This window comes from Lagenorhynchus albirostris, chromosome 18 (genome assembly GCF_949774975.1).
Source record: "Lagenorhynchus albirostris chromosome 18, mLagAlb1.1, whole genome shotgun sequence".
Lineage (NCBI taxonomy): Eukaryota > Metazoa > Chordata > Mammalia > Artiodactyla > Delphinidae > Lagenorhynchus > Lagenorhynchus albirostris.
The window spans coordinates 76,854,583-77,139,915 of NC_083112.1; the positions used below are offsets into that span (position 1 = coordinate 76,854,583).

Here is a 285,333-nt window from a genome sequence, read left to right on the forward strand (position 1 = left end):
CCTGCCTGTAAAGTGATGACAAGTGCTGTCTTGTAGAGCCGTTGGGAGATTTAAGCGAGGAGACAGGTGTCAGTGCCTGGCACAGGGTGTCCTTCCGGGGTAACTCCTACACCCCGCCTCCTTTCCTCAGCTCTCCCCGGGCCTCTTAGGACAGGTGCCTTAGGAAGCTGGGGTGGACCTCACCGATACCCTGGGAGAAGCTCTAGGGGACTGTCACACAGGTGGTCATCCCCACGCCCTTGGAGGGCACCCGGAGAGCTCGGGGAGCTGATCTGAGGTGGGAGAGGTGCTGGGTTCCAAGAGTAGCTTCAGTAGCCTCTAGTTGGTCCTACGTTTCCAGCAGGAGCAACAGTGAGGGAAGCTGTCACTTACTGATCAAGTCCAGGCCACTGGGGGCTGATTGTCCCAGAGTTTAGCCTCCTGGTGTCACAGGATGTGGTTGTCCGGCTCCGGCGGGTCTGCTGCACAGCAGGCTGGCTTCCCGGCTGGCCGTTTGCAGACAGGGGGCTGGTGTTGGGCCACTGCTGCAGGTTACGGGCCAAGGTTCTATTTTTGTGTACGTCCTGGTCATCGTCCATCTGTCTATTCAGTTTCTCAGTGTGTGTGAATGACATAAACTTCTGAAGCTGTGACTAAACTGCTTTAGGAAACCAACGCTTCATATTTCTTAGTAGAGTCGTCCTAAAGAGAATCCCCAAGTGTGACCTGAACCAAGCACACATGGTTCCAGAAACTTCCCTGAGAAAAGCAACAGCTGCTGCTATTTAAGGGTTTCCTTTAAACCCACTGCCCGGAAAGCTGAGTCGGTTGAGGCGTGGGGCTCTCTCCCCAGCTCCTGGCTCAGAGCAGGTGGAGGGGGCGGGGCGGGCAGCTGACCAGAACGATGTCCCCGGGCGCTCTCTGCTCATTGCCTAGTTTTTAGGTCCAGAATCACAGAACTGGAAGGGGCTCCAAAAGTGACTTGTCCAGCCCCTGCCCTGGAAGAACATTTGTAAACAGTTTTTTCAAAAGTTTAGCTGAGACCGAGACACGATAATCTTACCTGGCAGCAGCTGAGCCAGGATTAAAACCTCCAAAACGTCAAAGGAAAAAGCAGCCACGAAAGGAGATGGGAGGCCGTGACGTTACAAGGAGGAGCACGCAGCTGCCTGAGGCCGACAGCCTTGTGTGGACAGCGGTGCTGTGTAGGCGGTTTTGTGTAGATGGAGGGAAGTCAGTGAGCCACTCGTTGCCGGCCGCCGGTGCCACTTTTCCGAATTGGCCAACATTGCAGCTACATTCAGAACCTCTTGGCTAAAGACTTTCATTCCTAGCCTCTGTTTGAGTTTTCACTCTCGTAGCAGCAGGCATCTCCAATTATTCTTTAAAATAAAAGAAACCTTAAACCTACGTAAAGATTGCGAGAATCAGAGCAATGAGCATTTTTCCTGTGCCATCTGAGAGTAACTTGAGGTCACGATACTCCATCACCCCCGAAGCGTTTCATTATGTAGTTCTTACAAACAATACCTACACAACTGTAAAATACCTATCAAAATCAGGAAAGTAGCATTGATGCATTATGTGTTGTGCAATAACACATTCCTTACAATTACCACTATCTAGTCCTCAAGCCCCATTTAGCATTAACCCTTAAACTTCAAGTTTACAATAGTAATACAATCAAATAAATAGCTTTTCTGTATCTTAGTAATAACCAACTATAAGATGCGGTAAAAATATTCTTCACCTTATAGCAAAAACTATACTAGATGAGGGCTGTAACCCTAACACACTCAAACTATACAGACTATTTTGTATATACAAAAGATGTCTGGTGTGGGGAAAATGTAATAAAGTTAGGTATTTCCTTTCATTCATCCAGAAATGGTCTCAAAGTTGAAAGGAGAATAAGAAACAGAAATGCAAACTCCATCACATAAAATATGAAGACATTTTAAACCCTAACACTTTAAACAGGAGAAAGTGCTACTAAAAGTAGTAAAGGTCTCAGGAGGTGTAGGGATTAGAGTGTGCTGTTAAAAAATAAGATACAAAGGGACATTACAGAACCTTTTCTATCATACCATTAAGTTTATGTGTTTAAAAAAACCCACACGAAGCAACACTACATCGTTTAACCATACTATGCATTTTCTCTGAGGACGCATGCATGTAAATTTATAAAAGATCTGAAAAAAAAACCAAACATATTAGGGCTTCCCTGGTGGCGCAGTGGTTGAGACTCTGCCTGCCGATGCAGGGGACATGGGTTCGTGCCCCGGTCCGGGAAGATCCCACATGTCGTGGAGCGTCTGGGCCCGTGAGCCATGGCTGCTGAGCCTGCTCATCCGGAGCCTGTGCTCGGCAACGGAAGAGGCCACAGCAGTGAGAGGCCCGCGTACCACAAAAAAAAACCAAACAAAAAATCATATCAAATTGATAAGAGAGTTACTTTCAGGATCAGGAAGTAGGAAGGGTATGGGCATTGATCTATTGTGTTTTACTTTTTTGGAATTGTGTAAAATGCCCTTGTACCGCTTATATAATTAACATTCGATTAGAAAAATAATTTTTAAAATTACTGATTCTTTCTTTCTCCTGTTATCAAGCAATAGAGATCAGAGCAGGCCAAATTCTTTTCCTTTCATGTGTCTCCTGCTGGCTAAAGCTTGCAGAAATGTAGTTGAAGATGGTCTGAAGCTATTAAATGACTCTGGGGAAAATAGAAAGTAGCTATTCTCTTGTTACTGGAGGAATAGTTACTACGGCTACATCCATGTACAAAGAAGTTCACGGCTCAAATCACCGTGAGACACAGGCTGGATGCCAAGGAACTTTGGTAAGGATTTAAAGCACGGGGAGCCAGTCTGGGCTTCCTCACACCATGGTGGCTGGGTTCCCAGAGCGAGAGCCTCAAAAGAGCCAGGTCAAAATGCAGGGTGTTTTTACGGCATCATCTAGCCTCAGAGGTCACCTCACGTCAAACCAGACACGCTCTGTTGGTCGAGACTGTTATAAAGTCTGCCCAGATTTAAGTGGAGGAAACTACTGACTTGACAGAAGAAGTGTTGAGGTCGCATTTTTTGGGAAAAAAGAAAAAGGCCGTGGAATGGGAGATATGTGGCTATTCTTGGAAATGACAGCCTGCAGTTGAACCATAGGCAAAAGAGCATTTGCAGAACATTCCAGACATCTGTGCTTCCCAGAGAGCGGAAAACGCGAGATTATCCTTGTGAAGCAAGTTAGTAAACCGCAAGGCATTTCAATGTATGTTTAGTCGTCCGCTAACTTAATAGGCAATTAGAAATCTAGAACAGCGTTTACCTATCTGGGGCCCTCGCCCCACTAGAGGTCCTTTATGTCAGTAATAAGGGTCCTCTAGATATTTTTAATATTTCAAAATGCCAACGAGAAATTGTACAGTGATTGGACATCAATGCAATTGAAGTGTAACTAAAAGGTTCATTCCTTTTTTTTTTTTTAAATTTGAGCTAACTTGTATCGAAGTTGTGCTTCTCAGTTATACATGTTTTTATTAAATAGGAAAACAAATGATCACTTAATGAATTAATTTTATTTGGTAGGTAAATATTCCAAAACACAGTAGCCCATTAAAGAAGGGCAGGAACTGGAAAGAGAAATAATAAAGGGTACTTTGTGATGGAAAATGTGCTGAGATTTTCTTTGGTTAGTCGAGGTGACTGGGCCCGGGAAGGAAGATAGATTTAAGAGCTGTCTGCATAGTGAGGGTAGTTGTGAGGTGTCAGAACAAGAAAAAAAGATGGAGTGAGGACCTTGGGGGAACGTCTAGTGGGAGCCAGATTGCTGTATTTGCCTGGAGATATCGAAATAAAAACAAGAGAAAACAAAACGAAGTCATCAATTATAGTTCAGTGACTTTTTCAGATTTTACAAAATGGGTAAAAAAGTTGTGGGGTGGTAAATAAAATATTGTTGTGTTTCTGCAGTTAGGACTTCTCGGGGCTCTGCTCACCGGCTCTTTTCCCTCTGCCGCCAGAGCGGGGAGGGCAGCCCCCAGCCTGGGTCATCTCTCTGAGATTCTCAAGGGCTCCAGGGAGGGCTGACCTCAATTTAACAACAACGTAGGAAAAGCTACAAAAACGTACAGGCTCCCATGTTTAGAATCTGGCTCCGGTGGCATGAAGAGTAAAGAAAATACCACGTTCTGAAACAGATACCAGTGTTGTGCCCGTTGCTACATTAGTCAGTATGTAACACACGCAAAAGAAAGAGTTTCTCTGAATACAGCGACCTGGGTGTGGGGAAGACTGGGGTGTGGTCTACTTTCAGATTTGTAGCGTGTTAACGCTACTGATTCCTGCTATATGCCTCTTTGCATTAGTTCAGTGTACACCGTCTGTCCCTCCGCTGTCTCTGTCCAGCTGCTTCTCATCATGGGTCCGGCTCTTCCTTTTCTTTGACAAAATGCTCACTGGCTCCTCCCTCCCTGACCTAGAAGTTGCTTTCCCACTCTGTGCCCCACAGACCAGCTCTGCAGGCTGTATTTCTGTAGATGAAATTTGGGCTAGAGTCCTCTGGTGGCATCGAGGTCACACGCCTAGATGCGGACTTTGTGCCTTTGCCTCCCAGCGTCTCTGTGCGGCTGCCTTCAGCTGCCGGGACAGTGGCTCTGCGTTCCGCTCGCTGTCATGGTAGATGCTTGCCCCCCACCCCTCCCGATAGGACCTCCGTGTGTCCTCGGCCAGGAGCTCCACGGGCCCCCACTTTGTGAAATCAGATTGCAAGGGTGTGACTGGGGGCAGAGAGCATCCTCTGGCCAGTGTGCGGGGGAAGCCAGGTACCCAGCTGATCAGATGCCATCTCCGGGGCTGCCTCCTTGCCTGGCTCCCAGGCCACAGGGGTGACCAAGATTTCTGTGGGCACGGTGCCCTCTCTACAGAGCCCAGGCCGCCCAGAGGACGCTTATGGGCCAGTGGCATTTGGGACAGACACTCTTGCTAGGCCTGGTTGTTAACCTCTTCTCTTCTCTGTGTGGGGTAGAAAAATGAGCTGATCTGCCCCCTGTCCGGACCACTTTCAGAGCTCAACTCTAGCCTCAAAAGCATTTCTGAAGCACCCTCAGATGATGCTGGTGTAAAGACTGAGACCGTTAGGCACATGCTTCTTTGAAATCCTTCGCACCTTGCCCCCGACCCCTTTACACTAATGACAGCTATGGCCCCAAGACAAAGTCCTGCTCTGAATAAAGCAACTGATTTCGGCTTCTGGAAACTAACAGAAATTAGAACTCTAGGATGAATCACTCATTAGACTCAATGAATTTACAGCAATCACCTTTGACGGTAGGTGTCATTTTTAAAGAGAGTTTAAGTTTACATCTGTCGTCTTCTCTTGATTATCCAGTTTTTCAAGTTCTGTACATCGAAGCTTTAATCCCAGAATGAGCACAGACTGCTCTGAGCCTTCTCCCCAGAGATCACCCTGTGCCCAGAATGCAGGGGACATTTCCAGTAGGGCCTGCTGTGAAGTGATCACTCTCACCAAAGCCCTTCCCCTCCATTCACAGCTGTCCTCTGATGAGAGTCCGCTTTTGCTGAATGACAGACCGCACAGCTGTGCCCCTCATGCTGGGTAACGCCAGGCGCTGGCCCCGCTGGAAAGGAGGCAGAGTTGCTCCCAGAGGCCCGCTCCGGCTCTGGCCTTCCTGGGTGACCAGGGTGTTGGGATGGACGCAGCTGTCCCACAGGAAGTGGCAGAGATCCCAGCTCACTCATGTCCTAACTCGGTCCTCGGCATCACAGGCCCAGCTGTCCCCGGTCCCGATCTGAACCAGTGACCTCAAAACCAGAGTCTTGTCCCGGCAGCTGGAATGTCCTGTCACATGGCCTTTTTATTTTAAACTTTGGCTTCCCTTGCAGAGTCCTGCACGCTCAGACGTCCCCGCCATGGTCAGAAGGCGGAAAGCACCCGACTGCCCAAGGGCCTTGGTGTCATGCCGCTCCCACTGTCCGTCCGAGCCAGTGGGCGGGCATCTGCGTCGCCTGGGAGAACGACCGCCCAGCAGTCCCGACTTGGGACTGGCCGCACCTCACAGGCCTTGGCCTGGAGACTGTCGGGGCTCAAGGAGAGCTGCCCTTTCCCCCAGCCTCCCTCCAAAGATGCTCCTCAGCTGGGTCCGCCTGACCCCAGCCCAACCCGCCCTTCTGCCACCCCCCAGGGGGACTTGGGTGAGAACCGTCAGGACAGCAGTGACAGGAGGGCCTTCCAGCTTGCTTCCCTCACACGCTGTTCCTTCCACCTCTGGTTGCGCGCCCATGCCCCCCTCCAGGCCTCCCATTAAGATGCTAATCCCTGGCCCTGGAAACTGGTCCCATCCTTAGGGCCCTGCTCCCAGGGGAGATGATCCAAGGGCAAGGGCAGGCCTGTTGGGCTTTTGGAATTCTCTCTTTGCTGTCACGTCCTTCCCCTTCCGGGCCCCAAATCTGAGGGGTGTGCACAGGAGTCGGACAGATTGTGTTACTGGCCAGCCTGGACTTGAGGCCAGGGCTTGGACCTGAGCCCCGATCTGGGCTTCCTACACCACCCCGCACCCTCACCCCGGCTGAGTCACGGGCGAGACAACGGCAGGGTCAGCTTGTGGGCGTCCTGGTGAGGGAGGGGCAGACACATGTCTGAGACGGCAGATCCCTCAGACCAAGAGCCCCTAGCGCATCCATGGTCTGGGATTTCTTTTTTTTTCCAATGTTACTCTTCCTCTCTCAAGAAAGAATGACCAAGAAGGGAGAGAAAGCAGAGGTTTCTTCCCCCAGACACCTCAAGAAGGCAGAACTTCCTACATCACAAGCTGTAGTGGGTTGAATAGCGTCGCCCCATTTCATGTCCACCCAGGTCCTCTGGACGTGTCCTTATTTGGAAATGAGTTCTGCAAGGGATCAAGAGATGAAATCTCTGTGGAGTAGGGTGGCTCTAAATCCAATGACAGGTGCCCCTATAGGAAGAGGAGGACACACAGACACAGAGGGGAGACGGCCGTGTGAAGATGGAGGCAAAGATGGAGGGATGCGGCCACAGCCCAGGGACACCTGGGGCCCCGGGAGCTGGAAGAGGCAGGAGGGCCCTCCCTGGAGCCTCGGGACAGAGCGCAGCCCCACCGATACCTGCATCTCAGACTCCTGTGCTCCACACCTTTCAGAGAATAAACCTCTTCTGTGAAGCCACCTAGTGTGTGGTTCCTTATTATGGCGGCCTTGGGAAACTAATATACAAGTCAAGACAGAAATAAGGACAGGAGAGAGGGACACAGAGACAGAGAGAGAGAGAGACAGAGAGAGAGAGAGGAACTGTGTCGCCTGTCAAACCTCAAGGACCTGCAGCCTGGGTCGTCAGGCCAAACACCTCCAGCCACGTGCACACACACAGGTCATGTGACCCTCGGTGGGCTTTTGGGTCTAGTGCCCACGCCTGCCCCTCCTGGAAAACTTGTCTTGCCATGTGTCCCACAGGGTGGCTCTGCGGAGGGCGCCGGGCTGGTCACTGCAGCCTCAGGCCCCCTCCTCAGGGGACAGGAAGAGGGAGGTGAGTTGTGTCCCTCCCCGTCCTGCCATGTGAGGTCCTCATTCATGGATCCACGGGGCCTGCCAAGCCCTCAGAATTACTTCCAACAAGCAACCTAAATGCCCATCGACAGACGGATGGATAAAGAAGATGTGGCACATGTCTACAATGGAATATTACTCAGCCATAGAAAGGAACGAAATTGGGTCATTTGTTGAGACGTGGATGGATCTAGAGACTGTCGTACAGAGTGAAGTAAGTCAGAAAGAGAAAAACAAATATCGCATATTAATGCATATATGTGGAATCTAGAAAACTGGTACAGATGAACTGGTTTGTAAGGCAAAAATAGAGACACGGATGTAGAGAACAAACATATGGACACCAAGGCGGAAAGCAGGGGGTGGGTGGGATGAATTGGGAGATTGAGATATATACACTAATATATATAAAATACATAACTAATAAGAACCTGCTGTATAGCACAGGGAACTCCACTTCGCTGTACAGTAGAAACTAACACAACATTGTAAAACAACTATACCCCAATAAAAAAAAAATTAAAAAAGAAAAAAAAATACCATATGGTATCACGTACACGTGGAATCTAAAATATGGCACAAATGAACCCATCTACGAAACAGAAACAGACCCACAGACACAGAGAACAGACTTGTGGTTGCCAAGGGGAAGGGGGAGGGGGGAGGGATGGAGTGGGAGTTTGGGGTTAGCTGATGCAAGCTATTACATTTAGAATGGATAAACAACAAGGTCCTACTGTAGAGCACAGGGAACTCTATTCAATATCTTGGGATAAACCGTCATAGACTAGAATATAAAAAAGAACGCATTTATATGTATGACTGAGTCACTTTGCTGTATAACAGAAATTAACACAACACTGTAAATCAACTGACTTCAATAAAAAAAATTTTAAAAAAGCATTATTTCCAACAATCTGTTCCATGAAACTGTTTTCCCTGTCAATCGTGAGTCATAATACTGAGTCACAATTTTTATTAAACTTCTGATTTCTGATTCCAAAATACTTGAAAGTTTAGAAATCCACCCTTAGAGCTGATCTGAGGTTTTTCCCCGTAAGAATCCAGCTCCAGGACGACATGACTGGCATCCTGGAGGCGATTTATCTTGGTAGGAAAAGAAAAGAAAAACTCAGGCAGAACAACTTTTTCAGGGAAGCGTTTTCTTTTTTCTTTTTCTTTTTTTTTTAACATCTTTATTGGAGTATAATTGCTTTACAATGGTGTGTTAGTTTCCGCTTCATAACAAAGTGAATCAGTTATACATATACATATGTCCCCATATCTCTTCCCTCTTGAATCTCCCTCCCTCCCACCCTCCCTATCCCACCCCTCTAGGTGGTCACAAAGCTCTGAGCTGATCTCCCTGTGCTATGCGGCTGCTTCCCACTAGCTATCTACCTTACGTTTGGGAGTGTATACTCTGGTTCCCATCAGATCTGCCCCTTGTCCTGGGCTGGTAGGAAGCGAGAGGCCCCCCTGCTGGTCCGGGGGGACAGGGACACTTTGCCGTGAGAGGTGCTGGGGAAGGGAGAGGAGCCCATGGATAAAGGGAGGGTGGTGGGGGAGTGTCACGCATTTGTTGTTGTTGTTTTTTGTTTGTTTGTTTGTTTGTGGTACGCGCGGGCCTCTCACCGCTGTGGCCTCTCCCGCTGCGGAGCACAGGCTCCGGGCGCGCAGGCCCAGCGGCCATGGCCCAGAGTGTCACGCATTTTAAACAAACTTAAAACTGTGAGCGTTGTTCATATCAAACAGCGTTTTCCCTGTGACTGACACTGTTCATGTTTACGTTTGATCACAAGGCCACCTGCGTGGGTCTGTGTCGTGTCTTACTTCTTGCCACGAATGAGCTTGTATTTACCTGTTTACTGCTCTGCCTCTCCCCCTCCAGCTCGAGAACAGGACCCTGGACCATCCTCTCTCCTGCAGCTCCTAGAACAGAGTAGGAGGGGTGCAGAAAATACCTGTTATCCAAACGTAACTCATGATTTTAAAAAAGCTATATAATCAAATCCTGAGGAATTGATTGAGGGAATATGAAAGCATTATGAGAGAAATTATTAAAGATGCTAAGTTGTGCTATTCACACGTGAAGGTAGACTCCGTGAGGGACAAGACAGACTTAGATTTAAGAAAGAATTTATTCCATAAATTATATTTAAAACCAAACAGAAGACTGGAAGGAAAATTACAAGGACAATATAATTTATACCTAAAGATCAATAAAAAAGACAAATGTACCAGTAAAAAAAGAGCAAAGGACGTGAACAGACAATACACAAAAAAATACAGAAAATTCATACCCAATAAGCCTATGGAAAAAAGTTTGTTCTCACAAGTAATCAAGTTAATGAAATTAAAATATTAAGTCTCTCCCAATCAAATTAGCAAATATCAAGTAATTACTAACACACGTTGTTTGCTAGGCTGGGATTTACACACCAGTGAGAATATATGCCAGTGTACTCTTTGGAAAGCAATTTGGCAATACTGTAATAGTCTTGGATCCATAATTTTCACTTCCAGGAATTCATCCTAAGGAGTTATCATGGATGTCTACATAGATTTACCTATTGTTATTTTAATATGCGTATTTAAATTAGTAAAAAGATGAAAATTACCTGTATATCCTACAGGTTTTTAAAATAAATGATGGTGGGCTTCCCTGGTGGCGCAGTGGTTGAGAGTCCACCTGCTGATGCAGGGGACGCGGGTTCGTGCCCCGGTCCGGGAAGATCCCACATGCCGCGGAGCGGCTGGGCCCGTGAGCCATGGCTGCTGAGCCTGCGTGTCCGGAGCCTGTGCTCTGCAACGGGAGAGGCCACAACGGCGAGAGGCCCGCATACCGCAAAATAAATAAATAAATAAATAAATGATGGTATATCCAGAAGATGGAACACTGTGTACCAATTTCAGAAAATAAATATTTTAATCATCCCAAGAATGTATTTATTGATATGGGAAAATATTTACTACATATCATTGAATAATAAAAGGCGGATTATAAATCTGTATTTATAGCATGATCCTATTTTTATATTAAAAAATTCTGAACGTCGAAGGTAAAGTTTCAAAGTATATACCTCAAATCTTTGAATAAATAGGCTTATGAATGTTTTTATTTTATACTTGGGCTTTTCTGTGTTCTTAAACTTATAAACAGAGAAGCACTATTACTTATTAACAGATCAAAACTCTGATTAAAAAATTAAGCTATGATAGTGTAATAGTAAAGGGAATAGGAAATAGAGTTATTATTTAGTGATATTTAGGGAGGTGACTGAGCTAATAGAATGTTCAAGAACATTCTTTTGTTCCCACGCTAATCAGTGCTTATTCTTTCCAAAGCAGTTTCACAAGGTGTCCAGTCTGAGTCCTGTATTCCCCTGACTGGACAATAGCACGGCTCTAGGAAACTTCCACCTTCGCTCCTTAAGCTCTCTGGAAGAGGTACAATTATTGGGTGATTTAGAGCTTTGTAATTTTGGACAGTTTTGAACAAGGATGATTGCCTTCGCTTAAGTTATGCAGGTGAGCTGTTCCCTTCAAGTTCTGACGTAATTATCTCTCAGCCAGTTAACTTTCTGAAACAGGGTCTCTCGACTATTTTCTGCCAGGTCATTCTCCGTCCTGGGCCGTCCTGTGCGCCGTGGGTCGTGCGGCAGCGTCCCTGGTCGCTACCCACTAGAGTGGTCCAGATCCACCGCTCTAAGAGATGCACTGTTTTTACTGAATAGAGAAGCAGGATTACCCATCTTTACCTAATTTGCATATTCCATTTTTGAAATTGCCCCTAATTTTGTTATACTTTTACCCATAGACATTCGACACATGAAACATTACATGTGTAGAATCAAATGGAGGGTTATATAACCTCACTGAATGTATATGAGTGAGCAGTTCCATCCCATAATGATAAAATGAGGTTAAGATTATTTATTGTACTTAAGGTGCCCCAAATGCAAGAGTCTTTTGACAAAAACTTTTCTAGCAAATATTAAAACTCAGTAACATTCTACCACCAGTGTTTTTACAAAGCCCAGACGAACGTCTCCTACTCTGGGTCTTAACTTGAAATGCAGCCAAGATAGAGTGATTCTTTCTTCCCATTTGAAAAGAATGACCAAAGGAAGGACCTGCGGCCATTAGGAAGGACTGCTGCCCATCTGCAGGTGTTACTCATGGGTAAACACCCAGGTGGAAGAGGACAAGGGGCCCTCGTTACCCTGTGTAAAGGGAAGCACCTCTCTTTTTTCTTTCTTATTCACCCAGTAAACTCCCTTACATGGACATGTAAGTAAAGGGCTTTACAGAAGCAACCGTCCACCGGAAAGGCTTGCTCCATGCTTGCTTTCCACCTGGGAATACACTTCTTTGCAGGACTGTCATTTGCTCTTTCAGGCTTGTAGGTTTTGATGTTGTCAATTTAAAAGAAGGTGACAAAGGCACATAGGCCAGGGGTTGCCAGTGGCACTTGGGAGTCGGGGGCGGGGGGGCTCCTAGGCCGCGCTGGTGACGGGGAGTTTCCACACGGGTGCCGGCCCAGTATTGCCAGATGACTCCGGTTCTTCAAGACAAACAGAAATCCATATCTTCCGTGAACTCTTCCTGTTTTTAAACATGACCAACTAATTGAAAAGAGCTTAAAAACACTGTAGTTGAAACAAAACCTTTCCTCAGGCCTGACCTAGCCCGCTTGGCGGGCGGCCCCATCTGTTCGATAGGAAACCTACCTTCCCTTTGTCTACACCAGTTAACACCCTTTGGATGGAAGGGCCCAGCATTTGGATACGTGAGCATCTTGCCTACGTGACGTCTGAGAACTCTGCAAACTCAGCCTGTCTAGAGGCGCTGATGTAGACCTGCCTTCCTACTGTGCAGGTGTAGCTCTCCGCTCAGGTCCCACCTCCATAGCTCACCTGGGGCTCTGCCGGCTTTACCTTGACCGGCCCAATGAGGCGAGCCTCCCAGACCCACCCTTGGTGAAAGCCCAGGGCTCTCTGCCAACCCAGGAAGCTGGGCTCATTTCCTGCCATCGAGAAGAAATGCTGCAGCCGGACGGGGCAGCCACAGGCTTGGCCCGTCTCCATGCTTGTTTGCTTCCAGAATTCCTCGGAGACACCTTGCAGGGAGAGCTACAGCTTATTAGCTGGTGTGGACATAACTGATGATTGACATTCACATTCGAACCTTGAGCCCTTCAGAGAAGGACAAGAGTATATAAAACCATCAGCTACCTGGAGTTTAGATTCCGGGCCTCGGCTGGGACTCAGGTGTGCTCAGATCTCGTTGGCTGGTAAAGCGCCCCTGTCTTCTGGCAAACATCCGCTTCATTCTTTACCCCGAAGTAATTTTTGCCTGAAATATGTAGTCCTAACCACTCTATTTTGTCTTATGCATCTTACCCTTGCCCACAAATGGTTGTAGAAGAGCTTCCAAAGACAGCTGAATTTATAAAAGCTGCTGAACTTCTGGTCAAAAGTGACGTGTTATAGGGAATGTGAACTCTAAGCCAGACAGGAGCAATGGGTTCGGAGCAAAAATCCAAAATTTCTGGGTGTTTTGTAAATGCTTTCATGTCAGCATGTGCATGATACACTATCTCAAAGAAATACACTTGCTGCTTGTTAAATGCTAGTCTAATGGGTTTTCCTATTTGAGATATTAACTGCGCCATCCAGTGGAAAAAGAAACCGCGCTCAGTAAACTCTACAGCTTTAAAGATCGTGTTCCCCAAAGGGATTATGGTAAGACCCTCCTACCTCCTTAACTCTGGCTTGAAATGTTCACAAGTGTGACATTATCGTGTTCATATTTTTATTTCTATACCACCAGTAATTTGAACGAAATAAGTAGAAAGGGTGGGGTGACAGTGAAGCTAGTGAGAGACAGAAATATATGAAATCAACGACATTTTAGGCCAGGCTTTCTCGGATGACATCTTGTAGGGAAACTGGTTGATTCTAGTCAAACACCTAGACATTTAAAAGTAACCAATTAATAATTCATTCCATTTTCAAACTTGTTCAATATATTTTAACATTAAAAAATTAGTTTGAATGATATAAACAAGTGAATAAACATATCTCTGGGGAAACTCTCAAAGTAGCAGGAATAATGGAGTGAAAAGTTCATGTCCAACCATCACCGTAACCAGGCCGGTGGGTCAGCTCGAGAAGTTGTGGGATATTTATTTACTCTCAAAGTACATCCCCACAAAATAGTTATCGATTACAGAGGAAGAAAAGAATCTGGCAGACACCCTCCTGACCAAGTGACCAATGTTCACGCCACGGCAACAGGACAGACAGACACCATGTGCCACCTGAAGGAACACAGGGATGCAGCACTTCTGTGAGTTACCTGCCCAAGAAGCCTAACCTAGCATCAGGTCATGAGGAGTGGGGGACGTCCTACAAAATGACCCGCCCATAATCTCCCAAAATGTCAAGGTCATGGGAGTCAAAGACGATGAAGGAGGTTCCAGGCTGAAGAGATTAAAGAGGCATAAACCTGGGTGTGACACTACTATATATAAGATAGGTTACCCAAGGACCTACTGTAGACCACAGGGAACTCTACTCAATATCTTGTAATAACCTATAATGGAAAAGAATCTGAAAAAGAACATATATATATATATATCTGAATCACTGTGCTGTGCACCTGAAACTAACACGATATTGTAAATCAACTATAAGGCTGGATCCTAGATTGGGTCCTTTGTCATAAAAAGCCATGGGGCAACGGAAGGAAATCCGGACAAGGGTCTTGGGTGAAGAGTCAGCAGGAACTCTTGTACTATTTGTGCAACATTTCTATAAACCCGAAACTGCTTCAGAATAAAATTTAAAATAGCACCGAGACAGCAACGACAACAAGGCTTGGAGCTGTGGCAGCGTCGCGCAGAGCCCCCGCCTGGCCGACCAGGACTCACGTCTCGGTCCGCGACTCGCTAGCTGTGTGACTTAGGGCAGTCTCCTTAGCGCCCCTGAGTCCCCTTCTTACGCCTCATCTGGAAAGTAGGGATAACACTAGTACCTCCCCATAGGGCTTCAGGAGGATTAAGTGTGATGACCTACATAGCAGCTCAGCTCCCACAGAAAGCGCTCAGTAAACAATGACCACGGTAAGCAGCATATTGGTTTCCCAGGGCTGCTGCAGCAAAGTACCTGCCACACGCTGGGCGGCTTCAACAACAGACATTTAGTGTCTCACAGTCTGAGATCAAGGTGTGGGCACGGGCGGATCCTTGTGAGGCCACGAGGGACGATCTGCCCAGGCCTCTCCCAGCATCTGGTCATTTGCCGGCAACCTTTGGCAGCCTTGGCAACATCACCTACTGCATCCCCTGGATGTCCGCCTTCAACCTCACGTGGTGTTCTCCCTGTGGGAATATCTCCTTTGTATAAGGACACCAGTCACATTGGACGAGGGCCCAGCCTGACCCACTATGACCTCATTTTAACTAGTTACATCTGCAACCATCCCACTTCCAAATAAGGTCACACTCTGAGGTGTAGGGGGTTAGGGCTTCAGCATACGGATTTGGGGGCAGGATTCAGTGCATAACAAACGGTATGATCACGTAAGAGAGATCCAGTCCTTCCTCCCTGGATCAGTAACTGCAAGAATTGTCTGGAGGGGTGAAAGTTTGTCACTCTTTGTTTGACTTTGTAACACTTTACAAAACACTCTAGCAGGCCAGTCTGACCTTTCGACAAAAGTAAAATTATTTGTGTTTCAGAGAAGTCTGCAATGGTCATTTGAAGTACCACGGAAACACCATGAACATCCCACCAGAAACAGGTTTGTTCTCCTGAGAAGAGGGTCAGTTGGGCTCTTCCAGGCTCTCTCCTTGGAGAAGTTTGCTTCTGTCTTGGTCCAGAGTGAGAATCTAATCAAGGAGTCGGGGCTGCCACCAGTCCTTGAGGTCTGGACGCTGAGTGGTCCTGATGCAGGCGGCCCTGGGCTGCTGCATCCACACAGAGGGAGAGCAGAGGCTCCGGTTCTCCAGGAGTTCTTGGGTGTCTCATTTGGCCAAGAGCCGGAAGCACGGCTTCAGCTAAACTATGCTCTGGCCTAGGCATACTGGTCTGTTTGCACATCCTGTGGGTGGACACAGGTTCAGCCTCCAAAAATGAAGCCGCAGGACAGCCATGGAGGAGACTCAGGTCAGTTCCCCAGATGCATTTACCCACAAGTGGGAGGGGTAAGCCGGTGGTTCTCAGCCCTGCCTGGGAGCGTGTGCGCGTGTGCGTGTGGGTGTGCTTGAGCACTTGTGTGCTTCCTATGAACTTTTAGTTCAAGGTCACCAAGAAAGGACTATTCCCTATCGATTTCTCTTCCCTAGCCTGTTGACAATCCCTGACAGTTTTGCCCAGAGCAATGTCTTCTCTGGGATAAGCTCTCCCTCTGAGCCTGGGAAGGGTGGCCCATCTACTTGCTCATCAGGCATTACCTGAGGTCTCTTCCTGCCCTTCTCAGCTCCCCGTCTGGACGCCGTCCTCCACTGAGACTCTGAGGCCAGAATCGTCAGGCAGCTGACCTGTCGCCTCAATTTTCTCATCTGGAAAATGGGTCTGACTGATTTACAGCAAGAACAAGAACCCTTCGGGGTTTTGTGAGGGAACATGAGTTAATACGAGTGTGTTCGATTTATAATGCTGTTTGGTATCTTATGGAAGCTCCATTAGTGAACCAGTACAGTCTCAGGATTTCTTGCCTCATAATTTAAACTTTAGCAACAATAGAAACACTTGTCTGCTCCCCAGGAGTCCTGGGGACTCCTGGACTCTGGCTCTGAACTGACGCTGATTCCAGGAGACCCCAGACTCAGCGCGGCCACCCGTCAGAGTCGGGGCTTCTGGAGGGCAGATGGCCGATGAGCTTTAGCTCAGGTCCCTCTCACAGTGGGCACCGGGTCCCCAGACCCGTCCTGTGGTTATCAGCCCAGGTCTGGGATGCGTCCGTGGAATAGACACTCAGCCTCCAGCAGAGTCCGCAGCTGGGCTCACCCAGCACGATGCCGTGCACGTCACGGGTTCTCAGAAAATTGTGGGACAGAAGAGAATCAACAGGGCTATGATGTTTTTGAAACGGTTGAGAGCACAGGGGCCTGTCACCCCTGAGTTTTGCTTGCGGCTGGTGGCTCAGTGCTGAGCGTCTGTCCTGGCTGCGGTCCTGCTTCGTCTCGCCTGATCCGGGCGCCACCCTCAGCGAGGCATCCGTGGGGCCTCGGCGGCTCGGGTCCACGGTGAGGTGGGCTTCCTTCCAGAAGCTGCAGTTGCCACAGCTGCTGCCCTACCCTCACGTCTAACTGTCTCATTCATGTCGTTTGGATTCTTCACCGTGTCCCCAAACCACCCCCGTTAAATTAGGTCATCTTAGAACATTTGCTGTTCTCTATCAACCACTTGGGAAGAAAAGATTCTGAGGCTGTGACTTCACTTGGGTTCCATTTCCTCTGTTTACTGCTCCCTCTATCCTGATGTGGGGATGTCACCCCATATTTTTAGGACACACTCCTGCACAACAATGACACGTCAGTTTGAACTCCTCTGCAGTGGCACGGGGCTGAGACTGAATTCTCCTGTTTCATCTTAAGGCCTTGCAAAGAGTAAACAGAAACTTTAAACTGAAAGATGGCAGTTTAGCAGTTTATTTGATATTTCTTGTTCCATAAAATGGAAACCATCGCATTTTATCTCTTTACTTATTATATACGTACTTTTCCAATCTCCTATAAATACGTAAGCAACTTCATTATAAATCAAATATGAACTTCACGTTTAGGGAGAAAAGTCTCCAAGATGTTCTGCATTCTGCCGTCAGAATCAGAGAGCCTGAGGCCAACTCTTGTATTTCAACAAATTGAAAAGCAGAGAAGTAGGAATTTGCCCAAGATTCCATAAAACGTGATGTCACGTCATTGATTTTAAAGCACTCAGTTTACATAGGAAATGTGTAATGAGACCTGAAAAGGGTAAAAGCATGAACAACAATGTGGGTAAAACACGGGCACCATGAGGACACAGACCACGTCCCGCTGGTCCTCAGGATGCGTCCAGCCCTGGCACCGTGCCTGACACGTAGCAGGTGCTCAAGAAAGATTTGTTAGATTGTTACTTAATAGACGCCAGAGAATAGCCCAGTCACCAGCTCAGCTGCTATCGCTCATCTAAGTGTTGACTCTGCAGAATGGGAAATACCATTTCTTGCCCACAAGAAAACGCTGATTTATTGCGATGATCGGTTATAAAATGGAGATACGAGCTGAGAAAACGCAAAGCACGGCAGGATGCATCTGGAGCGCCTGTGTACACCTTCTGCGCTCTGCTGTTTAAAATATGTTTTAAAAAGCCTTTAGCTTTCTCTCTTTGTTGGGAATAGAATTTAGACCTCAAGATATCTACAAGGTGGGGAAACTCACCTTCCACGCCAGTCACATTGGACGAAGGGTCCACACCGCTCGGATAGGAGCTCATCTTAACTCATGACATCTGCGGAGACCCTCTTTCCAGGTAAGGCCATATTCCCAGGTATTGGGGGTTGCGACGTGAACACATCCTTTTAGGGACAGAGTTCAGCCCATAATGTGCATCACGAGGGCCCCTTACCCCTCCCTTGGGTTGTGCGGGGACCTCAGAGGCTCCCAGCTCAGGGCAGCCCCTGCCCTCCCTCAGGACCAAACTGGCCTCAGGTCCCTCAGTGCCCGCTTCTCCCCCATCCTCTGGAATCTGCCACTCCCCACCCGCCAAGTGTTGACCTGGGACCCCTTCCTTCTTCGCAGCCCCGGAGGGTCCCCTGGGACCTGGTTGCTTTTGTCTTGTCTCCTTGGAAAATAAAAGATGTAGTGGCTTCGGTGAGGTGTCTTCACTTTCTTCAAGGCATCTCCTCCCCCCCCCATGCTTTTTTGTGGAGACATGAAGGGTGACTGCCCCCTGGGGGTCAGGGGGCACTGGCCAGTGAGCCCTACAGTGAGAGCTGGCACTGACCACTGGGGGCGCCCGAGGATGACTACCCCGGTTCCCCATGAGTCATTCGCTACACATGGTTCCTTAGAGTTCCCGCCCAGTGATGTCGTGGAAAATGGGAATGAGGGAAAACCGGGAAAGGGAGAATAAAATGCACTGAGAGCAAGAGGTAGGAAGAAATAGTAGAATAAAGGATTTAAGCAGAGAGGAAGAGAAGAAATGTCGCAAAGAGACAGAACAGGGGAAGCGTTCATGAAACTAATTATACGGGAATAGGCAGAGTTTATTAAAAACTCCTGCAAGGCTTTCTTGTTAAAAATGAACATAAAACAATAAGCCAATCACAAAAAGACAAATCCTGTATGACTCCACTTTTATGAGGTCCTGGAGTCGCTAAACTGAGCAACTGACGCATGAGCGGGCGGCAGAACAGAGAAGGATGCATCCACGGGCTCCCCTCTGGGGCGACTGCATCGCGTCCAGCGTGGGGGCTGAGGGGTTTGGACCATGACCACGCAGACGGTGAAATGAGGGAAACAGACGTTCTGAAACGAAGATGCAGTCAGTACAGCTCTTTCCACTTATCAGATATCATTTTTACAACCCTGACCTCTTTTCCACCTTTTCTACTAAACTCTAAGGCTGATTTATAACTCCTACGAGCAAAGATGGGTGTCAGAGCTCCCAACCCTTGATCTATTCTCCTGTATTGATTCTCCCTGCACTTACTGCTGACGGCCAATAGGGGGTGTTAATCAACAGCTTTATTTCTATTCTGCTCATTGATATCTTAATTAAAAAACATAGATATGTGTCAAATTTCAACACATTTATTAAAACATAAATATTTAACTCCTTGAATCGCATGGGACTTTTATCACTCTCATTAAATTCACTTATGCATTCTTTAGTCTCAAAACTAATTTTCCTAATGTCTACAAATACACTTTGAAGGATATAGATGTATTTTAAAGTCAACATTTAAATGGAAACATAGCATGTGTACAGAAAAGTTCACAAATCCCAAATGTACCGCTGGAAGAATTTTTCCAAAGGCAACACATCTGTGGGACCACTGGGGCAACATACAGGATGCTACCTGGCAATCCCCTCATTACCCCTTCCTAGCCATCACCCCCTCAAAGTGCTCTTTTTCTTTTTTTGGCCACACTGTGAGGCTTGCGGGATCTTGGTTCCTCAGCCAGGGATCGAACCTGTGCCCTCGGCGACGACAGCGCAGGGTCTTAACCACTGGGCCGCTGGGGAATTCCCAGGGTGAGTGATCTTCTGATTGGCTTCATCATAGGGTAATCTTGTTGTTCTTAAACACTGAATAAAGTGTATTATATTGTGTATCTGGATTCTTCTTAATATTATGTTCATGAGATTGTCCGTGTTCTGAGTGAAGCAATATTACATGGTAGTATGTATGTAGTATACAGGTAGTATGTATGTAGTATACATGTAGTATGTATGTAGTGTGTAGTGTGTTCATACATCATTGCACTAGAGCGTTCTGCTGTCTGAATATACCGCAGTCATTTATCCGGCTATGACCAGCAGGCAGCTGGGCTGCCCCCAGGCCGGGCTGTTATGACTGACGCGGTTCTGAACGTTTTGCACACATGTTTCGGTGCACGTATGTTTGCATTTCTGAGAAGTGTATATTTAGGAGTAGAACTGCTGAACAGGTTTCCAGAAAGGTGGTACCGATTTACATTCCCACCGGCTGCAATTTCTGTCTCTCCACACATCCTCACCAACATTTGATATCGTAAACCAATTTTATTTATTTATTTGCGGTACGCGGGCCTTTCACCGCTGTGGCCTCTCTCGCTGCGGAGCACAGGCCCCGGACGCGCAGGCTCAGCGGCCATGGCTCACGGGTCCAGTCGCTCTGCGGCATGTGGGATCCTCCCGGACCGGGGCTCGAACCCACGTCCCCTGCATCGGCAGGACTCTCAACCACTGCGCCACCAGGGAAGCCCAAATTTCCTTCCTTTTTAAGGCTGAATAGTATGCCACTGTATAGATGGACTACATTTTGTTTATTCATTCATCTGTTGATGGACACTTGGGTTTTCTCCATCTTTTGGCTGTTGTGAATAGTGCTGCTATGAACATGGGTGGACAAGTATCTGTCTGAGTTCCATCTTTAAATTCTTTTGGATACATACCCTCAGAAGTGGAATTGCTATGGCAATTCTGTTTAATTTTTTGAGGCACCACCATACTGTTTGCCACAGTGGCTGCACCATTTCACATTCCCGTGTTAAGAATCCTAATTGTGGGGTTTCCCTGGCAGCGCAGTGGTTAAGAACCCACCTGCCAATGCAGGGAACACGGGTTCGAGCCCTGGTCCGGGAAGATCCCACATGCCGCGGAGCAGCTAAGCCCGTGCGCCACAACTACTGACTGAGCCTGCATTCTAGAGCCTGCGAGCCACAACTACTGAAGCCCACGCGCCACAACTACTGAAGCCTGCACGCCTAGAGGCCGTGCTCTGCAACAAGAGAAGCCACCACAATGAGAAGCCCATGCACTGCAAGGAAGAGTAGCCCCCGCTCGCCACAACTAGAGAAAGCCTGTGCGCAGCAACGAAGACCCAACACAGCCAAAAATAAATAAAAATAAAATAAATAAATTAAAAAACAAAAGAATCCTAATTGTGTTCCCAGGGCCTTTCTTTTCTTTCTTTGAAGGTTTTTAATTATAAGTTCAATTTATTTGATATAAGGCTATTCAGATGATTTTTTTTTTTGCAGTACGCGGGCCTCTCACTGTTGCGGCCTCTCCCGTTGCAGAGCACAGGCTCCGGACGCGCAGGCTGAGCGGCCATGGCTCACGGGCCCAGCCGCTCCGCGGCACGTGGGATCTTCCCGGACCAGGGCACGAACCCGCGTCCCCTGCATCGGCAGGCGGACTCTCAACCACTGCGCCACCAGGGAAGCTCTCAGATGATTTCTTGAATGAGTTTTGTTATAGTCTTTCATGTAATTTGTCCGTTTAACATACATTATCTTTGCATATAACTCATTGCTGTTTCTTTCTGTGAACAAGGTTCTTCAGCCCTTGCACGGATAAAATTAGTGCTTGCGATGCCCACTAGGGGGTCTTGGGCGCCACAGGTATTTAGACTCGTGAGGGTACCCGGGGCCTCGCGCAGAGGACGCGGGCAGGAGCGCATCGACACGGGGGCCAGAGCAGCGTCTGGCACCTTCCCTCGGGAGGCGTCCTCGCGGCGGCCCACGCAGCCGTCTGGGGACTGTCCTCTGCCCCGCCCCACCCCACAAGGCTCAGTTCAAGCGCGAGGAAAGAAGACTTAGGCAGGCGGGACGTAGAGCAACGCAGATCCTGCACAGGCACTGCTGTCTCTGTAACAGCTTAGGGGTAGTTTCCAGGGCGTCTGATCACCCCCGGGTCGCCTTGTTGGTGAGGAGAAGACACGTGCCCTAAACCCTGGGCAGCGGCTCACGAGTCAGCGATGCTCCCAGCAGCGGTGGGGGTGGGAGTGGGGGGAGAGCACACAGCCGGCAGGGCCCCATGGGGGCTTCACGAGGGAGCAGAAGGAATCAGGGGGCTGGGAGAGGCAGACCCCGCAGTAACAAGACGCTGGTGACCCCTGGCTCCCGAGGGGGACGCGACTGACTTGTTTGAATAATCCCAGGGGCGGGCAGGGAGGTTGAGGACGGGGGTGGGGGGGCGGGGTGCAGCTGCTCCAGCTGGTGGGGGAACTAGCCGGGAGGGGGGCCTTTCCTGCCGGGGGGGGTGCAGGGGGCACAGCTGGCGAGGACAGGGCAGCTCATGATCAGACCTTTGGGGCCCCGTGAGCCTCAAAGGCATCAAGGCAGCACGTGGAATTTTAGGTCTTGTAATACACGGGGCGCCGACACGCCCAGTTAGGTGTCACCCCGCTGGGGCCCCCAGTCCAGAGGCAGGGCAGTGATTTCCATCATAAGCGATGTTACCTGGTGACACAGGTGACACCCGGATAAAGCTTTCAGGGGAGCACAGCTGGGAAGTTAACCCAAGGTCACATTTCCACAGCAAGGGAGAAACCTTTAACAAAAATGCCCTTTGTCTCAGGCTGGCGATAGGAACTATTTATACTCGCATCCGTAAATTAATCGAAAAGTAAAATGGCCCCATCCATCTCCATCATTTCCAGAAGTAGTTTTTTATACTTAATACTCAGTTATAAAAATTGGTATGCTGCGTTGTTCTCATCAGTGGTGAACTAAAAAAAATTATAATGATACAATCTAGAATAAATGTTTTTGACACCTACAGCTTTTTGATCACATTTAATAATATGTATTTCTATTTATATCTGTATTTTGTATGCAGAGAAGTCTACTCGAGTGATTAGTAAAAGTCTTTCTAATATACAAGTATATTACATTAAGATTAAAAGTGTATTACATCAGACAAACGGCAACATCAGCACACATTACACTTGTTGTACAGCCTGCCTGTTTCCCTTATTTTTGGATATCGTATCCGGGCGTTTAGTGTCTCTCTCTCTTTTTTTTTTTTCTTTTTAGGGCTCCAAGGCAATTAATTATTTCTAATTTTTGTTATTACAAATAATGCTATAATAAGTAACCTCTTACATGTGTTATTTCACATTTGGTGAGAATATATCTGAAGGTTAAATTTAAAGTCCTAGAAGTGGAATTACTGATTTAAAGTGTGCTTTTATAATTGTGAAAGACATTGCCATACTATACTGGTCAGAAGTTGTGTCAATATACTCCACTTTCTGTGGAGAAAGTATATTAAAACATACAATTTTAAGGGGAAAAAGTAAAATTAGACTTTTAAAGAACTTGTCAGTGCATTTTTTTAATCAGTGCATTTTTTAATGGATATGGTGGGTGTTCATCTCTAACTATAATTTTTATTGTTAGAGATTCCATTGAATACCATTAAAGGAGTGACCTGATTTTATTTTTAAGCCAGTGTTTATGACACACTGAACATTACACCCTTTGCAACAATTTTAACTTACAAATAAACTTTTAGAAATCAAATTAAAAGTTTGCAAGGCTATACTAATTTTTCATAAGTAAAAGTATATGAAAACCACTGCTCCGAACCCCAGCTTATACCTGGTGTGGTGGCTGGGTTTTGGGGTGTGACAGGGCCAGTACCAAACACATCAGCAACCAGCCGTGTCTGGATACAAGTGCTTCCCCTTTTCTCAAGTAGCTGACCCGAGGGTCTCCCGGCCTCAGGACGGCTGTAAGTGCACCTGTGCTGGACGCATCTGTTATTTTGTAACAGTAAACATTAGCTTGAGGACAGAACATTAAAAACTATTAAGCTGTAAGATATACAGGCACAGGGAGAATAATTTACTGTGCCAATTTCAAGTCTCATTCCGTGAGTCTGGGTTTTGGACGTCTAGGTTACTAATAAATTCCTTATGTAAAAATGGGTGTACACAGCTTAGCTTTGGTATATCCTCATTATGAAGATTGCCCACATAGCTTGAGTTTTCTTCTACATGACAGAAAAGTCACTGAGCTGACCAGTAGGTCAATCCAATACGTTTACCCATCCTATCAGCTTGTTCAGAAGCTGCAGACTGCCTCGTACGGAATAAGGTAAGGGTTGCTATGACTGAAGATAGGTTCTCTTGCTCCTGGGTCTGTGTTGAAACACGCACCCCCGCCTCTTTCCCCGACACCCTCATACCCACCAGCCACCCAGCCCTTAGAGGATGGAGGGATTCCGTGGTGCCCAGGACAGGCGTACTCCCCCTGGTTAATGACAAAGAGCCGAGAGAGGCCAGACGCAGGGTGTGCGCCGCTCGCCACCACTGGCTGCAAGCCCGCCGGGGGGTCCCAGTCTCCCCACCCCAGGCCAGTGTCGAACTCTTCACAGGAGAAACAAGAGGGCAGGGCCCGTTTTCAGCCCAGGGCGGGGCAGAGCAGTCTTGCCAGCACGTGGTTACTTACCTGTAGAAACACTCTGAAGCGTGGACCCAAACTTCCAGGACCAGAAACCAGACCTTGGCCGTGGGCAGAAAGGGTGGCTCACACCCTCCAGGCGCACACTCGGAACGCCAGCTTGTTCACTAAGCCAGAAGGTGGCGCGTGGCGTGTGGGGACCAGCCCTCAGGTCTCCTCGCCGCACAGGAGTCCCCTCTTGGGAGCACGACCCTCGCGCCCAGTGCCCCCTCGGTCCCCTGTCCCTGGCCACGCCCACCCCTCTGGTCCCGAGCCCAGGACAGCTTCCTGCTCATGCGCCCACGTTCCAGCTTCGTGCTGACCATCCCATGTTGTCAGAACGTTCTCTTTCACGGAAGAGAGTCTGCAGTTTATTAATAAGTTGGCTTCAGTAGGATGAAAAAGGAAAGAGCCTTTATTCCTTCTCTCCAGCCCCTTTAAGCCGCTCTGTCTGCCCTCTCCTTGCGGGCAGCCCAGAAACACGCTGCAAGAGATCTAGGGCAGAGGGCGTCGCTTTTCTGGTCCTTGTCAGGTGTTAACAAAGGATCACATTTTTGGGGCATAAAAAATTCCCGGTCCACTCTACTATGAAGGCTTCCACTTCTTATTCAGCTAGAAACCGCTCTCCTCCCCCAGCCTGGTCCCAACCGTGACCCAGGATGCAGAGGGGTAGGGGCGCTGTGCTTCTAGCAGGTTCCCACCTGGATCCCCTCCCCTCCCCTGCCACGCGCTTGCATGGGGATTGGTACCTCCTGCCAACAGAAGGGCCCCGGGTGGGTCCTTTGAGATGGCCCCGAGGGAACCTCCTGCCTGCAGGTCCCTGGCGTGCACCTGGCCTGTTCCTGAGCCTCAGAAGGACCCCCTCCTCCCGCCGAGACCACACTGTTGCTGTCACCTCACCTCTCCAGAGGTCTGCTTCAGAGGTGAGCCTCTCTGAGGCACCAAGTCCGGACACAGGGTCCTGGTCCAGCGCCGGTCTCACCGCTCAGATGAGTCAGCTTGGGTGCCTGTCGCTACACCCCCAACCCGGGGAGTGGATGAAGCTCTGAGTGGCCCCAGGTGCCCTTTCTTGCCTTCGGGCAGAGTCTCGGCCCCCCCTTCCAGAGGAGGCTCCCCAGCTCTCTCTGACCCCCCCCGATTCCCGGCCTCCCCTTTTCGGCCGGGATGAGGGGGGCTGGCAGCACCCTGGCTCCGGGCGCCCCCAGCACCTTACTTTAGAATGTGGGATCCCTACCAGGCGTTTCTCTGCAGCAGCCCTTGTTTCTTCCCTTTGCTTGTCGACGTTTCCGGTAGGCTCTTATCCTACCCCACACAGCCCTGCTCTGTATCTCCTGTGGAACCGTCCTCAGCTCCCTGTGTCTACACCACCCTAGGCCTGACTTGGACTGGATGTCTCACTCTCCAGGATCCTGTGTCAGCCCGGGTGCTGCAGGAGGATGAAGCCACACAGGCTGTCCGAACGGACAGGATGAGTCCACGGGATGCGCTGCCGAGTAGGAGGAGTGGGAGGATGGCCGAGGCACAGGGGTGCTGGGGGGAGGGGCAGGGGGGCTGTGAGAGGGACGCGGGAGGGACACGGGGCTGTGGTGGGCGGCCCAGAGGCTCAGCCCTCTGGCCAGGGTCTGCCCAGCGGGGTGGTGCCCGGACAGCTGGGAGTGCGGGCAGAACTGAAGACGGGCAGCAGCCCACGCCTGGTGCAGGGGTGGCAGGGGCAGTGAGCGCAACGTGCCACCTTCCAGCCCTGCTGGGCCAGCCGACCAGGGTGCACTGCAGGTGCAGCAGCCCCGGGGCAGGGAGGACCCCTTTCTAGGGAACCAGGCAGTCCCGCTCTCTATCCGCGTGTCCCCAGGCACCATCGCACGGTGGCAACCCCCGGGCTGTCTCCCGACCTTGGGAATGATTACACGCTCATGTACAGCATCCCAGCTCCTCCGAGCGGTCCCTGCGGCCCTGTCCCACTGCTCAGCAGTCACGGTGGCCACAATCTGGCTTTAGTTCATACACACTTGGTTCCCACTCTTCGCATTTCCTATCTCATGGATGTTTGCCAAGCTCTTTCCCAATCATGTGAACATCTTCCTGCTTCTTACGTTAATAGACGCTGCTGCTATGAAAGCACGTGTGTCTGTGTTACGTTCCCCTCACTGGACGTGTATCCTAACCCTCACCCTTTACTCGGAGGCCATCTCCACCTTCCAGTGAGGTCACCTGGTACCCAAACCACGTGTCCCTGCAACATCCCTGCCAGCCTGTGCTCTGGGCCTCTCCATCTGCTCCACCACCATTCTTTCTTTATTTTTTTTGCGGTACGCGGGCCTCTCTGCTGTGGCCTCTCCCGTTGCGGAGCACAGGCTCCGGATGCGCAGGCTCAGCGGCTGTGGCTCACGGGCCCAGCTGCGCTGCGGCATGTGGGATCTTCCCAGACCAGGGCACGAACCCGCGTCCCCTGCATCGGCAGGCGGACTCTCAACCACTGTGCCACCAGGGAAGCCCCATTCTTGATCCTTGTGGTTGATTCCTGTTCTACTGGACTCGTAATTCCAGCCGTATTTTCTCAACTCTGCTGTGAATCCACATTTTACTTCATCACCTTCCTCTCTGCTTGGTTTCCGTGAGCTAAGAGGACCTTCTCCATCAGAAACTGCTCTGTGGGGACTGAGGCTTTTCCACACCAGGCTAATTCGCTCACTGTTCAGGCAGCATCTTAATGAAGTTTAGTAACTGGATAAGCACGTAAGGCCTTGTTCCCTAAGGGACTTCTCTATTTTCAATCTTCAATAATTTGTGGCTTCTAAAAATTGGGTTCCAATTAATCAAACCCATGATTCATTTGAGGTGCTTTTTTCTGCAATAAGTCAAAAGGACAGAAAATGGGGCAATTAAAAACGTTTCCAGGCTTCCCCGGTGGCGCAGTGGTTGACAGTCCGCCTGCCGATGCAGGGGACACGGGTTCGTGCCCAGGTCCGGGAGGATCCCACATGCCGCGGAGCGGCTGGGCCCCTGAGCCACGGCCGCTGGGCCTGCGCGTCCGGAACCTGTGCTCCGCAGCGGGAGAGGCCACAACAGTGAGAGGCCCGCTTACCGCAAAAAAAAAAAAAAATTTCCTTTTGGAAGTAGACTTTACATCCAAATGGATGAAACCATTTATAAAGCAAAAAATGTCCATGTAAGATGGATTTTGTTGCGCTCGTATAAAATATGACAGCAGCTAATTACGCCACCAAATATTTATTTGTTGGCTTCTGTTCTTTTTCAAAAAGTACTTCTCAACAGAAAAATATTTTTAGGTTTTGCAGGAAATATAGGTTAAAAAAAAATCAATGGGTATTTTAAAATAAAAATCAAAGCACCGCCTACTTTTAGGGTCACTGTTTATTTCAGGCTTATAGCAGATTCACAGAGCCCTGGCACCCAGATCTACTCCTGTCTCTGGTGTTTTGTATATATTTTATATAATATTCAGGCGGGGGCACTGAGAACGATACCCACTGGTATCCCCAAAGTAACTTCACATGAGGGAAGAAACAGATTTGTGAAACATTCTGTTTTCTAAAATCCTTGTCTATTACAACCTCATCACAATTTACACAAACAAAAATGACTGGAATAGTTTAATCTTAGTGCCTGTTGCTTTTGTCTAAGTAGGTTTGCTCAGCCACAGAAGCTGTTAGGCGTGTGTGTCTTCTGCTCACAGTTGCTCTCGAGCCAGCATGGTCTTGACCTGAGGCCCGTGGACACACTCCAGGGAATCCCACAGCCCTCTGACATTCCCTGCCTCCAAGGAGGGTTTCTTAGTTTCCATCAGATCTCAAAGGGCTTCTTAACCCCAAGACCTTACAGAGCCAGTGTGAAAAGCCTGCCTGAGAACCTCGGATTCATTCTCCTCCTGGAGATAAGAAAGGTGTGGAAGCCTTTCAGCCCCGGTGAGGTTCTGATACCAGCCAGAGAGTTAACTCTGTGCCCAACATAAACTGTGCTTTGTTTCCATGAACCCGTGACAGAGACTCACTCAGTGCACGGTGACGGGGGGTGAGGGATTGGTGCAGGGAAGGAGATCACAGGACAGTGAGGTGAGGGGAGGATGGGGTGCTGGAGGGATCCCTAAAGGCTGGGAGTGCGGTGGGGGTGATGGGTGAGAGGGTGGGGAGAACCAAGGATGTGTTAGCGGAGGACAGGAAGGGACCAGTGGAGGAGAGAGGAGATGGCAAAGAGGGGGAGGTTAGCAGAACACTGTCCAGAGGACGGGCAAGAGCTCAGTGTGACAAACAGACTGCAAATCTGAGTTAGTACGACACGCACGTTCCAGAAAGAAGGGAATGCAGAATCAGAGTGAAGCGTTTGAACAGGGCGGAAATACTAAGAGTGGCTGTGAAACGAGAAGAGAGGGCTGCCAATCCCCAGGAACCTCCTGAATCTCCCGTTAGTTCTCTGCTTGGGCCACAAAATCATGCAACAATCATTTTAGCCACCATAGATCCCCTTATTGCGAAGGGGAGTATGTTTCCTCTCAAAATATACTTTCTTTCCTAAAATTATAAACATGAGACAAAAAGAGGCTTAAGGAGTTTCAAGTACAACACAAAAATGACTTCCTGAATCTAAAAGAAAAATGTAATTGCTGAATCGGAGGAGAACACCCACATTGTTGGACTAGAATATAAAATGGAAGACATACCTCAAAGCACAGAGGAAAAATATAGAATAGAAATCACGAGGGGAAAAAAGCAACATTGAAAATACGTAAAGAAGGGTTAACAGGAAAATAAGAGAGGCTCCAGGATGTTTAAAAAAAAAAAAAGAGGAGAAGAAGGAAAGGTATTAAATATAAGTAATTTAAGAAGATTTCCCTAAGCTGCAGAGAGATGCGAGTCAGGAGTTTGAAAAGGCCATCAAGGTCCAGGCAAGAATGAGGATAAATACATGTGTGTGTACACACGCACACACACACACACACACACACACGGGGAGTACACACACACACACACACACACACACACACCTTGATCATATCCTGATGAAAATCCTAATCTCTAACAATAAAGAGGAAAATCCTACAAGTTTCTAGACCAAAAGAAAAAGTTACCTACAGAGAATAAAAGGATCAGACTAGCAGACTCCCACTCTGCAACACTAGAAGCTGCGGGACAATGGGAGAGCACCTGGATGGGATACTTCCACCCTAGTATTCCACCCAGATACTAGGATCAAAAGAGGACTCATCCTAGTAATTCTATACCCAGCCAAGGTCCCATTCACTGTTGGGGGATAAAGGTATTTTTACATGCATGGGTGAAATAAAATAGTCTATCACCTGTGCCCTGTTAGAGGTAGATATCTGAGACATGACACCAACAGCACACAAACCTTAGAATGCATGAAGGGAGGGGTAAACAAGTGGTGATGAGCAGTGACATATAGACACACACGCACACACGCCCATGTGTATAATACAAGTGCTCAATAAAGACTCCTGGAAAAGAAGGTATATCCTACAATAGATAGCTAGACTGATTGCAAAATATGGGCATTTGGGGTAAAGGAAGGGGAGCAGGCAAAGCTCTCCAGTGGTTTCTGTGAAAGCGCGGGGTTGAGGCAGATGAAGAGGAGGTGGCACAAGCATTCTCCGAGTCTCATCTTTAAAAAAAAAAAAATTATTTATCTGGCTGCGCTAGGTCTTAGTTGTGGCACACGGAATCTTCATTACAGTATGCAGGATCCTTAGTTGCGGCATTCGGGATCTAGTTCCCCAACCAGGGATCGAACCGGGCCCCCTGCACTGGGAGCGTAGAGTCTTAACTGCTGGACCACCAGGGAAGTCCCCCAAGTCTCATCTTATGGGGCGGGTGGTGAGCAGGTAGAAAACAGAGCGTATTGGTGGGGAAATAGTTTGTCATGGCATCTCACCGTAAAAAGTAAGGGTATACGAGCCTGACTACAAGCCAAGATAGGAAAGATAACCATTTGTTAAAGGGAAAACGATGATGCAATTTTGAATTTGAAAACAATGGACAAAAAATGGAATGAAGAGCCATTTGAACACACCAGTCAACACATAGAAGAGGAAAAGTAAAGTAAAGTAAAAAATAATCTATTTAAAATAACAGGGACAAAATAAAGTCTATCAGTCAGTACACTAAACATGAATGGACTTATTTTCTTATTTAAAAAAACCAGACACTGTCAATGAGGCACAAAAAATAAACCCATTTATGCTCTTTACACAATCTAATTGACTTAAGGCATAATTTGTAAAAAAAAAGATAAACGTTTTCAATTAACCTGTGCTTTGAACATCTCAAATGTGTGACTTGAGATTTAGGGAAAACTTGATCTTAACGTTTATGTCTTTGACAACTAGATGTATCTCATAGGAAAGGCGGGACAAGACTCAACAGTTCAGCGGGGGAGAGTGTGACTCCAAAGGGACAGCGGCAGGGACTTTTGCTGCGGTAGTGGATCAGTTCTGCAGCCCAATTGTGGTGGTGATGACACCACCTACACACGCGGTGGAGTTGATAGAAGTACATACAAAAAATACATATAAAACCTGGTGAAATCCAATAATGTCTGTAGGTTAGCTGATAGTCTTACAGCAATGTCAACTCCCTTGCTTTGAACTGTTCTCTGGTTGTGTGAGATGTTATCTTTGAAGGAAGCTGGGTGAAGCTACCTGGGAGCCTTCTGTACTATTTTTGCAACCTATTGTGGGTCTAAAATTATTTTGGAATAAAAAGTTCTTTTTAAAAAAGCACAAAACCTTACATAATACATATAAGTATATAATCTCTTGAACAGAGAATATGCATCCTTTTAAGTTCATGGGACGTTTAAAATCTTAGCACATTTTGAAAAGCAGAGATTCATAGGCTCAGCTGACTAATCACAGTCAATGGCCAACAAACTCTCAATTTCTTGGTAATTAAGAACCATATTCCTAGAAAAGATTTGCTCAAGGAGGAACTCAAAAGGGAAATTGCAAATCCTCTTGGGAGCAATGAAAAAGAAAGTACTTTCTAATAAAACTCATGGGACACAGTGAAAGCCATATTCAGAACAAAATAAAAGGGTAATTGATAACTAATCTTGGGAAATGAGTAACAGCACCATAAAGAACTATAACGGATCTGGGATTTTTAACCTACTCAAAAGCTAACACAGTTAAGCCAGAGTTTCGTGGCGCTGGCAGAAGACACAAGACTCCCGGGTCAGAGACAAAGGATACGTGACTTGGCAGGGCAGACAGCATAGGCCTCAGGTTCTCACCAGGGCCCCCTGCTCCCAAGTCCAAGGCAATGCACCCTGGGCTCAGGTGGGCGCCACACACACGGTGGGCTTGTGTCACAGCTGAGGAACCCCAGCTTAGCAAACCCCGATCTTATAGGGACTGCAAGTGAACCTGCCTGAACTTCGTCCCGGAGGAGACCTTACTTTTAATCTCCTGGTCAGCAAGCAGGTTTGTCCTCTGCCCAGGAGGGGACCATATCTCTATCTTCAAAGGGCTTGGTGTTTGGTCTAAAACACTCTTGACAAGATAGGACAAAAGCTATCACTACTTCTGCTCAGATATTCAGAAATGTGAGCGACTCTCGGAGAAGCATCTCCCAAACGTACAAAAAAGAGAACCTAGGAAGAGGGAGATAAGCTGAAATGCATCGAGTATGTTTTCCAAGATCCGTAATTCATAATGAAACTTACAAAAATCATCGGTCTCCTCGGCAGGATGCTACAGCATCAACCCATGACCCTGAAAACTGGTAAACGCAGAAAATAAGCGTTTATCTTCTCTGTCCTGTAGGAACTATCTGTATAATAACAGGGCCTCTTTACAGAATTCCAGCTGATAAGTATCGGAGGGACGTCAAGCCATGGCAATTCCAAGTGAAATATGGAATCTGGGAGGGAATTATTGACAGCTCCTGAAACGAATGACAGGGACGGGGAGATTCATCATGGACGGATCGGGATGACACCACCAGAATCTCCCATGGATCCGAGCATCATCTAAAGAGAGATTCTGAGATTTCGTACTTGCTTTGATGTCACGTGATAGGAAGCTTGGCCTCCCCTTCCTCTGGTGGGATATGTCTGGGGCAGGCATGGTCCTGGTTTCTCAAAGGGTACTATGGTGGGTTGAATTTTCTCTCCCAAAAGATATGCTCAAGTCCTAACTCCCAGTACCTCTGGATGTGATCTTATTGGGAAATAGGATCTTTGCAGACGTAATCAAGTTAAGATGAGAATGGGCCCTAATCTGGTGACTGGTATCCTTATAAAATGAGGGAAATTTGGACACTGACACAGAAAAAGAGAGAATGCCATGTGAAGACAGAGGCAGAGACTGGAGGGATGGATCTACAAGCCAAGAAGGAAGGTCAGGGATGGCCCGCCACCACCAGGAGCTGGAAGGAAGGTCAGGGATGGCCCGTCACCACCAGGAGCTGGAAGGAAGGTCAGGGATGGCCCGCCACCACCAGGAGCTGGAAGGAAGGTCAGGGATGGCCCGCCACCACCAGGAGATGGAAGGAAGGTCAGGGATGGCCCGCCACCACCAGGAGCTGGAAGGAAGGTCAGGGATGGCCCGCCACCACCAGGAGGTGGAAGGAAGGTCAGGGATGGCCCGCCACCACCAGGAGCTGGGAGAGGCCTGGAGCAGGTCCTCCCTCACGGCCTCGGAAGGAGCCCACCCTGCCCACACCTGGATCTCAGACTTCCAGCCTCCAGACTGTGAGAGAATCCATTTCTGTTGTTTTGAGCCCCCAGGTTTGTGGTGCTTTATTGTTCACGGCAAGAATCTCATACAGGGCCCCAGAGGGACCCACATGCCGCCAGCGGTAGCCAGCTTGTTAACGCACCTCTGGCGCCACAGCTGGGTGGGATTACCGTTTGAATTGGTAGACTGAGTAAAGCAGATTGCCGTCCCCAATATGGGTGGGCCTCACCCAATCAGTTGAAGGCCCGAATAGAACAAAAACACCAGTCCTCCTCCAGGTAAGGGAAGACTCTCCAACAGATGTCTTCACGCTTGATCGTCAGCTTCCTGCACGTCTCCAGCCTGCAGGCCCACCTGCAGATTCGACTTGCCAGCTTCTGTAATCACGTGAGCCGATTCCTTGTAATAAATGTCTTTATACATATCCTACTGGTTCTGTTTCTCTGGAGAGCCCTGACTGATACAGCATCCACTTTGCTTCTCAAGGCTCCTGGGGGAGCTGAGCCCCGCTGCTCACTGCACACCTTTGGGTCACTTTCTCCTTTTCTTCACTTGTCCTCCCTGGGATCACTCCCCAAGTGAACTATGTTCACCCAAGGTGGCGCAGGATCTGCTCCAGGACCCAAACCAGGATACGCGTCTTGTTGACATTACGTGTCATGATTACTATATCTGTAAATGTCTTCCTGTCCTGAGTAGCTTCTCAGCTATATATGTTCAGAAAATGCTTTTTCCTGCCTTGCATCTTTAATTTTTAGCATTTGACCATATATATGCCAAATAAATAGTACACTGCTTGAGAAACTGAGGCCGTTGGTAATACTTACATTAGATAGAGTGAGCTTCATGGGACTGCTTCTTGCTGCATTTTTCAATCTAGGTGATGGTCCAATTCAACAAAAGCGACTCTACGGGGTTTGATGGCCAGGTAAACAGCCATCTGTCCGTCTGGCTTCAGGCTGGGGTAGATTTTAACATCTTTGTAACACCGTCCTCCAACTGAGTTAGCACAGTTCAGCTGAGCCTTGGGTAGCTCCTGGTTTGGGGCTATGTGTGGGTGAACCCCTAACAATGGCCTGCGTGTGGCCATCGGGCATTAACAGCCGGCCAGGCTGGACATGAGGCTGACGTTCCCTCGTGAGAAATGAGGGAAGCGAAGGACACACGCCTGACCTGAGAGCCCTTCCATGATCCTTAGGTGCGCCAAAGGGCCTCCAGAGGCAAGGCCAGAGTCCTCCGCCAACAACAACCTTCACTCATGCCAGCCCACCAGAACAATGAGTTCTCCTCCACAGCACGTGTCCTCTGTAATAGGAGCTTGGAAAAATGTTAAGTTTAACCAAATGCTCACCTTGGATACTCAGCTCAATTAAACCCTTAAAAACATCTAGCTATTTTTAAGATTTTTTTTTTTGATGTGGACCATTCTTAAAGCCTTTCATTGAATTTGTTACAATATGGCTTCTGTTTTGTGTTTTGGTCTTTTGGCCACAGGACACGTGGGATCTTAGCTCCCTGAACAGGGATCGAACCCGCACCCCCTGCACTGGAAGGTGAAGTCTTAACCACTGGACCACCAGAGAAGTCCCCCAAACGCCTAGCTTTGAACAATGTTACTTTCTAGAATACCTTCCAAATAAGCTTTTTTGAAATAAATGTACATCCAAGGTAAAAGAATGCCACTAGTCGCTATAAAGCATTAAAACGTTCAGGGACTTCCAAGACCAGTTATAGCAGGTGGCCTCTGGGTCCCCCTTCTGACAATGACTGGCTGCCAGGTTCACTGGCCACCTAAGGCCACTCCCTAGAGCTGCCTTTCTGCAGGACCATTTCCTTGAGTCAAGTTGAATCTTACTCTTGTTTACCAGATGATAAGCGCCAGACCTAATTTAATGGAATCTGGAATTGTAATGACTGTATTCTAAATCACGTGTCCAATTCAGCAGGAATGAGAGTAAACAGGAATCTCAGTGAACAGCTACTCTTGGGTTAACACCCTTCTGTTGATAAAGTGTCCTTGGGCACAAAACTTGACGGAGCTGTGAATCGTCCTGTTTCCCAGAAAGTGTAGAGGGAAGCGGTCTGGACAATGGGCGAGGCGGGTTGGTCCTGGAGTTGCAGAGCCCAGGCTTGAGTCCATCTTCACCACTTGTGGGATGTGCAACCAGTAAAATGGGGACGATGAGAGAGACTCCCTAAGGCTGTCGTCGTGATTATGCCACACGAAGCAGGGAGCAAGCGCTGGGAGACACTGGGAGCTCAGGAAGTGGGAGCTGTGACCACCGAACACGTGGCCCTTATAATCCAGAGTTCGTACTGCTCTTCAAATCACTTTGTGTTCTCACGTGGAAAGGAAACTGGACCGCTTAACTCGAAGCTGGAAATAAATGCAATTCACAATTGCAAAAGCAAGCAGAGGAAGGGGAGAGTTAAGCTTCTGTTTTTTGAAATCTTCACGTTTTCTAGCTTTTGTCACTAATGAGATTAATATATGCGCCCGGCACACAGTAAGCTCTCTGTGGGTGACTGCAAATGCTGTTGTAAGTTGCCAGGGCAGAGTCACAGCAAGCAAACAGGAAAGGCACTCGGGTACAGGGCAGAGCAAATGGACACACGTGCACACCTTCGCGGTCCTTCTTTAAGGAGACTCTCTCTCCCTTCCTTAGCATGTACATGTGTCAGGGTCATTCCTGATTCGAAGAAGCTTCTTCTTTGCCTGGCGGTGGGATGTCTGAGCGCTTTATGTCTGGCCCTCGCGTGGGTTCGCAGCCGGGTCTCCAACTGCGCATCTCTTGCCCACCGTGCGATCTGGCCAAGCGGCCTGTTAGGACTGGGCTGTTCTCACAGTCCTTCCTTCCCCATCATCACCCAGTTCAGGCGCTGCTGTTTTCCTGACCTTCCTCTGACAGTGTCTGAAACATCAGCATCAGTTTAAAGTGGAGCCGCTCCAAGGTTTCTGGTCCTGGAGAGTGGGCCCGCGGCCCCCTCCCGGCCGGGGAGGTCACACGCGCTGTGGACCGTCCTCCCGGCAGGGGGCACACGTGACACTGGCCACGCCGCGCTCCGGGGCGTCCACGTCCCCACGGATCGCAGCAGTATCAGGAAAATCAATTCCTCCCCGAATTAGACCCATCTGGTTACAGACTTAATTATCACCGTGTTCTGTAATTATTGGCTTGCAAGGTAGCGGAGAGAAGCAAGCGTGTCGTTTGCAGCTCCCCTCACCCCCTACCTCTTGAAATAAAACCGGCAAAAATAAAAAGAGCATTCTGGGAAGCACTTAATAATTTAAACACTCATGAATTAAGAATACAAGGAAAGGATTCCAAGTCTTCCAAGGAGGGAAGAAGGAAGCAGAAGGGACAGGACAACGAGAAGAGCCTGGCCGGGTGCTCGCGTCCCAGGGGGCTGCGCTTGGGCCCAGCCAGGCGCCATCCGTTAAGGGCGCGCGCGGCCCGCGGGTTGGGAGGCCCGTAGAGCCCTCCCGGCCGGCGGGCTGTCGCCTGCTGGAGGTCATCGGGCCCTTGGGGCGGGGGCCCGGCACCCGGCGGCGCAGGTGGGGACGCGCGCGCACAGCCGGCCGGGGCGCGGAGGGCGCACGGCGGCGGGCCCGAGCGCGGGGGCGCGTGTGCGGCCGCCGGGTGCCGGGGCGGCCGGGGGTCGGGGTCCGGGAGGCCCGGGGCCGCTCCAGCGCGGCGTCTTTCTTCTCCTCTCGGTGATGTCATCGGCGGCAGCGGCTGGAAGCCGGGAGGCGGCGGCGGGGGCGGCGCCGGGCGGCCGCCGCAGGTTCATGTGCATCTAATGAAAAGGCACTTGACAGTCGGCCAGGACGCACGCGAGGGAGCGCGAGCCGGCCGGACCGCGGCGCCGCCCGAGCCAATCGCCGTCGCCGGCCTCTCCATGGGCGAGCAGGAGGAGGGGGCGGTGGGCGCAGCCGGCCGGGCCGCGGCCGCTCCGAGGTGAACGGCGCCGAGACGGGCTCGCGGCGCGGGGAGGCCGGGCGCGCCGCCGCTATGAATTCCGCCGAGCAGACCGTTACGTGGCTCATTACCTTGGGGGTGCTGGAGTCGCCCAAGAAAACCATCTCGGACCCGGAGGGCTTCCTGCAGGCGTCTCTGAAGGATGGGGTGGTCCTCTGCAGGCTGCTGGAGCGCCTGCTGCCCGGGACCATCGAGAAAGTGAGTGCCCCCCGGCCCGTGCCCCCGCGGCGGCCAGGCCCGGGGCGTTGGGAGGCCCGGCGGCGGGCGCCGCGGGCGGCTGGAGGCCCCGCGCCCCACCTTGCCCCCGCCGCGGCCCGGGATGCGCGGAGGCGCTCGGGCGCGGGGTCGCTGGCGCCGGCACCTGGTGGCCGCGCGGGCCGGGAGAGCGCGGGGCGCGGAGGAGCCCACGCGCCTCCTTTGTGCGCGGACCCGGGAACGCGGCCCGCGCGGGGGGCGCGCTGTTGGCGCGAGGACCCGGTGGCGGGATCCCGCTCGGGGCGCCATTGTGTGCGGGGCCGGCTGGGGAGGGGTCCGAGCCGCGTTCAAGGGGAACGGCCCCGGGGAGGCCGGGAGGGACGGGGAGCTCCGCTCTGCCCCGCCCGAAGGAGGAGTCGCCCCTCTCTGTGACCTGAGCAGAAAACCGCCGTGCAAAGCGTCCTCCCAGGCTTTGTTTGAACAGCTTTTGTTGGTGGTATCGTAGGAGAGTTTCGCCCTCTGTTTAATTGACCAATTGCTATGCATTTTTAAAGGATGCATGTATCAGTAGCTGAGGGCTGGGTTGTGAAATGATTTACTGCCCTCCCCATGAAAGAATGCTCATGTCTCCAAGCCCAAAGGATGGCAGACACAGGGTTGGAAAACCCTGGCATACTTCAAGCCTGGCTTAAAGTCCTAGATTTCAGTTTCAGGTTCGTACCTGATTTTGAACAGAATCCCTAGTCCTACAGACCCTGCTTCTCCTCTTCGTGACTTGTGGTTTCCTCGGGGCTGGAGGGTGAACCCTGGCTGCAACTCCTGAGTGATTCAAGTTTGCTTTCCTCTGGCTCAGCTGACAAAGCAGGGGCGAGTGGAGAGAGCGCTTTTTAAAACGGTGGATCCCTGTATTCAAAGACACTAGAGTCTTATCCCAGTCTTTTTGCCAGTACATAATCTTAGGATCAACAATTACTTAAATGGTGTTAAATGTAGAAATTAAAGTGCAGCATAATTAGGAAAAACTATTTAATTTTTTAAATGGGGTGTATTGGCCCGAAACGCACAGTATCAATTTGCTAATAATAAAATGTTAATTAGGTGACTTTAAAAAGTAAACTGTTTAAACTTTTAAGTTGCCCATGTTCTGACACTACATTTAAAAGGTCAGAAAAGATTTTATTTAATATGAATTGTGTACGCCTACTAGTTTTAGGAACATATTTATGAAAACAGAACCTGCATTTTAGAGTGAACAGCTGCCTGTCTGTCCAGGAGATAAAAATGTTGCTTCTAAATGAACCTGATGTCACAATAAAATTATGATTTAAGGCAAGAATAAGGAGCAGCTCTATCTTTCCAGGCGCTCAGAATACTCCGCTGTCATCTGGATATCAGGACCTCTGGTAATAAAAGACAGATGTTGAAAGGCATTGAAAATGCATGCTAAGTTTACCAAAATAGGCTTATGTGAAAGACTTCCATTTCTAAAAGTGAAGCTTTAAGAAACTTCGGAGGCTGTTTGATAAAAACATGTCATTATCAATGCATATGTTACTTGGCATATTAACTGCATTCATACTGACCGGCAGACTTCAATAATCACTTTCTTTTAAATGTAGAAAGATTTTCTTAGAAAACTGTAGCATTCCTTTCATCTCGGAAACAACAAAGAGAGGAATGATTAACATGTTTAATTTGCAGAAGCCAAACTGAAACAACCCAACATGTTCTAAAACTGTGGTCATTTGAAACTTCTTATAGCGTAACTACCCTTTTATTCCCCCCCGGGCCCCAACTGGTTTGTTTAGAGGGACACAGTCACAGTGAAAGTTCAACGTCAAAGTAGCAAATTAGAGACAGAGCTACCGATTCTCTGTGGTATGAATGTAGGTTTGGACAGTAAACTGTTAGCCATTCTCCACCTCTGGAAACCCTGGGTTTTAGAAATGTCACGAGCATTTTCCATTTCCCAAGAAGAGTTATTTAGTTGAACTTTCCGATGTCTGCGTGCACACTGAATGACGTCTGCCAGAGAGCTCACACGCTGAACAGCCTTCACCGAATGTGGGAATGTTAGTCTGAGGACGTTTTTCCTTAAAAAGGAACATTTGGGAACTTCACCGAGTATTCACATGGAATTGAAAGGCTCTTAACTTGACCCCAGTTTGCTACGTGAACACACAGAAGACTGATTAACGGGATGTAAGCAGCCTGCAGCTTAACTTTTGCAAATTCACAAAATGTAACACGACCCATTCAGCCGGCGATAGCATAGTGCAGAATGGAGAAAAGTGTCGAGGTGGCTTGGGTTTCCCATGTGCCTTTTATTAAGAAAACATGTCGTAGTGTGTTTCATGCATTCTGTTGGTTTGTTCTGTTTTAGGGCCAGCGAAGAGGGTGAAGACCGAAGGGCAGGTTCGTTTCAGTTCAGATTGTTCTGCTCATTTTAAAAAGCGTTCTGTGGAGGTTCCCCTCGTGCTTCTGTTGAGGTTCCCCTCGCGCAGCCTGCTTTTCTTTAGGTGGAAGGTCAGCCAGGGACGAGAGGGGCTGTGAAAAGAGACACATTGAGTTATCGCCAACGCTGTGTTCTGATACGTTCTCTGCCGTAGGGGAGAGAAAAATGGGTGTTACAAGGTCTCCTGAATCTTCGTGTATGAGGCTCCGCTGCTTTGATTTTGTCTAGTAGTGGCCAGGATGTTTTGCCGACCTGCCCACGCTGTTTGCTTCCGTCATTCCTCCTGTGATGAGAAACACACGAAGGCTGGAGACTCCGGGGAGGCGTGTGAGCCCTGAGCTCGTGAGTTAACACTTTAAACATCCCTGGGCTACTTAGTCAGAGGGGGTGAACTTGAGGGGCAGTCATGTTCCATCCTCTGCAACTTCCTTAAGACTAGGAAGACACATTCAGATGATGGAAGTCATGAAAGGCTGCTTGATTTAGTTAGTTAGTCAGTCAGTCAGTTATCGGCCACACCACGTGGCTTGCGGGATCTTAGTTCCCCGACCAGGGACTGAACCCGGGCCCATGGCGGTGAAAGAGCCGAGTCCCAGCCACTGGACGGCCAGGGAATTCCCAAGGCTGCTTTAATTTTACGTGTAACTGCAGCAGATGAAGTTTCTTGGTTCACCACGAAACACTCAAGGAACCTGGTTCTCTCTCTCTTTGCCCAGGAAAACAGAGCACACCGTAACCCGTAAAATGCTGCCCAGGAGACACTCCATCTGTCAGTGTTTGTGCAATGCACAAATCAGGTGCTGCCCTCTGGCCCTGCTAGATGCCCTGGGTGTGCGTGTGTGTTCAGACTGGTTTAAGCTGTTGGCTGTGTTTTAGCTTCCTAGGGTTGCTGTAACAAAGTACCACAGACCAGGCACTTAAACACAGAACTCCATTCTCTCACACCCTGGGGACACAAGTCCCGGATGGCGGCGTGGGCAGGGCCGCCCCTCTGCAGGGGTGGGGAGGGTCTGTCCCGGCCTCCCCGAGGCCTCTCGAGGTTCCTGGCTTGGGGCAGCTCAAGTCCAGTCTTCCCATGGCGTCTCCTGGGGTCTCTTCTGTGTCCAAACTTCCGTTTTATAAGGACACCAGTCATTGGATTAGGGCCTCCCTCCCCCAGTATGACCTCAACTGATTACATCGGCAATGACCTTGTTTCCAAATAAGATCACGGTTCAGCAGCCCTGGGGCCTAGGGCTTGAACATATGAATTTCAGGGGTCACAATCCAACCCATAACAGGTCGGATGATACGTTGGAACCAAACCAACTTATTAAGTGTTTACCTGTCTGCAGGGTGCAAAGCGCTGTTGGAGATAAAAAGACTGAATAACAAGTTCTTAAGCGTTTTAGTCCAGGAGAAAACGTAACTATAAAAACAAGAGCAGTAGAAATAGAGACACAGATGTAGAGGACAAACGTATGGACACCAAGCGGGGAAAGTGGTCGGGGGGGTGGTGGTGGATGGATTGGGAGATTGGGATAGACATGTATCCACTCATATGTGTAAATAGATAACTAAGAAGAACCTGCTGTATAAAAAATAAATAAAATTCAAAATTTCAAAAAAAACCCCAAAAAAAACCCAAGCAGCGTGGGGCAGAAGGAACTCAAAAGTCAGGATGTCAAGGATGTCAGGATGTCAGGCAGAGGGAACGGGCGCTGAGGAACGAAGGCCTTGGAGGGACCTGCGTCTGGGCTGCCCAGCCTCCGCTGATTTTTCTGACACGTGGATTAGAATATGGTTTGTATTTCCCCAAACTGTGATCTGGCAGTCCTCGCTGATCTTCCACAGACTTGCAGAAAATCAGTGAATTCTGATGCAGCACGGGAAGGAGAAACTGCTTTTTCCTAATTGATTCCTGACTTGCTTTCTGCTCTGTCCTAGGATTCTGGGGCTGGGCGGGGTGGGGTGGAAGAGAAGTCCCAGTGGCCGTCGGACAGCAGTTCTGAGTGTCCGCTGAGAGCAGTTTGCCTTTTCTAGGCCCTTCGGCCCTGAGAAGGACGTGGTCAGCAATGGCAGTGTGGTGTGTGAGGCCTCACTCAGGACCAGCTGGTTTGGAAGCCGGCGCCCTTCCCTGTAGCTGCCGTAAATACCTGCTCAGCAGCGCGGGTGAAGCCCGCAGGGGGAAAAGTTATAGAACACGTGACCTCCTGTGTTTTTTAAGGAGGCTTCTTTAAAGTTTGCAAACTGAATTATTGGCTGTATTAAGGTGCTTCTAATGAAACTGCTTAAGGTTTCAGAATGGCTCATTTTGTCATGATGAACATCTGCCTTTGAAGCATGTGACTTTCAAGTACCATCTTGACCCTGCACCAGGGTGATTCTTGTTTGGGTTTTAGGCCCCATGTAACTGCATTTGCGGGCTCATTCAGAACAACCCCACCTAAAATCAATTTAAATCGGGACTACCTCCAGAGATCTCCCGAGAGCCACGCTGGAAGTGCTATGGTGTGGACGCCGGCACGCACGCACCCCCCCCACATGCACGCACACACACACCCGCGCACACGCACACACACCCGCGTGCACGCGCACACACACAACCCCCGCACGCACGCACACGCGCACGCGCACGCGCGCGCGCCCAGGGTGACTTGGGCTTGCAGGGCAGGGCGCTGGGGGAAGGGCTGCAGGATGGCCTTTCATCAGGGGCAGCTGCCTCTGGGAGCTCTCCGGTGGGAGGACTCAGCGTCTGTGCTCTCCCAGGACCGCATTCTATTAATAGAAGTGACACCCGTCGTGGCCTTCTTCCCTCATTTCTTTGAGCACTGCCCGCCTTTAGTTGCTTCTCTTTTAAAGAAACAACTGTGGGCGCCCCGAGCTGCGGGCACCGTGCTAAACTGCTGTCCCGCTGTCCTCCCGGGTCTCCCCGTGTCACAGGTGAAGACACTGAGACCAGCAGTGGCCGAGCCCGGGCCCCCAGCTGGCTCAGGGTGGAAGGCTCTGCCCAGGTGCGCCTGCTGCCCTGGTCGGGGACCTTTCGGGCTGCCTTAGGGAGCACCCGCTGGGCACCGACCTGCGCTAAGTCAGGGCTGGTTCCTGCTTCAGGGATTACTCTGCATTTACTGGGAGTCTATCTAAACCAAGATCTGAAACAATACTGTGTGTGTGTGTATAATAAACTTTTTTGGTAGGGCTGTCTCTAGACTTTTGGACTGGAATCACATGGGAGCCGGAGTCGCCCATGAGTCTGTCACTGTTGGTAGAAGTTGGCAAAAGGCACACCCTCCCTCTGGGCACTCACCTCCGCCACGGGCAGCATGGGGGCGCTGGGAGGTTTAGCGGTCCCTAAGACCCACTGGCCGCCCCCCCGGGGCCACTGTAAAATGGGGTGGTCCCAGTATGTGCTCCAGAGTCATCAGTTGCTGTGTGACCTTGGGCAACCTGCCTCACTTCTCTCAGTTGCCTCCTCCTAAAAATAAGATTAACGATTCCTGTCTGGAGGGAATGGCCTATTGGGGCAGTAGGGTCATTATGAGGGGAAACAAGTAGATGTGAGGGGTTTTGTGCAGTGCTGGGCACAGAACAGGTCCTCGTAGATGGAAGTTATTATTATTTTATGGATCAACACGGAAAACTTCTCCTGCTATGTCCAGGAAAACTCTAAGCCCGGATCTGAACCGGAACGCTACTCGAATCCTGGAATATTTCCTTATTCTCACAACTGGGCAGATTCTTGCAACCTCAGCGGGCTGGCGGCCCCTCCCTTCCCACCCTGCCAGACTACCATCGTCTGGGGTGGTGGGAACACGGAATGTGGCTTCCTGAGCCCTCTGCTGAGCGCACGCAGCTGCTGGCTCGCGGGGCCAGAGGGCCAAGCTGCGGGCTCAGGTTTCGTGTAGATAGAGTTTCACACATGGGAAGGGCCAGGAGTCACAGATGGGCAGTGAGGGCCCACCAGCCCGCCCTGTGTCTGCAGAGGGGGGGTGTTGGGGCCACCCCTGGGCCCTGTGTATCCTGGGTTCGACTTCTGACTTTTCCCCTCCCCTTCTTCAATTCTACCAACTTAGGTTAGGAGAATTTGTTTCCCGATGTTTTTATATTTCTAATGTTAGCTCTGAAGTTTTAAAGTTTTATGAACCAGTCTGGTAGTTCTCAGCCTTGCTTCTGTGGGATAGTGTGCTGTGTCTGCTGCAGTCTAAAGGCAGGGAGATAGGGTGGGGACGTTTACACATTTCCAACACAGTTTTTCAAAATAGTTAAATCTAACTGATGTATTTATCACCTACTGTGTGCAACCTAGTGTACGCGTCATATACACGGAAACACATGCACACACATACATGTGTTCTGTACTGACTTTTCAGTCAAGTCATAAGAGAAGCCGTCGGGTCTGAAGTGTAAAGCATTTGTGAATTCTCAGTGGAAGGAATACTCAAGACGTCACGCAGCCCAAACTCATCATTGGGTTCACTGAGGGCAGCACCATATGGCTGTGTAAGTTGTGCACTGCACAGTCTAGGGAGAGTCATTCACACTGTAGTCTAAGTGCATGGTGTCTCCAGGACAGTGCTGGGGGAAGGCTCTGGGGCGTGGTGCATAAAGGTGAGCCTCTATGGAGGTGAGCTTCCTAGGGTACACAGCAGATTAGAGGAAGGTTGAGGTAGTTTATGGAGGTGGCCCCAATTCTCCATCCTCCCTGTAGCCATGCCCTCGTAGCGTGACACTGCAGCTCTTCCCATTGAGAGGTGAAGCCTGTTTCCTCACTTCTTGCATCTGAGCTGACCTTGACTTGTTCTGGCCAATGGGACGTGGCAGAAATGACAGGTGTGGGACTTCCCTGGTGGCACAGTGGATAAGACTCCGTGCTCCCAATGCAGGGGGCCCAGATTCGATCCCTGGTCAGGGAGCTAGATCCCACATGCATGCCGCAACTAAGGAGCCCTGGAGCCACAACTAAGGAGCCCGCCTACCACAACTAAGACCCAGCACCACCAAAAAAATTAATTAAAAACAAAAAAGAAGTGACAAGTGCTACTTGCTAGCCCAGGCCTGAAGAGGCCTTGTGTGTTTCCATGCTCTCTCAGACCCTGCTTCCACCCTGAGGACCAGCCCGGGCCCCAGATGCTGAGGGATGCAAGACCACAAGGCAGAGAGCTCAACTGTCCGTGCCGAGGCCTCCTGGACCCACCCGCAGCCCACCAACCCCAATTGTGAGAGAGGCTAGCCAAGGTTGGCAGAGCTGCTACCCGGATCAGAGTTCACTGCTGCGTGAGCGAGCTCAGGTGAGCCCAGCGCTGCCCGGTGGACCTGCAGCCCCACAGACAAAACGCAAGCTCACTTCAGCTGCCACTGAGGTTTCGTGGCTGCCTGTCCTGCAGCCTCACCGTGGCAGTAGACACGGTGCAAGTCTGGAGAACGGAAGTGGTGTTTTGTGCGTAACTTTAATTATTATTACACTTAGAGCAGCTTTTTTTAAAGGGACCGATAAAGTTCCTATCTTTTCTTTAAAGAAGGTGAATGTAATTCAGCGCCAGAAAAAGTGTGGCACTTGAAACCTCCTCCAGTTTCTATCTAGTTTTAGTTTAAAATGGGAATCCTCATTTCCAAGTTTGCTTTGAAGTCGCAGTTTCTGGCAGTGAAGTCATGCTCTGGCAGCATGATTTTTTTTTTTTTTTTTTTTGCGGTAAGCGGGCCTCTCACTCTTGTGGCCTCTCCCGTTGCGGAGCACAGGCTCCGAACGCGCAGGCTCAGCGGCCATGGCTCACGGGCCCAGCCACTCCACGGCATGTGGGATCTTCCCGGACCGGGGCACGAACCCGTGTCCCCTGCATCGGCAGGCGGACTCTCAACCACTGCGCCACCAGGGAAGCCCTGGCAGCGTGATTTTTTAGCAGTCTAACAAAAATCCTTAGAACAGTCTGGTTTGGGTTATTTGTAAACACCCTGGCCTGTGGTGGCCTTTCTCCCTCAGTTCTGAGTGTCTCACTGCTATGCTTCTGCCAGGAAGACACTTTCCCACTGATTTCCTGTGCTTGAGACAGTTTAAGTTCATAAGAGACTTTTAAGTTCCATCTGAAGTTAGCAAATTTGTTCAGAAGTCTTTTGTCAGGAATACAGATTATCTGAAAAAGCCTGTTACTTTCTGAACGCATGCCAAAAGGTTATGACTGTCATTCACTTTACAAAAGAAAGTTAGAGGGGTTTTGACAGAAAATTAGGAGTTTCAGAGAGATCATCCTGGCCCATAGCCTCTGTTCCTTGCTCTCAGGAGGTGTAAGAGGCGTGGGAACACATGGAATCTTCTTCAGGCGATCTTTCTGTGGTGCTGGAGAAATTGCCTTGTTCAACGATGCTCATATGACATTGGTGCTGGTAACAGATTTCTTCCCACGGAAACATGAAATTTTCTGGTCTCAGTTCTCTTATTTGTTAAGGCATTTTTGTTTCTTTTGAAAACAAGCTCCATAAATAGAATGGGGTTAAATTCTCGACAGCCTTGTGTCAAAGGTTAAGCTTCCAGAAAGTACCACACTTTTAAGCCTTGCTTTTAAGTGATGAGAGACTGGAACTGAGTGTCTCCCAGACTTAATCAGTGGATGAGAGATGGAGAAGAAGAGTTTGTTTCTCCTTCCTCTGACCTCTGACCAAGCACATTTACTTAGATTGAATTCAAGTAACTGCCATGTCAGTGAGCCAAGGCTGGTTCTTCAAATAACTAACAGTAACTATATTTTGTTGGGTGTGAGTCTTTTTTTTTTTTTTTTGCGGTACGCGGGCCTGTCACCGCTGTGGCCTCTCCCCTTGCGGAGCACAGGCTCCGGACGCAGAGCACAGGCTCCAGACGCTCAGCCTCAGCGGCCATGGCTCACAGGCCCAGCCACTCTGTGGCACATGGGATCTTCCCGGGCCGGGGCACGAACCCGTGTCCCCTGCATCGGCAGGCGGACTCTCAACCACTGCGCCACCAGGGAAACCCGGGTGTGAGTCTTAAGCACCCTGATTATAAATTGTTAGTTAAAACGATATTCTGGGAGTGAGAGAGAACTCACCCCGCATATGATTTAAGTCTTTTGTTGGCTGTAATAGAGCTTCTACCTTAGGAAGATAGAAAAATATGGGCAAAATTAAACCCACAGCAACTAATAGACAAAAGAGAACAATAAAGGACAGAATGGGAATGGGTGACGTGGAAAACAGAAAATTACTAGAGAAAACCAACAAAACCAAGAGCTTGGTTCTCTGAGAAAAATCAATAAAGTTGATGGACCTCTTAAACTGGTCAGGAAAAATAGAAGACACAAATGACCAATGTGGAGAATCACTATAGATTCTACAGTTATTTAAAGGGTAATAACGGGATATTATGAACGTTTTTATGCCGATACATTCTATATCTTAGATGAAAAGTACAATTTCCATGGAAGACACAGACTACCAAAGCTCGTTCAAGAAGAAACGGATAACTTCAGTAGCCCTGTATCTATTACAAAATTTAAACTTGTAGTTTAAAAGCTTCTCATAAAGAAAATTCCAGGCCAGATGGCCTAACTGGTGAATTCTACCAAGTAAGACTTATATCCAGAATGTATAAGGAACTCTCAAGACTCAATAATAAGGAAATAGTCGATTTAAAAAATGACGTTAAAACGTTTTGAGCAGATCCTTCACCAAAGAAGATATACAGATGGCAGGCACATGAAAAGATGCTCGACATTATTAGTCACTAGGGAAAGTAAATTAAAGCCACAGTGAGATACCACTACACACACCTATTGGAACAGCTAAAACTGAAAAGACTGATCCTACCACGTGTCGGCAAGGATGTGGATGGGCTGGGACTCTCATCCACTGCTGATGTGAATGAAAATTGTACAGGCGCTTTAGAAAATGGTGTTTCTTGAAATATTAGATACACATCAACCAAATGACTTAGCAATTCCATTTCTAGGTGTTTACCCAAGAAAATGGGACTTCATTTTTAAATAGCCACAAACTAGACACAACCCAGATATTTTCAACTGGTATATGGATAAACAAAGTATTGTATTTCCATAGAATACTACTCAGCAATAAAAGGGAATATGCTATAGCGTGGGTAAAAATTATGCTGAGTAAAGAAGCTAGAAAAAAAGTTCATACTGTATGATTCCCCTTATGTAAAATTCTACAAAAAAAGCCATCATAATCTGTAGTGACAGAAAGTAGACCAGTGCTTGCATAGAGACACTCTGAGGGCACAAGGAGTCCTTTGGAGGGTAGGGGTGTTCATTACCTTGATTCTGGTGATGGTTTCACAAGTGCACATGTGTTGCAACTGCTCCAACTGTACACTAAGTATGAGCAGTTTACTGTATGTGGATCACATCTCAGTGTGTGTTACATGACAGTTTCACCCTGCATGTTGCACAGAGTGGAGCTTTAATTCATTTTACTGCCAGCCCTCTACTTCTGAACCTGATTGTTCAGAAAACGTGTACGGAATTTTAAAGTGCAAGTATACTTAGCCTCCTTGCCCAAGAGCTCACTTATTTATCTGTCTATCTTCTCATCAAATCTGTATCAGGTGTCTACTGTGGTTCAAGGATTGTGCTGGGACACTTAATGATTAACAAAAATAGACTCGCATACCATCTAGTGAAGGAGAAGCACGTTAAAGATACTGTTTGAATTTGCTTTACAGATTGAGATATGTGCTCTGAAGGCAAGGAACAGATTTCTCAAAGTGTGTAGCAGAGGAAGCTGATTTACCCCTGGCAGATGGGACAGGTGGTGTCTTAGGGAAGGTCTCCTCCAGAAGCAGTACATGAGTGGGCTCTGGCGTGAGTAGAGGGGGTGTGTAATTCGAGGAGCAGTGGGGGACTCCTGGGTAGCCACAGTGCTGAGACCGAGGGAGAGCTCAAGTGCTCCTGGAGAGAGCGCCACGCGCCAGGCCCCACAGGACGTTGAGTGACTTTGGGTTTTAAAGATTTTTCAGAGTTTTAAAGGGAAGGATGATGTGATCAGTTGCAGATTTTGAAAACAATACTCCAAACTTCCCAGTGTGGGAAATGGATTAGATGGGGCCCAGAACGGATGCGGAGAAGAGCGTTATTAAGTTCTTAGTGTGGTCCATTGAGAGCCAGCGGGAGCTGGGATTGGGATGGACACCGTGCTGCAAACACCACGAAGATGGCGGGGGAGAGGGTGAGGGAAGGCAGTCAGTGGGGCTCCATGGTGGGTCCACGGTAACTCTCAGGATTCTGGCTGCGCACCGGGATGGCTGGCAGAGTCACAGTGGCAGCCTGGCCTGGGGCCTAGGCTTGGAACAAGAAGGTCATGAATGGATTCAGTGCTGAGGGTGCTGAACTGGAGCTCAGAGAGGACATTTGGGCTGGGTGTAAATTTGGGAGTGACACCATAGAGATGTGAATGCAAGTGTGGGGTGTTGAGGTTTCCCAAGGGGAAATTATAGGTGAGAACTCCAGAAGGCCTTGGGGACTCAGACGTGGCTGGCCAGGCAATGCGGATGAGCCTGAGGGGCTAAGGAAGGTGGTGGTTAAGTCCGGGGGGGGAGTGTGGTGACCTGAAGTCAGTGGAGGAGGATGTCCAGTAGACTGCAAGAGGCCAAGGGAGTGGGCTTCAAAACCCCACACCCAAAAAGCATTGGCAGTGTGTTTGAAGGGAAGAGGGCTCTGTCACTGATCATCCTGGGACAGCGGGCACGCCTGGACTGTGCTGGGCAGGCCTGGCTGGGCGCTCAACCCAGTCATTTGTGATCTTAGCAAGGGCGCCTGTGCTCAGGTAAAGGGGGGGAGTGTGAGCTCAGGACAGACAGAGGAGCTGGGGAGGGGGTGTTGGAACGGAGGCAGCTGCGGACACGGAGGTGGGGAGCAGAGAATGTTGGAGTAGAGTGTGGAGCGTGAGAGAGTGGGGGACAGCTGGGCACCCACAGAGGGCCCGCTGGACGCAGGGATGTATGAATTTACAGCGAGTTTTCACATCATGAGCTCAGGAACTCGGAAATTTTGTTAAGAGGAAGTTGACCTTCAGTTGTTTTTTCTTGATAAAGGAGACTCTAGAAAACTCTATTACTTTCAGTGGCTTCAGGGAAGTATATCTATGGTGTTTTTTCCCTCATTTCCTACCTGTTTTAACATGTGTTCAAGTCCAGAGTGTGTTGAGACTAAACAGTGGTGACTCTGAGGTTTCCGTCTTGTCTTAAATGAATTAACGTCAGGTGTTTACCCCTTTGATTCATTTTACATTCATGAATGGCTTTAAAGGTAAAGATGGGGACATGGCTGAGAACTTACTGCTCTAGGCTGTCTCTGTGTTTTGCCACTGACATTTGAAAGCCCAGATCTGATGGAGGTAAGGCCTTTTAGGGATGTCAACGTATAATTTTTAGAAAGTTCAGGTTCAAGTTGAGGACTATTTGTTTTATAATTTTATGAGTATACACACATCTCTCCTGGGATTTGCTTTCTCTTTCTCATTTAGAAAATGCTCACAATTAGTTACATATCATAATAAAAGAAGGGAGATAAAGGTAAATCAAGTAGTGTTTATCGGGAATATTGTCCCTAAATAACCACAGTAAATGTAAGCAGTGTTTAGCTTTTGGGTATTGTTTTTCCCAGTCAAAGCAATAAAACCCGCACTATTCAGCCTGTCTCCACGTGTGGGGAATGGAAGCTCACCAGTTATTTTTTCTCCTTAATCCTTCTTCTTTGAGAGGATGGTGGGGAGAGTATTATTGGGAGCGGGGGTAGGGAAGGAAGAAGTCTCTCTCTCTCTCTCTCTTTCTCTCTCATTGAGGAGCTTATGGCCTGAAAATTTCTGGGTTGGGATGGTTTTCTTTTTCTTACAGCTGGAAGTGGCATAGCTGCCCAACAATTAATTTTTTGTATAAAAATTTTTACAATTTTATGTAAAAATGTTAGTGAAATTACCTGATATCAGAGTTAGCAGTACCTGCATTTCAAGTTGTTTTCAAGTAATGATGGGTTTTTCAGCGCTTTGTACCTTTGGCTTAGGTGGTTATGTGGTTCTTACACTTGAGTGTGCCCAGATGCGCCTGGACGGCTTGTGAAAATAGACTGCCGGACTCCAGCCCAGAGTCTCTGATTCTGTAGGTCTGACTGGGGCTGAGGATCAGCGTTTCTCACAGGTGTGCAGGTAGGATCAGCGTTTCTCACAGGTGTGCAGGTAGGATCCGCGCTTCTCACAGGTGTGCAGGTAGGATCCGCGCTTCTCACAGGTGTGCAGGTAGGATCAGCGCTTCTCACAGGTGTGCAGGTAGGATCCGCGCTTCTCACAGGTGTGCAGGTAGGATCCGCGCTTCTCACAGGTGTGCAGGTAGGATCCGTGTTTCTCACAGGTGTGCAGGTAGGATCGGCGTTTCTCACAGGTGTGCAGGCCATGCTGATGCAGCTGGTCCAGGGGACACATTTCAGCACCTCTGACAGCCCACTGAGCTCCTCAGCCCAGGAGTACCGTAACCTGGGACTAACCAGACTGCATGCACGGCAGTGCATCTTTAAGAAGACGGGAGACCAAGATGTGGTCACCTGGGAGCTTTTCCACAGGTGAGCACAGGCTGCTCGCCTACCTGGATGTGGCCCCCAACCCCATGCTTGGGAAATTTCCTAACCTAGTGCCTTTTAATTCAGGACAGAGCAGACCCCATGCTGCTTCTCTGTGGGCTTTTGGGGCATTGAAACATGGAGGTAGAGAGCCTGGAACGAATCCTGCCTTGGATTGGAAGGGGCACTTGGAGTTTACCTGGAAAATGGGATTCCTCATGTTTCTTTACATCTAGAAAATTGTTGCATAAAACAGAAGAGAGGGACTTCCCTGGTGGTTCAGTGGCTAAGACTCCACACTCCCAATGCAGGGGGCCTGGGGTTCGATCCCTGGTCAGGGATCTAGATCCCACAGCCGCAACTCAAGAGATCCCACACGCTGCAACTAAAGATCCCACGTGCTGCCACTAAGACCCGGCGCAGCCAAATAAACACATATTTAAAAAAATACACAGAAGAGAAACACCATCCGTATTGAGGCCCAGCTCAGGAGGCTTGTATGAGATTTAATAAATGTATTATTTAAGTTGAGGCACTTAAGGAGGAATCCTTGAAATATTCATATTAGGGTTGGGAGGAACTCTAGCTAAATAAGATGATGAGTCACTAAAAGCTACCAAAAGGTAGCTTTACCTGTGGGTAAGCTGTGGGTAACCTGTGGGTAACCCTTACCTGTGGGTAAGGGTTCTCTGTGAAACTACAGCTTTCGGGGGAGGGGTAAGTCACCCGCACTGCTGAGCTGTGGGCGGGGGGCATCTGGGTCCAGCGAGTAGGTCTGCTGAGCTGTGCCTCCGTCCCTTGCTGCTCCCAGGGGCCGTGGGCCTAGGGTCCTTAAACTGGGGCCCTGCTTCTCCGCAGGTCTGCAGGGTCTGTGGCGCATGCTGGCCTTCCACCGCCACCGAGGACGTGCGTCTTGAGTTCAATCCAGTCTATGCTTTTCAATTCAGTAGCCAACTAAGAATTCACTTTGTCACTGAATACGGAGAAAACAGAGATGGTTTCTGGCAACCTCCCAGACCCCTACCCACGTCTGGTCACAGGACCTGCTTTTCTAGGTGTCGTGGCGGAGACGAGCTTCAGCGACCGTCTCCTCGCAGTGAATGAGTCTGGAATCACCTGACAAGGGTTTTCAAGCCGCCATCATAAAAAGGCTTCAAAAACGATTACAGATTCTCTTGAGACAAGTGAAGAATAGGAGATCGCAGCAAAGAGAGAGGGCTTATGAAAAAGAAACATACGGAAATTACAGAGCTGAAATACAGAATAACTGAAGTAAAGCTCACCGGCTGGGCTCAGAAGTGGAGTGGAGAGGACAGAACCTGGGGACGGAGAGGAAGCAGGCTGAAGGAGGGGGATGCGGTGAGGCTGCGCCTGCCTCCCGAGGCCGCGGGGAGACGAGCTAGCGGACCAAGGACAAGCGGCAGCGCTGGCGGCGCCCTTTCTCACTGCTTTCCCTGTCCCGCTCTCCCCGTGTGTCTCTCAGCTCTGAAATGTCAGAATCACGAGAGGGCCTCATCAACTTGTTCCGGCCCCTTTGTGAAACTTAGGACCCGGGCATAAGGCAAGCCTGTCCCCACGCAGGTCTCGTGGGCAGCTGTACAACATGCCAGCCGCCGACAGGAGCCGAGGCCTGGGGGAGCCAGCCAGCTGGTTCCGGGAGCCCCGCTTCGAGGCAGCGATCTTCCTTAGTGACAGGAGACGGCGCTGAAACCAGAGTGCTGGCTCTCAGCGGCGCCCGGCTGACCGACGCCTGATACCCACAGAGCGAAAACGGAGCCCTGGACGCCGAGCTGGCGGTCCTCGGAGGGCTGGGCAGCAGCCGGGCGGCCGGCCTCAGACGGAGCCGGTGGTAACAGGATGCATCCGTCAGCCGTGACAGACAGGGCTTAGGGTTTATGGTAAAACCCAAGAGCGTCTTTTATGTCTCTGTAATGTTTTGTCTACGGTGATTATATTTCCAAGTGTTTTTCAGCACAGTTCCTGTCTCAAATATTCAATTCTCATATGAGACCAATTATATTACTTTCTGGTTCTAGGTGCTGTCAGCATCACACCTTCACTTCCGGTGGCTATAACCAAGTGATTCTGGTACTGAATTAGTGTCATAGGCAAAGGTCCTTAATTAAACCATTAATTCACTGAACCAATAATATACTAAGTGCTTGTATGTGCCAGGTGTTGAGATGTAACACTCATCAAACAGACTGCCTGTGGGGCATATATTTCACGGCACAGGGAGGTATTCTGGACGCGTACATAGTACACAAGTAGATTGCACAGCACGTTAGACAGTGATAGGGCTATGGAGAAAAATGGGGGGGATGCCAGCAATTAGGGTGACATTGCAGTTTTACTTCTGGTAGGTAGGGTAGGCGTTACAGAGAAGTGACATTTGAACAAAGACTTGATGTATATGAGCAAGGCGTGACGTGAATATTGGGGAGAAGGGAATTTCAGGTGGAGAGACTAGGCTGTGCAAAGGTCCTGAGGTAGGAGCCTGCCTGGCAAATTCTGGGAACAGCAGAGGGCACTGTGAGTTGGGGGAGAGTAGCAGCTGGCTGATGATGAGGTCAAGGAGGGAACGAGGGAACAGACCGTGCAGGGCCTGCTCAGGCATCATAAGGACTTAGACTTTAAAAATAAATGAGTAGACTTTATTTGCAGTTTTAGGTTTCCAGAAAATTTAGCAGAAAGTACACAGAATTTCCATCCACCCCTCTCCACTTTCCCCTATTATTAACGTCTTGTGCTAGTGTGGGACACCTGTTACAGTTGATGAAGCAGTACCGATACATTACTAAGTAAAGTCCATAATGTACATTAGGGTTCACTCTGTGCTGTGCAGTCCGTGGGTTTGGACATGACACGTATCCGTCATCACAGTGTCACACAGGATGGTTTCACTGCCCTAAAAATTCTCTGTGCTCTGCCTGTTCATTCTGCCCTCTCCCCTAGTCCCTGGCAACCATTGATCTTTTTACTGTTGCCATAGTTTTACTTTTTCCGGGATGTCACATTGTTGGAATCATACGGTGCGTAGCCTTTTCAGATTGGCTTCTTTCACTTAGTAACATGAAGTCTCCTCCATGCCTTTTCGTGGCTCATCTTCTTTTATTGCTGAATGATCTTCCATCTTCTGAACCGACCACAGTCTATTTGTTCATTCGCCTACTGAAGGTCATCTTGATTACTTCCAGCGTTGGGCAATTATGAATAAAGCTGCTATAAACATTTGTATTCAGGTTTTTGCGTGGACACGTTTTCAACTCATTTGGGTAAAGCGAATTTACCCAAGAAGCAAGATTTTTGGACCTTATGATAAGAGGATGTTTAGTTTTATAAGTAAGTCTCTTCCACGGTGTGGACCAGTGTATATTCCCATCAGCAGCAGATGAGAGGTCCTGTCGCTCCACGTCCTTGCCACCATTGGGTGCTGTCAGTGTTGAATTTGTGTCATTCTTTTTTTTTTTTTCTTTTGATGTGGACCATTTTTAAAGTCTTTACTGAATTTGTTACAATATTGCTTCTGTTTTATGTTTTGGTTTTTTGGCTGCGGGGCATGTGGGCTCTTAGCTCCCCAACCAGGGATTAAACCCACACCCCTTGCACTGGAAGGTGAAGCGTTAACTGCTGGACTGCCAAGGAAGTCCAGATTTGTGTCATTCTAATGGGTGTGCAGCAGTGTCTCACTGTTCTTTTAATTTGCATTTCCCTGATGACATATGATGTGGAGCATCTTTTCATATGTTTAGTGGCCTTGCCATCTGTATATCTTCTTTGGTAAGGAGACTGTTCAGGTCTTTTGCCCATTTTTCCATTGGGCTGTTTTCTTATTGTTGAGTTTTAGTAGTTCTTTGTATGTTTTAGATAAAAGTCCGTGATTGGATGTGTGTTTTGCAAATGCAGTACTTTCGTCCAGTCTGTGTCTTACCTTTTATTCTCTTAAAGGATTTTGGCTTTTACTCTGAGTGAAATGGGGGGCTTTTGAGGGTTTTGAGCAGAGGAGTGATGTGACAGGCAAATTATAAATGTGCAGGGAGATGTTCCAGCTATAGTAGTATGGAAGAAATAGAATTCCTGAGTATGCATTGGCCACCTTATCTTTAACTAATGAAGCTCAGTTTTTCTAAGTGATCGTTTGAAAACGTAGTTTTGAACTACATACTGCTCCACATCTTACAGCTACGGCCCTATTTCAGCGGGTACTTAAGAGCTCGGGAGATAATGAGCTTCCTATCACCTTTTTATTACTCACACTTAATATGAAGTCTCGACTGGCTTTTTTCACGCAAGAGGCTTTTACAGCACGAGTGCTCCGAGCTGTGGTCGCCTGCTTCCCCTGCCGTTCCCTCTGGGGAGGGTCTTCGCTGCTAGTTATAGAGAGGCACACTTGCCACTGAGCGTCCTCCGCTTTTTCCTCTCCCCTTATTCACGTTCCTTCCTCTGGTGAAGGCTCCCTTTTCGCTTCCCAGCCTCTCTCCAAAGTCAGCCAGCCCGCTCTGCGCGCCTTCAAGCCTCCCACATGCTAACGTGTGGGTGAAAACAGAACTTTCTCCAAGGTGGTCAGTGTCCCGTCTTCTGGCCCAGAGGCGTTAACTTGCCTTAAATGCAGCTTCTTGGGCTGTTTAGAAATGAAAGACAGGTTCTTTCACCGGGAGGGCTGGTCAGGCACGAGGCAGGGCGCTGCTCCGAAGTTCCCACTGCTGCCCCTGGCTTCACTGCGTGGGAAAGGGCGGAGCGTGCACAGTGAGGTAAACCAATGGGGTGGCAGGCCACACAGGCCCCGCACAGACATCTGAGGACACAGGTTTCATCGGTGCAATCCCAGCAGTGGCTGCGGGGACAGGACTTGACATTCTCCCTTGAGGCGTCTCGGTCAAAGGTAGGGGGTTGGGTTGTCCGTGAGGCAAAGGGCAGACCCGTGAGACCTGCGGCCACCAGTGCCCCATGCTCCTGGGGGGCGGGGCTCCTCTCCTGGGGGTATTCTCGCCCCTGCCTGCTGCACTGACACTGCAGAGGTACATGGCACCCTCCCATCGGAGACCACGAGCCTCTCTACAGGCTTTTCCACCAATGGACACAGGCAAAGACATCGGTAGCCATTCTGAAATGTGCTCAGTAGGAGAGGAGATGGATGTCAAAGGACCCGAAACACTGCAGAACTTGAGCTTAAGAAGAAAGTAAGCACTGGCTCAGATTTACAAAATACATGTTTCCGTTGGGTTGAAAGCATGAGAATGAGAGGAAAAAAGGGATGATTATTCCATATGAACAGGTGAAACTTCAGTTAAGAAAAATCTCTGATTACAAGGCCCAATCTGAGTTGTCTTAGGAATTCGTACTCCTGTTTCCCTGCATCAAGATCCTTCCGAGGTGTAAGAAATGGCGTCTGCTTAAGGAAGGCACAAGACATTAATGACGGCCTGGCCCGTGCCCCTCTGCGTCCCAGGTATCTGGATCACAGCCACCACAGGGCATGTGCTGTTTTCAAGACTGCTCTCATTTGACGATTACTACACACCTACCTGTTTTGATCTAACATTACTGGGAGAGCAAAACACAAATGCAGTGGAGAAATTTAACCTAGGTAGTCTGGTGAAAGCTTGTGCCCACATTTTAAAAAATCCATTTTTGGCATTGGTATCAATTTGGGACTGTCGCCACCATCTCTGAAGGACTTAAAATGTGCTTTTGCAGCTTGTGGGAACTGAGCCTCAGGGGACACCCGAGCTAACCACGCAGTCTTGCTGGTCCGCCTGCCCCTGACATCCCCCATGTCTGGGATGGCTGAACTCAGTGCATTCCTATTTCTGATCACCCTTTATGGCTTGCCTAGCTCCACACTAATGGATGACATCTTTATTTTTCCCCAGATGACCATAGCATCCATACAGGAGCTGGGCTTTGGGATATAATGAAGAAGGGAAGCCAAAGGAAAATGTACTTTATTGAAGTGTCTGAAGTGTCTTCCAGTAAACTACTTGTAACCCAGGCCACACACTTTGGGAGCTAATTTACTATCTGGCATTTCGCTGCCAAGACCTTGAGCTCCCTGCTGGACACTTCACTGTTTTCCATGGATTTGCAGGAGGAGCCCCGTAGCCTCCAAGTGGGCTCTGCAGACCTCTGCCTTTACTCCCCTGAAACTCTCTGGCTGCAGAGTGAGCGGAGAGCTATGGACAAGTGTGGTCCCTGATCAGGAGACAGCTGCACTCTAGTTAGAATAAAGCCATGGCTACCAGGTCATTACATTCAGTGCTAATTATTAGGTGGTGAATTTAGGATTTTAAGCATAGTGTTGCATATTGGCATGGTGTGGTGGAGATCTGCCTCACGAGGACCCCAACACACTGACAGCTGGGCTCTCCAAAGAGGAATGTTTTCTAATGGGGAGGCACCTTGACCTGTGAGAGCATTAGAATGGAGTGTTCTTTTTAAAAATGTATTTATTTAATAATAATTTCATGTGGTACAAAATTCAAAGGGTACCAAAAGGTACAGAGTGCAAAGCAAGTTTCCCTTCTCCCCCTCTGTCCTCCAAGCCCCGGGTCCTCTCCCTGGAGGCAGCCCCTGTTATCCGGCATGTGCTTCCAGAGACAGGGCATGCATCTCTTTTATTATTTTTAAGATTTATTTTATTATATTTTATTTTTGGGTGCGTTGGGTCTTTGTTGCTGCACGCGGGCTTTCTCTAGTTGCGGCGAGCGGGGGCTACTCTTCGTTGTGGTGTGCGGGCTTCTCATTGTGGTGGCTTCTCCTGTTACAGAGCATGGGCTCTAGGCATGCGGGCTTCAGTAGTTGTGGCGCACGGGCTTAGTTGCTCCGCGGCATGTGGGATATTCCCGGACCAGAAATCGAACCCGTGTCCCCTGCATTGGCAGGCGGATTCTTAACCACTGCACTGCCAGGGAAGTCCCAGGCCATGCATTCCTGAACACCCAGGCACATCTTCTTCTTGCTTTTTTCTTTAAACGCTAAGGCAGCATGTCCTGCATACTGTTCCCCATGTTCCTTGTCCCACACCTACTGTAACCAGGAGGTTGTGACATATCAGTATATAAAGCTGACTCTTTTTAAATGCTGTGTGGTAGGCTGGTGGTCTGTTCTGTGGCAGGACTGTAATTGACCTAATCCTTTCCCTAAATTGTTTCTCATCTTTTGCTGTGACACTGTTTTCTATTTTTAACCGTACCACCAGGAAGCTCACTGGGTTAGGGTCCCAGCAGGAAACAGACGGCATGCTAAACAGAAATGGTTGAAGAGAGTTTAACAAAGAGACTATTTACAAAATGAGGGCAGGGATAAGGACATGGAGGCACCCTGGGAAGTCACCAGTTCAGGCCACCACTTCTGGGAACTAGGCTCCTGAGCAGCTGAGTGTTTCCCAGCTGTTACAAGCTGCAGTGGTTTTCTGTACTCTCCATCTTAAGTGTTGCAGTAACACTGAACCTATGTTAATTCTTTGCTTGCTAGAACTGCCTATTCTTCTTCCTCAAGCAGTTTTGGAAACTAAAACTCTAAACTCCTTCAGACGTGGAGAGAAGGCAGCTCCTCTAGTTGGCACTTTATTTGGACTGAGGGTAGAGCTGGCTGTCCCCAGCGTGGAGTGGGTGGTAGAAAGGAGTTGAGAAGGTGGGAGCTGGGCAGCTGCGGAGGTCTCTGAAGTCTGGCCTTAACATTGCCTTGTCATTTAGTTTGTAGCAAATTCTCAGAGTGTCAGACACACCCCTTGCCAAATATTGAGTACAAAAGCCGTATTTCAAAGGAAAATCACAATGGTTTGGGGGCTGTCTATGCCTCTGCCTGATTAGAGGTTTTGGCGGGAAAGCCTGGAGTTTATTATCGTGGCAAGTTTGGGAGAGGATTTCTGGAAAGCACATGGGGCAGCTGTTGGTCATCTGAGGCCAGAGCTCCTCTCTGAACACATCTGGAGATGCACTGAGCGGAGCCCGCCTTCACTTTCTGAAGGCTCTGGTGACTGTAAATAAAGCTGCTGTAAACATTCTTGAACACGGCTTTTTGTGGCCATATGTTTTCATCCCTCTTGGGTAAACACCTAGGGGAGGAATTGCTGGGGCTTAGGTATGTTTAACTTTGCAAGGAACTGCTGGTTTCCCAAGCGCACCACCTGACACTCCCACCGGTCACGCGTGGGAGCTCCAGTTGCTTCCCATCCTTGCCAACGCTTGATACTGTCAGCCTTTTCCATCTCACTGCTCTGGTGGGTGGGCAGTGTTATCTGTGCTTTTAATTTGCATTTCCCTGATGACTAATGATGCTCAACACTTTTTCATGTGCTCACTTACCATTCATACAGCTTCTTCAGCAAAATATGGTGGGAGGGGGAGCTTTTAAATATCTCCTTTTGTATCATCATCGCTCCAATGCATTTTTTTCCATTGCAGCTTCACCCATGATCTCAGTTGCCCTGATTATTCACCACCCTTGAAAACATGATGGACTTTTCAAGTGTCACACCCTTGATAATGCAGTCCCATCTGCCTCTTCACCCTTTCGTCCCCAACTCGGTTGTCACTGTTTGGGGTGGCTAAGCCTCTGGCCTGCCCTGTCTGTGCCTCCAGGGTCCTGAGCATACACCTGTGTGGCTGCACTTGCCACACTGTGAGCAGTTCTTCCTCACCGAGGGCAGGGGCTGTGCCCCCCTCTTCTTTGCAGTCACAGTGCTCATCACATGACCTGGCAGGAGTCTAGGTCCAATATTGTCAGACCAATTTATTATGCATCTGATCCTCCCAACAGCCCTGTTGACAAACGCTGAACGTGTCAGCCTTAAACTGGAGATAGAGGTGTAGACATAGAGGGGTCAAGTGGCTTGTTTGCGGTCAGTATGTGTGTTACAGTTAGGAACTACTTACTATAAAGTTTTGACTCTTTTACATTACAGTTCTCCAAACAGGTATGTTGCTTTAGGTAAAGTTCAGGATAGTTTTAAGGGAATCCATTTCCATTTCTAGGTCCTCAGCTTGCATCCATGCTCAACTAAAACCAAGGAGCCAGAGCAGCTGTCTCTGAGCAAGGAGAGCATCACACTGGTCCGACTGTCCCACCTCCCCTTTCACAATGGCCTTCTCCCACTTCACCCTTTGTTGTCTTCCCGAGGTGCACGCTGCCAGGTGGAAGGCCTCCCAGCTGTCACAAAGGGTGCCGGTGCTGGGAGGGGAGTGACTCTGATGACTGCATGTTGCAGCTCAGGGTTGTACTTCTTAGCTTTCACAGAAATTGAAGGAGACCCCAATCAAGCTGTTGGCTAACGATTTTAAGTTTTTATTTATGACAGATTATATCTGGACTTTGGCTATGTAACTCAGAAGGCTTCAAAGAGGCATCCTAATAAAACTCCTTTCCATTTCCATGTGCTTATTTTTATGAACAAGGTTTCTCAGTTTTTGCATTAAAAAAACCCCAAGATAGGAACAGAATTGGCGCTGGTCCGTATCTCTTTCCAGCAGTAAGTGATGATTATCCATGGGTTAATGAACTAATTAAAAAAAAACCCTATACATCTCATGAAGATATATATTTCCAAATAAAATTTGCAGTTTATATTTAATAATTTTTATCAAGAACTGTAACATATGTTTCCATCATTTGTGAACTCACAATAGCTGTATTGACTCAATTCAGAAGAGAAATCATAACAATTAGATCCTTATGGATCAATAATTTTAAACGTAGAGTTGATTTCATTATTTGTGGTAGTTACATTCTACAAGGGCACCATGACCACTGAATTAGCAACTACTGAACCACTGTTCATGGAGAAATACAGGGTTAGTTTCCTTTGAACCTCTGGTCACAACATCTGGTCAACCAATCAATACATAATCTTGTTTTTAGGTGTATTTCTGTTTAAAGATAGCTTATTTAACATATATATATATTTACAAATAATTACATGCAGTATATCTTTATAATAAAACACCATCTCAATTACAGCATTATGTAATGTAGTCTACCATAGTGTGACTGTTCTAATTTAGCTCTTCCATTCAGTCACATACACAGTACACATGTTCACCGCTCACATACACACACAAATACACACTGTATATTGGATACTACAGCATAATGCAAGAAAGAAAGCCCCCCCCCAAAAAAAAAGCATTAACCAAAGATCAAACATTTAAAATTTATGGAAACCACCTTACTGTTGATGGAGCCATGGGACACGTGATAGGGCAGTGCACGGTGGGGTTAAACCTGGTGACCTCGGCTTGCTGTACGGGAACGGAGGGAGAGTCAGGAAGGAAGATGTCAGGGAGGGTGGCCTGTGAGATCTGGCAGCTCTGCCTCAGGAGTCTGGCTTTCCCAGTTTGGTGACAGTGTCAGCAACTTGCCCTCCCAATCTGGCTTGAAAAACTGCTTCAGCCTCACCCGCTTGGCTTTTTGCCTCAAATCTTTAAGCGTTTCGGCATAAGGGATGAACGCGGTGGAGGTGAGGCGCTTAAACGTGAGGCTGCGTTCGGGCACAGGGTCACACTTTTCCATGTCATTGAAAATTTTTTCCAAGGCAGAATTCCATTCTGCTATTTTGGCTGCTGTGAGAGGGACGATTCTTGGAGTCTCAGGCTGACTATCACCATCCTCATCATCACTAACTCCATTGCCTTGTTTTGCCATCTCGTCCAGGTCTTTGTTGGTGGGTTCTACTGCCACTTCTGCCAAAATTTCCTCCACATCGCCTTCCTTCATGTCACTGAAACCTTCTCCACTTATCTGTTGTGCAATATGCATTATGTTTTTGACACTGCTCGTTATATTTTCTGTAACACCTTCAAAACCTTCAAAATTTTTCACACAGTCTGGCCAAACATTTCCCCAACAATTGTTGATAGTAGCCTGCTTGACGCTGTCCCAGGCTGTGCTGATGTAATCAATAACATTGCGTATGGTGACTGACTTCCAGTAGTCCATCATGGTGGTCTCCTCATTGGCGTTGAGAGCCTCAAAAGCCTTGCTATAAAGCTCCCTGGTGTAGTGTGCCTTGAAAGCTTTTATCACGCCCTGATTGAGGGGTTGGATAAGAGATGCTGTGTTTGGGGGCATGAAGAGAACTTCTATGTTGGGGTGGGCATTTTCGAGTTCTTCACGGCAATGAACTGGGGCGTTATCCAAAATTAATAAAACCCTGAAAGCAAGGTTTTTGCCATGGAGATAACGTTCAGCTTCTGGGATGAAGCAGTTGTGGAACCAATCCCAGAATATTCTGGACGCCATCCATGCTTTTTTGTTCCATCTCCAGTGGACTGGCATACAGTTCAAGTTTTTCCCTCTAAGTGATTGTGGGTTTTGTGCTCTGTGTACCATGAGGGGTTTGCACTTAAAGTCACCCTTGGCGTTTGCACATAATAGCAAGGTTGCACAGTCTTTGAATGATTTAAAGCCAGGAGTTTTGGAGGCCATTTGCATTACATAGGTTCGTTTGCCAACATTCTTGTAAAATAAGCCAGTTTCATCAGCGTTGAAAACCTGCTCTTCCATATAACCCTTTTCATGTATAATGCTTAGCAGGTATTTTTTAAATTCTTCTGCAGCCTCCTGATCTGTAGAACCCACCTTGCCTGAAAGTTTAACATTTTTCATGTGGTATCGCCTTTTGAATCTTGCAAGCCAACCTGCACTAGCTGAGAAGGGTTTAACATTTTCTTGACCCTGGGTAACATGACCGTAAATTTCTTTGGCTTTCAGCCTCACAACAACGCTGTCCACTACACTCTTTTTATTGCTTGTCATCTCATGAATCCACAAATTTAGTTGCTTTTCCATCTTTTCCATAGCTCCATCACGCACTACAGAGGTTACTTTAGCACTTTCCGGAGCGGCTTCACGTACAGATCTGCGAATATCCTCTTCCTTTTTCTGGATGTACCGTATTGTTGACTCATTAACATTGAATTCTCGGCCAACAGCACTATAACTCAGGCCTGAGTGAAGCTTATCTAACACACGTATTTTCTCTGTAAGGCACATTACAACCTTCTTGCGCTTAGGAATGCCAGACAGTGCTTTAGCACTACGTTTGGGGGCCATTTAAAACAGTGAAATCACCAAGAAAAAGCAAAAAACAAAAAAAAGTGAAAAATGTGGCACCAGTAGAGTGAAAAGGACATTTGCTTACATTATGAGCTACAAGAAGATGGCAGAGCATGGCCTTGTTCAAATTCAGCTGGGAACGTGTGCATAAGGCAATTCAAATATTTTGCTGCTTTGCACACGTCTGTAAATGAGAAAGTGCCGCAAATACAGATTTTGGGGTTACACATAAATATTATCGAGTAGGCAAATTTGCAAATATAGAATCCGTGAATGAGGATTGATTGTATTTGTATGCAAAAAGTGTGAGGGAGGAGTAAAATGGACTAGAAGGCAGCTTTGGTTTTGCTGTTCCACTCTCTCTCAAGTTCCACCGAAAAAAACAAATCTGTTCAGTATTTGGAGGGAAATATGCTGGCACTCCTAAGAATTTTTAAACTGTAGAGAAAAAAAAGTGTCATTTCCTCCTTCTTGGCACTGCTCAACACCCTGGTTTTCTTTTGTAGTTTTAGAAGACCTGACCACTTTGAAATGAAACTGCAGTATTCCTGAGAGAGGCCTAAATGAATGTCGTGATTTCCCCCTAGAGGACAGAAGGACAAAATGTCTTGAACGTCCCCAAATGCTAGAATTCTGTACGATACTTTAGTGTAAACAGTCTTCACATGCTGTTCAGAACAACAACAAAAAGCTCTTCTGAGATCTCAGGCTTCTCCCTTGATGGTTCTGTGTAACCGATGCCGTTCCTGGTTTCCTTTGTTTCTTGCCCTGGGAAGCTGTCAGTGACTGGTTACACGTGTGGCCGTGGCCTTTACAGCTCTGCCTCGGACCAAGCACCAGACAGTCTGCAGGAGCCCTCGCTGCTCTTCACCTGTGATGGAGGCTGCATTCGCCACAATCTCTCCCCAGCTGACTTTTCGCTGACGAGGGACCAGCTATTTTGGCTAATCATTGATGAAGCACACGGTCTATATGTAGTAAAAGAAAACACTGCACTCTAATCCCAGCCGGCATAATTTACGTCGCTAATTGTTTTAAGTCATCGTATTAGAATTCCAGCTCCACTCTCCCCGAGCCGGGGGCAGGGAAGAACTGAGAAAACAACAGGTTCTCAACAGTCCCTTCGTGGTTGCTTCAAGCGGAGGAGGCCAAGCTTTCCCGGGTCCCTCCGGGCGGGGCGGGCTGCGCCCCCTAGGCCGCGTCGGAAGGCGAGCGCCGGGTGCGGGGATGGGGAATCCGCGCGTGAGCCGGGCCACGTGGGCCGCGTCCGAGGGCGAGCTCCAAGTGCGGGGAGGAGAAGTACGCGCGTGGGCCGGCCCAGGTAGGCCGCGTCGGAAGGCCAGCGCCAGCTGCCGAGAGAAGAGACCGCGCCCTCACGGCGGGGGACCGGAAGAGGTTGCGGGCGGGGCCTGCCGGGGCGCGGTCTGAAGACGTCACTTCCGGCGCCGCTCCACTTCCTGGTGAGGGAAGGGGCTGAGATTGGTGCATCCCGGAGGAAGGAAAAAGGGTGAGGAGAGGCGGCGGCCGAGCGGGCGGGCGCCGGGGGCGGCCGGGCTAGCTCCGGGCCGCCGGGGCAGCCCGCCCTGGTCGCTCGCGCGGCCGGCACGCCCGCCGGGGCCGCGTCGCGTTCCCCTCAGGGCGCGTTTGCGGCCTGCCCGCGGCGCTCAGCGCCTGTTCTCTGTGTTGCAGGTCTACCCGGAGCCCCGGAGCGAGGGCGAGTGCCTGAGCAACATCCGCGAGTTCCTGCGAGGCTGCGGGGCGTCCCTGCGCCTGGAGGTGAGTGGCGGAGCCGGCGGGGCGCTGGGGCGCGAGGCGGGCGGGCGTGGTAACGGCCCGCAGCGGCGGCGCCCGGGGCTCGGCTCGCGGGTTCCGCAGGGGCGACTGCGGGCTCAGGGCAGGGAGGAGCCCCACATTTTGCCCGCTGCGATGGGGACAGGTGGTTACAGTAGCTCGTGGTGCAGGTGACAACACGTTTTCGACAGCCGTTTGTTGGGCAGGGGCGCTTTCTGACTCCTTGGTACTTGCCTTAGCTTTAACTCTGCCCTAGGGATTCTCGGGGGACGCGCATCCAGGTCTGGGTCAGCCGTCAGAACCCTAAGCAGGTGATCAGGCGGAGCCGGGAGAAAGAAAATGGACCCCCAGTCCTCCAAGTGTCACTCCCTTTAGGTGGTTCTTACTCTGACAGTTGATGTTTAGGTTAGGGACATGTTAATCTATGTCTTGGGGCGTGGGTGTCATTTCCATGTTGCTTAGAATTTTGTCACTGTGCTAAATACAGTCTTTCAGTAGCAGCTCTCTGGAAATTTCTTTCTTTTTTTTTTGCGGTACGCGCGGGCCTCTCACTGTCGTGGCCTCTCCCGTTGCGGAGCACAGGCTCCGGACGCGCAGGCTCAGCGGCCATGGCTCACGGGCCCAGCCACTCCGCGGCCTGTGGGATCTTCCCGGACCGGGGCACGAACCCGTGTCCCCTGGCATCGGCAGGTGGACTCTCAACCACTGCGCCACCAGGGAAGCCCTGGAAATTTCTTTTTCATCTTATGTTACCACGTGTGGTTTTTCTTAATCCTGGGATAGGACTTTAGATCAGAAATGTAGCAGCTTTTTTATTTGGAAATTACAGACTAATGTGGTTATAGTCAGTTGGGGGTTTAAATCTTGCCTTTTCTACCTGCGGCTTTACCACTCTCTGCCTTTGTTTCCTTATCTGAGTACTGAGATGAATTATACCAGGCTTCTAGGTAACAGTATATGAAAGCATCTGCAACAGAACCATTGTATCCTAAAAGAACCGTCTCTTAGGTTTCTTGGGAAATAAATGTAGAAGTCATCAGATCTGTGAGGAAGGCTATATGGAACGCTTATCTCTTGGTTGAAGTTTGATAAGAGTAAATTACTGTCTTTATGAATATGATTGGAAACACTAAGTTGGTAGCATTTGATGTCTGTGAGGAAATCATGTACAGATAAGTGAAAATGCTCAGAGGAGAGTCCAAAGTGGAGATGGTGGCTGTTTAGGCGTGGGAGAGACATTGTTTCAGAAAGGTCTTTTCCTCTGCTGGATGGGCTTTGTCGTTTTATCATTGAGTTTCCCTGTTAGGCTGTGATAATAAATGCTTGTAGCAGTTTTTGCTTTTTTTGACCTTTGTTGAGGAATTTTATTATCCCCTTCAAACTATTGAGTTTAGTTTCTCATTAGACTAAATTTGAAACTCACTTTGCAAGAAGGTATTGTTTTAAAGAATGTTGAACGTAAAAAAAACCAAAACACCTCATCCTTAGTTTTCCAAAGGTTGCTGTTGAAATTTTATATAGCTACTATTTTTGTTAAATTGAGTTTATTTAAGATGTTCTAGAAGAGACTTTGTTCACTAACACATCCTAAGTATCTAGAGCAGTGCTTGGCGTATAGTAGGCCTTCAGTTAATACTTGTGATTGCCTGATGACCTGGCAGTTGTAGTTGGTAGGAAAGGTTTCCTTTTATATAAAGAAGTCAAGTATGACTTATTTTGTGGTATTTAAATATCTCTTCCAGTAAATTTACAACAGAGGCAAGTTTAGTTAACATTCTTTCAAACTCAGTTATAAGTTAAACTTTAAAACTTTCAATTACAGAAGAGGTAACAATTTAAAAAAGCACATCAGAAGGCTCATACATTTGTTAGTCACTCTGTACGGTATGGACTCAACTTGGGCTTCCAGACTTGTAATCTGTGATGTGAAGGGACAGGCTTGTTCACTGAAAGACAGCCTCACACATGGAACGCAGTGTGGCGGGTGGCTTCCCAGTGTTTTTAAAGAAAAATACATGGAAAGGGAGTGAGGAGGGAAGGACTTGGCTCTTTTGAAACACTTTGTAGCTCTACACACTTCATTTTCACAAAATGCTGGAAGACAAGAGACTGACAGGAAAGCTTTTGAAATTACAAGCATGAAACTCAAGATTGATAGCTTGAATTGTAGATTAGCTTTTGTTCTATATAAGTGTCAAGGTAGGTTTTTCCAGGGGTTAGTTTAGACTGCATTGTGTTTGTAACAGACTGCCTGTCTTTGGTATATGTATTTTCTTGTCTACCACCATTATAAACTGTCTTAAGGGGCAGGGGACACGGGTTCAAGCCCTGGTCTGGGAAGACCCCACATGCCACGGAGCAGCTAAGCCTGTGCGCCACAACTACTGAGCCTGTGCTCTAGAGTCTGTGCTCCGCAACAAGAGAAGCCACGGCAATGAGAAACCCATGCACTGGAAGAGTAGCCCCCACTTGCCGCAACTAGAGAAAGCCCGCGCACAGCAACAAAGACCCAATGCAGCCGAAAATAAATAAATAAATTTATTAAAAAAAAACTGTCTTCAGATTTCTTAAAGGAAGAGAGGAACTGAACGTCATAATTACTTTATCAGTTATTTTAACACATACACACCTTAACTCGCTGTGGAAAATCAAGTATTATTCCCCTAATGAGTTCTGATTATGAAAGGAGTTTTAATTTTAAAGGAGTATTGTACGATTTGCATTTATTGTTAAACTTTGAGAAGCAATTTAAGTTTTAAGTTGGAAAACATTTTTAAATTTGGAAAATTTAAAAAAACTTAAAAATTGGAAAACTGTGTTTAGGAAAACAGCACATATATCTTGGATGATCTTTTCATCTTTCATATAATGTTTGCTTCCTAGCAAGCATCTTGTTTGACTTTTTTGTTTCCTTAAATAGTATGGAATTTGATAAGAATTTAGGTTTTTTCTCATGTTCCTAATGGTGTAATAAGGATGTAAGATGACCCTGTTTAGAACTATTATGTCTTTTTTTTTTTTTAACTATTATGTCTTGATAAATAAAGTTGGAACTTTTCTAGAAAGTTAAGTTTACTGATACAAGGAGCCAGGCACCGTGATTGTCTCCAGCTTGGGAATATTGTGTTTGGAAACCCTCGTTTGCCTAGCACGTGTAGCAAGGACAGAACTTGTCCTGGACATGCAGGCAACGTCGTGTGTGAGAGAGAAGGTTGCTCATGCTGACCAGGTCCTGTCTTTGTGTAGTTTTCCAGAGTTTCCATCTGACCCCTGATATCAGTTCTCAATAGCACGCTGTTTTTGGTTATTTGTAACACTTTCTAAAGGACTTCCACGTGTTGTCTTAGTTTGCTCCTTCGTCTTTTGAGTTACTACAGTCCTTGTTTTACAGGAAGGAGACACAGCCTGACTCGTCAGTTCTCACTATTAACTGCCTGAACGTTAGCCACAGGGCTGCTGTTGGGCTTTTTAAGCAATACTGATGTGTGGACCCATCTCCAGAGGTTCAGCAGGTCCTGGGGAGTGGGGGTGGATGTGAGAGTCTCCATGCTGGCAGTAAGCAGAAAGGCCAGCCGGGGCTGTGCAACCCGCTGAGGGCACTGGGGGTCCGGAGCTGGGGCACGGAGCTGGTGTTTGGCCCTGAGTGAGGGGCTTTTCCACTGCTGCAGGCAGCCCTGCTTCTTGGACCCTTCCTGGAGAAGCAGGTGGTGTCCGGTTTGGGATGCAGCATTACTCACTTTATACTAATCTGTGTGGTTAGGTAAATCGTCAGCAGTTGCAAACTAATGTACGTCTGTAATGACCACAGGTAAGCCGGAACAGGCAGATCTATGTAAGGGAAATAATGCCGTAGTCGTTTATTAGTGCTTAAAACTGTGAAAGAAAACTGTTCCCTTGACCGTGAGACTGTCGAGGAGGAAACGCTCTGACTTTCGCTCTATGAGACTGTTTTGGTGGCGCTTTGGTGTTTGTTTTGCAGGGTGAATGGTGGACTTGTTCACATCACAGATGTGAGTCTTTGCTGGCTTGGATGCTGTCTTATTTTTTACCTGTTTTTAACAACGTGATATCTGTTCGCTGAGTTATTACTTTCTTAGGCCTCTCCACCTGTATCACCATCAGTGGCAGTTGGCCACTTCACAGAGTAACTTTTCACCGAAAACCCAGTTTGTCTCACTTCCCGGGAATTGTGCACATGGTGCTGAGCAGCTGCGAGCAGGTCGTGCTGGGGCGGGCGCTGAACAGTCAGCTGGGCGTGCTCTCCCACTGCGATTTGGGCCTTCAGTAAAAGCGCCCTGTGTACTTGCAGGGCCTTGCTCACCTCCTGGTGGTTGCCCATGAATATCAGCTTTCTGCTTCGCAGGGCCGGTAAGCACATTGGCCTGAAGCCCGCTGGGTTTCTGTCCCACTCTGCCTCTTGCCAGCTCTACCACCTGGATAAGGGGCATCACCACGATGCAGGCCCTTCGTATTTGTTGTAGGATTAAGTGAATTAGCATATAGCACTTAGAACAGTGCCTCACGTGTTTTTGGTGCTAAATAGACAGTGGCTGTTACTGTTATCGTTTTCTTGTAGTTTGAACGACGTTGGTATGTATTTTTGAAAAACTTTACCCCATAATCCATATTCAGTTATACAGACTTCAGGAAATGGAGAAATGTAAGAAGAAAATAATTATATAATGATGCCATCTAGAGATAACCAATATGAAAATTAGTGTATATTTTTCAGTCTTTCCCCTGCTTTGCACATACGTAAATATGCTTTTAAAATATCCATGACATCATAGTATAAATGTTTTATAATGTGCTTTAACTTAACGTAGTGGCTGTTCTCTTGTGTTCAATATCTGTCGAGTTATCTTTAATGGCTTCTCCGTAGTTCGTGGTGCTAATCCCCACTTTTGGATGTAGAGGTTGTTTCTGAGTTTTCATTGTGGTAGACAGTGATCTGTGTGATGGCCATTTCTGTACAGAATCCTGCATCTTTGATTATCTCTGAAGGAGAAATTCCCTGGTAGGGCAGTGCATAGGTCAAAGGTAGGGGCTTTTAAACATTTAAAGCACTATTGCCCAATTGTCTCCAGAGACATTTTTATCCTTCTGCCTTGCCCGTAGCAGTGTGTGAGAGCACGCCTTTGCAGTCAGTCCTGTGACTGCCTATATCAGTTGCTTCTCTTGCCCTCGGGAAAATGGAAGCCCCTTGGGGTAAACATTTTGGCTTTTCTTTCTTCTATCGTCTGCAGTGCCCGCATTTCTGCGTAAATGGTAAACAAAAGCACATATGACGCAGTCAAGGTTTCCTCCATTGGACTCACAAAGGAGGATGTGAAAGGAAAGCTGCTAGCCTAGGAAATCAAAGTTGAAAACTGTAGACGTTGGCAGAGCTCCTTCCAGCTTTCTGACAAGTAACCTCTGGCTGTTTCGGGGTCGATCTATAAAGGGGGAACTCTGGCTGGAAGCACGGCTTGAGACTGTGTGCAGAGGTGCCGATTTCCCTCTGTGTGAGTGATGAAGTTTTCATTTTCTGTCTTTAAAGTCGGGAGAGAAGGGAAAGGTATTAGGCGGGCTCTCCAGTGTTGTAATCAGCTAGGCTGATGGGCTGATGAGTTAGGGAAAGAACTTATCTTTCTAAAACGTTCGTCTTCTTTGTGTATTTCCGACAGACAGATTCTTTTGTTAAACTTCTTTGTCCTCGTGCTCAATTCTCTTCTAGATTTTTAACAAGGTTATGATTGAGATTTTCTCCAAAAGAATATTTAAAAATACTATTGGAATAACTAAGCCATGCTCATGTGAAAACTTGAAACTTGTTGATGTAGGCTTCAGGATTAATTGAAACAAAGACAAAGGTATATAGTCCTTTCCCTGGGAATGAGATGCCCCACCCAGGTGTTACCTTCGACCTAGATTCAGGTAAAGTTGTTTGCTACAACTTTGTACTGAAGGTGTGTTTGAGGTCACACAGCAGTCTGTCATCTTAGCTGGTCACCTGTGCTCCTGACTCCATGGTGAGCTGGAAGTGGTAGGTAATGATGTAGTATTTATTGACCGACTCAATTCTTGAAGTCAGTTTATTCATGTTTTTGCCAGAACTTGCCGTTTAAAGAAGTTGAGACACAGTAAGTAATTAAAAAGTCATTTAGGAGATGAATAACTATTCTCTGAATATCTTGTAGGTACTTATAAGCAGAGAATGTCAAATTCTACTCTGATATTATGATTCTATTTAATTTTTCCTGGCAGACAGTGTCTGCGTTCACCCTCTGTGTTCCATTGTAGAGCCTGGCCAGCTGTCCTGTGGGCGAGTGGTTAGTCCCTTCTGCATCCAGGCTGCTTTCCACTGTGGAGAACTAGACTTCCCTTCAGGTCTTCGGGTGTCTCATTGTCTAGATCAGCACCATCCAATAGAAATATAATGTGAGCCACATTTGTTTTTTTAAAACTTCCTGGAAACTACATTAAAAAAAAGTGAAAAGAAACATGAAGTTATTTTTAATAATACATTGTCTTTAACCCAGTGTACCTATAATGTTCTTGTTTCAACGTGTAGTTAACATTAAAATATTATTGACGTTACTTTGTCTTTTCACATTAAGTCTTTAAAATCTGGTGTGTGTTTCTCACACTCACAGCACCTCTCACTCTGAATCAGCTACACTGGAAGCGCTCAGCAGCTCACAAGGCAGGCGGCCCCACGTTGGACTGCGCGAGTCTAGGTCACTGGAGAGGCTGGGGGTGGGCAGTCAGCTTGGAATTAAATGGGGTTAGCATTTGTCAGGTACAAAGTAGGTGCCTAGGCGTTTCATATGTGCTGTATCGTCTAATCCTCCCAGATGTCCTGCGGAGGAGGTGGTGCTTTCCCCATTTTGCAGCCGAGGAGGTGGAGACTTGAGGTGGTGAGGAGGTCTCGGGTCACAGCCCAGTGGGTGCGAACCAGCGTTTGCATTCTGCCGGGCACGCTGTGCCCGGGCTGGACTAGGTGAACTGAGGATTGCAGGGCAGTCCTCTTAGCCTGACTCCTAGCGGGGGTTCTCAGGGGAGCTTGGTTGGTGGCAGGGCTGGCCTCGTGGGCATGCCACCGAGTCGTCACGTGGAGCCCCGTGCTGGGTTTAATGCTCTGCTGTCCCCCTCTGACGAGCTCTGCAGTTTCAGTTTGCGCTGGGCTTCCCCTGGTGGCGGTGCTCTTAGAGGAGCCCGAGAGGTGGCGAGAATGAGTGGCGGCCCCTGAGTGCCCACTGCATCCTGGGCTCTGCCCCGTAGACGCGGGTCAGCTCGCTCAGTCTTCAAGCAGCTCTCTCAGGTTGGATCGTTCTGCCCGCGCTGTGACTAGGAAACCAAGGCGCTGGCTTGGTTTAGGGTGCCTGCCTACGTCCGCAGCTAGTGAAGGTGGAGCCGCCCGCCGTCCCGCTCATCAGAGGCCTCCTGAACAATGACACCCCTTAAGAAGCTTCCCGAAGAGGTTCAGGAACAGAGCAAGGTGGAATTAAGGGTGAAATGGGAAAAGTGGAGGTGGCTCGGATATTTTAAGCTCCTGTCACTTGTCGTATCGATGAGGCTAAAGCCCCAGGCTGGTCCCAGGCAGGCTGGGTGAGCCCAGTGAGCTGTGTCCCTGACCCGGGCTGGAGGAGACGGAGGAGCGAGGCTGAGATGGGACGCGGCAGCTCGGCCCGCGTCCGTCCGCGCCGCGAGGGCACCTCCTCGTCTCGTGCACTGAGGTTCAGTGCAGCTTCCCAGGCAGCCGCCATTCCTCCCGCCTGTCAGTAGTAATGACAGGAAGCAGCACATGGACCTGGGGCTGCTTTTCCAAAGGGTCCTTTTGAGGACTGTTGACCACTGTTGGGTGGTGGAGGGTGGGAGGCAGGAGAACTGTGGAGTGAAAGCGGAGGACGGCTCTCTTGGAGGAATTGGAATCATGTCTCTTCACTTTGTGTCTGACTCTTCCGAGCCTCCAGGAAGGGGCTCGGCTACAGGCTGGGTGTTGGGCGGGGCACGTGTCCGCGTCCTGCAAAGCCAGGGTTGCGGTCTTCAGTGAAGCTGCCCCCCCCCCAGCCCGCTGGCCTGGGAACCTCGCGGGCACTGTGAGCACGCAGGCCCCGGCGCTGGCGCGCAGGGGCACTCAGGCCAGATGTGTGTTGAATGCCTGAGACCAAGGATGAGCAAGATGGACGGGACAGCAGTAAGGTTTAGTCCGTTAACGTTCACTTTATCCATGTGAACGATTGTGCCTCTACCCTTTTAGCTCATGTTGCAGGGTTCTGATGTGTCGTTCAGACGCTCTTCATGGGAATGGACTGTCCCTTGCAGGAAGGATGGTCTCAGCCGTGGCCAGCTGCCGAGGAGGTGCCGGCATACAGGACAGGTGCGTTCAGGACGCTCTGTAGGGCTTTGAAGGTAGACACCTGCTGGTCTCCGCTCTTGGGTCAGACCTCAGTTTGGATGTCCATGAATTGGGTTTGTATGAGGGCAGATCCCCAGAAGATGTCTGGAAACGTTCGGGGCAGATAAGGACCCATAGCCCCTTTGGGACTCAGTTTCTTCTTCTGTAAAATGCAACTTTGAAAAGTATAATCTGTAGACCTTGGAATGGGTCTGTGTGATCATCTGAGAGGCAGAAGATGAGACACCGCGACATCTTTACTTCAGTTTATTGTGTTGATAATGGTTAGCTTGTCGCTTTCGAGGGGCATTTATTAGTAAAATTCTAGTTGTTGCATCTTTCCACAGCTGCTCGTTTTGTCAGAGCTCCCTCTTGGAGCTCCTTCACGCAAGGTGCTAATTTAAGACGGAGGCTACCTGGCTAATGCCCAGCCTGTGCCAAAGATGGTGCTTTAAAATGAGGTCGTGCTTAGCTGAGCAGTAGCTGCAGCATCGAGGCATGCCAGCGGGTCTGTTAGCTTCACCTTGTGACCTGAATTGAGCCTGAAGGCAGCTTCGGATCCTGTGGAGTCGTGTGTCGGTTACTGAGTCATTTGGAAGAGTATCTGGAGCAGCTCTTGTGTATCCCAGGGAGTGATATCCGGCTGCCAGTGCGGTTCCGGTTCCGAGGCTAGGAGCCCACCACCCACTTCACTAAGCCGAGAGGGGAGAATTGATCCCGGAAGTGCTTTCTTTAGTACTGCAGGGTAGCAGATGCATCTCCTGACTTGTTTAAAACAAAAACAAAAAGCTTACATTTTTCTAAGATCGATAAGAGTACTTTCATTCCATTCACTATTGTTTCCATTGTTGCACTAAGTCTCCTATCAACTGGAATGAGAAAGGTGCCTCAGTTTCTGCCAAAGGGAGAACTGAGTTGAGAGTCTAGATCTCTTACAGAAGTTTTGGTTTCAGTGGGTTTATAGCTACTCTGCGGTAAAATTGATCTCAGTTCTTGCATCTTATTTGTGAGACAGCTGGTGTCGTGTGTTGGTTTTCTGTAGCTGCCTAACAAATGACCCCAAATGTAGTGGCAGAAACACTGCCATTTCCTGCCTCTCAGCTCTGCAGTGAGGCCGGCGGTCCGGTGAGCTCGGCTGGGCTCTGTGCTCGGGGTCTCACAGGCCCTGGACGGGGTGTCAGCTGGGTGGGCTCTTGGTGGGAGCCTCGGGGGGGACATTTGTTTCCACGTGCCGAGGTGGCACACAGGGCTGCGTTGTTGGTCCCCACCGTGTCCTCTGGCCGCACCGTGGAAGGCCGTGGGAGGGCCTGGAGCAGGGCGGGCAGCTGTGTGTTGGAGAAACCCACGTGCCGCTCTGCCGTGTGCCCTTGTCCCTCTACACGCTCTTTCTCCTGTTGCAAACTGGTCACGGCCCAGTGGCCTTTGGGAAGCGACTCAGGTAGAGCAGCTGCTGTTGGACGCTGCGTTCTGCCTGCACATGGGGAGAGTCCTGAGCTGGTGCGACCGCCTGTTTCTCTGGCCGTAGGAAATTCTAGTCACTTGGGGTCCTGCCTTTTGACCTCATTCCCCTCTTTTACTTCCTATTTCCCACCTTTTTTAAGTCTAGTAAAACAGACTTCTTTGAATATCTTTTAGCTGTCACTTTTCTATTGACATTTTCATTTTAAAACAAATCAAGAAAATCCCCATTGGTCTCTCAGGAAGGGGACCCCTTTTCCTGACAGGCATTTCCCCGTTGGTCTCGCAGGAAGGCGCAGCCCCTTCCCCCCGTTGCCCTAAAGCAGTTTGTGTCCCTGAGGAGTTCCCTTAAGTCCTGGGAACCAGCGAGTGGAGAGATTCCCAGTGAATAATTACAGAGCAAAACAAATCTCGAGGCCTTTCAGACCGTGTTTAGATGTGAAGATCTGCATTTTGTATGTTTTAAAAAATGAACTTCCTAGCCAGAATATGCATTTCTGACCTAATTTGTCCCAAATTTTGGACCCAATTTATTTGGTGTGTATTGGGTATTTTCCCTGGTAGTTTAGAGAAAGTGCCTGGTCCTTGAGCTGAGAAGGGAAGGGCCTCACTCCCTCCGACCGTTAGTACCTTCCACCATGCTCTGGGGTTAATGACGTGCATGCACGTGCTCTTCAGGAAGACTAATAGGTAGATCGTGGTGCCCGCTTGGGCTGTAGACTGTGGAGCTTTTAAGGTAGTGATTCCAGCATCCCCTTGGAGAGTATCTGATTTAATTAGTTCGTGTTTAAAGCTGACCTGGCAGGCCCTTTAAATGACGGTTTGGTGACATCAGGAGCGGTCTGGCCGGGAGAGGGAGCCGTGTGTTTTCCCCAGGCTTGCCGAAGGGCCAAGGGGCCTGGCCAGCTGAGGAGACGGAGAGGGAAGTCTGCTTTCCTCCGGACTTCTTGTGGCAGAATGACGCCAGCCTGGCTGTGCCGGGCATTTGAGGGAAGTTGGTGTGGCCGCGATTGAAGTGACGGGGGCCTGTCAGGTCGCTGGTTTGAGTCCTTGTTCCGTGAGACCTTTACAGGAAAACTGTGGATGGTGAGTGGAGTCTTCGCTGTCTACTTAAAAGTGAAGCCAGAGTGGCGAGGGGATGCGAGAGAGCCTCATAATCTGCCCCCCACCCCCCCTTTTTTTTTTTTTTTTTTTTTTTGCGGTACGCGGGCCTCTCACCGCTGCGGCCTCTCCCGTTGCGGAGCACAGGTCCGGACGCGCAGGCTCAGCAGCCATGGCTCACGGGCCCAGCCACTCCGCGGCATGTGGGATCCTCCCGGACCGGGGCACGAACCCGCGTCCCCTGCACCGGCAGGCGGACTCTCAGCCACTGCGCCACCCGGGAAGCCCTGCCCCCCTTTTCTTTATTTTGAGAGGTTTAAAACTAGCAGAAAGGCAGGAAGACTAGTGTAAGTGCCCTGTGCCTTCACTCCATCGTTGTGCAGACATCGCTGCGCTGACCGTTTAACCGTGTGCACGCATCGCGCCACTGGCCTGCCCGTGCTCTCAGCACGTGCATTTGTACAGCGGGGGCCTCCTCCCGTGCGGCCATGTCCTTCCTGCTGGCACAGCCGCGACACTGTACACTGTACACTGTTCCAGGGTGCTGTCTCGGACGCGGTCCCAGTGGTCTCCAGGCGACCTTTGTGGCTTTTCTTTAAACACAGGCACCAAACAGAGGTCTTGTGCTGCATTCAGTTTGTCGTGTCTCGTTGGTCTCTGTAGTTTCCAGAACGGTTCCTCCACCGTTATCCTTGATGACTTGCACGTTTTTGAAGAATCTGGGATTGTTATCATGTAGGCTGCCCCACAGTCTGGACAGGATCTGATTCAGGTCAAACGTTTTAGGCAGGAATTCTGCACAGGTGCTGTTCTGTGTTCCGGTGGGTCGTATCAGACCTACGATGTTGACGTGCTCTGTGCTGCCGGCGCTGAGTTCCATCACTTGGCTAAGGTGACGTCCACCAGGTCTCTCCGTTGTGAAGGTGCCCTTTCCCTTTGTACTAGCCATGCAGTCTGTGGGGCGGGGCCCCAGAGCCCTTTGCCCAGGGCTCCTTCCTCTCGGGGTTGCCCGATGGGGACTTGTGGCCCGAGGCTGCCTCTGGGACCTCAAGCTCTGGTCAGGAAGGGACATTTGAGGGAGGTGTTGGGATCTGAGCTAGAAAGTTGTGTATATTTTGGCATGTGGGAGAGGAGAAAATGTTACCTCTGCTTTCCAGAATCTGAAGACCGGTACTGTTTGTGAACTTAGCTATTCACTTCTGAGCTCCGCATACCTGTGTACAAACTTCCCATACTTTTGTAGATACTGTAGTTTTTACAAATGGAAGGTTTGTGGCAACCATCCGTGGAGCAAGTCTGTTGGTGCTGTTTTTCCGACAGCATTAGCTCACTTCACGCTCACTTCATATCTGTGTCGCATTTGGGTAGTTCTCAACGTATTTCATACTTTTCCATTATTATATTTGTTATGGTGATCTGTGATTAGTGATCTTTGTTACTATTGTAATTGTTTGGGGCTGTCACAAACCACACCCACATAAGACGGCAGAACTTAACAAATGTTGTGTGTGTTCTCACCACCCCACCAACCAGCCGTTCCCTCTCCTCCAGCCTCCCTGTCCCGAGGCACAACAATATTGAAATTAGGCCAGTTCATAACCCTACAGTGGCCTCTTGAGTGTTCAAGTGAAAGGAAGAGTTGCACGTCTCTCACTTTAATTCAAAAGCTAGACATGATTAAGCTTAGGAAGCTGTGTCAAAAGCTGAGATAGGCTAAAAGCTAGGCCTCTTGCACCAAACAGTTAGCCAAGTTGTAAAATGCAAAGGAAAAGTTCTTGAGGGAAATTAAAAGTGCTACTCCAGTGAACACACAAATAAGAAAGCAAAACAGCCTTATTGGTAATATGGAGAAAATTTTAGTGAGCCGGATAGAAGATGAAACCAGCCACAACGTTCCCTTATGCCAAAGCCTAATCTAGAGCAACTCCCTCTCTTTAATTCTATGAAGGCTGAGAGAGGTGAAGCTACGGAAGAAAAGTTTGAAGCTGGCAGAGGTTGTTGCTTCATGAGGTTGAAGGAGAGAAGCCATCACCCTAACATAAAAGTACAAGGTCAAGCAGCAAGTGCTGATATGGAAGCTGCAGCAAGTTATCCAGAAGATCTAGCTAAGATAATCAGTGAAGGCGGCTACACTACACAGCAGATTTTTAATGTAGATGAAACAGCCTTCTATTGGAACAAGAGGCTATCTAGGACTCTCATAGCTAGAGAGGAGAAGTCAGTACCTGGCTTCAAAGGTCAGACTGCCTCTTTCATTAGGGGCTAACGCAGCAGGTGACATTAAGTTGAAGCCAGTGCTCATTTACTATTCTGAAAATCCTAGGGCCCTTAAGAATTATGCTAAAGTACTCTGCCTGCGCTCTGTAAATGGGACAACAAAGCCTGAATGACAGTACGTTTGTGTATAACATGGTTTACTGAATATTTTAAGCCTACTCTTGAGACCTACTGCTCAGAAAGATTCCTTTCAAAATGTTACTGCTCATTGACAATGTACCTGGTCACCCAAGAGCTCTGATGGAGATATACAATGAGATTAATGTTGTTTCCATGTTGCTAACACTGTATCCTTTCTGCAGCCCATGGATCAAGGAGGAATTCCAACTTCTAAGTCTTATTATTTAAAGAGTGCATTTTGTAAGGCTACAGCTGCCACGGATGGTGATTCCTCTGATGGATCAGTGCAGAGTCAGTTGAAAACCTTCTGGAAAGGATTTACCGTTCCGGATGCCATTAAGAACATTTGTGATTCATAGGAAATGGTCAAAATACCAACATTAACAGAGTTTGGAAGAAGTTGATTCCAACCCTCATGGATGACTTCAAGGGGTTCAGGACCTCAGTAGAGGAAGGAACTGTAGATGTGGTGGAAACAGCAAGAGAACTAGAACTAGAAGTGGAGCCTGAAGGTGGGACTGAATTGCTGCCACCTTACAATAAAACATTAACGGACGAGGAGCTGCTTCTTATGGATGAGCAGAGGAAGTGGTTTCCTGAGATGGAATCTGCTCCTGGTGAAGAGGCTGTGAAGGTGGTTGAAATGACACCAAAGGATTTAGAATATGATGTAAACTTAGTTGATACAGCAGCGGCAGGGTGTGTGAGGACTGACTGCGATTTTGAAACAAGTTCCACTGTGAGTAAAATGGTATCAGACAGCACCGCATCCTGCAGAGAAATCGTGAAAGGAAGAGTCCGTCGACGTGGCAGACTTCATTGTTGTCTTATTTTAAGAAATTGCAGCAGCCGCCCCAGCCTTCAGCGACCACGAACCACCCTGAAAAGTCAGCAGCCATCAGTGTCGAGGCCAGACCCTCCACCAGCAAAAGATTATGACTAGCTGAAGGCTCAGATGATGGTTGGCATTTTTTAGCTATAAAGTATTTTAAAATTAAGACATGCACCTTTTTTTCTTAGACATAATGCTGTTGCACACTCAACAGACTGCAGTATAAACATAACTTATTTGCTCTGGGAAACCAAAAAATTCATGGGACTCTATTGTGATATTCGCTTTATCGCAGTGGTCTGGAACCGAACCTGCAATATCTCCAAGGTGTGCCTGTCAAGGCCTTTAAAGCCGCATAGCAGCTTGCTGACTGGCTCCTAAGCACCGAAGCAGCCACAAGGCAGTGTTGCCAGGTAGCTGCAGTGAGCCCCGGTACACAGAGGAGAAATGAGATGTGGGGAGGTGAGGGAACATGCCTGATCTCTAATAGTCACTAAGGGGCAGAGTTGGTACTTGAATCCAGGTTTACAGAGATTCCAGAACTTATACATTTAGAACTAAAGGTCAGCTGGAAGAAGGGGACAGCGGCCCTCCAGTTGGTGGAAGCTCCGTTAAGAGGGAAGACGGTGGGCACCTGGGCATTTGATCTTCTCTAGGGAACCATTGAATGTAGTGTCTATAATTCATGCAATTTGAATTTGTAATAAATGTGTTAATGTAGTTATAAATAATCTGCACCATGCAACTGAAGAGGGAATTTACTTAAGATTTAGGGGGTTTAGTTGCAGAATGTTAATTTTCTACATATCCCTCCATCATTTTGGGTGTAATATGTAACTCAGTTAAAGCCATTCAGTGTAATGAAAGATTTATAACTGGAGAATAAAGAAATTAGAACCCATGGCTCACTAGCAACTTTATTTAAAGCCTGAATAAATTCTATCCTTGTTGCATTTGTTAACCGCTTATCTCTTACTTAGTGGTGAATTTATTAAAAATTCAGATTGCACAACAGCTGTCTGGATTTTGTGTGTGTGTGTACTGGTTGTGATGTAAAATGCATTCTCTATTGAGGATCATGGTCAGGAATTTGAAGCACATCAGTCAAATGGCGATGTTTGGAGGACCAGGAAGGACAAGGCAGCTCAGGGGATGGGATGTATGTATAGGGAGAGTCTCATGTTGGTCCAGCTTCAGATTTGACACCTCTTTGCCAAGAGAAGACCTGGAAACTTCCCTTCTCGTTTTCCATCATCTTGTTGGAATCTTACTTTAGAACCGGCCCTGGGAGAGGAGAGTTTGAATTCTTATGCGACTGGAGCGTTCCTAGGATGACTGGTACACAGCTCAGATAGGATGAGGTGGTGGATCCTTCAACCAGAGCATTTATTTATTGGGTAGAATGTGTTATAGGAGACTGAAGAGTAAGTTTCTATTTCATTGTGAGTGTAGAACAGGGACGTGTTTTTCCAGGTGCTGTTAGTCTGCACAGGATTTATGAGGACATTCCCTGAGCCTTGTTCTGAGGAGACACAGAGGCACAACATGTGTCTGCCAGACGCATCGTGGAGCGTCGTGTGGCTCATGAAATGAATCTATGTAACTGGGCTACAGGGCAGTGACTGTAAGTCCTGCAGGAGGGACGGTGACATGGGGTTGGGATTTAGAGAGAGAAGGAGACCCTCCAGTTGGCCAGGTTGGGTACCCCTGGGTGGGTGGGGCCTGCCGCTGCTTCCTGCTTCCTCCAGGCTTCTCAAGTTGATTTGTGGAGTTGAACCAACAAAACGTCCTAAAATTGGTGAACTGTCCTAAAGAGAAATTACAGGGGAATTGTGGCGTTCCGGGTCCTAACTGCTTGGGGGTATGTGATAACCTTGAACTTTGATGGGAAAATTTTAGCGTTCTCTTGGAGATCATAATAGGCTTGGAAGGGAGTGCTCAGACTAGATAGACAAGTGCCCAAATGTTTGAGAAAACTTTTTATTAAGAGAAATTGGGCCCAGCACTGGGGACTCAAATATAGCCCTACAAGGTGGAATTAAGACCAGTAAGTGGCGAAGAATTCTGGGGAGACAGCGTGCCAGTGGCCACGGTGTCCTCATATTAGCGTTGTGTTTGTGCTGGCAAGCTTTAGTAAACAGCACTTATTTTGAAATCAGCGCACGATGTACACGGACTGGAAACGGGAAGTTAAATAGAGAAAGGCAGAGAGAGATGTAGCATTTTACTGCATTTAGGTAGAAGTACTGGCGCCTAATTTTCAGGAAAAAACAAAGATGTTCTGAATGAAAATGTTTGGTCACAGCTGAGTTTTTCTTGGCTTTATTTCTGTATGAAATGGTCTGAACACCTCCATCTGGATGGTTTGATCTCGCATCTACCCTGAAGTCTCATGTCAAGCACCATCTACGATTCTCACTTTTCTGGTCACTCAAGCTTCCTTTGAACGTCTCGTGTGTGTGGTGAAAGTTAAACTTGCGTAGCGTTGAATAGTTTGTGACGTACTCGTACTTTCTCATTTTCTCACTGTAATAGCTCATTCTTTCAAAGCCCTTTCGTTTTTACCCGTGAAATCCTCTTGTAAGCCGGCTCCTCCTGTCTGTCCTGCTCTGGCTTCCTTTAGATCCGCATGAAAGGACAGGACTTGGCACCCGTGCCCTGAGTCCTCACAGCCCCTCTGTGTCCCACATTTTACTAACTGCACTGTTCGGTGATTCTTAATTTTTCAGTAGCTCCCTTTATAAATAATGAGCCAGAAGCCTGTATCTCTTGGTTTATCGTCTTAGACTTTACTCCTGTCTGAAAGCTGAGGAACTCAGCGTGACTCTGCGGGCCCCTGTAGGCAGGGCCGAGGGAGGGTCTTTGTTAAGGCCTTGGTAGGGTGGGCCGTGTTTCCTGCGGGCTTTGGTGGGGGGTTGGTTACTGTCGACAAGTTTCCTGTCTGCCGGGCTGCTCCTGTCCTGGTGCTCTGGCCGGAGAGGGCAGGCTTCTCCCAGCACTTTGTTAGTCTGCACCCTTTGGTGTGTCTGGATTGCAGGCTTCTCCAGCACCCAGTCTGGGGGAGCACAAAGAAGATGCAGAGGACCCACTGCCATGTTGTTTCTCAGGTCTTGAAGCCCGTGGGCAGTTGGCCTGTCATGTCCAGCACTGTCTTGTCCTACGTTTGTTCTACATGGACGCCCAGGGCTTTTTGCTGCACTGAGGCGGAGGAATAGGAGAGTGTGTCTGCCGCATCTTGTTCGGAGCCGGAACTCACCTGTCCTCCTCTTTACTATTCTGTCAAACGTGGCCCTGGTTCCTCTTCCTGTTTGTGAATACGGGCCCAGTAGCTGATGGGAGTGTAAAGCCACGTAGGCGGTGGGATGCCTTCACCGTAGGGGCGTGGCTGGGAGCAGGCAGGGGAACTGTGGGTGATGCCCATGAGCAGGGTGGAGGGGTGGACTGTCCCTGCATCCCATTTCCTTGCCCCCCTCCAGCTCTGGGACAGTTCAGGCTTTATTGTGGTTAGAGCTCCTAGGGTATTTCATTTTTGTTTCCTCCTATCAGTGCCTGTTACGTGGGTCTAGCAGCACCTCAAGTGTGTCACTGACGTTGGGAAGCCAGTGCAGGCAGTGGTCTCTCCTCGGTGGGGTCTGGAAGCTTGGCCTCTCCTAGAGGAAGGGGCTGTTGTGCTGCGGTTTACTGGGTGCTGTTATCCTGCCGTCCGCACTGTTCCCCCAGGCTCCTCACAGGTGCTGTTTAGAGCGCTTCTTGATCATGCAAAGCCCGTCTATTTCCTGTCCTCAAGGATTCCCTAAGCCTCACTGCGACTGCTCATGGCCTCTCCGCTACCCCCTTTAGCACTGCAGTGGAGTCTTTATTACTGTTTTTTTTTTTAATACTTAATCATACCAACTCGTCTCACGTTAAGTTCCTGCCCTCCAACCTCAAGTGCTGTTGGGCATTCATACTACATCAGACCACACTCCTTAACACACTCACTTTCCACTCACCCAGATACTTTTTTTTTTAAAAATAAAGTATGTTTGGTTATATACTAGATATATTTTTAAAATTTTTCTTTTTATTTATTTGGTTGCATCGGGTCTTAGTTGTGGCACTCAGGATCTTCATTGCAGCATGCGGGATCTCCTGGTGCAGCATGCAGGCATGCGGGCTTCTCTCCAGTTGTGGCTCGCGGGCTCCAGAATGTGTGGGCTTTGTGGCTCGCGGGCTTAGGCCCCATGGCACGTGGGATCTTAGCTCCCCGACCAGGGATTGAACCCATGTCCCTGGCATTGGAATGCAGATTCTTAAACCACTGGACCACCAGAGAAGTCCCGTTTATTACTATTTTTTTTAAAGCCTGCCTTTTCTGTTATTTCACTGGAACCTTGGGAGGGATGGAAGGTTATGTATGTGTGCAGTTTACTGTCTTGCAATGTTTCTCAAAGTTTGGGTTTTATAACTACTTGTTTTGAGTATTAAAGTTAATGCAAGGTACTCATTGCCCTTTTGGCTCTCTGTGTTAGCACCTAAACTAATTGTCAGCCTAAGTAGTTGTTGTGACCTGCCCAGACCCTCTCTGTCTGGCGACCGTGTGGCTGTCCTCTGCAGGCTTGCCTCACTGTCCCTAGGAGTCAGACCTGGAGCCCACGGTGGGCTGAACGGGTGCTGCGCCTGCGCCAGCTGGCTCTGGGACCCGTGGGCCCGTGTGTGTGGCAGGGGGAGCAGCAGTGACTGATCAGGTTCGATTCTTTGCTCTCCTGTGGAACGTGTCATACCGTGTTTTGGAGCCTCATTCTTCCCCTTTAGAAAATAAGACTGACATGAAATCTGCAGCATAGCACCCCGGGCATGCTTCATCCTCTTCTTCCTCACCTGGTGATGTCTGTCTGGGATGATTGCTCCTTTACAGTGGACAGAGACGTAGCAGCCCTTTCATTGCATCAGTCATCTTGCCTCGCTTCTCAGGACTTTGTTCTCCCTTCCGCCCCAGCCCTTCCTGGAAACTACCTAAAATATTTGGTATCTCTTTTCTTGTATAAGTGGTCCCTGTCCTAGTGTTTTGGCATTGATACAGTGGAATCCACAAAATTGAATATGATTTAATTGTCATTTTAAACTAAAAGAAATGGGGGGCACATTGGGTGAAAGTGCTGTGTATTGATAGAATCGTCATCAAACTTTAATTTTATCCCTAGGGCGTAGGAGTAGGTGGAATTAAGTACAAAATCTACAGCAGCCAAGGAGGCGAGAATTCCCTGCCGGATCCCTGTTTTCCACATGTCTATCCCCAACAATGTGGACCATTTGCATTAAACCTAAATAGCACAACTTACTTAAGATTCGTCTTTACTCATCTTGTTCTAAAATCACAGATTCCATCTGACGATGTGATAGGACAAGATTATATTTTTAAACTTCGAGAACCACACTCCAGAACTGTGCCCAAAGTAACAACTTCTTGTGTCAGAAATAGCTTCCTCATGAACTCTTCTGAGGAGCTGACCTGGCTGCTTGCATTTGGAATACTAAGGCTGCATGAGCTGAGAAAGTGCTTGGTTGGTCTGCCTTGCGTTGGTGAGGGGTCTCTCCATTAGTACTGGGGTGGGGGAAGGAAGACTTCTCCACACTGCCTGGTATGTTCTCCTTGGGTACACCCAGGGGTGTCATCAGCTGGTGGTGACATCATTAAGGGGTGAGTCACCTACTTCTGCGTTTGTATCAGTGTGGCCGGCTGGGTCAGAGTCCGCTGTGGTCGTGATGTCTGGGTTCTGTGAAGGCCAGGTCGCTGTGATTGCCGATGAGGCTCTGGGGCGGTGGTGGTAACAGCTCATTACTGCCGTGTCATCCTTTACTGGATCCGTCGGTCCGTGCCGGTGCTGCACAGGGCTGCCTTACCGGCCTGCCCCAAGTCGCACGCGTGTGCAGGTCGCCAGGAGGCTGCCGCACGTGATCGCCGGGGCCTTGCGCAGCTCGCCTTGCCGCTCTGCCTCTGGCCGTGTGGCTGTGACTCAGGCAGGGCCAGCCAGGTGCAGCGGAGGTGGTGGACTGGTTGGCTGTGGCCTGGAGCTGCTGGCAGCCGTGTTACCTCCTGAGCCAGGACGTTCCTGAAGCTGCAGCCCACGCAGAGGCGAGCCGAGTCAGGAGGTGGCCTGAGGCTTCCGACTTCAGTGCTTGTGGTCCTTGCCGTTCTTGACTTGTTAGTTATGAGAACCAGTCATTTCTTCTGTTGTTCAAGCCAGTTTGAGTTGGGTTTCACTTGCTTACAGTTGGAAGGTCCCTGACTAACAAGATCTTTGTTACGTGGAGTATAACACACTCTATTTTGTGAAGTGAAGTTGGCTTTTCTGCTGTATTGTGTGGAAGGTGGTGCTGATTTCCAGTGCCGCCTGTGCATTTGGACTCCGGGGTGAAGCAGCTAACTGATGCTGGGGTTAGGGGAGCCTTTCAGACGGAAGTGCTCGTCACTTCCCGTTACCCTGCCGGGGCGGGGTCTGCCCCACTTCTTTGTCAGGAATGCCAGTGCTCTGCCGAGTGGCTGTGACATCCGATGGGCCCAGTTAGAAGGGTGGCAGCTGGATTTGGGGAGAAGAGTGTGGCGCAGGAAGCAGGACTCCCGTAGGGGTGGGCAGGCGGCTGGTTTCCCAGCAGGGCCACCCCTCCCTCCTGAAGGTGGGGCGTGGCCCCTACCCCCGAGTGGAGCAGTCTGGAGCGCTGGCCACGCCATTCCTGCGATGCAGGCCCCGGGGCTTCCTTCCCTCTCCTGCTGTCGCTGCCCATCACTGGCTCTGGGGCCTTGTCCGTGCGGTGAGCCGTCGTTCCAGAGCCTCAGCCCCGGGAGCTGTCAGGCTGGCCGTGGACACCTGGGGCCTCCCCATGGGAGACTGAGCCACGTCCCCGCCAGGTGGCTCTGGGCTCCTCTGACACGCAGACCACCTGTGCTTAGGCCTCTGAGTTTTAGGGTGACTTGCTATATGGACGGGATGACCTGGAGGTTACAGGTGGCGCTGTGCTCTGGTCTCCTTCCATCTCCTGAGCCCGCCTTCCTTCCTGGCTCTCACGGCACCTGCTCAAGGTTGCTGATAAACGGGGAGGGGAGAGGAAGTCTTCTGAGCGAGAATGAGCTCTTTCAGGGCGAGCACGGAGGCATTTGTGTCTTTTCTTGGAGATTTCTGTAAAGCAGCAGCCTTTAGCAGTTACATGATGACCGTCTTTAGAATTTGGGAGGGAGGGAAGAACTTTGTTTGCTATGGAGTGATAGGTACTTTTTGGGGAGCAGTCTTCTTTTGAATAACGGGGAATTCTGTGACTTAGCCTAAGAGGTTTTAACTTGTACCATTTAGTGTTAAAATGGTCCAACTTTACATGAGCTGACTGCTTCACTTTAATACCATTCTGTTCCTGCTTGTTGTTTGGAGATGTACTCTCCCCTTCAAGAGCCAGTTCAGTTAGGGAGAATGTGGGATGTGGATGTATCGCCAGCTCTTGCCAGGGGGTGCTGTGTTAGCCAGCAGCCCCCTCGTCTCCGCGGCTGACAACACTGAAGGTGTATCCTGCCCGTCTTGTTGGCTGCAGAGACGGGGTTGCTCTGCTCCGAGTGTCCTCTTTATTCTCGGGTCCAGGCTGGTGGGGCAGCTCCAGTGTGGGCCTTGCCATGCTCACTTAAAGGAAAAGACCGGGGAGGCTGGCTGAAACGCCTGAAGGCTCCTAAAGCTTCGCTTGGGGCCTGGCACGCATTGTCCTGCTCAGAGCGGGTACGTGTGCTCACAGCTCGTTGGCCGGAACCCATGGGAAGGCGTGGCAGTGGGTGGGGACGCACACCCCTCTTTAGGGGTGACCTGGAGTTAGACAGAGGAAGTTGGGGGACTTCCCTGGTGGCGCAGTGGTAAAGAATCCGCCTGCCAACGCAGGGGACACAGGTTCGAACTCTGGCCCAGGAAGATCCCACATGCCACGGAGCAACTAAGCCCGTGTGCCACAACTACTGAGCCTGCGCTCTAGAGCCCGTGAGCCACAACTACTGAGCCCGAGAGCCACAACTACTGAAGCCCGCGTGCCTAGAGCCCGTGCTCTGCAACAAGAGAAGCCACCGCAATGAGAAGCCTGCGTACCGCAACAAACAGTAGCCCCTGCTCACCACAGCTAGAGAAAGCCCGCACGCAGTAACGAAGACCCAATGCAGCCACAAATAGATAAATAAATAAATTTTAAAAGAATAAAAAAAGGAAGTTGGAAAATAGTGTGATGAACGTGAACTTTCTGGATTGATGCATCAGTTCGTATCTTGTGCCTTGGAAACCTCTTTATTTTACAACATTATTGGTGACGCTTCCCTGAAAACCACGGTGGCTCTTTCTGCCAAAGCACAGTCATCCTCTTTCTGGCTAGAGGTTTGCACGTTTGAGAGCTCCGGCCCATGCATGTGGGTCACCCTGATGGCCTCGCCCTGCCAGGTTGGTGCTGGTGACGGTCGACATACGTGCAGCCTCATCTTCCTTAGGTGCAGATGAGTCCTCCTTATTTCAGGTGTTAGTTCTGGAACTAAACCTGAACATCTGGAAATGTGATATTAAGTAGAAATAAGGAATATGTCAAAATAGGATAATTTAGAGGGCTAGCAGAAGTGAAGGCTGGGAGGTTGAGGTTGGGCCAGGTGCTTGACGTCAGGCTCAGCCTTTTTGGTGGTGTGGCACTGACAGTGTTTTCTGAGTGGTCAGAGCGTTGGGTGCTCTGAGGACCTGGACCTCTGCTGGACAGACGCGGAGCGATGCCGGTGGTGGAGCTGCTGCCGCCTCTGGTGTGCACAGAGCTCTGCGGGGAGCCTTGGCGTTGCGGCGAGTGACGTGGCCACCCGCCCAAGCGCGAGCTGGGGCGCTGCTGGGGGCCCGTGGAGGGCAGCGCCTGCCGCTGTGCGGAGCCGTGTGGTCTGTTATCTGCACAGGCTCTCGAGTGTTCTTCTCCGTTCCTGAGCACCCCACCTTGAGGAAGGTTTCTTTGTTTTGCTTTGTAGTTGTTTGTATTAAAGAAAAAGAGAATTTTCCTTGGTTGAACATAGTTATCAATGGGTCAGTTTTTTCAGGAGACCTTGAGGTTTGGTGTACAAGATTGAGTATCTGTAATTTCACTCATTTTTGAACTTGGGGGTCATTGGCACGGTGCTGCCTCCCGCCGTTGGCGTCCTCATCCTCAGGCCTTTGTCTGTTCCTTGTTCCGTCTCAAGGATGCGAAGCCGAGGCCCAGAGGGCTTCAGTACACGGAGTAGGGCCGTAACCACGGGGGGGCAGCCTTCAAGCTCGGAAGGACTGTCCACCTCCTTCCCAGCTCGTCCCAACCTCGCTCCCCTTTGTGGGTGACGACAGACACTTCTCAGAAAGTATTTTTATGTCCCACTTTAAATACTCTGGGTCCCTTCTAGCCTGGTTTCCACATGGTTTGGTATTTGTTGTATTGCATTACGTAGTATTGTTTCTTTTGAAAGTAAGATATTAAAAATGAACTATAACTAATACATTTAATATTATGAGTTTCTTTGGTAGAAAACTGGTAGGATAAGTTTGAGAATATTGGATTAGTCTACTGTACCTTTAATTCACTTAAATATAAAAGTGAGGGTGAGTTTTTGGAAATACACGTTCCCAGTTGGGTAGATTCCAAGATCTTTGGGGTATGTGTTCCCTCTTCTCTGTGCTTATAAGGGATGGTCATGGGTGCGAGGGAGTGAGCCTGCCTGGGGAGAGGGTTCCTGACACCTTCCCTCTCTCTCCAGGGAGGGGCTTCTCACCGTTGGCTGCATGGAATCACCTGACGAGTGTTAACATTCTGATTCGGGGTCCCTTTCTTGGAGATTCGAATTTGTTGATAATTAGTCTGGGATGTGGCTTGAGTGTCTTGGTTTTCTAAGGTCCTGGGAGATCCTAACGTGCAGCCCCTCCTGAGAACCCCCTGAGGAAAGGCATGGGAGCATGGACCTGAGGGGTGTGGAGGGTGGGCGTGTGTGCCCTCAGGTCCACGTGGCAGGTCCACGGGAGGGGCAGGCTTATCTCCTAAGCATGAGCGCCCCGGGGTCACTGTGTGCCCTGTTAATGAGACCTTCCTCTATTCCCACAGTACAGACTTTCTCTGTACCCTAAGATTTTTCTATTTTTGCTTTTTGTTGAATAGATTTCTATTTCAGGAAGTAGTCAGTTTTCTTTCTCTAGAGAAGCACCTTAGTCAAAACATTTTATTGACTCAGAATGTGCATTTTTTTCCCTCTTGGTGGCAAGCGTTTGTCTCATCTCATTGTGTAGCTTCCTGTTAAGAAATGTGGTGTGTGTGTGAATTCACTTAAGTTCTGATGTCACTTTGGAGCCCATTGGTGGGCTGTTTCAGCCAACCAGACGCTTCCTGGTATCCAAGTAAGAAAGATATATAGCTCTGGAATAACAGGAAATTTCAGTTTTCAACATCCTGTTTTTCTGGATTTTGTGACTCTCTGCCTCACCACGATGAAGGTTAGTGGATGTTTTCATGTATATTTCTTTTTTTGCAGAATACCACGATTTGAATTTTCCAAGCTCTAGAATTAGAACTTGAGAGCTGAGATCACCTGCTCCCACCTATTATGAGAGAAGGCACTTTTATGTCCTGCGCAGAAGGAAGCTGAGGCCTGTTGAGGGTCATACTTTGATAAAAAATGCAACCAGCCCATTACAAAATGTAGCTGGATGTATCAGCCTAGATCATGCTCTCATCTGACTTGGAAATTTCTTTTTACATAATAGATATCAGAACAAATGAGTTGAAGTCTGTGCTATTAGGTGATTCTAAAGACTGTTCTAAGGGGATACTCCTTTTTACAGGCAGGATCTGGTAGCATGAATTGTTTTATTTTTTGCTCCATCAGATGAGAAATGCGTGAGTGACATTCACAGAGGGCTTTGGGTGTCTGTGTTTACGGCTCCCTTCCCAGCTCTGTGTCTGCAGCTCCTCTCTTGACTTGGATTTGATGGCCTCCTTCCTGGAGGTGGTTTTTCAGCTTCTGGATTTGTCTCTCTCTTGTTCATGTTTAAATAAACATACCTCGTGATGATTTCTACTCATCTCAGAAATTAAGACTGAAGACTTGTGGAAGATAGTGGTTATTTAGATTTGGAATGGCTCTTCTCAGCTGCTCTTTATGTGTCTGTCCCACGGTGACATTCAGCGCCACGGGCTGGGTTGGTGCCTTGTTACCCATTCAGCGAACATTTGTGTTTTTACTGTGGGCTGGCCATTTTCTGGATGTTGGGTGTTGTGAGGTCTGCTTGTGTAGATTTCACGGTCTAGGGCAGCGCGCACACATAGACCGAAAGGTTGTGGCGATGAGTGTGCCGGGAGCCTGGCTGGGCCCTGCTGAGCCTGGTCGGGGGGTGAGGCTGGCGGGAGCCGGATGAGTGAGGGTTAGCTGTGCAGGGGGAGGGAGAAGCAGGAAGCGGGGAAGCCGGGGCTCCTGGCAGGGTGTGGGATAGAGGAGCCGCCGAGTCGGGGGAGGGGTGACAGGCGGCCTGCAGAGGAAGTCACTCCTGGGATGACTGGTCACCATAGTCCGTTTTTGCCCCAGTGAGAGAACCTTTGAAGAGTGTTAACACAGTTTTCTTTTGGGCATCCGAGCGCATCTCTGTTACCTGCATCTCAAAGAACGCTTTTCATCATTTTTCTGGCACAGAGTTGTGGATGATTTGACTGTTAAATTTGGGGGAGGGAAGCAGTTACTCAGTGATCAGAAGGTGTATGTGGTCTTCAGACAGTGTTTGGGGATGAGCCGTGTTTGCTTTAGCGCGTGTGTTTGCGCACGCATCGTGGATCAGCCGTGCTGTGCCTAGGCAGCCTGATGCGCAGCATCTTTCAGCTCCTGGGTGTTGGAGGGTGGGCGGGGAGGGGACTAGCTTGGGCGCGTCCCCGGTCTCTAGGCGGCCGAGATTGCAGCGATGCAGACTAGACGGTCCTGGTCTGGCCTCGTGCTCTGCCCCGAGGGTGGCGGTGTCCCCGCTCCCCCTCGTCTGGGATCGGCCTCTCCTGCCTTCCCTTCCTTCCCTCTCGTATCCTCTCTGCTGTCGGCGTTTCCCTTTTGCTGCTGTTGGTTTTGGCATCGGCTGTGGCCAGGAGAGGAAGTCTGTAGTAGGCCTGCCCTGAGGCCTCAGCCTCAGTCTGAGGAGAGGAGCCTTCACGGAGTGCCGGCAGTGCCCCAGGTTATGAAGGGGGCGCGGCAGGGTGGGGACGTGGTGGTTAGGGAGCTGGACCCGGGCCCGGAGCGGCCCCAGTAAGGGAATCTGGCCTGGCCTCCTGCTGCGACTGGAAGCCGAGCTCCCAGGTGTGCCACCTCCTGGGGTCTCGCCTGCGAAGCCTACTGTCTTCCTCTTACTGCGCAGAACTGCCCGACACCGGACTCTGCTAATTCTGCTTGTTCACTTTTCCCTTTCAGACATTTGATGCAAACGATTTGTATCAGGGGCAGAATTTCAACAAGGTCCTCAGCTCCTTAGTGACTCTAAATAAAGTAACAGCAGGTAAGTCTCTTTTTTACTGAACTTGAGGGGAGGGGAAGAAAAAGGGGCAAAAACCTTGTTGCTTTTGTGTTAGTGAGGCAGAGTGAACATTATTGAATTTAAAAAAGGGTTGCATTAAAATTTTGGTTGTCACCTTTGCTGCGAGCAGGGTCTTCCTCTTTAGGTCCTGGTAGATATCAGTGCTTTCCTTCCTGTGAGCAGAGAGGAAAGTACAGCAGAGGGGGAGTGCCTTGTTCACAGGGGCAACGCATGGGCTGTCCTGGAGCGTGAAGCACCTTGCTCTGGAGTTCATGCTGATTAAAGCTCAGATCTCGTGAGCAGATCTACTGCCTGTTTTTGAGGTGCAGCCAGTGAGCTGGTCTCTACAGTAAACACCTACCTGGGCCAGGTTTCCTGAGGGTGACGGGGGCACCTGGGCTCTGTGGGCTGCGGGTTCGAGCCCCAGTTGCACCTCTAGGGAGAGGTGGGCTCCCCGACCGCGGAGAGGACAGCGGGGTCTGTCTGTGCTCCTGTGGGGCTAGCTCGGGCCTGGAGGCTGCCTGAGGCACCAGAAGGGCTTAGAGGCTCTTTTGTTTTAAAGTCATGTTTGTTTTCTACTTACCTTTACGGACTGTAGTTTCAGATCCCTGGGAGGGGCAGTTAGCCCTTGATACTGTCTCTTTTGATCAGAAAAAGTAAGTTTCTCTTGTCAGGGTCTCCTCTCATTTCGCCCCTACCCTTCCTCACTGTGTGGGGACGGGATGGGGTTGGAACGCTCGGGGCTGCAGGAACCGCTTCCGGGGCCCCTCACGCCACTCGTTTGCTGGGAGGGCTGTCTGGGCGCTGCCCCGCTGTCTGCGCTTGCGGACGTGCGCCCAGAGCAGCCTGTGCTGCCCGCCGTCCCGGGCAGGGCTTCCCTTTTCATAGCTTGACTTAGGGCTTGAAGTTGAGAATGTCTTGGGCTGTTGAGGTGACAGCACCTGAGGACACGCTAAATTAGGACCCAGGTGAGCGAGTGTAGGAAAGCGTGAGGGTCCAAGTCCAGGAGGAGAGCGAGAGGGGGCGGAGAAGTGGGGGCATCAAGGCGGACATAAGGACATGCAGCCATCGCACCCTCCAGACAGGAGGCTTGTGGCGTTTTGTCAAGCTTGTGCTGCCTCTTCGATCCCTCCGGGGAGAAGCGATAGACCTAACGTGAGCAGACAGATAATAAAGGAGCCGGCCTGCCGCGGTCGAAGCGTTGGCAGCCGATGAGTGGGCTTCACAGGGGAGGAGCGCGTGCAGGCGGCGGGTGCAGCGCGGGCGCCTCCCCGGCCCCGGCCCGCCTGCAGCACTTTGCCGGCGTCTGGGCCACAGTTTGACACTCACTGCCCTCCGCTGGGCTCGCTCTCTGGCAGCTGGGGCGAGAGCGGCTTTGGTAGACACGGTCCCCACGTGTGAGGCCACGGGTGGGAGACGGCAGGTTTGCTCTCGCTCTGGGTGTGTAAGTTCGGGTGGGTCGGAAGGAGAGGGGGAGCGACGAGGGCAGCTTTGCTCCGTCCACCGGGCCGCGAGACCCTCGGTGATCGAGGCGGAGCCCCGCAGGCCATGGGAAGCATGGACACAGGCCGGGAGCTGTATCTTCCGGGCATGTGTTACCATCGTTCCCACCCCCATCTGATGCAGAAGTGTTTCTCGTGTGTTCTTGACATCATTGGATATACCCTGGACGCAGAGCATCTAGCGCTGTTCTTTATGAAGACCTGTTTGGAAGTTCTGAAATAAACCTGGTACTTCTCTCTTCAGCTTTTAAACAAGAGGACTGAGCCTTCTCAGGTGAAGAGAACTTTTTGCTTCTGTGTTTGTTGGCTGCTGCTCTTCATTTGTGTTTCTGAAGTCAGCGTGAAGGAGGTGACGGTGCCTTTTCAGCCGCCGGCTGTAGGGGCTGACGCAAGTGTAAGACAGGTGCACCTGCTGACTCCAGGGTCGTTGTTGGGGAAGCCCGTCACCGTCTTTCCTCTGCTTCCGGCACTTCAGGGAGACCCTTTGTGTTCTCCAGGCTTGTGGAGGAATACTTGCCTTTTACTTGGACAGAGGAGAGATTGGAGGTGGGGAAGGAAGGGATCCTAAACACTCCCTGGGTACGGCAGGCGGCCACTGGGGCAGTTTCTTCACGCGTGTCCTCTGGGCGCTGTTTGTGCTCGCAGTTGCCAGGCCTCTGCCACACGGCGGGAGCAAACACTGGCCCTTACTGCCAGCACTGAGCAGGGCCTGAGAATTGGAAGGGCTTCCACACTGAGACGTCAAGGTGGTTTTAGGGCAGGGGTCCCGGACGCCAGGTCCGTGGAGCCCGGCAGGCAGCATAGAGGAGCGAGGGGGGCAGAGGGCAGCGGTTGCTCTGCCCGCGTGGGCCCTGCTCAGCTCTGGGTCAGTCAGGGAGCTCGGAGCCAGAGGCGCCAGAGCCCCGGTGCTTCAAGAACAGCTGGGAATGCCGGTTTCCCTGGGGAGTCCCCAGACTTCCAGTTGTTGGTACCTAATTCAGAATGTCATAAGACGCTGTGTAAGCCAATCCAAAGGGATCTGCCAGAGAAAGAGGACCTGGAGACCCCCAGTTTCAGGACATTTTTATAGAAGGCCCCCCACATAGCTGTAGGAAATTGCTAGGCGCGTGCATGTCAAAACAGTGATTTCCCTAGAAAACTCTCTCGTGGCCTCATTTTTAAAAAATCACATCGCTTCTGCGAAGTGGGCTGCTGACATTTACGTGCTGGTGGCCTGAGTGGGGTGTGTGATCTTGCAGCGACTCCAGAGAGAGAGCTGAGCCTTTAGTGCTGTGTGGTCTCTCGTCCTTTCGCAGCCCTGGGAGGTGAGTGCAGGGTGCCTGCCGTCATGCCGGGGGCATCATCCTCCGAAGGGCCTCTCTGTCCGGAAGGTGCCAGGGGGCCCGTTTGTCTCAAGTAGGAGAGGCTTTTCCGTCTCTGGCACGATCAGGCTCGCGGCTCGCCCGCGGCGCGAAGAGCAACCCTGGAGGAGTGGGCGTGCGGGGCGGACGCGGGGGGAGTCTGTCTGCTCAGGAGTCGAGCGTGAGAGGCTTCTTGTTTCCAGGTGAGGGGAAAGTACTGAAAACAGTTACGAAACACGTTGTAAACTCGGAACTTAGCTAGAGAAGGACTGCTAAGTAGTTATGTTCAGTTAATTCCCGGGAAGGTGCCTGGGGCGCGTGCGGTCGTTCGGTCCCGTGGCGGGGACTCTGCTCCTGGTCTCCTGCGCGGGTGGCCCCCTGACCCTCGGAGCCCGGTGCGGGGTGTGGGCGCAGTGTCAGGGGACTCAGCTCGCTCTCTCCCCTGTGACAACCTTGCAGACATCGGCCTGGGAAGTGACTCCGTGTGTGCCCGGCCCTCCTCTCACCGGATCAAGTCTTTTGACTCCCTGGGACCCCAGCCTTCGCACGGTCGGACTTCAAAATTGTTCCAGGGCCAGTATCGGAGTTTGGTAAGTGTGAGAGTTGGTCCCTGAGAGTGGGAGTGTGTTGGGGAGCCGGGCGTGTGCAGCGTGTCTGGAAGGACACACGGGCCTCCGGGGAGTTGCTCAGCCAGAGGGTGGTTTGCCTTTGCTGCCGTTGCTCCTATTCTCGGGTCTGACGTTTGCCCATCACCAGATTATCCGCGTGTCGTGCTTCATGACGGCTTCTAAGAAATCTGTGTATTTGGGGCGCTCTATTGTAAGATATAGACCTGTTTATCTGGAGGGATGTGACCTTTAAAACGTTTTCCTGGTCACTTGCATCATATTTTCTTACCTACTCTGCACAAAGGTACGGAAGTTTGGGAATAAGAAATCCATACCTAGTACTTAGATGATGAAGAAATGGCTGGAAGCCGAAGAACCTAGAGGGTTTTTTTCTCTTTATGAAAGCGTGACAGCACCCTACTGAGTCAGGATGCAGCTTGTGAAGGAGGGGCTCTCTTATAACAGTGCTGGTGAGGTGGGGAAGCCACCTGAGATGAACAGTCCTCCTGGAAAGTGAGGAAAACCCATTTGTAAATCGTCAGGAGACAGGCTGCGAGCACAGGCTTGGAAATGAGGACCTGGGAAGGTGAAGTACAGGGCCGAGCGGTGACCGTGGGGAGGGGCCGCCCCATCCGCCAGCCAGGGTGCGTGTCCGCCTGCCAGACAGCCGAGCCCGCTCTGGACCGGATGGTGGCCTGGTCCTCAGCTCGATCAGCCGGTGCTGTGACTTCGCTTCATGCGACACTTTAGTAAATTATTGTATGTTAGAGAATCAGTGAGCTCGTCCTGTGAGTCTGAAGAGAACCGACCCCCTGGAGTCTTCAGAGACCGCTGCTCTCTACTTTACCACAAGGGAGTATTGCCCAGTAAGCTGGTGTGATCCTCGGAAACGGAAGTTAACCTCGTTGGAGCTGTGTGTTGTACAGAGAAGTTAATTTGAGTTTGGTCACGAAGCAGCGGTAAAAACGGAGAGCTGTAGAAGGGATATAATTTTTATGTGTTTTTGAACTTTTTGAACTCGAACTAACTCTCCGTGTTGTGTGGCTGTGACTGTTCTTCCTCTCTGAGAAGTCCCATTGCCCTGTTTCAGGCCTTGCGAGCAACACAACACACCTGAGTGTTTTTTCTCTGTGTCAGCTCTGGCTGGTTCCGTGTCTCACCTGGACTGACTCACGTGACCCTCACGGCCACCCCGTGAGGCTGGACGGGCTTACAGGGTCCCATTGCAAGCTCTGTGGTCCAAAGCAAGGGAAGATGCCCAGACCACTTGAAAAATAGTTTCAGTTAGCTCTATGAAATATGCAAGGAAAATGCAAGAAAAATCAAGCTTTGGATAAAGAAACCTTTGCTGTCTGACCCATTCGCTTGTGGCAGTTGTCGGTTTTTTTGTTTTGTTTTTGAGTAAATGAGGACTGGATTGCAAAGGAATAATTTTAGTAAGATAAAGTTAAATGTTCTGTTGTGATGAATGTTGCTGAGATCACGGTAAGTATAGCATTGGTGTTTCATTAGCAAGAGAAAGTTCAAGTTACATCAGAACTAAAAAGCCCCAGCCACCTTGCCTGTGCCGTGGACCCGGTGAGCCACTCACGAGGCGAATGCGGTGAGACTCCTCTTGAGCTGCTAGGTAAGAATAACGATTTCGGACTTCCCTGGCGGCACAGTAGTTAGGAATCCGCCTGCCACTGCAGGGGACACGGGTTCGAGCCCTGGTCCAGGAAGATCCCACATGCCGCGGAGCGACTGAGCCCGTGCGCCACAACTACTGAGCCTGCACTCTAGAGCCCACGAGCCACAACTACTGAGCCCACGTGCCAGAAGTACTGAAGCCCGCGTGCCTAGAGCCCGTGCTCCTCAACAAGAGAAGCCACCGCAGTGAGAAGCCCACGCACCACAACGAAGAGCAGCCCCCGCTCGCCGCAACTAGAGAAAGCCCACACGCAGCAACGAAGACCCAACGCAGCCAAGAATAAAATAAATAAATTTATTTTAAAAAAAAAGGGAATAACGATTTCTCCACCCCTCGTTTCAGGGGAGCTTTTAGAAAAGGGGAGGAAAAGAGCTGAAGCTAGTGACTGAATACGCCCTTTCCAGCCTCCCGGGGCAGCAGCAGCGGTGGCAGTAGCCCCCCGCGTGGAGGGCTGGGCTGTCTGCCTGGTGCGTGGTCCTCACCCCGCCTGGGCTCGCGCCCGCTCACAGCGCTCCTAGAGCCCATCCTTGAGTGTAGGCCATGCTCCACGGCTGGGAACCTGTGGCGTCAGAATGAAGGGGTCCAGCCTGGCCGCCTGGCCCTGTGCAGACGTCACCTTGTCCTGTGCTTAGTGGAGTGTCCCTTTCTGAGGTGAGGAAGGCATCCCTGGTGTTTGCCTGGTCTGCAGCTGTAGGGAGAGTGTAGGTCACCGCCTCGGCAGCGTCCTGATGAGAGCCCCGTGTGCCACCTGGATGCCGCCCGGTGTGCGCCCAGCAGTAGGGGGACAGACAGGCCGGCAGCAGGGCTCCCAGGGCAGTTTGACCTCCTTAGGGGCCTGCTCTGCACCTGTGTTTGTTACGTGTCATGTTCGTTATTGGAATTTGTCACCCGAATCGGCTCTGCAAAGCCAGGGGAAGTCACAAGAAGGAGAATGTCATGGAGATCAGAGTAGACGGCTGATGAGTGATGACAGTGGTCTGCAGAGAGAGAGAACCTGACACAGTGTATGAGCGGGTCATGTTTCTCTGAGCAGAGCGAGGACAGCGTGTGTGTGCTGTGTCCCGGCTGTGACGTGAGCCCTGTCTGGCCCTCACCGCTCAGGTGCCCCTGCCACCCTGCGTTTGAGGGGACAGTGGTCAGCCAGAGGCTTCCTGCCAAATGTGGATGAGAGATTGCTTTATCGAATATTCTAAGTATTAAATGTGAAGTATGCATTAAATGTTTAATCCGTTAGATATTTAATGTATTAATTTGAATTATTAAATAAACATGATTTATAGCAGTTAACGTATAAACACATAAATAGATAAACACACATGAACTATTTTAGGCATTCTATCAGCTCCTCTTCTTGACGTTCTGCCTGAGCACTGTGTTTGTGCTTTATCTTTTTCATCTTGCTTAGTGATACATGAACCTAGTTTAAAGACTCAGGTAACTCTGCAAGACTTGCTATTAGGAAACAATCAGTAGAGACACAACCGCTTCCCATGTTTTCTCTGTGTCTCTCTAAATAAAATGCCTTATATAAAGGTTGGTTTGGGTTTTTTTTAAAAAATAACACAGTGTTGCCACTGTGGACGTCCCACAGTGGCAGGGGGCATCAGGGCTCTTCCACTTCCCCTGGGCCTTAGCTTCACGGGTGCTTCTGGGCCTCCCTTCCCCGTGGCTGAGTCCTCTAGTGGCTTCGTTGGGTGGGTGTTAGTGCAACATCATCATGACCCAGACTCACAGTGGGGCCACCGTGTGCTGGGACTGTGCTTTCCTGATGACCTTCTGTTGCCTCTTTAGTTTTCTGTGCACCTTGTGCAGATTATAGTCTGGTCTGTGGCCTTTCTTGAAAGAATCTCGTCTGTGCATTCAGACGTGTTCGGGTTTTTCAGTTTCCTCTTCCTGGGGCGCTGGTGAAGTCTTCTGGCTGCCGGAGCGTCTCTTGGTTGCAGCCAGGACGTGCCAGCCGCCGCCTCTGTGCTTCCCTCATCACCTGCAGACTCCTTTGACCCGAGTCGACTTCCTCCATGTCTTTCTGTGTCTTCATTTTTTTCGTGGTTAATTCCCTGTTTTGGAGGAGTGCATCTTATACTAACTTCTTGAGCAAGGGTGCAGGGGAGGTCAAGTTGTTCAGATCTTGCATATCCGCAGACGTCTTTTTTATCCTGAGATGAAAGTTTTTTTGTCTTCAGTTTTCTGCAGTTTAGTTACAGTGTGACTTGGTCCAGGTTTCTTTAGGTGCGTCCTGTGTGGGGCTCACTCAGCTTCTTGACCCTGTGTGTTTGTGTCCTTTGTCACATTTGGGACATTTTTAGCCGTATTTCTTAGACTCCCTTTCAACTCTGTCCTTTCTCCTCCAAGACTTCGATGGTTCCAATCTCAGATCTTTGTCATTTCCCCCAAGTCCCTGGGGCTCTCTTAATTTTTTTTCACTCTGTCAGTTTGAGTAGATTTTGTAAGTTCTGTTTCATTTCTGGGATTTTCTCTTTTGTCTGTTTTGAGAGCGCTTCATCTTAGTGTGGGGATCCATGTCTTTTCTCAGTCAGGCTCCGATTTTCCTTGTTCTTGGAATAAGGGGTGTCTTCAGTTCTATCCTAGACACTTGGGAGAGTGTGTTGGAAGATGCTGGATCCTGCTGAGATCTTGCGTCTGCGGCTGCAGCCCTGGCTGATGGGGTTTTGTGTGGCAGTCCTGGCTGAGGGTGGTAGACCGTGGTTCTGGGGACAGCTTGGTTTCCTTGCTGTGGTGTCGGGTCAGATTCATTGACCTGGTGTCACTGGGGTTTCTCTTGGACCCCTGACAGTGCTGCTGGAGGGGGGTCGGGGAGACGCTGGGCCTGGCTCCCCCCACGAGGCTGGGTGGAGGGCAGGGGACACCTGTGTGGGCATATGGGGCTGCCTGCTGCCACCTGGGGGGACTGGACGCTGGACTCCCAGCCTCATCTTGGCTGATGTCACTGGTGCTGGAGGAGCTCTGGGGCTTGGTGGGCCACGGGATGTCCTGCCTGGTCCCCTTGGACACCCGCGTGCTGGCTGAGTGGCCCATGTGCTGTCCCTTTCCCGCCGCTTTGGCCAGGAGAGCAGACTCTGCTTGGGGATTTTTGTTTGTCGACTTCCGTTGGCAGTTCCAGGTTGCAGACCTCCCCAGCACCCGGTCTGGGATAGATGGAGACAGACATTCCAGCCAGTCTGCCTTCCTCTGCCCACTTTTCAGAGATCTGCAGTTAGGCTTAACCTCTGAGAAGGATGCAAGTTAAAATGAGGTACCCTTTCTTCCTGTCGGTTTGGCAGTATCCAGTGTCGGTGAGTGTTTGAAGCAGTCAGACGTCTTAGACGCTGCTGGCGGGGATGTCTGGGACCTTTTTGGAGCGCAACTTAGCAATGGGCGTTAAGATTTAAAATGTGTCATCCGTGTTCTCTGACCTGAATTTAACGTATCGGCTCATTTACAGGCGTGTGCAAAGATGTGCAGACAGTTCTGATGCAGCCTTGTTTTGCAGTAGAAAGCAACTAGACATGGTCTCAAGTCTAGTAGTGGAGACTTGGTTAAGTAACTAATGGCACTGCCGTACAGTGTAATATTAAGCAGTTAGTTAAGACTGAAGTAATTAAGGACTGCTAGGAAAATGCTCAAAGTGTATTAACTTGTTGCAAACTGTAGAGAAGTGTGTAGCGTGTAAATGTGTGTGAAAGTGTGTCTCTGCTCATGTAGGCACCACACTGGCAGGAATAAGACCTTTGCAGCCATTGAGGGTTTCCTCCGGGACTGGACCTGGGGCAGTGGACAGGGCCGTGGGGACTTTGGTGTGTCCAGCGCTCCTCTGCCACATGAACGGGGTGGTTACGCCCTGTCTGTCCAAGCGAAATCTGTTCGTGTCATCACGGTGTAGAATGTGTGTCCTTCATGACGTCTCCTCCCTTCTCCCCTTTTTAGGACATGACGGATAATAGCAACAATCAGCTGGTCGTAAGAGCCAAGTTTAACTTCCAGCAGACGAATGAAGACGAGCTGTCCTTTGCGAAAGGCGACGTCATCCACGTCACGCGGGTGGAGGAAGGGGGCTGGTGGGAGGGCACGCACAGCGGCAGGACCGGCTGGTTCCCCAGCAACTACGTGCGCGAGATCAAGCCCAGCGGTGAGTGGCCGGCGGGGGAGCAGGAGGCAGGGCACGTGCCCCCTGTCCTGGGCGGGGCCGGTCTCCCGTGTCCTTTCTGCGAGGGGGAGTGGTGTTTGCCCCCGCGCTGGGGGAAGGGCTGCACGGTCACAGGCTAGCTCTTCATTCCGTTGCGGCATCAGCACTTTAAAATAGAGGCTTACTCTGCTATTTTCCCTTTGTGAGGAGAAACATCTCAAACCTGTTGGGCTTTATTTTTGTGGTTACGCTTTTACATAAGGTAAACCTTATCGCCCTTTGTAGGGCTGCTGTCGGGACTGAGAGCTGGCTCTGTCCCGCAGGCTGTGGCGGCTTCTTGCTGTGGTGGGTTTCTTGCTGTGGGTGCTTTTGCCCGTCATGTACAGTTAAGTAATTTCTGTCCTTTTCTTTGTGCTCATGATAGCATTTTAAAATGCATCGCTTTCCTCAGGTTTTCTGCAATTGCTTAACATTACTGAATTTAAAAAATCCCTCAGATGCTTATCCCGTTTTGAAAGGGAATAGTGAGTGGCACTGGCACTGTTTTCATTTCTGCTTAGACTCACGTCGTGGAATCGCAGGTTCTCTCTGCGGCCTGGGATCTGTGATTTGTGTCACTCTGGTATGGGTGTGGAAGTTCAGGCGCACGGCCTCTGCGTGTGTGCGTGTGGTGCTGTCCTGCGTGGCGTCACGGGGGGGAATGGCAGGCCTCCTGAGCACGTCTGCCCAGTAGTCCCTCGTTCCCTGAAGCAGCGTTCATTTATCCATAGAGACTGCTGGTTTTATCAGTGCAGTCATGTAGTCCTTGCCTTCATGGGTTCATGTGTGTATGTGTGTATGTTTGTATTCATATGGAGCTGGGGTGTAGGCGCTCTGATGAGTGAGATTTCAGAACCAGCGTCTTAAAAGGGAAGAGTGGGTGGCCGGAGACGCAGAGGTGGGGAGGGATTTGCAGGCCGAGTCTGCTGTGACTTGACTTGCATGTCGTCCATTGTCTGGAAAGGCCTTGCTGTGTGCTGCGGTGTTCTGCTTCTGCCTGGGGAGAGTGGTGGTGGTCCGCGGTGCGGGTAGGGCCGCGTGGAAGGAGTGTGATGGGAGCGGCTCCGTGCCGGGAGGAGCCCCGGGGCCCACGGGCATTTCAGGTTAGGGTGCGGGGACGGTGCTCCCTTGTGGGGTCAGCGGGGCTCCCTCGTGCGCGTTGGTGCAGCCTGTGCTGCGGGCCTGGTGGCACAGAGCAGGAGCCCGGGGAGCGCTAATTGCTGTTCTTTGGCTTTTTGAGGTAGCAAGAAGAAGAGCTGTCTAAAAGTGAACGTGACAGTTTTGATAAAACGAGTATTTTCCTAGCAGTGGCGCCAAACCATAAGTATTTTAATAAGGCAGCCTGCAGCCCTGATTGGTAAAGGTTTCCGGTGTTGGATTTTGGGGGGGAATAACACGTGCTTCTTCTGTCTTTCTTAGATTGTAGTAAAATTTACCATAATGTAAAATTGACCATTTTAACCGTTTAAAAAAAATGTTTACGTGTACAGTGTAGTGGCGCTAAGTAGGTTCACGCTGCTGCACAGCCACCACCACCATCCGCCTCAGAGCGCCCTCATCTTCCCAGATTCTCAACCCATCGAGCAATCCCTGTCTCCCCTGAGCCCCTGGCAGTCCCCGTGCGACTCTGTCTCGACTGACGTTTGACTCCTAAGAGCCTCGTGTTGGGGGAATCATACATGATTTGTCCTTTTGTGACAGGCTTATTTCACTCAGCATGTCTTCTGGGTTCACCCGTGTTGTAGTGTGTGTGTCAGAATTTCACTCCTTTTTAAGGCTGAATAATATGCCCTTGTACGGTTATGCCACTGATAAACCCTCACACCTCTGTGTTTCTCCTCTGTTCTCACACTGCCGCCACACTTGGAGCACTTCTTACACCAGTGTGTGGGCTTTCCACACATCACGCCACTGGATCACACCAGCTAGGTGTCCTGCAGTTCAGTTCAGTTCTGATAGCCATCTGCCTGGGGTCAGTGTCACAGAGGTTGACGGCTCAGGCCCACAAGACTGACCCCACTTCATACGCCACCAGCCCCAGGTTGTCACCTGGGCTTCTGACCAACTGGCTGTAAATCGGGGTTCCTGTGACCCTCTCCTAGAGTTTGATAATTTGCTGGAAGGGCTCACAGAACTCGGGGGGAGCGCTCCTCAGGTTTCCTGGTTTATCCCGGAGGAGAGGACACAGATGAACAGCCGGATGAAGAGGCACAGGGGGCGAGGCCCAGAAGGGTCCCAGGCGCGGGAGATTCTGTCCCCGTGGAGTTGGGGTGCCACCTTCCTGGCACGTAGGTGTGTTCCCCGACCTGGAAGCTCTCTGAACCCCACGCTGTTGGGATTTTACGGAGGTTTCATCACAGAGGCATGACTGATGGTTAACTCAGTCTCCAGCCCTCTTGCCTTCCCGAGAATGGGGCGGGGCTGGAAGCTCCGAGCTTCTAATCACGGCTTGGTCGTTGTGGTGACCAGGAGCCACCCAGAAGCCCCCCCTGGAGTCGCCTCATGAGAACAAAGGACGCCCCTGTCACCCAGGAAACTCCAGGGGGTTTAGGGACTGTGTGTCAGGAACAGGGTCAGAGACCCAGTGTTAGAACAGAAGATGCTCCCAGCGGCCTCGTCAGGAGTTCCGAGGGCTTCAGGAGCCTCGTGCCAGGAACCGGGGGCAGAGACCAGTACATATGTGTACGTGTTTTTATTTCACACCCGAATTTTATTTATCCATTCTTCTGTTCCTAGACTTTTGGGTTGTTTCTAGCTTTTGGCTCTTGTGAATAATGCTGCCGTGAACATGGCTGTACAGATGTCTGTCCTGAGTCCTTTCAGCTCTCCTGGGTATATCCCTGGGAGTGGAATTGCTGGCTCACACGGCGACTGTGTTCGGTTTTTGAGCAACTGCTGAGCTGCTTCCACAGCAGCTACACCATTCCACACTCCCATCAGCAATGCACGGGGATTCCCATTTCTCCACATCTTTGCTGACACTTGTTGTTTTCTGTTTTGTTTTGTTTTTTTGATAATGGCCATCCTAACGGGTGTAAAGTGGTATCTCATTGTTGCTCTTTTTCTATAGTTGATATCGTTCTATTGTTGATAATAAAAGCAGTGTATTTTCATTATCATAATAACACTGTTAGCAATAATAGCCAAGTTTTTATGTTCTGGTTCCTGTAGAAAGTGCTTTTCATCTGTGACTTCAGTCCTCACCACAACTCCAGAGGATAAGTACTGTTGGGATATTCAGGGCATAGGGTACACATGTCCTGAGGGGTCACAGAGCTGGTGGTGGGCACGTCCTCAGGGGTCACAGAGCTGGTGGTGGGCACGTCCTCGGGGTCACAGAGCTGGTGGTGGGCACGTCCTCAGGGGGTCACAGAGCTGGTGGTGGGGCACGCCATAAAGAGTGGAACTTGCTGATTGTGCAGACGTCTGTTGAATCTATGCCTCTTGAATTTTGCTGTGCACAGCTCATTTAAATGGGAATTCTGGTCTGATTTTGAGTCACCATAGTAAGAGTGCAAATGAATTTTTCCTTTTCAGGTATTTCTCCAAAGTTAACCTTTGAAAATTACACTGCAAAGATAGTCCCAGAGGGTTGTTTTCAGGTGGATGAGAGTATGGTCAGTGTCGTCTGTTGTTTTCAGGTGGATGTGTGAGTGTGGTCAGTGCCATTTGTGGTGGCGGGTTGTCACAGCTGTTGGCCTCTGAGCATCTAGCAGCCTGGCATGAGTGTTCTGCTCTCAGCCCCACTTTTGGAGGGGGGTTTTGGGGCTGAGAGCCGGGGGTGGCGAGGGGGGCAGATGTGGCTCTAAGGAGAACCAGCCATTGCATGTTTATGAGTGTTTACCTGCATCAGGAGTGACTGCATCACTTTGTTCTGCCTAAAATTCCTATTTCTGTGTCTTAATCCTGTGTTTCTGTGTGTGTGTGTGTGTGTGTGTGTGTGAGAGAGAGAGAGAGAGAGAGGGAGAGAGAGGGAGAGAGAGAGAGACCCCTTTTCATCGTATGTGCGTAACTGCATTGTTGTCCAAGGGCTGTTTGCAGGGGTCACATGGAATCCCTAGTTTTCATACCAAACTGAGACCCAAGTAACTTTGAAAACTTTCCTTTTTTTCCTGTTTGTTTTTTAAAATAATAGGGAATAACATATTTGCTTAAATTGGTGATCTGTTATGCTGAGTATTCTTTATTTGACTGTTGAACCAAAGGAATAACCTCTTTTGGTAAGTTTCTATCCCGGGTGTCCTCAGGTTACTCTCCAGTATATTCTAAGGAAAGCTGTCCCCGTCTGATTTTAAACGTGGGCATTTGAGAAGGAAAGACGTGAAACCATGTTTTTACCGTATCACTCTGTAACAGTTGAGAGTGAAACTCTAGGATCACAGTAACATTTCTGTATTGCATTTTTTTAAAGTAATTAATGTGGCTTTTTGATTTTGGAATAGGTTTCCTTTTTGAAAGGGCAAGTTTAGCATAAGTGTTGTAATTCACAGTGTCATTAATGCTTAATTTTCTGTAAAGAAAATGTGCCAGGTCCCAACATACAGACTTCTCTAACTGGCCATCATGTCAGGGTCATTTCCTTACGAAAGACCAACAGCGACTTCCTTTAAACAGTGAGTTTCTCTTCTGCGTTAAATTTTGATTTGATTTACTAATATTTCTATCGAATAAACAAAGCTGAGATTACTTCTCCGTGATATCCCCTGGGCTGCACGTCTCCGGGTGAGTTCTCGAGTGTCCAGCCTCCGTCCGGCTTCTCGGGTGGGGCGTGTGCGCGGCCGCGGCCGCCTGCCCCCTTGTGGCCTGAGGTGGCAGTGCTCTGGTCAGGCTTCACCCCGCGTGTTTGTGTCTTGGACCTGTGTGTGGTTTCTTGTTTGAAATACTCCCTCCTTGAAGACAGATCTCTTCCAAGAGTCTGCCTGAGGATGCTTCACGTTTTGCTGCAAACGCACTGGATGTTCTTCCTGAATACGTGAAACTCATTTTATTCACACAGATGTATATGTGTATTTTGCACGCACGCGTGATAGTTTCTTAAATTCGAGAGAGATGGAAGGAAAGCAGCCAGGAGGCCGGCTCTGTAGTGAGCGGCGCTGCTGCTGCCCTCCTTCCGGGAACGCGGACACGCTGGGTCTCCCGTGGGTTAGAACGTGAGCACTGCCGTGGCCGGGCTGCTGCTGGGGGCACCCGTGGGCTCGGGATGCTCCCAGGTCCCGGTTCACGTGTGCACCTCGTGCACCGGGTTTCTGTTAAGCGGTCATTTCTGATGCGCTGAGTTTTCTCGTCAGTGAACAGTGAAGGCACTTCTTGGAAGTGTTCCTTTAGGATCGGGTGAGCTTGGGGCGCTGAGTCATGAGCCGTGCTTGGCAGTGATGTGGGAACTTAAATGGCTCTCACTTGCTACTCTCACTTGCAGCGTGATGTTTAATGAGCATTCACACTGCCATTTCCTAAGTTTCTCATTTTCCAGTATTTTCTGTTTATTTTTGGCATACTAAAGTGACATGAAATGCAAGCTGGATTTTGGACGCAGTTATTACTCTGGCTGTGAAAGAGCAGTGTTTGATAGAAATATAACCTGTGCAGGGAGAGGGACAGGGTGACACAGAACCTTGTTTCATTAGTGTGGCAGGGAAAAGCCTCTGCCCTCACCCCCTTCTTTGGCGTGGAATGGGTTTGGGCGTGTGCATGCACACATGTGCATGGGTGCACGTGATGCTGTGTTTCTCAAGGCACCCGGAATGGGGCTGTGCCTCTCCATGCTCTCTCTTCCTGATGCACATTTTTTGGGTGGGGAGAGTATAAAATGTAAGCCTGGCACCTCTGGGGCGTGTGGGGAACCTCACATATGTACAGAGCAGCCTGCGGTTAGGGGGTTGGTAATTTGTTCTGGAATGTGGAAGTGAGTGTCTCTCTAGAGTAACATAATAAACGCACGCTCACACGAACACCGATGTTACTGGGCACTGTAGGGCGTGTTCTATGAGCGTGGCCACGTCCCAGTGACCGTGATTAACACCCCCTGGTTCAAGGACACGCCCATGGGTCAACTGTCCTGTAGCAGTTTGGGGTCAGGGTCCATAGTCTTCAGTAATAGAGATGCTCTTTTCAAAAAAAGTTTTATTTGTGAAATATTACGTTAAAAGTAATCCAGGCATGTGAAAACAGAGCACGTGGGACAGAAAAGCCGATGGGGTGACGGGCAGAGGTCGCTTGCTCCCCCCTCCCCCTCTCCTGGCCATCGCCCCTGGGAGACCCCGGCCCCCGCCATGAGCTGCCTTCTCCGCGCAGCCCCTTCTGTGTGTGGTGGGACTTCTCTGCCTGATTTGTGTCCTGCAGACTTTCTCTCTGACTTGTCCTCCCTTGCCCTCTCTCCTGTTGGTTCCCTTTATCAGGAATGCTAACTAATATCGTTTATTTCATGTCCAGGGACATTGACAGTCATCTCTTGATGCCCCTCTTTGTAACACGAGAACTTACCCTTGACCTTTTTCCACCTTTGCATTCTGTTTTTCATACTCCAAGGTTGTTAACGATTGCACTCGGTTCTAAAATCACAGCCAACCTCCATTCAACAAATATTTACTTTAGTGGCCACTGTTGTGGGAACTGGGGGAACAACAGTGAAAAAACAACAGAATGTCTACCCATAAATCAGGAAGCCTACCTGAGGTCCCCTGAATAGAAAACTGGGTAGCATGGGTGATGGGGAAGGGGGCGGTGCCCTGTGCTCCCTGCTGGCGTTAAGTAAAGAGAGGAGGGGCTTTGAGAGGATAAAGAAGGCTTAGGGCAGAGCAGCCCCCGTGCACGGTGTAGATCTTATTTGGTTCCTAATTCAAATAAGCCAACTACAAAAGCCTTGTTGTAACCGACCGGGAAATTTGAATATGGACTTGCATCAGATAATATTAAGGAATTATTAGGAATTTGTCAGGTGTGATAAGTGCCTGATGTTAGGATTTTAATTAAAGAGGAGAACCCTCTGAGTAGGGTGGACACGGAAGTGTTGGTGGGCTTTGCTGTGAGGCTTCCAGGAGGAAAGAGGGTATGAGAGCAGCCGGGGGCTGGCACCTGTGCAGGCTCAGCAGGGGCACACGTGTGTGGGCTTCTCCCCACTCCTGTGCACACTTGGAGATCTCTGTAACAGAGGCTCAGACCGAGGTTCAGGAGAGTCCACAAGGACAGATTATGGCTAAATGAACCAGGAAGATGCTCAGCAGTTGAAAGCCAATAGGAAGGAGTACAGGGTTGAGGAAACTGGCAGCACAGAAACCAGTGACCGTGGGGCTTAACCCCTGGGGAGCCTGACCGGGGATGGGAGAATGGTTTCCAGGCCGGGTGACAAACAGTGGGGACTCAGAAGCGGGAGCCAGAGTTGGAGTTGTCCTCAGGGTTGAGCGTCGCCCGTGGGCTCCGAGGGGTCAGTGCACACAGCCTGGCGGGAGGGCCGCCACCAGCGCAGAAAGCAGGGCTGTGAAACCTTCGGACAGGAGAGGCAGAGGGAAATGAGGGATGACGAGAGGGAGCCCTTACCCTTCCAGAAAGAGGCGGAAGAAAAGCCCACGATAGCTGGGCCCTGAGGTGGCCGGGGTGTGACTGCCTTTGCCTCTGGAAGCATCGCCAGCGGCAGGGCCGCCCCCCGGGGGTGGAGGGGTGACTGTTTAGGGCTGCCGTGCTGCCCTAGCCCAGGACGCGAGAACTTGCCGTTTCTGGAAAGTCACGTTGCCTGCTCGTTTGCTTTGTTGTCTCCTGAACATCCGGTTAGCTTTTACCTTCCGTGGCTTTTAATCCGCTTTTCATGCTTTCGTTTCTTTGCTTCACTGGACCACACTTGGAGTCCATTCCTCAGATCTTTCCCTTCCCCGTCCCCTCCTCACTGCCCTGTTTACCTGTCCACCAAGATTTTCGTTTTAGTGACCATCGTATTCATTTCTAGAAGTTGTTTCATTCTTTTCCGGATGCTCTTCATTTTCGTGATGCCTTTTTAACTCATTATGGTCCTAATTTCTTTCCAGGCATTTTAAGCACATTTGCTGTACAGCCTCCTAGATTATCCTGTTAATTTCTGCATCTCGGGGACTGGTCCCCTCGTATGTTTTCTGTTTACACTCCCTTGGTGGTTCATTCTTCGTGAGCTTGTGCTTTATTTATAGATTGCTCTTTGATGGATGGCTGTTCAGTGGGTACCTCTGCACCCTGGGTTGCAGAAGTGCCTACGGAGACGGCTGACATTGGCTTCCTCCGGGCCCCGAGAGCTTTCTTGCCCTTGGCAAATCCTGGTGGTCCTGCAGGAGATGGTGTGGCCTTGGACTGCACGCTTGGCGGGGTCAGCCTTGGTTTGGTTTCTCACAGGCTGTGTCCCCCATCCCTGAGTGGCCAGCACACTTCCTAGCTGCTTCTCTGGCCGGCGGACAGAAGTCTCTAGGCTTTCTTTCATTAGCCGTGCGGGTCACCAGAGCTCCACTCGGTGGGACGGGGGCAGTCCCGTAACAGCACTGGTTGCAGCCCGGCCCCAGGGCAGCTCCCACCACTGCCGGTGCTTTGCGGCCTCCTTTACTTGGGGCACCTGGTGGGGGTGGTCCCCATCCCCGTCTTCGTTTAGCACATCTGTGTTTAGCTTCTGTTGTTATCGGCGTTTTTGAACATTTATTGCGAGAAAGGGGGGCACGTGTTGCGTCCGTCGGCCCTGGAAGGTGGCGCTGTGCTGTCTTCCTGGCTCCCCCACCTCGTCCCAGCGAGTGCAATCTGTTTTAGCCATTGGATGGGCCAGAACAATGTCTTGTTTTTCTTAGGATAGTGGGAAGGCTGAGTATTTTCTAATATGTTTCCTGTGCATTTTCCTCTGTTATGCGTGCCCATGACTTGGCCTCTGTTATGTTGCACTGACACTTCAAAGTTTTCTCTGGTGGAGGCGCTAGAGGCCACCCGAGGCTCGCAGGGGTCCTGCGCTTCTCCTCGCCCCGCCACCACGGACGACTGTCCCTGGAGCCTGGGCCTGGAGCGTCGGCCAGCGCTGCCCTCCCGGGTCTCCCGCAGGTGGCACGGCGGCAGTTGCACCCTCTGCAGAGGGCGTGTTGGCGGCTCCTTCGTGTGACAGCTCATTGAGCGTCTGGACCCAAGGCTTCGGGCGTGTGTTCGTGACGCCTCCCAGCCCAGAATTTTCCGTTTAGCGACCAGCACACTGTGTGCTTCCTTTTTCTGAGGGCGAAAAGACAGCCTCTTTGGACTTAAACCTTGATTTGTCTGGGTCTCTTCTGCCTGTCCCTTATTTTTATAGAATATTAGTAGATTGAAGCTTGCTTTTGAAAAAGCTTCTTCCTTGTAGTTCTCATAGTAAATCGACTGAATTTTATTAACCGTGATGTTGTGAGGTATGTCTTAAGTTTAAGTAGAATGAGGCAGTTGGCAAGTTATTTGCGTTTAAAAAATCTAAAGCAGATTCAGGTCATTCTCGTGAATTAACCTTGCTGCACCCGTGTTGCTGTGTGTCTTCCTCCACGTGCTGTGTATGGTCCCCGGGGCGGTGATTGAGGCTTCAGCCACCTCCCTTTACTGTCGTCGCATATGCTTCCCCCAAACTGCAGATTTTAAAGATGAAAAGGCATTTTTTTCTTCGGATGGAAATGTTGTAGTTTTTTCTTCCACAGTTAAATGCTTAGCTGCAGATACAAGATTGGGAAGCAAAGTGTATTAGCTAGACTAGATTGGTTTTCCTCCTTGTATTTCTCATGGTTTAGAAGTAGTTTATTTTCTGTGGAGTTCTGCTTCCATCCCATGGGCAGAGAGAATTCTTTCAACTAGGAATAACACCTTCTGTTTTGCTCGTTATTTTCAGCTGTTTGGAAAGCCCTTACAGTGAGGCATTGAAAGAAGATTTAGGTAAACAGCTCCGTAGGAGGAGCGGGACCCACAGCTAGAGACAGTGCGTTTTGCTTTGGGCATTTTTGGGGTTTCTGTTGCTGAGAAGATAATGGAGCTATTGAGCAGTTGGAATTAGGGGCCCGGAGCTCAGGAGTGTGTGGGGTGGGAGGGAAATGCTGCCTAAAGAGAGAGATTCTGGACAGGTGTGTTCAGCATCCTTCTACCTAACACGCCGGAGGGGCCCCGGCAGCCGTCTGTACAGCAGGACCCTGCAGAGGGGGCAAGGGAGGAAGGGGGTTGTACAGACCGAGGCCCCCAGGCCGTGCTCATCACAGTTTCTCCTTTCCTCCCCACCAGCCCCACTCTGATGTAGCCTTGGAGAACCAGTGATAGACGCACCCCGCGGAACCTCAGTGACAGACACACCCGCCCCACAGAACCTCAGTGGCACACACACATACACACACACACACACACACACACACACACACACACACACACACACACACACACACACACAGAGTGCCAAGGAATCAGTTGGCAAGCGCTTCTTCAGTACCTATTCTGAATAAATCTCTCTTGAATTGGATGAAAGCCATGTGATGTTCAGTCTTTGAATCCTTGCAGTAGCCGTGACCGCTTTCCTTGTCGTCCCTGGTGTGGCGGCTCCGAAGGCAGTGAGGTTTTTCCTTGTTGCCCTGTGTGGGGTGGCTTTCCTTCCTTGTCTGTTGCCCTTGTTTAGAGGGACTTCTGCATCCTGAGTGAACCTGGATCCCTCCAAATACAGTCCAGCCTGTGGGTCTTGATGTGTTAATATTGTTACGTGTCTGCCAACGTTGTCTCTGATGCTCTGGGCCTAGTAATTCACCCGTACTGCACGCCTGAGCTGCATGTGTAGCGTATAGATTAGTTCTTTTTTGTTTGTTGACAGCAGTGGTGCATAATCTGTCAGATTTTCAGCCTGGGCTGGGAGGACGGGCTGGAGGCACGGCTGTGGGGGCCTCTGAGCTCAGGGAGCCGACCGTGTGGTGGAGATGGGGCTGGGGGCCTGCTGGCTGCATGGGCTTCTGTCCCGCCGCCCGTTGGACTGGGGGCTCATTTGGGCCCAGAAGCTGGGGTCGTGCGGGGCTGCCGCGCGTGGTCCTCTCTAGGGTGGAGCCGTAAACCTGCCCTACGTCTTTATTTCAGAAAAGCCCGTGTCACCCAAATCTGGAGCCTTGAAGAGCCCTCCCAAAGGATTTGATACAACTGCCATTAACAAAAGCTATTACAACGTGGTGAGTAATCGCAAAATAGTTTTGAAGAATAACTTGTTTTTTTGAATGTCTCTAAAACTGAGCAGTGTAGAATGTAGGTAAACTGCCTAGAGAGGGAGGAAGGATATAAAAATCACGTATCGTCCGCCACACAGATACAACCACCGTTACTATTCTGCTCTGTTTCCTTCTGACCTCTACGTATTTCTATAATACTCTTATAGTTTTGTATGAATGTGTGGAATAGTACCCTGTTCTTATTGCGTAACAGGGTGTTGTGATTATTTCCCCATGCGGTTACAGCTCTTCAACGCTGGGATTCTAAAAGGTGCGTAATGTGATTTACAGGTTTTATGTGCGTCAGAGGCCATTATACGTCAGAGGCCATATACTCCATTGGGAGTAGACGGTCAGTTTTCCAGATCAATACAGTTTCTAGTTCATTTTGTATGTTAACGTAGTCTTTTCTGGGATTGATATGTGTATATATATCAAATAGCATGAAATTCGAGGAGAGTGTCTAGACGTTGTACATAGTGAAGGCAAGGGTTTCAGAATCCTAAAATTTGCTGCATTTTGAAACTTGAGCAGTTTGTGAGCTTAAAAAGTACCTGTGGCATTAAATCTAATATCTAATCCAAACCTCCTTTTTCCTGAACCGTTCCATCTGCTGGAAATGGGAAATGATAGTCTAGGTTTGGGTAGATGTTACATTGCCGGTGTGTATCTACCTGGTGTGATAAGCCAGCAGGGTGAACTTTCTAAACACAGCTATGTTTTGAATTCTGTGGGAAGCGTGCACTTACTTAGTTATTTCTTCCCCACTCCCAGTCTTCTTTACTTTCTCGATTGGAGATGTAAATCTGCGCCACGAGACCTTTGAGGATCTGAAGTAAAGTAGCGCCTGCTGAGCCTTTCCTGGCAGCAGCCCTTTCATCACGAGCGTTCCGTCTCCGGTGCTTTTATGAAGAGATGGTGCAGAGTCGTGCAGACCTGAACCAGTGACCTGGGGCTGCGCGCTCAGCTCTCTTCTACGCATTTGCCCCCAAATCTTGCAGCGCAAGTTGGCCTTGGGGGCCCTCGTTCATTTCTTAAGGATTTGTCAGGGGCTCGCTCTGCCAGGCCCTGCTAAAGGCGTTGCTTACGCAGCGGTGAAGAGAACGGCAGGAAACCCTCCCCGTCGGTGTTTCCTCTCACCACCTGCCCCCGATCCGTGGCCTCCTCTTTGCAGGACTTCACTTCTGTACCTCTTCTGCTGTCCGGTCTCCGTGCGCCAGGCCGCTGAGCGCACCCCTGGTGGCCCGTGGCCTCCCCTCTCCTCGTGTTGGTCACCTCCTTCCCTTGAATCTCTCCACCGTCTCGCTGGTCTGTCCCCGTTCTCGTTAGCGCTCTTCGCTGGCCTCATCTGGACTCCGACCCCCGCTGGCAGAGCACACCTGCGTCCCGAGGGCTCAGGGCGCCTGCCTTTCCTGGCCGAGCTCTGCTCTCCAAACCCTCCTCCTTCGAATCTTTGTCTCTTCGGGGTTTGTTCCTGGGACGTGGCTCTGCCCACATGTTTGCTCTTCAGTGCGTGGAATGTGTTATGTGTGGGGTCCTGTGCCGCTTCAGCGTTTGTTAGGGGGAAAACTTTCAGCTTACGGAGCTGCCTTTTCTTCGTGCACGTTCTCAGGTGAGGCGTTGCTTTCTTTTCCGGGGGAGGCTGCAGCGAGCAGCGCACTCCTCATCCACAGTGACGTGCCACAGTGGGAGAGCCTCCTCTTCACTGGTGTGCGTCCAGATAACTGTATCAGAGGAAAGCAGCCGGTGCCGTGTGAGCTGGTGCCGGCAGCACTGCGCTGGCCTCCGGGGACCCTGCTTCCACTGGGTGTTTTGTAAAAGTAGGTAGCCGTGCTTTCCTGGAAACCCTGGTGGGTTGTTTTCTTCGGCACTGTGTGTCGTGCAGTCCTCTCTGGACTGAAACGTAACCAGTGCTGCTTTAGATTTCCTTCTTTTACTGCGCTTACACAGGGAGAAGAGCCTTTGTGTCACATGTGCTGTTGTCTTGGAGTCAGCCAACTCTTTCATTCTGGATGATGGGGAAACGCCTTGGCTTCAGAATCACATCCAAACGGTTGTTTACATAAAGCTCTATGAGTGAACAGCGCATGTTAAAATTGCGGTCGTGACGGACATCGACGTATAGAGCTCGTGGGAACCATCTTTCGGCATATAGCACTCTCACTTTGCAGTGAACAGAACTGGTTAGTGACGAAGCCAGGAGTCAGTTTCAGCTTTCCTGAATTCCATATTTATAAATTATACAGAAAAGTAAAATGAGGGGCACAGTATGACACACAGAACAAATAGAATAGATAATGTGTTAAACTTTTCGCACTTCCCTGTGTAGTTTTGTTTTCACAGAAAACTGCAGAAGTACAGATATCTTTAACGCCACTGAGAGATAAGAACACTTTCTAGGAGGTGAGACCAGTGTGGGCTGATGATCTGTGAAAGATTTAGGTCTCCACTTGGGGTCAGTGGGGAGCACGGGAGAGCATTCTAGGTGTAGGCCCAAACACGTGGAGGTCAAGAGGCCGTGAGGAAGCTCCGCCATCATGTGATGGTCAAGATTGGGGAGCAGGAAATGGCTCCTAGTGACTTATGGCTGTTCGTCACCTCTCCTCCCCTTCCGGGACCACGCCCCCCGCCCCGTGCACTGTTGGCAGACATGCTGGCCTTCTGCAGGTCTCTGAGGTGCTGTTCATTTTTCTTCATTCTTCCCTTCTGTTCTAGGGAGTTTTCTGTGTTTGCTAATTATTGCTTTTGCTAGCTCAAATCTGATCTTGAGCGCCTACCTTTCAATTCGTAATTTCCATTTGATTATTTTTATAGTTCAGTACAGACTGTATTTGAGTCATTGTTCTTATACTTTAAAAAATTCTTTAAGCATAGTTTTCTTTAGTTCTTTGGACACTTTGTTAAACAGGACTTTTATTATTTTAGGGCAGTTTTAAATTGACGGTAGACTTGAGAGGGAGCTAGACTACCCACGTACCCTCTTCCTCCCACCCCGCCACACACACACACACACACACACACACACACACACACACACACACACACACACACACACACACACACACACACACACACGCCTCATTACCAGCATCACTCACCAGATGGGACATTGTTCACCGAGGATGGACCTGCACTGACACACACACTCATCCAGACTCCCCAGTTTACTTTAACGTTCACTCTCTGTACACGCGTGTATTCATCATTACAATGTCAAGTATGTCACTGCCCTAAAAATCCTCTGTGCTTTGTGGCTTCTTTCCTCCCCACCCTAACCCCTACCCCTGGCAACCACTAATCTTCTTACTGCCTTAGAGTTGGAATCATCCAGATTGTCGACTTTTCTCTGATATTTACTTTGGGTACCTGGTTGAGCTCCTAGAGGTAAATTTCCTGATACTGGGGGTACGGGTCCCCCGTGACTGTGTCCCCCCAGGGTTTATAGCTCAGGCTGGTCTGCACTGAGCCTCTAGCACGTCATCAACTACAGCCCAGGTCTTCCCACCCCAGCGTCTCTGCTCCAGGCAGTGCGACATCTTGGGGGCAGTAGCCTTGTGTCCCCTCCCCTTATGGACTCGAGAAGAGTTGTCGATTTTCAGTCTGTTCAGCTTTTTACTTGTTGTTAGGGTGGAGTGACGACTTCCACGTTCCTCACGTGCAGAACCAGGAACTGTTCTCAAAAGTAATATGGCAGCTGTTCATGGAATTCTAAAAACACTCAAGCCCTTTAATGTGGTAATTCTGCTTCTTGAAATCCACCCCAGAAAAATCACCTGAAAGGTATTCAGAGACGCTTGTTCAAGGGTGTTTTCATAGGGTGCTTTGTTACAACAATAAGTTGCAAGCAACCTAAATATGTAGCAGTACAAGAATGGTTAAGACACCAGCAGTACATCCATTTATAATTCTTAAAAATGCACATGAAGCTTTAAAAAATGTCAAATATTCATTTTAGGTGCAGTAAGCAGAACATAAAATTACCTAGATAATGTGATGTAATTATGTAAAAACGTTGTCCCTGCAAGTAGAAGGAAGGGTGCCAGACAGTGTGGCAGAATCCCATTACTTGATGATGCAAGTAATAGAGGTGTTTGGAGGATTACTTTGGCACCAGAGCCCAGACTGTGCTGGAAATGTCAGCAGGGCGTTAGAGACCTCAGGTGGGGGAGTCCGGGCCTCAGACGCGGAGAGTCATGATGGAAGAAAAAACCCATAGCTTTGCTTTAAGTAAAGAGTTGATTAGTTTTTGTGACAAAGCCAGCCAGCACTGTTAACTTTGTTTTCTCATGTGAAGGTGTTTGAGGTCAGTCTGTCTTCAGGCTTAGGTCAGTGAATGGTCCGGAGAGCCCTTGTTTAGGTTCTGGGGGGAGGGGTGCTCCGGCTTTGTGTGTAGTGTTTGGGCGTCCTCTTGGGGGGCTGGCCTGGCAGAAGCCCCCCAGCTGCTCACGCAGTCATGTGTTTGTAAAAGGACGTTGGAAATGCTGGCCTTGGCCTTGTAGTGTTGTTGCGAGGATTAGCAGTGGGCCTTAAGGTGCCTGGTGAAATGCTGGCCCTTAAGAGGTTTTCACGGTTGTTAGGAAGAGCGTTTAGAAGCACTGGGGGCATCAGGCCCATTTGCCAACAAGCATCCCATTTGAGGATTAATTACCTGGGAGGGCTGGAGTCAAGGGCGACAGGATCATACAGTGAAAGGGAACATGTTTGTCACCTGCCCGAGCTTGATGGGTTTGACAGTGAAAGGAGTTGACTGCACCTACGGCCTGGTAGCAGACGCCTTTCCTGGTGGAGATCAGAGAAAGTCCTTCTCTTCTAGAAGCTAGATGCCACCCCCAGAGGGAGTGAACGGTCTTTTGACACCCCTTTTAGGGGATGTCACCGGTAGAGAACGAGGTTTCTTAAATATGTCCATCTGGGAAGATATGGGTCCTTATGGCCTTCCGTGTCCTGTGATGCACTGGGGCTTTATTTTCCAGGGTTACATCAGTGCTCCTTATCTGTGGACAGCAAATGAGGCATGGTTTGCTTCTACTCCCCGGAGTACAATGAAAAGGCAAGGTAGCTTTGTCTTTGAAAGATTGCAAGTATAATAGGTAGCAATCAATGGTTTGAATAAATGTTCAGAATAGACGTGCATCTTGCATAAAATGCTGTAGGAAACCTCCACGGACCTTTCAGGCGCTCCAGAGCGAATCTGTGCCCGTCCGTCCCCTTGGCTCCTGGAGTTGCCTGGAGCCTCTGCCTGGTGGCCGGAGGTTGGCCTCGAGCCACACTGACCTCAAGCACTGCTTTGGCTTCTTTTATCCTTTATGGTCCCTTTACCTCGCCCACCTTAGCCAAGACTGCTTCTCAGTCCTGACGTCTGGTGTCTCCGCCTGGGGCCTGTACGAGGCTCAGGCCCATTATGGCTCTCACCCGGGACAGGGCAGCTCAGCTCCCTGCGCTCTCTGAGGAGCTGCGCCCTCCTCTCCTGTATCCCACCCACATTCATACCGACGGCGAGGGGCCTGCTGGCGTCTGTGACAAATTCTGCTCCCACTGTTTTTATGTAATTTCCTTGTTTTATATAGATGGAGATTTCCCGCTGGTAGCAGGAGCTGGGTAGAGTAGCAGCTGAGGCTTGGCCTGTGAATGAAGAAAGAGTTGAGCTGTTCAGTCGTGGGAAAGGCCGTCTTGTGAACTAGTCACGTCCTGAAGAATGGAGTCACGTGACGGAGCTCCAAGTAGGACTTTCGCGGGTTTGGGCTGGAAGGCAGAGTCCGAGGAGGTTTGTAAGATGCCTCCTACCTGAAGTCAGGGAGTGGACTCTGAGTATCTGTCACAGACCAGTAAGAGCCCTTTGGTGAAGACATGGCAGAGCTGGGACTCACGCCCGGGTCTGCTGGCTCCCAGGGCCAGCCCCTGGCCGGCACAGACCAGAGCGGCCCTGCAGCTTCTGCTGGAGCTCTTGCGTAGTAAACCTTCAGCATTTGGAAGAAATACATCCCAAGACCGCATGAATTCCCAAGTTTAGAAATACTGAAATAACGTAACTCCTTCTAAAAGGCACAGTAACATACACATTTTGCGTGCCCCGCCCCCCAGACTCTTTCTGCAAGTTAATGTCGTGAAGTGCTAAGAGCACGCAGAAATCAGCACGCTGCGTTACATCAGTAGCTGCCAGTGGGGGTGGGGAGTGGGCTGCAGCCCTGTCCTCAGGCCTCTGGCTCTGCGGGTGGGCACGGCTGCAGGCACAGCTTCCTGCCCTGCCTGGCCTTCCTTCCTCTCCTTTCCCTCGCGGCGGGTAGCTATGAGCCGCTCAAGTCCTCTCTTACTTTTTGAAACTTTAACCCCTAAAATACAGTTTAAATAGACCAGGCTGAAAGGAAACGTGCGATGGTTATTTTTCCTTGTGGTTCATGGGGCTAGTTCGGTGGGTGGGAGAGGGGTAAGAATAGCTGTGCCATTCTTGAGTGTTTCCTACTGTGTTTCTGAACCAGGCTCATGGTTTTGAAATTGGGTTTTAGTTTGCGATGATAATCTTTTATTGTATCTGGATCAGATGACTTAATGTTACTGTTTATTTCTCACACGTAAATCAGTTATTTATTTATTTATTTATTTTTTTGTGGTACGCGGGCCTCTCACTGTTGTGGCCTCTCCCGCTGCGGAGCACAGGCTCCGGACGCACAGGCTCAGCGGCCATGGCTCACGGGCCCAGCCGCTCCGCGGCATGTGGGATCTTCCCGGACCGGGCACGAACCCGTGTCCCCCGCATCGGCAGGCGGACTCTCAACCACTGCGCCACCAGGGAAGCCCAGTTATTTATTTTTAAAGGACTATCAATGACACATAAAATAGAACATACGGCAGCTACCAAAATTTGCAGTGGAAGTTGTGACTCATTTGTAAAATGGGCGCTGCTCTACGCTCCTTCGCCGGCAATAATGAAGTGAGTTTCTGTGGTCTGCAGGGTAATGAGTTGGTCCTTTGTTTTGCTTTGCTGTAACGGCTGACAGTTCAGGGATTGTCTGTGTGGCTTGCCCAATGTCGTCCTCCTGTGTGGCACCATTGTTTGACCCGACTGGGCTCTCCACGCCTCCCGCCTCGGGGAGAGCTTGTGTCGGCTGGGCTCAGCCCGGCTGTTCCTCACGGTGCCGAGTAAAGGCTGCTCTTCCTGTGAAAGCTGCTCGTGTTCTCTGGACCAGCCTTTGTGTGATGGAGCTGTGGCAGCCGGGCTGTGAGGTCTCATGGGGTCCTGCAGCAGCCAGAGTGTGCAGAAGTCAAGAAGGGGGAGACAGGTGATGGCCGGAGCACACAGGCGTGCCGCCGACCTCGGGGAGGGACGTGTGGCCTCCTGGCAGCGTGGACGGTCGGCGCCAGCATGCCTCACTTAGCAAGTCTTGGTCGTGTGTTTGTGAGAAGCTAAGTGTAACTTGGATGGTTTGGGTGGGATTACTATAGAGCTTGACTTGAGCACTTATTTGGAGATCATGTTTACAACTAGTAGTTGAAATTTACCAACTTAACTGTCACAATCGCTGCAGTCTTTTCTTTGGCATTGCTTCTGGTACATTCTCTGGGAAGCTTTTGTATCTGCTTGCTCTGCTTCATGCTGCGATGGAAGAAATGCCGTTTTCTTCTTCTCCTCGTGCCCGTGCGCCTGATGTTGCCACGCAGGGATTCTCCTCTTCCCTCGCACAGGAGCTGTTTTTCTGTTTTAGAAAACAGGTGTAGAGGTTTCCGAGCACGTCCTAAGCAGTGCTGCTAACAGTTCCTAACAGTTGTAACTGAGACGTGAAATCATAGTTTAGTGTTCACTTTCACATCCAGAAAGGGCTTTTTGTCTCGCACACCTGTGACAGATTTAACTTTAATCGTTTTAGCTCAGGGACTCATTACGCTTGCTTGTTTGCGTCACGTCATTTTGCAGGATACAACGTGGATTAAAGTGTATGCTGTGGGCATGCAGTGGCAGGGCCACACTGTTCTCTCTGTTCTCCAGTCTTTGGACCCTTGGGTCCACTGAGTATTTCTTTGAGGGGAGGCGTTGTAACTGTAAGATCAGCACCCACATTTCCCTGCAAAGGGAGGGTCTCCTGGAGAAACCCCTCCTCCTCCGCCCGCTCCACCAGGCATCTGTGAATAGGTCCATTCAGGGGTGAAACCAGAGCTGAGAGTCAGTGAAAGAGCCTGATTCTCTTCATCTTCCATAGTGTAGTATGCGAGTTATCTAATCAGGGTTGCATTTACTCATGAATGACTGTGCTCTCCTCGAGAATGCAGAAGACAGCAGTGAGCAGCATAATAATCCGTGTTGCTTGTATTAGTGTTGAAATCTAAATCTAGCTTAATGATTACTTTTTTCTTAAACGTTTAGACATGCATTTTGATTATCAGAAATCGTGGGAGAAAACCGAGCGTGTTTGATACCTTTATTCTGTATAATTTCTTTTGCAGGATTAATTTAGGATGATGTGTCAGTTTTGGAAGACGGACAGCACATTTTAGCGCATGCAGTAGGTCCTCAGAAAATACACATAGTATGATTTTCTGACTGAGGAAGATGCTGGCTCGCTAACAGAGCGGGATGGAAACCATAGCTGAGGAAGGGATCTTACTTGCTTCCACTGCAGCCCTTAGCCTGTGGCTGGAGAAGGCAGCGTGGGGCAGTGCAGGGTCAGCTGAAGGCTCACATTCTGGCTCTGGATAAGTTACTTAACCTCTCTCTGCTTTTACTCTTTTCCTCTGTAAAAGGAAGGTTTTTGCGAGGATTGGAGATACTATGGGTCGGGCACCTTGCTCCCTGCCCAGAGTGTAGCGTGCGTCGGGAGTTAGTAGAAGGCCACCTTGGCACCTGGGCTCCATCAGACTCCACCTGCAGACCCGGAGCCGTCCCGCTCTGTCCAGGGAGGAGAGTTGCTTTCGGGGATTGCTGATGGAAAGGGGCACGTGTTTTAGTTCAGCTGTTTTGTACTTGTGTTTATGTTTTTAAGAGTTGTTAACTGATTTTGGCTATATTTGCTGTAGGGTATCAGGAAACATTTTTATATTAAGGTTGATTTATAATTATCCTCTTATCTTTAAATACAATAGTGGCTATATAAAGGTTGCTTTACACTGGTAGACCTTTAATTTTTAATGTTTATAGGATGATCTGAGTTGATCATCTTCTCTAATGAAAGTCTGAGGTTCCCAGAAATGGACTGAGATTTACTAGACGCCGTATAAAGGGTAAACTTCATGTTTTTTTTAGTTGATAGACTTTCCATATGTCAAAATGCATAGATTTTAAGAATACAGGTCAGTGAGCTTTGATAGGTATATGTATCTGTGTCACAGCTACCCAAACCATGATGTAGAACTTGTCCATTACTCCAGAAACTTATCTCATGCCCCTTTCCCCTTTGTCACCTCCTCCCACCCCCGCCTTTTGATTTCTGCCATCATAGGTTAGTTTTGCCTGTGCTTGGACTTACCGTAGATGGACTGTGTGGAATGTCCTTGTTGTGAATGGCTTCTTTTGCACAACACAGTGTTGTAGAGAGTCATCCACGCATCCACACTGTTGCGAGTATCAGTGGGTCCTTCTTTTTTTCTGAACGGACTCTGCATTACTTATCTGATGATGAATTCATTCTGGCCTCATTCTAGGTATACCTGTGTCAAATGTGCTTGGCGGTGAGATGAAGTCAGTTGTGTAGCCTTGGTAACAGTTCATTACATGGATTTAGTAGTTAATCACAGGGAGTGACTGATGATATTAAACAAGTTAGTATTACATAGAAGCAACAATGTGAATTGAACAAGGTGATGAACTTGCCAATGCTTAGACATCTTAATGTCAAATAATATTTATTCATCATTTGTTGTAGGTGCTACAGAACATTTTGGAAACAGAAAATGAATATTCTAAAGAACTTCAGACTGTGCTTTCAACCTATCTGCGGCCACTGCAGACCACTGAGAAGTAAGTTAGATAATTGTGCCAAGTGTGAAAGAGTCGTCACCTTGGCTGTTCCTTCGTATTTTCAGAGAACAGAGGCTGAGCTACTGGAACAGAATGAGCAGCAGTTTCCTACAGACATGAGCACTTTGTTTATTAGACTTTTAATAGGGTGCTGGGCTGGGAGAGGAGAGGAATGTAAGTAAAACTGCTCACTTATTTCTCCTGTTGTTTTCTCGGCTCTAGGTTAAGTTCAGCAAACACTTCATATTTAATGGGAAATCTAGAAGAAATATGTTCTTTCCAGCAAATGCTTGTACAGTCTTTAGAAGAATGTACCAAGTAAGTAAGATGCTAAAAGTTGCAAAATTCAGATTGATATAAATGGCATTTAAAGGATCAGGTTTAGCATAATTTTAGAATTCACATTTCTAAAGGTGGAAACTAGGTTATTTTATTTATTTAGTTTTTTGATGTGGACCATTTTTAATGTCTTGATTGAATTTGTTACAATATTGCTTCTGTTTTATGTTGTTTTTGTTTTTTTGGTTTTTTTTTTGGCCGCGAGGCATGTGGGATCTTAGCTCCCTGACCAGGGATTGAACCTGCACCCCCTGCATTGGAAGGCAAAGTCTTAACCACTGACTGCGCCTGGGAAGTCTCTGGAAACTAGGTTATTTTGAATCCTTGGGGTATATCAACTTCTATAGTAAAAGCTGTGTTTTAGACTATTTTCACAGGAGGGATCTACTGACTATTCAGAGAAAGAAGAAAGGCTTCCCCTGAGTGGTGATTCTTTGGCTTGGGGCCAGCGGGGTCGGGGAAGCAGGGCTGAAGAACCCTGAAGAGGGAGAGAGCACGGTGTGTAGCAGGGCCTGGGGTGCGCATGGCTTCGCGCCTTACGTGCCGCCGTGCGGGCGGCCACGTTGCTCCCATGCCCTCCCTGGGGACCACCCTCCCAGCACCTTCATGTGTCCAGCAGCCCGGAAGCCCCGGGGCCCCGGCGTTTGGGGGTTTTACGGCAGTCTCGTTGCAGAGCCGAGATTGATTAAATACATCGTTGGCCGCTGGCGATCCTCCCAGTCTCAGGCCCCTCTACCCTCCGTGGAGGTCTGGGGTGGGCTGAAGTCCCCACCCTCCAATCACGTGGTGGGTTCCCCCGGCAGCCCCCCCACCATCCTGAAGCTGTCTGGGGGATCAGCCCAAGCCCCGGTGTGGTTAAAGGGGCGCGGCATGGGTAACAGAAGATGCTCCTGGCACTCAGGAAATGACAGGGGTTTTAGGAGCTCTGTGCCAGGAATGGGAGCCAAGCCCAAATGTGGGATTAGGGTTCTAGAGGGGGAGAGATACCGGAGGGGGGAGCGGGCTGCGGTTGAAGCCCTGAGGCAGGAGGGGAGCCTCAGGGCAGGGCTGGGCCGCCCCGCCCTCAGGCACCTTGTAGGATGATTTTCAAAGAGTAGTTAGAAACCCTTCCTGTTAGTAAAATTGACTTCTCTCTTGTAAAAGTTACTTTAGACAGAATGTCTCCACGGTTGGGTTTTCTAGGGTCGAGCGTGCCCCCGAGGTCCCCGCGGCTTGTGCTAGCTGCCCTTGTCGGGGCGGCCCAGCCTGTCTCATCACTTACTTGTGTGCTCATTCATCCGTTCGTTCATGCGTTTGCTGTTTCTGTTCCCCTCCCTCACGGGTCACCCCACGCCCAGAGCTCTTGTAGCTGGTATTCTCTTTCCAGGCATTCTTCTGGCCTGAAAGGAGTTCTCTTTCTTGTGGTAGCATCTGCCCTGCCCTTGTGCTGACACTGCCCTGGCTCAGGCCGGCCTCGTCCTCCCTGTGTCCTGCACGGACTCCTGGCCAGGCCTCGACCTCCAGGTGGCCCCTGCGCGTCCATTTCTCCACCAGCCTCTGGTCAGAGCTCTGCTCAGGAGCTTCGGGTGGCGCCCGGTTCCTCATGTGTTGCTTCGCAGCTGCGTTTTACAGACTGGCCTTCGAGGTGCTTGTACAGGCCGCCTCGTGGGGGGAGAGCTAAGTTAGGGGATGAGCTCCCGCGCGGTGGCAGTCTGACGGGGTCCCTCCCCGAGGGGCTCCCGCCCGTCTCTCCCGCTCCTTCCCCGCCTTGTGCCGGCCTCTGTCACTGCCCGCCACCCTTGGGGCAGGGAGCAGGGCTGCTGAGAGGTGACCCCCCACCCCGCCCTGCCTGCTGTCCCCTCCGTTTGGATCCACTTCCTCCTGCTGTTCCTCTTACTGAAACCCCACTGGTTCCTTCAGCCCAGTGGACACAGTCAGTCCGTCCCAGCCTGCCCTCTCCCCGCGTTTCTTCACCTGCACGTTGCGCCTTGTTTACTGCAGACTCCTCTTTAGCGTATCGTAGACTGAGTTCCCGTCAGTTCTCATGTATTGCAGGGCTTCGGCTTGTAGAAGAAAGTATTTAATAAATAAGCATTTAGTGTAATTGCTGTGGGTTAAATACACATTGTGTATTGATTTTGTTCAAAAGTTAATTATAAAGTGTATCTTAAGATATAAATAAATTCATTTTTATAACGGACCATTACTGTAACATTTTCACAGTAAAATAGTATTTGTTTTAGATTATTATCAAAATACAAATTTGAACGAGAGGATGTAGTTCGTTTTGTTTGAAGGTTGTTTTTTTGAACCATCCAAATAATAGCAGGCATGGGTGACCCAGAGATAATATTCGACTCTGTAGAATAGACTGGCTCGGATGCAGAGCGCACGTCTGGTTTTGCCTGGGCCGCGTCCTTAGTAAAGAGCAGAGCGTAGGACTTGAGCCTATTGGGAGGTGATTTGGGGTTGATGGCGCACTGACCCAGGTGATTCCGATCATGGGAATCACCTCTGACCTCAGTGGCGGAGTCTCCACGGTGGACTCAGCGTCAGAAGCTGACCTTCTGCCCCTGGCCCGCCATGCTGTCACCTGGGAGGCCCCTGAGTAGCTCTTGCCATAATTTCCTTACTTGTTGAGACTGCAAGCTTCCATAGAAACGTGATTTCAAAGCACATGTCCAGCACTAGAACCTTAAGAGTCTAGGGAATTCAGAAAGTGAGGCAGACCAGTGGCGTGTGCGGGGACTCGGGCAGATGGCCCGGGGCGGGGAGCCTGAGAGAGCTGCTGGCTGGTGGGAAGGGACTCCTCCCGCCAGAGCCTCAGATGCTGCCCCTTCCCGGGGCTCTGGCACCCTTAGGAGGGCCGTCCACGTTTAGGGTTTGGGGTTCAGCAGGAGAGGACTTGCCGGGGGCTGCCGGCGGCCCCTGAGGCTCCTGCGAGTGGGCGCTTGTGGCCACTCGTGTAGACACCTCTCTCGATGCTGTCTGCGAACTGCGTGCTGAGGCTCACCTGGCGCGCAGCCGTGCCGTCGTGCTGATCTTCGTGTCCCCTTGGAAATCGGTGGTTACCGGACTGTGAACCCCCTGTCTGTCCAACTGGCATTACCGGCAGGAATAAATGTGCTCTGCGGGGGAAATGGTGTAGCAGTTCTGATTTCTCAGGTTTTTCCTGGGATTCATTCCTTTTTACTCGAGGGAAGGAGAAAGGCCCTTGGCTATCCCCTCTTGCTACAGAGACTATTGGCTGGACTGTTTGTGTCACCCCGCCTCTTATTATCAGACCATTGATAACGCCTCACCTGTTATCAGATCCTCGGTTGATAACACCCCCCTTATCAGACCACTGATTGGTAACAACCACCTGTTATCAGGCCATTAGTAACATCCCTCCTGTCATCAGGTCAGTGGTAAAACCATACTTATCAGACCACTGCTGACCCCGTACCCATGGTCAGAGCTGGGCGTTGGGCCACCAGGAGGCTGCAGGTAGATGCGGCTGACAAGCAGCCCTGTGGCCTCCACAGCCATTGGGGGCCCTGCCTACACGTTGTCATGCTCTAAAAACCACCTCTAGAAGCACAAGAGAGAACCACAGTGAAGATCCTCTGTTTCAGTTCTTAAGTCATATTCCACGTTGATGGTCTTTGTGAGTTTTGTGTGCCCCGTTATTTCAGTGCTCTAGGCGGTGTTACGTGTGAGGCGTGTTGGCACAAGACCTGGGCTCCGTGTTAGGACTGCCCATGTAACCTTTCTGAGCTCTGTCTGCTGGTGCCTTCTGGCGAGCTGATGGATTATGAGGGCTCTATAAACTGATGGGGGGCAAGTGTAGTGAATTCCTGCAGAACTGGTCCAAGAGAGGTCATAAAACTCTAGGACCAAGGCTCAACAGGTCAAAAGAAAGAAAGAAAAAGGAAGGAAGGAAAGAAAAGAGAGAGAAAACCTTGTATAGTGAAGTCATTGTCCGTATATCATCCATGGACATGTAAGAAATGAAAGTCCCTAGACCTAGATTTTAACTACATTCTCCTTTGAGTGCATCGGGGCTGTGGTGTTGGACCAGGTGGGAAGTGACGTCACGACAGCGTGTAGCCCAGCACTGAGCAGTGTGTATGCCGTTGCAGTAACTCCATCATGTAGATAGTGCATCTCTCGTCTTCCTGTGCCCTGTCTCCGGCAGTGTTCTGTTTTTGTTGGCCAAACTCTGACGTCCCATCATTGCCGTTGCTTTCAGTCCCCTCAGCTGGGCAGTCGGGGTTCCCTGCTGGATTTCTGGTTGTAGAAGCCAGCCTCCTCCTGTTTCACTGTGTCTGAGTATGACCATCGCCTGCTCAAATGCAGTGTGTCATAGTCTCGATAGATGTGTCTTAGGTGCCTGGACCCTGGTAGCAAGCAGGTAGCCTCAGTGTGTCTTTGAGGAAGGCGTGCTTGGCTGCGTGTGATGCCTGGTCCTTGGTGACTTGGAAAGGACGCCAGTCTTTTTCCCTCTCCTGGAGGTGTGTACTGTCCTCCTCTGAGCGCTGCTGCAGTTTGCGTCTCAGAAAAATTGAGACACCATCTCTGTCTTATAGTCAGTTCATTTTTGAACTTGTTTTGTATTCCCCTAAAAGACTGCAGTCACTTTTTAGGTAGAGATCATTTCTTTCTCTGTTTTTAATCTGTTCGCAGTGCCTGAATGAATGGTTGAAGTTAATTTGTTGAGTCAGTGACTGTTTCTCCTGCAGATACACGGAACTGTGACTAATCCCTGAAGGCTATTAAAAACCCACTTAGGGCTAAGTTCACACTGGAGAAGAGTCTGCTAAAAGTGCAGGTGCTAGCTAACTGTGGCTTCAGGTCTGAGTCAATGAACTGAGCAGTGAAACTCGCAAGAAGCAGCACACGCCCGGTCAGGGTTAGGCCGCTGCGTTAGGGAAATGCTGTTGACAGCTGGCCCGTCCTCCCCCAGGATTAAGGTGCCTTTCCTGCTCTGGACGCGTCTTTTTCCCACGTCAGTGATGATGATGATGATGATTGCCTGTAGGTTTCATTGGCATGCTTGTCTCTCTGCCTACCACTGATTCTCTCCAGCCTTTGCCCAAAGGGAAAGAGGGCTGTTGTATTTTCTCATCTGCCTGTCGTGATGCTCCTTCAGTAGAAAACCTTACCGACCAAGTAACCACATTATATTTCTCCTTATTTTACACACAATTTAAGGCTTCATGACATTATTTTTCTCACTGCCCAAGGAATCCTGGACTTGTGCACAGGTCCTGGCATCTGGACGCTGGAGAAAAGGACGGGCTTGGTTGGCTGCTTTATGGCAGAGCGGCTTCCAAGGCAGGTCTCTCCCCCCGCTGGCTCGTGTTCAGAGCACATACAGTCTGGGACTCGTGTGTGTCGTTTCTGTGGGGTGGTGCACAGGCCCTCCTCCCGCATGGTTCCCACGTCCACCACTGTCTGTGGCACTCAGGATGGTTCCCTTGTGCCTCTCCTCTCCAGGATGCCTGAAGCTCAGCAGAGAGTCGGAGGCTGCTTTCTAAACCTGATGCCGCAGATGAAGACCTTGTACCTTGCGTATTGTGCCAACCACCCGTCTGCAGTGAGCGTCCTCACGGAGCACAGGTGCGTCTCCGGGACTTGCTTCCCCGAGCGGGGAGTGGCGCCATGGGGTCCCCCCGGAGCAGCTCGTTTCTGTCAGATATTACGTGCAGTGCAGTGCGAACATTCACGCGTTTATTCAAAGATGATCATTTTAATTACCCTCGGAATTAGTGCCTGAGAAGTACTGGTTGGGAGTCTTTGAAATCCTGCTTAGTGCTTTTATAATAGAAAAGGATGTGTTTTGAAGTCTCCCCTTCAGCTCATACCCTTTGGACAGTGGGTTGAAGGAGCTGGTAAGTGTTCTGGAATGTGGCTGCAGGCTGTCCGGGCTGCTGGAATCGCGTTCCTCAGCGCGTAAACACCAGACCACGTGAGACAGAAGTACGCTTGCTGTAGGAGTAAATGTGCATTTACAGTGAGGCCTGGATTTCTTAGGAAAACGTGAAGCTGGAGACCGTTAGCTTTAGCTTTTCACCCCGAAGCAGCGGTGAAACAAGTGAAACAGTGGACAGATTGACTTCCTGCTTGTTTGGTAAGACAAGGCCGTACCTGTGTCCTGGAGGAGGGCTGGGCACCCTGGGCTGCGGCGAGGACCACGGGCTCGGCCTGCAGACGGAGTGGGTGATGAGGCTCTGTTTCTGCTCCCAGAAGGGCACACGTTTGTATTAAGTGTTTTAGAAAATATTTATGGTTTCTTCTGAAAACGGCAGTTCAGCCATAAATAGCAGTTCAGTCATTGTTTAACCCGTAAGTGAAGAAATTGTGTTAGTCGCATCAGGGTAAACGCCACTGTGCTTGTGATTTAAATATTTAACCTCAGCTTACTCCTAAGTATTTCGGTTGAAAGCTTAGAAACTGTGCTGGGAAGCAGGCATTGCTGAGATTGAGCTGAGGTGGCAGCGTAGCATCCCTGTGTGTGCGCCTGGGTTGTGTGGGCCTGGTGGCAGGGCCTCTGGGTCCGTCAGACCTGGTTTGAGCCCTCACTGCCTCTCTGAAGCAGATGGGTCTCAGGAGGTCACCCCTCTTCTCTGAGAGCGCTGGCCATAGGGTACTGTAGGCGTGAAGCAGAACATGTAAACTGTCAGGACTGAGCATGATGAAGGCTCAATAATGCGATGAAGGCTCAATAATGCGAACTGCTTTATTGTCTTATCTGGACTCTGGGTGTTTACTGCTTCTCCGTGTGCTTAAATACTGAACCTCCATTTGTAGTAAAGCATTTCCAGTTCTGCAGCGAAGCAAGCAGTCTTCGACACGGTGATGGAAAGAAGAGAGATTAGGATACACGGCGACCACAGAAATGAAAAACCCGTCGGGTCGTCTTCTTCCTCACGCTTCTGGGAGCGTGGGCAGTGTTAGCATGTACCTTCCTAGTTAAACCGTGAAGCATGGATGCAGTTACATGCTCCGGCATCCACTCCTGAGAACGACAAGTTAACTGAAATTTCCACACCGGTGAAATGCAGAGATTACATTTGTGTCTCTGAAAATTCCTCAGGAATTGCTGACACAGCCATGGGGGAGATGAACAGCAAATAGAATGTTAGGGTAAAATTGCACACCTTTTCAATTTTGCTCTCTCCTTCCCCCTTTTTGGTCAGGGGTTGATCCCCTTGGGGTGGGTTGAAAGTATGAAAAGAGGGTGGATGTGAGGCTCCGTCCTGAAGGTGACATTTAAAGCAGTTCAGACTGTTGAAGTTTCCTGAAATGTTTAGACGTTCAAGGGGAATGCTCGCAAGCGTGTGCTCTTTTCCTCTCTTCTGTACTATTACGTTAATGACTGCTTGTGTCGTAGCTGAAACCTCAGTGGAGCTTTTCCCCAGAATAGCAGGGAGAGAATACAGATGCGGTTCTGAGTGGGGACCTCTGCCCTCCTCCACGTGGCGAGTCCCGGAGCGGGAGGCGGGTGGACTGAGGTCAGGCTCTGGGCCTGTGAGCCCGGAGACGGCGGGAGAGCGTGGAGGCCGCAGGATGCGCTGCCTGTGTGCCCTCCTGAGGTCCTGGGGCAGCGAGACCGCCCACTCCGCCCGCACGTCAGACCCTGCTTCTGAAGCGTAAGTCGGGGGGTTGAGAGGAGGCTCGCGGCGGGCTGGTGGCCTCTGTCGGCCTTCACTTTCCATTCTGGGACCCTAGCTTGTGGCCTCTTTCCCGCTTCCCTACGTTTGTTCTAGTCTTAAAAGCCGCCACACTTAGGGGTAGATAAATCTGTTTTTTGCTTGAATATACTTTTTTCTTCTTAAATTTAATTTTATTTTTTTATACAGCAGGTTCTTATTAGTTATCTATTTCATACATGTTAGTGTATATATGTCAATATACTTTTTCAGCATTGATTTAAACGTAGTGTTTAGCAGTTTTAAAGTCTTATTTACAGTCTTATGATCCTTACATTGTGTTAGTTTGAATTCTGAGTATGAATCTTGAAAATGTATATACAGAACCATCAGTTCTACTCTGTGACATAAATCACAGCAAGATTCTTCTTTTTTTTTTTTTTTTAAGATAAAACACAAGTCAAACTTATTATTAGATTTGTCCACAGTCAGCAATGGTGATCTTCTTGCTGGTCTTGCCATTCCTGGACGCCAAGCGCTCCATGGCTTCCACAGTATTCGTGCCCTCTTTCACCTTGCCAGAGACCACATGCTTGCCATCCAACCACTCAGTCTTGGCAGTGCAGATGAAAAACTGGGAACCATTTGTGTTGGGGCCAGCATTTGCCATGGACAAGATGCCAGGACCCGTATGCTTCAGGAGGAAATTCTCGTCATCAAATTTCTCCCCGTAGATGGACTGGCCACCAGTGCCATTATGGCGTCTGAAGTCACCACCCTGGTACAGAAATGCCGGAATTATTCTGTGAAAGCAGGAACCTTTATAACCAAAGCCTTTCTCCCCAGTGCTCAGAGCACGGAAGTTTTCTGCTGTCTTTGGAACTTTGTCTGCAAACAGCTCCAATCTGTTAACGTAGCTTTATGGATTGGATGAGCAGTCACTTCTTGGTTTCCAGGTCCCTTACCTCGAAGGAGACGCGGCCCAAGGGCTCGCCGTTGACGGCGATGTCAAAGAACACGGTAGGGTTGACCATGGTTGGGCAGCGCGGGAGGTTCTGGGGTGGCAGCGTCTGCAAAGCCAGCAAGATCCTTTTTGACCCACCTCCTGGGGTAACGGAAATAAAAACAAAAATAAACAAATGGGACCGAATGAAACTTAAAAGCTTTTGCACAGCAAAGGAAACCATAAACAAGACAAAAAGACAACCCTCAGGATGGGAGGAAATATTTGCAAATGAAACAAAGGACAAAGGATTAATCTCCAAAATATACAAACAGCTCAGTATCAAAAAAACAAACAATCCGATTGAAAAATGGGCAGAAGACCTAAATAGACATTTCGCCAAAGAGGACATACAGATGGCCAAGAGGCACATGAGAAGATGCTCAACATCCCTAAGTATTAGAGAAATGCAAATCAAAACTACAGTGAGGTATCACCTCACACCAGGTAGAATGGGCATCATTAGAAAATCTACAAACAACAAATGCTGGAGAGGGTGTGGAGAAAAGGGAACCCTCTTGGCACTGTTGGTGGGAATGTGAATTAGTACAGCCACTATGGAGAACAGTATGGAGGTTCCTTAAAAAACTACAAATAGAACTATCATGTGACCCAGCAATCCCACTACTGGGCATATACCCTGAGAAAACCATAATTCAAAAGGGTCATGTACCACAATGTTCACTGCAGCACTATATACAATAGCCATGTCATGAAAGCAACTGAAATGCCCATCGACAGAAGAATGGATAAAGAAGATGTGGCACATATATACAATGGACTATTACTCAGCCATAAAAAGAAACGAAATTGAGTTATTTGTAGTGAGGTGGATAGACCTAGAGTCTGTCCTACAGAGTGAAGTAAGTCAGAAAGAGAAAAATACCTTATGCTAATACATATATATGGAATCTGAAAAAGTGTACTGATGAACCTAGTTGGCAGGGGAAGAATAAAGACGCAGACGTTGAGAATGGACTGGGGGACACGGGGTGAAGGGGAGGCTGGGATGAAGTGAGAGAGTGGCATGGACATATATACACTACCAAACATAAAATAGATAGCCAGTGGGAAGCAGCTGCATAGCACAGGGAGATCAACTCGGTGCTTTGTGACCACCTAGAGGGGTGGGATAGGGAGGGTGGGAGGGAGGCTCAAGAGGGAGGGGATATGGGGATATATGTATACATATGGCTGATTCACTTTGTTACACAGCAGAAACTCGCACACCATTGTAAAGCAATTATACTCCAATAAAGATGTTTAAAAAAAAAAAAGTTCAGCTGCCCTTGGATGGCAAAAAAAAGAAGCACCAGCTCTGTTGAATTATAACTGACGCGTACCTTTTGCATTATCATATGATAGTAGCCTCATAGGCTCATGGCTGCCTGTTTTGAGTGAATTACGGGTTTCGTTTTTTCCAGCACTTTAACTGTGGCTTTTTGCTGGGCTACTTGATGGCTCTCTGTGTGTTCCCCCGGTTGCCGTCTTGCGGCCCATGGTGTCATTTCAGTAAATATGGAGGAGGTACGCTGTGTAAGGATCGCCGGCCTCAGTAGAAATTATGCTGAAAGAGCCTTTGTTTTGTCAGAAAAGCTGTAACCAGCCGTTTTGTCTGGTTTTATTGTAGTACTAAATTTGTTTTTAAAACTAAAAAAAAAAACGATTTCAGTGATCTGTAAAGATTTATAAAAAGTTCAGTTTCCTTTCTTAACTGTGCACGTGTCTGGCATTGCAAGGCTGTCATGTGAATATTAAAAGAAGTTACTTTTGCTTTTGCAAAAATTTCACATGAATTTTTAGTTGTAGGGAATTTTGGGGGGTGGGTGATGAGGATAACTTGCTTAGTTTTATTCATTATTGTCTGCCATAACTATGGTTATGAAATTGCACGTATAATACTGAAATATCAAAAATGGCCTGAAGAGACTTTTTGACGATTTTCCTTGTGGTAGAAAAGGCCCCAACTGGATTATATTTAAAGGAGTCGAAATGTACTGTTAGTATCATTAAGCTTCATTTTTATGGGACTGTGCTTGATCCTTTGTTCAGCATTCAGAGAAATGCTGGTAAAATATAAATGTCTCCTCCGTAAAGCCATCATTTCTCTCTGCTCACATGTTAGGGATGGGTGGGCTGATCTGAAGAGGCGAACGTTTCCGAGTGAAGATGTTTGAGGGCTAGGGCGGGCGTGGTGGGCACAAGACGTGGAGCGGCCGCGCGTGGGTAGGGGGCCCCGCCTGGGCTCGGCCGCTGTTGGCAGTGGCTCCCGTCTGCAGATGTGCGCGATGACCCCTGTCTCAGGCCCGGGGTGGCGTGGGCGGGAAGGATGCACAGTGCGTGTCCGGTGCCGTTGCCCCTGCTCTGTCCCTCTCCCTGACGTGCGCTCCTACCTGTGCGTCTCCTCTGCCCGAGCTTGGGGAGGTGGGCCAGGAGGCAGCCCTGAGGGTCGGGCTTGGAAGACCCAGCCCTGCAAGGAGGGGAAGGCAGGGTGATGGCGAGCATGGAACCGTGCACAGCGGTGCCAGCGCCAGGCTGCCCCACAGCCGGGTCCCGGAGCATCGCCTGCCTGGCTTCGGAAGCTCAGCCCTGTGGTTTTCCGGGAAAACCGTTCTTCGAAAGCACGGAGTTCTGTGCACAGAGGTGTTGGGTCGTGTTGCCTATGCAAGCGCGTGTGCACATAGAGCCCTAGAAGTAGTTAGGCCGCTTCTGTGCTAAATATTTTAAATTGCACCACCGTGGCAGGCTGTCTCGCAGGAAGGAACTCGTCATGAAGCCTTCCTTCCGATGGAAGTGGGAAAAATGTGTATTGTATATGCTGAGTTGTTATAACGAGGACTTTGTGAACATTTTCCCGTTTTATGATTTGCTTTGATTTTGATCATAGCTCCTAAATGTGTATGTACATTTATTTAAAAGGTTGATTTTTGAAGAAAACTATGTATAGGTAGGTAGGTAGATGGCAGTGCTGTTAACTATGCTGTCACTCTTCGTACGCAGCCAGGACGCGCTCCGGCTCAGGCCACCCACGTTGTCGCGAGCCCCAGCACAGACAGGAGCTGTCTCCGAGAGAGGTCTTACTGCTTGAGAGACATAAGGCTGATTTCCCAGGGGTTGATGAATTTGTCTGCAGCCTGACATTTGGAAGCTTTTGTTTCTGAGCTGGTTTAGTCGGGTCAGGTACCTTCGCCTTTGGATATGTCAGCAGAATCGACGTGCAGGGTTGGGAGTAAGAGGTGGGCAGTGCCAGCACCAGCTCTGCCGTCAGGCCTCCCGCAGAAAGTCACTCTAGGTTGTACCGTAGGAGACTCTCGTATTCACCGCTTTTGAACTCGCAGTTTCAGACGGTTTAGCCTGCATACCGCGCGTTTTTCGCCAGGAGCCATCAGTGGGGCTGCTGGTCCTAGGAAGCTTGGGCGGGCGGCCACGTACAGCTGGGGGTGGAGGTGAGGCGTGCGGCGGGTTCAGCTGACCGGCACCCAGAGGGGATGGGCTCGGTGATTCTTCAGGACCCCGAGGTTGTCCCGCCCTCCCAGTGGGTGGGTGCCGCCTCTTCTCACAGCCTGCATTCCAGGTGACCTCCGTCCCCCGGTGTCTGGAGGGACACGTCTCGGCAGCAGTGAGGGGCATAGACTGGCTTCCTCCCATGGACCCTTTATAAACGTCATCTGTCCCTCAGTGCAGAGACAGAAGCACAGAGTTTCAGTCACAGACGTGAGCCACAAATGTGTGGGTGACAGAGCTTGACCCACAGCTGCGCCCCTGATCTTCCTGGGGTCTTCCTGAACTGGAGACCCCAGGGCGGCACAGGGCACGATGTGGGGCAGCTCAGGAGGGCGTTGCCACTGGAGCGTTAGGTGGAAGGTGGTGAGGGTGAGGGTGACAGAGGAGGAGTACGGTATTGAAGACGTGCTTTTAGAGCTGAGTTAGCTTCTGAGCGTATACTAGGTGTCCTCACCTACAGATGCGGAAAACTTTCTTCACACGCACTGGGAGGGTTAAATGAAATGATGATGCGAAAATGCTTTTGAAAGTTTAAAGCCCGAGGGTGTGTGAGTTACTTTATCGTGCTGCATCATGCAGCCGCCTTCGGGGACTAAAGCACCTGGAGGGTCAGCGCCATGATTCAGTTGGTGGTAGTTGGGACGCATCTCCTGACACGTTTTACTGTCTTGAGGTTCCAGGTAACGGGGCCCTGTTCTTGCGCTTAGGAGGCCACTCATATTCACACTCTTCCACAGGAAAGTGCCTCGCTGAGGTGGCCTTTCGTGATGGGGGGTGGGTGGGGGGGGTGGTGGCTGGGAAACCACAGGTGCTCTGTGTTACGCACACGTGGTTTTGCTCAGACTGAGGGCGAGAACATGAGCTGTGTGGGGATCGCCCCTCTGGTGTTTGGAGATAACCAGCACGTGTTGGGCGGTGACAGCGGTCGCCTCTGAACCGTCGGGGACACCGCGTGGTACTTCGTAGTCCTGGTGGGACTGGGGCGGGGGCGCGGCCCTTCTGGGCTCTAACGGTGGCCTCTTCTCCCTCCCGCGTGGCTGTGCGTGGTCAGTGAAGAGCTGGGCGAGTTCATGGAGATGAAGGGCGCCAGCAGCCCAGGCATTCTCGTGCTGACCACCGGCCTCAGCAAGCCGTTCATGCGCCTGGACAAGTACCCTGCGCTGCTCAAGGAGCTGGAGAGACACATGGAGGTACGTGCGCCTGCCCCGCCTGCCAGCCCCGCCCGGGAGAGGGCTCCTGGGCCAGAGCCTGCAGAGGGCGTCTAACCAGCGGCCGTAACTCAGGGTTTTCAGAATGACATTGTTAAATGTGAACTTGCTTTCCCTTATCTCAGCTGTAGAAAAGCGTCTGCTCCTTCAGTTCCTCTCCACCCACTGCTGCTGACGGGGGATTTTCCCGTCGCTAGAAAACGCTCATAGTGTTGAGGTGTCATATCAGGAATGCGTACTTACAGTGTTGTGAAGTACATAAGTCATAGAGTAATAACAGTGAAAGAATCAGCTAATGATACGTATTTATTCTGTGTTCAGATAGCAGGCTGTGGGCCCAGGAGAAATTTGGGTTCAGGTTACTGGCTTGGTTAGGCCGTAGGGAACCGTTTCCCAAAGGGCAGGCCATCCAGTCTTCTTCGCAGCTGTTCCCTCTGTCCTCTGGTGCCACAGCAGCAGAGGCCCGTAAGGCTGGGCGTGGCCGTGTGCCGGCCTCCCTCGCCAGGGCAGGGTCCAGATCCCTCTGCTCCACGATCCCCTCGAGGACTAAGAAACGGCGCTTTAATGCTGCGAAGAATAGGACAGGCTCCAGGTTGAAAAGTCTAGGGGAGGCCCGCGCCAGTCTACAGAGTGCCTTTCTAAGGAAAAACTTTTCATTATGAAAGCTAATAGTGTGCTGTTTTATTCAAAGGATTATCATCCAGATAGACAAGATATTCAGAAATCCATGACTGCCTTCAAAAACCTTTCAGTAAGTGATTAAGCATATCACGGTTTTTTTTCCCCGTCAGACATTATTATGGCAAACGAATGCAGAAAATTACTTGTGAAGTATAATTTGGATTTACTCTGATGAAATAAAAATAAATATATAGTAGTTATGCCATGGCTGGTAAACTCTCAGGCTTTACTGGACTGTGGACGCCAGGAAAATGAAATGATAATTGTTTAAATTTTAAAAAGGCACCACATAATGCTAGAGCTACTTACAGTGATTCAGAACATGTTTTTAACCTCATCCCACAGTGTCTTTAGTGACTGAGTGTGAAATGGAATGCTGTTGGTTCTTTTAATCTGTTGTCATGCTGTCTGACTGACTTGAGTTTCTGGAATATGTGTCTTATTTACAGCACAAGTGGAACTTACTCTTTCTTCCCCTCTTCTCAGTCTTCTCTGTTGCGTTCACTAGTAAAAGCAGAAAATACTTTTCTTGCCCAGTCCACGTTTTTTCTTCTAAAAGTGGCAGGAATGGCTATATTTTTCTAAAAGTGTTTCTCGTTCTAGAGCTGTTGCGTGTTTTGTCTCTCTTGACTTGATTCCGTACTTGTGAAGTAAGCAAATTGTTCACCAGGTGATCTGTCTTAAGAAGTAAGATACAAAGCAGTATGGCCAGAACCTAAGGTTCCAAGAGTCCCGTTTCTTCTAACGGTGTTCTGTGCTTCTCAGGCGCAGTGTCAGGAAGTACGGAAAAGGAAGGAGCTGGAGCTGCAGATCCTGACGGAAGCCATCCGGAGCTGGGAGGGGGATGACATTAAGACCCTGGGCAACGTCATTTACATGTCCCAGGTCCTGATTCAGTGCGCTGGGAGCGAGGTACCGCAGCGCGCGAGCGCCATTCCCAGCACGGCTTTCTTAGGGCTCCTGTGCGTGGCCGGTTTGGGATGCGCCTGCCTGGGGCACGGCTTCCCAGCAATTCCTTCACTTTTGTGAGCAGTGTGTCGATGGCGGCGCGTGGAAGCGCTGCCCGCGTTTCTCTTTCTGTGTCTCCTTTTAGTTTCTTGGGAATGTTTGTCCTTCGCTGTGGGGCTTTTCTTACCTATTGAAGCAAATGAGTTTTAATACATAAACAGTGCTTTCAGGTCTTTCATGTAGATTGGGTAAAGTTTATGGGGTGGGTGGAAACATTGAGTTGACGTGTTGGATTTTAGGTTAGTGCCAGGGTCTACCAGTGGACTAAATCCATCTCCGCATTTTATCCCACCCTCCTTCAGCCTGAAGGGCCCACCTGGTCACCCACTGCCCCTAAAAGCTTACAGGTTGTTTTCCTCCATTTTCTCTCAACCACAGAAAGAAGATTTTACTAATTAAGAGTTAATGGCAGAGCTAAACTCCTTAATCAAATTTTATAAACAGATGTTAACGTGAGCTACTTGTGAGTCTAAGAATTTATCATAATTTTGTTTCCATTTAATTTAGCTCATGAAATTTGGTAGAGAGAAATATCTAAACAGGAAGTATGATATAATATTTCCTAAGGCCTACTGTAAATATTCTCACAACTGTAAAATATGTGTTTTTAAAACAATTATTTGAATTTGCTCTTTTACATTAGGAAAAGAATGAACGATATCTTCTGCTCTTCCCAAATATTTTGCTAATGTTGTCTGCCAGTCCTAGGATGAGTGGTTTTATATACCAGGTAAAACACATTTTAAATTTGTATTTAATTGTTTATTGTGGATCTGAGAATCATTTCCAGGCTTGTTTTGAGTTTTGTGTTCAATACTACATGCATCTGTTTGTGGGCTGCGTGTGGTGTTGTATGTATAGTGTTACATTCAGATACGTGCACACAAGTCCTGTCTGTGCACTTCGATGTGACTGTGCAAATTAGGATACTTGTGTTAATCCAAAGCAAAAAAAGAAGGAGACTAAAATTTGTGGAGCTGCCCCCCAGGACACAGACTGCTGAGGTGCGGTGCCAGCCCGTCGCCACCAAGTCGCGTGCCGCTTCTTTCCTGGCGGCCGGTACATGGTGGGCACAGCAGCGGGCTAGCTGGAGGGGGACCCGCGGCCGAGGTGGGTCTTGGGCACACGTCGGGTGGTGTACGTGGTAGTGGACGATCGTTTAGCCTTTCTATTGTTGATCATTTTTCTGATTTTCTTTGAGAGAATATGAGAGCTGATTTAAGAAGAACACGCAAGGGGAAATGTTTTCTTTTTTGTGCGCTAATTTCAAATGTGGTATTAAGTGCTTTATGCTTTTTCTGTCTGTCTAGTAGGAGCTTCTAGCAAGGTTTACTGCCTTCTCTCTGTGTAGTTACAGAAGCTTCTGCCTTTCCCATCAGTTTTTCGAGGCCTGGCTAGTCACCAGATGCTGTTTCAACAGAAGTCGGCCTTTGTTTTCTCCGAGCTGCGTTTCTGCATATGCAGCACATTGTTTGTTTTGTCCCCGACCAGAGCTCTAGTGGGTCCTGAGTCCAGAGTGTCCGTGGCTTGTTTGTACCTGCACAGAAAGCTTTGCCACCCGAAGGGGAGTGTCATCGCACACTCCACAAGGAGCACTTCAAAATTGAGGAAGCAGCTGTACACGGGCAAGCCTAGAAAAATAATACCTCTTAATCTGTAAGCCTGCCGCTGACTGATGTCTGGCTGAGGGAGCACCTGCTCAGGTTCCCCCAAACTGGCGGCTCCCGCTTCAAGTGGCCTTGGTCCTTTTCCATCAGTGTTCTCCAGCTTCGTGCTGTACACCCAGGAGGCTGAGTCGGGGCCCTGCTTTGACCTGCAGGAGTTAAGGTTGCCGTCTGGGGCAGGCTTAGGCCCCTAGGATGTTGGCATTGACATGCCACCAGCAGAGCACTGTTCTCCCGCCCTGTGCCTGGGTTCCTGGGGGCTTTCTCTCCAAGTGCTGTGACCCACAGTCCACGTACTGTCAGTATTCATTTCTGGCTCTGAGGGATGTTAAAAAGCGCTACATCCAGCAACAGTGAGCACGTCCTGTCCGCCGGGGTTGCCGCTGCGCTGAATGCAGCCCTGCAGCTCTGTTTCCTGGAGAGTTCTCGGAGCTGTTGGTCACCCCTGTGCCTTAGGACTCTTGGAAGGGCGTCTGTAGTGTCTGCATCTAACCACGGCTGTGCCGGTGCTACCCTGTCCCGCCTGCTGAGCCCCGGTGGCCCGTGGCCTGGATGATACCTGTCTCGGGAGGGGAGGGGTGGGGAGACCACCTCGTGCCCTGTGGGATGCTCGGCGTCACCCCTGGCCCCCGCCCTGTAGACGTCAGGAGGCCTGTGGGCTGTGGCATTGCCGGCGCGCCCCCTGCAGGGCAGGACTCCCGCTGCCACCGCACTGAGAGTCCTGCTTCTCGGGGGCAGCTTGGCCCCAGCCCTCAGGGAGAGACTTTCCCGGAGGACTTGCTTGGCCACCGCGTTCCGTGGTGTGTCTGTTATTTGTGCTGGTCCCTTCCGGCCCATTTCCGACCCCTCTCCGTGGGCGTCCCCGCTCCCCTCCCCAGGCCCTCTGTTGTCAGAGCGGATGGGCTGGCTGCTCTTCTCTGCATTTTGTGCAGCGCTCAGCACAGCTCTCGACTTCCCGTCTGGTGACGACCACGCACAGCTACCGTCCAGTTCCTCTTGCTCCAATTTCCTCCTTACTTTGCTTTCAGACGTGGAACTTCCTCTGCATTTCTTTAAGGCAAATCTGTGCTTCCTTTGCATAAAGAACATCATTTAAAATAGCCACTGTAGGCTCTAGTTTTTTTGTCACGATGTGTAATGTTTCTGTGTCCTGCTGTTGATGTTTAGAGTAACCCATCAGATGAAATTTTTTTTTTTCTGGTTTGCTGCCTTGTACCTTTTTGCTGGCTCATTTCTTGATTCTAGTATTACGATTTCTTGTTTGAGATAGAGGTTCATATTGTACATGCATTCGGTACAAACAAAAGAGCATTTTTGCGTTACAGAGACAGTTCCTCTGCCATTTCTAAAATCGTTTAATATTTACTTTATTAATGGTATCTTCTTAAGCACTAATTGTTTTTTTTTGGGGGGGGGTCTTTTTTAGGGAAAGCTACCAACGACAGGAATGACAATCACAAAGCTTGAGGACAGTGAAAATCATAGAAATGCATTTGAAATATCAGGTGATAGGCACAGACTCTGTGGATGCCCTCTGTCCGGGTGACCAGGCAACTGGCCCTCTGTGTGCAGGCCCTTGCCGACCCTTCCAGGGGGCTGACAGGGCAGCGCTGTTGGCCCTCCTCGGGGGTGCGCGTGTGCGTGTGTGTGTGTTCCGCCTGCTCCCCGTTTCAGCTGTGTTTCTCTCTTCCAGGGAGCATGATTGAGCGGATCTTAGTGTCCTGCAGCAACCAGCAGGACCTGCACGAGTGGGTGGACCATCTGCAGAAGCAGACGAAGGTCACCTCTGCGGGAAACCCCACCATTAAGCCTCACTCTGTGCCGTCTCACACCGTAAGGGCCCCCGTCCCTCTCCCGCCTCCAGACTCTGGGGTCAGCCTTGGGTTCGGTTGCCAGCAAGTGATCGAGTGCTTTAAGCCATAGTCAGCCTCTGGGTCAGGAAAGCACAACATGTGCGTTGTGTTTCTCTGCAAGCACTTGCTCATTGCCAGTGGATGGTGAATCGCTACGCGCACGCACGCATGTGCGCACGCGCACACACACACACGCGCGCACACACACACACACGCGCGCACACACACACACACACAGTTCATGGCCCCTGGCTAGGAAGCTGCCTTGCTCAGAGTGGGTCGTGTAACCTAAGTTGGTTTCAACCAAAAGCCTGAGAGCCACTGGTCCATAGAGGGCTTTTCTGAGCATTTTAATTGTATTTATTGTGTTTCATCAAAAAAACAAACCGTGAATACTTACGATGACAAAAAGGACCAGATTCATGTTGAAGGCGTTAAAATGTAATTTTTGACTCATTGTTTTGATTGTAAGAAATCTGTATCTTCTACTTTTAGAAAAGCTCAATAGCTCTTTAAGTTTTTAGATACTTAAAGATTTCAAGATATATCAGCACCAAAGTGTCAGTGTTTAAAACTTCTCTTTCCTGGTGTTTCATGCTTAAGATACTGGTATCGAATCATCTGATCATTCATCATCTTTACCAGATAATATTGAAGAACCAGGCAAGAACCTTCTTACAAATGACTAGGGTCTCACAGCATTTCTGGCTGGTGGGTTCTTCTTGCCATCGTTGCCAGACTGTGACGATCTTTACTGGGAGTTTTCTACCCCCTGTGGTCGCCATCCTTGGGGTTAAAGTTTTAGCTCAGGGACGGTGGCCATGGCGCAGCGTGCTGGTCACAGGTGCAATGTCTTAGGCCATTTCTCAACAGTTTGGGGGTTAAAACTGCTCATTTGCTTCCGCTAATGTTTCATTTTGAATGGCTCCACCATTTATAACTTTTCCATACTTTTAAAAAATACTAAAGATGCTTAGCTTTCACGGGACTAAATTTATCCCAAGGACATATGTGCGTCCACGTGTGTGTTTATAAGGAAAAGGGAAGTGCCTTCTCGCTCAGACTGTCTGTAACAGCCTGAAACTAACCTTTATAAGGTCACATCAAGTAATACTGTGCTGTGTATCGGGACGCTGGCCGCTCTCGTTCCTGTTCTTGTCACATAGTGGCAAGGGAGTTACAGCCCCGCTGTCTGGAGGGCACTGTGCCCCACACGCAGGGTTGTCAAGTGTTGTGTGCTCTTCTTACGGAGGTTCTCTCTGGGGGTGTCTGTGTTCTCCCTGTGATTGCTGTGTCCAGCTTGAATAATACTCTAACTTTAGCATAAAGCTACCTCTCTTGACTTTTACAAGCAAGGAGAAATAAAACCAAATGTTACTTATCGTGACATTGCCAGAAGGGATGTTTTGCGCAATTTTCCCCTTTTGTGAATTATTTAGTTTGAAAAAATTATTTTGTCGTGGTTGTATTAACACGTTACAGCACACACACACACCCAGGACAGGTGTGTGGTCACTGCAGAGAGTCCACTGCTTCTGTCCTTGGACACCCAGCCTCAGCTAGAGCCTGGGCTTCCCTTTAAGCCTGTTTTTCAGATACTGTTCAGTTCTTTCGAATGATGATCTCACTCAGGTTTCCAGCTCGCAGAACCACTCAGCTCTTTCTCCTGTTAAGCATACTGTATTGTTTTCGGCTAATTTGAGTTCTTTAGCTAATTTTGAATGTTATTTATTTTATTTAACATTTTCTTATTTAATTGTCAGTGTGATGGAATACTTTTGGGTTTTCTAGGAATATAAACCCCATTAATAAGGTCCTTCTGAGAAATTAGATTTATATAACTTTGTTTTGATTAAAGCTGATTTTTCTGAGAAAATGTTTTATCCCAGGGATTGGCAAAATTTTTCTAATAAAAGACAGGCAGTAAATATGGGGGGTTTTTAGGCAATACGGTCTCTGTCACAATTATAGTTTGTTTTTGTAATACAAAAGCAGCCACTGACAGGAATAGGCCTGACTGTGTCCCAGGAGCATTTTTTTTTTTTTTTAAACAAAAACAGGGATCAGGCCCTAGTTTTGGCCACCCTTGAATCACCAGGCAGTGAGTAGTACAGCTGGGGAGGTAGTCATTACCCTCGCCATAATCACATTCTCAGTGCAGGGAATGCCCGTTCTGTCATACAGTTCTGGTATCTGTACTAAATGAAATACCTTTTTGCAAATGTGAGTCCATGGCAGTTAAAGGTGGTAGGTGGAATTTCCGGGTCTGGACCCCCAGCGCCCCGCTGCTTCCTGACCCCAGCTCAGCTGCGGCCTGCGGCCTGGAGCAGCAGCTCCCCGCTCAACCCAAGTGGCCCAGAGACTGAGCACCTGGAGAGTCCAGAGCACTGCCCACAGGCTGGGGCTGCCCAGCGGGGGCGTCTTGGTGGGCCGGGTGTGTTTGCTCAGGGCTCCCCTGACACTGAACGGTGTCTCTGCTCTCTCCCGCCCTGTGCCCCGCACAGCTCCCCTCCCACTCGGTCACCCCGTCCAGCAAGCATGCGGACAGCAAGCCCGTGCCGCTGACGCCCGCCTACCACACGCTGCCTCACCCCTCGCACCACGGCACTCCACACACCACCATCAACTGGGGGCCCCTGGAGCCTCCGAAGACCCCCAAGCCCTGGAGCCTGAGCTGCCTGCGACCCGCACCCCCTCTCCGGCCCTCAGCTGCGCTCTGCTACAAGGAGGTGAGCCCCGACTTGACGGCTGGGCGTGTTACTTCGGCCGTTCCCTGCTTCAGTCCAGGGAGTTCAGAAACGTGGGCCATCCCGTGTGTCTGTGACATAAAGCAGATCGGCCTCTTCAGAACTGTGAAGGGTCTGCCTTTGTTCTCTTGTCACTCCTTCCTGTGGTCCCGGGAGCCCTGGGGAGACCCTTTTGGTGGGGCCCTCTCTGTGCCCGTCACGGAGGAGCTGTTTCTGTGCCCACCTGACCTCCGTTCCCTCTGCCCAGAGGCCACGGAGCTGGGAGGCTTCGCGTGGTCCCGGCCTCTCGCTGAAAGAACTTTGAACTTGGTTGTGATGGGTCTCAGCTCACTGTGTGCGTGCCACTCTGCCACACCGTGTGACCCTTGTCAGGCTTGAGCTCTTGCCCGGGAACCCTGCGTCTGGTCACCTGTGTAAGGCGGGGGGAACGTTTACGGGGAAGGGCAGCGCTCCTCATGGCGTGGTCACAGCGCACCCGCTCTCCTCCACTCGGACAGTGTTTGCACGTGTCTGCTGTTCCCTCCCTGCCCTGATGAGAAAGGGAAGGGACTCGAGAAGTAGGGTCCAGGAATATCTGCCCTTGAGGAAGCTGGTGATGGTGTGAAATGATGAGTGTGAGTGGAGTTTGGTTACCATAGGCGTGACTGTGAGTGTGGCGGGCGTGGCCTGGCTGTGAGCCTGGTGTGAGCCTTTGCGTGTCCATGAGGCTGCATTTGCAGAGGCCCTGGAGCAGACACCCCCTCCGTGCTTGCTGGCAGCCCTAGGTGTTTTAAGATCTATAGAAGAGTACAGCGTAAGTTGTAGTTAATCCTTTATGTTTCTGTTAATGAATTTTGGTTTTTGTGACGTGTACCTTGCGGGTGTCCCTGTGCCCAGGTCGGAGCGTTCCTTGCCCTGGCAGCTGCTGGAAGAGTGCTGATGTCTGTGTTGCAGGCGTGTGGGCAAGCCCTGGTGATCTCATTGCTGGGGAGGGAGAGTGGGGCGGAGGAGGGAGAGGAAGGCGTGGAGGGGTGTGGCCGTGAGCACGTCCAGTGTGCTGAGCACGCAGACCGCCTGGTGGAAAGTGGTCACAGACGAAAGGCGGAACAGAGCACTGCCAAGTGGGCGCTCTGCCCGGCTTCACCTCCATTGCCCAGGACTCAGGGAAGCCACAGGACACATGCTGGCTTCACCTCTCTAGGGACTGATTTCTGCTGCATTCAGGAGCTTTAAAATTTTCGTTTTCACGGGGAAGATTTTGAAGAGACACCTTAAAAACTCAGGCTCTGTTCTCTCTGCTTTTCAGTCTGATCCATCCCATAGCACGAGTCATGTTCCGAGTCTCGCATTCTCATCGTAAGGTTCACCAGTGGTTTATATAACTTAAATGACGCAGAAGTTAGCCTTTCCTGACATGAAAATTCAGTATACGCTTGACAGTCACAACCTTGCCCACCGCGTTGGGCTCGGGCCTGCTCTGTCTTCCACCCTCCCCTTCGCGCGGGGGGTGGGGGGGTTTCGGGCGCTGTGTTGCGGGGGAGGGGTAGACCCTGAGGCGGTGAACGTAGCTCTGGGCGGTGGGAACGCGAGCGGGGCTCTGTCTTCTGCACGCCTCTGCCCTCGAGCCCGTGGGCTGCTCTTAGACCCTTTTCTTCTCCCTTGAGGCTTCAGGCGCTTTCCTGAAGGAGTTGTGTTTACTTGCCTTTCTTTTAATGGTGGCCTTAGTTGCCCCTCCCTGGCTGGGTGACTGCAGCGGGGGGGGGCCTGCCGCAGAGTTAGCAGCGCGCAGCTCCCTGCGCAGGCCTCGGCCAGCTGGCCTTTCCAAGCCAGGCGTGGCTGTCGTCCCGGTGCCCCCGATCCAGGTGACACGAAGGTTCCTATCAGAGTCTGCGCCCTGTTGGCTGTAGCTGATGCCCAGCAGCCGGCAAAGAGCGCTCAGAGCTCGAGGGGAGCAGGCGCCCCCGCGGTGCCGGAGCGTTTGCTGCTCCACACCTTCACAGCGGCCCTCCTCGCGGACCCGCGCGAGTTCCTACCTTGGGGTCTGTCAGCCTTTAACCCTTTGCTTCCCTAGGATCTCAGCAAGAGTCCCAAGACCATGAAAAAGCTGCTCCCCAAGCGCAAGCCCGAGCGGAAGCCTTCGGACGAGGAGTTTGCGCTGAGGAAAAGTGAGTATACCTGTGGGGACGCGGGGCTCTCGGCGCGCGGGCGGGGAGGCGCCGGGCTTTCCAGGGCCGCACGCGGGAGCCAGCGCCCAGCTGAGGGTCCCCTCTAAAGGACGTAGCTGGAGCGGGGGAGGTGCGGGTCCGCGCGACCCGCCCGGCCTCCCCTGGGTGGGCCTTCCCTGGGTGGACCTCTTTGCGGGGCCCCTCGACCCGGGGTCACCCTCCCTTGGGCGGCGGCTGCGGGTCTCCGCCGTGGGACCGACCCTGTGCTCGGAGGGCCCCCGTGCTCCGTGAGGACTCCGGAGATGCCGTGGGCGGCGTGGACGGCGCCTCCAGGCCCTCGGCCTCCCGCGTGGATGCGTGGCAAGAGCGACCCGGCGCGGCAGGTGGGAGGGGCTCTGCGGGCCGCCTTTGCAGCTCCCCCTACCCCGAGAACTGCCACGGGGCTCTGTGACTTTCCGGACCTTTGCTCCTTTTGCCCAACACCCATTTGGGAGCCTCTGGGGATTCACTTCCAGAGGAAGGCTTTTAGACTGGAGCCGAGTAGCCGGCGTCACCCCGAGGAGGAGGTGGCTTGGTGCAGTGGCTGCAAGTGGGGACCCCCCCCCCGTCCTTGGCGAGGGTCATGGTGGCCCTGGGGAAGTGGGCGCAGGGATGGCCCGGAGGCTGCTCCCGGGTGAGCTCCCTCCGCCCGGGCCACCTGACGTCCCCTGCCACAGCCCCGCTCGTCCTGCTGTCCTGCGGTTACTTGGTCACTTCCTCAGATAGTGAGCGCACCTGCGGGACACCTGATGGAGCGGGGGAGGCCGAGCACCCCCATGCGGAGGGTCCACCTGTGCAGAGGGTCCGGCCGGGGGTGGACACCAGTTCCTCATGTGCAGCTCTGACCCAGGCCTGGTAGGCCTTCACCCCCAGCGCTTGCCGGGCGCCTTCTGTGCGCGGGCGCTGCGCTTTGCGTGCCGCGAGCGCGCTGACCCATGTCTGAAGATGGCGGCGTGCTTGCATCAGCGGGACAGGCAGCGTCACTTGTGCGGCTGCCCTCCTGTTGGCAGAGGGGAGCGGCCTGCCCTGCCTGTGGGCGTTACCTCCCAGCGTGTCCTGGAGCGAGACTAGTTAAACGTTGTTCTTGCGGAAACCCGTTAACAGCCAGTCCCAGTCAGCGGAATTTAAGTCGGCTTTTCAGCCGCCCCTCAGCTCTCTGTGCTGACGCTGACTCTTAGCAGCGAGCATGCGGCCCGCCTTGTGTGTGTCTGTATCATACGATGGCATGCAGGCTTTTTGATACAGCTTATAAATAGTTTAAGCTTCCATTCTTCCCACATTTTTTTGTTAGAGTAGTTGAGCCTTTTAAAATATATTCTAAGTAATACCTTAGAAGATGCAGAAAAGTCTAAGAAAGCAGAAAGCAGAGTTGAACCACAGGATGGTATGAGCTATGCTGGGTGCGAGGGTCTGCGCCCGGTACCAGGACCTTTAGGGGCCCTTGCTCTGCTGGCTGCACGCTCCACGCACGTGGCCTCCTGAGTGCAGAGGAAGCTGGGTCTGGAGCCCAGTTTACGGGAGAGCTCTGGAGCGTCCTAGGTTAACTCTCTAGTAGGAACTTGTGGATTGGAGGAGATGCTCACTTTAAAGCCTTTGGTAAGTAGGGTCAGATGGCCTTGCCAGGGGCTCATAGCTGTCTTCACTCCCCCCTCCCAGATGAGGATGGAGGGAACTTGTCCTTTCTGATGTCCGCATCCACACTGAGAATTCTCGGGCATTCTGATTTTTGTCAGGCTGACATGTGAAAACATGTTGTGTAGTTTTAATTTTCACTTCTTTTCTTGGTGAGAAGGAACATTTTTTTCTTTCTGACTGTTCTCTTGTGAATTGTTTGTTCCTATTTCTTGCCTTTTTTCATCTTCAGGATGGGGGATACTATCTTTCTTGTGGGTTAGTAAGACAACTTATATGTATATTTAGGATATTAGCCCTTTGCCAGATATGTTGCAGGTAAAAAAATAAAAATCCTTCTGCATATAACTGTCTTGTGAATATCAGAGAACATTTATCTGGCGAGAAAACAAAAGGAGGGATTGTTAGTTGTCACCATCGTTGGTTGAGTTGATGGTTTGTGTTTGTCCGGTGAACTGTACTTGTCACTTCTGGGCTGTGACGGGTTGTGTGTCCCTTGCAGGCACGGCTGCGCTGGAGGAGGATGCCCAGATCCTGAAGGTCATCGAGGCTTACTGCACCAGCGCCAAGACGCGGCAGACGCTCAACTCAAGTAAGTGTCGTGCGAACCCGCTGGGACTCTGGTGGTTTGTTTTGCTTTTTAGAATCACGACCTGAAGGACACAGCTGTGGGCCCTGGGCAGGCTCGTGGGCATGGTCCCCAGTGAGGGCGCTTCCGGGGCCTGGCCCAGCGTCCCTCAGTCAAGGGAAGGAATCTGAGCTGTCAGTAAAACAGCTGGTTTCTAGAGAAGGTTCCGCTGGGAGACCTGGAAGTGTAGGGCACTGCCAGAGTTTATACAGCTCTCTCGGGTTGGAAGACAGCGGGGGCTCGCTCAGCTCAGTTGTTTAAGCTGTTTGAACTACGGGTGTGGTACTGGAACTTGGCGGGGGCGCTGCTTCTTAGAGTTGTTGTCAAAAATACAAGCCTAGAGTAAGAGTTCCTTTAGCCCTCCCCAACTTTTACAAAATGATTGCACTTAAAAATTTTTTGAAGTAGACACACCAGTGATGTTGGGTAGATTTCAGTACCACTGAGTTTACCTGCATCTTATGCATAATGCCTGATGTGAAAAAAATCTTAATCTGTTGTGTGAACACTACAAAGATGGGCTCTGTTTTTTTTTTGAAACTTGCCCAGCCTTTGAGAGTGGAGTGCAGGGTGGTTGCAGCAGATGTAGTCAGGATGTGGTTTGTCCAGGAGAAAAGGGGCTGAGCTTCCCTTCCCCTCCCTCCCTTTCTTTCACACTGGATGACATATATTGCTTCTGGCATGAAAACTGGTTTCTGTCAGATTTTGTCTTTTTGGTTTCCTTTCCACCTTGACTTTCGGCAAATTGCTCAACTCACTTCCTTGGCACCACTTGCAGTGTGGTGGTTCAACTCAGTGTCACGTCTGGTGTAAACCAATGATGGGGAGAAAAAGAAAAGGTGGACAGACAACCGCTTGAGCTTCTGTTAAAGATGACTGCAGGTATGAGGACAGGGCCAACGGGCTTAACCCCGGCTAAATCTGCAGATGATCTAGAAACTTCTTTATGGCTAGTAGTTGACGTGTCCCACCTGTGACGTTAGGACTTTCGGTCCGTCCTCCGTCTGGTGAAGACGCCTGTTTGTAGTGACTAGTCAGCAGAGCAGGAGAGGAATGGAAGGGCCTGCAGGTGACAGAGCAGTAATTTGTCATTTACGATATTACAGTTCCCTATATTTGTTAAGAGATTGTATTTTTAGGTAATAGGCTATATGTGGCCATTGTTTTTTGGGTTCTGAATTTGAGATTTTTAAAAAATTATACATCTCCACTTCAACTATTTGAAATAAAATTTAAACCGGGCCATCTCAGGTGAACGGACCTGGTGATGTGAGTTTTGTGTGAGCTTTTGTGTGAGCTGCGTTGCCTCATCCAGGAGACGGGGCCCTGCTCTGCTGTGGCCCTGGTATGTGCAGGTCTCATCGCGTTGCCTGTGTTATGTGTTTCCACTTCTATGCAAGAAAAGCACTGGACAATACAGTGTTTTTTGTTTTTCACTGATATTATGGACTAACCACTCTGGGGCCTCAGAGGTCTTACAGTCATAGATGACCTTAAACTGAACGTTCTCAGGAACAGGTAGGATGGGGAAATGGGTCCTTTATGTTGGACAGGTAGTGTACCTAAAAATCTAGAGATGGGGTCAGGTGCATCTGACCCCAGAGCAGCTCTGTCCATATTAAATGCATAGTAAGAATAGTTGGGACGATATATCTCACCTAAAGCTCAGTTCTGTTCAGTATACGTTTGGATGCCAAGAAGCCTTCACCATCCAGACATCTTTAGTGTTGATTTCCTCCCCAAGGACCATAGGGATGTAGTCGAAGAAAACGAGCTGAGCCCACTGCTTCCTTTTGTTTTGGTTTGGGAATGGGTTTAACTTTGCCCAGAGCAGGAACAGGACGGAGCCCGTGGCTGCTGTGCTGAGCCATCCCTGGCTCCCATCAAGCGTGTGTGTCCTCCGGCCCCTCCGCGGGCCCGTTCCAGCCTGCGCGTCCCACTCGCGGCCGCCTGGCCAGCATCACTGCTCACGTCGCCAGCCACTCATGGGCTCACTCCTCTTCTCCCATTTTGTGCCCACTTCCTTCTGCCGTCCTGCTTTTGACACAGGGGCATTCCCTGTTCACGTCTCCCTTCATGGCAGCAGGAGGGTCTGCGTCGGGGTTGATGGCGTTTGAGCAGACGTGTCTCCCCGCCATGTCCATTCCCCTGGCTGAGTGGGGGTGAGCACCCTGGGGTGGCGGGAAAGGGGAGCGAGGGGGAAGGGGCCTGTGTAACCCTGTTCTCCGCCTGAAGTTTTCTCAGTCACTGCAGTGTGACAAGGTAAGTTTCGACCCCCATTGTTCAGATGGTGATTTAGAGTCTGGTGAAGAGATAGCTGAAGAAGTCCACCAGAAGTCCTTGGAAAGTATTTTGCATTCAGTATATCCGCATTAAACACATGAACGGTTCCTTTCACAAGTGTCCCAAGTGAGACTGTTTGTTAATCGAATGTGTAGCAGAATTGGTTACTTGTTAGATGTCTTTAGAATTTGCTTGTGAACATGGGCTTAATTTGTAAAAGATTTCGTAAGTGAGGGCTTAATAGCAGTAGCTTTAAAAAGGAACAGTTTGGAAACAGACTCGTGAGCTAGGTTTGTTTAAATAATAGTTGGTCTAGTTTTAGTCTAAGGGTTGTGCTAATTAATAAGTTCGTAACTAGAACCCAGCCATAGATAAGGAGAAATGAACGTTGTTGCCGTTTTTTAACAGTATTTTCTCTTTCCCTTCTCTTCCCATCACCTTTTGCTTTTGTTTCCATGTTTTCGGTTGTGGCTCTTCCTGCCGTCCTCCTGCTCACCCACCTCTGCCTGTCCCCCTCCCCCTGTCGTCCCACTCCCACCCCGCCCCGTCTTAGCATGGCAAGGCACTGACCTGATGCATAATCACGTCTTGGCTGATGACGACCAGTCAAGTCTAGACTCCCTGGGTCGTCGCAGCAGCCTTTCTCGTTTGGAGCCTTCAGACCTCTCGGAAGACTCTGACTATGACAGTATATGGACAGCCCATAGTTACAGGATGGGTTCTACATCTCGTAAGAGCTGTTGCTCATATATCTCTCACCAGAACTAATGCACTTCTGAGCTTATCTTAACAATGCTTGTTGTACCGCAGCCTGCTTTTCTTAGATGTTTTCTTGCTGTTTCTTGTCTCTTTTATGTGATATTTTAACAACTTTTGAGAGCGTTTCTGATATTTCCCATTGTACTTTGTGGCGGTTTAATTGCCATTTGGAGCATCCACTCAAGTTACTGACTGTTGAAGGAGACGGTGCCCACACAGCCTGCACCCGAGGGTCCTTTCTCAGCGGGCAGTGGTGGCTTTACGTCTCCAGCTGGTTTGGTTTTTTATTCTCAGTGTAGCAACTGTCTCATTTCTTTTTAGATACAGCCGTACGAACGCTTTTGTATTTTATACTGAAACCACGCAGGTTTGTGGTCTAAGTGCCAGCGACACGGAGGAGACCCTGGCCTTCCGTACAGGGATGTAATTTTGTGTGTGTACTGGACGCGGCGACCCAGTAGCTGTGGAGAGATAAGAAGACGACCCGTGCCCCGAGAGCGCCGAGTCCAGATCAGACGGCCGAGTGCCGGGCTGCCCCAGGGCCCTGGGCGCCGCGAGGAGCCTCTGTTGGCGTGGCGGCGCGTGGGGGCCCGGCCGGGCGGGAGCGCTAGTGGCGAGTCCGCACGCCACAGGCGGCCGGCTCCGCAGCCCCGCAGCCCCGCTTCTCCGCGGGCCGGGCCCCCACGCGCCGCCACGCCAGACTTCCCTTAGTTGGAGGAGTTTCTCTTGAGAGGCACGTGGCGAGCCTGTGCCACCGCAGCGAAGGGTTAAAGCCCAGCCCCCTAGCGCGTGGGTCAGGCTGTGTCCGGCCGGTCGGTGTGCCGACCCAAGCAGGCGGTGCTCCCGGCATCCACGTCCGAGCCCACTGCCCGTGACGGGCGCATGGCTTCTTTTCAGCAAGAGCTGCCGTGAGACTCCCCTGACGGCCCCCGGTGGATCAAGAGTCACCCTCACTCTTGATCGTAACGGGGTTATGAGTCGCCCGAAAACCTGCTGAGTTGCCACGTAACTCACTTGCAAGAACGTCTCAGATTTGGAGGGACCCCCCCGCTTCCCTGGGATTCGTTGTAAGGAGACCTCACTGCCCTCCCTCAGACCGATTTCTGCTTCAGAAAGAACTGAATGCGCCCTGTTGCATTCGGTGGCAGCACTCAGTCCACACCCGGTCCACACTGGAGAGGAGAGCGGGGTCCCTCCCGCGCACGCCTGGCTTGGTGTTCAAGTGGGACCGGAGGTGGTGTGTTAAGGACTCCTTGAAACCAGTTTCAGAAAATGAGATGCCGTAATAAGTGGGAGGAACATTTTCTCCTCCCTTCAGGGTGGCCGGGACCCTCTGCTCCCGCCACACCTCCCCCGCCAGAACCATGTTCGGTGTTCTGACCTTGTCTGCACAGAGCGGCTCTGCTGTGCTCCGCCCTGTGTCGGGGGGCTGGTCCCACTGCTCACAGCCCGAGGTGCCCTCCATCCTTCCCGGCAGGAGGCCCCCCCCATTGTTTAGGGAGCCGGCACCCTCAGAACTGCGTGCAGGGAGGTGGTTAGGAAAACCAGGAAATCCAAACGTCTGTCTGTTGTTCCCAGGTAGCTACTCAACTACTTATGCCATCTGGAGGTTTCAAATTTTTGTATCAATTAGTATGAATAAGAAAGTTGAGGAGCAATCTTTTAATATTCGTCGGAGCCCAGTATTCACCCGTGGTAGAGACGGGCTTATATACATACGTTCATAGCAAATGGGATTGTGGGAGAAATAGGATAACTCCAAGGTTCACATACTTAATATCATGCAGTGAATTTAGAAGCGTTTTGTTTTACTTTATATCACATCAAGTAATACATTGCAGCTTTTCTGATACTCACAGTAGAGGGTCTTTTGTTTGCTTGGAGACTGTGATAACGTGTGTTGGCTTACACGCCTCGACCATGCCTTAGTGAGTCTGGGTTGTCGTGTCATGTGCTGTGTGCACCACAGCTGCTGCACTTGGGTTTCTCTTTAACACCAAGTGTCATTTGGGTTGTCCTGATGAGACATTTTCGTTGCTATTCTGAACACCAGAGTTCTGACATTTTCTCATCATTCCTTTTCATGCCAGTTAAAGCCATTTTGACGACGATTTTTTGTCGGTGCTAAGATCGCTGCAGGATAACAGCCTGGCCCTTTGTTTGTTTGGATTTGTTCTGATGTCTGGCACCATCAGCTCTTGTGACCTGGTTGGAAGTATTAGTGCCACTGGCTTGAAAACAGTTCTCATGTGGCAGTAGTGATGTGGCATCCCAAGGCCAGTGTTTCTACTTTTGTGGAACTTTAGTCATGCTGAAATAGTACCTTACATTTATGCAATTCTGTAATATCTATGTGTACAGTTAGTATTATAACGAAAGGGTGAAGAATCTGAACTAGAAGGTAGGTTTAAGCCATTACCAGGCGCTTTTGCAAATGGCCTAAACGGTGTTCCCATTGAATTGACACTTGCCACAAGTATATAAGCTATATTAATTATGTGTTTTGCATAAAATTGCGAAAACACAGTGATTTGTATATAGTGGTATAAGACCTTGAAAAAAATCTATATATTGTGCTTTTTATTTGTGAACGGGAAAGCCATTTTCACTGGGTGACTGCCGTTGGAGACTCAGTGGGATGTATACCTGAACGTTGCATTGTACTGTACAGTATGCATATTGTTTGTGGTTGCATATGGCAATGAAGTGTTTGTTTTATATATATAAAAAAGACATCTGTTATGTACAGTTGAAATAAATTCTGCATTTGCTAGCCTGTGGCCTTTAGTATTTGTTACGTGGGGCGGAGGGCGTAGCAGAGTTTGCAGCTTGACGCTTGCTGTTTGAATGTAGCCTCTTCCGCAGGGAGGCCGGGCAGTAGAACACCTCTTATCTGCCTTGATAGCAAAGCTTGCACCTTCTTAGGTTAAGTGTGTTCTGGACGATGCAAGGTGACTCTTTGTATATTTTTATTTCATCTGTTCTCCTCGAATTTTTTTTAAAACAAGTTTTCAATCACTGGGATGTTTGTTTTCAGAAAGAAGAGTTCTCTCTTTTTTGATAGGGGTGGGGATGTGTGCATAAACGGAAAAAAGCCCCGACTGGAATGTTTCTTACCGAGACTGAGATCAGTTTTTAATCTTTGTTTGGTAAAGTGCATGTCCAGCTGACTAGGAAAAGCAGAATGAAAGGAAAACAAGTACCTGTGGCAGGTATGGGGCCAGGACAAGGTGCAAACGATAAACAAATTCACATCCCTCTCTAAAGAGGGTCCTCGTGTTTTTGTTTTTTAAGAAAAACGAATTAGAAGCTTATCATAGCCATAAATAACAAAGTGGCCTTTCGGAGAGATTTTACTCAGTAGACTTTTTTTAAAATGTAACATTTTGTTTCATTCTGAAAGTTACTTCAGTTTCTGTTGAGTATAAGTAGATGCAGATTTCAGAAAGATTACGAATTTAAGAAGTCATGGGAATTTTGCTACAAATGTGCTGGACCGCTGGCTAGATAAGCAGGTGTTCTCTCCTGACAAACCTACCCCGTTTTTAGGCTCTCAGTGCAGGCCAACCCCCTCGCAGGGGCAGACGCACCACATGCGCTCTGGGTTTGAGAGCCGCAGGCCCTCTGATGAGGCACCAGGTGGCAGTCTGACCACCACAATGGCACCTTGGGTTGAGGCCCTTGCTGCCTGGGCAGGTCCTCTGTCCAGGAGGTGGGAGTGCTGCGTGCATCTGTGTTTCTCAACCTAAGGTCCACAGTCCTCTGGCGACCTGTGACTGTTTTAGAGGACAGGGTTCTGACCGTGTCTCCAGCTTCTGGATCGCACGTCTGAGCGAGTTCATGGCCCCCAGCACCTGCTCCGTCTCCAGCTGAGGGCACAGAGCGGCCCCTTCTGGTGGCAGTGCAGAACTGCCGCATCCCTGTCAGCGGGCACTGGCCGCTGGATTGGCGCTAATGATTATTATTTCATTGTATTCATCCCCATCCTGAACAACAACAAAGCCACCCAGCACTCGTGTGTGTGTGTGTGTGTGTGTGTGTGTGTGTGTGTGTGTATTCATAGACACAGGCGGGATTATAGGCCAGTCCAGCACTCCTCAAACTGTTAACCAGAAAACTGCAAAATGTTAATATTGATGATGGGGGGGGAGTTCAGCACTCAGACAAGCTTAGGAAATGCTGAATTCAAGTTAGATGGGTATTTTTCCTGAAACCCTTCAGCATGCTAAGTGTGCACCGTGACTCCAGGAGGTGGCCGCAGCACTCAGAACGCCCCAGTTGCGTGTTGCAGAATCCCAGTTATCTCTTGGAAGCACAAAACTTCCTGTTGAGTACAGAGTTTGGGAAACACAGATCTTGAGTGTGTTGGAACATCCGTGAACACACTCATCTGTGTCTCGGCCCCTTTTAGAGGATTTTAAGTAAAGTGAGAGAGCAGTGTCTGGTAGTTCTGCTGTTAAATGGTTTTTCCAACCTAACCAATTCAGAGAAAAGGTGCTGTGGTACCTTTAAAAATACTAAAATGATCTTTGAGAGAGCTTGTTAAATCTATCTACTCTCTAGAACTTTGTTCTTATAGAAGTAGTCAACTTATGTATAAACCTGGCTGGAGAATATTCCTTTGTTGTTTTACTGAAAGACTATCAATTTTTTTCAGTTGTTTTACAAAACTATGTTATGTTGAAACTAGGAGGCCCATGGATTTCTCTTCAGGCTGATAAATAATCTTCCTCTACAAGCCTCCTGGCTCACCATCAAATCCATAAATGACATTTTCCACCGTGGCACGTTTCAGGAACCCAGCAGTTAGTACATCCTGTCTATAACGTAACATTCTCATACTTACATTTGTCGCCTCCTTGTGTGCTTTAAGTGTATTGGCAAAAATAAGAACAACGTCTGTCTTGCTTGGGCAGTTCTTGAACCAGTTCCCACACGTTTAATAAGTTCCCCTGATTCAGTCACATCACATAGTGGAGTGTAAGGCTTTTATATTTACGAACTCATCTGGTAAAACATATCTATGAGATGCAGCTTTTAAATTAACCCCCAGAACAGCTCTGCAGAGGTGTTTGTTTTGTTGTTCTCTCTTACGGGTGGTGGAATTGAGGCTCCGCGGATCGGTGACAGGCCCGAGTTTATCGAGACCCACGGACCCGTGAGAGCGAGTCCCTGCAGCCCCGGGCCCTGCACGACAGCCCGCTGTGCTCCGACCCGCGCTTCCCAGGGCGGACGTCCCTCGTGATTCTATTTTATGTGTTATTTAAAGAATTTACTGCTGCAAACACGTAATGTAAATAGGTTGCCTAGGAAGCTAGAAGATGCAAAAGTAATTGAAATACATGGAATTTAGTCTTCGCTAAAGCACTGTTACGTAAGAAAACGTTTCCAGCCTGTTGTCTCATTAGCTAGTTCACGTGAAGAAATGTTGTATTAGAAACCGAACGTGACAGGTACACCACGGGTAGCTCTTGATCTGGCGGTAACACAGCAACCAACGTCTGAGCGCAAAGCAGGTAACAGCGGGAACCCTCAGGCGCTAAGTGGTCTGATGTCACCTGCCTGCTTCTCTTTACAGGGAAAACTAAGTGGGCCCCTTCACTGTCCGTCCGTGTGGTACACACCTCTGAATCTTTAGGAATCCTTGTCTGTTTTTAAGGAAAATAACCCGAGTTCACTTTTCCTGATGAAAACACGGGTAGCATTTGCGTTTGTGTCGGAAGCGCAGGAATTTCTCGACCTTCAGAATTCGTCACCTGGCAGCGTCCCTGTGCTTTTCCTCCGTCGTGTGTTTCACGTGCGCGTTTCCTTCTCAAGCAGCACGTTCCCACACGGCCCAGACGTCCCAGGAGCACTTCCCGTTTACTGAGAAAGGCCTGGGAGACGCCCTGCCCGCAGCCCCGCACGGAGGCCCCGGAACAGCCCACGGCTGTCAGCGTGACGAAGCCTTTCATGGTGTGTCCCTTCGTGGGCCCATGTCGCCTTCTGTCTGAGAAGTCACCCCCTGGCCGCGCAGGTCACTGTGCTGGGTGGGGTGTGAGCCGGGCACCACCCTTCCCCCGACAGCCGGAGCTGCAGCTACTGGGGGCCCGCACCTCGGTGTGAACACGAAGGCACTAGCGGAGGGTCGTCTTTGAAATAGTAATCGACAAACTTAAGTACAGATATGCTCCGATACGCCAGCTCGTTACGGCTTGTGACAGAATTCTAAGTACTGCCTATGATTATAATACGGAAGTTCTGCTCAGGACGCATAAAGCCCTTCCTTTACTGGTGTGAGGTACCTATTTATCTGTCTAGAAGTTCATACTGTGTAACGTGGAATTGTCCTTGCCCACCCAGAGCTGAAGTTTCCTCTGCCTGAGACAGCAAAGGAGAAGGAGGTCGGCGTCCAAGCAGCCTTCCCAGCCTGTGGGGCGGGGGTGGAGCCGGGCCCTGCAGACGCAGGGGGCATGTGGGAAGGCTCCCGGGGCAGGTAGACGGCGGTCCTCCTCTCCATGTCATGAGCTGCCCTGGGGGTGACGGACGTGTTCTCTGGATGTCAGGAGCATCAAATGAGTCTCTTGTCATCAGGCTTTGACAGTAACCACCAGCCCTGTTCTGTTCAGAGGAGTGTAAGCTTGCAGTAAAACGCTGGTGAAACCATTAAGTCCTGTCCTGAAAACGTGTGTTATACGCAATGTCCCCACGACGTGAGGATGCACAAGTGCCGTCTTACAGTGTGACAGACCTCTGGGAGGGCAAACTAAGGGTAAAGCAGGAAAGAAACAAGACCAAGCAAGCCGAGCCGCCATCTCCGTGATAATGAGCATGTATCCGACGTCACGCGTATTTTAACGGAGAGAAGCTGCGTTTATCACAACACCAGTCGCAGTGGGTCTGTGGTGGGTTCTGTCCTTCCTCGAATGTGCATCTGATGTAATTTTACAAAAATATAAGTGATATATGTTAGTGCTGTATAGTATAACATTTTAAAAAGTTTATTTTCTTCCTTGCACCCTTAAATAAGATTGGATTCTCGTTTTTCACCTTTTATAACGTTTGGGTTTCCCAGTTAATTTCTGAAGTACTTATTTTGCAGTAAATGTTTATCAGGCCTTTGTGCTGGGTCTTGGTTAAATGACGTAAACATTCCTCTGATATTGTAAACAATTTACTTCCTTCCTTTTGGAAAAACGTTTATATGCCAGGGAATGTAAATAAAGTTTTCGTAAGAGAACCAAGTAATAAAATGCACTTTTCTTAACCACGTGCTATAACATTGTTAGCCGTTGCTGGGGAGTTACGTGTCATAAGGGCCAGTTCATTGACTTGATAAACAGTTGGTACATGTCTCCTGCATGATCCGATGGGTCTTTGTAAAATTCCTGGAATAAAATGGCACAGAATTTGGTTGATACGAATATCCCTAAAGAGTTCGAATATTTCCTCCAGAATGTCCCGGGCAAGACGGTCAGAACCTTCTGTTGAAGGTTTCAGGGTTTAAAAGATCCATGGTCCAGATTAAGAAACTGAAGCTTAATAGATTGCATAAAAAGCCAATGTTTCCTTTCCTCTGTCATGCTTTAGGCATGAAGAAGGCTGGGTTCAGTACACAGAGGTAGAGGGAGTTCTTAAAAGTTGCCCGTCCCTGTTTTACCTAGAAAATATATTTTTTAACATACTGGAATTAACACCTGGAATTTAATATTAATAATTAAGTAGTGTTGTATAGTCAAGTTCTCCTTTTAGTTCTGCCGTGGTATTTACCTGAGGGTGTTTTGTTTTGTTTTAAATGATGATAGGTTCACGCAAAGAATCTGCGCCACAAGTTTTGCTTCCAGAAGAAGAGAAAATTATAGTTGAAGAAACTAAAAGTAACGGTCAGACAGTGATAGAAGAAAAGTAAGCTGTATCCCAGTGCTTTAAAGCGGGCGGGGGAAGGGGGTTGTCGGGGGAGGGGTGGCACCGGCTTCAGGATGGTTCCAGGAGGGCCGGGGTGTGGACTTTCTGGCTGGGGTCAGCGCCCCTGTGCGCAGAAGTGGGCCTCCCCGGACCTAGGGCCTGGGCGTGCAGGGCAGGTGGGCAGCATGTGCGTCCGGGGAGGCTCCGGGCGTCCCCTCTGACCCGGTCCTTGTTCAGGGCGCCTTCTCTTCTGCCTAGGAGTCTCGTCGACACCGTGTATGCACTAAAGGATGAAGTCCAGGAGTTACGACAGGTGGGTCGTCGTCCGTCATTAATCTTCCTTTTCATGGGGGAAGAGAGGGAAACACGGCGTTAGAAGTGAATCCAGCTGTCCGTAAGCACAGTAATGCGGAAGAGAGAGCCTGACTCTCAGTATTCAGATTTCAGAAGCAGGACAACAGCTGGTCTTCTGTAAATGGGATAGACCAGGAAGTGAATCTTCAAAGTGGCTTTCTTTTCACTGCAGTGTTTTTGACATCATAAGCCATCCCAGATTCTGCTGGCATGATCAGGCAAGAGATCTAAAATTCCATCTAGTTAGACAGTTTGATAGGTCCCCACTGTGACCGTTCGCTTCCACCTTCTGGTGCAACAGACACATGGTCCTTGTTCCTGAGAAGCCACATGAGCAAGTCAGTTAACTCGGCTGCCTAGCCAAGCGTACTGCGTGTGTGTGTGCGTTACTTGTTTGTATCAGTGGCTTTGGTGTCCGAGGCGGGGAGGCCGAGGAGAAGCCTGAGGACGGCGTGGTCTGGGCTGGGCAGAGGGCGGGCGTGCCAGCCATGTGCTCAGAGCTGCCCTTGGCCGTCCACGTACTTCCTCGTCCCCGTTCGGGGGCTTCCTGGTTCTCAGCAGCGGCATACGTCTGTGTGTGCGGGGGGTGACGGGTCCTAACTCACTCTGTCTCCGTTGCCCCCCTTCTTATAGAACTCTGTAGATGGGTCATCGCAGACGTGGAAGGAAGTAGGAGGGACGCGAGATGGGCCTTCTGTTATTTTCAGCCGTTCACGTACTCTCTTGTTCACAGTTACAAGCGGGGGCCCTAGGCCTGCTCCGTCTGTGATTTGTCTTGGTGCCCAGGAGCAGCTCTGCGTCCATCAGACACTGGGGGGTCCTGGTCACCGCACCCCTGGCCGCGGCGCAGGGCGGTCCCAGCCCAGGATTTCTTCCAGTGAGGCCCCAAGTCTCCTGGGGGAGGGGGTCCGCTTCAGCACCGAAGGCGGTTAATACCCGCTGGTCTGCTTCACTTACAGGATAACAAGAAGATGAAGAAGTCTCTGGAGGAGGAGCAGAGAGCCCGCAAAGACCTGGAAAAGCTGGTGAGGAAGGTTCTAAAGAACATGAACGACCCCGCTTGGGACGAGACCAACCTCTAAGGAACGTTCTCGAAGACCGGTTACGAGACCAAGCTGGAGCCCCGTGACCACACCCGAGGGACTCTCAGGACCACAGAGCAGGGCTGCACGGGAGTCCTCTTGCCTCCTGTGCGTAGAAAAGCCGCAGCTGATCACGGCCGTGGCGTTCCTGAAGAACCAGCGTGAGGTGCAGACGCCGAGGCCAGACTGCGCTGCCTTCCTCTCAACATCTCAGTACCTCATTCTGCAATAAGTGCAGTGACTGCGTCTGGTCTTTCAGGCTTTGATCGAATATATATAAATGTTACATATGCGTTGCCTGTAAATGCTCCGTTTTGAATGCGTATCCGTGGTTGCTGTGTCGGGGCTGATGCCTGTGCTGCAGTCTCCCTCCACTAACCTCTCTGGTCCCGTGCACTGGGACGCGTGCTCACGCACTCCTGGAAAGCAGAGTCTGGAGAGCGCACAGGTGTTTCTGGGAGATGCCTGCTCTGTTCTCCGCCACCGCAGTGCTCTGAAGACGCCTCCCACTGCAGTCTGCCTAAACAACTCACCTTGTTCGTACCTGCAGAGACACCTTCATCCCCTGGAGAGTCTCCTGGTAAAGCAGAATCGCAGTCACTGGCGTGCGGCACTCTGGCTGAACTCGGGGGTCTGGGCGTCAGCCCCGAACCCGAGGAATCGCGTCTGCTGCCACTGTGTCCAGCGACAGGTGTGCACGCGTCCGCTTCTTGTGAACACCTGAGCGCCGGAGGGTATCCAGCCCGCTGGGGGGGACTGACGTGTAGGCTGGTTTAATAACTTGGCCAGGTGCACTGTTTTGTCCTCCCCCCGAGAGAGCAAGCTCACTAGAGCCTGTAAATAAAGTGTGTTATTTATTACACGTCGCCGCAGCCCGCGAGGGTGAGCTGTCCTGCGGGTGGGGTTTGTGTGAGGCCGGTCTAACCCGAGACCTGCTCTCCCGTTGGGTGCAGCAGGCAGGCCTTCTGTGCTCGCCGGAAAGGCAGTGTTTCCACTGTTTCAGCAAGAATGAAGCAATATACACCTGAGATTCCCCTAAGGGGTGGGAGCTGAAACGTGCCCCTCCCCCGTCCCACCTCCACCCCGGTGTCCAGACAGCAGGGGACACAGAGGAGGAAGCCTGTCCTCTCCATAGCCCCGGCCTCGGGTCCAGCTGATTCTTGTGCTCTGCCCCCTGCTCTTATGAAGAGGCCGTTTTTAAAGTGAGATAATCTTTTACTACAGAGAACAAGTGTCGTGTCTTTAAAAACCAGAATCCCAGCACCTTGCGTCGGAGACAGAAATGCCCACATAGCGCCAGATGTGGCTCTGTGAGCTGTGCCCTTTCGCTGCATCGGACCGTCCGATGTCCCCGAGCTGGGCGGCTCGGTCCTCGTGGCCCCCATGGTCCTCGGCCCACGGCCTTACTCTCAGGCTCCCCGGCTCGGCCGTTACCTGCTCAGCGGGTGTGCCTGGGGCCCGGCGTTGAACTGCCCACACTCGACCTTGTTACGAGAATTGCCAACTTCCTGTACTTAGCATTGTGTTCATTAGTGCTAGGGCCAGAAAAGATTGTCTCTAGGGTTTTTTGGTAAGCCCTGTTTTTACAGTAGTATCTTTCGATGATGCGTAAGACATTGCAGTGGGAAGCAGTCCAGTTCGAGCGTACTGAAGTTCGCTGTCTCGAGCAAATTCTAACTCAGGAACCATTCATCACCTGATCTCTCCAGCACTTTGTGACGGCAGTGTTGCCGCCAGCATCCTGGGACGGGGCTCTTGCAGAACCTGCCTTACCTATTGATTTTAGCACCACTTCTCCTGAAGGGGTGGCCGGTGACATGCTTGTGTAATGCGTTACCTTGTCTTCTCGTAGATGCAAGGTTTGACTAAGCTCTTGAGGGAGCAGAGAGGATGTGTCTGAGCAGCTCTTTCTAAAAACCTGTCCTTTCGTAAATGGACTGCACTCGTTTCTCCGTGTGACCTTCTGAGGGGCTGGGGGGTGGATGGGGACGTCAGGAAGGGGCCACCTGCCTGCCGGAGTCACCTCCGCTCCCATCTTTTGTGGATGAGGAGACGAAGCCATTGCCTCGCCTGGGACGGGAAGCGCTTGGAGGCGTGCGCGGCCCTGGGATGCGCTCTGCGGTGGGACGCTGCGGCCCCCCTGCGCCTCTGCTGTGGACTCCCGATGCCCCCCTCACGCCCCGCCCTCATTGCTCGGACACACGGAGTCCCCGTTCACAGCTGTGGGGACACTTCACGAAATGCCACAGGCGGTGTCCTGGCCTTGACTACTCATGCTACATTGTTGTAATTATTAAACTATTTTTCTTATGTTACAGACATGTCACTTTATCTGTGATGTGTTTTTTTCGTGTGTGTGTTACCTTTACACTTTCTTTTGATTTTTTTTTATATCTTAAAATTCTGGTTTGAATTTCTGACACTGGAAAATACCACATTTGCCTTTAAAATCTAGGGTTTGGGAACACTGGAAGATAAATAAAAATAGAAAACAAAGTTTGGGGGCAGGAAGTGGAAGGAAAGGCTGCCAGGCGCGGCTTCCACTTCGCCTGCCGTCCGTGGACTGCCGGCTCCTGTCCCAGGAGCTCCCGGCAAACCGAGCGAGGGGCTCGAAGGCTGAGCACCCTCTCTGGGTTCTGTGGGTCCTCCTAGGAGTGTCGCGTGGCAAACGAAGTGTCCTCTGTGATGCAGCCTTGCCCTTCTCCCACACGCCACCCGGTTTAAGGAGGCCAGAAACCTGTGTTCAGGGGAGAAGCCAGGCGGGCGAGGCGGGGCAGAGGGTTCCCGGCACGCCTCCTTCCCCAGCGCTTCCACCCTCGACCTGAGGACGGAGCTGGTGGCACGGTTGTCACAGTCACCGTGGCTTAAGGGAACGTTGGGGTAACTCGGGAGCCAGGGTTTGTCACATTTCGGTCGGATCTCAGGGAGACGAGCCCTGGACGCGTGTCTTGGCAGACAACCCAGTCTGTCCCTGTGTGTGCGTGGTCCTCAGGGTCCTCTGGTCAGGCCCCGGCCCTCCAGACGGCTGGGCTGCAGGGTGGCGAGGGCAGACCGCAGGTCCCTGCAGCTGCGAGCTGGCGCCGCCCTGAGGGCCCGCAGCCCTGTGACGGGAGCCTAGAAACCTCCTCTGCGTTCTAACGTTTCCATAGAACTGGCCAAGTTCCTAGGGGGAGTGTTAGACGTGATGTCCTTCCCAGCTTTACGGTTCCAGTTCCTCAGGAAGGGGAGGGAGGGAGGTTTAAATGCGGCCTGAAATGTCCTGACATGTTCACATCGACGCCACGGGCTCCACGATGAACTCGCCAACCGGTGGGGTGGGGGAGCCGGTGGCGGCTTCCCCACCCGCCCCCGTGATGCTCGTTTTGTCCAGTCTATCCGTCACCGAATTTCTCCTTTATCTGGCAGTAGTTAGAAAGCAAGTGAACTCAGCCCGCAGTCTGCCGTCCCCACCCTGCCAGGTTCCTCTCCAGCAGAGGTTCCCAGGGCGCGGTGGATGGGACTGCCCCCCGCCCTGCTCCCCGGGGCCCAGGGAGCCACCGCGCTGGCTGGGGGAGGACGGGGGGCAGGGCAGCGGGCATGCGGGCCGCTGGCCTTCCATCCCGGGAGGAGCCGCGCCAGCCCGCCAGCCCCCCGGCCCCCTGGCCTCCCGGTCCTGGACGAGGCCCTTCGCCTGGCCGCTGCTGCTCGCGTGGCGTGACTTTACTGCGGAAAATTGAAGTCCGTGTAGAAGTAACAGGTGACCATTACTCCCCAAGATTCAGGTGTGTGGCCACCACCCGCCGCTCCGCGGGTCACACGCCAGCAGTTTGCCGAGTGCTTCCTGTGAAGGGGCTGCACGTTACATCACCGTAGGGTGGTCCTCTCTCATTTCTGGGTTGGAAGGTGCCAGGAGTTTCCAGTGTTTTCTGGAAATCCACCAGAGGGAGGGGGAGGCGCTGGACAGTCTGAAAACTGCCCCACAGGACAGGATGGGGGCAGTGCTGCTCTTTGAAGGTCTCCTTGCGTGCCGGTCACGCGAGGCTGCCTTTTCCTAACACGTGGCTGGAGGCTGATCACCTGGGCTCCGCGGGGGCTGAAGTTGCGCCGTTTTAATTTCTCCCTTACATGCGGTATTTAACGAACTCGATTTTACTCGTAAACAGAAGTGGTTGGCGCTTAACTGGAAGGAGGCGTGAAGTGGCGGCACCCCTGCAGGAGCGAGCGCTGAGGAATCCGGTCAGATTCTGTCCTGGCCGTGAGGGCCGAGCACGTGGCGGGGACCTGGGGCTCCAGCCCTGGGCGGCGTGGCCCGCGGTGCCTGACCCAGGCCCACCCACCTTTAAGCCACTGCCCTTGGGTTTGTTTTGTCCCCTAAGAGCCACGTTAGGTGTGCGTTGGGGTCCGGAGGCTTCCTTCTCTGGTTAGTGTCCCAGCAAAACTGATGGCACGGATGCTGCTTTCCCAAGGCTGCTGTGACAGGTACCGTGAACTGGGTGGGTCCTGCCTATCGGGGGGCCCGGGTCCCTCTGGAGGCACTGGGGGAGGCCCCTTCCAGCCCCCGTGGCGCCCGTCCCAGAGGCGCCCGGCTCTGCCTCTGTTGGCACGTGGCCGTCTGTGTCTTCTCGGCGCCCTTCTCCCCGTGTGTCTGTTTTCTCTCCTTGGTGGGACACCAGTCATTTTGGCTTAGGGCCATGGCAATGACCTCATCTTAGCCCAGTGACATCGGCAGAGACCCAGCTTCAAACAGCGTCACGTTCACAGGTACTCGGGTCAGGACTTGAACGCGTCTCGTGGGGGCACGACTCAGCCCGTCACGGGCGCTGGCCGGTCCCCGCCTCCAGCCTGGGTGGGGTACCTGCCCTCCCAGAAGCCGGCCTGAGTGTGGCCGCAGGTCCTCAGCTAAACCCCACCCTGACGTTAACCAGGGAGGGGAGTCGCGCAGGGTCCCCAGAGGCTGCCGTGGGTCCCAGCAGAGCTTCTCCTGTTCTAGAAAAGCCAGGGCAGCTCCCACCGTTCCCAGGGGAACACCACTCGGTCCAGGACAGCAAGTGTCTTGCTTTTTAGCTAAAACTATATCACAGGGGAACAAGGCTCGGCTGATAAAGGGAGACCTTAGCCCAGGTCACGCTGGAGCTCCCGCTGTGGCCCGCGAAGCCTCCATCCTCCGCAGGCCTGGCCGGTCAGGGAAGTGGACAGCAGGTCACGGGCAGCCCAGGCACCGGCCACCACCCCGAGATGCCCCCAGGGTCTCCGCATACAGCATGCTTGGCTCTCGGGTTATAGCCGCCCGGTGTCGGAAGTAGCGGCGCGTCGTCCTGGGGTCCCCGGGCAGTGGGTTCCTTTCTCTTCTTTGGGTCCTCCCAGCACCGCTGTGACCTCCAGAGCCCTAGGGGAGTCCCCACCCTGCTCCCTTGGCTCCCTTGTCTCCACCTGAGTCAATCCTTTGAAACCTCAGATCCCATCTGGCCTCGCCCCAGGGGGCCCTATGTGACCCCCCGCACCCCCCAACCCTGGGCTTTCTCAGCCTCCTGTGCTGACCCAGCCTTCACATGGCCACACGTGACCGTCTCCACCGCTTCCCGGAAGCTCGTTGATAAACGCACTTGAACCCTCTCCAAAGTGGTTTGAAGTCTGAAGTCCGCAGGAGGGGACCCGGCTGCCTACACTCCTGGTGGGGACGGCGACCTGGGGCGGCCGCTCTGAAGACAGTCTGGCCATTCCTCAGAAGGTCAGCCTTGAGTCTCCACCTGACCCAGCCAGGCCACGCCCAGGAGTGTGTCCAAGGGAGGTGGAAACACACGTGCACACAAAACTCCTACGTGAAGGTCCACAGCAGCATTCCACTTAACAGCCCAAACGTGGAACAGCCCAGATGTCCATCACCAGAGAAGCGGATCAGCGAGACGTCTGTCCACGTGGTGGGCTTCCTTCAGCCGTGGAAGGGGCGGGGCGCTGGCGCGCGGGTGTATCTTGAACACGTCAAGCGGGCGAAGCCAGACCCGGAGGCCACGCATCGTGTGACTGCACTGACGGGACGCGTCCAGAGGCACGAGTCCCCGGCCTCGGGCGGGCTAGTGGTCACCGGGAGCGGTGGGGAGCGGGGCTCCTGCGTACGGCACGGGGGCTTTGCCCAGGCTGCGAGGGCGCCGTGCCGGGAAATGCAGACCGTGGGCGCCGGGCGCCGCTGCAGCGCACGCTCCAGACGGGTGAGTTGTGCGCAGCGGGCGGCAGCGCAGCCTCGGGAGCTACTGGACGCCCACCCTGACCTTCCAGCTCTCCGGACGTGGGCGCCGTTTACCGGGCATCAGCCACGCGACAGTCACGTGCCTGTGCGGATCATCACCTTGGTTTCAGAAGAGGAACCCGAGGCCCTGGGAGGCTTGCTCACGTGGTCACGGGGAGGAGCCAAAGCCACTTCATCTAGCACGCGCGGGAGAGGGGCGCCCAGCGTGCTCCGCGCCATGCACCGGGGTCGGGTCACTCCCGCGGCTCCACCCCGCAGGCTCTGACCTGTCCCCCTCCCGGAGGAAAGGGTATGGAGGGCGGCGGGTCTCCCTGGAATCCCTTAGTCTGAGAGACCAAACTCCGCCCCCCAACCCGAGGAAGACGGCGTTCCCTGGAGACTCAGGAAAGGGCGGGCCCTGCTCCACGCCCCACCCCGGGAGACCGTGTTTACTGCTGATGGGCACCTGCTGAGAGCTGAGACCCTGCGGTCCTTCGCCCTCCGCTGCAAGGCACGTGGCTTCCTGGCACTAAACTTTCCGTCCTTTCGATTCGACTTTTAAATTCTGAAATAATCCTCACGTTGGTCATTTTAACTCAGTCTGCGCTTAAATGTGGATTAAGAACGTGTTACTGCCCGAGCTCCCAGACACCCATTGTATGAGGTCTGTGTTTCCCACTTGCTTTGTGGAGCGCTGAGCCCGGCTCGCCGGGATGCGTTATCTCCTTACTCCCTGGGGGACCCCGCATTATTCTGTGGGTGTCATCAGCTTGACATTGTCGTGTTCAGAAATCTAATTTATTCCAGATCTGAGTTTCCAAGTGAGATGTGTGCGATGCACAATGAAAACTGTAACAGAACCCACCACGCAAACCCGCGAGCTCCCCTCCCCGCCCCGCGCTCCTTCGAGTCAGAGGGCGCTGTGTATCAGGGTCACGCCCGTGTGTGTCTGCTTTGCAGTGTGCGACATCCCTCTGTACGACATATGTGACTACAACGTCACCAGAGATCGGTGCCAGGAACTCGGGTGCTGCTTTCATAAAGGCATCTGCTATGAGGAGGCCGTTCCCAGTAAGTACCCGGCCAGGCCCGCCCTGGCGGACAAAGCCACGCGCGCGTTCCCGGGAACGGGTCTCCGTTGCTGTTCGGGCCTCTTTCTTTGTTCCCGGGTCACATCGCCCTGCTCGGTGCAGCCGCAGGAGAGACGGCTCTGAGGGCCTGGGCCTGGGACTTCAGCCACCGGAGAGAGTCCGCTCCCACTTGAAGAGGCTTATTTGAGATCCCTCCATCCCTGGGGGGGGGGGGCGAGGGGGTGTAGAAGCCTGCGTTGGAGGAGGCGGCTCTGCAAAAGCAGCTGGCTCGGGGCGGGGCCCCCGCGGCTGTGCGCGAGGGCAGGCCTGACCCAGGCGGGAGCTGGAGCCCTGAGGACCCAGGACAGACCCCCGACTGGGGTCAGGATGAAACTTAGACCTGACACTGAGCTCTGCGGCCGGTCCCTGAAGCCCAGGATGCGCCTGGGGAGGTGGAACTAGTAGGGGGGCCTGGGATGGGGAGGGGGCCTGAGCTGGGGGGGAGGCCGGACCCCCACAGTCAGACAGCAAGGGAGGCACCTGGCACTCAGAGTGCAGCGGGAGGGGCGAGCGGGCAGGAGGAGGTGAGCGGGGTCTCCTGGCCCAGAAGGGATGACCTAACGATGCTTTTTCTGGATGCTTCCCCACACTTCTGCCTCTGGAATTGTCTATATTAGTATTTCCAAACACTCAAATTCTACTTGACAGTTGATGCTTGTCCTTGCCCTGTATGCGTCCGTTTTAGAAACGGGGGTGAGGGCTCTAGGACTTCGGGGAAGGGGTAAATACGTCCCTGGAACAGGACAGCCTGCAGGGGACCTCACCAGGGAGGAGGAACGTGTCCCCAGATACAGAAAGCTGGCCGTGGACCCTCAGCTCCGATGCTCTGGGAAATGTGTCCTGTACCCTCCTCCGCCCTCAACCCCCAGGAGTCAAGGGCGCAGCCGTGTCCTATGACTTTCCGGGATTTCTTCTTCCCTTGTTTCTCCTCTGTGGTCCCAGCTGGGCTCAGCTGCCCACTCCCAAGGCCTGCCTTCTCCTTCCTGGACACGGGAAGTCAGAAACATTACCCTCGGGGCAGCCCCATCCCACAGACTCAAAACCTTCCGCCAGCTCCTTCAAGAAGTGATATTCTGAGCAAAACAAGAAGCTAAAGCATCGGCAAGATCTGGGTTCATCCAAAGGGAGAGATTGTCTTCCTTGATGTGAAGATGTGGTGTGTAGGGCCGAAGCGGAGGCAGTTTAGCTCAAAACGAGGCTGATGAGAGGCCACAACGAACACTCCTCATAGCTGGGAGGATTTTCTGGGAGGCGACAGCTGGGAGGTGACAATTTCTCCTTCAGATCTTGAGTTAGAAGACTTGGGACCAGATCTCCTTACTCATCCCACCTGCCACCTCCAGGGACCCCAGCGCCCCTAGGATCCCACACCCCTCTCCCTGTACCTGAAGATAGAAGCAATTGGAAGTTACCTCCTTCGGTTGTTATTTTTACTGAGATGGAATTCTCATGCCGTAAAATTCACCCTTTTGAAGAGTATGATTCAGTGACTTTTAGTATATTCACAAAGTTATACACTATAAATTCCAGAACATTTTCATTATTCCCAAAAGAAACCCGCACCCATTAAACCATCACCCTGTTCCCCTCCCCCTCCAGTCCCTGGTAACCACCAATCTGTGTCTATGGACATTTTCATATAAATGGAGTCATACCATATGGGGTGGCCTTTTGTGTCTGGCTTCTTTCACTTACGTAATGTTTTCAGGGTTCATCTGTGATGTACCATGTGTCAGTACTTCATTCCTTTTTATGGCTGAATAATATTCCATTGCCTGGATGGACCACATTTTGTTTATCATTTGTCTGTTGATGGGCATCTGGGTTGTTTCCACTTTTTAGCTATTATGAGTGAAGCTACTATGGACAAATGCACACACAGATTTTGCATGAACATGTTCTCAATTCTGGACCATATATTAACTCTATCTTAAAATTTTGAGGAAGTGTCAAACTAGTTTCCAAGTGACTGCACCATTTTACAGTCTAAACCAGCAGCATATGAGGGTTCCAGTTTCTCCATATTCTCACCAAGGCTCTTCATCCGTCTTTCTGATTATACCCGTTGTAATGGGTGTGACGTTATATTTCATTGTCATTTTGATTTGTATTTCCCTAATGAGTAATGACGAGCTTATTTTCCTGTGCTTATCGACTGTTTGTGTATCTTCTCTGGAGAAAAGTCTATTAAAATCCTTTGCTCAGTTTTTAACTGGGTTCATTATCTTTTTATCGTGGAGTTGTAAGGGCTCTTCATATATTCTCGTAGACCCTTTTCAGATATATGATTTCAAATACATTCTCCCAGATCTGTTGACTGTCTCTTCGCTTTCTTGATAGCGTCCTTTGAAGCACAGAAACTTTCAGGTTTGATGATGTCCAGTTTATCTATTTGTTCTTCGGTTGCTTGTGCGTTGGGGGTTTTTATCTAGGAAACCATTGTCTGATTCAAGGTCACACAGATTTACATTTAGGATATCTTCTAAGGGTTGTGTAGTTTTATCTTCTACATTTCCGTCTTTGATCCACTTTGTGTTCATTTTTGTATGTGGTGTGAAGCAGGGGTACAACTTCATTCTTCTGCGTGCAGATGTCCAGTTTTCCCAGAACCATTTGTTGATAAGACTGCTCCACTGAATTGTCTCCACAGCCTTGTTGAAATCAATTGCTCCTAAGTGTGAGGGTTTATTTCCAGACTCTCAGTTCCATCCCATTGATCTATGTGTCTATCGTTAATCAGCTCCACAAGGCTTTGATCACTGTAGCCTTGTAATAAGTATTGAAATATGAGTCCTCCAATTTTGTTGTTCATTTTCAAGATTGTTTAAGTTATTATGGATCCTTTGAATTTCCATATGAATTCTAGGATCCCTTGTCAATTTCTGCAAAAAGCCGTCTGGCATTTTGATAGGGATTGTGTTCAATCTGTAGATAATTTGGGGGAAGGTGTATTGCTATTTTAGTAATATTAAATTTTCTCGTCTTCTGAATAGTGGATGTTTTCCACTTTACATTGTTTTAAATTTCTTTCAATCATATATTGTAGTTTTCAGTATGCTAATCTGTTTTTCTTTTATTAAAGTTACTTATTTTATTCTAATGTTATTGTAAATTGAATTGTCTTTTCAATTTTATTTTCAGATTGTATATAGAATCCTAGGTATATATGCAGTAGAATTGAAAGGTTGCTAGTGTATAGAAATAACATAAAATTTTTATGGTGATCTTGTATCCTGCAACCTTCTTGAACTTGTTTATTAATTCTTGTCATTTTTTAGTTTATTTCTTAGAATTTTCTGCATATCAGATCATATCATCTGCACATAGAGATAGTTCTGCTTCTCCCTTTCCAATCTAGATGGTTTTATTTCATTTTCCTGCTAGGACTTCAGTACAGTGGTGAATAGAGGCAGTGATACTGGACATCCTTGTCTTCATTCTGATATTTGGGGGAAGCTTTCAGTGTTTCACCATTAAGTACCATGGTAGCTTCGGTTTTATTAGGTATCATTTATCAGGTCAAGGAAGTTCCCTTGTCTTCCTAGTTTTTTGAGTATTTTTATCATAAAAAAATGTTGGATTTTATCAAATGCTTTGCATCTATGAGTACCTCAGGTGTGGTCTGCTTTTGTTTTTTTTTTGGTGTTATGAAAAGCACTTTTAATTCTGTATAGAATTTAAAAGACAAAAGCATAAAAATAACTAACTATAAAACTATGTTAATGGATACAATTTATATAAAGATATAATTTGTGACATCAATATAAAGTAGGGGAGGGGAGATGCAAAAGAGGTATTTTTTTTGAATTTTATTTTATTTTATTTTTTATAGAGCAGGTTCTTATTAGTTATCTTTTTTTTTTTTTTTTTTTTTTTTTTTTTGCGGTATGCGGTCCTCCCACTGTTGTGGCCTCTCCCATTGCAGAGCACAGGCTCCGGACGTGCAGGCTCAGCGGCCATGGCTCACGGGCCCAGCCGCTCCACGGCATGTGGGATCTTCCCGGACTGGGGCACGAACCCGCGTCCCCTGCATCGGCAGGCAGACTCTCAACCACTGCGCCACCAGGGAAGCCCCTAGTTCTCTATTTTATACGTATTAATGTATATATGTCAATCCCAATCTCCCAGTCCATCCCACCACCACCACCACCACCCCCGCTCAGGGGTGGTCTTTATTACTTATGTAGATCTGAGTTACTATCTAGTATCCTTTTCTTTCATCCTGAAGGACTCCCTTTAGTATTTCTTGTAAGGCAGGTCTGCTAGTGCTGAATTCTCTCAGTTTTTGTTTATCTGGGAATATCTTAATTTCTCCTTCCTTTTTGAAGGGTAAGTTTATAAAATTCCGAGTTGACAGTCTGTCAGCACTTTGAATGTTTCATCCCATTGCCTCTGCCCTCTGTGGTTTCTGGTGAGAAATCTGCTCATTATCTTAAGGCTTCTTTATACACAGCATGTCCCGTCCCTTATGCTGCTTTCAAGACTCTCTTCTGACAGTTTATCGTGTGTCTAGGCGTGGATCTCTTTGACTTTATCCTACTCAGAGTTCATGAGCTGCTTGGCGATGTAGATTAATGTTTATCAAATTTAGGAAGCTTTTGCCATTTCTTCAAATATTCTTTCTGCCCTCTCCTCTCCCTCCGGGACTCCCATCCTACATATTCGGTACACTCCATGGTGTCCCGCAGATCTCTGAGGTTCTATTAATTTGTCTTAATTCGATTTTCTTTCTGTTACTCAGACTGGCTACTCTCAATGGACGTATCTTCAGGTTTGCTGATTCTTTCTTTTGCCTGCTCAAATCTACCACTGAGGTCCCCTGGTGAGATTTTCATTTCCATTATTATACTTTCAACCTCAGAATTTCTATTTGGTTCTTTTTTTTAAATTAAATAATTTCTGTCTTTTGTTGATATTCTCCATGTGGTGAGATATCATTCTCATACTCCAGTTCTTTAGACATGGCTTCCTTTAGTTCTTTGAACATATTTAAAATAAAGTCTTTGCCTAGTAAGTCTAACATCTGGGATTCCTGGGGGACCATTTCTATGGATGGCCTTTTTTCATGTACATGGCCATATTTTCTTATTTTTTGCATGTCTCGTATTTTTTGTTGACAGTAGACATTTTAAATAATATAATGTGGCAACTCTGAAAATCAGGTCCTCCTGCCTCCCCAGATCTCTTGCTGTTGCTATTGTCATTGTTTCGTGACTTTTCTGGATGAATTCTGTAACGTCTGTATTCTTCGTGGTGTGTGCTCATTGAAGACTCTGCTTGGTCAGCCTAGCGGTCAGACTAACGGCTGGACAGAAATCTCTCTGGACACCTGGAAACAATGATCTCTCAGTCTCTGCTGAGGGCCCTGTGTGTGTGTTGGGACCCACCTCCTACACGCAGCCAGAGAGTTCCCAACTCTACCTTAACCTTCACTTCCTGCTTGCACGGAACCTCAAGGTCAGCCAGCAGTGCAAGCTTGGAGCCTCCTCAGGTCTCTCCTAGGTATGTGCACAGCCCTGGACGTGCCCACTGCCTTCTGGGTTCCAAGGGCTATGTCACAGCTTTCCAAACCTCCCTGTAGACAGATCATCCCCCAGGTTTTCCCTCTCAGCTTTTTGGTCAGGCTTTCTTTTCCCCCCGATGGCTCTCAACCACCTCAGCCATCGTGATTCTCCACAACTGCCTCTGATTATTTCCAGCAAATGGCTGAGGGAAAGGCTGTTCCCACTACATAAGCTCCAAGTCCAGTCACGTAAAGACAACCTTGCAAGTGGGGTCTTCCAGTGAAGCGCCGGATGGAATGAAGTGTGACCGTCTTCTGGGAAGGGGACTTGGAAGGAGCTTCAGTCCTGTTCCTTACCCTCCGGTGGTACCAAGCCGCTGGTTGTCACCGGGACTGTGGGCTGCAGGTTTTAACACATAAAGCACAGCCCGCGCGGTAATTCCACCCTGTCACAGACACGTGACGGCATCCCAGCTTTGGTGTTCCCTGGAGCCGCGTTCTGATTGTCACCCTACGCACACTGTTCTTTATGGTTCTTGATCAACAATTCAATCTTTAACAAACACCAAGCTCCCTTCAATCGTTCGTTTCCTTAATTATCCTGCATCTTTTCTTTTCAGTATGATCCAGTTTTGCAAAAAAGAAAAAAAAGGCCTTCCACATTTGTGGTTATTGTACCCATTATACTTGAACTATCTTTTCATACTGATGAGGCCGATAAAAAGATAAATTTTAAAGGGCTCTTCTTTCAGAGACGGGAGACCTCCTGTGTAGAAATTCTCATGTCCTGTGGCCCTTTCTCTTCCACAAGCTCATTAACCCAGACTTTATATTTGCTCTCGAGGAGAGAAAAATCTTGCATATCATTTTTCCCCAAATTGTCTTTATTTCCTTCTGTTTTCACTTCTGTAACAATGTATATCTGTGTCCTTACCTTAATTCTGCTTTTACTCGATTTCTGAATAAAATATCAAACTGAGCCTGGTGCCTTGAATGTCGCTGTGTCTTTCTTCTTTCTTGGGCTGTGAGCTGTGAGTTGACAGCAGTGAAGTTCATCTATGGACTTGCCTTCTTCAATACATCTAGGGTTACGTTTACACTAACCTCAACTCAGATGGTCTATATTTCCCAATTTCCAAAATCATTCCCAGATAATTCAGAATAAATCGACTTTTGTGGTAAATCCTTTGTGAAGAAATTGCTTTCGATATTTTAGTAATAAAGCATCAACTTTGGAAACTAAGATCTGCAAGGAGATGTCCAAAACATTTGCTTCTGCAGAAAAAGTAGCCTGTAAAATGCATTGTATGGGAAGAAAATACGGAGGCAAGAGACTTTGCAGTGACATGTGATGAGGGTGGACACACCTTGGTATAGAAACTTGCAGTATGGAAAAGTATGCAGTATAATAATAAAGGAATAATTCACAAGGAAACATGCAGCCTTCCTGGTGGGTGACTGGAGAAGCAGAGGGGTAGAGACTTACCGTCCGAGAACATCTGGGAGAGTGGAGGTACTTCCCCCGAGGTACGAATAGTTGGAACTTGATCAGGCTTAGGAGGTATCTGCTGATTGGAGGAGGCTACCAGGAAGAAATTCCATGCGTGACAGAGTTTCCGGTTGTTTGGGGAGTGAGGCTCTGCAGAGTTTCGCAAATCTTTAGAACGGAAGAGGGAAGCTGGCTCAGTGTTTCATTGACATCGATGTGGCTGTGATGCCAACCTCGTGGGTCCCCAGGCTCACACGGGGCTCTGGGGCACTCACGTTGGCCTCAGCCCCGCTGGTCACCTCGGGTCTCCTCTACGATTAGGAGCCACAGCGATTCCCCTCAAAGCTGGAAATACTGCGGTGTTTTATTTCCAAGATCTCTTTGCGTGGGGCGCACGCCAAGCCGACAGAGGCATCAGCTCCACCAAGAGTGCAGCGTCCTGTTGAGGAGGCCGAGTCTTCGGGAGACGACAGTTTAGCCCTTGACAGCTTAGCCCTCCGGTCTTTCTCTGATGTGGGAAACGGAAACAAGGTCCATTTGGTTCTAGAGCCTGGAGTGAGCGCTCACAGGCGCCTCTGGGGATTTCATACGCTCTCCCAGCGTGAACCGCAGGAAGCGGGGAGGAGTCAAGACCGGCTTGCGTCGCTGGGCTTATAAAACTCAGAACTGCATGGCAATACCACAAGTAACACAAGCTGGAAAGAATTACTGCAAAGCAACGTGGCGGTCAGAACGAGCTCGGTGGGGAGGAGGTTTCTGATACGGAGAGGACTTGCCAGCCTCCGTCACTGCACAAGGCAGTTCCTTAGAATCGCTCAGTCTCCTGTTGATTCCGTTTCTCTGGAGAACGCGGACCAGTACACCCCTGGGCAATAAAGAAGTCGGCCTCAGCCTAAAGAGATCTGGTGCCTGGGAGGTAACCTTGAAACCCCCAGAGCTTCCCAAGGGGTAGGCGTGTCTGTGTGACTCAGGGTGGGGAGCCCGCTGGTTTTCGCTGACACAGGGGCTTAGGGTGGGAGCCGGCCGCACCAGAGAGACCGACCCTGGGATGCCAGCCCGACCTCTGGGAGGGAAGAGGTCTGGAGATCCAGGCAATGATCAATCATATCTGTATAAATGAAGCTGCAGAAAACACTCCGGACATTGAGGCTGGGCCGAGCGTCCCCGGGGGGTGACCCACATCGACGTAGCGGGAGGCGGTGCTTCCCGAGCACACGGCAGCGTCAGCTGTGGGGCCCTCCCACCTCGCCCTGCGTAGCTCTTCTTTTGGCTGGCTCTGGTTTGCATGCTTTTGTGATCATGAAGCTGTAATCATAAGAACAGCGCTTCCCTGAGTTCTGTGAGCTGTTCTCACGAATTACGGAACGTGAGGGTGGTCTCGAAGAGCCCCGCATTGGCAGCCAGCTGGCCTGAAGGGTGGGCGGGCGGTCTGGGGACCCTGACTCGGGGCTGGCATCGGGGGCGAGAGCTGGTCCCTCAGGCTGCTGGGGTACATACTCTTGTACCCCTTCCTCACTGCAGAGCTTTTCCTGCTGGCCTCCCGCTGGCCGGGGTGGGAGCTAGACTTACACGTTCCTGTAAAGATCTGCTCTGTTGCTCACTGGGGACAGGAGAGCCCTTGCCCTGCTGTGAGGGGCCAGGCCTGCTTTGCAGACGCACAGAACGAGGCGTCTTCGCCAGGGTCGGGCAGAGGTGGGGAGACCGAAGCTCTGATCTTGGGGTGCCTGGGACGTTCTGTGCTTGAAGGAAAACTGCCGTCCCCTGAAACCCGGGCAGTAAACGCTCTCTGTTTGCGTCCTGGATCTTTCTGGAGTTGTTTTGTTCTCGACCGCTGAAGTCCGCTTCCCTCTGCAACAGGGGAACCCGAGAGCCCTCACTGCAAGGAAACGATTCCCTTTCACAGTTGGCCTGACAGATTATGCAATGCTTTTCACTGTCCTTGCTTGTCTAAGAATAAAAACATTTTATTCCGAAAGTGAGGCGGCGTACACTATAATCTGATCTTTTGATGAAGCAGGGAAAAGCTGATTTATGTTTAGATGCTGAACTTGCTGATAAGTCCTAATTTGGGTCCAGCGTGTGCGCGCGCCCGATGCCGTCAGCCTTCTCCCCGTTCTCTGTGGGCACGTGGGTGTCTCGAAGCCACCCGCCGGCACACAGCACTTTCAGAGTCCGATCCACACGGAGGCTGTTACTGATTCTCCACAAAGAAGAGAAATAAAGTCAGGGCTTTTGCTCTGGCTCGAAACGCTCCCTGCCCTCCCACGATGATTCCAGGCTGGCTTTTCTTTTGCTTGTTTCTAGGTTGCAAGCACATGGATTTAAAAAATGAATCCCCATCTCTTGCCTTCGTAGAGTGGCTTTAGGAATTAAGTGGAGGGCTTAGGACAAAGGTCAGGTCTCTCTGCCGCGAGCGAAGGCTTTGTCCTCCCTCCACGCGGGGGCCTCTGCTTCCCGGAGCATATGGCTGGGGACAGGGGTTACGCGTCATCTTTTCACGTCATGGGCACAACTGGACATGGAGAGGGGACAGAGCAAGTGGCCGAGGCTCGGGCCCCGCATGGGCCCCCTCGTCCGGACGTTCGTGGCATCACTGGGGGCAGTGCGCGAGGCAGAGGAGATGCTGGGCGGGTGGGGGGAGCCTACTGTCCGGCCCGGCCGCCGAGGGCAGAGCGTTTCATCCTGTCTGAGAGCAGCACGTAATCAGTCCTTTCAGACGAATGAAGGACCCGGTTTCTATGAAGCGTCTGCATGTGCCAGGTTCTGGGTGAGATGGAGTGAAACAGAGCTTGCCCAGGGATGCAGGCGTGGGACAGAGCTGGCCCGGGGGACACGGGGGTGGTGGTGAAACTGCCAAAATCCTGTGCAGGAAGCACCATCCTCAGCTGGGAGACAGGATGGGAAAGAGGCAGGAAGCCGGCCCCGCGGACGTCCACACCCTAAGCCCGCATCCTGTGACTCTGGGACCTGCTTCACAGATGGGCTGACGACCAGGGGCCTTGAGGTGGGGGGACGGTCCTGATCGTCCATGTGGCCCCCACTAACCCCGTGGGTCCTGAGAAGGGCAGCCTCTCTGGGGGGGTCAGAGGGCAATCCCAGCACAGCGAGAGGCAGAGTGGTGTGACGTTGCCCGCTGTGAAGGTGGAGGGGCCGAGAGCCGGGGAGTGTGGTGCTCCTGGAAGCTGGACGAAGGCAAGCACGGCTTCTCCCCGGAGGCTCTGGGAGGGGCAGCCCTGTGACACCTTCGCTTGGGCCCAGGGAGCGTCGTGCTGGACTTCTGGCCTCAGGGTCGTCAGATAACACGTTGTGTCGCGTCGTGCCCCGACGTCTGCGGCAGCAGCAGCACGCTAGGCGGTGGTGGAGGAGGCCTGGGGAGAGCGGGGCCTCTGTGAACTTACCGTCTAGGGCCCTGGGTACCCGCGGCATCGGCACCGCCTGGGAGCTCGTTAGAAACGCAGGCCCCCGTGTCCACACCAGCCCGACCGAGACAGAGTGTGCAGTGAACAGCGTCGCAGGCGCTGCCTGCCCGAGTCCCCGACAGCAGGCGCGGATGGACAGAGGCGGGTAGGACCTGGGCCGGCACGTCTTACCCTTAGCTGTCAGGCCCCTGTAGACTTCTGTCCGGAACACTCCTCAGGCTTCCCTGGACGATCTGGACGATTACAGCCCAGTTACCGAGTGTGACTTCCTTTGGGCTTGTGTGATGTTTCCTCGTGACCAGACACGTGGAGGAGGCCTGGGTCTCATCACTGCACCCCTCAGGAGTCACCTTTAAGTGGCCTCATTGCGGGCGTCCGTCATCGTTAATCACGCGATGAAGTTGACATCTCCCAGGTGTATCCGCTTTATGTTTCTCTTCTCCCCATCTTAGCTAGTATCTTGTGTACACGCACTTTGAAATTATGTGCGTCCTCATTAAACTTCCCGCTTATATATTCACTGACTCATTCATTCATAACTGCGTGGACTCATGGTCCCATGGTTTAAAGGACTATAATCTGTTACTACCATTACTTATTTTGATGTGTACATTCTCTCTAGTTCAGCCAGGGGCCCCTGCAAGCCGGCTCCGCGTCTCTTTGGCACGTCACTGTGGTTCCGTGAGAACCTTCCTGCTTCCTGACACGACACAGTATTCCAGGTCCAGCGCTGGGAGCGGCCGTCTCCTGGGAGCCCTGGTTCCTTTAGTGGTTCCCACTTTACTCTTAAATTTGAGGTCACGTCTACAGTCACACTTGGCCGTGAGGGGAGCAGGGCAGGCTTCCCTCGCCTCTCAGGGGGAGGCTGCTTCACTGACCCCTCCACGTGGACCACCTTTGTTCCTGGCAGCTCCTGGGACCCGCCCAGGGCCTCCTTTCCTCCTGAGCAGAGGTCTGTGCCCATTACCAAGGCCCCGCTTGTGCAGCACTGTGCTTCTTCTTTTTTTTTTTTTTTGACTCCTAAAAACCCGCTTATCTATTCTGCTTCAAATTCATCCCCAAATGCTGCTTTAGCAAAACCATTTGTTACTGCAGTTGCTTATGGAAGTGCATCATTTCTCCCCCAGCCTTTTAAAGGGCCAATCACTATGGTAACCATATTACGGAAAATTGCTTTGTCTCCTTAAAATACCCTTCAGAAAAAGGTCATTTGGTATTAACATATTCTGACTAGGACTAGCAGTGTGAGCAGTGCGTGGAATACCTTCCCCCGTGCGTGTGTTTTCAGTCATGCAATTTCAGGAAACTCTCAAAACAAGACGAAATATCGAGAGCAGAAAGAGTTCCAACGCTAGGACATGTGTGTGTGTGTTTGTAACTTTGAGAAACAATGTTTACTTGGGGTCTGTGGTTGCTGTGTGAGCCTTATTAGCTCTTGAGGATGACACCTTGCTGTTGCCCAGTTCCGGGTGTGGGTTGAGATTGAGAGAGACACCCTGCTCCCGTTGGAACTGGAGGATGCCTGGAGCCATCGGGAAAGATGATCCTGGGGGCAGAGTGGCCCCAGAGACCCGCGTCCCACAGGCTGTGCCGACGGGTGAGGGTGGGCAGACTAGCTAACGCTGGATGTCGCGATAGAGCCCGTGGCGGGTCAGGCAGTAGAACGTTTTGCTGTGGTTGTCCGTTTGCCCTCAAGACTTTTATATAACAGTTCATTGGCTGTAGGTTTACTTATTTCAGAATAAGAACCACTTGAGCTGTATGCTGGTTGCTCAGTTCTACCTTTTCATTTTCCAGGAGGAAACGGAAGCACAGAGGTGTGTGCGTCTCAGAGCTGGTTCCTATCCAGACGCTGTTAGAAGTTGTACCTTGAATCCTGTGCTGCTTCCTTCTTAAAAATGACCCTCCATCAGATTCCTTCAGGAGCAGAGTTTAACATGCACATAGTCCTGTGCAGTTTATAACTAAATCAGCTTCCTGCCCACCCCCAGATCCTCTCCCCAGAGGTGGCCACTGCTACTTGTTTCAGCGGTGACTTTGGGAATTTCCTGCATATTTCTAAACAATCTCCTGCTTAAGTAGCTGTTTCACCAGCGCTGTTTGATACTTTGTACCAGGCACTCTTTGTACCACGCTTCCCAGGTTTTAACTCCTGATTTTCTCAACAACGCAATGAGGCAGGTACTATCCGTAGACCCATGACAAAACAGACACAGAGAGGTTAAGTAGTTGGCCTGGACACACAGCGAGGAAGAGGCAGGGATGGGCTTTGACCCTGACGTCTTGGCTCCGGTGTTGTTGGTGTATCCGTTTTGCCTCCTGTTCACTGACTTACCGTCATGGAAAGTCACGGCTTATTCTCTCACATCCTCCACTCCCACGTTTCCCCTACTTCCAGCTTCCCGTCTGCACCACTGGTGGCCACGTTCACGTGCGTGCTTTCTCTGTCTCTGTCTGTCTCTGTCTCTATCTCTGTCACACACACACACACACACACACACACACACACGCAACTCTTGACTCACACGGAGGTGCTTCAGCACTTACTTTCCAGGAACGAGGGTACCCCGACTTGACAGTGCTGTCTCATCCCCAGCAAATCAGAAACACTCTGTATTCCAATTTGCCCAATTGTCCCCAAAATGTCTTTTACATACTTTTTCAATCTAGGAACAATCAACGGTCACACATTACGGTTGTTGTAACGTCTCTCTAATTTCCTTTAATCTAGAGCAACACCACTGCCTTGTCCCCCCCTCATGGCGCTTACACCACGGAGTCGGGGCGAGTTGTCTTGTGTGGTGTCCACGGCGTGGATTGGGTGCTTGTTTGCTCGGGATTCAATTCAGGTCAAACGTTTTGGCCAGACGGCCACGTGGGCGATCCACGTGGTTGATCGCATGGGGAGGATGCAGCAATTGGTTGGATTTAATCAGTCGGTTGAGATGACTGACTGACAGATATCTCCAGTGTACGTAGTGTGGCCCTTTTTGAAACTGGTAAGAAATCTGTGGGATGATAAACGGAAGCCACGTGAATATCCTGCACCCCCAAAATGTTCACATGATGATTTTTATTGCGATCAACTATGGTTGCAGTATTCTAATATCATAGCTCCCACATTTATTAACTGACTTTCTTTTGTAAAGAATAACTTTACCTCTCTAGTCTTTTTTAAAAAAATAATTCACTATGGACTCAATTATTCTTTTTAATTCAATGTATTATAATCTATTACCATTATTATTCTTTTTCATGATCAGATCGTTCCAAGTCTGGCCAGTAGAAGCCTCTTCCATCAGGTGCCCCATTTGTCGTTAAGTGGTTCTCTGCCTTCTGACATGAAAAGTGGTCCATGCTTACTGTACTTTCTCTGCCTGAGACCTGGGATGAGCTAGTTTTCTAAGGAGCCTTGGTTACTTTTCGTGGGGAGTGGAGTTTATAAACAAAGACCTGGTGGTAGGAGTGCTAATTGCTCCTGGGGTGTCATTGCTTCTGGTCCTTCGAGTGGACGGGGCTAGAAGTTATATATTCACACAAATGCTCCAGTTCAAGTCCAATCCCACAGGGTTGTACCTTGTCCCATGTTTGTATTTCCCTTCTCTTATGGTAAGACTCCGGGTTTCCTAAAGGTTAATATACCCCACCTCTTTGCTCTATGCTACGCCATGCACAAATACACCCCAGAATCACTACAGCAACGCCACTGCCAAAAACAAACTTGTGAAGAAAAATTCAAGATTTCCTTATAATAACTGTTGTTGTCAGACTAGATCTCACGAAGTGTGAATAATCTGAGGACTGGGTTAAAACTTTGTTTGTGTTACTTCTCCTTGCTGTGAGGCTGTGTCGTCAATCTGATATGATGTTACGTTCCTTTCTTTCTGTGAGTTACCAACTTTAGGGTATGAGGTTTCTCATCATATTTGACTTTTTAAGAAGTATGCTAAACTTTTACACGCTTCAACAACAAAACTATAGGAAAAAAGTATAGTCAGAGAATTCTTATTCCCATCTACCTCCCTTTTGTTGATTTCCTATTCACCAGCCCCTTGGGTAATAATTTTTATTAGCTTCTTGTTTATCCTCCTGTCTACATGTGTATGTATGTGTGTGTCTACATTTGTGGGTGCATATATATATAGTATGTATATATATTTCTTATTTAACCTTCTTTTGTATGTACACAAAAGGTAGTACACTGTATATACTCTTTTGCATTTTGCTTTTTTAACTTAAACTATATTCTGGAAATCACTCTATATTAGTTTATAATATTTTCCTATTTATAACTGCATAGTACATTATCTGTCTGTCCTATGGTTTATATAACTAGTTGCCTGTGGATGGGCACTTAGGTCGTTATATACTGCAATTACAAATAACATCACAATGAATGATCTTGGGCATGTCATTGTGAAGATGTATTTTTCAGGGCTAGTTCCTACAAGTGGGATTTTTGGATCAAAGGGTAAATGCACTTTTTTCTCAGGTATTGCCAAATTCCCCTCCATAGGTGGGTACCATTTTGCATTTCCAACAGTAACGTACACCATGCCTGCTTCTCCCACAATCTTGCCAACAGGGTGTGTGGCCAGGCTACTGAATTTCACCAGCATGAGAAGTGAGATGTCCTCACTGTTGTTTTAATCTGTGTTTATAAGCGAAGTTGAGCATCTTTTCATACATTAAGGGACTTTTGTTTATTGTTCTCTGTGAACTGTTCATGCTTTTGTCCATTTTCCACTGGATTTTCACGGTTTCTTTTCCTCTGTTTTTGAGATGCTATGTATAAAGGAGATTAACCTGCGAGAGTGTTGCAGACTTTTGGCCAGTTTGTCTCTTGTTATTCGACTTTATGGTGCTTTCCAAAAGTTTAAAAGAGTTTTCATAGTCAAATTAATCAACTATTTCTTCTACTGCATATAAATTATGTCACAGTTTTAATAGTTTTCTTCGCCCCTTTCATATACAGATTATAAAACAATTTACCCATATTTTCTTCTAGAAGTTTTCCCATTTCGATCACTGATCCATTTGGTCTTTATTCTGGTATATGGTGTGAAGTATAGACCCATTTCTGCCTCTCTTAAACGGCCATCCAATGATCACAATGTCGCCGAAAGTGGGGTCCAGGTGCTCGCAGCCCAGAAGCCAGTAAAGAGGCCAGGTTGGTGGAAAGGAAAGTTTGCTTTATTTCGGAAGCCAGCAGCCGGGGAGATAGGGCAGACTCCTCTCCAAGGGTCAACTCCCCACTCCCCTCCCCACGCCAATCAGGGGGCAAGAGCTTTTATAGGCTGAGGCAGGGGGCTCCATGCACAGACAGCACAGTCAGCTCTGACCGTCATCTTGAAATGAGTCAGCGGTGGTCTGATCAGCGTCACCCTGATTGTTTTAAGTACAGTTAGTCTTCAGGTCCATAGCCAGAAGCTCCCTGGAACTGCTGGCTATGGAACTGAATGGAAACATAGTCAGCATGTTTCCATTTCTTTGAGGCCAGTTCTCGGAATTGTGGCAACTTATGTCATGGCTACAGTCTGGTCATCATGTGGTTAACTTCCCCCACCTGGTGGAGTTTCAGTACCTATAAAACAGCTCAAGAGTTATGGCTCAGAATATTACCTATAGCCCTTGAGGAGGAGCTAAAAGTCCTTGACTTTGCTTAATGACTAAACTAGTATGATTTAGTCTCGTTGGACTGTTTTCCTTTGTTTCTGCATTTTCTCACTTCTCTGATTAAACTTATTCTTTGGCTAAAGTTTTTCCACAGGCAAAAGGCAGGCTGAGGACATGGGGGTCGGGGACCATAGGGTCCTGCTGTGGTTCAACAACATCCTGTATTATCACAGAGTCTATCTACTCCCCGTGAGTTGAGCTGTCACCCTTACCCTTTACTATATTCCCATATACTCTTGGGTCTCTGCCTAGACCTACTGTTCCATTGGTCAGTCTATTCATTTGCCAAGATCACAGTTTAATTATTGAGCCTTTTTAGTATGTTTTAATATCTGGTAGGATTAATCCTCCCTCACTGCTCTGCTTTTAGAGTTTTCCTAGCTATTATTGCACTGGAATAATATGCAATAATAATTACGTTGAAGGCTTAATTTTTCATTTAAACTTTAGAATCAACTTGTGTAAGTCCAGATTAAAAACTTACTGGGAGTTTTATTTCAATCTTTTGAAATTTGTCTAGTACTCTAGGAGGATTGATGTTTTTATGATGTTGAGCTATCCTGTCCAAGAAAAAAGGATGTTTCTGCATTTGTTCAAGTCATTTTTCTGTTCTTCTTTGAGTGGTTTAAAATTATTTTCATACGGATTTTGCATATTTCTTGATAAGTTAATTCCTAAGCTAAGCACTTTATCCTCTTTGTTGCTTTGGTAATGGTGACGTTCTCTTCCGTTACACACCCACACACATGTGCTATTGATTTTTGTAGATTCCTTTTACATTCTTCTATTTTTAAAAATTCTTTTATTGTTTTTGTTATTTTCATTATTGAGTCTCTTTGGTTTTCCAAGTATATTATTACATCATGTGCACATAAAGTTTTATTTCTTTCCAAATTTTTAACACTATAATGGCTTTTCCTTTTCCAATTGTATTCGTTATATTTTCAATACAGTGTTAAGCAGTAGTGCAGATAGTGGGAATTCTTGCCTTGGTTCTGACCTTAGTGGGAAACACCTCTATTGTTTTCCTGCTAAGAAAGATAATGACCTAAAGGCTGATTTTACATCTGTGTGTGTATATACATGCATATGTGTGTGTATAGATACAAATGTAGATAGCTCCATATATGTGTGTAAATATGTGTATGTATTTAGAGAAATATCCATGAATTCTTATTGAAATTATTGTTGAATTTTGTTGAAGCCTTTTTTAGTATTTTGGAGAAAATCATATCATTTTTTCCTTACAGCTATTATTAATGTGGCAAACAATATTAATGGATTTTCTAATATTGATCCAGCCTTACGTTCCTAATAAGTTCTACTTGGACATGATGTACTATTTTTTCAATGTGTTTTTGGATTTTATGTGCTAATTTTTTTTAAGGATTTTTTATATTAATATTTATAAAAATATGGATCTCTGGCTTTCCTTTTGGTGCTGTCTTTATTGGTTTCTCTCAATATTATAGTTGCTTCAAGAAAGAATTTGAAAATTTCCAGCTTTTTATATTCTAGAACAATTTAACTAATGTTGAGATTACCTTGTATTTGCATAATAGATTCCCTATGAAACCATCTTGGTTTTCTTTTTTAATGAAACAGTTCTTTGATAACTTTCTGTATTTTGTCTGTGGAAGTAGATCTGTTTAAACTTTCTATCTTTATTTGAGTCAATTTTAGCAAATTGTGTTTTCCTAAGATATTATTTGTTTCATCTATATTTTTTAATGAATTTGCATGGAGTTGTACAAAACAGTTCTTATGAGTTTTTTATGTTCATCTTTTTCATTGTTATTTCTCCCTTATTTCTTTTGTTTTCTTTATTTTCTTGATTAGGCAAATTATAGAAGTGTCTGTTCATTTCTTCTAACAGAAATGGATTTTGATTTATTTAATAGTTCTGTTTAATATCCTATTATACTCTATTAATAGTTATGATCAATATTACTAAGTAAATATTAAGAAAATACTAATTTAGTTTCTATTCTGTCACATTTGCTTTTAGCTTTATTGTTTTTTCCTTCTGTTTTTCTCTTGGTTTATTTTATAGCTATTTTTCCAGGTTTTCAGTTGGGAACTTATTTCCTTCATTTTTATCCTTTTATTCTATTGGTATAATATATTTTTAAATGGAGTTGTCATCAACCAAAGTAGCTTTGTTTTGTTGTTTGTTTGTTTGACAGTGTGAGGAGTTTCAGAAGTTCTGTTTTGAACACAGTGAGGTTTTTTTTTTTTGTTTTTTTTTTTTGCAGTATGCGGGCCTCTCACTGTTGTGGCCTCTCCCGTTGCGGAGCACAGGCTCCGGACGCGCAGGCTCAGCGGCCATGGCTCACGGGCCCAGCCGCTCCGCGGCATGTGGGATCCCCCTGGATCGGGGCATGAACCCACATCCCCTGCATCAGCAGGCGGACTCTCAACCACTGCGCCACCAGGGAAGCCCAAACACAGTGATTTTAAAAAATATTTTATTTTATTTTATTTTATTGGCTGGGTCGGGTCTTCGTTGCTGAACGCGGGCTTCTCTCTAGTTGTGGTGTGTGGGCTCCAGAACGCGTGGATCCAGGAGTTGCAGCGTGTCAGCTCTAGTTGTGGCACACAAGCTCTGTAGTTGTGGTGCATGGGCTTAGTTGCCCCGAGGCATGGGGGATCTTAGTTCCCCAGCCAGGGATTGAACCTGCATCCCCCGCATTGGAAGGCAGAGTCTTTACCGCTAGACCACCAGGGAAGTCCCATCTATTGCTATAATTTTTTAAAGTTACAGAATTTTCCCTGATCACTGTTTTAATCGTATCCCATAAATCCTGATATGCAGCATTTTTATCACCACTAAATTTTAGTAATTCTACAATTTTTATTTGTACTTTTCAGTCAATTGCTATTTATTATAGAGCTTTTTTGTTTTTTTTAAAAAACAGCTTTATTGAGCAATATCTAACACATCATACAAATCATCCTTTGAAGTGTACAGTTAACTCAGTGTGAATCAATTCTTTTTAAATAATTAATTATTCAATTGACTTATTTTTGGCTGTGTTGGGTCTTTGTTGCTGTGTGTGGGCTTTCTTGAGTTGCGGCGAGCAGGGGCTACTCTTCATTGCGGTGCACAGGCTTCTCATTGCAGTGGCTTCTCTTGTAGAGCACGGCCTCCAGGCACGTGGGCTTCAGTAAATGTGGCACGCGGGCTCCAGTAATTGTGGCACGCGGGCTCAATAGTTGTGGCTTGCGGGCTCTAGAGCGCAGGCTCAGTAGTTGTGGCTCACGGGCTTAGTTGCTTTGTGGCACATGGGGTCTTCCCGGAGCAGGGCTCGAACCTATGTCCCCTGCATTGGCAGGCGGATTCTTAACCACTGCGCCACCAGGGAAGCCCTTTTGTTGTTCTCTTCGAGGAAAGGCTTTCTGGTATTTTGATCCTGTGTCCCAGCTTTTGGGCATTCCTGATGGAGGTTTATGTTTGTATCCTATTACTAAACTCTTACTTGGGGCTAAATGTGATAGATTTCTGTGGCGGCTTGTTGCCTCTTCCACCCCGAAGGTACTTAGTTTTCGTCATTATTTTTCTCCGTCAGTTGCCATTGTGTATCTGCTTTCCATCTTCCCCAAACTCAGTGATACCTTGACTCTGCCAGCAGCGCCTTTTCCGTTCCATTTGGGGAGCACCTTTTCCGTTCTGTCGGGGTGAATTTGGTGTCAAGGGAGCAGAGATAAAGGATGTTCTAGCTGCTGAGTTCAACTGGAAGCTTCCTTCTGTGCTGCGGTCAAGCTGTTATTTATCATTTTGGCCTCAACAACCCTACCTTTTTCTTTCTCGACATGTCTGCAAAGATGTTTAAATTTGAAAGGTTGTCGTTTGTTGTTATAAAAATGCTTCCTACCCGGAAAATTTGGACCTTTCTCAATGAAAACAAAAATAAGTTGGTAGAATTATTTCTCGAGGCATGAGTGTGTGTGAGTGTGTAAGCGTGTGAGTGTGTGAGAGTGTGTGAGTGTGTGAGAGGGTGTGTGAGAGGGTGAGTTGTGGGAGAGTGTGTGTGAGTGTGTGTATGAATGTGTTGGAGAGTATGTGTGAGTGTGTGTGAGAGTATGAGAGTGTGTGTGTAAGTGTGTGGGGGTGTGCAAGGAGCGGAAGGCAGAATGAGAGTGGAGAGTCCAAGTACAGGAGGACCAGATAAGTTCACAGAATCCCCAAAGCAGGGCTGTAGCTTGGATGCTAATTTGCTCAGAAGTGTGCACGTCACTGATAGCAAGTTGTGCCCGTGACATTCTGACACTGCCTCCCAGGAAAGAGAAGGACCTGCAGGATGCCCCTGTAATTGGAAAGCCAGCTGAGATCTGAGGCGCCTGGGGACGAGGACCACCATTTCTCTGCACAATGGCTCTGGTGGAAGGTTGTACATAAGGTGGCCTTATTAAAGTGACAAGGCAATTTAATTCCTTTGTGCACGATGATTCTACTTCATTGATTTACAATGGGAAGGATATAATTTTGCTAGTGTTGGCAAAAAGCTCAAATGTCAGCCTTTCAAATTGCTATACTTGCCTTGTTCAGGATGAATAATGAATAAGTCACCTTTTGTCTGCAGTTAAATATTCCTGAATAAATACAAAGAACATAAAAGACATAAATGATTGCCTGATTTATATTTAAAATAAAGATCAACATTGTGATAAATGGTTGAAACGCTGTGTGTGCAGTGTATGACTCTCCTGCTAATGACATTATCAGTGAGGGGCACCAGGTGTAGACTGTGGTCGGGTGCAACCCCCTTACCTGGGAGCCACCTCCAGCAGCTCCACGAAGGGAGCTTGGGTCCCCACGGAAGGGCCTGTGCTCCGCAGAGCCCTCCCCACCCTGCACCCAAGGCCAGCGGAGGGCAGGGGAGCCCGGCATCCAAGGGCCTCAGCAGGAGGAGATGGGGCTTTGGAAGGGCTGGTTCTCACTGGGCCACCATTGGAACGGGTTATGTAAGAAACATTGGGGAAGAGTAGGAAAGCAGATTCAGCTGGAAAATCAGCAAATCCTTGGTTGAATCACTGGCATATCCGTAGAATTCTATGCAGCTACTGGAAATGAGCACGACAGGGAGAACCTTTCATGATGAACAAATCTATCTGCCCTGCTCTCAGGTGAATAAAACAAGGTGTCCGTCACTATGAAGATGAGTTGATTTTTATTAAAAATGTGTATAAATACATGTATCAGTCAGGGACTAATTTTCTGTAGTTTGCTGGAGAAAAAAATCAATAGAATGTGTGTGTGTGTGTGTGTGTGTGTGTGTGTGTTTACAGTTATATATATATAACTGATATATATACACACATATACATAGAAAAAAGATTGAAAGAAAATACATCAAAATTCTACCAATGCTTATCTCTGTGTGAGTTTTCTTTTCTGTGTATTTGCATTTTCTAATTGTTTTTGCAATGAAGGCGTTTTATTTTGCAGTGAGAAATAATACAACATAATATATATATTTAAAATCTTGAGTCCCAGATCTACTGTGTGAAATCCACTTGGCGCTCAGTGTTTCCAGGACCTCGTTCGACAGTGATACACTTGAGTGATGGACCTTTTCCCTTTGGCCATCAGGGGTCTCCCCCTCTCCCCAGTGTGTCACTGGAGACGACCCCACAGAGGACTTGGAGGGTGGGCAGACCTCAGCGCTGCCTCTGAGGACAAGTCACTCATTTCCGGGGTCTGTGTGCTCACACTGTCAGTGCAGGCTTGGGCTACATCAGTAGTTCCTCCTGCAGGGGCATCTTTGGGGTCTTAATGATTGTGGGGTGAGCTGAAATGGCCTTCAGTGGGTGTCAGACCTCTGACAACACACGGAGCTGAAAGCCAGGTGTGGTCTGCATCCCACTTGTCCTGCCAGCCATCCGCGTTGGCGAGAAAACAGGCGGTCACTGGCTGAGCTTAGAAGCCAGCCCTGTCTTACAAATGTGTGCAAAGCATTTTGCACACTTTTAAAATTATTATTATTATCATTATTGGCTGCGTTGAGTCTTCGTTGCTGTGCACGGGTTTCTCTAGTTGTGGTGAGTGGGGGCTACTCTTTGTTGCGGTGCGCGGGCTTCTCGTTGCGGTGGCTTCCCTTGTTGCGGAGCACGGGCTCTAGGCATGCGGGCTTCAGTAGTTGTGGCTCATGGGATCAGTAGTTGTGGCGCACCGGCTTAGTTGCTCTTCAGCACGTGGGATCTTCCCAGACCAGTGCTCGAGCCCACGTCCCCTGCATCGGCAGGTGGGTTTTTAACCACTGTGCCACCAGGGAAGCCCCTTGCACACTTTTAATATACACTCATTTTCCCCCCGAGAATGCAGCTACAGTGGAAATGGAGGTTCTGAGGCCCCGTGGTAGGCAGGCTGTGTGGTTCACAAGCTGTGCCCCTGGGAACCCAGCGACGAAAGACTCGAGGTCTGGGCGCCCACCTGCTCTCGCCCGCCTTCCCGCTCACGTCCCGGGGCGGTGTCTCCCCAGAAAGCAGCGCTGGGGACACGGATGGCCAACGTCGAGCCTGCAGCCTGATGGGGACCGGGGACTGTGCCCGGTCCTCCTTCCCATCCCAGCCCCTCCCAGCAGGCTGGAATCTGGGTTTGCGGTAGGGCACGCGAAACCCAGGGCTTGCGGCGGAGAGAAAACGGGCTGCTCTTAATACACCACGGATTCCGTTAGTTAATATCGCTGTCGCTGCTGTTGACTTTTAGGGGGTCAGAACAACATTTGCTCTCAATTCTTAACCCATTAACAGAGTCATCTCCCACCATCACCAACACATGCTTTTCTAGATAAGAGGCGTCAATAATGAGGTGACAGGACCCTGGGAAGCCAGCACAAAAGCTCGGCGGCCGGGCCCGGGACCCTCCGCCAGAGCCGCTCGGTCTGCGCTACGTCGAGGGCCGGGACCTGCTCAAAGCCCCGCGCAGCCCCGCTCAGGGTCCGGAAGGAAGCGCCTTCTGTACGGGCCGTGCCGCCCCCACGCCTGGCGCGCATGCGCTCCATGGCCCCTCTCCTTTCTCCCTCTTTGTTCGTCATCGTCTCATTTACTTAAGGTCTCTCCTGGGCTCAGTCCCGTGGCTGCCGTTTGTGGTCACTGGCGGGCACTCGGTTCCGTGCCGGGTCCCAGTGGAGCGTCCGCGGGCGACACTGGCTGCTGCACCTCAAGTCCAGATGTGAGCGGCGGGCAGGCCTCCGGCTCCATCTGCTTTCAGAGTGATTCCTAGTCATCGCCAGCCACGAAGCTCCCGCCCCGACACGGCCGTGCGTGCAGCCGGGCACCCTCGGGAGAGCAGCGGGTCGGCCTTTGCAGGTCTTGGGGTAACTCCTCGGCCCAGCAGTAGTCATTTGCTCGGGGCCCCCGGCGCCCACCAAGCCCAGGGAGAACAGGGGAAGCTTCCCCAGCAGAAGCGGGTGCTGCTGCGCTGACTGGTCTCCTCCAAGTAACAAAAATGTGTCCTTGGAAAATAGAGACTTCGGGGCGCTGTTTCTCCTGGTTAGATTACGGTGGAAACGAGAGGCGGGATGGATGCGTGAGAGCTTCGCAGGGGCGGTCAGGGCCACAGTGAGTCAGTTTGGTCAACCGTTAAAAAGGACGCATGGCTTCTGAGTAGTGCCTCATCGACCTCAGGACGCTCAGTGACAGACAGGCGAGTCAATGTTAGACTGTGGAGAATGTAACCCAGGACTGTGGGATCTGGCCCGGCACACTTTTCCTTCTCTAGGGAACCAAGGTTCCTCGTCCCAAAGTCTCCTACCCCTTGCACGTGCGAGTAGAAGCTGCAATACACTTAGCTCTGAATTCGTAGCGGAAAAGAAGGGTGGTTCTAGAATTCAGAGCGTGGGGCTGGAGCCCAGGCTGCATGAGATGCTGAGATGTCAGGTCTTGAGGTGTGGCCATGTGCGCTTTCAGCCACCTTCTCAGCTCATCGGAGACCCACGAGAGCAGCTGGCAGGGCGGGAGGCCTGGCCCAGCCTGAATCACGGGGGCTTCAGGAGGAGAGAGGCTCGAACCGAGCCAGGGCGCTCCCAGGGGGACGAGACGCGGTGCAGAGATGGGTCCTCACTGCTTCCGCTACAAACGTAAAGCCCAAGCCCGTTGCACGTGAAGTCGATACCTTCTGCTTCCGTGGCTCTTTTTCTTCCCCCAAACGTCGAGCTGCTGCGCAGACGTGTTTCATTCTGGTTCCATCTCTGGGAGGACAGGTATTTGGCAGGAATGATGTTTCTTTCACAGACGGAAAATTTGGGACATAAAGAAGTGAGGACGCATTCTGTCTCTGTCCATTTAGGCAGAGTCTAAATGGACAACGGGCGTCCAGAACCTGGGGGACAGAGTCTGTCAGCAACCATCCCTGGGGTGCAGCAGGTACGGGACGGGGTGGCGTGCGTCCTACAGAAGGCAACAGGGAGGTCCTGGAGGAGACGGCGGGGAGACGAGAGCCACGACAGAGGGCCGGTCACTGCAGCAGCAGTGCAATCGGGGAGCTGCCCGGGGAGAGCAGTGGCTCGCGACAAGCCCTCCGGGCGCGCGTCAGCCACGGCGTGTTCGTGGGCTTCCATCCCCCTTTTATTCGTTTATTTATTTATTTGGCTGCACGAGGCCTTTAGCTGCGGCATGCGGTGTCCAGCTCCCCGACCGGGGATTGAACCCAGGTCCCCTGCCCTGGGAGCGCGGAGACTCAACCACCGGACCTCCAGGGAAGGCCCCGGTCCCCTTTATGACGTCATTTGATCCCAACCACAAGCCTTTGAGCTGAGGCACAGCAATCCCCCCACTTCCCAGCCAGAACATAAGGAACAGAGAGGCCAAGACACTTCCCCACCGTCACAAAGTTCAGGACTCAGGTCCCAACGGCCTCCAAGACCCGCCCCGAACCACTCTGCTGTGAGACTTCCGAACTGTACCTGTTGGAAACGCGCCTCCGCCTGTGCCCGTCGCTCTTAATTCCCTCCCCGGGCAAGCGGAGGCCCAGGCTCCAGCCCCAGCCGGGGGTCTGGACGCTGTGGTCCATCTGAGCGTCGGGCAGCGGAGGAAAGTGGACACAGTGTCTAGTGGGAAAGGTGTGCTTGAGAAACTAAGCAGAGGGTCCGAGGGGACCCTCACCCAGAGAGGCTGGGCAGAGAGGGCCGGGGCCAGGCAGTCTGTCGCCTGAAGGAGAATGTGCGTGGTCAGGGGGCTGCAGGGCTAGCCTGGGAGTCTAGCCCTGAGATCAGGAGCCCTTCCGGGGCTGTGCTGTGGGTAAGGAAGGAGGTTGAGCCTTAAGGTGCCAAGCCTGAGGTGGACGGTCAGGTGGGGAGAGGGAGAGGCACACCCTGGGGTCTCCTCCGGCGGGGCTGGTCCTGGACAGGGCGGGTGGGGTGATGCAACGCCTCGCCTCTCCCAGCCTCCAGGAGACACCGTCCTGTCCTCCCTCCCTCTTTTCCGTCACCTCTCCTCCTCTTCTCCATCCTCTCCTCCTTTCTGTTCACACTGAAGGGGGGTAAGGCTCACGTGCACATCAGGCACAGTGGGGAGGGGCAAGGCAGCCCTCCTGGCCTTGGCAATAGTGGTCTTGGGTTGTCAGAACCTTCGGCAAAGACCCCAGGACACACCTGAGCTGGAGCACACCTGCCGGGTGTCCTAGGGAGAGCAGTTAGAGGGACTCATCGGAAGGCCCGGGTTAGGTGATGTGGGGAGGGTTTAAGGAAGCGCTTTGCTCTGGGTTGGATGCAGGGGCAGGTCTGTGGTTGGGCATCTTTGTGACTCTGGTCTGGGGGGAGGGCGGCCCCGAGCAGGCTGAGCCGGCTGCTGAGGAAGCAGCCAGGATGGGCGGATGTGTCCTCGTGGTGGCCCCCGCTGGGCTGTGTGCACCTTCTGTCTGGGCTCGGACACAGGCCCGGGGTGGTCCAGGCGTGGACTCCCAGGCCTCCACTCAGCAGGAGACTACCCTGTCAGGCCACCTTCCCCATCCCTTCCAGGCTTCAGGGACATGTATCTGAAGGTGATGACTCTCTACTCAGATGACAGGTGTGCCTCCTTGTCCAGTTCTCTCTCTCCAGTTGTTCGCAGAGGTGGACTTACCACAGAAAGCTTCCCCTCCAAGGCTTCTGCCTGGCTCTGTGTTTGCAATTCTGGATTCTTTTTTAGCAAAGGGTTCCCCAAACTATATGAGCTTCAGTCCCCTGCCCCTCCACCCCGTTATCTCCCTGCAACCTCCATCTCTCCTGATTCAGCGTCCAGGGTCCTCTTCGAGCCCACAGACGCTCCGCTCTTTATGTGGGCGACCCCCCACCCACCAGGAGATTAGAAACATCAGACCAAGGCCCCTGAGGCGCCCTCCCCCAGGCAGACCGGGAGGGGCCTGGTGCAGAGTAACAGCCACTGGCCAGGCTCTTCCGAGCTCTCGTCTGAGGACGTGGGCCATTTTACTAAGCCCTGTCGCCTCTCTGAGCCTCAGTTTGTCTAGCCAGGATGGAAGAGACTACTGAATACGACCCCGCCCACAAATGCTTTCAGTTCTGGGGTCTAAGACAAACCCTTTGAGAGATGTGTTTCCCTGCGACTAATAATTTCAGAGGAGGTGGTCAGGATAGGTATTGGCATCCCTGGGGAAGAAAGTCCCAGAGCAACGGGACGGAGACGGTTCTCTCGCCTATCAAGAGACATGGGCTGAGAGGTGTGAAATGACTTCTTCTAAACCAAATCCTGCAGCTTGTCGCGGGTGGAGCTAGATCACGCAGTAACTCAGCTCTGCTGGGCCCTGGTCTGGGTTGCCCCTCCCAGGGAGGGGGGTGGGAAGCGAGGCTCAGGGGGCTGAGCTGCGGGAGGTGCAGGTGGGGCAGCTCCCTGGGTGTGGAGCTTCCGTCTCTGGGCAGAGCTGGGAGCTGACCCAGAGCAGCCCAGAGAGAATTTTAGGGTAATGCCTCATGGAACCAAACCGGAAAGGAAAACAAGTGTTGCTAGGGGACATTCTGGTTAAGTGTCCTGCCATGGTATTCTTGGTACTGGTGGGGATCTAGGTCTGGGAACGTGGCAGAGCAGCAGTGGTCGGAAACACACACATCACGCTACACGCACACCTGCGCACTTTCTGGGACTTCGGGGGCGTCTCTGGGTTTTGGCGTTCTGCTCTGCAATCTGGAGCAGACGTGCTCTTTAATTGGGGTCATTAAAACACTAATAAAAACTCGCATCCCCGGCATGCCAGCAGGGTCCCGACTGCCCTCAACTTTTTTCCTACATAAAATGGTCAGTCTCTCATCACAGTAAAATGTTCTTTTTAAAGATCTGATTCATTCAGATTAAATGCAAAACAAATCGATAGAAGAATTCTGTTTCATTTAGAGAAAAAGGAGCTTTGCCCACTGTCGAGGGTTTCTGGTTCTATTCGGATGAACAGAGAGCAAACAATCCCTTGCTTTGGTCACAAAGGGCTTGAGCGTTTGCAGAATCAAGTGGAATCCCCAGCACACTTTGTGTCTGTCAGCCTTTGCTATGGGTGTCCTTTCTGGTCTTTTGTACACCCAGTCCTTTCTTCTATTTTAAAAGTCCTCACCCAGATCACCAGCAAATGTGACGGCATTAAATACAAATACATCCCCCCTCAATTGTCTGCACAGCTGTGTGCAGAGGTTTTGCCAGAAAACGCAGACCCAGGGCACAACCTTTTAAAGCCTTGTTTGAAAACACAGAAGAAAATCACTCTCAGACTCAGTTGATTTCCTACATAAGTAAAAGAAAAAATAACTTAAATATACAAAATGAAAACTGACTCCACTGGCCAAAGCTTTTATTCCTGATCTGCAGGCAAACATACCCAGGAGAGCCGGCTCTTCTCCACTCCCTCCGATGCTTTGAATTGAAAACCCAACAGCTCTCCACATCGGGCCTGTCCCCACCTTTCCCTGGCCACTGAGCCCGGAGGCTTGGGGGTACCACTGGTCCGCAGTGCCTTGTGGCAGACGGCAACATGCCTCTCCTCCCACCAGAGCCGGGCTGGCTCTCTACCCCGGCACCTGGGCTGACACTGGGTGTGCTGTGGGCAGCACACGGAGTAAGACTGTCCTCGCCCCAGTCCTCAGGCGGTCTTGTGTCTTCCTGCCCCTCCCGGCGCTGCTGCTGCCCCGTGAACACACGCAGGCTCCCTGCTGGAGGCTGGCAGTAGGGACCCAGCCACACCAGCAGAAGCAGCACCAGCTGGTGACCACTGTCCGCAGAGACCAGACGTGCCCCAGCCGAGCCTCGCTCAGAGCCCCGGCTCCCAGAGCCCAAATCGAAACCAGCAGCTGTTGTGCAAGCCGCCAAGCGTGGGTGGCTTGTTTTGCATCAAAAACACGCTGTCACATGTCGCCTGCTGTGTTGCTGCAGTGTGATGACCCCGGTGCAGCCGTGCCAGTGGTCAGAACACGGAGAGGCTCCTGCGGTGGTTGGTGACAGACCCTCCCTCAGCCTCCTGAGTCCCACTCCTCTGCCGCCAGGCCCTGGGCCCCCGGAGCCCCCGGCACAGGGGCTCAGGGCTCGCAGGCCCTTGTCTTTGTACGATGCCTCCCCTGTGTGATTGGCCGGCACCCTGCCTGCCGGACGGTTAATGAGTGTTTTGATTGTCACTAGTGAGTACCGGGCGGGCTGCTGTCTGCACGGCGGCTGGCAGGGTCCTGCTGGGCCGGCCCCCATCTCTGGCCTGGGGGCTCCCGAGCCTAGGCCGGCATCCCTCCCGCCCACGTTCCCTAGAGTGACCCACATGGGAGACAAAGAACACGGCGACCCAGCTCTAGGGGAAGCCTCTCGCGCTGGCGGGGCCAGAGGCGGGTGCGGGGCGGGCTTCTCTGAGGCGTCTCGTGTGTTGACAGGAGTCTGGAGATCTGACTTGGAATCCTGCTGCTGGGCTGTGCTTTGAGGCCGCGGTTCCTCGCCTGTGAAAGGGGGCGATGCTTCTGTGCCTCGCAGGCCGGGTGCTGGGCTCCCAGAGGACAGAGGGCAGCCTGACCTTGAGCCTAAGTTGATGGACAGGCGATGAGGCAAGTCGGCTGGCTCATCTGGCCGTGAACCAGCAGGCGGAATTTGCCTAAATCCCTCCACGGTCCCTCACTCAGCTTTCACTGGGTTCCTGGCACCACGGCACCCGCTGTGCCCAGATGATCTTGGAGCCACTGTGCAGCCGGGCTCTGCCCCGTCCTCCCAGCGCTGCCCCGAGGCCTTCGTGGAGCCCGCTCTCCCCGTGTTTCTCGAGGACCTTCCACACGCACGCCTGCTGCAGGCGCTCACGTCCGCGGCCTCCCGAGCCATCCTTTGCTTTGCCTTTTTCTTCTTCTTTTCTCTGGAACGTTCCTCCCTCTGACAGCTTCTCTCTCTCCACGCTGTGAAGCGGCTTGTGCGCTGCGTTTCACCCTCCCTAACGGCGTCACCCCCCACATTTAACAGCCTTCAGCAATACTTACTTCCTTCGCTCTGATTTGGATACACAGGAGCCAGTCTGGCACTCTCCAAGCCTTGTTAGTGTGCGTGAGTGTGTGAGGGTGTGTGTATGTGAATGTGTACCTGAAGCTGCATTCACCCATCATTCCAGATGCTTCCACACCAGCTAATCATCGACCCCTGCTTTGCTTACTGTAAGCGCGGCTTACCAGGGTCATCTTGGGTTTGGGGGTAATATTTTGATTTCTGCAGGAGAAAAGATGTTTTCATTTAGGAGCGCTGCGTCCTCCTTTCCCCACGACCTCCCCCACCTCCTCTGGTCCGTCGCCTCTCACGCATTTGCGGGATGTCCCGTCTGACGCCAGTGTTTCTTTGTATCGGACCTGTGTTTCTCTTTGCCTCTTCTTTCCAAATCATTTCCTCCTGTTTCCCTGGGTTTACTATCTTATCTAGACTTTTTCCTTTTCTTTTTTTCTTGGGAAAAGAAAATGTCGATAGCTGGTCTTGATGTACCAGCTGATCATTTGCAAATCGGACGTATATTCAGATATAAGGAGAGTCTGAACCAGATGTGGCCTGCAGGACCAGCTGTGTCCACGATGAGGTGCATTTCTGGAGGAAGGTGAAGCCCCGATGATAATGTGGCCCACACCCTGCTTCTCCCACGTGGGAGGCTCAAGGGGGATTTGCTCTGGGTGAAATAGGTGAGAAAAATATGTGTTGACTGACGTGCCGGGGCTCCATCCCCGGGACAGGGACACGGGATGAGCCAGGAGGGGACACGACAGGCCATTCCCCTGTTGAGGGTGCCTGGCCTGTGGGCGCGCTGAGGCTGCAGGGCCAGACTCAAGGCGGCTTCTGTCTGCCACGGCGGCCGCTCCCACCCACCCTGCTCCGGGGGGGCCCCGCCGGCCTGCCCGGGGCCTGTCCACACAGTTGAAGCAGGTGACGCTGTCCTGACGCCAAGCCAGATGCCGCAGTCACAGACACTGACCCCTCACGCGGTTCCCTGGAGCCTGTGGGCATCAAGTCTGACGGCTTGACCTGACTGCAGCTGACCCCCTCCCGTCCCCCTGCCTCTCAGCCAGCACGGCCTCCCGCCTCCCTCTTGAAAAGCTGCCCTTTCCTCCCGGTGTGCCTGGCTGCTCCCCCAGCCTGTCCACCCCAGCAGGGGCCTCCCTCGGCCCTTGGCCCGAGCATGGCTGCAGGAAGCCTCAGAACCTGGAGTCCCAGCAAACGCGAGGGCAGCGGGGGCCCCCGAGGGCAGGGTGCACAGCCCCCTCTTGGAGTCCGGCCGCAGGTGCCGTGGGCTGGGAACAGAGCCGACGCCCAGGGCAGGGGGTGTCTACCCGGAGTCTGAGCAGCTTCTCAGGGGCACAGCTCGCCCTGTGCCCCAGACCCGCACCCATGACCTGGAGCTGCGTGAGTCGGGATCCAAGGAGCAGGTGTAACACAGCGTGGGCAGGGGTCCTGGCACCAGAGTCCAGATCGCAGGTCGGACGATGCTCTGGTGTTTCTGTGGCGTCTCCAGATGGGGCTGGCATCTGAGTCAAGGGTCACTCTCCCCTGTGGGTAGCCCTGCAGCCGTAGCCGGTCTGACAGAGCGAAGGAGGGGTGGAGGGGTGGGTGGGCTTCCCTCCCCCCTGCAGCTGCCAGGCTCTTCCCCTCCCTCAGCACCTGTTCCTCGGGCCTTCAACCCAGACTGGGGGCCGTGCAGAGGGCTCTCCCGGGTCTAACACGATGACCTTGGAGATGGTGGGACCTCGCAGCCTCCACAATCATGTGAGCTAGTGGCTCTCAACAGCCCTCTTCCTAAATACATCCTGTTGGCTCTGAGGGGCCTTGACTAACGCATGACAGGACTCACCCTGTGCCGCTGCTGAGGGTTACTGGTCTGTGGTCCTGGCCTCAGGCCCAGCCGTCCCGAGGCCTGTTCAGCTCCACTCCGTTCTGACCAGTATGTGACAAGAGTGCCCAACAGGAAGACACGTCAGCTGAGATCTGCAGTGGGAGGGGATTCTGGATTTCATGTCGCCACCCACCCAGAGGCCAGGCATCGTCCCCACGCCCTTGCGGGGACAGGGTGGCTTGGCCCGGGCCAGCCACGCTGGGCCTGCAGGTGCTGAGGGGACGGACCCACCATCCAGGAGAGGACAGTGAGAAGGAACCCCCAAGGCAGAGTGGCTACTACACCAACTCACTCTGCTTGTTACACCTTCAACCTCGTGGAACAGAAACCCCAAGCTTAGTCCGGGCTTCTCGAGCACAGGGAGGACCACAGACCTGCCCTCGGCCTGCAGCCATCCCGAGCACAGGGCTGGGACACTCCCCGAGGGGTGGTGTCAGGAAACGTGAGTGTCCCCACCCCCATTCCCGTCACAGAGCTCCTCAAGCCCTGGGGGTTTCCTGAGTGTCTCGCTGCTCGTAAGGAAGCTTTGGCTGTGCCTGAGTTTATGCTAATGAGATGCCCCCCACCCCCTAGGAACCCACCGCACGATGAGCTGCTTCAGGACTCTCAGCCCCACCCCTCTGAACTCCCGGGAGGGGAGCGGGACAGGTGAGCGAGTTCAATCCATCATGCCTGCGTGACGTGGATTGAATTACAGGACCCGCAGCTGCTCTTGGAGAATTGCCGTAGAGCATCCTGGGTAAGCGACTGCTCTGTGGCTGGTGGACGCCATGCTTCGGCTTGCCCGAAGTCACATGTGTTCTTCATCTTAAAGGGATCATCGTCTCCGAACCCACCGCAGACCAAGCTGGGCTTCCCCTCGGAGAGGAAGGCTGCCAGGGTGAGTGGCTTGTCCTCGGCACCCACTTCCTTCCTGAGCCCCCAGTTTCCGTTCTCCAGGTCGTTTCGGTGCACCTTCTGGGGGGGGGGGGTCGGAAGAGGGCAGATCCAGTGCACATTTGGGGGTGGGGCCTCCCCTCGGGGTACAGCTGGCCTTTGAACTTATCAGATGGCCATGCTTGTCCCCAGGCACCACCTGAGAAGCCTTGGAGACCATAATGCCCATCACTGGAGCAAGTGCAAAAGAGTCTTGTCGAAATCCAGGAGGATTTTAACTTGAAATTTCCTCAGTGAGGTAATTTGTCCTCTGGGTTGAGCCTGGCTCGTTTTCTTACTGCTTTATATATGGAAATAGAGGCTAAAATGGCTCATACCCATCTGGAGTCTAATTTTCAGATGTGCATTTATTGTAAGAACTTGTGAGCCAACTCCATGAGGCCAGAGTCTCTATTTTTTGTTAATTAGAGGAGGGAAAAAAAGAGGAGAGTGGGGCGGGGTAAGTACGCCATCAGATCACAGACTTCAAGTGTCTGGATCAGGATTTTGAAACATCAAGTGGGATAAGATAAACGCTGGACAATGAAAGAAGTGGAAAGTGATTTTCAACTTAGTGTGGTTTTTAGATTTTCTTCCTGAGCAGTGGATGGCTATCAAGTTAAAAGGCAGCGTCCTCTGCTGCTTAAACGTCTAGTGACTGAATGTCTCCTCTGACACCATCAGACTTGGGGAAATATCTTCCCAAGGCAGTTGGAGGCTTGGGGGAAACAGTGAGATTTGTTGTCATGTTCCAATAATGGCACGAACGCCTGTCACTGCTTGGCGAGGGTTAATGGGGCCACTCAGGGCCGGGCTCAGGGATACTTGTACCGCTTAGATAGCATTGCTCTGCATTTCCGCAGCCTCCTGACTTAGCATCTGTTCCAGGGTTTTGCTTCTCAGGGGACTTGACTTTGCTTGAAGGGATGAAACGTAAGGACAAAGTATCACGGGGCATCCTGGACCCTTGGAGATCTGGTGAGGCTTTCTGGAACCAGATGACGTGGTTATTGATTTCAGATGGTCGCAGGCCTGTGTACAGGGGAGGTGCTTTCTTACTGCGCAGGGCTTCTGTTTCTTGTGTCTGGATCCTAGCGGTCAGGTGAAAGCTTTCAGGTGAGTGGGATTCACCTGTGTCCGGATGATGAGTGGCGGGGGCAGGAGACCACTCGGCGCAGCTGAAAGACGTTCTAAATTGTTTGAAAATGTAAGTGGGGCCTCACAATTTTAAAGATCTCTCTTTTCGGTAAACTAGCTCGTAACATTGGACTTCACCGTCACCCTCTCCACTTACATTAATTCTTAGCGCTTGACCTTGGCCGATGTACAATGAAGGCCTTGGATTCCATCCTGTAATGTTTAAGGCGTTTCATCCTAATGCTTCATCGAGCACCGATTATGTGCCGGCTCCGTGAACCCAGGACAAGTGAGGGGACCTCCTGGTCCTCGAGGAGCTCAGAGTTTAACGGGGAGGCTGAGGAATTGGCCCACAAGTGAGTGGCAGGTCTGCCTGACACTAGAGCCAGAACTTTCTTGGCTTTCTGGACACGACAACAACACGGGGAAAAGCTTCCTTTTCAATGTCCGCCCCACTCCACCCCCGTGTTTGAGGCTGACGTCATTGATGAGGGGGGCTATTTCCTGCCCATTCTATGCATTCCTTTGCCACCGAAGTCAGGAAGTGTTCCTTAGTTAAGCCTAGGCAAGCACACCTGAGGGCAGGTTTCCGAGCCACGCTTGGCTGCCTGGTGGAGGGTCTGCAGACGCGCTGGGCCCAGGTCGCCATCCGGACGAGAGGGCCTGCAGCTGCGGGGGGCTCTTTCCAAGACCCTGCGCTGATCTGCTCTGCCTGGCGGTTTCCTTCTATCCTTCTCTAATCTGCTCGACTGAGAGCAATGTTTTTCTAACTTAATGAGGTTGCGGGGTCACCTGGGCTGGTGAGTCAGGAAGGCGATTCCCAGTGCCCTACAACCAGGTGGACCCCAAACTTCCTCTCCTGACCATGGATGGTGATGTGATGTCAGGGGTCCAAGGCCACATTTCGAAAAATTGCCCCCCTGTGGGGTGGGCACCCAGGCCCCATGGGCTGGCCCCAGTGCTCCCAGGCCTGTCCCCTGACCTGGGTGCTACTCACCTCCCACCCCTGCCCCCCACCGAGGGCCTCCTTCCTCAGGGTCTCTCTGAACCCCCGCTGTCTCCTGTCCTCACTGCGGACTGGAGTTGATATACAGTAGGTGCTCACTAGTGGTTACTGGCTGATGAAGTGTCACATCTCTGCTCCACTTTTCACTGTGTCTTAGTCTGCTCAGGCTGCCACAACACCACAGCCTGGGTGGCTTAAACACAGGCATTTATTTCTCCCAGTTCCGGAGGCTGGAGGTCTGAGACCAAGGTGTCAGTGGGGCTGGTTTCTCCCAAGGCCTCTCTCCCTGGCTTGCAGGTGGCCACCCTCTCGCTGTGTCCTCACACGGCCTTTCCTCAGTTCGTTCACGTGGAGAAGGAGAGAAAGAGCTCTCTTCCTCTTCTTATAAGGCCACCAATCCTATCAGATCAGGGCTCTACCCCTCTGACCTCATTTAACCTTAACTAGGTCCTAAAGGTCCCATCTCCAAATATGGTCACATCAGGGGTTAGGGCTTCAACACTTGCATTTTGGGGGGACAAGTTCAGTCCATAGCTTTCTGGACACAAATGCAAATGGCCTTACATCAAAAAAAGAATGGAGTTGATTCTCTTTCATGATTCTATATCTGCAAATTCGCCTACTTGCTCAAGTCTATTTGTAACCCCAGATCCACATTCGCGGAGCTTGCAATGTCACTCATGGACGGGCGTGTACAGTGTAGCACAAAATGTGTATCAACCAACATGCAGGTCCCCAGCTCAGGCCAGATGAGACGGTAACCATTTCTTGTTCTAGTTTTCTCACAATAAACATCTTCACAGTCTTAGAGCCACATTTTTCAAATATTTGTGATTTGGGGGTGGTTTTGCTGTTATCAAGGCCCCAAAGCGTGGTGCTGAAGTGCTGTCTACTTTTCCTAAGTCCAGGAAGGCTGTGACGTACGGAGAAACTACGTGCCTCAGATGAGCCCCTTTCGGGCCCGAGTAAGCTGGCTGCTGGCTGTGGGTTCCATGTTAATGAATCCATGGTAAATATTAAGTAAGGTGTCTTTAAACAGAAACATACATGAAACAAGTTCACGTGTTGATTGGTCGGGGAGCATGTTGTGACCAGAGGCTCGCGGGAACCTCCCCGTGTGTCCACGGGAGCCTAGGTCGGTGTTTGCTAAGTCAGGGTTCGCAGTGACTTTATGGGACAAAATTACTGTGACTATTTGACCTTCGGTCCCTAACGCCAAGAAACCCGAGGGAAGGTGAAGCTGGCATCAGTTATTTGGGTTTTTGTCGTCAAGCCAATGCTGAACGCTTAGATATCTGTGAGCACATGAATGCTTGGCGGGAGCTCGCCTTTTAATTATTAGCTTTGACATCACCAGTGTACGGCGTCAGCAGTCACACATAGTGACAACAGGTGAAGTCTTGGAAAATGACTTATTACAACAGGAAGCCCTCCTTCCTAGTGAACAGTGAGGCTCAGATAGATGCCTGACTCAAGAAGAGAGAAAACACCTGTATTTCGTGTTCAAATTCAACAGTCTTTGAAAAATGTAGTGGCCAACTAGGGTCGTCTTACTTTTTTTGGTTAGTTTGTTTTTAAATGTCAATGTTGTTTTCCGGTAAAACATTGAACATGATACATTCTTCACCTGTAAAACCGGAGGGTGCCGTGTAGACAAGCAAGTGCAGGGATTGGCCCGCTGGCTAGTAAGTAGATTTTCAAGTGCATCTTTTCAGTTTTGGTTGGCCCGATCCCCCAGCGGCGTCCACGTGAGCAGGGCCAAGTTATTACACTGTAGATTCTATCTGCATAATGTCAAGTGCAGGTTTCTTTGGCAATCCCACCAGTTTAGCCATTAGTGCTCAAATTTTAATGAAAAGAGGAGTGCTGTGAGTCTGGAGAGAGACATGGTAGCAACAACCTGTGTCATTTAAACGTTTACCTCCAAACCATATTCTTGTGAGCAGCTGAGGCCTTGCAAACTTCACGCTTCCCTGGGGAATGGAAACCGACAAGCTGACACACAGAGGGCCTCCCTACAGGCACCCTCCGGGGAGACCCCAGGACAGACAATCCAGGTGGGAAGGAGGCATCCAGCCTCTGGGGCACTGGGCCATTGTTTGCAGCTGCGGACTTTTCCCACTTTCAACTGTGAAGATGAACAAATGTTCTGGTGGGGAGTGAACATTCCCCCCACGGAGCCCAAGTCATGGATCTACATGCTAAGAGCACATGAAGCCCCTTCGCGGACGCCCCAACTGCCCTCAGCTCCTGCCCACGAGACGACAATGCCTGCATGAACCTAGTCCCTGGGTGTGTGTCTTTGGAGCGTGCCGGGGTGACATTCAGTCTCTACGTTCGTTTTTATGATAATTCCGAGTAAATTGTGGTGCAATAAACTCTTCAAGCCTGTCTTTCTTGTGAAAGCCGTGAATCAATCAGCTGTGGGCTTTTTTTGGGGGCTTTTCAGCGTATGGTGATCATTTAGATTTGACGTGCATTGTGAGACGTTCGCTCTCCTCTCTCTCTGGTCTGTCATTAATTCCAGCCTTTGCTGTTCTGAAGTACAGTGAAGGGTGGCTGGGAAAATCATTGCCCTCTTCAGCTCTGTTATTGCACAAAACAGCAGCGCAATAATTTTTTGTCAATGTTTTACTCTAAAAGCTTTCTGCGTCAGTTTTGAAAAGGAAGCAATAAAGCCCATTCAATGGTATGAATAAAAATCCTTTGAGGGTTAGGAGCAGAGCTTCTTTTCTTCAGCTGGTAATCAAATTGGAGCTAAAATGAAATTGAGTTTTCTTATGAAAATAGCCTTTGTTGCTGGGAAGGCTGGTAATTCATAAACAATAACCCGCTCTTTTGTGTGGATAATAATATATTCATGTTCTTTCAATAGGGTAAAAGCCAGACCTAGTGCATTATGGTACAGTAAAGACAGCAGAAGGAGCTGGCTGCAACGGTCTTGAGGAGGAAATGTAGCGCTCGGCGGCTTCAGCTTTCAGCGTCCTCCAGAAGCGGCACTTCTCTTGATGTGTGCGCTGCTTTTCCCAGTTGGTTTGTTGCTGCCGTACAACATTTGACTCATTGTGGACGGTCTCCAGCTGTGCTCGTCGCTGCCTCGGCCTCCGCGGCTGCGGAGACCCCGCCTGCTGCCCCAGGACGCTGGGATGCTCCGGAGCAACCTCTCAGTGCCACGAGGACCAGGGAGTCCCAGAGCCCCGGCCCAGACAGGCAGCCGGACGCCGGCGCAGGAGGTACGCTGCGGGGGCCCCCTGCCGGAGGGGGTGTCCTTGGGCGGCATGGGGAGGGGGACGTGTGGGAGCACAGCCGGCCATGCCTCTTCTGCTGTGTTGGGGTGCGGGGGGAGGGTCTGGTCGTCTGTATTGCAGTGACTGCCCCCCGATCACAGGTTGGGCCACAGCAGCTCTGCCCGGGATCCGGCGTGGGATCCTTTCGTGGGAGCCCTGGGGGCGTGTGTGCTGGCCGCTGGGGTCGCGCTCGGGGTCCTCGAGATCACTGTGTGACCAGGAGGCAGAAGGATGCTTTCTCCTGGGCAGGAGTGACCTGCCGTGGGACTCAGGTGGGGCTGGATTTCCACCTACGATTCATTACGTCTGTTGCTGCCTGGGCAACGGAGACTTTTGTTCTCTCTCTCAAGTTGGTGAAAAGTTATGATCTGGGGATTGCAGGAATGTGTACCAGCCCCACCTTTAAGTGTTTGCTATGCTGGTGAAAATAGCCATGGTGCTCCTGGACCCAGACCTAGGGGCCGGGGCCGGTCAGGTGAAGGGGTGTTCCCTGGAGGTCATTTTCTGTTACCGTCTCCCAGTGACTGTAAGAGTAACCAAGTGTGAACACTTCCATTCTGATAGGATGCCCTGGCTGTGCTCTGGAGAATCATTTCTGGTTGCTTTTTATGGTCCAATTTCTTGGCTCTGAATATAGTTCAAAGGGCAAACAGAGAAAAAGAAAGGAAGGAAGGAAGGGAGGGAGGGAGAGAGAGGGTGGGGGGAGAGAGAGAGAGAGAAAGAAAGAAGGAAAGAAAGAAAGAAAGAAGAAAAAGAAAGAAAGGGAAAGAGAATGAAAAAGAAAGAAGGGAAAGAAAGAAAGATAGAAAAAGAAAGAAAGAAAGGGAAAGAGAAAGAAAAAGAAAGAAGGAAAAGAAAGAAAGAAAGAAAGAAAAAAGAGAAAGAAAGAAAAAGAAAGAAAGAAGGGGAAAAAAAGAAAGAAGGGGAGAGAAAGGAAAACCCTTCTGAGTGCTGAGAAATGTATAGGGTGGTGTGGGCAGCATCTGCCCTGGTCAGAGTAATGTCATTCTCGCTGGGTTTTGATTGTTTGGTGGACAGCAGCAGTTTTACTCTGGGTTACCGTTTTTGTGAGAATCCTACGAAATAATGAGTATTTTCTGGCTTAGCCTGAGGGCTCTGCAAACTCCATCCTTGGTTCAGAACTGAAGAAGGGAGAAATTGAGATGAAGACCATGGTGTGTAATTTTAAACTACCAAACTTTGAGCTTCAGGGAAGCTGAATCAATAATCAGTGAGCTTACGCCAAGGAAACGAACAGAAAAGAGAAAAGGACAGGAGTCTAGAGTGTTTATTTGCACTGAGATAAGGCAGGGGTGTGTGCTAGGTTCAGAGCTGGCTACCAGGTATTTCTGTGTTGTTTTGGTATTTTAATGATGAATTTGCGTGCTTAAGAAAAGGAACTTTGAAAGGTACAGTGGAAGCTGACAGCTGGGATGATATATGTCATTATCCAATTAGTTTACAGGAGGGCATGTTTTGCTGCCTTACTTAACATACCTCTATGTGTTTTCAGCTGTAACGAATATTACTTTCTTTGAAGTCTTTCAGAATGAGGATTCTAATTGTATATATTTCACTCTGCTGCAGTTAGTGTTCTGTGCTTTTCAGTATCGTGAGCACCTGAATAAATTCTGATTTTTAAAATCTCTTTCACATTCATTTCGGGGGGGAAAAGGCAGGATTCTTTTGGCGTTCATTATATACTTTGTCAGAAAAAACCTGACAAGTTCCTTCTTACTTTCTCCCACTGACAGAGCTGCGTCGCGTGGGCCTTTATTCTTATGCTAAAGTTAAATTGATGCAAAAGGAAAGATTGCTAATTGTCAAAGAATTACCTTTCAACTTCATGTAAGGGAACTGGTAAAGAAAAGTTCATGGAGTATTTTCACTGTGGAAGAAATGATGAAAAAGAGATTTTATTCAGGATGGAAACCGCTGATCACGTATCACAGCAAATTTTCAACCTGAAAATTATAATTTCCTGCATTTTAACTATTTGGTGGCCTTGATGAAAAGTTCTTCTCTATAATTCCTGTGTTAACATGCTGTGGCTTTGTTCTCTCCACCTGAGATGTGCGTGGTAAAGACTGGGGAGAAGTGAGGGGTTTCCGTGGGTGGTGAGCTGCCAGCCGGCAGGCACGTGGGCTCCGGTTTTGAGCCTGGTTTCTCTTCAGTTACTTAAAAGAGAGAAAAGCAAGTGCTACATCTTGTCCCCTGCTTGGGAGCCCTGGTGTGTTTCCTCTGGGGATGCTGTCACGCAGAGACGGTTACAGGTGATTTCCCCAGGCGCCGCGGTCACCGCCGTCACCGCACAGCCCCTCCCCCGGCCCCGGGCACCGGATGGGCGTTTAGGAGCCTGGTGGGCATTCAGCTGCGTGGGCCTTCAGGCGGCAGCCGCAGCACGGGTGCTGCAGGAGGGTGAATGCGAGGTGTGGTCTGTGGCGTCTCTAAGACACAGCGATGTGAAGGCGCCCTCCCTCCACCAGCAGTGGGGTCACCGGGGTCACCGAGGTCACCGAGGTCAGGCCACTCCGGCTGCCCTGCACCCACCCTCCCGACCTGGCTCTGGGCTCTGGCTCTGCCTCGGGCTGGTGACAAGGACAGACTCTCCCCCGCCTACGCCCGCAGCCCTGTGGCAGCCTCACACCCCAGGGCTGGGCATCCCTCTTTTCTTTCTGAATCAGGTCTCCATGGTGGACCGGGGGTGAGGGAATGACGGGAAGTGAGCAGCTGGGAGACGCGGCGGTGGGCGCCGGCGGGCGGACACTCGGGCCAGGAGGATCTTCCAGAGCTCTCTCAGCTCAGGCCCCAAACCTGTCTGCACAAAGCCTCCAGCAGCTGGTCGGTCCCGGCTCTAAAGCCGCCAGCTCCTCCCTGGGAACAGCCCCGGCTCCCGCATCGCGGCCACAGCGCCTTTATCCTGCCTCGTGTGGCGACACCGAGCCTTTGGTCTCCAGCCTGGAGAGCCACCAGGACTGAGGGTCCACCGCAGTCTCGAGGCCCCGTCCCGCTGAGGCCGCCTGCTGCTGACCAGTGTGCGCGGTTGTTGCTTCCTTGGTTTCCATGGAGACAGGGAGGCTGACCCCGCCCCCATGGCAAGCTCACCTGGAACACAGGTAGCAGCTCACCTTGGGAGAACCCGTGTCCCTCTGGGCGGGTGACCTGGATCCTGGGGTGCAAGACCGCACGGTCCTGTCGAGCGTGTGCTTTCTGACAGGTGTGAAGGTGACTGGCTTAGTTTCCTCCGATGACTTTTGATGACACTGTAAGCTGACTCTAGAGGTGGAGGAGGGAGGGATAAAGAGAGAGGGTGAATGTCCGCGCAGGAGAGCGTCGGCGTGTTCCGCTGGGACCCGTCTCAGCCATGCATGTGGCCTCGCGCAGGCGAACCCACCCTGTAAATTAGGAACAAAGTAACCTGGATTTACCCTAAGGCAGATGTCGATGGAGCCCTAAGGCTCTTCGTTACTTGTTTTTGCAGGACCCTCCGCCCATTAACATCATTTCAATCTTTTAATCCTGGACTGTCAAGTGACGTGTGGTTACCTTGGCCGGTCTAGGTTTTCCACAAGGCAAGGAAGGACGTATTAAGTATGTAATAGAGATGTTTGAAAGTACGTTTTTTAATTTTTAGGGAATCAGAATGTAGATTAAACCTAATGGCTTTTGATCGTTAGAAAAAGATGACATATAAAAGTTAGGTAAAAAACATGGGCAGTTTTTTTTTAGCGCTAACAGCCAATGTCACCATTTCAAAGGACATTATGCAGATAATTGTCAAGAGCTGCATCTCTTTTTTTCTGTTTTAATCTGTGTCAGTCGGCCTTCCTCTCTTTGGAACTTTGGGGCCTTGGGTTAAATGCTTTCCTACTGCTCGATGCAAATCACCTCTCCAAAGTTCACCCACGTGCTACGACGCTGTCCCGACTTAGGGGATTCCCTTTTGTCTTGTGCTATATTGAAAATTAAATATAAAATTTATATTGAAAATTAAAAGCTTGTTTGCAGATGGCTGTTACTTGTCCACTGCAGACACGTAGGGTTTTCAGATCCTACTTAACCTGTGCTCTCACCCCAAGCACACATTTCATAAACCTAATGGCCGAATCTTCTTCCAGCTATTTCTGAAAATTTTCACATTACTGAAAGGCAAACCTGAAAATACGCAATTATATATTTTACCCCAGCTTTAGTTTTTCCTTAATGTATACTATTCAGAAAGCCATCTGTCAGGTATCTGGGATATTTTCTCTTGAAAGTGAAAAAATGTCTCTAGCATTCTTTGGAAAGTATTGGATACATCCTCAAAATATCATTTCTCTTCTTTTTGAAAAGTTAAAATAGTGTTTTAGGATATAATTATTACATCCAAACTCCTAGCCCTAGGAGAAAGCATTTAGTCAGCGGGAGTCTTATGATTCTAGAAATATCCAGTGTGTATTTCCAACGTGGAGAACATTTATTTCCCGCATCGTGGTTTGGATGTCCTTTGGGATTGATGCCTGAGAACTTACGAGTGCACTTATTTCTGGAGACAATGGTTGAAATTATTATTAGAGTTCGTTTTCATTCTTTTCTCAGTATTACTTTATAGTGCAGGTACCTTTAATTTTAAAGGAAGTGTACAATAAAGGTGTGTTTTATAACATGAATCATCTATCCAATTGGTTTTACTTATAGTAGAGTTTTGCTAGAAAACATTTTTGCTTTTATTCTTGGGTTTGAAGCAAAGATTTTGAAAACATAACTTTAAAAGGAAAACAATGAACTGAGTGAGGTCTGACAGTGGCCGCAGTCCCATCGCTGGGCATTAAGTAAGAGCAGTGCAGCGGGCGGTGACCCCAGGTCATGTTCGCTCTTTAAAAGTGGATTATCACCTTTGCATGTACACGTCTGCTTTCTCCTTCTCTTGGGTTTGGTGCTTACTTGAATCCACCCATCTTTTCCATTCCTGACACTGGCTACTTCGCTGGGCCTTCAGCTGAAAATAAAGGAGTTATTTGTTCCCGGAGTCATTTAAATCCTTACATTCTTGTTTTCAGGGAACACACACGCAGCAGGCAAACAGCCAAGCCCCGAAGCATGTAGAGCTGGGCTCCCATCCCTAATATCTGTGGAGCCCAGGGCGAGAGTACAAAGGGAGGCCCATGGACCGCATGTCTGGGTATTTCAGTTACAAAGCGAGCTACCGAACGTGGGTCCTGCCCCTCCTTGACGAAATGCCTTCCTGGTAACCTGTGGGCCTGGCGTGCGTGTAGAATTCGCACCTCCGGGGCCTCAGCTCAGGACCCTGGTAGGTTAAGGTAAACTGGCTCCAGAGCGCCAAGCGCCCCACTCCTGCCCCAGGGGGACAGCCCGCGCAGGCCCAGGAAGGGGGCTCGCGTCCGTCCGCACCGGGGTGCTGAGGTCCTGGCACCCTGGCGTGGAACGTGGGTCCAATCCGGGTGAGCCTGTCCGCTGGCCACTGGCCACTGGGGTGGGGTTGACTGGGGCGCGGCTCAAGCAGGAACCTGGGAGGGGTAGGGCTCAGGCAGGCGCCCCCCAGCCCTGGTCCAAGGACAGGGGACTCAGTGGCCCCCCAGTTGTGCAGTTCTCAGAAGATGGGTCAGAGTGTGGGCCCCGTGGGCTGCACTCTATTGGGCAGTGCAGTCTTAACTGTAGGGTATATTTGCTCAACTCTTGGCAAGTCCTGCCCTCGTCAAGAGCTATTTGTCTTTACAGTGGGACTTGTTCACATTAGCCAGCAACTGGACTTTGTTGAACCTTAACTAAAACAATTTAGGCCCAACTCGCCCTTAGAGGGTGGACGTACCTTCAGTTGGATGCAAGGCGACAGTGGCGAGACCCAGGGGCCACCTGCCTGGATACAGCCTGCATCAGCCACCTCGCCTCCCCGAGGCTGGCTCTCCCTGTCCATGAAACTGGGACAGTTAGATAATGAGATCTATCCCCTAGGGCCATGCTGAGGATGAAGTGAGCTAATATCAACGCATATGAAATGCTGGGAGTTCGCTGAGCGTGGGAACGGCTCTCGGTCCATGGTGGCTGTTACTGCTGTGTCTGAGAGTTTTTTTGGCTGTCGCGGGGCATGAAGGATCTTACTTCCCCGACTGGGCATTGAACCCGTGCCCCCTACATTGGAAGCACAGAGTCTTAACCACTGGACCACCAGGGAAGTCCCTGCCGTGTCTCAGATTCTAACATGAACTTTCTTACATTTTAATATCTGTGGAATCAGGATGTCTGTATTGTAACAGCTTGGATTTGGTGAGCTATGGTAACCAATCCGATCGACTCTTCAATAATTAAAGAATTATCTGAGGATTTGCTGAATTTCTGAGACGGAAAGGATATCTGGGTGGATTATTGATGAAAATCTGTCTCCCAGAATCTTTTTCCCTGAGATGCTCAAGTAAAGAGGAACCACAGCGTCAATGTTTAGATTTATGTTGGTCGAATTTTTAAAACTGAGACCTGGAACACACAACATCTTGAAGCAATAAGCCCTGTAATCAGCACCAGACACTGGATGTTCAGAAGGACACAAATTGCCCTGTTTTGAAAGGGACAAAGCATTTTGCCTTACATTCTAGGCACACACAGTCTTTACAGAAAGAAGGTAATTGACTTGAAATCTTTCGCCCTTCCCTTGGAAGGAGGTCAGCTCTACTCAGGATCTAGTATTAAATCCAAACCAAACGTTCTCTCAGAACTGTCATCTTTCCCCGTTACTTTTGTAAAATGCCTTGTGTCCTAACTTGCTTCCAGACACACTGACGCCCCAGGCCAGACCTCAGGGCAGCCTCTCACGTCCCCCTCAGCTTCCTTTAGGACGCTGTGCTCTCCGTGGCTTCTGGCTGTTCTCACCCGGGTGCTAAGCAGGGCTCTCGGGACCTGCGTGCTCTTCATCTCCCTCCAGAAATGCAGACCAAGCTGGTCTGGTTTCTGCTTCTCCTGCCCTGGCATCGTCAGAGAGCCTGCTTCCTTCCCTCCTATGAGCCGGGTTCTGTTACCGAGGAAGCTCCAAAACATGGTTTTCCCCGAAAATGAGAAACGGGTGCTCTGTGCGCGGCACCTGAGAAAAGAGGGCGGCGCTGCGTTTTTAATTTGGGTCAAGACTCTGTGGCTGGGATGCTGGCCGGACTACAGGGGGTGTCCTCACTGGGGGGTGGCATTCGACCTCTCGGTGTCGGGAAGGTCGCCTGGAGGGGGTGGAGGCCCGGTCTCCTACTCCATCCATCACCTCCCTGCCTGCCAGGTGGTCCATGGGGGCCTTAATGTACTTTCTTACCTTCACACACTCACGAGACTCTCAAGGTCACCTGGATAGGAGAGAAACCCTCGGGGGGGGGGGGCGCTTACGTTCACCCTGATCGAGAAGTTGATGATCTAGAGCATATAGATGCCTTATGGAAAAGGACTTGGTGCTCTCCTGATACATGGGTGTTTGTTCTCATAAGCAGTGCAGGTGTTGCTGGTCTAACACATTGTGAACATTTGCTGGTGGCGTCCTGGCACGAAATTCATGGCAGATCAAAAAGGGCAAGTGAGGAGTTTCCGGCGAATACTCCATAAAGAAGCAGGCGGGGCTGAGGGGCCAGGAGTGATGGGGCAGCCCCCCTGCCCGGGGCTGGGGCCACCCAAAGCCTCTGCCCTGGAAGAAGCAACAGGCACTGTGGATTCAGGGGGAGGAACGCAGCCCCCACTGAGCCGCCACCTGTTTTCGTAAATAAACACCCCAGACGCTCTCTCTTCTGGAATACTCAGTTTTCTCCAAATGTCTCCCATTGGCAAGAAGTAACCAGGAGCAAAAGAACCAGGTGATGGAGTTTATAGGTGACAGTTTCCGAGGCCCAGACGGAGTGAAGAGGGGGGGTTGCAGAGGAGGGGGTGCCGAGGAGGGCCAGGCTGAGAGCACCCAGCAAGGGGCTCATCAAAAAAACGCCTGCAAAAGAAATAGTTTAAAAAAAAGATGAAATAAAGGAAATCCAAAAAGTGTAGATTTAGGGCTCTCCTAACTGTCTGAAGTCAACCTGGCAGCAGAGAAATTGTCAGGCCAGCATTTTCTCTCTGCATCCCAGGGCACTAGGGGGGCCGTGGGGAGAGAATGGAGGATGCATGGGGGGAGGGCCGGCACTGGGAAGGTTCTGGAAACCCAGCCCCACCCTGCAACCTGGCGGTTCTATCCCAGACCAAATGTAGAGCTAGCCCGTCACCTGGAGCTGATGTCATCCTGAAAAGTTCCTGTCAAGCCTCCTCAAATGCATAATTAATTGGTTTATCTCTGCCTCTTAGGGTATTTGTTTATATGGACAAATCCACTCAAATAGAATTAGCAGCATGGCACAAGAGAACAGCGTACAATGGAACCTGAGGGACAAAAATCAAATCAGCAGAGTTTCATTGTCTTTTTTGTTTTTTAAGTCAGATGTTACCTTACGGTTTCTACATGCTTTGAAATTGCCATTAAAACTTTTTTTGCCATATAAAATCTACCCTGTAATCATTAAATTTCACAAGTCTATTTTTCTTTATAAAGGTAGTATAAGCTCATTAATGCAATTTAAAAAATACTCGAAAAATAATAAAAATCACCCAAAGGCAGTTGATCTTAATCTCTGGTGTGATTCTTCTGGTCTTTTTTTTTTTGACCTGAAATCTTTGCTTTGCTTTCATATGAGAAAAATCAGAAAAACCCCAAACTAATCAGACTATGAAGAAGCAGGTATTCTATCTGGATCTTCTTTGGCTTGGATTTTCTGAGCGCACAGAAGACCCGTCCTGTGCCTGCTGACTGTCCCTGACCCGTCCAGAGTCAGAGAACGCGGACCCGTGCGGCCAGCTTTATAGAAAGGAGAAGCCGTCCTAACCATAGCCAGAAGGAAAACATCCCTCTCCCCTTCGGCTGAGGACTGAAATCCACACTTAGAGCTTCACTCCTTTGATACAACCCTGCCACCAACATCTCACTCCTCAGCTGCATGTTTGCATGACGAGTACCTCGTATCTTTGCAAAAAGAGCTGCTTTTGCATCAGGGGAAATTGAGGTCACAGTGAATGGAGGCAAAAGCTAAAGGATGTTGCTACTGACTGTTGGAGGAGGTCATCGAGAGGGCGTGACCGCCGGATGACCCTCCTGGTCGTGGGCAATCAGAGGCGCGTCACCCGCTCCCCGGCCTTGGCATGCAGGCTCCGCCCAGTGTTCCGCAGTGGGAACTGTTCCAACGAAGCAGCCTCGAGAGAGCAAGGTGTGCCTGAGACCCCCCGGATGGTGTACATGCCTGAACCCTGCTAAGGCCTCTCTGAAAACCTTTAAGACTCTGGCGGGCGGGGCCGAGAGCCCGGCAAGCCGCGTAGGTAGGTTTCCTGGTTATGACTCCTTCTCCGCGGATCCGGAGTGACCCCCTTCCTCGGGCCCCTCCCCGCCCTCCGCGTGCGGGCCCCGCGCAGAGGAGGCAGGAGGCCCCGGACAGCGGACTGACGAGGCCACCACGGGCCTCTGTGCGTCTGGAAGGTGCCAGCCCCCGGAGCCGGCTCGGAGCTGGCGTCTGTGCTCAGCAGAAGCGTGAGTCGGGCTGCAGGGCTTCAGGTGCCGTCTTGGTTGGTACCTTTTGTACCCGTGTAACGGTTATCCTGGGGTGAGTCCTGCCATCTCTCCGCACTTGTGGGCGGTGAGTCTGTCTTCTCAGAAGTGTCCCTGGGAAGGAGGACACGGACTCTCCCCTGGGAACTGCGTCCCTGCACCTGAGGGGCACCGGCGGAGGGCCCGACCCCAGGCCAGCGTGGTTGCTGTCCTCGTGCGCCCTCCGTGCTGAAGGGACAGGACACGGCTGTCACCTGAGCTCTGCCCCGAGCACCTCCCTGGCTTCATCTGGCAAAGGCTCCCTGTGACATTCATTGACGTGTATAAAACACAGGATTTGTCTTTATGACTCAGCTTCCATAACAGGGCCGCTGGGATTGCTAACGGAGTGAAGAATTCCTGACCCTTCCTCAGGAGGCCTGGCCATGCAGGGGGAAGTCAAGGTGAGGTGGACCGGGTCAGGCTGGCGGCCAGATGGGGGTGCGGATGGTCCCAGCATCCTTTCTTCCATCTGCGGACTCCCTGCGTGGCCGTAGCCTGGAGTCATACGTCAGCGGTGCAGGGGTGAATCCTGCAGGCGACGTGCTGGGGAAAGGACTCCGGAAGACGAGGGCAAGGGGTAACGACGAAAGGGCGTTTGCCAGAGAAAGGGGGCTGTGGCCCTCGTGCCCAGGTGGGGCTGCCGGGCCACGAGGAGGGGTGTGGGGTTCGGCAGAGCTGAGCGGGTTCCTGCTGGTGGTCCAGGATGCTGGCCCTGAGGGAGAGCTCGGGAGCTCTGGACGCTGGACTGGCCGAGGCATCAGGCACCCAGGCAAGGCGCTGGGGCTTCTTCTCAGGGGCCGTGTGAGTCCCCACTGTTCGGGGCTGTGCGTGAAAGGCCCTTCTTAGGAGGGACTGAACTTTGCCGTGCGTCCTTTTGACGAAGATGCTTTTCCGGTATTTCCTGCGTCCGTAGCCTTACTAGGTCGGGGGGCGCAGGGCTGGCGAGGGGGTCTGGACTGTTCATGGAGGCAGAGCTGGCTAGACGGGGATCTGCGCACAGCCAGGTCGCGATGGTGCGCGCAGCTGAAGCAGAGGGGATTTTCCCGAGAGTCTGCGTTATTCATGCCAACCCAGGTACCGTACGTTCCAGGGACTCCGCTCAGCGCGCGCAGGCAGACCTCAGAAGTCAGCCTGGTCTCTGCCCCTGCGGTCTAGACAGTGATCCCGTCCCACCCACTCCCAGCTTTCGCAAGGGGCCCGGCCCGGCCCGGCCGAGCTGTCGACACGGCCCCAGACATGGCGCCGGGGGCCCAGCCCGAGAGCTGGCTCACTTCCACAAAGGCTGCAGGCAAAGTGCTCCCAGCGCCTTCGGGCTGTGGACGCTGCGCCGAAGGGTGAGCGGTGAAGGCTTCACATGCCCAGCGCAAACACCTGGGCATCCAGGTGAGGGGCAGGAACCCCCGGCCCCTCTGCCGTGCCCCCCTCCCAGGCTGTGCTGGCCAACGGGCGGCCGCCTCTCCCCGGCCTCGACCTTGACCGCCTCGCTGCGCGTCCAGCCCCTCCCACTGGCTCTGTCTTGGCCCCAGTCTCAAGCCGGCAGACCAACCCTCCAGGGCCCTGGGGACCCAGAGAGCCTTGCATTCAGCGGGTTCCCCTCACCCCAGGGCAGCTGTGCCCTTAGGGAGCCGTCGGCCCCTCTGTCCTAGGCTCGTGGTGTAGCGAATGCCTCCACAAATGCCCCAGGGAGCAGGTTTTGATTCCCTTTGTGTGCAGACACAGAAGCTGGGGCCGGGGTGCTCACCAGCTCACCCAGAGTGACCCCACTGCAGGACGGAATCGCAGGACAGGATCAGCACGGACCTCCATCTCCAGATCACACGTCTCGAGGAGGCTTCTCAGCCAGGCGCTTTACAACGTGGCCTTCTGCTGAGCGAAAATCATCAGAAGTCACCATTAGTAACGAATTCCTAACATGCCACCGTGAACAGGCTGAAGTCAACGTTGGGCAACATCCTTCAGACACAGAGAGGAGCGCTTAGACGGACGCCAGGCGCTTGGAATTGGTTGCCACCTGCCCCTGCGTCAGACACAGCCCCCGCCTCACAGTTGGTGCCTGGTAAATATTTACTAGTTTGCATTCTTTCTTGTTGCTTTCCAAGGAAAACAGTAAACATTCAGGACACACGGGACTAGCAATTTTAAATAGAAGAGATGAGAGATTGGGACTGACATACATACACTACTATGTATAAAAGAGATAACTAACGAGCACCTACTGTATAGCACAGGGAACTCTACGCAGTGCTCTGTGGTGACCGAAACGGGAAGGAAAAACTAAAAAGAGGGGATATATGTGTATGTATACTGACTCACTTTGCTGTGCACCTGAAACTAACACAACATTGTAAAGCAACTATACTCCAATAAAAATTAATAAAAACTGAGAAAAAAGAAATGAACTAAGGGAGAAGAATGTGCTGTGCTGTACCTGGTGTTCGGTCTAGGAATAGTGATTTCATACTAGGGGTGAGTGACCACAAGTTTGAGGAGAACGTTATCTATCAAAGACCCAGTGCAGTCAAAAGAGTTTTCAGGAGCGTTCATACACATTTTCAGTCTGCAGTGTATATACTTTGTGTCCATGTCAGCAAGAGAATGCACAATTTTAGGCATTGAGGCAAATTCTGGATTTTCCGTGGATGGAATAACCATGAAATTCCTGAATGATGGAAACCAGCTGGAAGCAGGATGAGTAAAACATCCCACAGAATCTCCGTTTTTCTCCGACAGTAATATAATTCGGTTAAGCGAGTACATTACTAAAAATCACGTTCCAGACTTGGCATAGCAATGAAAACAGACCAATGACCACCCTTTCCTAAGAGAGAGCCGACGAGAGTGTTTAGGATCAGTTGAGGAAAAGGCACAAAAAGGCTCCAGCGCTTCTTTCCCCCGCCTGCACGTCCAGCTCTTTCCCTGTGGAGGCTTTTCCTGTTAGAAGTCGGTTGGATGGCTGAGGGATCAGAAGACTTGAGGTGGTTACACGGAGAGAAGTTAAAAGAGTCGTTAGGGATCAACAGCAGAAGACAACAACCGCACTTAGAAGATCTGCCCATCATGCCACGTTCCATCCCTGCCAGTGTAAACAGAGTGGGTCGGACCCTTCCCTCCGGAGGACGATGGTCACGTGGGCGAGGCGGGGTGGCAGAGCCTGTGTAGCAGGTCTGGGTAGCAGGATTCTTCCTTTCTGGGAGGCCCGTCTCTACTGCCAGCTTGGTTTGTACTGCAGAAAAGCATGTACCAGGGACCCTGCTCTCAAGGGGTGAGGCAGGAGGTCAGGACCCAGCACAAGAGGTGGTCGACCTCTGCAGGAAGAAACTGCCCCCCAGGGCCCAAGCCCCTCAGCCGATGTCCAGGAAGGAGCCATTCTGACGATGTCCTTGTTGCCAGACCCCAGAGAGCAGAGGGCGCGGCCGATCTCTTTTTCTCCCTTTCCATCTTAAACCTGAGGAGGAGCAAGTACGATGGGGCATTTGGGGAGCAAGAATGAAGGAATGAATCATTAAAGCCAGAAGAGAGTTTTGCTTCTGGTAAATTTCAGGCTGGGCACGTGGCCGTACGTGTCATCCCATGATTTGCCACAGCTGACAGGATGGATCAAGGTACCTTTTGGGGGGGCGGGGGTGTCCCTCCTGACAGCAGACGGACGTGAAGGGGATGTACAGACCTGTGCTCCACACGGCATGGCGGTGCTCCAGGAGACCCCCCCCCTGGTCTCTGCAACTGAAAAGTCTTCAGTGGTGGTTCTGGTGTCAGCAAATCTGGAAGTCCTCTGTCCTCTGTTGTAGGACTTACCACGAGGAGCTGTGATTTCCTGTTTTGTATCCTTATTTCTCCACGAGCAGAAACTTGGTGAGGGGAGGGACGGGGTCTTAGCCAGGTGAGATTCCCATCACCAGGTGCAGGTACCTGGCGCACTGTAGGGGCTTGAATGGATGATTGAGTAGAAGCAGGATTAACGGATTTTGAAGGGAAGAATGGGGTAGAGTGGGGGTAACACCTGAGCTGTTTCCTGAGCTCAGCACCTTGTGTCTAGGAGACCGATTTCATGTCATGGATTTGGTTTTCTTTCTGCGCAATTCATAGGTTTGCTTGGAGGATCTGAGAAGGGCCTTTGAGCCGCGTGGACTCCTGCTGCCTTTTGATGTTCAGTGGTAGATAGTTGATCCTCACTAATCCTCACCGTCTGGGGATTTGGTGTTTATTTGCAAATCCACCTGCTCACCCAAAAGCCTTTGTAACCCTGAAGTCAGTACCAAAGGGGCTGGGGGCTTTCCCTGGTGGTCCTCGAGAAGCACAGGAGCGGGTCTTCCGGCAACACACGCTCCGGGCGGGAGGGGAGCCCAAGCCTTCTGGGCTTGGCTCTCACGGTGAACAAGCCCTTTTGTTGTCTATTTAGTGCCATGTTTTCACTTTTAAAAATCAACTGAAGTCTAGTTGATTTCTGGTGTTGTGTTAATTTCTGCTGTACAGCAAAATGATTCAGTTATACATATATATATATATATATATACAAGTTCTTTTTCATATTCTTTTCCCTTATGGTTTGTCACAGGATACTGAATAGAGTTCCCTGTGCTGTACAGTAGGACCTTGTTGCTTATCCGTTCTGTATATAATAGTTTGCATCTGCTAACCTCAAACTCCCAATCTGTCCCCTTCCTCCCCTCCCCCTCTTAGTGCCATGTTTTCTCGTGTTTGTGGTTTTTGTTGGTGATGTAGTCACCTGAAATGGTCCCCAAACATCACTCTGAAATCCTGTCTGGTGTTTGTAACTCCAAGAAGGCTGTGACGTGCCCCAGTGCCGGTGCTGATGGCCGTGAGGTCCATGTCAATGGATCAGCCGTACATAGTGAATGCGGTGTCTGAAGCGGTCAGGGTTCTCCCGAGGAACAGAACCAACAGGATGGATACGTCTGTAGAGACAGAGATTTGTTATAAGGAATTGGCTCCTGTGATTATGGAGACCGAGAAGTCCCTAGACATGGAGTTGACTAGTTGTGACCCAGGACGGCGGTTGTTCCAGGTCACGTTTGAAAGCTGGAAAAGACCAACGTCCAGGCCCAGCAGGGAGGCAGGAGTTCCCTCTTACTCGGTCTTTTTGTTCTGTTCAGACCCGTATCTGATCAGGTGAGGCCCTCCCACACTGGGGAGGGCGATCTGCTTCCTCAGTCCCCCAACTCAAACACTACTCTCATCCAGAAACACCTGGAATAATGTTTAGCCGAATAGCAGGGCACCCATGGCCCCGTCAAGCCAACACACGGAATTAACCATCACGGTGTCCTTGAACAAAACCATGCATAAAACATGGTTAAGTAGCGATCTGTTGATGAAAATGTGATCAGAGGCTCTTGGGAACCCCACAAGGCAACTTTACAGAACACACTGCCCACAAATAAAGAGAATCACTGTGTGAAAACACACGGCCATGGCGGACCCTCAAAAGTTTTCTTTATATTCCATCACTTTTCTGACCCTACAGAAATAAACATGCACATGAGATCTACTCACATTCTGATGGGGGAGAGAGCGGGGAGAGGAAGGAGGAAGAGGAGAATCTAAACCCACCCTTATTCTGGTGGCCACACCTCCTCACTCCCCCGTGACGCCCCAGTCGCTCCAGCTGGGCCCCGTTCCGCATGCTGTTTTGTGTAATTTTGTGGACCCGCAACCGTGCCTCCCATAGCGCTTTCCGTAATGGCGGGGATGTCGCTACATGTGCCGCCCACGACAGCAGACACGGCTCCACGTGGCCGTGGGTGCTCACAACGTGGCCACCGGGACTGAGGGACTGAGGGTTAAACTTTAATTCATTCAGGTTGAATTTGCCGTGTGTGGCCGGTGGCAGCAACACAGGACAGTGCCGATTGTAGGTCCGGTCCTTGGCCAAAGTTCTGCGATGGGCCTGCTGTGGACTCACAAGGTGGCGTAGTTGTATGAGGAGTGGGTTACAGGCTGGGAGCAAGCGGGGAGCAGGGGGCCTGCCAGCCCAGGAGGCCATGCACCCTCCTCCCTTCCCTTCCCTCTGACCTCCCCACAGCTCTGCCTGCGAGTCCCGAGGACCCGGACGCATCCCTGTGTCCTCAGCGCCCGGCTGAGAGCGTTGTCTGCGGCCCCTTCCTCCAGCCCCGGGGCCCTGGGGGGGCCTGCTCTCTGGCACCTCCGGAACCAGAAGAGCTTGCTCTGCAAGCGGCTCCCTTCTCTCCTTCCCCACCTCGCCCACAGAACTGCCGACCTCAGCTTGCTGCTACGGCATTTGAGAAAGGACCCTTTTATCCCTCGGTTGTTAAGATTTCAGAGTTTCTGACCAAGGGAAGTGGAGAATCTGTCAGAGGTGCGTATTGCGGGGTGGCGGGCCCTCTGGTCGCTGTGGGGTATTTACCTGCACGACTGCAGAAAGAGGTGCAGCTGCAGTCGGGGAAGAATGGAGGGAGCCGTGGTCAGTCCTGCCTAGTTAAAAGGTTAACGTGCCCCTGGCAACTGGCTAAATGCTGTCTCCTTTAATCCCACCACGGAGTGGTGAAGTGGGGCTTTGTCACCTGCATCGCGTGGACGGGGAGATGGAGATCCTGAAGTTGCCCATGGCCCCCAGTTGGCAGGTGCTGGAAGCAGGTGTGACAGCCGGTCCCAGGATGCCACGGGCTTTTCCGATGGAAGGGACCGTGGCGTGTCCCAGCCAATGGTCCCCTTTCCTGCCCTAAAATCACACTCTTCTAAAAGTAACCCCAACCATTATAGGAAAGAGCCATTTTGGGGGAAAAGGGTTTTTCAGCTCCAGACTTTCTCTTTATCTAAGAAACTGAAGAAAAGTGTAGGTGAGGAAGAAAACCCGCCGGTGACGTAACCTGCGGTGGGTACCGCGAACGGGGCTTAACCGGCACTTGAAAGGTGTCTTTAAATTGTCGAAAGGCAGAGCTGCTCATGACGGGGAGGACTTGGCACTGCCCTCAAGTGTCCCCGAGTACAATGGGAAGACGTCTGGAAGCCCCACACGCCTCTCCTGGGAAGGTAAACGACCCCAAGAGAGAACTACATGGATCCCCCGGCCAGGTCTGTGGCTGTGGACTTCACCGACCACCTTCAATTGCCATCCAGCGTTAGTACCGGATTTCGACGTGCAGCTGTTCCTGCTACAAATGTGCCCACGTTTAATAACATCATTTCTCGGCCCGCCAGGTGCCTCTGCTATCCGCAGCAGAGAGAACGTGCAGAACTTGCCTCGCCGCGGGGGATGGGGGCCAGGTAGTTTGTTCATATAAAAATAGCAGGATTTCTCTTCTTTATGGCCTGCAAAATAACAGGGTAGGTAATTAATGGGTTACGTCACGATCTGGGGCCGGATGTAAAGTGGAAATCACTCCCGACTGAGAGCTGCGCCCCCAGCCATCCCCTCCAAGTGTCTGAGAGCCCCAGGCTGTCAGGGAAACGGAGCCCCTGGGAGCCCCCTCTGCGCCCGGCCCCGGGTACCAGCAGGAGAGCAGCCATGTGTGTTGATTCTTTCGATGGTTAGAGCGGGCTGGGTGATTTGTGAGGCTTTGTGATACCGAGTGGGGCGTGTGGAAGGAGCGGTTATTGGAGCAGCAGAATCTTCTAGGCGCTGACTCCTCTCTTTCCCAAGTGATTGTGGAATAGACTGGTCTGTGCATCACCTAAAGACACATGAATGAGGGCTGTGGATGGCAGTTCCTTCCCCGGACCGCGGGGATCACCTGGGGAGGACCTTGAACTACGTCACGTGCTCAAACCCTGCGACCTGCCCGACTCCGCGCGGTTCAGCGAGTCCTTGCCCTACGTTTCGTATACTCGTCATTCACCGAAACCTTGCTTAGCTGTTTGGATTTTCACCTATGGAAGGGGAGTCTTTGCTTTCTCCTTGGTGTACAGTGGCGCCCTGCCTGGGGCTGTTCTACATATTTAACAACCAGCAGGACCCAGGCTCCCACCAGCCGGAAAAGGTGATCCCCGTGAGCTGCCCTTCCAACCAGGTCTTGCTGAATCGAGTTAGGAGCACAAGGAAAGGTTATTTTTGCTGAGATTGCACGATATTTTTCTGTAGTGCAATCATTCTTATATATTTTTCTCCAGTGGTTCAAAAGCTAATGGCCCTCTCTCCAGGAAATGGTGTGCACACACCCAGTTTTGCTTACAAAGCGAGGGGTTCAGAGACTCGCTGAAGTTCTCACTCATCACAGAGCGCTTCATCTGCCTTGGTGAGATACTCAAAAATTCTACTACCACCCTTGCAGGCATTAAAATCCGTGTTAGTGGAGCCAAAGATAGCAATCAGATTTCACGGCTGGTAAGACCTGCAGAAGGGATTATATTTCATTTTTAAATATTTTTGGCAAATTTTAATTTTGATATAATTTCAATCTTAAAGAAAAGCTGCAAGAATAGTCCAATAAACTTCCACATACCCTTTAGCTAGGTTCATCAGTTATTTACCTTTTGCTCCATTGTTTATCATTTTCTCTCTTTCTCCACACACACGCAAACACACACACATGCACACGCACACACACACACACATGCATGTGCACACACACACATGCACACACACACAACTTTTCAAACCACTTAAGTTGAGATTAAGTCAAGACCCTTCACCATAGTGTGTATTTACTAAGAACATGACGTTCTTTCACATACATAAGATTTAATTATCAAAACTGGGAAATTTAACAGTGACCCTGGTATATCATTAATCTGGTGGCTCTCCAAGTGGGGTCCCTGGACCAGCAGCAGATCCTGGGACCCTGTTAGAAATGCAGACTCCCAGCCCTGCCCCAGCCCTTCTGAGTCAGGAACCCTGGTGACGGGGCAGGAAGCTTCGACAAGCCCTCGGGGGGAATTCGGACATGCAGCGAGGGTCCTGGAACCGCTGGTCTCATTCTCAGGCAATATCGTTTGTTACCAATTGACTCGACAGCATCGTTTTCGGGTGTTCTTTTCCCATCAGAGTCTGGTCCTGGATGTGGAATGACACTGAGCTGTCACGTCTCTTTAATGTTCTGTCCGGAACAGCTCTTCAGCTTTCCTGGTCGTCTTGACCTTGACGTCTTTGGAGAGGATGGGCTGTTATTTGAATCGATCGGTGCTTCTGCGCGACTGCATTCAGGCCCTGCACCTGGGGCGGGGCTGTCACCAAAGAGTGTTGTGTCCTGACGTGTCATCAGAGGCATTGATGTTGGGGGCTCCGACCTTGACCATGTCGGCCTTGTCACCTCACATGTGGTTAGGATGGTGTCTCTACTGGAAAGTGACGTTTTATCCTAATTAATTAGTAATTTGTGGGACATACACTGAGTCTGTGGAAATACTCTGTTCCTCATTCAACTCTGTCCACTGATTTTAGCATCTGTTAGTGCTTTTCTAAGCCCATCATTTCTTCTATTATTATTTCTACATCTATTATTAGATATTATTGATAAGATATAACACAACATAACAGAACATAATATAATGGAATATCATATTATATAGAGACAGACACAGGCATTCTGCTGTAAGGAAGAGCTTTCTTTTCCTTTTTCTTTTTTGGAGCAGAGAAAGGTTTATGGCAGGACCAAGCAAGGAGAATGGGTGCTTGTGCTCAAAAGCCCAAAACTCAGGAAGAGCTTTCTTATTTCCCCAATTTATTTATATTTATTGACACTGGCCATTCCGACCCCACCTCTAGGCTCTTTCACTCAAAGGCTCTGTCTGCCTTACAACACCAGTGACTCCCCAGGTAAGATACCCCTTCTGCTAACTTCTTCTTCCCCTTAGGGTGCTGTCCACGACACCTGTCCCCATCTGCCTGTGAATAGCTACTGACCAGCATGGCCACTTCCAGGCCAAGCCAAGCTTTTCCCTTCTGTGACGCAGTGGGGGTCGCCCCCTGTCTGCCCTCCCCCCAAACATTTGACTGCTTTTTGGTACTGACCCCTATTAGGCCATGCATCTCGCCAGACTTTCCTCACCTGCTCCCGTGAAGTCTTCCCAAGTAGACTGTTAGCAACATGAGAGACTGACTTTAAATCATCTTTAAATCTGTCCCACCTGGATTAGTACCTGGTACACAGCAGATGTTCAACAAAACTTTGCTGGATGAAAATGTTATGACCCCCTGGCCTGACTGAAAGAAGTCATGTAACAGGATTGAACGCAGAAGGTGTCAGCTGAATGACAGCTGTTACTAGAAAATCAACCACTTCCAATAGGCTTGAAAAGATCCATTCTCCTACCTTCACGGAGGACCCCATACAAGTCGCCTCCAGTGGAGGAGAGGTTTCTGTGATTGACCTGTTTTTATGCCTCAGGCACTCTTATATACTTAAATAGTTTAGAACCACCACTGTTAAGTCTGAACACACTCTTTTGTTTGTTTCTCATAGACAATTTGCTACAACTTGAATCTTAAATGTCCTTGTGAGACTTTAGGAAATCTTTTCCTGTAGTCATGTTAGAATGTGAGACTGGACACAAAGGGAAATCTTCAGGGGAGATGGAAATCATATTTTCAGTCTCATTAATTATTAAAGTGCGTCTTGAAAAGAGATGTGAACTTAGCAATGGAAGTAAATTGTCCTGACATTCGGGCGTTGCAGTAAAATGCATTAACAAAGAGGTGGTGGAGACCAGCCTGCAGGGCGGCCTCAGTTCTGGGGTGGGGGGGCATGGTTTGGGGCAGGTGCAAGCGGAGCCCCAGGAGGTCCAGGACAGAGACGGTTCATCCGAACCCTTTCCAGTGGTGATGCCACACATCTCAACTTCACACAGGAGTCAGGTGGTTTAGCTGAGTTCTGCTTGGGAATTGTCAGAAAAAGTCCATACGGGCGTTCTCTTTATCGTGTTCCCTGGATGAAGCTTTACGTCAAAAAGGCGTCTGGCACATGAACTGCCTTTCTCTGTCCCCTCTCTCCTCTCCACAAGTGCATCTTTGGATGGTGCCATCAGGAAAGTGAGTAAGGCTCATCAAGAAGCTAATGGGGAGACACTGAGCCTCGTGACTGTGTGTGTGCTATCGCTCCACGAACTTGAACTTAAACACCTGAACTACACTGTGGAAGGTTGCATGGGTTCGTTTGCTCTCACACACTGTTGATTATTGGAACAAACAGAGCTTAGATGTATGGAGTTACATAAATAAGGTTTAGGGAGTTCATTAAAAGTGGTCCAGCTTCCTTAGTTTAACGTTCAAGGACATCCTCCATCTGACCTTAAAGTTCCCCTCCCTCCCTCCCTCCTTCCCTCCCTCCCTCCCTCTCTCTTATTTATTTATTTTATTATTTTCTTCGTAGGTAGTTTTACTATGAAGTTTATTTTGCTGAATAAATTTGCTTTGTTTTTATTGATTGATTGATTTTTGGCTGCACTGGGTCTTTGTTGCTGTGTGCGGGCTTTCTTTAGTTGCGGCGAGCGGGGGCTACTCTTCATTGAAGTGCGCAGGATTCTCATTGTGGTGGTTTCTCTTGTTGCAGAGCACGGGCTCTAGGCACGTGGGCTTCAGTAGTTGTGGCACGCAGGCTCAGTAGTTGTGGTTCGCGGGCTCAGTAGTTGTGGCGCGTGGGTTTAGTTGCTCCGTGGCATGTGGGATCTTCCTGGACAAGGGCTCGAACCCGTGTCCCCTGCATTGGCAGACGGATTCTTAACCACTGCGCCACCAGGGAACTTCCTCCCTTATTTATTGACCGACCCCTTATGCCGCGTTGTGTATGTTCCCTGCATGAGCCCCAGCTCCCTCATGGTATTTGGGGCCTGTCTCTTTTCTCGTCCTGCCCCACACCACCTTCCTGGAGGATTTTCATCCTTTCTCCAGGTACCTTGTGCCCCGATGGCTCCCGAGATGTGTACAAGCCACACACCTTCCTTGAGGCCCAGACCCCATGTCCGATAACCTGCTAGTCACCACCTCTTGGACGTCTCCCGGCACCACAAACCCTGCATGCTCAAAGCTTTGTCGTCACTGACACGTCCCCACGGCCTCTGTGTGTCTGTCAACCTGACATCAGCCCTGCCCAGCTCCTCACCCAGGACCTCCTCTGCAAATGCCCCTCTCCTGTCCGCCTGCCTCACGTTCCTGCTGAAGTTCCGTGCTGGCCCTGGCTGTGTGCGTAAGGTAAACCCCAGACCCCAGCGTCCTGGCCTTTCAAGCAGAACCCCAGCTAGTCCTGACCTGCCTCCCTCTGCTCCGATGATCCACACGCCCTCGCTCTGGTCACCCCAGGCTCCACATCTTTCATGGTTCTGGACTTGGCACATGCATCCTTTGGACCTGGAATACCCCTTTACTCTTTCTGATTGTGGTACTACCCATAGGAGGCGCACTGTGCACTGGAGTTGACTGAAGAGTGAATTCTATTTAATCCTTAACTTCTCCAAGCCTGTTTCCCCCTCATCAAGCGGATAGCAGTGCACCCACGGACATTCAACAGTGAATCCCTACCCGGGAGCCTGGGTCCAGATGGGGGTTGTGCCCGCAGCTGTTCCTGAAGGGCTCCGTGGGGGCAGGGGGGACACACAGGTGAAACGTGTGATAGGCTCTAGGGAGGGGTGTGGACAGACACCCTGGAGACCCAGCTTGGGAGTTGCGAAAGGCTTCATCCAGGGGGTATTGTTTTCATGGAGGGACGCAAAGGACCATTATGATGGCTGCTGGGTTTGGGACAGTCTTAGCCAGGCCCTGTGTTGAGCGCTTGACTTGCGTAATCTCATTTAATGCTCACAACACTTCTCTGAGGTAGACACTGTTATTATTATTATGCCCCCAGCTGCAGGGTGGGTGGAGAGTCTTGGAAATCCTTTTGAAGAAAGTCACAACTCAGCTAAGACCACAAGCTGACTGGAAAGGGCTCGGTTGGTCAGGTCTGTCTCATGAGGCAGAACCTTAGAACAGGTCATGCCCATGACTCACTCAGAGGTGAGGGACTTGGAGCCCGACCTGCTTGGGAATGAGGTGGACTTCTCATGCAGAGCTCGGAGAGCAAAGGAAGAAGGACTTCAAGAGAGGAGGACAGCAAACAAGGACCCACCATGAAGGACCTTGTCTGTCACTTTGAGAAGTTGGTATATCATCTCAGACCGGTGAATAGACACTGCAGGAAAAGATACACATCCCCTCTTTAGATGGAGCACATTGACGATGGTATGACCACCAGACAAATGAATGGGTGGATGGATGAATAAATGATTTATAGATCAATGATAGTTGGATGGATGGACGGATGATGGATGATGGCTGCATAAGTAGATAGGTGGATAGATGGATAGATGTACGATGGATGGGTGGGTGGGGATAGGTGGGTGGCTGGATGGTGGATAGATGGATGGTGGATGGATGGTGAATGGATGAATGGATGGTGGATGGATGGATGGATGGATGGGTGATGGATTGATGGATGGTAGATGGTGGATGGATGGATGGGTGGATGGTTTGATGGATGGTGGATGGATAGATGGATGGATGGTGGATGGATGGATGAATGGATGGATGGTGGATGGATGGGTGATGGATGGATGGATGGATGGTGGATGGACGGTTGGATGGGGAGGTGGGGAACGGAGCTGCCAGGCTGGAGGCAGAAGTTTAGTGAGGAGACTGCTGCAGACACAGATGGGTCTTGTCAGAGAGACGAAGGAGGGGCACCCAGAGAGCAGAGGACTTTTGATTGTGCCAACTGCTGTCGGGAGCCAGTCAGGTCTGCAAAGAGGCCACTGGTCATGGCTGCAAGGAGACCCTTGGTGACCCAAGCCGTGACTTTCCTAATACTGTGTGTCTCTCCCTGTTGGCTCGGAAGTCTTTGTTTTGTCTTTCCAGGGATCTGAGGGGGGAGATTATAACCATTACGGTCCACTGACTTTTTATCTGACGCAATCCCAGATTTTACAAGTTCTTATTTTAAAGATCATAATATTCCTTGCTCCCAATAACATTCTTTTCAAAATCTGGGATTTGATCAGGAAAAAGATCCCTTATATATTACTGCATATGTAAGAATCCATATTGTTAATGGGGAGCAAAGGCAAAGGGCGGGTGGGTTGGTGGCCTCTGAGGCTGGTTCATGGCAGCAGTCTCTTCTAAGTTCCGACCTTGGCCTTCTCTAGTTTGTGCTTTGCATTCCCAAGCTGTCCACTACAGTTTGTCCCCAAGTTCACCGGGAATCTTTAGCCATAGAGTCACCTCTTCACTGAACTTCAGACCTTATCCCCACTGCCCACTGGGTACCTTCAGGGGAAGGTTCTGAGATTTGGGGTCTAGACAATGCCCAGTTCATCTCAAGGACATGAACAGAAGGTGCTGCCGTGCTCCTGCTGGATCCCATCAGCCGTCTCGACCCCCTCCCCTCCCCTCCCCTCCCCCCTCCCCTCCCTCCTTCCTCCCCTCCCCTCCCCCCACTTCCTCCCCCCCCCCCTCTCCCTGTCCCCAAGTCTGTATCCTCCTGTTTCCCGCAGACGGAAAACCTATAATCACAGCTGCACCACTGTGTCTCTGGGACAGGACACTCTGGGCACACAGAGCCCCATGCCCCTCCAGTCCCCTGATTCAGGGTGGGGCAGCCCCTGTGTCAACAGGACAGAAGACGGGAGCAGGAGCTCAGCACTTGCTCTCTGGTGGGAGACTTAGCAGCCAAGGTGCCAGGCATCTTGCCCGGGCACCGACCAGCCCTGAGACACTGGCTGGGGCTCCTGTCCCTCGACTATCGGTGGTAATAATTGCAGCCCTGGCTCTGTGGGGCGGGGTGGCAAGGTGGGCATGCGAGGGTGGCAGAGTGTCGGTAATCCATGCAGATGGGCCTGTGTAAGTCCCTGTAACGGGGGGGGCCTGCAAACTTCAGTCCATTGAACCACCCATGTCGACGTACTGAGAAACCCAGCTCAGCCGCGGGCCCAGCCCCTCTGGCCCACCACCTGTCTGGGGGGCTGCTGGGTCTGTTTAGACAACCCCTGCTCCACGGCATCACGCGCGGGGCTCTGGGCTGTGGCCATAAGCAGGGTCGCGCGTTCTGCCCGGGCTGACCGTTTGCTCCCGCAGACCCCAGGCCCAAGTCCTGGCTACAATCACGGTCAGCGACCGCATCACTCCTCCATCCTCGTCCTTGGGTGGAGCCCCACCCATGGGATCTGTGCCCCCGGCGAGCACCCCGCTCTGTGCGGAAGGAGCTGCAGCCTCGTGAACACAGTTAGAGGCATTAAGGGTGATCCTGGGCCCCTCTGCCATTAGCGTAATCAGCTTCTATTACCCACCAATCATAAACAATTTCTCCATTTGTTCATGTTTCTCTAAACTGCACTTCCCCATGTCAATGGTAAGTTGTTCAGGAGAAAAGTGTTCTCTCTACATGGAAATTCTGTTTTCCTCTCTTCCAGTACTCGATCTCCTTCCCACCAGGGGGTGGCGGGCAGGCACTTTGCTGGGCTCTGGTTCTTTCCCTGAGCTTAGAGATCATGCAGTCCTGTTTCTGGACTTTGACGTTTAGCAAGAGGTCGCTGGAGAGACTTGGCCTTAGCTCGGCTTCCTTCATGAACAAGCGCTTTCTGGGGCTTCCAAGTGGGCCGCGGCTCGATCTGTGTGCGGAATGGGCTTCTGAGAACCTGCCTCCCCACATCTACCCTGTTTCCCGCAGGGAGAGCCCTGACTGCGCCCCCTTCCTACTGACTCGGCTTGTCAGCTGGGCTGCGAGCGCCTTGGAGGAAAGTGCGGATAAACGTGTTGAGTCTTCTGAACGACCTGCTTGTCTGGCCCTGCAGGCAAAGCCGGGGTCCCCAGGGCAAGGCCGCCAGGGTGGCACCTTTGGTTGGGGAAGAGGGGCTGTTCCTCTGTCCTCTCATCCCTCGGAGCCCACAGTTCCATGTTGCTGGGACCCCACCCTCCGCCTGCCAGAAGCCCCCATTCTCTCTCTCCTGAGTGACCAGCCTCTCGCTGGCCTCCTCTTTGCCTCTTCCTCCTGACGTCTCTGATTTCCACCAAAGCCAGAGATCCCTTTAAAAAGTCACTCAGCTCACAGCCCTCCTGTGCTTGAAACTCACCAGCGCCCTCCCCGCCGTTTCACTCAGGGCAGAAACCAAGCCCCTAACACATCCCTGTCGGCCCGCTCAGGCCGCTAGACACACGCCAAACACTTACATCCCACGTGCAGGAGGCAGCACGCTCGCGATCAAGGCGCCAGCAGGTTGGCCCCTTCTGAGGCTGTGAGAGACTCTGCCCCGCCCACCCCCGGCTTCTGGTGTGACCGATAATCTCTCTGTCTGCCTGCACATTGGGGTTCTCCTCTCTGTGTGCATCTGGGTCACGCATGTCATGGTTACGGCGTAATCGTCACAATCAACACGTTTAACTTTGATCAGCAGTATTGCCTGTCAGTAGCACATGGTCACATTCTGTCCTTTGTCTCAATCTTCTCCCCTGTGGAGATACTTCTTTCCTCACGCAGGGCCATCTCTGCAGCTCTCTAACAGGGCTTCGCACGTTTTGTCTTTCTCGATCTTTCGGAAGAGGACAGGCCGGTTACTTTGTAGAACGTCCCTCAGTTTGGGTTGTCTGGCGTTTCCTCCTCACCAGATTCCAGCCATGCACGCTGGGTAGGATGACCACGAAGTGACCGTGTCCTTCTCAGGACATCCGTCAGGGGCACAAGAGGACGAGGTGAGGGAGGAGCTGCAGCCTCCAGTTAGTCCAGTTAGAGTCATTAAGGGAGGCCCTGGCCTCCTCCCACTCTCGGCCGCATGCCTTGCCTCTCCCTGTGCCCGTGAAGGATTCGGCCCTGGACACTCAGAGGCCGTTCCCGTAGCTGGTAGTGATGGCCGATGTGAACGCCGATCTTCAACGAAACCCACTGACGATGGGCCGGGAACAGCTTCTAAACAGAGCAAAGGGTAGAGCGTCTCCAGCTAAAACGGGCATGACAGCTAGAGACAACGATACAATGTGAGAGACACTAAATAAAACGAGTGAAAAATAGAATGTCAGCTGGGTGAGGACAAAAATAAATGAGTGGGAAAACGTTCTGAGTAAATATTGCTGATCAGCGTCAGAAAGACGCTGAATTAGAGATCGGGGAGGCGGCAGCATGCATTTCAGTCTCTTCAGAATGCTGAGCAGGTGCTGGTGAAGCTGATTCCAGGAGGACGAGATAGCATCCCTGCTCGTACCTGACCTTGGTGGACCCATGAACTCAGATTCACAGGGGCAGGGGCAGGTCCTAGGGCTTAGCCTTCCCGCGGAGGTGCACCCTTTGCCGCTTCTCACAAACACACTTTCTGCCGGTAATTACTGACGAGCCCGAGAAGGCTGCGCTGCGGGCCCAGCTCACCACCGAGGCAGACGTTCACCTGTATACACACCTGGGAGAGGAACACACCTGGGAGAGGAACATGTGGTAAGGACATAGACTTTGTATCCAGAGGAACGTGGACCGAAAATCCAGGCTTTTCATTCTCCATAAACACAAATTCGTGGGAAACATTCAGCTTTGCTAAACTTCAGTATTCTAATCCACCAGCCGGAGATAACGTTTTATGGAACATTATTAAGATTATATGTGAGTCACCTGGGTGGGACTTCCTTGGCGGTCCAGTGGTTAGGACTCCGTGCTTCCACTGCAGGGGCACAGATTTGATCCCTGATCAAGGAACTAAGATCCTGCAAGCCACGTGGCCAAAAAAAAAAAAATATATATATATATATATATATATATATATATGTATATATATATATAAAATAAATGTATATGATATACAATCATGATATATATGATTTATCACATATTTTCCTGGAACATGGTAAGCACTTGATGAATGGTGGTTGTTATTATTATTATTATCATGATCATAACATCATGCAACTGAATTGAAAAGAGGTAAAATGAGAGAACACAAGAACGCCGAAGAATTATAAATGTGAGGCAGAGTGGCCTTACGAGAGCTCATAGCTTTGGTAGGTTTGTTTTGAGTCTGGGTATTTTATGAAGTCCTTACTAGTTAAGGTAGTTTTATTGTTGTAGTCACTGCTGTTGACCCTCTTGAATTTACTTAGCCTATAAGCATCCTAATATCTGAAAATAATAACACGATGTTCAGTGTTTAACATGGATACTTGCTATTTCAACTTTAAGTATCATGGCATTGGTTAGAAGAGTGGATTTCAAGGGTGGAATCATCAACTTTGCTGAGAAGATATCCTATTTTAAGAAACATTCAACGATGATGCCACATAAGCTATTCCAGAGCACAGAACAAGATGAAAAGCTCTCTACTGCCTTTGTTTTAAGAGTTTTTAATGCTTTTTTTACTATTACTTTAAAAATCCTTTTATTTTTATCTTCTGTTATTCAGCACATATATATCTGCAATTATTTTTACCTTTCAGCTTTTCTAAAACTCCTCCTGTAAATCTGCATTTTTTTTGATTAAAAGAATCAAATGTTATATCTTGATTTCACCTATATCATAGGTCCCCTTCCCTGACTTTTCACATCATATTTCCTTTAATTATATGATCTGTGGTTTGAGACTGAAATTACTGTTGTTAATTTATAACCCAATGAAAAGATGACCCAAGCAGTCCAGTCTCATAGAAGACTTGAGGTTCAAGGAAGGCATCCCACCAATGAAAAATTCATTTGAAAATAACCGAAGTTCCTACTAAGACTTCTCAAATACCATGTTGAGGCTATATAGACAACAGCAATTCTTAAAAATCCCCCTTTCTTCTCCCATCTGCTTTCCTCTTTCCATCAGCTTCTGCAGTATCTCTTTTAAATTATTTAAAAATTCATTTTTTCATTCCTAACCTTCACATCTTTTTTCCTTCGGTTTCTCCCTTGGATTTGGTTTTACAAATACCACCCACCCACCAAAACCCAAACAGTCTAACAATGGAAGAACATTCTTGGGAGGGAGAGGGAGGAAAATAAAAATTAATGAGCATAACCAGATTTTGTACCTTGGTTTACTCCTTTGTTTTTCTGGAATATATTCCCAGTTTGTTTGCATTTTAAAAAAAGGGTACATCCAAGGTAAAGTTTCTTTGTATTTACATGTATATTCCCGTTTGATTGTAGCTTAGCTAGATATACAAACCTAGTTTGAAGGAAACATACCATGGTTGACAATTTTGGCTCCATTGTCTTCTGGTATTTGGTGATTATAAGATAATGGGAAGCAGAAAGAAACAGTGGGGAATCTGTGCTTTTTTCCTGGATGTTTTTAGGATCTTTTCTTTATCTTCGACATTCTGACATTTTACTCTCATTCTGCTGGTATTTGGTGCGGGAATGTTCTTTCTGAAATGTTCTGAGATATTTTCTTTTATTATTTCTTGGACAATTTTCCGTAGCCTTCCTTTCTGGATCTATTTGTGTAATGTGGGTTAATCATTTTTTTCTTTAGCTTTCTAGTTATAATTCTTTTTTCTATATCCTATTGTTCTATTTTCTAGAAGAATTCCAAAATTTTATCTCCTTGACTTTCTATATTAAATTTTTTCTTTTAAATTTGCTTTTGTTTTCACTTTTAAAGGCTCTTTCCTACCGTTCAGTATTTTCCTTATAACATCCATTTCCCTCCCCCTCCCCCCCTCCATGGGCACAGTCTTATACTGAATCTTTTTGGAAATAGAAAAATTTTAAAGTACTATTTTTTTTCCTGAATGATCTGTATCCTCTAGTATCTTGTTTTCCTTTGTCTTTGTCTAGTACTTTATCTTTTGTGTGGCTGGATCTCCTCAAATATTTGGTGATCTGTGGGTGTCTATGCGTACTTAAGAAGGAAGCGCGAAACATCCATGGGAGCTCTGAGTGGTTGGGTTTTGCCGACTGGTGGACTTGACCTACTGGTGAGGGGACCGTCATTGAGCTGGGGGGCCACTAAGAGGCAGAACATGGAAATGTTCCACGGTTCACGTTTACTTTCTTTAAAGGGAAGTGTGGCGGGCAAACACCTGGCCATGGTTTGTGCTCTGTGTGGAGCTGGGGAAGGGGGGGGGGCTGTCCCCTCACAGGCTTCCCGTTCATCCTCATGTTGGCCCCAGGTCTCACCCATGTTCTCCTTCAAGCCTGGCGCCTCTGGGCCCACACCTTCTCTGCTGATCTCTTAGGCAGAGTGACTGCCTCACTTTCCACGGTCCTAAAGTTTGTTGAAATCTCACAGCTCTTCATGGCTTTGCTTCCTTTCTCATTGTTATTGTAAATTTATACTTCTCCTCTGCATTCAGTTTAATAGGGTCTTGGGAGACAAAATACATCCTCCACCTTGGTCTGGAATGCTCAGGTGATTACTAGCGCATCAGTGAGGGCTCTGTAGAGAACCAGACCGAGAGAACCGTCTCTCTGTCCCCACCATCTCCATCACCTCTGTCTCCATAGAGAGACTGTCCCTCTGTCCCCAGCCGTCTGGGTTTAAGGACTCTTTCGAGGGCAGACGAGGTGCCTCAGGGCGGCAGACAGGCTGGGTTTCTACTGGTGCTGACCTCGGTCACAGACAGATCCCCAGGACATGCTCCCCTCAGAGGCTGGGACTGAGGTGTGTGTGGGCATCTGGCTTTTAAGACAACCTAAGAAATATCTGGGGGCCTTTGAGGGGTCCTGGGCTGGTAACCTGGATACTTAGGGGGTCTTTGCATCATCCTGGACAATGTATTGTAGACACGTATCTGTTACATCACATGTGAACTGGGAGGATGACATCGCTTCGAGAGAAGAGAGACCAGGCAGAGGTGCACTTGGCAGCCCACGGCCTCCACCAGGTGGATGCCTCTGAGGCCGGAGCTGCCCCCATTCGTCACACCCCAGGTGGGACTTCCCCACCGCAGACACCTTTATTCCTGCAAGTGCCTGACCTTCCTGCAAACAAACGCCGCTCCTCAGATGTTTCTCTAACCAAAGTGACCAAATGTTTTCACACACACACAAAACACATGTGCAAACCCAGACATACACACATACACACACACAAAAACTGTCATACACAAACAAGCACAAACACAGATACACACGCACACAATTACATATAAACACGTACATGCAAACACATCTACCCATGCAAACTCACACACACATGCAAACATAGACTACACGCATAGAAACTTTCATATACAAACACACATGCACATATACACACAAATACACACACATATACACACAGATGCACGCAAACGCACATACACACAGATGCACGCAAACACACATGCACTTGTACACACAGATGCACACACACACACACACACACACAGATGCACACACACACACAAATACAAACAAACTGCCCACAACACACACCATGTCCAGTGCCTGACAGTAAGGGCTCCAAGAATCGTCTGTTGTTATTTTTATTATAATTCTTTCAGTTCTTCCGGAGCCAGACCCCAGACAAATTTGGGAGTGGGATTCAGGGTGGGTGGGACGCCCAGGCCTGTGGTGTGGACCACCCGGAAGGGGTCCGCCTGACCGGGTGGGAGGTGGGCCGGTTCCTCGGGACACTTCTGTCAGTGCAGGTGCGTCAGCTCTGCTCACCTTCTTCTTTGTTAATCTGGGGATTGGATCTGAAAGAGGGGACGGCTCTCCACGGCCCAGAAGAACTAATTGAATTTCTCTCTGCATCTCCATAACATCCGAGTCATTTGTCTCGAAAAGACAGAGGACTTCTTTTGTGCATTCTGCTTCCAGCCCAGGCACTAACTAACCCGTGTGCAAACAGAAAGAACTCTCCCTATTGTTGTATCAGAAACAACAAAGGTTCTGCCAGCAGACACCCAGCAACAGATCCAGAGGCCGCTTGGATCCTGTATTTTCTGGCATAAAAACCAACAGCACACATTCAGGCTTTGTTCTCTCTGGGCATCAGTTCCAGAATGCTTTATGTCTCAGCATTCAACAGCCCAGGAGCCGCTTGCCAATCTGTTACTCCCTGTTTGACCTTTAGAATGTGCAGAAGTTTCTCCGAAGGTCAATACGTACCTGACATCAGCTGTCTTATGTGGTAGCCAGGAACTGTAGGGTTCTGACCTTGAAGGATGTGGGACTGGATTTTCCCCAGGGAATGTTCTAGGGCACAGTCTGGAAGGAGCAGTGTCTCTTCTCCAGCCGTGGTCCTCCCCAACACGGGCTGCTGGGAGTCACCCTGCAAATCTTTCTTGAGCTGCCAGGAGCCAGGCATGGGCCTGGGTTTGGGAGGTAAGAACCTGCGGGACACCGGTGAGGACTGCAAGTTACCGCACACGCTGTCACTTGAATCAGCAGACCTGGCCTTTGCTGAGTCTCCTTGGGGCAGTGTGGGGAGAGTTCTCTGGGAACTCTGTCATCCCTCTGAAGAACCACATTTGCAGTCGCTGAAAAGCTAATGGTGAGAGGAAGTTCTTTGTGAGCAGAGGCTGCGGGGTTTCTATTGAAATCAACCCTGTGACTGTGGACTCTGATGTACATCCCTTAAAACCATCCTGTTTCCTTTTCCCTCTGAGCTCCTTATGTCATGGGCTCTCAGAGCCAGAAAGGGTCTTAGAAAACACTGGTGCAGACTCACGGGCTGGGCAGTCCTCCATCAGTGGACAAGGGAGTCTGGACGGCTCTGGTGACAAGGCACTCCCTGTGGTCTCCAGAGCTCTTTCCTCCTCTATCTCCCACCTGCTGGCCATTCTGTTGCCCTGATTTTCTCGGGTCCAGTCTGGTCTCATACATAGGAGCACACGTATGTGAAGCCAGCACCGGCTGTCTGAGCTGCCCCATTTCCAGGTTAAACGTGTGGGGCTCCTTCAGCTCGTATTTATACACACACCAAGATGTTTCCACAGTGGCACCCCTTCAGATGTCTCCCTCTTGCCCACGTTTCTCCTAAAATGTGGGGCCTGGATGGACGCCCTGCTCCAGACGTGGGAAAGGAGAGAAGGCTTGTCTGAGCCGTGGTTCATGCTCTGTGCTTCTCTTAGCCCAGAGCATCCTGTAATTTCTGTAGTCTTTACTGGTCTTTGACTTTTGGTCAGCAAGCCTAACGAGGTCTGTTTGATGAGAACTACTATCAAGTAAGACGTTACCTGGGCTGAACACATGGAGTAGATTTTTAAACCTAACATCAGTATTTTATGTTTATTCCTCACGAACTTGATCTCCTGAATTTTGGATTATCATCCTTGTATATTGAAATGATTCTGAACCACGGCTCTGCAACCAGAATTTGAGCTGCCCGTCCTCATTATGTGAATTATCTGTAAATTTCTTGGAGAATGTCTCCTTTGTCATGACTCGAGTCCCTTCAGTACAGGACAGGACAGTCGGGAAGAGAGTCTCCATCCGTGAGTTGATCCGAAGTCTGCACATGGTCACAACGCCCCTGCTCCCCCTTACCTGCCCAGGTTTCCCTCCAGCAGCGGTTCAGAGTTGAGCAGTTCGCACAGCCCCTTCTCTTGGAACCCGTGAGAAAGTGACAGTCTGGGTGGCCTTGCTTCCCTCCCAAGCCCTCCATTCTCACCCTGAAACTCCAGTGTTTGGATCAGTGGAAAACTTCGCTCCAACTTATCAAAGGATTTTTTTTAAACAAATTTTTTTGGGCTTGATCGATATATAATAAATTGTACATATATAAAGTGTGTGCTTTGATAAGGTTTGACATATGTATAGAAATGGGAAACCATCAGCGCAATGAAAAGAATGAATGTATCCATGGCCCCCCAAAGTTTCCCCTTTGTAACGCTTCTCCCGCTCCTCTGAACCCCCACTGATGCTCTGTTGCTGTACATTAGTTTATATTTTCTAGGTTTTTATATAAATGGAATAGTCCAGTGCAGATTCCTTTGAGTCAGGCTTCTTTCACTGAGATTCCAATGGAACCTATAAAAACAGCTGTTGGAACTAATCAGTGAGTTTAGCGAGTCTACAGAATACCAGATCAATATGCAAAAATATGTGGAATTGCTGTGCTCGAATGTAACACAGAAATCGACACCAAAAACACCATTTACAATAGCATCATATAATATGAAATATTTGGGGTTAAACCTGACAACCGAAAACTATAAAATATAGATGAGAGAAATTTTAAAAGACCTAAATAATATGAAAGATATGCCATGTTTGTGAGTCAGAAGATGGACTGTTCCTAAGATGTCAGTTCTCCCCAAATTGATCTGAAGAGTCAATATGATACCAATCAAAATTTGAGCAGGGTTTTTTTTTTTGGTAGTGATTGACAAGATGATTTGCATGAATCTGCATTCATAGTGCAAAGACCTAGAAGACACCAAAAAACTGAGAAAGAGGAACAAAGTTGGAGGCCTAACACTACCTGATTTCAAGACTAATTACAAAGCTACAGTGATCAAAACAGTATGGTTTTGGTGAACAGGTAGACAGATAAATACATTGAACAGAATAGAGAGTGCACAAATAGACCCACACATACACTGATAATTGATTTTTGACAAAGGTGCAAAGGCAATTCAGTGGAGAAAGGATACTTAAAACACGGTGCTAGAAAAATTGGATATCCATATGCAAAAAGGGAACTCAATCCATACCTCACATTGCAAAGATGAACTCAAAATAGATACACATCTGGGCTTCCCTGGTGGTGCAGTTGTTGAGAGTCTGCCTGCCGATGTAGGGGATGTGTTCGTGCCCCGGTCCAGGAAGATCCCGCATGCCACAGAGCAGCTAGGCCTGTGAGCCATGGCTGCTGGGCCTGCGCATCCGGAGCCTGTGCTCCACAACGGGGGAGGCCACAACAGTGAGAGGCCTGCGTACTGCAAAAAAAATAAATAAATAAATATATATATATATATATATATATATATATACACACACACATCTAAGTGTAAAATAGTAAATTATAAAACTTCATGAAGAAGACATAAGATAAAATCTTCTTGATCTTGGGTTAGGCGAAGATTGCTTTAGGTACATCACAAAAAGCACAAATGTAAAGGAAAGAATTGATAAATTTGGCCTCATCAAAGTTAAGAATTTCTGTTTTTAAAAGTTGCCTTTTTGGGTTGGGGGGAACAGGGGAGGGGAGGAAAGGAATGGGAGTTTGGGATTAGCAGATGCAGACTATTATATATAGGATGGACAAACAATAAGGACCTACTGTATAGCACAGGGAGCTATAGTAATATCCTGGGACAAACCATAATGGAAAAGAATACGAAAAAGAATACATATACATATATATAAATGTATAACTGAGTCACTTTGCTGTACAGAAGAAATTAACACAACACTGTGAAGCAACTATACTTCAATAAAATTTTTTTTTTAATGTCAAGAACAGTCACAATAAAGCTCTTTGCTATGAAAAAAAAAAAGCCTTTCAGGAAATGTAAAAAGTCAAGCCACAACTTGGGGAAAAAACACGTATCTGATAAAAAAAACTTGTCTCCAGACTACAAAAAGGGCTCTTACAGATGTGCAGGTGGAGAACTGTCCCACAGTTTCTCAGAAGGTTAAGCACATACCTACCGTGCGGTCGAGCCATTGCACACCTAGGTGTTTACCCCAAATAAAAAATCCTATGTCCGAAGACTTGGACATGAATGTTCATAGCATGTGTAATAACCCCAAAGTGGGAGTAACACAACTGTCCCTCAGCAGGTGACTGGCTAAGCCCAGTGTGTCACATGCACACAACGGAGCTCCACTCAGCAATGGACAGGGAAAAGCTACTGATACTTACAACACCTGGATGAATCGCAAAATCATCATGCTGCGTGAGAAAGGCCAGATGGAACGGTACACCCTTTATGCTTTCATTCAGATGAGATTCTGGAAAATGTAAGCTAATCGACAGTGATGTAGATTCAGAAGGCGGAACCACGGCTGCCTTGGGCCCGGGTGGGTGGGGAGGGTGGGAGGAAAGGGTTACAAAGGGTCATCAGGAAGCTCCTGGGTGACGGATGCGTTCACTATATTCATGGCAGCGATGGCTTCACGGTGTGTACTCGTGTGAAAACTCATCATATCGTCACTTTAAATATGTACAGTTCATTGTATGTCAGTGATACTTCAATCACAAACATACAAACGAACATGTCCTCTCCAAAAAAACCCTCAACCGTACGTAGAGAAATGCCTTTAGGCAGAACCTCAGCGAGGCTGTGTGTTTCATGCCTCTAGCCCAGCACCTGACAGAGTGTGGGCTCAAGGAATGTTAGTGCCCTTTCGGTCTTCTCCACCAGTCATAAAAATTCAGGTTACGTCCAACTAGCCACCTCATCTGCTTGAAGATTCTCCCATGTGGCTGATGGTGGGGCAGATAGTTGTACAAAGACATTTGGGTCTGGGAAGATCGCCTGATACTAAAAGTTTCAAATGCTTTCACGTTATTTGGAGCAAGGCGTGGTTGTCCGAGAGACAGGTGCTTAAATACTGAAATTGCTGTCTTTGTGAAATGTACCCAGGTTTCTAAAGGTGTGGTTACATTTCTGGGACTCCAGCAGGGAGGTAACCCCGATCCATGAGGTATTTATGGAGACTCACCCCAAGGTCCTCGTGACGCACGGAGAAGGCGTGAAAATGACGGCCGTGACCGCCTGCGTGGACTGGCCTCTTTGCCTCTGTTGTCAGTGGAGACTCTGCTCTTCATCTGCCCTCCCAGCGGCCCTGGACTGGCCTCCGTGCAGTGTGCACTCTCTACGTCCTCCTCTTTCACTCCCATCACCGTCACCTTGTCTGTTATCTCCAGGCCGGGTCACCTTTGAAGGACACGTTCATCATTTTCATCATTTCCAGAGTCCCTCCCTCCAGGGGTGACACTGGAGGTGCCAAGAGCCTGCCCAGGGGGCCGCGCCCAGGGGCCTCTGGACGAAAGGGATCGTCCTTGAAACCCAGGCACAGGAAACAGTGCCACAATCTAGCTTCCTCTTAACAGGGTGAGACAGGACACAAAACGTAGAAGCGGGCGCGGGCCTGTCTGTGAGACTTGTGCTGGGAGGTCGTGCAGTTGTGACCACGACCCTGGCAAGGCCGCCTGTGCGAATCCACAGCGTTTGCAGGTGAAGCTCCTGCAGGACGGCAGGTGGGGAGATCTCCCGGGAGGGAGCCGCTCTCCCCTGGAAGCCAGTGGTGCCACGCCCACCTTCACACTTGATTCAGCACCTGGCGCATCCTTGGTGATTGGGGGGGCGAGTGAGGGGTCGACCTCGTTGAGAGAGGCTCAGGTCAAAAGACAGTTTCCTGTAAAAGGGCAACCCTCTACAGAAACAGTCTGTATGTGGACAACATCCAAATGGTTTTTAGAAGTATATTTTTATAAAACTGAAATGAAGAGCAGGCTTAAAAATATTTCACTATTGGGGCACAAATGGAGTCTCCCTTTGGTTCAAGCCTTCATTTTACTAAATGCCGCCTAGTCTAGTCCCGATTTACGCCACGCGAATACTGAGGTTTCTTGTACGGCCTGGGTACGTGTATGAACCGCAGCTCCCGAGAATGTTCTGGTTCCCGGGTTTGAATCCGGCACCTGGAGTCCTTTTAGGAAACCAGGTACTTGTCTTCCTAGCGTTCTTAACCTTCAGTATCTGTGAAATCACAGACTCTCAGGGTTTGGGGGGCAGGAAAGTAGGTGTCCTTAGCGCCCCTGCACCTGGTTTTGATTTGCCGTCGACACAGCACTGGCAGAGCGGCCCTCCAGCCCGACCCCAACATGGGGTTGCCCTTGACTCCCTGGGTGCAGGTGTAGCTGGGAAGGTCCCAGGGGCAAGCAGGAGGCTTGATCAACCAAGACTGTTCGCCTGTCTTGCTGGCTCGTGGGCGCGTGGCCTGAGCTCTCCCCGGGGGTGTGGCTGGAGGCTGCATGGAGGGGAGGTCTGCAGGCGGTGCCCTCGTGGGAGAGGATCGGACGTCTGCCAGCACCAGTCAGCGCATGCGGTTGGCTGGTGTTGGACACAGGACGGAGCATTTTGTCTCTGGATAAAGTGGAGGGACCGGCCTTGATCTGTCCGGCCCCTTTCTTAGCCTCCCAAGTAAAGCCCAGGGTGGGGGCAGTCAGGGGGTCCCAGGAGGATTCCGGCTGGAGGGGGTGGAGTGGGGAAGGGGTGACGGGAGCAAAGAGGAGGTATGACCACCACAGCCTCTGAAGACCCCCATACAGTCAGGCCTGACAACGGTGTACTCACGTAGATGTTAACAGAGGTGACGCTTGCAGCATTTTCAGGGTTAATATTATTTACAGACTATTCAAAATTACCAACTGTAAAAGTCATTCATGCTTTGTAATCCAGATTTACTTGTCACGTCTAGACAAGGGCACAGGAAACTAAGATCTTCAAATTTTGCAAATTCTATTGGGAAAAAACGTGCTTACATTCATACAAGAAGTGGTGGGCAAAAAGTGACAGGGAAAAGTAAAAATAAAAGCACCCTATGTTCTCTGTTTTCTCCCCCTGTTCCTTGGTGAAATAAGTCAGGAATGCTTCAGAGAGAAATAAGGAGATGCTGTGAGAGAGAGAGAGGAGAAATGTTACTGGTTGGTGGTGAGCTAACCTATGAAGTCAGGTCTGTATCACAGGTGAAAACTGGTTTCCTGCACCTGGGCTGCCCCTATTGTTGTGAAATTAGCCTTAGGGTCTTCCTGCCTGGAGCTGCTCAGAGCGACTTGGGAGGGAGGGAGGGAGGTTCCTGCAGCATTAGACTGGGTTTTCCTGACTGTGCTGGAAAACGGGGCGAAATACTGAGCTTCTGTTGTCCGGCGGACGGCACGGCTGCCTCTGCAGCGCCTCAGCCTCGGCGGCAACCACAGCCCGACGTGGTCCAAGCCACTCCGTATGTTTTTCCTAAGAAAACTGCTGGGAACCAGGGCTGGCTGGAGGCTGGGCCAGCAGCGCTGAGGAATCCGTGCGGGTCGCGCCCTCTAGCGACGAGACGGGAGATCCGCAGCGTCTGGTGCGACGCGAGGGGCCGTCGTGGCCTCTGTTCTCAGACTCCTGCGCCGAGTGACACGGGCCCTACCCGGCCCCGTCTCCCGTCCTTTGCCTCACAGGGCGATGAAAAGAGTTGGGACAATTAATGGTCACCCTGTTAAGAATGTGCACTTCTGAGACACACAGGAAGTCTAGAGCGTGTTTCCTTGCTTTTTTAGAAAGGAGCATGCGAACACCGTTGACCACAGATAAGATAAGGGCGGGGATGCTTTTGAAGGTGATCAGTCACTGTGAAGGGCTGGTGACACCACAGACGCTGGGGAGGGGGCTGAGGGCTGAGCGCAGGGGGCCCCCGTCTGCTGTGTGGGGCCCACAACCTGTGGGCCTTGATGATGGACGACGGTTCACATCATCGTTAGAGGATTCAGGGCTTCGGGAAATGCGACAGAAAGAAAGATGCGTGGTGCTTCTGGGGACCGCAGGCAGAGGTGTCCACCTCCAGGGGGCCCCTGGAGAGCCTGGTGGGTCAGGGCACGAGGTCCGTGGGCAGTGGGCAGCACGTGCCCCTGGGCCCTGGCCACTTCTCCAGGCCCACAGAGCCCAGCCGGCTGTGGGGAGGGTGGGACGGCGACCGCCAGGCTGAGAGGAGGTCGGCGGGGGGACAGGACCGCCTGTGCGCTGCTGCCCTTGGCTTTCTTTCTCCTGGGCTGTTTGGAAAATTTTCAGCAATGAGCAACCAACACCTCAACATCCTTCACTTGGATTCAACAGTGGCCTTGGCCACACGTGTTTTCTCTCTGTCCGTTTCTCTTTGTGTATTTCTCTCTCTCTGTCTATCATATGTATGTAAGTATGTATATCTATCTACCTACCTGTATCCATCTGTCCATCTATCCATCCACCTACCTATCTTCTATCTGTATCCATCTATCTTTATAGAGTCACGCCTCTGCAGACTGGCTGGGAGGAGGGTGGGGGTGGCTGGTGGTGGACATGCGCAGAGACTCTGCCGCAGCTCAGGGGCAGCGTCCCGGACCTGAAGGGGGAGCGTGCTGGGAAGGGTGGGAAGGGAGCTTGGGTGCTGGGCTCTGGCTCTTCTCCGCCACGGCTGGTCCTTGGCTAAGTGGCTGGTCTGTGGCTGGTCCCATGGGAGAGGGACCCCACTTCCAGAGCCGGCCAGGCGGCAGGTGGGCTTGTGGCCCAGGACCTGCCCCATCTGGGTGGCCCTGGTTCTGAGCAGCTGCTCCACACCTGCCGGCATGTGAGTCACTTTCTGGTCCCGCTGCTGAGCAGACTTGTGTAAGGAGGGTCCATTTCAGGTGAAGCCAGCTGCCCTCGGTTACGCTGCCCCGGGTCCTTTACCTGCTGTGCATGTGGTGTGTTCTCAGCTCCACAGATGCACTGACTCATCTGATCAAGGAATCAGACACGGCCCTGGCGTCTGCCCCGCGTGGGCTGAGCGCCCCCATCACCCAGGCGTGTGTCTCTGCTCCCGGCAGGCTCACTGGGCCCCTCCTACCGTCCCACGTGCGTGTGTATTCTCCGTTTGGGAGGCCTTACACGCCCCTCTCCGGAGATTCAGCAGTGCGTTTGTGTGCTCTTGGAGCTCACGTGTCTCGGGGTGAGTGTCTGGGGGAGGGCGCCTCAACTCTCCCCCTCCCCGCCCTCGCTGAGACCCCGGGCCTCTCTGTCACATTTCTGGTGGTTGGACGGGTGGAAACTCCAGCTGAGGTGCTGTGCCCCCAGGGGGTTGGGCGCTTTGTCAAATCGGGGGCTCCTGGTGCTTCGAGTTCACGTCGTGTTGTTCAAAACCTCGTCTTCCCCGAGGACCCGCCAGCCAGATGGCCTGTGCTCAGACGCCATCCCTCCTCCTTCGGGCTGGTGTGACATTCCTGCTTTCCTGTCTGAAGGAAATACGGAGTGCTTAACTGTTTCTTTAGAAGAGGAGACTAGGAGAGAACCCCAGAGTTTTGGTCCTAAAGGTCCCTGGCATCCCCTGGTCCAAAGCTGGTACGTCATAGATAAGGAAACAGAAGCTCAGAGAGGCAGAGCCACTCCCTGGAGTCACACAGCTCATCAGAGGCAGACTCTCAGTTCTTGAAGGGTCCAGACACCAGGCGCCTCCTTCCAGGCCTGTCCTGATGACTGACCCACAGCTGGTGGGACTTGTGTGCTCGAACAGAGCCGACTTCATATTCTCATCCCAGTTTTGCCATTTGAGCAGGTCACTGAGCCTCTCTGAACCCCGTTTCCCTCTCTGTTAGGTGGTGCAGGTTGTCTTGTCGCAGAGGCCTCGGGGAGGAGGGAGAGGGGCTGCGGTGGGCCCGAGGCGCCAGCTCGGCGGGGGAGAAATCCAGGCGCCTGGGGCTGAGGTCTCCGTCTGGACAGCTGCCCAGCGGCAAAGACACGGGGTGGGGCTGGGCCGCGGCGGACCGGCGACCGCTTACTCCGGGCTCTTGTCGCGTGAGGGCGGGGCTTCTGTCATCCGCTCTCCTCACAGCCAGCAGCGGGGGATGAGGACTCATGTCATTTTATCCTCGCCTCTGTGATCTATAGTCACGGAAACGGGGGCTCAGAGACAGGAAGGACTGTGCCCAAGGTCAGGGCCGGGTCCACCCAGGTGGACTGACCTCAGTCCCGTGCTCCGGCGGTCGGTGTGCCGAGACCTGTCAGTCCGCCTGGGTGACCCCTGCTGTGATACCAGGTTCAGTCTTCAAGTCCCTTTTTATATTTTAGGAGAAGTTTAATTTCAGTTCTTAGGTGGAAAAAAACGCACACATACTTCACTCAGTCTAACGTACGTTTTCCTGTCCCTCGGCCTGGAGGCCGCATGTGAAATAGTGCATACAATGGCCTGAAGAGTGCACGGATTTGCAGTGTGTCATCTGAAATATTTGAAAAATAAGCCTGTAACTTTCACGTTTTGAATGGAAAAACGAAGCTGCTGAAAAAGGAAGTCCGCTGAATTTCACAGAACCAAAGGTTTGCATCTACAAATCACATCTATTAATACCTGTGGGGCCCGTGAAAAGCCCCATTTCAGCACTTCTGTGGGGATGGGGCGGTGGAGTCCCCTGCTTGCTCTAAACGCCCAGAGTCCTTCCCATCAGGGACCTGTGAGAAGCTGGGTCCTGACACCCGAGTCACCCACGGGAGTCGGGAATCCTGCAGCTCGCCGGCACAGGCTATGCACCATCCCTGGGGAACTGAGAAATGGGTCGCTTTGATCATTTTCTGTGGCTCAGGTGAGGCGCCCCATGGGGGTGGGCACCCAGAAGCTTGCCGTTGCCACCACACCGTCCCCGAGGCGCGCACACTCAGCTCTGCCCCAGAAAGCCTGGTGCCCGCTTGTTGGGAAGGGGACGCCCTGGCTGACAGGTAGACAGGTGTGCGCCAGGTGAACAGCGCTAGTTAAGTGCCCCCTTCTCCTCCGACCCCAACACTGCCCGGGCGTTCAGATGGGGGAGGTGCGCGTGCGTGTGTACATGTGTCAGTACGTGTATAAAGATCCCGCGTCCCGCTCTGTGTACGTGTCTGTACATCTATCCCTGGACCAGGTCCCTGTCTACATATGTTTATGATGTCCTTGTGCTGCGAACTTCGGCAGCAGGAGAATATTCCTCCAGCCCTGGCGTGTCTGTCGCTCCTGGTCATTCTTGTTGTCCAGGGGCGCCCACCCCCTCGGTGTAGGGTTGGGTCTACAGGTGCCCAGGACACAGACTCACCCCTGGGGTCCTGCAAGCGCAGTGTCCGCGCCGTGTGATCCTGGGAGTAGAGTCCCCTCCTAAACTCTGCTCCCTGGTGTCTGTGATTCTCACTCTTGTGTAGCTGGATCTCGGGTGAATCAGGTCAGAACAAAGGTTATTGTTCACGGCCAAATTTTAAGCTGTAGTTGTTAAATTCTACCGCAGAGGCAGCGTCGAAATCTGCTATCTAAGACATTGACCTTCAAAAGCCAGAGTATTGAGAGAGAAGAGATTTAGGGGAAATTCTGCAGAATTTCCTGCAAATCCTGTCAAAGATGAGAGGCCACAGCAGCCAGGGATGGAGTGACCCCAGGGACTCCAGGGATTCGGGAATAACTGTCCAGCCCTCGTGGAGACCAGGGAGGGACTTGCAGAGCTTAGGTGTGGCGGGTCTAGCAGTCCCGGGGCCGCAGAGCTGGCTGGGCTGACGTCCAGGGCAGGAGGTGGAGGACGCCAGCCTCGAGGAGCAGCCACTCGCGTAGCAGAGAAGGGGCGACCGCGGCGGGGCCCAGGGCAGCCTGCCAACCCGGCCTTGAACCTGGAGCCCCACGGGAGCTGTGCCTCGCAGGCCACAGACCCAAAGGACTCCAAGCCAGGCTGCGAAGGACACGGGAACCTTCCACTGACTGCAGGCGGGAAGGGCGAGAGACGTCAGCCTGGGGGCCCTATGGCTGGGGAGCCTGAGGAGGTGACGTTTACCCTGGCAGAGGCCAGTGGGGATGCCGGCCAGCCTAGGATTGGCTTTGGACACCATGGAAGGACACCTTGGAGATCCTGGCACCAGGTGACCTCCTGGAGAAGGCGGTGGGCTCCAGTGACCAGTCAGGGAAGGACCACGTGATCTTTAATTGGCAAAATTAAGTTTTCTGCTATTGGGGCAGATGCGGCCAGTGTGACGTGTTACTTTTCAGTTTGGGACAAATTAGCATCAGCAGGTTTCCACGCATCTCCGAGGCCGCGGCTGTGATATTTGTCACAACTACTACACTTGGCAAGGAGTTTGGGCCAATGGGTTTTCCACCTGCCCGGTGCCCACCTCCCCGTCGGAAATGGAAGGGGCCACTCGCAAGGCAGTCAGGTGTGCGGATCCCACTGTCAAACTCACACGTGGTCCAAGTGGACCTAAGACGCAGGACCCCCAGGGCGCCCTGTGGCCATGGGCGTATTTTCCGGGGAGCTTCCCCGCAGAGAGCGAGCTCCTGAAAGGCAGCCCAGGGCCTTCTGGTGGGAGCAGCAGGGGTGCAGGGAGCCCCAGAGTGGGGGCCGGGTGTGAGGGTGGACCTAGGGGCGAGGGGGCTGGGAGTGGCAGGAGGGGAGGGAGCCACGTTACCGGAGGGGCCGTGGGGCCTGGAGACCCTGAACCCCGTAAAAACACGAACACCCATCGCGGCCAGCACCTGCTTCCTGCTGCGTTTGTCCGTTGTTTATGCGTTGACTCGAAAAGCGCCTCCCAGCGTCCACTCTGATGCCGCGATGGTCGCGGGGCTGGTGGCACCGAGTCACGAGGCCCTCCTGGCAGCCACTGGGCTCGGGCCAGGCAGACCCAGGAGAGAGCAGCCTGCCTGGGCCGCGCTGGGGTCCACGCCGGGGCCCCAAGGAGACGGGCTCGGCTGGGAGCAGGGACTTTCAGCCACTTTATACGTCTGGGCAGCAAAGGAAAGCTCGCGGGGTGGAGCCCCGCTCTATGCAGGCAGGAAGGACGTGATGAGACGTGCATTTCTCTCTGCTTGTTGCAGGGAGAACGGGGCCCTGGTGCAGGAAGGGGGCCAGTGGCGGCAGGAGCTGTCCTGCGACACAGGAAGGGGTTGAAACCTGTTGTCCACACAGGCTTTGTTTCCTATTTTTATTCTGATAAAAATGACGTATCATCACTGCAGACGATCTGGAAAAACTATGAGTGTAGAAGGAGGAGAGTAATCACCTAAAGTGACACCTGCCAAACACGACTGCTAACATCTGGTGCGTCTTCTTTGAGTGTCTGTGTCCAAATGTGTGTGAGCAGCTGTGTCTACTGCCTGCTGTTTGTACTGCCTTGTTTGTCAATTAGAAAGGGAATCTTTCACTTTGAACTAAAATCCAAACTTTTATCCTTTTGTCCAACTGAGAACACATCTTAATTTATTAGGGGAGATTCTGATTGGTGAGTGCAGAGCAATGCCCCGTACCGAGGCCTGGTCATCTATTTTTTTTTTTTTTTTTGCGGTACGCGGGCCTCTCCCTGCTGTGGCCTCTCCCGTTGCGGAGCACGGGCTCCGGACGCGCAGGCTCAGCGGCCATGGCTCACGGGCCCAGCCGCTCCGCGGCATGTGGGATCTTCCCGGACCGGGACACGAACCCACGTCCCCTGCATCGGCAGGCGGACTCTCAACCACTGCGCCACCAGGGAAGCCCCTGGTCATCTTTTTAAAGCCAGTCATTGAGAAGCAACTGGTCCATGAAAATGACTTCTAACTACACAAATGACTTCTAGGTACTTTTTCACATCGCCCTGGTGTGGAACAGGAGAATGGGATTTGGTACCTGCCCCGGGGCGTCGCAGTGTCCTGGCCGTGTGGCTCCATTGCTCACACTTGTGCTATGGAGTCCCCTACGTTTGTCCCTGTGATTTCATGGTGTGGGTGGTGGAGACACCTGCATGGGACTCCAGCCACCCCAGAGCTGCTGGGAGACCCTCTTGGCCGGATGAAGAGTGAGAGAGACCAGTGGGCTCAGGTAAACGGCTCTGGGGATTCGGCCCAGGCCGTGGGGTTTGCAAAGGCTTTTGCTGTTAACCCTGGAACAATCCCATTTTTGGATTGTTTGTTCGTCAGGAGTGTGCTCAAATCCGTGCTCCTGGCTCCTGATTTATTGTCTTGACCCTGGGACGCCTGGAGAATGAGGACAGGGTTCCTTTTGGGAACACGGGGCCTCGCTGCTCCTGGGAGTCAACGTCCGGGCGAGAGCATCAGGGCTCACAGAACACGACATCTGTCCTTTACTCCCCTTTAACCTGGAATCGCAACCCCTCATGCAGGCAGATTAAATCTCTGTACTTGATTTTTCTAAAGGTGAATTTTCTTAAGTGGCCACCAGATGTCAGTAAAATCCCTCCTAAAATAAACGGGCCGCTGGGCAGGTTGATTCCTGAGCAGGCGGCGGGGACCTGGGGCAGCCGATCCCCGATGAGGCGGGGGAAGGCTGGGGCCCTTTCACGAGCTGCAGAGCTGGCGCCGGCCCCGGGGTGGGCCTGCCGTCCCGAAAGCGTGCCTGCCTGGTGGGTTGCGGGGCTTTGGGTGGCGGCCTGCTTGTGCAGAAGCCACAGCCTTCCGTGAGGCATAGTGACAGCCCTTCTCCCAGGGTCCAGACCCTTTGCTTTCGGGAAGCCTGGGCCCTTTACCCCGGGCTCGGGGCTGCAGCGTGAGGGACAGCGGCCCTGCCTTGGGGCCATGATGCTCGTTCACGCGACGGTGGAAACCACGCGGGTACCCGCCAGGACCGCGCTGCATGGGGTGGGGACGGCGCTGGGGTCGGGGAGGGTTGGCGCCTGAGGAGATGGAAGGACCCACACTCGGCGTCAGTGTTCTCCCTTTGCTTTGGAAACTGTGAGGGACTCCGGAGCGCTCTGTGTGGCTCTCAAGGCGTTTCCACACACCAGCTCCGTCGGGAGCATGGGCGCACCGATACTTTGCTGTTGGCGCCGACCCTAGAAGCTCCACAGTGGCCAGGGGTCGGCTGCGCTGTGTGGGTCAGGGGAGCGGGCAGCGTGGTGGTCAGGCCCACGGGCTTTGCCGCAGCTCAGACTCAGGGCCAAAGCCTGGCTGCCCAAGTTTACTCGGTCACCCAGGGCAGCTTAGTTATGCATCCAGCCTCCCTGTGTCTGAAATGGCGACAGTCATGCCTCCGTCGTCTGGTTTGAGGCAAGCGTCCTGGCAAGCATGAGCAGAAGGGTGGTGAGGATAAGAGTCCGGCAGGGAGGGCCTGAGGGAGGGGAGCCCACGCTCAGCATCCCTCGCCAGCGTCTCTGCGGGCCCTGCCTCTCAGGGGCAGGTGAATCCACTCAGTGGAGACCTGCGGACTTGCACCTGTGCGTTTATTTCTGCAGCGCAGACTCACCAGGAAGCGGGCAGTCCTGAGCGGCAGAGGCTCGGGGAAGGTGGAAACGGGAGGGAAGCTGCCTCCGCTCCACTGAGCAGGTTTTGGGGGCCACCGCACAAGTCCTACTTGAGACCTGCCCCCAGACCAGGATTCCACGTGGAGCGGGCACCTTCGGGGAGCACAGGAAGGAGGGCGCTGCTCACAGCGCTGCGAGGATGGGATCCCGGGGGCCCAGGGAGGCCCCGTGACAGTTCTGGGGACAGGGGCGCTCACTACGAGGTCACAGGCCTGGGCTTCCCTGGCTGGCCGTCTGGGCCCGGAGATGCCGAGGAGAGACCTGGACGACCACCTGAACTGCAGGGTCAAAGTATCTTAGCCTGGGCCGGGCCCCTGACCACGCGCACCTGAGAAAGGACCGCGGCAAGCAGTGGAAATCTATTTGCGAAGGCGGCCCAGAGTGAAGGGGGGCCCGTCAGCGTCTGGAGTGAAGGTAAGCAGACTCTGCCGCTGCGCTGGTGGGTCACCTGTGCCACCTCTTTATCCTTGAAAACGTAAAAGCACTGGGTAACCAGTAGCCTCCAGAGTTCTCTCGTCTCCTGTTTCCTGATACAGAGACGACGACCCATGTGTGACACCCCCAGGGGCGTGTCTGTCTCTCTAAGCCTCATGCGTGGCTCCGAACAAGCCCAGCTGCACTTACATCTCTCCCCACGCCAACATTCCAGGTGTTTAGGGAAAGGTTTATCTCAGATTCTGGTCAAAAAACAAAACCCCTGACCATGTCCTTGTCACTTTCCAAAAAACTGTTTCTCCCATTCTTAGTTAATTTATTTTATGACAAATATTATTTATTTTCATTATAGAAAATTCACATTTTAAATAGGGAAAATCACAAAAATAAAAATTTATCCCTCCTAATGATACCCACTTTTGGAGGCCATCTTTTAAGACTTTTTCCGACATGCATAATGCTTTGTTTTCAATAATGGTATCCTTGCCAGTCTTTTTTTTATTTAATTTTATTTATTTTTTTATACAGCAGGTTCTTATTAGTCATCCATTTTATACACATCAGTGTATACATGTCAATCCCAATCGCCCAATTCATCACACACACACCCCCGCCCACTTTCCCCCCTTGGTGTCCATACGTTTGTTCTCTACATCTGTGTCTCTATTTCTGCCCTGCAAACTGGTTCATCTGTACCATTTTTCTAGGTTCCACATATATGTGTTAATATACAATATTTGTTTTTCTCTTTCTGACTTAACTTCACTCTGTATGACAGTCTCTAGGTCTATCCACCTCACTACAAATAACTCAGTTTCGTTCCTTTTTATGGCTGAGTAATATTCCATTGTATATATGTGCCACATCTTCTTTATCCATTCATCTGTTGATGGACACTTCAGTTGCTTCCATGTCCTGACTATTGTAAATAGAGCTGCAATGAACATTTTGGTACATGACTCTTTTTGAATTATGGTTTTCTCAGGGTATATGCCCAGTAGTGGGATTGTTGCGTCAAATGGTAGTTCTATTTGTAGTTTTTTAAGGAACCTCCATACTGTTCTCCATAGTGGCTGTATCAATTTACATTCCCACCAACAGTGCGAGAGGGTTCCCTTTTCTCCACACCCTCTCCAGCATTTGTTGTTTGTAGATTTTCTGATGACGCCCATTCTAACTGGTGTGAGGTGGTACCTCATTGTAGTTTTGATTTGCATTTCTCTAATGATTAGTGATGTTGAGCAGGTTTTCATGTGTTTGTTGGCAAACTGTATGTCTTCTTTGGAGAAATGTCTATTTAGGTCTTCTGCCCATTTTTGGATGGGGTTGTTTGTTTTTTTAATATTGAGTTCTGTGAGCTGTTTATATATTTTGGAGTTTAATCCTTTGTCCGTTGATTCGTTTGCAAATATTGTCTCCCATTCTGAGGGGTTGTCTTTTCGTCTAGTTTGTAGTTTCCTTTGCTTTGCAAAAGCTTTTAAGTTTCATTAGGTCCCATTTGTTTACTTTTGTTTTTATTTCCATTACTCTAGGAGGTGGATCAAAAAAGATCTTGCTGTGATTTATGTCAAAGAGTGTTCTTCCTATGTTTTCCTCTAAGAGTTTTATGGTGTCTGGTCTTACATTTAGGTCTCTAATCCATTTTGAGTTTATTTTTGTGTATGATGTTAGGGAGTGTTCTAATTTCATTCTTTTACAGGTAGCTGTCCAGTTGTCCCAGCACCACTTATTGAAGAGACTGTCTTTTCTCCACTGTATATCCTTGCCTCCTTTGTCATAGATTAGTTGACCATAGGTGTGTGGGTTTGTCTCTGGGCTTTCCATCCTGCTCCATTGATCTGTATTTCTGTTTTTGTGCCAGTACCACACTGTCTTGATTACTGTAGCTTTGTAGTATAGTCTGAGGTCAGGGAGTCTGATTCCTCCAGCTCTGTTTTTTCCCCTCAGGACTGCTTTGGCTATTCGGGGTCTTTCGTGTCTCCATACAAATTTTAAGATTTTTTGTTCTAGTTCTGTAAAAAATGCCACTGGTAATTTTATAGGGATTGCATTGAATCTGTAGATTGCTTTGGGTAGTATAGTAATCTTCACAATATTGATTCTTCCAATCCAAGAACATGGTATATCTCTCCATCTGTTTGTGTCATCTTTGATTTCTTTCATCAGTGTCTTATAGTTTTCTGAGTACAGGTCTTTTACCTCCTTAGATAGGTTTATTCCTAGGTATTTTATTCTTTTCATTGCAGTGGTGAATGGAATTGTTTCCTTAATTTCTCTTTCTGATCTTTTGTTGTTAGTGTATAGGAATGCAAGAGATTTCTGTGCATTAATTTTGTATCCTGCAACTTTACCAAATTCATTGATTAGCTCTAGTAGTTTTCTGGTGGCATCTTTAGGATTCTCTATGTATAGTATCATGTCATCTGCAAACAGTGACAGTTTTACTTCTTCTTTTCCAATTTGGATCCTTTTATTTCTTTTTCTTCTCTGATTGCCGTGGCTAGGACTTCCAAAACTACATTGAATAATAGTGGCGGGAGTAGATATCCTTGTCTTATTCCTGATCTTAGAGGAAATGCTTTCAGTTTTTCACCATTGAGAATGATGTTTGCTGTGGGTTTGTCGTATATGGCCTTTATTATGTTGAGGTAGGTTCCCTCTGTGTGCACTTTCTGGAGAGTTTTTATCATAAATGGGTGTTGAATTTTGTCAAAAGCTTTTTCTGCATCTATTGAGATGATCATACGGTTTTTATTCTTCAGTTTGTTAATATGGTTTATCACATTGATTGATTTGCGTATATTGAAGAATCCTTGCATTCCTGGGATAAACCCCCTTGATCATGGTGTATGATCCTTTTAATGTGCTGTTGGATTCTGTTTGCTAGTATTTTGTTGAGGATTTTTGCATCTATATTCATCAGTGATATTGGTCTGTAATTTTCTTTTTTTGTAGTATCTTTGTCTGGTTTTGGTATCAGGGTGATGGTGACTTGCCAGTCTTCTAAAAATTCAGTGATAATGATTTACAATGAGAAAAATTAAGCAAATTCCATGTATAGTTTTTTGTTTTCCATAAGACGTAGATGGAAGTAGGTTAAAAACACACAGAACCAAACAGTCCAGCACTTCCTCACATGATTAAACCTAGAGTTACCGTATGGCCCAGAAATTCTGCTCCTAGTTATACACCCAATAGAAATGAAACCATATGTCCACACAAAAAGATGTGCATTATTCATAATCGCCAAAAGGTGAGACCGATCCAAGTGTCTATCAACTGTTGAATGGATAAAAAAATGTGGTCTGTCCCTACAGTGGAATATTACATGGCCACAAAAAAGCATGACGCCCTGGTACACTCTACAATGTGGATGGACCAGGAACAAATTCTAAGTGAAAGAAGCCAGTCGTGAAAGACCACATACATGGTTCTACTTATATGAAATTTCCAGAATGGGGTAATCTAGAGAGACAGAAAATAGACTAGTGATTGCTTTGGGCTTGGCGAGGAGGGGTGGATGGTGACGAAAATACTCAAAAATTGACTCTGTTAAGGGTTGCACATATGTGAATACATTAAAAACTATTGAATTGTACAATTTAAGTGGAAGAATTATATAGTATGTGACTTGTATCTTAATAAAACTCTTAAAAAGAAAACCATAGACCAGAAAACCTGAAAGGATCTTATAGATCTTATGGTTGAGAACCTCTGCATCAGACCATGTAATGGGTTAACTGACCTGAACACTATCCTCTTGCAAAACACACAGAAATGGTGCATAAAATATAATTGACATTTTAAATGCATAGTTAAATCCAAAAGAAAGTAAGAGAAATCCCCAAGGGCTCAGACTCAAAGAAGAAGCTGGAGATCGGAGTGGTCTGTGAATAAGTGGCACATCGGCAGCCCTAGGAGGCAGGGGGTGAGGCTGACCCAGTGACCCAGACACCTGCACTTTAATGCCTCCAAGCTAAACAGGTGACTGGCCTGAGGAAAAGGCAATATTGAATGTGGTGTTACTTCTCCTGCACACCTGAAGCCAGGATCCTTGCCAAGAACTTGCATTCTTGGTAAAAGTGTATTCTAGAAACAATCCCCCCACCCGTACCAGCCGGGAAGGACCCTGGACCGGTGGTGGAGAGAGCCTCAAGAGACTGGTAGCCCTGGGACTTCCGTGGTGGTCCAGTGGTAAAGAATCCACCTTCCAATGCAGGGGACACGGGTTTGATCCCCGGTCAGGGAACTAAGATCCCACATGCCACGGGGCAACTAAGCCCGCACGCCACAACTACTGAGCTCGCGTGCCTCAATGAGAGAGCCTGTGTGCCACAAACTACAGAGCCCACGCGCCCTGGAGCCTACGCGCCACAACTGGAGAGAAGCCCGCACACCACAACGAGAGAGAAGCCCAAGCAGACTGCGCGCCATAGCGAATAAACCCCGTATGCCTCAACACGGATTCCGTGTGCCACAACTGAGACCTGAAGCAGCCCCCCGAAAAAAAGAAAATAAGGAAAATAAATAAATAAATATTTAAAAAAGAGAGTCATTGCCCTGTTTCTGCTCCCACGCTGGTTTAATCCATGCTGTCAGCATAGCCTGGGCGCCCCTAGGTTGAGAAATCGACAGCGTCATCCTGGGAGCGTGGCATCCATCTCCGAGCACTGTGGGTGCAAACCTGGAGCTTCTCAGCATCATGGGTGTTCCATAGACAGAGCCCCGCTGAAGACGTGCTGAAATCCCAAATCAGCAGCCCTGCAAGGAGCCAGCTCACCGCGAAGGCAGGGCACAGGAGCTTCACACTAGAGAACCGAGAGACGTGATAAATAAGACTGTAAAACACTCAGCAAGAAGGAGGTGAAGTGTAGGGAAATAGTGTCGATGAAAAGTTAACAAATAAGTCAATCTAGAGGAGAAAGAGCATTTTATTTCTGCCAACCTGAGGATTATAACCCGGGAGACAGTCTCTCAGAAGCTCTGAGAAGAGTCCAGGCTCTTAGAAGTCAAAGGCACAGTCATATACATTTTTGAGACAAAGGATCGGACTTGAAAACGACACACTGACATGTCACATAAAATTCACCAAAGATATATAGGCCAGGAGAGCATGTACGAAGTGAGCAGTGAGTCACTACAACCCGCTACAAAGCTGGGAAATATGCTAATCTTCTAAGAAGTTCCATTGCCAGAGTCAGAAGAAAGGGAAAAAACCCAGATCTTTAAGGTCAAGCAGGCACGCCCAGCTTTGAGGAGCTCTGGCTAACGCTCAAGGAGGATGCACGCCGCACACTAAATGGAGAAGAAGCCCAAACGGACAGAGAGAACTTTATACTTGAATTTTCTTGCCCTGCCTTAAAATATAAATTTTATTCCCTCAATAGCAAGACACCATGAAGACAGGAAGATGTGAAGAGGAGCCAAGCTGAACTTCTAGGAATGAAGAACTGTCTTTAAAATGAAAACATTAACGAATTAAAGAGTTCACTGAATTCCGCTGAAGGGAGAATCTGCCGATGTCTGGAGAGACTGCTCCTGACGAAGCTGCGTGGAGAGAGGAGGTCCGTGAGAGGGCAGCTGACGGACGGGAGCGAAGGCTGGGACGAGCTCCCCTGGCCCAACCTCCTTATTTGCAGAGAGGCAGGGAGGTTCCGGGGCTGCGGGCGGAGCATCACACCACCTGCTTGGTCCTCCATCCCTGAGGTTTGAGGCGGAGACGCCCAGGGCACTTAGCTGCGCAGGGGCAGACGTCCGGGAAACGGTGGGGCAGCGCCCCTCAAAGGGCCCACACGAGCAGAGGGGTCAACGCCACGAAGGTGCCTAGGAATCTCCAGAGCGCCTCCACAGGCTAATTCTCGTTCCTGCCGCCCACAGCTGCCGCCACCCAGGCCTCCCAAACGGAGAGGCTCCCACAGGGACGCTTGGTTTCACTCACTCGAAAGGGAGCACCGTTCGCAAACGAGGGATTTACTTAAGTTTGGGAGCTGATGGATTTTTTGGACCCGTCACTTTTCCAGAGTTTGAGCAAAACAATGTGTTCTAATAACACGTGAGCAGAGAGGATTCGTGCTGAACATCAGAAGTGAAGCACAGGCTGGCGACACATTTCGTTCTGCCTCCGCTTCCCTGGCCGCCTCTCCTCCCAGCCTGCGGGCGCGTTAGTGGTGTTTTTCTCTGGCTCGCACTCCCTGCCCTGACCTTTCGCAGCACCATTCTGGGGGAGTCACCCGTGAGGGACCAGCGTGGGCTAGAGGCAAGCCAGCAGAATGGTGACCGTGGCGAAGGCTCCTGGGGCCGCTCTCAGGAGGGAACGCGTAACTCCACGCTGGGAGCAGGGGGCCAGGTTCGCACACGGGGCCACCACGTGTCACAGCCAGGAGCTGCCGGCGGGCCTGGGCGACGGGCATCTGTAAACACAGCCGCAGAGAACCAGGCTGGCTGGGCCCGGTGTCACAGGTCTGGGCACCCGTCGCACCTGAGCAAATACACCCTGGGGACATCACAGGCAGTGCAAGCCCCAGAGATACCAGGTAGACGGACAGCCAGCTGCTGAAACACAGGGTCACACGTTGATCCAGGCCAGCTCTTCTGTACACCCGGCTGCACCTGGAAACAGAGGAGGTGATTGTTACTAGCGATGCTCTCGGGTTGCTTTTAAACCTTGTCAGGTAGGGTTTGAGGCACAGACGTGGAAACCGGCTGGAGTGGGTAGTGGTGTGGGGAGAGGGATGGATTCCATTTGATCCATGCTGTCGTCCAGGGTAGCTGATCTATGCCAGCCTGAACTGACGAATGCCAAGGAGAGCCTCGGGTCCTAGTGAAGCCTCTGCCTGTTTCAGACCTTGCCTTCCTGTGCCCACGTCAGCATGACCTGAATGCTTACGTGCAGAACTATTTCATGTCTGCTTTTGTTTAGATGTGTGGAGATTTAAGTGCTATATAATGTTTATTTCAAACCTAGACTTTTTTCCTAAAACCTTGTAACATCCTTTCTGAACGCTCATGCTGTACACTTTATGGTTTGGGGGTCAATCATGTTACCATAGAACAGTTAAAATATTTAAATTCTCAGAGATCGTTAATATCTTACGTGTCTCTTGTAACGTTTGGCTTGGGGCACCTTGGCTTGCTGCGAGGTTGCAACAGTGAATCCCGATTCAGCTCGGGTGGCCGGAGAGGGCGGGAGTTCCTGGTCGGCAGGTGTGTGGCGGCCTGCGGGACCCACAGGCCGAGGTGGCTCCGACCGCGTCTTGTCACTTTCCTATCTTAGCGTTTCCGAACCTCATGACATGTTTTCGAGAACCCGCTGCGTGCTTGGGGATACTTACTTGCGACGTGACTGTGTTAAATTTTCCTTCCTTTTGTAAATCCCGCTGTAATTTAAATCAGCTCTAGGAATGTATCCTCTACAAAAGGAACCGCACTCATTCCTTTTGTGTAACGAATACTCATCTCCTAATAATCTGGTTTCAGAGTTTACATTTTTAACAGGTTGGGTATTCATTTCGATATCAACTCCTCCCCAAGCCCCACGGACGTCCTTACAAAAGGCGTTATTTTCAGACTCTAAACAGAAATACATAATCACGCGGTGACTCGGCGAACAATAGAGTTAGGAAGTGAAGCAGGCGGGCTCGTTCTCACGGCTCAGGGTATTTCTTATTACAAGTTAAACTATTTTAAATGATGGCTTAATAGGCGCTACCTGGGATGTGGGTGAGATAATGAGGATGAGACGCCTAACTTCTGCACTTCCTGACTCCTTTGTGTTGAAATTAGTAAATGCGCTATCATCGGAAAACGGCTTTTTGAATTTAATTTTCATTCTTTCTACGCCCTCTGCCCGAGAGACAGGCGCATTCTTAAGTGTCCTGTTTTAAATCAGCCCTGGTGGCTCTCAGAGGCCCTGCTGCCCTGAGGGAGGAGCCCGGGCCTGAGGAGGGATGGACGCCGAGAGGTGACTCGAGCTCAGAGATGAAGACTTAGCCATCGGTGAGCGCGCAGCTGGGGCCTTGATGACGTACTCACTCCCCCAGAGAGGACCTTATGATCCACCATAAGGTGGAGACGGGGGAAGGAGATTCATGAGAACTAGAGGCACGTGGGCGGCCAGGGGCTGCGAGGCAGGCGGCAGAAAGGGTGGGGGAGGGACGTCCACCGCTGGACTCTCCCCCGGGGCGGCTGGGCCAGGCCACTGAGGTCACTCTGTGTTAGGGTGACTCGGTTTTCACAGGATAGCAGAGTTCTGGGAGCACCAGAGAGCATGGCTGCCGATTTGCCCACTGACTTTATTTCATCTGCCACCGGGTTTTCTTGATTAAGAAACAGTTGTCCCGGGTTTGACTTAGCCCGTCCGAACCTTCAGTGCCTTTTGTGGGAGCGGCTTCCGTGGCTTTCCGGGTCTGCCTGCTTCTGTGTGGCCACTGGGAGCGTTGCCCCTCTGGGGCGTCCTCTCTCAGGCATCTGCTGAGGCTCTCCACTCTGGTGGCCAAGCCCGTGGCCTAGCACGGTGGACCGTGGGGATCGTGAGCTTCCGGAAGGTGCCTCTCTGCCCCCGGCTCGTGGGAGCACTGAGTGTCGTGGCCTGGCTTCCCCAGGAGGGCCTTCTCTCTGCCTCCTGGCCCATCTCCATCCACAGAGTCTCAGGGCCCAGCTGTGCTCAGAAGCCTCTGTTTCTGAGCCAGCCCTTAACAGTGGCTCTGGGGCCAGAGCTGATGTTGGAACCGTGTCTGCTGGTTCCTTGCGGCACATCCTTGGACACGCCACCTAAGTTCTGTGACACCTGGTCTTCTCATCAGGGAGACGGGCCCCTGAAGGCCGTCAGGGCACTCCTGCAGGAATTCAGGGGAATAGCACATTTAGCAGTTCAAGCTGACGGCGCCCTACCATGTGCCAGGCATTCTCTTGGTGCCGGGCATCTGCGTGCTGCCTGGTTGGAGGGGTGTCTGCGCCAGACGGGGACACAGGGAGCGCCTGGCATTTACAGAAGGCAGTTTTACCAGCACAGACAGTCTCTCGAGGAGCTGTCCCATGGGCCGTCCTGCTCTGATGGCCCTGGTGTTTACCGGAGGTGTGTCACACCAGAGCAGGACAGCGGGAGTGTGATGGCGTCGGGGGGTGGTCCTTGTTTCGGTCCCACAGGGGATACGTTCAGTGATGGCCCAACCAGGCACCCACTGACCCAGACTTTGAACATAGCATATGGCCCCTCATAGAAGGGCTGTCCTTGTCCTTGGAGCTGCTGTACCAGCTGGAGCCCAGGATGCGGAGAGAGGAGAAACTAAAGGTGTTAGACAGGGGCTGGGGCACGGACTGTCCCTGCAGGCCTGTCGGTTGGCACTCGCAGCATGTTTGTGGTTAAGGAGCCTTTGTAGAGCAATAAAGTCAAAAGAAGGTCATATGTGTAGCATCCTCCCTCCCTCCCTTCCTTCTCCTCTCCTCCTCCCTTGCTTCCTTCCTTCCTTTCTTTTTCTTTCTTTCTTTCTTTTTTCCTTTCCTTTCTTTCTTTCTTTCTTTCTTTCTTTCCTTCCTCTCCCTCTCTCTACCTTTCTTTCTTTCTTTCTTTCTTTCTTCCTTCCTTCCTTCATTTCTCTCTCTCTCTCTTTCTTTCTTTCCTTCCTCTCCCTCTCTCTACCTTCCTTCCTTCCTTTCTCTCTCTCTCTCTCTCTTTCTTTCTTTCTTTCCTTCCTCTCCCTCTCTCTACCTTCCTTCCTTCCTTCCTTCCTTTCTCTCTCTCTCTCTCTTTCTTTCTTTCTTTCCTCTCCCTCTCTCCCCTTCCTCTCTCCCCCCTCCCCCCTGGGCTTCTGCTATAGGAAAAAAGACAAATTTGGGAGAACTGCTTGGCTTCTACACACCTAACTCTTCAAACTTTGCACTAATATATGTTTTCTTTATATTTAATTTTTGTGACGGTCAAATTGCATGCCCTTAATTGAATTAACACAAATTAGACCTGAAAGGAATTGAAGAATGAAAATCCGGTATGTTTCTTGAAAGCTTCTTATTGCTTGAAGCACTCTGAAAAATCTCTCTTCCTTAGGGACGACACAAGTTAAAGACATATTAGAGTTAAATCCGGCAATGTCTTTCCAAAGTGGGGCTGATTCATGACTGCTTCCGATCCTATTATTTCAGAACTCAAATGTCAATATTTAAAAGTAGGACTAGTTTCAGGCAGGCTCCTGGGTGTGAAGGGATGGGTGGAGCCTGGTGAGCTAGGAGCTGACCATTACCGGAGGCTGGCCAAGAGCTTCATGGACAAATCAGCATGTCAGGAGACGGTGTGGGAACTGTAACCTCACAGACTCTCAGGGGTGGAAAGATCTTCCAGGACGTCCAGCTCAAACCTCCCCTTTCCGCTCCCATCCCCTTACTTAAATTCTTCATCCTGTTTGCAAATGACCGTCGCACATCTCCAGTGGGTTGTATTTACCTCCCGAGAACCCAGGTGCCTGTCAACAGCTGAGCCTCTAAGCAAATGCTTCCTTAGATGAAGCAGGACCCATCTTCCCGTGGCTCCCACCTGTTGGTCTTGGCCACACCCCAGAAAGCTTTCATCCTGTTTCCCCACTTGCAGGTCTCCAAGTGTTTGAAGGTGCGGCCCCTCCATCTCTTCAGCCGCCACCCCCATGTTACGGATTTCTGCTCCTTCACCAGCCTGTCCCTTTTTTTCTAACTCTGAGACACAGATGGCTTCTTGAAGGCGCTGGTCCCCAAGTGGGGTCCCCAGGCCAGCAGTGTCAGCAGCACATGGGAACTTCTTAGAAATGCAAATTCTCTAGCCCCGCTCAGACCTACTGAATCAGGAACTAGGGCATGGGCTGGGCTCAGGCTCTGTGTTTTAACAAGACTTCCAGATGGTTCCTTCTCTTCTGGAATCACTGGTCTAGTTTCCTGACTGGTCTGATGCAAACGCGTCACAAGTGGCCAGAAATACCGCCCCCTCGGGGTGCAGGCTGTGGCTCAGGAGGGCCCCGGGGAGAGACTGTGGCCATTTTTATATTAATCTCAGAAAAAATGCTCTGGGAGACGTGCTTCTGGCTACAAAGGACCTCCTGTGGGCAGCGCGGCGCCTTCCTTCCTGAGGCTGTAATTACCCTTTGGCTCCACTGGAAAATTCAACTTTCCATTCTTCTGGAGGCGGCAACGATTGAATGGAAGCAGTGACTGTGGGGTGGAAGCCAGACCTCGGCATTGCGCGGGTTACGGGGAGGAGAGCTTGAAAGTCTGGGGGTCTGGGGCGGGGGTGGAGAAATTTTAGCCGGAGCAGACTGGGCTAAGTGCTGCTGTGCAGCTCGCAAGGGGCGTCATCAGCAAACTGCACCTGAGGCAGATCACAGCTGCGCCCTCTCCTTGCAGGTGTGACCGGGGTGCCCCCAGATCCCCAAATGGAAGTTTGACGGGTGCTTCCTGTACAGTGGTATATAACTAAGGGAACCCAGGTCATAACACAGGAGGAAACACAGTCTCCTTTCCTCCTCTTGTTCTCTAGGGGACACATGGGTAAGTGGTCTCTTTACGCTTCAAAGATACCTAGGCAGGCAGATGGATTCCCCTCTTCAACCTGCTTCCCAGGTACCCGCTCGTCTGCTGGGCCATCTCCTCCACGTGCACAGTGAGAAAGCAAAACTGTAACCACTGGATTTCTTGAGGGTGGGGGCTGGTGTATGTAACGGGGACTTGGGAAACCTCTGCCAGGATATCGTCTTAAAGACGTTCTTTGTAGTCTAATAGATAAAAGTATGTTGATTCCCAAACTCCTAATCTTGGGACTGACATATACACACTCCTACGTTTAAAATGGATAACCAACAAGGGCCTACTGTATAGCACAGGGAACCCTGCTCAAGACTCTGTAATGACCTACAGGGGAATAGAATCTAAAAAGGAGTGGATACATGTATACGTATAACTGATTCATTTTGCTGTACAGAAGAAACTAACACAACGTTGTAAATCGACTATACTCCAATATAAAATAAAACATCTTTTTTTAAAGTACATTGACTGCAGTGTAAGGCTGGTCGCCCCGCAGAGCCGGTTGTGGTGGTGTTAAGATGTGGTCCTCGGGGTCTGTGATTCGACCTCCCACCTGCCCCACTGGGCCTTTCTCTCCCCTTCTGTCTGGGGAAGCCGGCTGCTTCTCAAGTGTGTCTCTGGCTTCTTGGAGAAGCCCGTACACCGTCCTCTTGCTTCCCTCGGCACCAGGCCGTATGAATCTCTGCCTTCCTAACTGTCCCTTGGGGATTTGCTGGAATGTGGATCACATCGGGCTATGCCACCTGCTCTATCTCCCCAGGTGCTGTCAATACCTGGAAGGATGGACAGCCAAAGCCCCGGGCTTCGCACAGTGACTGGCGCGTAGCCAACGCCCCGGAAAGAGTGAGAACAAGGGCTGCGCGTGCATCTCTTCACCCCTGCCAGGACAGCCAGGTCCTGGGACGTCTGACTCATTCTTCTGCCCCTTTTCCACTTTCCAAAGGAAGGACACCTTTCTCCAGAGTCTCTGTGCTGTGTGAAATACAGAGCTGAGTGGCCATGGCTCCCTTCCACCGTACCTTCCTCAGCAGACGGCCGCGATCATCCTGGGCCGCAGGAAAGACGGCCGCCCTCGTCTTGCTTGCAAGAGCATGGCTCTCAGTGCTGGAGCAGAAGCCCCCAAGAGTAAACCGGAGCCCCGGCCAGGCAGCTGTGCCGGGTGATTTTTCATTTGTCGGAGGGACTGTCAAAACTCATGGTCCTGGGAGAGTGCTTTTCTCACTGTCATGGTTGAGATAAATTCCCCCAAACGCTACCATGGCCAAGCTGCCAATTCCACATTTGCATTTAGTAGTTTAGTTACAAATTAAAGATGTTGCCAGCACGCTCTGGTTTGGGAAGGTAAATTGTAGTAATTATACTGGGACACAGAAAGGCATACTACATTTGAAGAAAAACACAGTGCCAAGACTCGAATCTGTCGTTCCGGGATGATTTTGCACGTGTGTCTTGCACCAAAAGGGGTGTATTTGCAAACTGGTCCTGTCTTCCTCAAGGCGAACATGCTGAAATTAACCAGCTCACTGTTGACCGGAAGCGTCTCAAGGATGGCGGGGAACTTTAACACAGTCATTAAATGTTGAAAACCACAGAAGGTTCTCCAGGGCTTGCTGGGGATGTTATCGAGTGTCGCCAAGTCTACACCAGAGGAAACGCAATCTGCTTGAGGGCCCTGCATTCACCCAACGGTCGATACTGGGACAAAGAAGGCGCACGCTGGGCTTTGTCTAGTGACTGTTCAATAAAAGTGCTTTGCTCGGAGAAGACAGTGCAGCTCCCAGTTTTGAGGGCTTGATATATATGGATATTAAACTCCTCATCAGAACTGAGGGCCCACTGCTTCTGTTTCCTTTGAGAGACGGGCGAGGTAATTGGAAAGCCCTGGCCGGGTCCTTGTGCTGCAGCAGCATGAATCTCCAGGGGCTGACGGGCAGACAATGGTCGCCCTCCTTCACTATCAGGGTGGCCCGTGTCTGAACTATCTATTAACCGAGATGTGAATGGGCCAATGAAGGGCCAATTTATATGTTACCCAGAGAGATGTATTACAACTGCCTTAAACATCGATTTCCCTCCTTCGTTTGTTCTTGGTGGCGACATAGACGCAGAGATCTGCAATAATGTGGGCGTGTCCTTATCAGATCTTGGATATTTCCCCAGACTGTCTGCGACCATTAACCTTGCGTATTATCTGACTTTGGTGATTAGTACAGGCACATAAACCCGTATCGATGGCCAGTCTTGGTGGAGAATGGTGAGCTGACTTATTGGAGGCTGGATTTTGCTGACTCTGTGATACGAACGATAGTATTATGCCGGTGCCACAAAACTGCTAATCTGTCATTTCTTTCATGGTGTCGTCCTCGAAGTGGTACCGAAGTGTGTGGTGTGGCTGCCCCAGGGCTGTGCTAAGAGCAGAAACTCTTCAAGCTGCACTGACACCAGCTCACAGCCCTTCCCAGAGCTGTGCTGGGGACGCCGCGCGCCGGTTCTCGTGAGGACCAAGCCACTGCACCCTTGGTTTCCAATCCTAACTCCGCTCCTCCTGCTTTATCTGCCATCTCCAGTGGGCAGACTAGTGGGGTTACACCTGGATCACGTGCACTCAGACTCAGAGGCTTCCTGCCCTGGTGACAACAGTCTGAGCGGCAGCTTCCTGTGTGGTCCTTCTTTGTCTCCAGCAGCTCAGGTCTCCAGACCCCTGTGAAAGTGGGCTCCCAAAGCTTGCTCATACAAGGGAGCCCCAGACAGTGGCCCCTCACCTAAAAGGCAAACGACCCCATGTCCTTGTAGTGTGGGATGGACGCTGAGCCAGGACCAGATTCCCAACCTGCATAAGGCATCAACGAAGGCAACTTAGGGCCACAGCACTTTAAAAGTCGGATAGGGCTGGAATGACTGTTTTGCCCAGAGAAGCATGACATCAACAGGTGGCTAGTGGACCAACCAGCACACATCACGTCTTCACGCTTCTAGCCCAGAGCCTTCCCATCCCTGGGTCAGCCACAGATGCTAAAGGCAGCCATCTGAGTGCCTGCAAGCCTTGTTCAAAGCTTGGGTTTGCCCAGGTGTTGCTGGACGTGGCCGGCTCCCCCCTGTTCCGTGCCTGTAAGTGTGGTAGGTGCCACAGGGGAACAGCAGCTCGTGGAATTCGGGTGGGTGGACGGGCTCATCCCCGCAGGCAGTGAGGGAGAGACAGCCTCCATTAAGGGGTATTTTCTTCTAAGAAATTTTCAGTTAAAATAGGCATTGACTGTGCTTTATAAGGTATTTATAAACTCTGAAGTATGAATGATAGCAACATATAAATTTAATTATCTAGGCAGCAAACCAAGCCTGACCGTCCATCCAACACCCACTCGCGGCAAGTACGTGATGCTAGCACCAAGGTGCGGCAGCCTTCAGGGCAGATTTTCCAGGGCGGCTTCTATGGTCAAAAGTCCTCCTAATTAAAAAAATATTTCTGACAGAAAATTTCAAATATATGAAAAAGAAGATGACAGTATAATGAACCTGGTTTTGGGTATCACCTAGTTCCTGTAATTAACCATTTGTGGCCAATCTTGTTTCATCCATATTCCTTCCCACTTATCCCATCTCATATTTTTTAAACAAATGTTATTTTATTTGTAAGCATTTCAGTATGTATTTCTAAAATAGAAGCACAAACTTTAATATAATAATAATAATAATGACATTTTCACACCTGAAGGGCTACCAATGTTCCCTTAATACCACCAAACATCCAGTGTTCAAATTCCCAATCGTCTCCGACTGTCATTTTGGACAGTTTTTGTTTGAATCAAAATCCAAATAAGATCTGTAGGTTGGAATCCAGCCTCTTTGAATCTGTATGTTTTCTCCACCATCGTGTTTTTCCCTTTTGCAATTCACGTGTTGAGAAAATGGGGTTGTTTGTTCTACAGAGTTTCCTTCAGTTTGGATTCGGTTGATTGCACCTCCATGGTGGGTTTAACCTGTTCTTCTATCCCCTGCATTTCCTCCAAATTGCTGGTTGGATGGGAAGGTTCTCAGTGGGGTGTGTCACTACTACACAGGGACACGTGGCCATGTCTAGAGACATTTTGGTTGTCACCACTGGAGGGGGATCCTACAGATCTCTAGTGGGTAGAGACGGGGGATGCCGCTCACCACCCTGAAATACACAGGACAGCTCCCACCACAAAGAATTATCCACCCAGAATGTCAGTAGGGCTGAAGCTGAGAAACCTGAAAGCTTGAACAGTTGGGGGAAGACTCAATGAGACCGTTTCACAGGTGGTGGTGCAGTTCTCCATCAGTGGATGGTGCCCTCTGGCTGCCCCCGTGTTTGTGACGTTGCAGTCCTTCTTCCCAAGGCCTTTAGGAGTTACAAAATGACGAAGCTCCAAGTCTGTCAGTGTTGTCTCGTGGCTGGAACACTTCTGTGAGGAATAACCTCCTTAGCCTTTGAAATGCTCTCTTAATTGTATATTTCACCATGCAAGCGACATCCCCAGGGCTGGCCCTTAGAGCCAGAAGTGGAGTGAGAATCCTTTGCCAGACTGTCTGTTCTCAATATTGGTTTATAACTAGAGTCATTATAACTACGGAACTATGAGGGACTCTCTTTCCTTGCCTTCAAGGTGATTTCTAATAAAAATAAGGCGATGAGGTCGGCACAGTCAGTGGGCAGCCATGAAGTGTCTAACAACACAAAGCGATAAGACAGACATCACTGACAGCACAGGTGAACTGCAGTGTGGTTGTACCATCCTGGAGGTGGGTGTTTAAAGGAGAAGCATCCGTTTGGTCTGGGGGGATGAAGCCAGGGAGGGGTGGGGAGGGCTGTTGTCTGGAGACCTGGGTTCTAAACCACAGCTTGTCTGGTTGGTGACAGGGAAAGAGCGTAGATTCAGGAATGAACTCTCTGGATCAGAATATTTTCTCTTTGATGGCCTGGATGTGCGGCCTTAGCTGAATCAACCTAGTTAATCTCCCTGAGCCTTATTTCCTCATCGGTACATGGGGATAGCACTAGTACTGATCTCCTAGGGGTTCTGATGGTTCCACGAGTTATCCCACACACGGAGAACACTGCCAGCTTGTATGATTTGAGAAATGGGAGAGGTGAGTGGAGTGCTTTCTACTGTCCCTCCTCATTCTAGCATTCCGTGATGGGGACCAGAGAAAGCTCGATGGGAGACGTGGGATTTGAGCTGGGCCCTCAAGGGTGGGTGGGTTGGGAAGCTGGGAGGTGTGAGGAAGGGCCCCGATGGCCAGGCATCACCCAACATGGCGGCCTTTGGATGGAAAGAGCCCGGGTCGCAGGGGAAGAACACCTCGGAGATGCTCCCCTGCGGTTTCTGTATAAGTTGGAGGTGGTGCCAGGCAGACTCCAGTGTCTCGGATGTTCTGTTCGGGCTCGTAGGAGCGTCTCCTTTGTTATGCCTGCCCGGGTCTCACCTTCCAGCCCCGGAAGCAAGCTTGGACTTGACTTCTGATGGTCGGGATGAAGGAGGGAGCTGTCACGCTGCTGCCTCTCCCTAGACCGCAGGCGCGGACCCCAGCCCCTCCCAGGGGGAAGGGGCCGGCCCTGCAGTCAGACCAGGCGCAGCCAGGACTCGTCTTCATCACCAGGTACTGAATGTGTCACTTAAGGGTGAACAGGCACTGAGGTTCTGTTGTATTGGAGACCTGACTTGGGGGAACGCCTTCCTGATTCTACATGTGCTGTGAGCCAACCTCATTCCATCGGGGAAGAAACAGAGGCCTGAGTGGTGAACCTACTGAGCCCTTGCTGAGAAGCTAGCGAGTGTCAGAGCCTCTGCTTCGTCTTCCAGTTCTGAGATGGTGACATCAGAGTCAGTCCAGAAAACTCTGTTCTTCCAACTCATTTCCTTTCCAGCCACCCTATGAAGTATCCTGTATGTCCCTTTGCTAAGACGGCTCGCCTCTTTTGCAGACTGTGGTTCCCCGCCTGCCTCTTTCCCCGGCTGCTCCGGGTGGACCCCTTAGCAACAAGGCACCTATTTTAGGCGGAGTCGGCGCAGGTGCAAATCAGTCATTGTCCAGCTTCCTCCTCTTACCCTCATTAGTGACTTCTCTTCCTGCACCCGCTCGGCCCACACTCCCTCTTGCCCAAGCTCATTTAGAGTAAGATGTACTTTCTTTTATTTTTGCTTCAGTCAGTCCCCAAGAGCTCAAGATTTGGGGAAGTGCAGGAGGTGTAGAGTGTTTTCTAGAAAATGTTAAAATATTCATCATTCATTGATTTGCTGTTTAATAGTATGTGTATTTGCACCAAAATGCTCAATGCCGCATGCCATGCAGGTAGGGCCGATGGCGGACACACGTTTCTTCGAGGCTGTTTGGTCCCTGGAGATGCCTGGGCTGGAGGGCCTCTCACGTCCACTCCTGAATTGCGAGCTTGCTGCAGACCTGGTTTGCCGAGGGAGCCTCAAATGCACCATGAGACCCATGTAAAGTTGAGCAGGCTGTTTCATGCCTCTGTGAGATTGTTCCTCCGAGATCGGAGCCTGTGCAGTGGTGTGCTGCATTTTGGGGGTTCACCTTCTGGAATTGTCTTCAGTTTGGGCTTACCAGCACCAAGAACTTAATTTCCTGATCATGTAGGACCCCAAATGGCCGGGTTTGACTTCCTTACCTCCCTCATCCTGTCTTTCTTTTTTAAGGTTTTTTTTTTTTGTGGGGTTGCGTTGGGTCTTCATTGCTGCGCACAGGCTTTCTCTAGTTGCGGCGAGCAGGGGCTACTCTTCATTGTCGTGCGCGGGCTTCTCGTGTGGTGGCTTCTCTTGTGGAGCACAGGCTCTAGGCATGCAGGCTTTAGCAGTTGTGGCACGCGGGCTCAGTAGTTGTGGCTCACGAGCTCAGTAGTTGTGGCTCGTGGGCTCTAGAGCGCAGGCTCAGTAGCTGTGACGCATGGGCTTAGGTGTTCCGTGGCGTGTGGGATCTTCCCGGACCAGGTCTCAAACCCGTGTCCCCTGCACTGGCAGGCGGATTCTTAACCACTGTGCCACCAGGGAAGCCCCCTCACCCTGTCTTGATTTGGAATGAAAATGCTTCAACATGCTTATTTTATGTCAGAATTTAAGAGGATAAAAACCTACTTGATGGGGAGAACGAAATTTCAACGACAGAATGAACCACAGGGAATTGATTAACACATCTTAGGTACAGATATTAGGCTGGGGATAGTAGCCGGCCATATTTGACCACTTTTGACCTATGAAAACGACGGCTCTATCAGTCTGACACCTGTAAGTATGTGTTCGCTGTAGATTTTCTTTCTCTCTGGTTAGAGTGAAGTTCTGCTTTGCTCTCATCACTAAGATACAGGGAAAGCTCGAGCCAGGACTAGTGGGTAATAATGGTCCCTGATGGACCAGCTCCTGTTTCTTTCCTCGGTCCACTGACGGGATCCTGGTCTCTTTTCTGGTCCATGTCTCAGGCTGCCCGCCTGCCCACGAGCCAATTACGCCTTGTTTCAGGGCTGATGTCTGAACTGCGAAGGGCCTCCCCAGGCAGCCGACCTGCCCAACGCCTGGCTTCACCTCCCACCGGCCTGGGGATTATGGGTCTATCTTAGTATCCCTATGACCCCATTTCCTCGCAGCTCAAAGGTGGTTACGAGTGCTTCCAGCCTCGGGACGGCTGCTGTGAGCAGACAGAGAGATTAATATATGGACCTTTTCGTGGTACCGGCCACCCTGATAAGGACTTGGTCTGTGTTAGCTGCCATTACTTTTATTATTAGTGAGGTCAGTACTTGAAAGTGACCCCAGGCAGGTTTGTGACCGGCCTGGAGAAGGTGAAGAGAGCTCAGGAATCCTGCCAGGAGTTTCCAGGCTCCTTACTCCATCTGGATGCCGAGCTAAAGGAACTGGGGCGCAGAGAGGCTGACAATGGAAGGAGCCATGAATGCTAATAGCGGCTGTGCTGTGTGTCACCTGGGGCCGGGCTCCATTCCAAACTTACTTCTCCAACAACTGTGCGGGAGCCACTGCCATCGCCCCCATCCGTCGGACTTGGAAGTCGAAGCACGGAGAAGTCACGGAGCTTGTCCGAGGTCACATGGATGCTAAACGGCGAAGTGAGGGTCTTCATACAGGGTGGTCTGACTCCAAATCCAGCGCTGTTACCTTTCTCACGTCCTCACGTCCACCATGCTCTTCTCTGAGGCTGAGTTTGTTCTGCCCAGCGGCCCCCAAATCTGGGGCATGTCATCAGAGGGGCTCTTTTGTCTTTGATGACACACCTCACAATTCCACAGGGATGCATCTGAACGCCTCTGTGCTCAGGGCGGTGACTGGGGAGGTGGCCACGGTTCTCCTTTGCTTTTGCTGAGAAAAGGGTGATTGGATCTGCACCGTCCCTGACGGCCACGCCCTTCTACCCACGACTCAGAGCTTTGACTCAGAGCTTCTTCCTGTGTGTGTCTCCTCCCCACAGACTGTCAGGATTTAGACACCTAGATCCTTGCTTCTCCTGGGCGCTTACTTTACACGAACGCCAGCAGGCGTCTTTGAATACGATGGCTACCTGTAGAAGCATTGCCAGCCTAGAGGCATTCAGATTCAAAGGGTTAAACATATTATGGCAGCCACGTGGAGAACAGTATGGAGGTTCCTTAAAAAACTAAAAATAGAGTTGCCCTATGATCCAGCAATCCCACTCCTGGGCATATATCCCCAAAGACAAAAACTCTAATTCGAAAAGATACATGCACCTCAATGTTCATTGCAGCACTATTTACAATAGCCAGGGCATGGAAGCAACCTAAGTGTCCACGAACAGATGAACGGACAAAGAAGATGTGGTACATACATACAGCGGAATACTACTCAGCCATAAAATAGAGTGAAATAATGCCATTTGCAGCAACGTGGATGGACCTAGAGATTATCATACCAAGTGAAGTAAACCAGAAAGAGGAAGACAAACACCATATAGCATCACTTATCTGTGGAATCTAAAAAATGATACAAATGCACTCATCAAACAGAAATAGACTCACAGACATAGAAAATAATCTTATGGTTACTGAAGGAGAACGCAGTGGGGAGGATAAATTAGGAGCTTGGGATGAACATATACACGCTACTCTATATAAAATAGATAACCAACAAGGACCTACTGTATAGCACAGGGAACTATATCCGATATCTTGGAATAAGCTATAATGCAAAAGAATCTAAAAGAGTGTGTGTGTGCGTGTGTGTAACTGAATCACTTTGCTGTACGCCTGAAACTAACACAACATTATGAATTAACTATACTTCAATTAAAAAAAAATTACAGAGGTCAGTTAAAACAGAGCGCACACGAACAGCAAAGCCTGCCTCTGTGGTCTCCAGTTTCAGGGCGTTGGGAAGCGGCCCTGCAGGCTGGCCCTGGCTTGTCTGAGACGTAGGCTGGAGCTCTGCAGAGCATCCCTTCCCTGAGGTGCATGGAGCCATGGGCCCCTCCCTTAGAGCACGTGCAGCTGTTACCTGAACAGAATCCTCCCTGGTGACTGTGTCCGTGGGGCGTGACTGTCCCTCCGCTGTCGCGGGAAGCCCTTGGCGCACGTGTTCTAGTTGTGTCGGGACCTCCCCGACCCCCTTCACCCCTGCTGCCTCCTTGAGGACCCGCCCGTGTTGCTCAAGTTCAGGGCGTCCCCACCTCGGATGCGGAGCTGCCGGCGCGTTTTAACCGTGGTTAAACACACAGAACGTAAAATTTACCATCTTAGCCATGTCTAAGCATGCATTTCAGTGACATTAAGTACATTCACAGTGTTGTAGCATCATCACTGCCAGAACTCTTTCCGTCCTCCCAAACTGAAGCTCTGTCCCCATGAAACGCCGGCGCCCCGGCCCCTCCCCCAGCCCCCGTGACCACCACCTACCCTCTGTCTCCGTGGATCTGACGACGCAAGTCTCTCGTATGAGTGGAGTCAGACGGTCCCTGTCCTGTTGTGTCTGGCCTATTTCTCTCAGCATATTGTCCTCAGGGTTCATCCATGGCGTAGCATGAGCTGTAATACCCGCTGTATGGATGGACCACGCTTTTTATCCATCGTCTGTTGGCGGACACCGGGTTGTCTCCACTTTCGACCGGTGTGGACGCTGCCGCCATGAGTATCTGTTTGAGTCCCTGCCCGTGGGTCCTCAAAGGCCACGCCCCTCCGCCAGGCTTTCTCAGCTGCCGTCCCACACGGGCGCCAACTCCACCACCTGCCTGACCTCCACCTCCCTTCCAAGGCTGCACACAAGTTTCTCCATCCACGGGGGCTCCTGGACCGCCTGGTGAGTGTGTGCGCCCCATGAGTCGCCATCGCCCTAGCCCACCGCTGTACCCTTCTTACTTGTTTAGCCCCACGTCCCAACCTCAGGTCACTGAAAGCTAGGATTAGGTGTGAACCCTTTGTGACCCCAACGGATAGCTTGGCACTGACTGGATTAACAAAGAGAGAATCAGACGCTGCGGACAACTTAGTGATGCCTCATCTTTAAATTCATTTTAACCTCTACTCTCACCGCGTCCCTCCTCAACATCCATCGCTCTTTTCTCTTCGGGGCCCCAACATCTATGACACCCTCGTTCAGGAGGAATCACTGGGGTGCTTCATCTCACAACCACAGCTCCTTTCTGCAGACGCTGAAAATATCACCCGACGCCCAGCGGCTGGGTGGGCGAGCCGAGCGCACGGGGCTCCACGGGCGGGGAACTTGCCCTGGGATGATCGCGATGCCTTTGTTTGAAGAAACTCCAGGTTTTATTTTCATACAAGAGAATGTGAACCCATTCACATTGGGAGCAATGATGGCAAAATAAATAACAGAAACCACTTTTCATTGACTTCTCGGGACATTTGACCTGACCCCTCATCTCAGCGGTCAGCTCTTTGGCTAACTACTGATGGTACAAAGAGATTACTTTTGCAGTTTCGCGCTGATTTCCTTACTCGTCAGTTTCTTGGTTTTATGTCCTCAAGTTTGCCCTGGACCCACAACAAAAGCTTGACGCGTCAGGACAAATGCGCCTATTTGTCACTAGCCAAACCACATACCCAGGAGAGCAGCAGTCGCAGGTCAGCTTCTTTGGGGACCACAGCCAATCTAACAGATATTTGTTTGACCAGCACTCTTCCCGGCCCCCATCCATCTGCAAATCCTGCCATCCCACGCAAAACAGCGTCTGCGGCACCAAGGCTGGAAGGATATTGCCAACCATTATGAGAAATCTATCCCTGATGGTTAACAACTGTCACTCCGGTTACCACCTCCCACCTTCCGCCCCCATCTCTCTGCCTCTATTTTTAAACCGATGAAAGCAAATGGAGTGAACTCTGCTTTTCCTTCAGTGCATCTGTGGGTGGTAGCTAAGGTGACATATTAAATGACCTCCCTGGGAGCCAGTTTTGCAATAAACCATTTAGCGACTCTCCAGTCTGTGTGTCTGTGCTGGGTAGTTATTTGTTTCACTGAGATTAAAGAACTCTGAACTTTCAGCGTGTGCTATTTATTGTATTGAGCTGTGTTTAAAGGACATCTACTGCTTTCCCATTGATGGGAGTCTCTAGCTAACAGCACTTTAAAGAAGTGGAAAATGCTCAGTTATCACCCAATGTGACCGGGATCAATAGTAGTTTAGTAGTGTCTGATAATTGGAGGAGCTGTTATACACAAGAGCTTGTGTATCCTTGAGTGACTCTCTGTTGTCCATCATCATCTGTTAATCAGACCGAAAATATGGTGGGGAATTTTCCTTTTTTAAATCAAGCTTGTGAAAAACATTTGAAATAATGATGGAAAAAACTCCTCATTGTTCAACTCAGCAGGGAGGAAAATCCAGGAGCTGGGTAGCTTTCTGCTAGACAGACGAAAAGCAGTAGGTATGTACAGCATCAGGAGATGCAGCCAGAAAAGATTTTGTATTGGGAGGGCATCGGAGAAATTTGGTGTCAGACCCTGCAGTTGCCACTGTTCTCCGGCCCTCTCCCCATCCCTCCCCCCATCCCTCCCCCGTATCCTGGGCAGGGGTCACGGCACACGAGGAGCTGTGGTCAGAGCCTGGCAGTGATCACTCGGCGTTCTGACCACATCGTGGGGTTTCTGTGAACCCTCTGCCTGGGTCTAGGAAGGCCTTCAGGAGTCAGGAGGCATTGGAATTCCATGTGAAAGCACATCCTAGCCTGTGGTTGTGGTGAAAACTCTGGAAATTTCCAAGTTCTTCTCTTGGTTAATCCTTCACCCAGTCAAGGGTACCTCAAGCCCTGCCCCAGGGGAGACCCTATTCTGGGGGAGATCTCAGCTGTGATCCTCCACCATCTGGGGCCCTCGTGTCTGGCCATGCATGCCTTTTGTTCTAGAAAAGCAAGGAGGAAGAAGTATATGATGCAGGCTCGCTCTCCAGGACTAGGGGGTGGAAGCCATGTCTGGGCTCTCGACCTGGGGGCCCACAGGGGCTCTAGGGGCCTGTCTGCCCTTATAGATCGACCTTGTCCAGTTACCTTGGTCACACCAGGGGTGTGACAGGCAGGCTGTGCCAGGCCCCATCCAGCTCGGTTTCTGCCAGACTCCCTGAGGTCTCTGAGCATTTCAGAGCCCCGCCTCCTCGGGACAAAACGCCTAGTGCCCCCAGGATTTGAGAGCCTGACCAGCAGGGCTGTCTGCATCCGCCCCCACTGGACCGCGAGCTGGTGCGGGACCAGGACCGCGGTCCAACCTCGTGTGCTCAGGACGCCACGGGCTTTGGGTGCGAGGTGTGTGGATGCCCAGCGAGCTCTAGGGCGATAGAACTCTTCTCTAGAATCGCTATTTTCTAGAGTATACACGTTCGCATTACTAAATAACTTCATGATTGAATACCTGTCCACTTGTGCTGGGGTTCCTGCAAGGGCATTTTAGATGGTGACCCCCAAGAAGACATACCAGAGCTTCATTCGATAACCTAGGTATTGACTCTAAGGACAGACTCCATGAAGTTTGTGTTCAAAAAGATGCCAATCTGCTTCCTAGCCCCAAATCCATGATGACAGGATTTGCTGAGAATTTTACCCGAAGGGCTGTCCTAGCCTAGAGCCCTTCAAGACAATTAAGTTGCTGAAGTTCTGATAAGACTTTCTAACAAGTCAGATGCCCATAAAGACACCCAAGACCCCGCAATATGCAGCATGATTTTCAGAAGAGGAGGCAGCCCTCACCTTTCCAGTTGGCAGCAAAGAGGTGGACATTTCCTTTTCCTTCGACGTGTTAGTCTATATTTTTGAAGGTGGGAAGGCATTCAGTAATAGGAGCCTGTGCTGCTTCTACCCCATCCCCTCCTTTGGGGCTCCCCTCTCCCCGATGCCACACGGACGTTTCCTCTTGAGCCTGAGTTGACCTCTCCCTTGTGGTCTCTTGGTAATTGCTAACACAAAATGCCTTCCATTCACCTCTGGTCTGTGTCTCACAGGATGACCACTCGAGGGGTCCTTAGCCCAGTGCCATGCAAATAAGGCACCCCATCACAGGGTCGATGAAGTCATCAGTAAAGCTTCCCAGCCTGCTGCATTCAGATGGGGGGCTGAAAGGCCCCACTCAGTTAGGGTTTTCACGTAGAGAGTTGTACTTTTGACTACTATTGGCTTACTGTCCCCTCCACGGCTAGTAGGAGGGTGGGAGGTTGTGAAGGATACTAGTGTGATGGAGGTTAGGAGACTATGGTGAGGGGTACCAGTGTTAGATACTATTGGGAGGGGTACTGGTTGAGGGGTACTAGTGTTAAATCCTATTGTGAGAGGTAGTGATGTCAGGGGTACCAGTGTGAGGGACACTAGTGTGAGGTATGATCGTGTGTGCCGGTAGCAGTGTGAGGGGTACTAGTTTGAGGGGTACCAGTGTGAGGGGTACACATGTGAGGGATATTAGTGTGAGTGGTCTCAGTAATCACAGTTCATTCTCTGGTGTTAATTGTCCAGTCGGAGTCATAAAAACAGCCAATGGCCGTTTTCAGATGTGTATTAGTAAAAGGAAGGATATTTCCCAGTCTCTGCCTTTGAATCCCTTGCTACAGAAAATCTCAATTTTTTCATGCATATATGAAAAGGTATAATGCAGTTCCTTTTATGGGTAACTTTTAATCTTAGGTCAATTCTGTTTGTTTTTTCTCTTTTCTCTGCTTTTCTTGGAAGAAATGCATGGATTTATGTATTTTGGAACAACAATAGAATAACATACTTCCAATGAAATTCGTGTTCAGCAACTATTTACATCTGGTAGAATCATTCTTTTGTGATCCCATCTTAAGATTATTAGTATGAATTGCTTTTACAAGATTTTACATAGTTTGCCAATTACCGCCTTCAACAACGATCCGTCGGGCCTGTCCCTTAGTAACATTTCAAGGAGAGAAGGATGCTGAGGAAGGCAGTGGGAGCGCCCAGGTGGGGTGTTCATTGTAGGGCCTGACACGCCCTGGCCCCTCCTTCCTGGGAGGGGTCTCACCAGCTGTTTGCTCACTGCGTGGCCGCCACCGCTGCAGGAGACCCTCTGGAATCGCCTGGTTTCATGGGAAGCCTCAGTTTTGAAAACCCAGAACTGGTGTTAAAGGTGATCGTGTAATCCACTTGATGAGAGTTTCCTGAATTTCACCGACTGGGGCCCTGACAGCTGGGCAGCTTCCGGGAAGCGGCATCCGGGGGCCTGGATACGATGCGAGTGAGCGCGCCTGGTCTGACCTCTTTGGGAAATTCGGTAACAACTGGCAAAGAGCTTCTTAACATGCATCTCACAGCCAGGAGCCTCCTCCGGAGCCGGTCCAGATGCGGGAATAGATGAGTAATTAGGTGGCTTGGAGACAGAGGGGCAGAGCTGACTCTGGAGGCGTGAGTAATTAGGGGGATTAGGAAAGGTACCGCATCATAAATGGGGATTCGGTAGAGTCAGTGTCGTAGGTGTTAAAAGGCAGTTGAGTGAAGATTGAACTGCACGGCCCAGCCTTGCGTGCAGGGCCCACGTTCTGTCGGCCATGATCCTGAGCACGTCTTCCACTAGGTGCTCTCACTCAGGCTGCCGGATCCTTAGCTGAAGTGCTCAGCGGCTCACACCGCACCCGTGAAGTGAGTGTGTGAACGATTCCATGTCCTGTCGCACTTGAAACTAGTGTTAAACCTCCTGGCACGGAGGAGGGTCTGTAGCAAGCGCCCTACCTGTGTCTGGGCTCCGTCCTCACCGGGGGCATCTCCCTGTGGGGTGAGTGTCTCCTCTGTTCTCCCTGAGTGACTCAAGGGTTTCCGATGGTTCATTAGGTGGAATCAGTGTCTATGTTTATGGGATCAAACTGGGGAAGCATGTGCACATGAGTGAGTGGCTATCATTTTACAGACATAAGGTACAAGGAGGTAGAACATCGCTACCTAAAAGGAAACCATTAGCTCCAGGAAACTGACACGGCAGCACACGGAAAATTCCTTTCCCTTCTCACCCACGCTGTCTCCCTCTCACCGCTTCCCCCAGTCACCTCCATCCTCCCAGCCCATCTCAGCCCCAGCCTCGTCCTCTGAGAAGGCTCAGACTCCTTGGACTGGACCATCACTTTGTACCTTCACTGTGCCCTTCTCCTCCCCTTCAGCACACATCACAGCTGTAATTCTGCATTTGTCTGTGTGAATATGGTTATTTTCTGGTTCTCCCACTGGATGGCAAACTCTATGAAGACAAGGGCTCTGCCTACTTTTTTGCTTTACGTCCCCGTACTGAGCACAGGGCCTGGCAATTAGGGGATGCTCGCTAAATGTTTGTTGGATGGATAGGTGGATGGACGGGTGGATGGATGGATGGACGGGTGGATGGATGGATGGATGGGTGGATGGATGGATAGGTGGGTGAATGGATGAATAGGTAGTAGGTAAATGAATGGATGAATGGGTGGGTGGATGGATGGATGGATGGATAGATGGATGGATGCATGCATGAATGGGTGGATAGATGAATACATGGGTGGATGGGTGGGTGGATGTTTGGATGGATGGGTGGATGGATGATTGAAAATGAATGAAGAGGAGACTATTCTATGATGACGTTCTCAACACTTCATTAAATGTAATTCTCTTTTCCTCTGTGCATCTCAAACACACCAGGTTCTCACGGGCTTTCTTTGAAACCTTGAAAGAGGTTCTCTCTAGCCTTTGCACATAGTTCCCAGAAGAAGCCTGTCAATTGTGTGCTGCCTCCATTTTACGGACGGGAACACTGAGACTGAGCGTGACCTGCCCACAGTCACGTCCGGGCTTCTGTCCATGCCCTTCACACCCACGGCCATACCCACTCCCCAGCTCCCGGCCACGGGAAGGTGCCCATGCTGAGAGGGCAGTTGTGGTGGTGGTGGGGCGGTGGTAGGGTCTGGGCAGCGTCTGGAATCCTCAGTGTCTGTGTCCTGCCTGACGCTGAAGGCCTGTTGGAGGGCTCGGTTGTCCCACTGGAATGTTCTCCCCGCTCCTCACATCCTGTGAAAGTGTCCCCCTCCTGGCCTCCTCTCTGCAGCAGATCTGTGGAGAGTGGGTTTAGCAAGACTACCGGGCTCTCATTGTCCTAGAATCCTCCCCAGGGATTTAGCTGAGAAGCTGCGTGCCTGGCCGTTGCTCCCTCTGTAGCCTAATAATAAGCAACGACTTTACTTCTTGGGCCTGTCATGACCCACTTAGACTTTGCAAACTGCTTTGAGAACCCATCTTTACCCCGATATGTTTCTGTATTCTCTGATGGCGTTTTTCCAGAAGTGAGCAGAAATTTATGAGTGTGTCTGTAGAAAACGGAACTTCCAGAGGGTGCCAGCCAGATGAAGCCGCCAGTGTCCACGCGAGGTCCCGGCGGTGGGCGTATAGTCAGAACCCAGCTGGGACTGATGTAACTGTGGGTTCCCGGGCAGGGCCACCATCTTCCTCCCAAAGACAGCCCTGGCAGTGCGGCCCTGAGGAAGGCATGCTTTTGCTGGGCCCCTGGGATAATAATACACCTCCTACTTGTGTGAAATAAACTAGGCGTAAGGACTGAGATGAATGATATGTCCAGTCCCGGCGTAATCACTAAAATTAGCAGAAGCAAGTTGCATGATGCAAGTGGTAAAAGTCCTTTTTTCTGGTGCCCCTGAGGTGAACTGAATGGTCTGGTTAATGAATAACGCCAAGCCTGTTAATGAGAACAAAGATGTTTAAATGGGGAGGCTGGAGGTTGTCTGCCGAGTATTACCCCGCACTTGTGGATGAATGGCGTTTGGGGGTAAATGTGAGAAACGGCTCTCTGCCTCCTTCTTTCCTGTCCTCCTTCCTCTCTCTCTGTTACTTCACTGGGCATTTTACAAAGCGTGATCGGCATCGAGGGACTTAGAAAAATATAACTCTCAACAGAAAACAAGAACGGCGACATCGCCTAGAAGAACACGCCGCAGGCCCAAGGTCCCTTCAGAACACGCCGCAGGCCCAAGGTCCCTTCAGAACACGCCGCAGGCCCAAGGTCCCACGTGGAAGGGGAGGCGGCCTCATTTCTCTGCAGTGGCCGCAGGCACCTGGCACAGGTGCAGAGTCGACCCGCCCGACGCTTCCTTCATCTGGGCTTGGTGTCCCCGTCAGTTGCATGGCAGATCATCAAAATCAATTCCTTTCTGATGTTTGCGACAGCCAAGTGGGTCAGCTAGCGAATGACAGGCACCGTTCACAGCAAGGTGGTTGCTATGTTACGTGTACGATTCTGTAGGAATTTAACACCAACCAAAATAACAGGGCTTCCCTGGCAGCGCAGTGGTTAAGAATCTGCCTGCCAAGGCAGGGGACATGGGTTCGAGCCCTGGCCGGGAAGATCCCACATGCCGCGGAGCAACTAAGCCCGTGTGCCACAACTACTGAGCCTGTGGGCCACAACTACTGAGCCTGCGTGCCACAACTACTGAGGCCTGTGCGCCTAGAGCCCGTGCTCTGCAACAAGAGAAGCCACCGCAATGAGAAGCCCGCTCACCGCAACAAAGAGCAGCGCCCGCTCGCCGCAACTAGAGAAAGCCCGTGCGTAGCAATGAAGACCCAACGCGGTCAAAAATAAATCAATAAATAAATTTATAAAAACAAACCAACTCCTAACCAAGAACACAATTTTCCTGTGTTAGTTTTACTAACTCTCCTGATGCAGCATCCTCTTGAGTGCTATAGAACTCAGCCCTGAGTCTGTCTTCAGAGGAGATGACCGTCTTCCCAAAGCAGCGTCCATGCCCATGCCCAGCAGGACAGGTGCATTTCCTGCTGTTTCACGGAAAGCTTCCAGCTTCCTTCCACCGTCCTCCCCTCCCTTGTTGTCTTGGCCCCTGAACACCTGTGTCAGAGTCACATCTGTGGAGTGGCCTTTGTTGCTCTCATCTGTCTTTCCTTCTCTCATCCCTGCTGTCCTTCCAAATGGGAAGAAGGTGGGGCAGGTGGAGGTGGGGGACCAGTGTCAACAGCCCGTGACCTACCAGTGCCGCTGTCCTCCTGGCCTGTCTGTACGGCCAATGCGACCAAAAGTGCAAAGCTTAGGATAAACTTTGAAATCTGCTCTACGGAATGGGAGATTTTTAAAAATGAAATTTTATTTTTCGTAATTACCTTCCAAATCTATAGAAAGTGAATCAAGAGGATATCACAAATCTTTATATTTTTCTTTCATTTCTCTCCAACCTTAATAACATCTCTGATGGGGGCAATGCCATCTTACTTGTACTTCGTTTCTTCTAAAATAGATATTTTTCACATTTGGCAGTTTAAAAAGCAGATGCATCTGACCATCCGTGGCACCTTGTAATGACAACGGGCTGCATTCTTCTTCCTAGCGATGCACAAGATATTGGCGTATCTTGTAACTGATGAGGTCCTGTGTTTAATTTAAAATATTTTTATGGATGTGCCGTCTCGTGTCCCTGGAGACAAAGTTGGTTCCTGCCACTCCACCCTGCCCTGAGCTCCTGGTGCCACCTTCCCGGGACAGGGACAGGGCAGTGGCACAGAGCAGCAGCCTGATCTGTGATTCCTGAGGCTCACGGTCAAGGACAGGTAAAACACCACCGTCCTGATTTTCTAGGATCCAGTATTTTTCTGCAGTGTGTGTGTGTGTGTGTGTGTGTGTGTGTGTGTATGAGATTTTGGGGTCGATGGTGAGTGAGTAGATGTAAAATTCTTTTTTGGAAGCTAAACAGGTTTATCTTTTAATTTTATACTCCATTTGCTATTTTGAACAGAACCTGGTAATTTCTGGCTTTAATGCACTGGACACCTTCCCCCTCCCTCCCTCCTCCCACTTCATTTCTTGTCCTTCCCCTCCTCCCCCTCTCGTCCAGGCTCTTTGCCTATGTCAGCTGCGCTGTCGCTTCTTCTTAAGCTCACTGCCCCAAACAGCTCTCTCCTGCCCCTATTTGGTCAGAATAAAATGTGCGTCTTCTTGGTGTTTGGCTTGGAAATCTGACTGAAGCTCTTAGCTGCTTCCCCTTGAAGTTCAGCTGCCTTTGCTGCTGGGTTGCTGTCCGAGAAGGTCTTGCAGGTACCCTGACTTCCTGTCTCCTTCGAGAGTCACAGCCACTTGTCACGCAGGGTCCTTGCTCCTTGGGCACTAGGCTCCTACTTACAAAAGGAACTTCGGCCCCAGTTCTTTTGGGAGCTCCCTGGGCAGTCATCTTGGGCCAGTATTTCCCTTGAGGGGTGCGGTAAACGAACACTACCGGGACGCTTGCAAGCCCTCCCGGCTTGTCCTGCCCCTAAATCCCCTTCCTTAGCTGGGGTGGGCAGTGAAGGGAGGAAAGAGCCAAGTCCTATTTCTGCTAAAGTAGCAGAGGGTAAGCCAGGGCAGGCAAATGCACCCTGGGGCGTTCTAGGGGCTCTCATGTCAGCAGCTGAGAGAGCTCGCCCTTGTCTGAGCTGGCGGTGGACCAAAGGCCCACTCGAGATCCCTTCTGGCCCCAGAGACATCTGGGCGGCACAGAACACACTCGCCCAGTGACTGGCACGGCGGGCCCCCCTGTCTTCAGCTCTCCTGGCTTCCCTCAGTAGAGAAGAAGCCCACCGCACCTTTCAGGAAGGCACTCCTGCCCACCAGGTGAGGCAGAGGACAAGGCAGGAGGGCTCCTCGGCCCACAGGGCATGTGTGGGAGACGGGGTTAGGGTCTCTGCTTCCCCACGACGGGCAGATTCTGCCCCCAGCTCTGCGGGAGTCCCTGTACACATAGCTGCGTTCACTACTGTACTGGACGCAGCACTGTATTCGCCCAGCGTTGATTTCTGACACATGGGCCACTGGTGGTTTTCCCGCAGACCCCCTAGTGTGCATCGACGGGCGTAACTGCTTGCACAGACCTGCAGAGGAAGCTGGAAACCTGTGTCCAGGTTTACTTTCAGAACCATTACTGGCGATGACAAGTTGACCTAAAATTTGAGCCTGCTTTTACACACCTGGTTGAAGGTGGTCAGTCTGCTCCTGGGCCACCCCACTGGGCCAGGCGGCTTCGGTGGAGGCAGGCTACCACGCTGTTGCACGACCAGTGATTGGATCTGTCGGCCTCGCCTCTCAACACGCCTCCTCCTACGTGTGTGGACACTGCTTCTGTGCTCGGTCCTACTTACAGAGAAAACCGCTTTTAGGGATGGGACTGCCATCCTGCTTCTGGGCCTTAATTTTATGTAGGTGGAATATTAGAGTTTGGGATTCATTGGGGGAAATCTTGTATTTTGCAACAGAAGGAAAAATGTGAGGTTAAATGACAATAAAAGGATCTGGAAGAATTTTAGCTCCATAAAAGGGGCTTCTGCTCTCCATCCCCAGGAGAAAGAGGGCTCCTTTCTCTTCACAATATTCAAAATCAGAAAGCATTAGAGTTGGGGGCTTCGCTGGTGGCCCAGTGGTTGGGAGTCCGCCTGCCAATGCAGGGGACACGCTTTCGGTCCCTGATCCGGGAGGATCCCGTGCGCCGCGGCTGCCGCGCCTGCCGCGCCTGCCGCACCTGCCGCGCCTGCCGCACCTGCCGCACCTGCTGCGCCTGCGCTCTGGAGCCCGCGAGCCGCGGCTACTGAGCGCGCAGACCATGGCTTCTGGGGCCCGCGTGCCTGGAGCCCGTGCTCCGCGGCCGGGGAGGCCACCGCAGTGAGAGGTCCGCGCGTGGCAGCCGGGACCCACCCCAAAATAAAAACACATATAAATAAATT

General features: G+C 50.4%; 2 protein-coding genes and 1 long non-coding RNA gene across 8 annotated transcripts; 2 read left to right on the forward strand and 1 right to left on the reverse strand.

The window, feature by feature from the left end:
- The first annotated feature begins 15,237 nt into the window (after positions 1–15,237).
- Positions 15,238–21,160, forward strand: LOC132508755 (uncharacterized). The gene is made up of 3 exons (XR_009536753.1): positions 15,238–15,733; positions 17,952–18,082; positions 20,968–21,160. It is a non-coding gene; the product is annotated as an uncharacterized LOC132508755 (long non-coding RNA).
- Positions 21,161–37,079: 15,919 nt separating this feature from the next.
- ARHGEF7 (Rho guanine nucleotide exchange factor 7) lies at positions 37,080–163,086 on the forward strand. Of its 6 annotated transcripts, XR_009536726.1 has the most exons (23): positions 37,080–37,377; positions 65,122–65,208; positions 91,819–91,903; positions 95,223–95,353; positions 100,986–101,187; positions 112,273–112,361; positions 122,249–122,343; positions 122,566–122,661; positions 128,143–128,265; positions 135,857–135,995; positions 136,705–136,764; positions 137,460–137,606; positions 138,346–138,432; positions 140,793–140,871; positions 141,060–141,199; positions 143,724–143,948; positions 146,017–146,110; positions 148,284–148,373; positions 151,246–151,422; positions 159,236–159,335; positions 159,594–159,648; positions 160,423–160,566; positions 160,649–160,779. XR_009536726.1 is itself a non-coding variant. In XM_060128986.1 (22 exons), the coding sequence occupies exons 1-22, from the start codon at positions 37,213–37,215 to the stop codon at positions 160,769–160,771; spliced, it is 2,589 nt and encodes an 862-aa protein (XP_059984969.1). In that variant the 5' UTR covers positions 37,112–37,212; the 3' UTR covers positions 160,772–163,086. The 6 variants fall into 6 exon arrangements, 5 of the variants coding, with proteins under 5 accessions (XP_059984972.1, XP_059984969.1, XP_059984970.1 ...); XM_060128986.1 differs by lacking the exon at positions 160,423–160,566 and having other exon boundaries at positions 37,112–37,377; positions 160,649–163,086; XM_060128987.1 differs by lacking the exons at positions 151,246–151,422; positions 160,423–160,566 and having other exon boundaries at positions 37,122–37,377; positions 160,649–163,086.
- LOC132508655 (peptidyl-prolyl cis-trans isomerase A-like) lies at positions 130,764–131,380 on the reverse strand. Its single transcript, XM_060128991.1, has 2 exons — positions 131,264–131,380; positions 130,764–131,196 (listed from the first exon to the last, which is right to left on the reverse strand). Exons 1-2 carry the CDS (start codon positions 131,330–131,332, stop codon positions 130,771–130,773), a joined length of 495 nt encoding a protein of 164 aa, XP_059984974.1. The 5' UTR covers positions 131,333–131,380; the 3' UTR covers positions 130,764–130,770.
- Positions 163,087–285,333: the final 122,247 nt, after the last annotated feature.

Coding starts and splice junctions, on each gene's coding strand:
- LOC132508655 (XM_060128991.1), bottom strand. CDS start 131,332: ATGGTCAACCCTACCGTGTTCTTTGACATCGCCGTCAACGGCGAGCCC. Junction 131,197..131,263: donor TGGGCCGCGTCTCCTTCGAG/GTAAGGGACCTG, acceptor AACAGATTGGAG/CTGTTTGCAGACAAAGTTCC.
- ARHGEF7 (XM_060128986.1), top strand. CDS start 37,213: ATGAATTCCGCCGAGCAGACCGTTACGTGGCTCATTACCTTGGGGGTG. Junction 140,872..141,059: donor AAATGCATTTGAAATATCAG/GTGATAGGCACA, acceptor TCTCTCTTCCAG/GGAGCATGATTGAGCGGATC. Junction 151,423..159,235: donor CAGGATGGGTTCTACATCTC/GTAAGAGCTGTT, acceptor AAATGATGATAG/GTTCACGCAAAGAATCTGCG.